The following is a 288,358-nucleotide window of genomic DNA, read 5'->3' on the forward strand; positions in this document are numbered from 1 at the left end:
ATTTATGAAGGGTAGGTTACATTCATTATGCATGCAGAGCTACATAATATGGTAATACATTCCTGTTAATCCTTACACAACCATTTAAAAGTTGTTTTGCCTCATCATCCCTGATGAAATGCATGGCCACATGCGTCGGCAAAATACTGTAACTCTGCTTTCAAAAAAACATTCCTGTTTAACCCCACAATTTCTTACTTTAAGGATGACATCCAATTTAAAGACTAAGGTAGCTTTAATTTTATAACAATTCAAACTTACATCACATAAAGCAGATAATTCAAAAAATATTTACAAAGTCTTTGAAAAACATTTGTGTACAGAATGTGTATAAAGATCTCAAAATCGAACACACAAGATTACACCATAACATAAAAACAAAACTCAGCTAAGTTTCATGTGGGAATCAGTTTTCTATATTTTATGACACACACACACACACACCTCCACTACTCTCCTTCCAACTCAGTCATTTCTCTTCTGGCCTGTTGCTTTGGGTTCCAAATGGACCAGGGCCCAAGTAGTGGGAATAAAGGGAATATGGTGCCATTTGGGATGCATCTTTGGAGATGCCCCTCAGGACTGCAGATCAGTGATCTTCCTCTTGCGGTAGTTGAGCACCAGGCTAGAGGCAGTGATGGTTGATGCGCGGCCCCTCTCCCAGTTCTGGAAGCTGTTGAGGCCGCTCTGCCCTGCCCTGAACAGTGCCCTCTCCAGGTAATCCAAGCGGTCCACTAGGGCTGACGTGTCTTCGTTGTAGGCATTCTGTGAGGAATCCATGGTCCGGCGGAAACGACCAATGAATGTCTGGAGGTGAAGAGGTTAATTAAGCCAATGATTTATACTGAACAAAAATAAAAGGCAACATACAAAATGTCTAAGATTTTACTGAGTTACAGTTCATTTAAGGAAATCATTCCATTGAAATAAATGAATTAGGCCCTAATCTATAGGATTTCACATGACTGGGCAGCGGCGCAGCATAGGCCCACCCACGTGGGAGCCAGGCTTAGCCAATAAATGTTTTTTTCCCCACAAAAATACTTTATTAGACAGAAATACTCCTCAGCACCCTGACCCCCATTCCCTCAGACGATCCAACAGGTGAAGAAGCCGGATGTGGAGGTCCTGGGCTTGAGTAGAGAAGCCAGTTTTATTGCTTCTTTAAAATCAGAACAGTTTTCAGCTGTGCTAACACAATTGCAAAAGGGTTTTCTACTGAACAATTACCCTTTTAAAATTATAAACTTTGATTAGCTAACACAACGCGCCATTGGAACACAGGAGTGATGGTTGCTCATAATGGGCCTATGTAGATATTCCATAAAAATAGGCATTTACGACAGTAACAATGTCTACACTGTATTTCTGATCAAGTTGATGCTATTTTAAAATGGACACATTTTTTGCTTTTCTTTCAAAAACGATGACATTTCTAAGTGACTCCAAACTTTTGAACGGTGGTAGTAACATACATACATACATACATACTAGGTGACTGATAGGGGGAGCTGTGTTGAAGCAGTGACTCCATCTTGGCACTCACCCTCTATTGTAAAAAAAAAAACTAAAAGAAATACAGCTACAGAAATGCATTTATCAATGTCTATATTCGTTTTTTCCACATCTATTCTATTACAGACACCTTAAAGCTGAAATGTTACTTTTTGGACACCTGGACCAAATTCACATATAACTTAAATTTCTAGATCTGTCATTGAAAGCAAGTCTAAGACACATTAAATCTGTTCTATTTGCGCCATTTCTATGCTTCCCGTTCTTACGTTGCGTTTTGCACCTTTTACTTTCGGTTTTGTACACCAGCTTCAAACAGCAGAAAATACAATAGTTTTGGTTAATGAAAAGACATTTAACAGTGGTTTAGATGGTACAATGGTTCTCTATGCTTGTTTTGTCAAACTAAAATTGGGCAAACTGTTAGAATTTTAGCAAGCAGGAAATGGCGACGTGATTTTTCCCAAATTGTACCTTTATTTTTTGTACTTTTTACCCCTTTTTCGTGATATCCAAGTGGTAGTTACAGTCTTGCCCCATCACTGCAAGTCCCGTATAGACTCGGGAGAGGCAAAGGTTGCGAGCCATGCTTCCTCCTAAATACGACCATGCCAAGCCACACTGCTTCTTGACACATTGCTCGCTTAACCCGGAAGCCAGCCGCACCAGTGTGTCGGAAGAAACACCGTACAACTGGCGACCGAAGTCAGCGTGCATGCGCCCGGTCCACCACAAGCAGTCGCTAGAGCACGATGGGACAAGGACATCCCGGCCGGCCAAACCCTCTGTAGTGACGTCTCTAGCACTGCAGTGCCTTTGACCGCTGCACCAATCGGGAGACTATTGCACATTTAAATGCATACTTTAAAAATCATATTATGAGCTAAAAATAAACACATATATAAAAAAAATGGATGACTAATGTTACTCTCCCCACTGCAAAAATGTGAATACATGTAATTCTGTCCTTGAAACAATTAATTGAAATACTGTAGAATTCCATTGAATCCTATGGGAGGACAGCTCTTACTGGAGTGTGCCAATATGGCTGACTGGTGGCTTCAAAGCCTCTCAATGGCCAATACATAGAATCAGCAATACAGTGTTTACAAATATCATTGGGTTAAACCATGAGAATATAATGTTTCACATCAACACAACCAACGAGAAATACACACAACCATACCAAGAGCTCAAGAAAATACAAGAGGTGAATAAAGAGGGAGGTTAATATAAACACCAAAGAAAAATACACACAACCCGTATACATACATGAAGGAGATAGAAGAGGTGAATAAAAACATTTGATGAAACTCAGTCATCCTTCGTGGATGCAGAGTCTACTAATAATCCTGTTGGATTCACTTGAAGTCATTGTTTTTCAAAGATGACTGATGTGATTTGTCAGTCTGCCCAGCAACAAAACACTACGCAGCCTTTTAGTCAATGATGACAATTCGATCACATGGCACCACCTAGTGGCTGACTATGGGACATAACACTGAATGGGTTTGTCAGCGTGTCCAACCATTTGACCTGGGTGGTGACTCATTCATAAACTTTCTAGTGTTATTATACAACTAAATGGGTACAAATAGATAAAGATCAGTGAGAAATAATTTGGCTATGGTAGTAGCACCAATGAGGCAGGAGCTATGCTTAGAAGAGAGTTGGGTTTCTGCACAGGGCCAGTATGTTTAAAATTATTTCCCCAGAATCGCTATATACACTTCTCCCTTATATGAAATCAATGATGACGGTAAAAGAGTGATAGTACGATATGGAAGGAAAACTCCATTCAAAAATCGATATTTTGGTATTTGCAAAATGCATCATACTGTGACACTCTGTATTTTGAAAGTTCTATATCTTGAAAACTTGATTGCTGACATGCCAAACATTTTGGGACTGTATCAACAGCAGACTAATAAAACAATGAAGGTTAGTTGGGATATGCACAGTTTCTGGGGGAGAGTCAAAGGAAAGTTTCTGCTAGCAGCCAAAGTTAATAACACCTGAACTGTCCGGGGGGGGGGGGGGGGAGCAGTGAGATATTTATACCCTCTGACATCACTGTTTGTGTGCTGTACTCACCTGAAGTACTGCCTGGGCAATCTCTGGATTCTCAGGGCTGTCAAAGTGCAGCAACTGGGAGCCGAGGCCATAGTAATAGGGTCCCATCTTGTGAAGGTCTACTACAGTGGGGTCTGCGTTGAACACAGTTCTCCAGCCCTCTTTGTAGACCTTGGGCAGCTCCACTGAGACAACGCGCCTCTTCCTCTCATACAAGCCCTTTGCCAGGAACAGGGGCATCTCCATCTTCGTACCCTGGAAGACCGAAGAAAAATATTATTTCGGTGATGGATCAAAAATAACATAGCTAGCTAGATATATACCCTTATTAGGCACACCCATCAAGTACCGGGCCAGACCAACTTTGCCTACAGAACAGACTGAATTCTTTGGGGCATGGACACATTGCTCAATTGGTATCAAGAGACCTAACGTGTGCCAGGAAAACATTCCCCACACCATTACACCACCGCCATCAGCCTGTACCGTTGACACCAGGCATGATGTGGCCATGGAGTCATGCTGCTTACGCTCAAAGTCGCTCAGGTCATTGGTTCTCTAACTTCTTCTCGGGCAACCTCAGACATTTCACAATTTTGTAGTAACCCTCAACTGGCTCACCTGATTCACATAGTCAAGGGATTGATCATTAGTTGACAAGTTGAAACAGGTGTGCTAGCTCTGGAATAGATTAAATGGCTGGGGGTCCCCAAGGAGAGGTTTGAGAACCACTGGATTAGGTCACTCGTTTTGCCCAATCTAACATTCAACCGAACAGTAACTGAATTGCATCGGCGCCTGTCTGCCTGATTTATATAGCAAAGCCACACGACACACTGTCTGTAGGAGCGAACCATTTGGTGTAACTATTAGAGGTCGACCGATTAATCGGGGCCGATTTCAGTTTTTCATAACACATGGAAATCGGTATTTTTGGGCGCCGATTTTTTTTTATTTTTTTTTACCTTTATTTAATCTTTATTTAACTAGGCAAGTCAGTTAAGAACACATTCTTATTTTCAATGACGGCCTACGAGGCAGAACGACAGATTTTTAACCTTGTCAGCTCGGGGGATCCAATCTTGCAACCTTACAGTTAACTAGTCCAATGCTCGAACACCTGATTACATTGCACTCCACGAGGAGCCTGCCTGTTACGCGAATGCAGTAAGCTAAGGTAAATTGCTAGCTAGCATTAAACTTATCTTATAAAAAAACAATCAATCAATGACTGTCATTGCTCCAATGTGTACTTAACCATAAACATCAATGCCTTTCTTAAAATCAATACACAAGTATATATTTTTTAAACCTGCATATTTAGCTAAAAGAAATACAGGTTAGCAGGCAATATTAACCAGGTGAAATTGTGTCATTTCTCTTGCGTTCATTGCACACAGAGTCGGGGTATATGCAACAGTTTGGGCCGCCTGGCTCTTTGCGAACTAATTTGCCAGAATTTTACGTAATTATGACATAACATTGAAGGTTGTGCAATGTAACAGGAATATTTAGACTCATGGATGCCACACGTTAGATAAAATACGGAACGGAAAAATCGTTTTGTTTTCGAGGTGATAGTTTCCGGGTTAGTCAAAGGTATGTGGTTTAGAGAGAAATAGTCGACGCGTTATTTTTTATTTATTTATTTATTTAACCTTTATTTAACCAGGTAGGCAAATTGAGAACACGTTCTCATTTACAATTGCGACCTGGCCAAGATAAAGCAAAGCAGTTCGACACATACAACAACACATAGTTACACATGGAGTAAAACAACATATAGTCAATAATACAGTGAAAAAATAATAATAATAAGTCTATATACAATGTGAGCAAGTGAGGTGAGATAAGGGAGGTGAAGGCAAACAAATATATGTATAAATAAATAAAAATATAAAAGGCCATGGAGGCGAAGTGAGTACAACACAGCACGTAAAATAAAAACTAAAAAAACAATGGAATGGTTGGTTTGCGGTGGAAGAAAGTGCAAAGTAGAGACAGAAATAAAGGGGTGCAAAGGAGCAAAATAAATTAATAAATAAATACAGTAGGTAAAGAGGTAGTTGTTTGGGCTAAATTGTAGATAGGTTATATACAGGTGCAGTAATCTATGAGCTGCTCTGACAGCTGGTGCTTAAAGCTAGTGAGGGAGATAGGTGTTTCCAGTTTCAGAGATTTTTGTAGTTCGTTCCAGTCATTGGCAGCAGAGAACTGGAAGGAGAGGCGTCCAAAGGAAGAATTGGTTTTGGGGGTGACTAGAGAGATATACCTGCTGGAGCGCGTGCTACAGGTAGGTGCTGCTATGGTGACCAGCGAGCTGAGATAAGGGGGGACTTTACCTAGCAGGGTCTTGTAGATGACCTGGAACCAGTGGGTTTGGCGACGAGTATGAAGCGAGGGCCAGCCAACGAGAGTGTACAGGTCGCAGTGGTGGGTAGTATATGGGGCTTTGGTGACAAAACGGATGGCACTGTGATAGACTGCATCCAATTTATTGAGTAGGGTTTTGGAGGCTATTTTGTAAATGACATCACCGAAGTCGAGGATTGGTAGGATGGTCAGTTTTACAAGGGTATGTTTGGCAGCATGAGTAAAGGATGCTTTGTTGCGGAATAGGAAGCCAATTCTAGATTTGACTTTGGATTGGAGATGTTTGATGTGAGTCTGGAAGGAGAGTTTGCAGTCTAACCAGACACCTAGGTATTTGTAGGTGTCCACATATTCTAAGTCAGAGCCGTCCAAAGTAGTGATGTTGGACAGGCGGGCAGGAGCAGGCAGCGATCGGTTGAAGAGCATGCATTTGGTTTTACTTGTATTTAAGAGCAGTTGGAGGCCACGGAAGGAGAGTTGTATGGCATTGAAGCTCGCCTGGAGGGTTGTTAACACAGTGTCAAAAGAAGGGCCAGAAGTGTACAGAATAGTGTCGTCTGCGTAGAGGTGGATCAGAGAATCACCAGCAGCAAGAGCGACATCATTGATGTAAACAGAGAAGAGAGTCGGTCCAAGAATTGAACCCTGTGGCACCCCCATAGAGACTGCCAGAGGCCCGGACAACAGACCCTCCGATTTGACACACTGAACTCGATCAGAGAAGTAGTTGGTGAACCAGGCGAGGCAATCATTAGAGAAACCAAGGCTGTCGAGTCTGCCAATGAGGATGTGGTGATTGACAGAGTCAAAGGCCTTGGCCAGGTCAATGAATACGGCTGCACAGTATTGTTTCCTATCGATGGCGGTTACGATATCGTTTATGACCTTGAGCGTAGCTGAGGTGCACCCATGACCAGCTCTGAAACCAGATTGCATTGCGGAGAAGGTGTGGTGGGATTCGAAATGGTCGGTAATCTGTTTGTTGACTTGGCTTTCGAAGACCTTAGAAAGGCAGGGTAGGATAGATATAGGTCTGTAGCAGTTAGGGTCAAGGGTGTCCCCCCCTTTGAAGAGGGGGATAACCGCAGCTGCTTTCCAATCTTTGGGGATCTCAGACGACACGAAAGAGAGGTTGAAGAGGCTAGTAATAGGGGTGGCAACAATTTCAGCAGATAGTTTTAGAAAGAAAGGGTCCAGATTATCTAGCCCGGCTGATTTGTAAGGGTCCAGATTTTGCAGCTCATTTAGAACATCAGCTGACTGTATTTGGGAGAAAGAGAAATGGGGAAGGCTTGGGCGAGTAGCAGAGGGGAGGGCAGTGCTGTTGTCCGGGGTGGGGGTAGCCAGGTGGAAAGCATGGCCAGCCGTAGAAAAATGCTTATTGAAATTCTCGATTATAGTGGATTTGTCGGTGGTGACAGTGTTTCCTATCTTCAGAGCGGTTGGAAGCTGGGAGGAGGTGTTCTTATTCTCCATGGACTTTACGGTGTCCCAGAACTTTTTTGAATTTGTGTTGCAGGAAGCAAATTTCTGCTTGAAATAGCTAGCCTTGGCTGTTCTAACTGCCTGTGTATATTGGTTTCTGGCTTCCCTGAAAAGTTGCATATCACGGGGGCTGTTCGATGCTAATGCAGAACGCCATAGGATGTTTTTCTGTTGGTTAAGGGCAGTCAGGTCAGGAGAGAACCAAGGGCTATATCTGTTCCTGGTTCTAAATTTCTTGAATGGGGCATGCTTATTCAAGATGGTGAGGAAGGCATTTTTAAAAAATGACCAGGCATCCTCTACTGACGGGATGAGATCAATATCCTTCCAGGATACCCCGGCCAGGTCGATTAGAAAGGCCTGCTCGCTGAAGTGTTTCAGGGAGCGTTTGACAGTGATGAGTGGAGGTCGTTTGACCGCTGACCCATTACGGATGCAGGCAATGAGGCAGTGATCGCTGAGATCTTGGTTGAAAACAGCAGAGGTGTATTTGGAGGGCAAGTTTGTTAGGATGATATCTATGAGGGTACCCGTGTTTACGGAATTGGGGTGGTACCTGGTAGGTTCATTTATAATTTGTGTGAGATTGAGGGCATCAAGCTTAGATTGTAGGGTGGCTGGGGTGTTGAGCATGTTCAAATTTAGGTCGCCTAGCAGCACGAGCTCTGAAGATAGATGGGGGGCAATCAGTTCACATATAGTGTCCAGAGCACAGCTGGGGGCAGAGGGTGGTCTATAGCAGGCGGCAACGGTGAGAGACTTGTTTTTAGAGAGGTGGATTTTTAAAAGTAGAAGTTCAAATTGTTTGGGAACAGACCTGGATAGTATAACAGAACTCTGCAGGCAGTCTTTGCAGTAGATTGCAACACCGCCCCCTTTGGCCGTTCTATCTTGTCTGAAAATCTTGTAATTGGGGATGAAAATGTCTGAATTTTTGGTGGTCTTTCTAAGCCAGGATTCAGACACGGCTAAAACATCCGGTTTGGCAGAGTGTGCTAAAGCAGTGAACAAAACAAACTTAGGGAGGAGGCTTCTAATGTTAACATGCATGAAGCCAAGGCTATTACGGTTACAGAAGTCATCAAAAGAGAGCGCCTGGGGAATAGGAGTGGAGCCAGGTACTGCAGGGCCTGGATTCACCTCTACATCACCAGAGGAACAGAGGAGGAGTAGGATAAGGGTACGGCTAAAAGCTATGAGAATTGGTCGCCTAGAGCTACTAGAGCAGAGAGTAAAAGGAGGTTTCTGGGGGCGATAAAATAGTTTAAAGGAATAATGTACAGACAAAGGTATGGTAGGATGTGAATACAGTGAAGGTAAACCTAGGTATTGAGTGATGATGAGAGAGATATTGTCTCTAGAAACATCATTGAAACCAGGTGATGTCATCGCATATGTGGGTGGTGGAACTGAGAGGTTGGATATGGTATAGAGAGCAGGGCTAGAGTCTCTACAGTGAAATAAGCCAATAAACACTAACCAGAACAGCAATGGACAAGGCATATTTACATTAAGGAGAGGCATGCTAATCGGGTGATCAATAAGGGTCCAGTGAGTAGAGGTTGGTTGGGGTCGTGGCGATCCAGACAGCTGGCCGGGTATATGGCTATCGGTAGTAGCATAGGATGGAGGTCTGTTTGTAGATACCTCGTGCGTTTCCGTCGGTAGGTTAGTGGGGTTCCGTGTAGTGGGGTTCCGTGTGGTAGAGGGGATCAATCCAAATTGGCAAAATAGATATAGTGACCCAAGGAAAAAAATAAAATAAATAAATAATAATAATAATAATAGTTGTCCAATATACTTGTTCAAATAGCAGCCGATAAGACAGCTAACGATTAGCGGGCCTCAGATGAGCGTTCAGCTAACGTCGGGACGGAGGTGCCAGTTGGATAAATCCCTCGGGCAGATAACGTCGGCAGTCAGTCGCGGCAGTCAGTCGTGAAGGCCCGGTGGGGTTCCGTATCTGCAGCAGCAACAAAAGAAACGGGTCCGGGTGGTGATGGAACTCCTCAGCTGGCTAGCTCCAGAATGATTAGAGTTTGCTCCGGGGTCGACGTAAGCCAATAGTCACACGGTTTGCAGCTAGCTAGCTGCGAAATCAAGGTACAAGTGTCCAGAGCCTGCGGCTGGAATCCGGGGAAACTGAGAGAAAAAAAGAAAAAAAAAAAAGAGTCCCGGAATGCTCCGGTCCGAGTCGCGTTGCACAAAAGTGCCGGTAGATTATCGAGCTAAAGGAATAGCTGATGACCACTAAACGTGGGCAGCTGAAACACCAACGCTAGCCAGCAAACCGGCTAATTTCGGGGCAGCTACAGATTAGCTTCTGGCTAGCTATCGGAGTAGCTTCTGGTTAAGCTTTCAGGCTATCTTCTGAATTAGCCCCTGGCTAGCTTCCACGATGGATTTTCAGATTGAGGTAAGTAATACTTTTGTAATTGGTGAAGCGGGTTGCAGGAAAGCTTTTGCAGGAAAGCTTTTGTAGTTGAGTTCTTGGATAATAAAATAGAATAGAATAGAATAGAAAAGATATGCGAAGAAAGGTGTAAATATATATATATACAGGACACGAACAATACGGAACAGAAAAAGACGTCTGAACTGCTAAGCCACCTTGGAATGTGGACTTGGAATGTTATAATTCCTGTAATAACTTGCGGCTGAACTTGAAAGGGGTTCCTTCGTTATTTTACCGTTCATGTCTTCCATAGAGAATGTCTTGATCTACTTCAAATAAGGTCTGTGTTTCGTGCAGGCTTAAACCGCCTCGACGTTTTGATACCGTGTAAATCTCACTAGGATAAGGTAACGTTTGTCAACATATTTTCATAAATCCTCTACAAAAAAAATGATCTTCGCTTATATTTAGCCAATATTGATCAGAGTTACCTTGTCCTATGGATATCTACAGTTATAAAATTGGCCTGCACGAAACACAGACCTTATTTTAAGTGAATCTAAAAATATCCTTGAATCTAAAAATATCCTATGGAATAAATGAAGGAACCGATTTTCAGATTTTGCTAGAAGGTGGGAATTATGACTCGCACTTTGGTCGTCAATTCTTACCATGCCCATCATTAAAATAGGATTTCCTGCATATAGAAATTACAGTTTTTGTTTTCAACATTCATCACAGGTAACTTAAACTCTATTTTTATTCAAACAGTTGAGAGTATTTGTCTCCTAAGCATACTCTTCAGTATCATTGTCACTTCAGAGCTGTGTGTGTGTGTGTGTGTTTGTATTATATTAAGTTAAAATAAAAGTGTTCATTGTTCATTCAGTACTGTTGCAATTGTCATTATTACAAAAATGTGTGTGTGTATGATGTATATATATATATATATTTACAAAAATAAAAATAAAAATCGCCCGAATAATCGGTATCGGCTTTTTTGTCCTCCAATAATCGGTATCGGCGTTGAAAAATCATAAATCAGTCGACCTCTAGTACCTATTAAACTGGCCACAGTGTACACAGTCACAACAAACATCTCCCCAAAATGCATTTCAGTTTGGCCACGCACAAGGCTCATTTACATTTTTACATTTAAGTAATTTAGCAGACGCTCTTATCCAGAGCGACTTACAAGTTGGATGACTTTATAACGTTATATGGGTCTATAGCTACACAATGTGGGTTCTTATATTTGTCTCCTATTAATAATGAGAAGTATAGCCGCAAGCAGCAATGCCGGGGTTCAAGCTGTGGGCCCACTGAGACCATCAGGACAAAATGGACACGTCGCCCTTGAATTAGCTACTTCTGTAGTCTTTACCACGCTTGCCAAATACCAGAACATTCTTTTTTTTGCTTTTGATACATTTTTGGACCATTTCTAATGTTAAAACATCTTCTCCAGAACCGCTGGATCGCACGCATCAAATTTGCTATATCGTGTCTATGGATGCACGTCTTCAAAACGCAATATTTTCCAAAACTCTTGCTCAAACAACAAGGCCACTACAATCCAATGAGATTGCATGAAATGTTTTCCTGTAAAACAGCTCCACCATACTTTACAATTTAGCTAGACTCATATCCCTGACAGGGTTTCCATTAGCCGGCAATTGCCTCCTACAGACAGTGAGTCATGTGGCTGTGGCTTGCAAAACTTTGTTTGTAAATTCAGACCATTTCGCTCTCAGAGCGCACACTGGACGTTCGGGCCGAGGAGTAGGGTTGATTTGAGCGTTCTGGTCTTATAAAACGGCAGTCAAGCACCCAAGCTAATGTTGGCTAGCTACTTCCAGACCCAAATGAGACCACGCTGACCATTTTACTCACCCTAGCAGAGGTGGTAAGGCAGTTTACGTGTTAACCAGAGCGTTGGTGACTGTAAATGTGCTGCTGGAAACAATTTCGCAATGTGTATATTTAGATTTTATTTCAAGTCGGGTGTTACCGATGTGAAATGGCTAGCTAGTTAGCGGGGTGCGCGCTAGTTAGCGGGGTGTGCGCTAATAGCGTTTCAATCAGTGATGTCACTCATTGAGACCTTGAAGTAGTTGTTCGCCTTGCTCTGCATGGGCCGTGGCTTTTGTGGAGCGAAAATTGTGACACGGGCACCATTTTAAGTCAGGAGAATCTCCTCTTTGTAATTATGCAAGCCTGGGCAGCGAGCTCGTTTGTCATTGATCGCTAGGCCAGAATTTTTGTTTTTCCCATTACGCTACGCAGACATAAGCACAGTTGACACCATCGAGGTTTACATTCTACACAAGTCGTTTTTCCCCCCAGTTTCGTCTCACGTTAGAACAACTTACATCTGGTTCCACAATACTATTTTGTCAGCCATCTTTGTTGAAGGACGCCACAAGGGTGGCTCACGTCAAAATTCGTCATTGGAACCACTCGATATGATTGGTCAAATAAAAACCTTGGGACCCAAATGCACAATGAGTGCTCTAACTCCTCCTTGTTGTGGTCTGGAGCAATGAAGCTGGGTACCTCTAAGTCCCGCAGCGCAAGCTCGCAACTTTTAGAGAAACCACTGTAGAAAGAATATGTGGCCTTTCTGTAGCCTACAGGCTGGAGATATTACATTGTCATACATTTTGAGAAGGACACTTTTTACATCATGCAGGTTTCTCAGATCAAATAGCCTAACCTAAATGGCGTTCAACCAAAATAAAAATGCACTGGCATGTGAACAAACATATCCTAAAAACAGGACAGGTCAAAGTAAAAGGGACAATTTGGAATGGACAATCACAACTGTTGTCCAGGAGTTTTACCCCATTGTCATTAGTGGTTTCAAGTTTGTATCTGTCCATTTTTTACAAAATAAAATACTTCTGTATTTCCCGCTGTTGTAAACACATTACAAATAGGCTCGCGATAACTCCTGATAAAGTTGGGTAGTTGATATTCATAGCTTAAATAGGCAAATTGATTAGTCCCAGGAATCAGGACTAATACAGCCAATGCATCGGCCTGTTTTACAATCGGTGGGCATTCATAAAATTCCATTGCTGGCTGACATTGTAGGCTACACCCCAGTAGGCTCCAGCCAATGTCTTTTGGCCATTTTTTGGCCCTGTCCGGATGTCTTATTTTGTGTTTTCCAAGCGGTAGACATACCACAGATGGGCATTTATAAAATAACATTTCAGGCAACAATGTAGGCACAGGCCTCAGTAAGCACAGACCGACACCTTTTGGATGTTTTCTTTAGTGCAGTCCAGACCGGCCTTGATTTCACATCCACTGTTTTAGGTGCGGTTCAGACCAAATCTGAACCAATCATCTACGCAGTGGCAAGCAGTCATTTATTTGGGGGGGGGGGTCCATTTTTGCATGCTATTTTGGCATTTATACGTGTCACATATCAGTTTGCAAACAATGCCAAAATATATCATTGAGTTTAAAAAAGCCACATACAAACATGGTCTCTTGTTTTCTTGAGGAAGGCAGCTCAAAAATCCAGGTGTTTCAGCCTAGCTCAGTGCTTTCTGTGGTGGTGGGGCAAGCCAGGAGAAAATACGGAGTGTTGCGCCGTGATCGGCTCAGTGTTCTGTCACTCATGGGGACACCACGTCACCGCCAAGTCTAAGGGCAGAGCTAGAAAATTCTAGCCCCTTGGTTTCTGCCAGAGTTCCATTAGAAGTGCCCAACCAAGAAGGCTCAATGTCATTGGCCACAGATAAAATTACATCAAATCACGTTACATGTACAGTAGCTTTGATTGGACTGATCATGTTAACATCATACTTTCAAAATCTTAGCTAGCAGTCATCATCATGAATCAAGTCGACAATCTACTGACAAATCCTTTTTAATCCTTGTTGTATGAAGGAAAATAATGAAAATAAATTATAGATAAAAGGTATCGGTGCTCATCGGCCATAAACATTACACAAGTTACACATGGAAATCACATTACACAAGGAAATCTCAAATTCAACTATGAGTGGTTTGGAAGGATTCAGTGTGGCTAACTGCAAGTATTGCAAAGCAATGCTATTCTGTGGCATGGCTGTGTGGTCGAAAGTCTATTATTTTAAACTAGGAAAAGAGACCCTTAATCTTAAATATTCAACGTTGGCCATGGTGTCAATGAAGCATGATTTGTGCCGCGCTCAAAACTACTAACTTCGAACTGAAAAATCTGGCTTTAGTGAGTTTACGACAACTGGGAACTCAGGAAAAACGAGCTACGACTGGGAAAATAGGTTTCGAACTTTCATCCAACTCGGAATTGTAAATTCGAAACTCGGGCCTCTTTCTAGAGCTATGACCTGAAGATCACTGACGTCATCAGGATTCAACCCCCCCCCCCCCCTCTCAGAGTTCCCAGTTGTCTTGAAAGCACTATAAATCCAGAGAATTACAGACTTTGATGACAAAATTTGCCCATGAAGGACTGCTGCGCCACCTTCCTGTTCAAGTGACCTGAAAAAGGTGAGTCCAAAAGTGTCTTGTATGCTGCTGCATAAATGACGCAATATGCCAGGGAGATATGTATACTGTAGATATGAAATAATACTAAGTGTATGTTGTGTTGTAAACTGTTAGTAGCCCATGTGCCTCATGCTAATAATTTGATTTATTTTAACCTCTTAATTTTGCCTACTGTTCTGACTTGGTGGTGCACATGTAGCCTATTACCTGTTTTTGAGAAATGTAATCATTGAATATTGTAAGAGCTTTCATTGTCTGGTTATATGCTCCCTTTATTTATCCTACGGTTCTGATTTTGTGTACTGGGAGAACACTAAGAACGGCCCATGTTCTGAATTATGTTGCTGTACATTTCAAAAGTGCTGAACAAATAGTTATTGACTACGTCCGTCTTAGTTCGCTCATTAATATCTTAATCGAAATTACGGGTTGCCTCTTATCCGCTCGTCGTCCCCTTACGCCATAGTTTGTACATCTAAATTGTCTGTAGAAACCACAACCAAATCAGCATTTTTTTTTTAAAGGCAGTAAATGAGCCTGAATTAACTGTTTCGCGGCAGACAAGGCTCCGCTGATAGCCAGGTGTAGCAGTGGTAAGAAGTTAGGACTGCTGTTGGGACAGCTTTATGTAGGCACCGTTTGTCACCGTTATAGTGCAATTCATGTATTGTGTTGTGTAGTGGCTTTGCTGGCATGCAACCCCCACTTTTTTTTTTTTTTTGCCCCACCAAGATTTACATGCTAAAATCACCAGTGCACGTCTATGTTTGGTTCAGATTTTGCCCGGTATGGACGAGCCTTATTTGGCCCAAACAAAGGTCTATAAATTACTAATTTTCAACTTTCATTCAGAACCTAAAATGAACCTTATTTCAACTTCCGGAAAAGACGCCTTTTCAACATCCTGGAAAATATGCATTTTAAACATGAAATACCTTTCATGCTTTCATTCAGCAACAAATTTGAAGTTAACTTCAACGCCTAGAAAATACGTATTTTCCATTTTGCTTTCCCCCAGTGACTTGTGTAATGTAATGGAACTGGGTCATGATCAAGGGCTAGTGAACGAGTTGACTGAATGACTAGCAGGAATTCCAAGTGGATAACTAGTTAGCTAGGTAACAGCCACAGGTGATGAGATTAATGGCTACACAGTAACATTATCGGATGGCGTTTTTAGCTAGTTCTACATTGTTTCACATGTTCGACTGACCTCTTGAATGTCTCGCGAGTCACTCGATTTCTCCAGGAATCCAAGTCGGGGAAATGTGCATTCTGTCCGACTAGGTAGCCTCTCGTGAGAAAGCAAAATGTCATCAAGAGATAAGAAATTCTCTTCCATCCCCACCCCGGGAGGCACGGGAAGGTACGAATGTGTTTCCATTAAAAACTCACAGTAGTTCAAAAGTAGATATCCGACAAGTTATTAGCGAGCTAGCTAACTTCTGCTGTGTGGGACTGTTTACACTTTGCTTCTCTGGTTTGGCGCGAAACTTCAAAATGACCCGACATGCGCAACAGTCCACTTTTGAGCCAGGCAAGAGCAATCGATTTTCGACAGTCAAAACAATCGGATAAAACAGAGAGCTTTCTTAACATTTAGCCTATAATTACTGGTTCTTATGAGAAGAGTACATGAAAGACGTGCACATTAAAGACATATGCTAAATGCTTATTTTTCTTTGTTCTTTAAATAAAATAAAACAAATCTCCGTGCATTATTAGCAGACTAGCTATATTTTTCACTGATCATATAGGCTAAAATACTCTAACCTGTATCGCTGAAAACACGTTATTCAGTCTCTGAACAGCATGGTTATCTGAGGTGGCATGTATTTCTTTGCAACAACAATGCAAGTTTAAGTGATGGTGAGTGATTAGTAACTTGCAATTACTAATTTAGCCAGTGGAGGTCCCAAGGTCGCCTTTGTATGAAGCAGTTCAAATATTTATCTTGTGGGTGTGTTTGTGTTTGTAGGCTATGTTTAATGACCACATCAACAAGGATGGCCTAATTGGGTTATTTTGACCTGAGATATGACAATCTGATATACTGTTAGTTAGACTGCCTTGTTGCATGAGTGAATGGGAGTGACAGGTGTCTGTCACCCCTGACTGTGCTGCCACTCAAACCCACACATTCAGACACATAGGCCAACCTGTATCACGTGTAGCCTAAATCAAAGAGATTGTTAACACACACGCACACATTTGATGTGTGTTTCCTGGCACAGTGGCACACCCACACACATTAATAAAAGAAGGCAAAGTAAATACCTCTGACTCGTTCCGTAGGCCTATAGGCTATCCTTTGTCTTTCAACTGTGATGCCATGGAATGATACACCGTTTTCTCAGTCAGATTGCTTTTTAAGAAACACACAGTGGTAGTTTATTTTACATTCTGGCACCTTACAAATTGTTTACTGGGTTTATAAATGGTGAATAGTGTTCATTGTTTGTTTATTTAACAGTAGGCTAATAAACAGTTAGGCAATAATGTATGCCAATAACAATTAGGACTATTTGGGGGGAAATACATCAAGGCTACTAATCAACAGGATGAGATTTAGTAGGCCTAATCCCATAATTACTCACGAGTCAATAATCTCAACAATGCAGTATATGGTGAGAAATATGAATACTGTGCCATCTGCATGTTAACTTGGTTATGACATCAGGTCATATCTCGTCCTCTGCTCACACTCTGATTTGGCAGCCGGGGGCGAGACAGACAAGAGTCATCGTTGGATTTCTAGAAGAGATAGACAACGAGGACAATCTGTTAATCAATTAATCGTGATTAAGAATATAGAGTACTGTGTTTTCCCTCTTCACACGGTCTTTACATTGATAATCCGAGTATGCGCACTGAACGCCATTGTCTGCCAGCAGCAAGAGTGAGAGCGAGCGCGCGGATATGATAGTGCAGGGGAGCGGCATACATTGACCCGAATCTCCGGGAACTGGAGAACAAGTGGACTCGGACACACATCGTTGGAAAGACATACTGGTAGACAGACAGCAACAGTTGTCATTGCTATGATCAGCTGAGCCAGTCAAGGCAAAATAATAAATGCAAATGTGGTAGCCTATTGCGGAGAAGCGCGACTGTCGGATACGTTTGTTGTGCTTTGTGTTTGTCATCCCTGTTGTGATTTGGGGCAGGCTACCTGTCATTAGCTGTGAGGGAAAACGTGTTGCTTATCTTTATCGTTTTGTTTTTCTGTCATTCGTTTGACATCATCCTATAGATTCTAGTTTTTCTCGGTTGGTGTGAATCAAAGCATTCAGTCGCTCATGTTGTGGTCAGGGAAATGGGCTGTTGCGTCTGTTAGTCAGACTTGACAACCCAGATTTTTTTTAGGTGCCGTTTTGTCTTTGGCAAAGGGCGAGAAGTCCACTGCAGACAGGCGTGTCGGGGGCGATTCCAGTGACGGCTCGACTCTCTGCGGAGCCCCCATTTCAACAACCCCCACCCATTTTGCTAGGGTGCTTTGGATGGGGGGCAAGCAAAGTACGGCAGGGCGGCCACGGGGTGCTTTTCCCGGTGTCTCGACGGATGACAGCGCAGTGCCGCCCTCGGCTCACTTTGGGCACTACCGACCGAGTGGCACTATGGGGCTACGCAGCCGCTCAGTGAGTTCAGTGGCTGGGATGGGCATAGAACATAGTCCTGCGGTGCCCTTTGGGTTTTATACCCCCAGAGGAACTGACTCGGACAGGGCGGGAGGGGGGTCTGGCACTAACGCTGCCCATGGTAACGGCTACCAGGAAACAGGCGGCGGGCATCACACGGACGGTATGCTCTATCTGGGATCCCGAGGGTCGTTGGCAGACACCTTGCCCCTGCACATTGCACCCCGGTGGTTTAGCGCCCACAGTGGTAAGTGTCAACACATCCACCTCTGGCTGGCAGCATACATCACATTTATCAGGGCTTACAGAGGGATGCATTGACATTAGGCTAGATGTCATCAGAAAACTTCCCTACCATCTATGGAACTTCATTAATTAATTTGTGAAGTGTGTGTGGCAGGCCAGTAAGTCAGGGTTTATAAAGTGTCTGACCTCTTGTATGTCAGGATGTCTCCAATACCTTGTTGTGAGAAATGACGCTAATAAGCTATGTTCCCAAATCTAGCTCAGTCAATTGGCCTATGATTAGAGAGTAGGGAGGGCCCAGCATTATCATCCGCTTACCTCAGACCACAATATGTCTCACTGACTGGGCTTGTCAGGGCCTGAGCTGCAGAAAACTGAGGACACTGGCTCAGGTCCCCAGGCCCCCATTACCAAAGCTCAAACCAGCAGCCCACAGGAGGGAAACAGAAAGTTAGGCATCATCCAGATTGTTTGCCTCCCTTTTATCGCTAGGTGACCCCTGATATTCATGTTTATGTGACTGAGAAGCTTTCTGTGAGCAAGGCGGGCGGGGCGGGGGGGCTAAAGAAGGCCTAATGACAGAAAAGATAGTCAATGTATTCAGGTTTCAGATTCACAGGATATTAATGGGGATTGAAAGGTGAAGGCCATGCTAAGTAGACCAATGCCTTACACTGGTCTTTTCTAGACCAACAGTATTAAAGATTTCCAGTAACTCCATTCTGAGCTCCATGTCCATGTCTCTGATAGAGACACCAAATCTTCAATTGTATCAATTTCAAACCCTCCAGTCTGTTGTGGTCACACTCCTATCATAGTATGTAGTATTTTTTCTGGATATTTCTTATCTCAGTGGAGCATTTGTCAGACATCTTGTTGCCTTCAATTGATTAGTCAAACTAGAAACAGTACTGGCAGTCTGCAAAGCATTTTAACACACAAAGGCTTGAGTTGCCACCATGGTAGACAGTTCTGCTGCAAAATAAACAATGTAATGACACAAAGTCACATTAGAGCACTCCTATGACAATGGGATATACTGTACTTCTCCAAGGGTTTGATCATTACAAATGGGCAATTCTATGGGAGCAGAATTACACTGGTCCAAGACAGCCCTTATCTCATTATCAAATCATTTCTGGGTAACAATTAACTAACCTACTCTGATTGTTTTCAATTAAAATTGTCAAAAAGAAGAAAAAATGCTTCTTAGGAAATAGCAATTTCTCAAGCAAGAATTTTGCTAGGACTGTCTGGGAGTGGTCTGAGTGGGGAGGCAGGCCATCAAGTCATTATTATAATTTTCACAATTTCACAGTATTATTCCAACCTCATAGTGTGGAAAAATAAGAAAAATCATGTTTTTGACTGCAGTGGGCCATTAACAAACCATACAACTTTATTCACAAGGACTGCTTTTAAACATTTCCACTGAAAATGTTTCAAAAACTGATTTACAGGATGAACTGTGCAGATACGTTTAGTAACAGAATAAAGCTGTGTTACCAATTAATTATGTTACCAAACTTTGCACAGTTTTTCCAGTGAATTATTATTTTTTACTGTGTAAATTGTTCAAAATAGTCATTTTGCATAGAGTTGTATGGTTTGTTAAACTTTGAAATCAATGTTTTTTGTTTGGCATACGTTTTAAATGGAAATATCTGAGTCTCAGCGTAATTCCGTTACAGTGGAATTGCCCAAATATCACAGAGGCCTCTGATCTTTACCAACTGGACTGTTTTGGCCTGTCCTTTTCCTCAGCCTCCGTGATACTGCATTGACACTCTATCAATAGTGTATGACAGTGCCGTGGCCAGAAATTAATTTGTGGGTGGGCCAGCGGAAACTTGGGTGGACCAAAAACAGAACAGCTAACTTCCTGCATGACAAATAATGTCCCGTTTGGACCACTGACAAGTAAATTGTTTTTTGTTGTTGTTGCTCAATCTGATTGGTTGGGCCTGGCTTCCAGTGTGTGGGCCCAGGCCCACCCAGGCCCTCCGTGCCTACGTGGCTGGTGTATGACTGCCTGATAAGCTTGATCCTGACAGGAAACCTCCTTCTGATAGTCAACTGTTTGATCTAGATGCAAGCAGTGAACAACACTGAGACAATTCTCCCTCCACTGATGCAGTTCCTATCTGCATTGCCACTTAGTGAGTTGTTCACCCACTGTTGTTGTTATGCACTTTCAGATGAAAGACCCTTTAACAATGGTCTGTGTAATATCTCTCCTGTGTTAGACCCACCGTGTTCAGTCACCTGTCACAGAGATAAGTAATCACTCACTCACCGATGTGAATGTAAACTGAGCAGAGCAATGACTGAACTCTCTTTTAGCGGAAGCCAATGTAATTGTTCTCAGATTAGAGCCATAAGCAATCATGCACTTGTGTGCACCGCCATTTTAATTGAAACGTAAATAATGACAACGATAACACACATGAACACACGCACTACTGTAGACACACACACACACACACTGTTGTGGCTGGGTTTTAGTGGCAAGTCTTTTTGGAATGATGGGATTGTGGAACATATGTGCTAAACTGTCTGGCAGTGGGATTCAACAATATAGGTCACTCATTTTATTTATGTTTTCCCATCCCCTCATACACTGTCTCTCTCCCTTCTCCCATTAGCTCAGCACAGTGTATACAGAGGAAGAGGGACACACACACAGTCTACACTGGATTGCTGAGAGAGGATTTCTGTTGCTGTGACAACCATGTTGCTTGTCACTGCTGTTTTCAAGATGCACACTTGCTTGCTCCTTGCTATCCCCACAATATCCTCACACACTTGTTTCCTCAAGAGACAGAGGGCCAGGAAGGGAGAGGGGGATAGAGGGAGAAAGGAAGAGACTGAGGTAAGGGGAGAGAGAGGGATAGAGGGAGAAAGGAAGAGACTGAGGTAAGGGGAGAGAGAGGGATAGAGGGAGAAAGGAAGAGACTGAGGTAAGGGGAGAGAGAGGGATAGAGGGAGAAAGGAAGAGACTGAGGTAAGGGGAGAGAGAGGGATAGAGGGAGAAAGGAAGAGACTGAGGTAAGGGGAGAGAGAGGGATAGAGGGAGAAAGGAAGAGACTGAGGTAAGGTGAGAGCGGGAGAGAGGGATAGAGGCTTGACAAGTTCCTCTAACAGACTTTCTGTCACCAGTGTTTCACAGCCAGTCTGTTATTGAGTGACAGCCGACAGACCTTTCTAATAAAAGGACACCACAAATGGACGGAGCTAAGGCAGTGACGACCGTTGCCGTGGTGTAGGGACTATATCCTGTCATCACACAGCAGAGACTTTCTTAAGATAAACCTTTGACATCAGTAGCAGGGGGCAATGGCTCCTGTCAATCAACTACACTGATAATGGCAATGGCTAGCAAGCATCACTGATCACCGGATGCTTTCTATATTATTAAGCATCACAAAACTAAATCACATTGTTTCTCATAACAGCCCATTCTGTCTTATTCGCTATGTAATGATACCCCTTTCTCCCCGATACAATACACACCAGTGCCATTACACACCTCCCTCCTACCCATACTCTACCCCCGTCTCACCTGTATCTAAGGCCACATTACTTCCTGCAATCAAAGAGTTTAGCTAAAACAACAATAGGTCAGTATGTCAGCTCTCACGGCCCCCTCCTCCCCCTTTCCCTCTCCAAGTCTTTGACTCTCTCATTCAGCTGTTTCCATGGAAACTGCTGTTCTTTCCGGTAAGGTAAAGAGTTGTCTGAGTTGGGTTTGAGTTGGATGTGATGTAATCAAATGGCTACTATCCATGTATGGGCATAATGTCCTGTATTCTGAACATAATGTCCTGTATTCTGAACATAATGTCCTGTATTCTGGACTAAACAGGTCTCTAGACACACTCATACACTCCTCATTTAGTACCATCATTAGAGGGACAACCAGCCCAGACACGTGGAAAGAAGATATACACAAACAAACAAGGTCACTCATTTAATAAGATAATCTATGTTGTCTTGTCTACTCTAATGACCTGTGTAGACAGTAAACAAGCTATGTCCTTGACTTGACAGAGAGAGGGCTTGAAATAGCAAGGTGTTTGCTCTCCTCAGAGACAGAGGCTTTCTGGACAGCAGGCCGGGCAGGGTATTACAAGGAGCTAGCTGTCACCTTGCCTGCTAGAGGGAGACAGACTTCCCATCTGTACCTTTTTTAATGGTGTCTTATCCCCTCTCTCTGGTTGCATCCCAAACAGCACCCTATTCCCTATATAGTGCACTACTTTTGTAGAATCTTATGTAGGATCTTAATTTGATCACCCTGTTGCAGGAGAACTTTTCTGCAATGCAGGAAATGTAAAACCTGTAGTATATTTGAAGTTTGATTTCCACTTTGTAATTTCAGACTTGATTTTCCCTTTAAAAAAAATGTAGCAACCCCTACAAAAATGTCCATTAATTATAATCCACATAATTCACATTTCCTGTTACCGCAGGATGATTTTCCTGCTGTAGCAAACTGGCTCAAATTTAAGATCCTACATCTATATAAGGAATAGGGTGCTATTTGGGATGTGCACTCTGTTTGTCTGCTACTGTACCTCTCGGCTCTGTTCATAATGCTACTCCTGAACCTCTGTGCTGTGTCACTGTGTTTGTCTGGCTGGCTAACACAACTCCCCTGCTCCTCTCTTCCCTCCATCTCTCCCTCTACATGATTCTCTGAGCAAAGACGGATTCGGTCGAATGTCATTTTGAAAACATCAAGAATGTAGGGAGAGATCTAGTCAGGAGAGTTTATTTTGTGTTTGTGTTCATAAAATTTCACCAATGAACCAAGGGAATGCTATTAAAATATGAATCTAAATATTGATATTGTGACTTTAAAATCCAATGATCTGCTCCTGAGGTGGTCTTCTTGCTGTGAATACTCCCTTTAGATAGTGTTTATGTTTATGGAATGATTAAGGGAACAGGTGGGTGGGCATCCTTGCATTTTAACCCACTGAAACTTACTTATTACTTTGTTCTAATAATATATGTTGTTTAATGATATTCTGATCTATATAAACCATCATGTATTATATACAGTGCATTAGGAAAGTATTCAGACCCCTTGACTCCTTCCACCTTTTGTTACGTTACAGCCTTATTCTAAAATTAATTAAATCGTTTTTTTCCCCCTCATCAATCTGTACGGAATACCCCATAATGACAAAGCAAAAACATGTTTTTAGAAATGTTTGCAAATGTATAATAAAAAAAAAAACGGAACTCTCACATTTACAAAGTATTCAGACTCTTTATTCAGTACTTTGTTGAAGCAAATTTTGGCAGCGACTACAGCCACAAGTCTTCTTGGGTATTGGCGCAACAAGCTTGGCACACGTGTATTTGGGGAGTTTCTCCCATTCTTCTCTGCAGATCCTCTCAAGCTCTGTCAGGTTGGATGGGTAGTGTCATTGCACAGCTATTTTCAGGTCTCTCCAGAGATGTTCGATCGGGTTCAAGTCCGGGCTCTGGCTGGGCCACTCAAGGACATTCAGAGACTTGTCCCAATGCCACTCCTGCGTTGTCTTGGCTGTGTGCTTAGGGTCGTTGTCCTGTTTGAAGGTGAAACTTCGCTCCAGTCTAAGGTCCTGAGCGCTCTGGAGCAGGTTTTCATCAAAGATCTCTCTGTACTTTGCTCCGTTTATCTTTCCCGCAATCCTGACTAGTCTCCCAGTCCCTGCCGCTGAAAACATCCCCACAGCATGATGCTATCACCACCATTCTTCACCGTAGGGATGGTGCCAGGTTTCCTCCAGACGTGACGCTTGGCATTCATCTTGGTTTCATCAGACCAGAGAATTTTGTATTTCATTGTCTGAGAGTCCTTTAGGTGCCTTTTGGCAAACTCCAAGTGGGCTGTCATGTGCCTTTTTACTGAGGAGTGGCTTCCGTCTGGCCATTCTACCATAAAGGCCTGATTGGTGGAGTGCTGCAGAGATGGTAACCTTCCTTCTGGAAGGTTATAGCATCTCCACAGAGGAACTATGGAGCTCTGTCAGCGTGACCATTGGGTTCTTGGTCACCTCCCTTCTCCCCCGATTGCTCTGTTTGGCCGGGCGGCCAGCTTTAGGAAGAGTCTTGGTGGTTCCAAACTTCTTCCGTTTAATAATGATGGAGGCCGCTGTGTTTATGGGGACCTTCAATGCTGCAGAATTGTTTTGGTACCCTTCCCTAGATCCGTGCCTAGACACACTCCTGTTTTGGAGCTCTATGGACAATTCCTTTGACCTCATGGCTTGGGTTTTGCACTGTCAACTGTGGGACCTTTATATAGGCAGGTGTGTGCCTTTCTAAATCATGTCCAATCAATTGAATTTACCACAAGTGGACTCCAATCAAGTTATAGAAACATCTCAAGGATGATCAATGGAAACAGGATGCACCTGAGCTTCATTTCGAGTGTCATAGCAAAGGGTCTGAATACCTATGTAAATACGTTTTTAATTTTTTTTTATTATACATTTGCTTTAATTTTAAAAACCTGTCTTCGCTTTGTCATTATGGAGTATTGTGTAGAGTGATGAGGATTACATTTAAAAAAAAATCTATTTTAGAATAAGGCTGTAACGTAACAATGTGGAAAAAGGCAAGGGGTCTGAATACTTTACGATTGCATTGTATAATTTATGCAGAATGCTTGAGGCGATGACAGGATTGTTTTAAGTAGAGATTAATGATTCATGAAGTGTTCAGATTCATGATTGCTTTAAAATCAATACAAGTTCAAGGTAGAAGCCAAACATTTGTCTAAATGAATTGCTACAATTAATTAAAATAGTGTGTTGGCTTTGGGTGAGTGTGTCATGATGGTCTTCAGAACATCTGGAAACTGAACATGTATACTTAATTCAAAACCAGATCTTTCCAAGTTTCATCTGGCTCACAGTTTTGGCCTGTGGAGGCAGGGCCGGTTCCAGGCATAAGTGGTTGCTAGGAGGCCCCCAAGTGAAAAAATTAAAATAATAAACAGTACACGGAACAAAAATATATAAACGCAACATGTAAAGTGTTGGTCCCATGTTTCATGAGCTGAAATAAAAGATCCCTGAAATTTTCCATACGCACAAAAGCTTATTTCTCTCAATCTCTGTTAGTGAGCATTTTTTATTTGCCAAGATAGTCCATCCACCTGACAAGTGTGGCATATCAAGAAGCTGATTAAACAGCATGATCATTACATAGGCGCACCTTGTGCTAGGGACAGTAAAAGGCCACTCTAAAATGTGCACTTATGTCACACAACACAATGCCACAAGTTTTGAGGGAGCGTGTAATTGACATGCTGACTGCAGGAATGTTCACCAGAGCTGTTGCCAGAGAATTTAAGGTTAATTTCTCTACCTTAAGCTGCTTCCAACATAATTTTAAAGAATTTGGCAGTATGTCCAACCGGCCTCACGACCGCAGACCACGTATAACCACGTCAGCCCAGGACCTCCACCTCCAGGATCTTCTGAGACCAGCCACCTGGACAGCTGATGAAACTGGGGCTTGCACAAATAATTTCTGCACAAATTGTCTCAGAGAAGCTCATCTGTGTGCTTGTCGACCTCACCAGGGTCTTGACCTGACTGCAGTTTGGCGTCGTAACCCACTTCAGTGGGCAAATGCTTACCTTCGATGGCCACTGGCACGCTGGAGAAGTTTGTTCTTCACAGATGAATCACTGTTTCAACTGTACTGGGCAGATTGCAGAGCGTGTACGGTGTCGTGTGGGCGAGCGGTTTGCTGATGTCAATGTTGTGAACAGGGGTTATGGTATTGGCAGGCATAAGCCATGGACAACAAACACAATTGCATTTTATCAATGGCAATTTGAATGCACAGAGATACAGTGACGAGATTCTGAGGCCCAGTGTCATGCCATTCATCCCCCTCCATCACCTCATATTTCAGCATGATAATGCACGGCCCCATGTCGCAAGGAACTGTACGCAATTCCTGGAAGCTGAACATGTCCCAGTTCTTCCATGGCCTGCATACTTACCAGACATGTCACCCATTTGAGCCTGTTTGGGATGCTCAGGATCAACGTGTACGACATCCTGTTCCAGTTCCCGCCATTATCCAACAACGTCTCACAGCCATTGAAGAGGAGTGTGACAACATTCCACAGGCCACAATTGACAGCCTGATCAACTCTATGTGAAGGTGTGTCACGCTGCAAGAGGCAAATGGTGGTCACACCAGATACGGACTGGTGTTCTGATCCACACCCTACCTTTTTATTTAAGGTATCTGTGACCAACTAAATGTCCTGTCTCTGAGCCCGCCTGCCTTGACCCTGGGCCTGCCTGCTGTCCTGTACCTTTGCCCCACTACTCTGGATTATCGACCCCTGCCTGCCTTGACCTGTCGTTTGCCTGCTCCTGTTGCTGTAATAAATATTGTTACTTCAACACAGTTTGCATTTGGGTCTTACCTGAAACCGGATACTGTATCTTTATTCCCAGTTGTGAAATCCATAGACTGATATTATTTTTCTTGGCTTTTAATTATTTTTTTAGGAACTCAGTTGGGGTCTCAACTTACTATTGAGAGTAAGAATAGTAGAATACACCAAGTGCAATTTATACATTTAGTTGTGCATTAGCAGTTTTTCTCGTTATGTCAGTCACTGACAGTCACTCAATTAGCCATGTCGGCTAAAAATATCTGGATTGATAGTTAGTCTAGCCAGCTATCTAAACTTGTAGTAATCATGGCCGAATATAGACCGGGCATGCAGGGATACCCACTGGGCACATGCCCAGGGGCCCTGACCTCCAGGGGGTCCCCATTTGATTTTGTTAGTCACTCTCACTCAGATATCATATTAACATGGCATAAGTCATGGGGAAATGTGTAGAATTGCTGAGATTTAGCTTTAAAATGGCAAAAATCTCTCTCAATCCCATGGAAAAATAGGTAGATTTGCAGGAAATTAGCTATAAAAGTACACATTTTGTCTCTGCCCTAGAATTGCATGACATTTTTTATAAAACTGCAACATGTTCTCTACGCCCCATGACAAAATGTGTAGAATTGCAGGAAATTAACTTTAAAACTTTACAGTTTTCTCTCCACCGTCAAGAGGGGGGCACTAAAATGTTTTACTGCGAAGTGTGGGGCCCCCCAACCAAATCGCACTTATGGCCCCCAAAAGACCCATGTGGAGGAAATGATTCTGAGGTATTTTAACTGTGCTTATGCAGTGATGTTTGTGCCACATGAGTGAAATATTGTGTCAGATGCATGGCCTTGCCTTACCATCAGCAGTTCACTGTTATTTGCAAATAGTAGCATTTATCCAAAACCTTTTTCTGTGTTTTTCGGTCTTCCGTTTCAACCGGGCCTAGAGCCTAGATATTTATGTGAAGGTTGAATACACTTGTTACAACAATATATTGATTCAGTCGGAGTGTGGTTTCCAAAACAATTAATTTAACCGTTAATTTGATCTAAACTCATTTAGGGGGCTGATCCTATCTACTTCCTTTTTTGTTTGGTGGTTTAAGTGATCCATTTCTTATGCCTAATGTTTACAATTTAGTCTTAAATCACAGTAATTAACATTTGAAGTGCTTCTTCAGAAGGGTAAATGCAGTTTGACATCATCTAAAAGGAGATGGTGTTTCTTCTCTCACACACAGGGAGAGGAGGGGTTAGGTATCGAGAGGGTAATGATCCTGAGGAAGGAAGCTATCGTAATGCTGGTGGCCAGTCATGGACATTTTATGAGCTTCTGAGACATAGGTATTTTTGTAAGGTTTTGAATTCTTTATCATTGACGATGGGGAATGGGGCTGGACTGCAGCGGTATCATGAAAAATGCATGAAGCAGAGATTGAGTCAGTCGGCTCGGCTTGAGAAATGTGTCGGCTTTGTCGAGAGGCGCCTTGGGACACTTTAACAGAAGCGCAGTGTGACGGCTCTATTTCACCTACAGAAACATGGGGGTAGCACGCTGGTCAGCATGCCCACTCCATAGTTACTTTAACAATGGCTTGATATCTATACAGTTGTGTGACAACATCTGTACTCTACATTGTTCAGGGTAAGTATACAGTGGCTGTACTATTACCAAGTAAGAATATCAAACCAAATACAATTTTAGTTGTCACATGCTTCGCAAACAACAGGTAGATTAACAGTGAAGTGCTTCCGGGTCCTTCCCAACAATGCAGAGAGAAGAAAAACAGAAATAATAGAAAAATAATAACACAAGGAATAAATACACAATGAGTAACGATAACTTGGCTATATACACGGGGTACCAGTACCAAGTTGATGTGCAGCGCTATGAGGTAATTAAGGTAGATATGTACATATACCACAGGAGATTGGTGTCACCTTAATTGGGGTGGACGAACTCATGGTAATGGTTGGAGTGGAATGGTATCAAATACATCGATGCTATTCCATTCGCTCCGTTCCGGCCATTATTATAAGCCGCCCTTCCCTCAGCAGCCTCCTGTGGCATATAATGTAGGCAGCGATAAAGTGACTAGGCAACAGGATAGATAATAAACAGTAACAGCAGCGTATGTGATAAGTCAAAATAGTTAGTGCCAAAAGGGTCTAGCAGTCTTATGGCTTGGGGGTAGAAGTTGTTCAGGGTCCTGTCGGTTCCAGATTTAGTGCACCGACCCGCGTACCGTGCAGTAGCAGAGAGAACAGTCTATGACTTGGATGGCTGGAGTCTTTGACAATGTTTAGGGCCTTCCTCTGATACCGCCTGATATAGAGGTCCTGGATTGCAGGGAGCTTGGCCCAGTGATGTACTGGGCCGTGCGCACTACCCTCTGTAGCGCCTTGCCAAGCATTTGCCATACCAAGCGGTGATGCAGCCAGTCAAGATGCTCTCAATGGTGCAGCTGTAGAACCTTTTGAAGATCTGAGGGCCCGTGCCGAATCTTTTCAGCCTCCTGAAGGGAAAGAGGCGTTGTCGTGCCCTCTTCACGACTGTGTTGGTGTGTCTGGACCATGATAATTCATTAGTGATGTGGACACGGAGGAACTTCAAGCTCTTGACATGCTCCACTACAGACCCGTGGACGGGGGCGTACTCGGCCATCCATTTCCTGTAGTCCACGATCAGCTCCTTTGTCTTGCGGATGTTGAGGGAGAGAGGTTGTTGTCCTGGCACCACAATGCCAGGTCTCTGACCTCCCTGTAGGCTGTCTCATTGTCGTTGGTGATCAGGCCTACCACTGTGGTGTTAATGATGGTGTTGGAGTCGTGCACGGCCACGCAGTCGTGGGTGAACAGGGAGTATAGGAGGGGACTAAGCACGCACCCCTGAGGGGCCCCAGTGTTGAGGATAAGCGTGGCGCATGGGTTGTTCCCTACCCTTACCAACTCCCGTCAGGAAGTCCATGATCCAGTTGCAGAGGGAAGTGTTTAATCCCAGGGTCCTTAATTTAGTGATGGGCTCCCGAGTGGCGCAGCGGTCTAAGGCACTGCATCTCAGTGCTAGAGGCGTCACTACAGACACCCTGGTTTGAATCCAGGCTGTATTACAACCGGCCAGGATTGGGAGTCGCATAGTGTGGCGCACAATTGATCCAGCGTCGTCCGGGTTTGGCCAGTGTAGGCCGTCATTGTAAATAAGAATTTGTTCTTAACTGACTTGCCTAGTAAAATAAATTAAAAAAAATAGCTTGGAGGGCGCTATGGTGTTGAATGCTGAGATGTAGTCAATGAACAGCATTCTCACGTAGGTGTTCCTTTTGTCCAGGTGGGAAAGGGCAGTGTGGAGTGCAATAGAGATTGTCGGGGCGTGTTGGGGCGGTATGTGAATTGGAGTTGATCCAGGGTTTCTGGAATGATGGTGTTGATGTGAGCTATGACCAACCTTTCAAAGCATTTCATGGCTACAGATGTGAGTGCTATGGGGCGATAGTCATTTAGACAGGTTACATTGGTGTTCTTGGGCACAGGGACTATGGTGGTCTGCTTGTAATGTGTAGGTATTACAGACTGAGTCAGGAAGATGTTGGAAATGTCAGTGAAGACACTTGTCAGCTGGTCAGTGCATGCTCTAAGTACGCGTCCTGGTAATCCATCTGGCCCTGCGTCCTTGTGAATTTAACCTGTTTAAAGGTCTCACTTACATTGGCCACGGAGAGCGTGATCACACATAATAAATCTGTTATGGTGTGGTGGTTAGTCTTAGTTTCATGTAGGTACATTTTATTGTGTTGATTATTTGTGTTTTCTCTGCCAGTATGAAGTATGTCTTGTACGTGTGGTTTGATGAAGGGCCAGCTCTGTGTTCATGACACACACTGTGTTCACTGTAGGGAATATCTTTGTTTGCTTATGTTTTGATGCAGTCTTGTGATTTTCTTTTGCCCCTATTTGACCTTACAGTAGAGTGCTATTTCTCAGTTACAGTATGTTCTCAGAGGCTGATGTCGCCTCAGTGGATGGACACACACACACACACACACACACACACACACACACACACACACACACACACACACACACACACACACACACTTCTATTCAGTGAGAGAAAATGGGCGAAAGTCTGAACAAGATAGGGAAGGGTAAATTAGCATTGTTTCCATTCCATGATGAGGGTAAAAGGTCCACAGTGTTGTCAAGTGAACTCTGTTTGAACACTTCTTTGATCATTGGAATGGTCATAGAGATGCTGCCATATAATGTCTGCTTTGCCATTTACAGATAGGGCCTCTCTGGCCTCTTGCCTTCTGGGAGGTGATTCATGGGCTTTCTCAGTCCATCAGATCCATCCAACCTCTGCAGAGCATCTCTCTTATAAAGTCCTCCTGCACCTCCTCCTTTTTTCCTCAAATTTCTTCCATCCCTCTCTCCGTCTGTCCCTAAGGAGGGGCTGAAAATAGCAGCCAGGGGAAAATTGGGTCAGCTGCCGTGGGGGGCTGGTGGGTGGGGGGACGGCCCTGGTTTACTGACTACATTTACTTCCCTTCTTAGTTTCTCCCTACCTCTGTCTATCAATCCCACCTTCATCCCTTTGTCATACTTATCTTCCAAGCTACTCCATAGACCTCTACAGCTTGTCTTCATCTCTCCAACTCTTCTCCCGACTGTGCTGGTCCGTCTGCTTAATGCTTTATGCTCTCTAGGTAAATCCCAGACAGACTCATAGAAACCAGACAAGCCTCAAAGAAAGAGTTTAGACCCTGACTTAACACTAAACACACATTCCGGTGCGGGAGCGTGGCGTAGCGGTAGTGCTGCAGTCTCCCAAGCACATATTGTCCATGGGCAATACGGTTACAAATCCCACTACTGACACATTTATGCTGTCCTTTCCTCTACTGAATAAAGAGAAAATACGGAAGGACACATTCTGCCCACTGCTGTCCCAGCGGCACATATATATATACCATTTCTAAAACATTACATGAATAACTAACTAGTAATGAAGAATAACTCGGTCATATGCTACCAGTATAAATGAATAGCAACATCTTCATGAGTGCATAGTTATAATTGTACCAAAAGCACGCTGATTTTGGCACGGCTGAGCTCATTTCTGGCCATGCACACACAGCACAGCGTGGTCCCTGTACTGAGTGGTTTCATGGCCAATGTGATAATGGCCTGCTATTGTGCATTAAAACACTGGCAAGTCCAGCCCAGCGCTGTAGGATCTGGCATGGTAACTGTGTAAATAAATGTAAAGAGTTTGGTGCAGCAGCCAGCTAAACACTGCTGGGTTGCGTCCCAAATGAGACCCTATATTCCAAAGTCGTGGGTAAAGGGTGCCATTTCAGACACTGCCCTGGTGTCTGTTTTATGGTTGCTGTGTACATTTTAAAGTGTTGGGTGCAGCCAGCTGAACACTACTAGTGTCTGTGTTTAAGCAGTATTGAGAGCTCATGATGCAAAACTCAACCCGTGGCTGGATAGAGAGCGACGCCAGGAATTGATGTAATCTCCTGTTATGTGCTTTGCTAATGCTGTTGTATGCACAAAGCTGAAACCAAACATCGTAAGGGAGATAGCTAAAATAGGGCTTTGCAGTAAGTCATGTCTGCTATTTGGGATGGGATATACAGTATGTGATTAATGACTCACTCTATGTGCCAGATTTGTATCAACACAGTTTGAAAAAGAGTTTAGTTTATTAGTCAGGGACAACATACTGTATATCTCACCAGATTTTGCAACACAGCTCATTTCCATCTGCAGTCCCTTTCCATATGCAGGTAAACATTCAACGTTTTTAAGGATGATAATTGTTGTTATTACATGATTAATAGGGGACAGGTCTGTATCACATTGTCATGCAAAGGGGACTGACTAGAAAAGACAGACAGTGATTCAGTGTGACTCTACATGGTTGATGCCAATGTTTGTGGTGCCCCTATTTTAGTTTGGAACATTGGTTTGTAATAATCTAAGATAATTTGTTTCACTTATTCACTGTTGTAAATTGGATGGTTGCTTTGAGCGCCAGTGTAACGTGTGTGTATACTAAGGTCTAACCTCGTTCTCCACAGGGTTCAAGTGTCCTGTCTGCTCCAAGTCTGTGGCGTCCAATGAGATGGAGGTGCACTTCATCATGTGTCTAAGCAAGCCCCGCCTGTCCTATAATGGTGAGACACACTTCCTCTACCTCTCCCCAGACCCTATATCCTGCTCTTGATCTCTTCTTCTCTCCCCTCTTGTTCTTCACTTTTCCTCCTCTGAATCTTTGCATTCTTCTCATTATCCCTCTCTCTCTCTTGCGCACGTAGCCTCTCATCCCCGTCTCCCATGATGCTCTCTCCCCCCTATCTCTTACTATGTCAATGTTGGCTGTGACTGTGGGAATGTAGACGTGAACTTTATATGAGCCGTCTCTCTAGCACCAGAGCTGGGGGGTCACGGCGAGTGTTATTCCCTCCATCGATTCTCTCCATATTACTACTGTCTGTCTGTGGACAGAGAGTTCAGGATTGTCCAATGCAGACTGTAGCCATAGAAATAGAATTAGAATCCTGTATTTCTATATCATTGGCTTGAGCTGCTTGTACTTAAGTAATCACAGTATCTAAACAAGAAAAACCTGATCTTCATGCGCCATACAGTAGCGACACACAGAGATAGTGTATGTATGCCATTAGCTCTGTAATTGGTTTTGGTTCATGGGTAATCAGTATGCTCAGATTGTAGGAGAGCCAGTTAAATGTTCAGAGTGTCAGCTAAGCACATATAAGTATGTTCAGGGAGTCAAGCCAGGTATATGTTCCGAGTCGATTCAGGTATACAATCAGCTTTCCCTGGGCATTATGGGTCCTTGTCTGCTGTTCTTTTCCCGTGACCATGTGTGCCGGCTTGTCTCCAGGTTGTTTGATTGACAGCGTGACTAGCTGAGATGGCTGCCTGCAGCCTTGGTCACCCCTGTGATTGACTGACTGCTACCTGTTTGAGTGACCGCTTTCTGTTCCGGTCTGGGGCTGAAGGTGACCCTGTGGGCTACGTGTCACGTATGACCAGTCTGCTTTCTCGGGCTCATTTAAAGCCAGGTCTGTCAGGACGGAGAGGGAGAAGTAGATAGATGAGGGGCTGAAAAGGAATGGGGGTAGAAAAAGATTGAGATTGTAATTTTTATTAGGATCCCCATTTGCTAACGCCGTAACGCTGGCTAATCTTCCTGGGTCCAACACCAATTAATAAGACAATACAAACAACCACATTCAAGACTTCTCAGTCATTCAACAAGTAGACAATATAGATCATTAAAATACCTGACATGAACACATTTAACATTCAGTTGATGCTTTCTATTTGCTGTCCAGTCATATGGTCTATATTTTTTTGCCTGAGAAATATGGATTGGTAAATTGTTCCATTCAGCTATGGCTCTATATAAAACTGTAGATTTAAGGCGATTTCTCCTTGGCTTGGGTTGTTTTAGCTGCCCTGAATTTGCCTGTCTGGTTTGGTGGTTATGTGTGTTGCTAGTATGTACTAACTGGACTGAAAAATACTTAAAAAATGTAATATAACATTCCTAAAGAAAATCAGAAGACTAGATAGTAATTTGTTTTTAACATGAAGCAATGTGAGATTCTGATGCATTTGGATAATATTCATACGGATAGAGCAATGAAGAGGTAATCTACCAGCCCTGTTTTGAGCCTTTTGAGCTTTTTTATATCTTTCTTTGCTGCAGATGACCATTTAACTGGACAGTGCTCTAAGTGTGATAGGACCAAGGTTTGAATCACCTGATTCAGTGTGCTAGATGTTACATACTCTGAACATTTTCTTGTGACAGCAATTCCCTTACCCATCTTAACAAAAATATTATCTATGTCATGATAAAGCTGCGTCCAACATGGCGCCTAGTAGTTTCGTTTTTTTCACTTGCTGTACATGCGTTCTATTCATCGACAAATTCAATTGGGGATCATCAGCAAGCATATATCTTGAACCAAATACGATACATTTAGTTTTAGAAATGTTCAACACCAATTTGTTCGTATCAACCCATTCAGACACCATTCTTAGTTCACTGCTCAGTACATCTGTTAGCTCATTACATTCTGATGCTGCGCTATACATTGTAGAGTCATCAGCATACATGACCACTCTTACTTTGCTCATTACTGAAGGTAATGAGAAGTGGGCCTAGGCAACTTCCTTGAGGAACACCACAGTGTATATATTTACTGTTTGAAAAGCTACCATTAAAGAACAATTTTTGCCTTCTCCTGGATAGATAGCTTTCCATCCAGGATAGAGCTGCAGACTTAAAACCATAACATTTGAGTTTACCTAGTAACAGTTCATGATCAATTACATCAAAAGCAGCACTGAAATCTAGCAACACCAACTAACTTCCTGTCATCCATACTCTTTAACCAATAATCTGTCATTTGTGCTAAGGCCGTACTCGTAGAATGCCCTTCTTTGTATGCATGCTGGAAACCCGTTATCAGACCATTACATGAGAAATAATCCTTATTTGTACAGATACAATTTTTTTCCAATAATTTACTTAACTCAGGCAGCGAACTTATAGGACTATTAGGACCAGTGAATGCAGATTTTTTATCCTTAGGTAGTGGAATAACCTTTGACTCTTTCCAGACTTCTGGGCACACCCACTACATCAAGGACTTATTCAAAATATAAGAGATTGGGGTAGATGTTTGGCTAGCTGTAGCTCTAAGCAATTTGTCGTCAAGATGATCTGTACCAGGCGACTTGTCATCCGAAAGAGACAACAGCATCCTTTCTACCTCTTCCCTTTCTACTTGATGACATTTGATACAATCTGTTATAAGGGTATATGCCACTGAGCCATCAGTTGGAATCATAGCATTCCTGAACTTGTCCACTTTGCCTGTAAAATATTAATTAAAGTAGTTTGCGATGTCATGTGGTTTTGTAATAAATATACACTCTAATTCAACAAAAAAGGCGGACATGCTCGAATTCCTACCCATAATAGTGTTCAACGTTCCCAACAGCTTTTTCACATCACCCTTCATCAATTTTGTGCTGATCGAATCCCTTCTTCTTTCCTTTGTTTAGCTTGGTCACAAGATTTCTTAATTTACAATAACTTTGCTTATCAAACAGAGTGCCAGATTTATCTGCTACTTTTTTGGCATCATAACGTTGAATCATTAAATTTCTCAGCTCATCATCAATCCATGGGGCACCGTTTGACCTCACAGTGCATTTTCTTAAAGGGGCGTGCTTATCAACTATACTCATAAATGATTTCTAAAACTTAAGTGACATTTCAGGATCATCCTTACTACACACTTCTAACCGTTGCACATTCTTAATCTCATCCACAAATGAGTCCTGATTGAACCCTCTGTAGGACCTGCGGTAGATTATCTTAGGGCCAGCCTTTGGTATTTTAGCTTTCCTAGTGAGTGCAACCAAGTTATGATCACTGCAACCTAGTGCCACTGATACAATGTTCAGCCATGTTAGTAAAAATGTGATCGATACAAGTTGATGATGTGATACCGGACCTATTAATGAAAGTTCTGGTTTGTAATGTCATAACTTGGGTCAGGTTACATATGGTTGAAGTCGGAAGTTTACACACACTTAGGTTGGAGTCATTAAAACTCATTTTTCAACCACTCCACAAATTTCTTGTTAACAAACTAGTTTTGGCAAGTCGGTTAGAACATCTACTTTGTGCAAGACAATGTAATTTTTCCAACAATTGTTTACAGACAGATTATTTCACTTCTAATTCACTGTATCACAATTCCAGTGGGTCAGAAGTTTACATACACTAAGTTGACTGTGCCTTTAAACAGCTTGGAAAATTCCAGAAAATTATGTCATGGTTTTAGAAGCTTCTGATAGGCTAATTGACATAATTTGAGACAATTGGAGGTGTACCTGTGGATGTATTTCAAGGCCTACCTTCAAACTCAGTGCCTCTTTGCTTGACATCATGGGAAAATCAAAAGAAATCAGACACGACCTCAGAAAAAAAATTGTAGACCTACACAAGTCTGGTTCATCCTTGGGAGCAATTTCCAAACACCTGAAGGTACCACGTTCATCTGTATAAACAATAGTACGCAAGTATAAACACCATGGGACCATGCAGCCGTCATACCGCTCAGGAAGGAGACGCGTTCTGTTTCCTAGAGATGAACGTAATATGATGCGAAAAGTGCAAATCAATCCCAGAACAACAGCAAAGGACCTTGTGAAGATGCTGGAGGAAACAGGTACAAAAGTATCTATATCAAGGGTAAAATGAGTTCTATATTGACATAACCTGAAAGGCCGCTCAGCAAGGAAGATGCCACTGCTCCAAAACCGTCATTAAAAAAGCCAGACTACGGTTTGCAACTGCACATGGGGACAAAGATCATACTTTTTGGGGAAATGTCCTCTGGTCTGATGAAACAAAAATGGAACTGTTTGGCCATAATGACCATTGTTATGTTTGGAGGAAAAATGGGGAGGCTTGCAAGTCGAAGAACACCATCCCAACCGTGAAGCACGGGGGTGGCAGCATCATGTTGTGTGGGTGCTTTGTTGCAGGAGGGACTGGTGCACTTCACAAAACAAATGGCATCATGAGGAGGGGAAATTATGTGGATATATTGAAGCAACATCTCAAGACATCAGTCAGGAAGTTAAAGCTTGGTCGCAAATGTGTCTTCCAAATGGACAATGACCCCAAACATACTTCCAAAGTTGTGGCAAAATGGCTTAAGGACAACAAAGTCAAGGTATTGGAGTGGCCATCACAAAGCCCTGACCTCAATCCTATAGAAAATGTGTGGGCCGAACTGAAAAAGCGTGTGCGAGCAAGGAGGCCTACAAACCTGACTCAGTTACACCAGCTCTGTCAGGAGGAATGGGCCAAAATTCACCCAACTTATTGTGGGAAGCTTGTGGAAGCCTACCCAAAACGTTTGACCCAAGTTAAACAGTTTAAAGGCAATGCTACCAAATACTAATTGAGTGTATGTAAACTTCTGACCCACTGGGAATGTGATGAAATAAACGCTGAAATAAATCATTCTCTCTACTATTATTCTGACATTTCACACTCTTAAAATTAAGTGGTGATTCTAACTGACTTAAGAGAGGGAATTTTTACTAGGATTAAATGTCAGGGATTGTGAAAAACTGAGTTTAAATGTATTTGGCTGAGGTGTATGTAAACTTCTGACTTCAACTGTACATTGGCAACAGAAATACGTTTCTTTCTCATTGGCCAGTTGGTGCTCAAAAAAAGCAATATTCATATCTCCCCCCCAAAATATATTTCCCTATTTTCATCAGATAACTTATCCAACATTTCGCAAATTACATCAATATATTTCACATCAGCACCAGGTGGCCTATAGCAGCCACCAACTAGTTTAGGTTTCAAATGTGGTAAATGCACCTGTACCCATAGCGCCTCTAATCCATTCAACATGACGTCCTTACGTTGTTTTGCTGGAATATGACTCTGGATGTAAACTGCAACTTCACCCCCATATCTATTTCTGTCCCTCCTGAACATATTGTCTCCATGTATAGAGATCTCAGCATCCTCAAAAGAAGAGTCCATGTGAGTCTCTGTTATTGCCAATACATGAATATTGTTTGACTGCACTAGACAGCATATTTCATGATTTTTGTTCCTTGAACTGCATATATTCAAGTGAGCAATTAACAGACCTTTCTTTGGTAGATGCACAGTATTTATATGTCCAAACATGAATCAGCAGTTGGAATCTGAGAGAGAGATACTCAGTCAATGTGTGTGGAGCTGGAATTACTTCTCTGTTGCTCCTCCTAACTCCTTGTGAGGGAGGTTGAACAATCAGTTTGTCATACCTCAGATATGCTATGTCACCTCGTTCTCTTGCAGCCTTCATGGCTGGTATTAGTTCCTTTCTTCTTTGACGGACTGCATCTGAGAAATCCTCATTGATGAAGATGAAGGACCCTTTAAGGCGTTTGGCTTTTTCAAGGACTGCAAGCTTATTCTTGAACCTGAGGAATTTCACTACAATTGTCCTGGGTCTGGCTCCATTTGCACCACCAGTGCCCCCTGGTTTCCCAGACCGGTGAGCACGTTCCAGCTCTACCTGTTGATCCAGTTGTAGCTCCTCAGAAAACAGCTTTCGAACTTTGTCCTCTGATTCAGCCCATGTCTCACTTTGGCTCTCCTGGATACCATGTATTACAAGATTATTTCTCCTCAATTGTCCATCCAGGTAATCAGCCTACCCAGACATGTTCTGGAGGCCTTCCCTGACTGTGGTGATTTCATTCCGCATAGAGGAACAGTTTCTGGAAAGTGTATCTTCAAGTGTGTCTTCAATACATCCACATCCTTCTGTGTGAACTGAAGGCTTGTTTTAATGTCTTGTACATCTTTAGTCAGGTCGTCCAGCCGTTTGTTGGTAGACTCCATGATCATTTGTATGAAGCTTTTACAGTTATTTTCCTGCTGAAGTATCATTTCCTTTTAGAAAACTTTCTGCTTCTCCAAGAGTTCACATACCTGTCCAGCAGAGATGTGGTCCTCGTCTTTTTTCGGAGGCATGACAGTAATGATAGTAGGACAAGCACGCTATTCACTCCGTGAAATGAGAGGCGCCAGCAGTAGAAAACTCTGGAAATTGGTGGTCCTAAAACCGAGACACATTGAAGTGCGGTCCTAGCCACAAGGGCTAACCGCTTAGCGTGCTTGGTGAGTTAGTGACACATAGGGACAGGACTGCGGCTTATCTTATTTCCCAGAATGCTCTGTGGTCCATTGTCAATCAGCTGGGCCCGCTGCCTGTCACACATCAGCAGATCTCTCTGCATGGCCAATGTACCTCCACACACACACACCCTGTCTGCAGTGGCAGTGATAAATGTGTGTGTCTGTCTGTATTCTTACTGTTTCTGTTTGTGGCGCAGCTAGAGAGTTGTGTGTGTCTATAATAATGACATAGAGGATCCATACAGTGGGTGGGTTGGGTGAGGTGTGGGTATCTGGCCAGCAAGATTGACATTGTGATATTGGTTACTGGTTAGAAATGCCACACATTATTTGTGTGGTTTACCCAGTGGTCTTTAATGGTGCTTATACCTGTGAACTCCTGTCTACCCCAGCCAGTATTGATCCTGATGGGAGATTAACATAGGGGTGGTGACACCCAGCTAATACAGAAATATATAAGTGCATTAATATTGGTCAAAAACAGCGCCGTCCGCCATCAACTGTAAGAGACAGTGTAATATCTTGACGTTATTGAATTATTCATTTTTATTTCACAGATAAACTCCTTTCCCACTCAGTGTCATTTGGATACAGTATATTGCCAACAGAGATTTGGCATTCTTCCCAAACACATCAAATAGGATTAAAGTACTTTTTCTTTTATGGCTTTCTCAAGCATGGCTTGCTTCCCTGTGTCCTCCAGACTAGCAGGCAGCCATCACCTGTGCTGTAAAAGCCAAACTCTTTCTCTCTCCTCTCTCTCTCCAACTCTCCTCTCTCTGCAAGGGCTAAATTTAACCACAGGTATTAAAATATCATCATGCAATGTCGTAGCCCAAAAAAGACAGTGGTCAGCTCACGTGGACTGGCTACACCTATCCTTCAATCTCCAACTTACATTTCTACTAAAACAGTGTCACATTCAGTCACTCACAAACACCCCTAGATTCCTAGAAAACACACACGCATAAAACACAAGACCTAACTAACTTCACACAAATAATAATGCATACCCACAGACACAAATATATAGACATATACAGTATACTGCACTGTACATTGCAGTGTGAACACCTAGACCTAAATCCCCCCCATGTACACAACATTGCATGCACAAAAACACACACCCTCCCTCCCTCTGGCTGGCTGGCTGGCATAATGCGAAGAGAGCCGCTGATGCCATAGCTCCTAAGAGGATAACAAGCTAAGGAGCAGGAGTTGAGGACGGGGGGGAGGAGGAGGTGCTTATTGTTCTATCTGCAAGGGTGTGGAAAGGGAACAGCTGTGTATAAATTTACTGAGGACCAGTTTTGGAGATTGAGGATGTTGTGGGAGGTGGGGAGAGAGGGGGAGGCAGAGGGTTGACGGGACTGGGCAGCTAGCTAAGCTGATTTACATTCAGAGCATATGTCTTCTGTCTGTCTCACTCCATCTCACGCTGTCTTCTCCTCCCTTCACCTTAGCTTCCCCACATTCCCTCTCTCATCCCTCCTCCTCCCGCTTTCCTTTGTTCTAATACTGTTTTCACCCAGTGCTCAAACCTAACCAAACATTTCGTTAAGGGTCATTTAAAAATATAACCTTCACTTCCTTAAATGCTTTGAATGGACTACCAGAGGTTCAGAGCATCACGTCCACCTCACCATCCCGTTTTATAAACTGGGTAGTTTGGGTCTGTGATGCTGATTGGCTAAAACAGAATGTGTATATCAGACAATATACCACGGGTATGACAAACATACTTCTTTCAATGGCATAGACCAACCAGGTGAAAGCGATGATCCTTTATTGCCGTCCGCCATCAACTGTAAGAGACAGTGTAATATCTTGACGTTATTGAATTATTCATTTTTATTTCCTCAGTAAATTTGTCACTTGTTAATTACACTTCAATCAGTGTAGATGAAGGGGGGGAGACAGGTTAAAGAAGGATTTTTAAGTCTTGAAACAATTTTTTATTTCACCTTTATTTAACCAGGTAGGCTAGTTGAGAACAAGTTCTCATTTGCAACTGCGACCTGGCCAAGATAAAGCATAGCAGTGTGAACAGACAACACAGTTACACATGGAGTAAACAATAAACAAGTCAATAACATGGTAGAAAAAAAAGAGAATCTATATACAATGTGTGCAAAAGGCATGAGTCGCTCTGGATAAGAGCGTCTGCTAAATGACTTAAATGTAATGTAAATGTAGGTAGGCAATAAATCGAATAATTACAATTTAGCAGATTAACACTGGAGTGATAAATCATCAGATGATCATGTGCAAGAAGAGATACTGGTGTGCAAAAGAGCAGAAAAGTAAATAAATAAAAGCAGTGTGGGGGGTGAGGTAGGTAAATTGGGTGGGTAGTTTACAGATGGACTATGTACAGCTGCAGCGATCGGTTAGCTGCTCGGATAGCAGATTTTTAAAGTTGTTGAGGGAGATAAGTCTCCAACTTCAGAGATTTTTGCAATTCGTTCCAGTCGCAGGCAGCAGAGAACTGGAAGGAAAGGCGTCCAAATGAGGTTTTGGCTTTAGGGATGATCAGTGAGATACACCTGCTGGAGCGCGTGCTGCGGGTGGGTGTAGCCATCGTGACCAGTGAACTGAGATAAGGCGGCACTTTACCTAGCATAGCCTTGTAGATGACCTGGAGCCAGTGGGTCTGACGACGAACATGTAGCGAGGGCCAGCCGACTAGGGCATACAGGTCGCAGTGGTGGGTCGTATAAGGTGCTTTAGTAACAAAACGAATGGCACTGTGATAAACTGCATCCAGTTTGCTGAGTAGAGTATTGGAAGCTATTTTGTAGATGACATCGCCGAAGTCGAGGATCGGTAGGATAGTCAGTTTTACTAGGGTAAGTTTGGCGGCGTGAGTGAAGGAGGCTTTGTTGCGGAATAGAAAGCCGATTCTTGATTTGATTTTGGATTGGAGATGTTTGATATGAGTCTGGAAGGAGAGTTTGCAGTCTAGCCAGACACCTAGGTACTTATAGATGTCCACATATTCTAGGTCGGAACCGTCCAGGGTGGTGATGCTAGTCGGGCGTGCGGGTGCAGGCAGCGAACGGTTGAAAAGCATGCATTTGGTTTTACTAGCGTTTAAGAGCAGTTGGAGGCCACGGAAGGAGTGTTGTATGGCATTGAAGCTCGTTTGGAGGTTAGATGGCACAGTGTCCAAGGAAGGGCCGGAAGTATATAGAATGGTGTCGTCTGCGTAGAGGTGGATCAGGGAATCGCCCGCAGCAAGAGCAACATCATTGATGTATACAGAGAAAAGAGTCGGCCCGAGAATTGAACCCTGTGGTACCCCCATAGAGACTGCCAGAGGACCGGACAACATGCCCTCCGATTTGACACACTGAACTCTGTCTGCAAAGTAGTTGGTGAACCAGGCAAGGCAGTCATTAGAAAAACCGAGGCTACTGAGTCTGCCGATAAGAATATGGTGATTGACAGAGTCGAAAGCCTTGGCCAGGTCGATGAAGACGGCTGCACAGTAATGTCTTTTATCGATGGCGGTTATGATATCGTTTAGTACCTTGAGCGTGGCTGAGGTGCACCCGTGACCGGCTCGGAAACCGGATTGCACAGCGGAGAAGGTACGGTGGGATTCGAGATGGTCAGTGATCTGTTTGTTGACTTGGCTTTCGAAGACCTTAGATAGGCAGGGCAGGATGGATATAGGTCTGTAACAGTTTGGGTCCAGGGTGTCTCCCCCTTTGAAGAGGGGGATGACCGCGGCAGCTTTCCAATCCTTGGGGATCTCAGATGATACGAAGGAGAGGTTGAACAGGCTGGTAATAGGGGGTGCGACAATGGCGGCGGACAGTTTCAGAAATAGGGGGTCCAGATTGTCAAGCCCAGCTGATTTGTATGGGTCCAGGTTTTCCAGCTCTTTCAGAACATCTGCTATCTGGATATGGGTAAAGGAGAAGCTGGGGAGGCTTGGGCGAGTAGCAGCGGGGGGGGCGGGGCTGTTGGCCAAGGTTGGAGTCGCCAGGAGGAAGGCCTGGCCAGCCATTGAGAAATGTTTGTTGAAGTTTTCGATTATCACAGACTTATCAGTGGTGACCGTGTTACCTAGCCTCAGTGCAGTGGGCAGCTGGGAGGAGGTGCTCTTGTTTTCCATGGACTTTACAGTATCCCAGAACTTTTTGGAGTTAGAGCTACAGGATGCAAATTTCTGCTTGAAAAAGCTGGCCTTTGCTTTCCTGACTGACTGGGGACATTGAGACATGGATTGTGTATGTGTGACATTCAGAGGGTGAATGGGCAAGACAAAGAAAAGTGCCTTTGAATGGGGTATGGTAGTAGGTGCCAGGTGCACCGGTTTGTGTCAAGAACAGCAATGCTGCTGGGTTTTTCAAGCTCAACAGTTTCCCGTGTGTATCAAGAATGTCCTTTGGGTGGTGGACCATTCAGCCAACTTGACACAACTGTGGAAAGCATTGGAGTCAACATGGACCAGCATCCCGGTGGAAAGCCTTTTGATACTCAATATTAGGAAGGTGTTCCTAATGTTTGGTATACTCAGTGTATGTTGGTAACCAGTTTATAAAAGCAATAAGGCACTCCGATTCACGTTGTGCCTAACAGCCCTTAGCCATGATATATTGGCCATACACCACACCCCCTTGGGCCTTATTGTTTAAATCTACCCTTTGTTCTAAAACTCCACTCTCACTCAAACAAAACAGTCATGACAAGAAAGATGTGTGTGCGCACACACACACACACATATACACACACACACTGGTGTTTCCAGGGAAAGTATTGAGTTACTGTAACAGGATGTGGTCTGGTGTCCTACTCTGTTCTGGCACTGTGCAGTGCAGCATTTCCTGTCAAATTTAAACTAGGTTTTACTGGAATCCACAATGTCTTATTCTAAGAACAATGGCTGTTGCAAAATGTGTTTCAGTGACTCACTGTTGGGGTATGAGCTACCGTGTTCTATCCTGCTGATCATTACCTTGCTGGATGTTTCCTGTAATACACACACACACACACACACACAGTCTTCTGGTTCGTGTACCGTCTGCCTGTGCACAGAGACAGTAACTGTGAGCCATGTTGGGTCTAGAAGCCAAACGATGTGTTGGCTGCATCAGTGAGTTGTGTTAGATACTTTGTATATGCTGTGTGAGATGGTTGTGTCTCTGCCCTTAAATTAGGAGTCGTTGTCCCAAAAGGCGGGTAGGCAGGTGGTCTGCTTATCGGTCTGCTTATCGCTGTATTCCCGCGTGGACAGATTTTAACAGCAGTGGACCCTCTTGCTTCGCCTCTTCTCTGGTTGTGTTGGTCCAGACCAGCCTGTGCTCAATGCTGCCCCCTGCTGTTTATTTTACACAGCAGCAACCAGACCAGGCCTAGTCCTCCCTCTCCTCTGACGCACTGACTGGATGCTCTTCCACCTGAATAGCAGAGTGCACAGCTGCGTTTCTTTTGCTCTGTTCTATTCTGGTGTATCTGTTCGATTGTTGCTTTAGTGGAATAGTCTCCAGTTTTTTACTGAATTTAGTTTTGTTCTTGTGGCAGTGACACACTGCCTTTGTTTTTCATATTTGGTACGATGTGATGTGTCATTGCCACTCACCGTTGTCTTGCTTTGTGTGTGTGTGTGCCTGCGCCTGATTTCCTGTGTGTGTGTGTCTGCGTGTCACAGATGACGTGCTAGCAAGGGATGCCGGGGAATGTGTGATCTGTCTGGAGGAGCTGCAGCAAGGAGACACCATCGCCAGACTGCCTTGTCTCTGCATCTATCACAAAAGGTGAGGTACGACTCAGCTCTCAGGCTGCATCTCAAATTACATCATATCCCCTAGATATTGCACTACTTTTGACTAGGGCACATACGGCTCAGGTCAAAAGACATGCACCATAGGGAATAGGGTGCCAGTTGACGAACCCTCTGACTCAACTCCTGGTCCGGACTGTACAGTGCATTCGGAAAGTATTCAGTCAGACTCCTTGACTTTTTCCACATTTTGTTACGTTACAGCCTTATTCTAAAATGGATTAAATTGATGAGGGGGAAAAAAACTATTTACACACAATAGCCCATAATGACAAAGCAAAAACAGGTTTTTCAAAAAATGTTGCTAATTGAAAAAAATATATATAATATCACATTTACATAAGTATTCAGAGCCTTTACTCAGTACTTTGTTGAAGCACCTTTGGCAGCATTACAACCTCGAGTCTTCATGGGTATGCTTGGCACACCTGTATTTTGGGAGTTTCTTCCATTCTTCTCTGCAGATCCTCTCAAGCTCTGCCAGGTCGGATGGGGAGCGTCACTGCACAGCTATTTTCAGGTCTTTCCAGAGATGTTCGATCGGGTTCAAGTCCAGGCTCAGGCTGGGCCACTCAAGGACTTTCAGACTTGTCCCGAAGCCACTCCTGCGTTGTCTTGGCTGTGTGCTTAGGATCGTTGTCCTGTCCAAAGGTGAACCTTCGCCCCAGTCTGAGGGCCTGAGTGCTCTGGAGCAGATTTTCATCAAGGATCTCTCTGTACTTTGCTCTGTTCATCTTTCTCTCGATCCTGACTAGTCTACCAGTCCCTACCCCTGAAAAACATCCCCACAGCATGATGCTGCCACCACCATGCTTCACCGTAGGGATGGTGCCACCACCATGCTTAACCGTAGGGATGGTGCCAGGTTTACTCGAGACGTGATGCTTGGCTGCAAAGTGTTCAATCTTGGTTTCATCGGACCAAAGAATCAAATCATTAAAATCCAGACGGAAAATATTTACACAAGAAGCAACCTAATATCACACAGTCAAGAAAGAATAACAAACAAATCATTAAAATCCAGACGGAAAATATTTACACAAGAAGCAACCTAATATCACACAGTCAAGAAAGAATAACAGTTACATGTAGTGGAGTTACTATTAGTCATTTCCATATTAATTGAACATTTACCAATATTTTTTGGGCCAACATCCATATATATATGTCATTTTCATTCATGTTATAAACAATTTAGAGTATTTGAGCTGCACTTTAATTTAGCTTGGAGTTGGTACTTTTTGGACTATTCCACAGTATGAGTCATAATAGCGATAACCTAGCTGTCAAACAAGGAAATGGTTCCAATTGTTTTTCCACCATTTATTTTTCCCATAGGGGATTTTAGAAACACTTAAAATAAGGGCTGTGTTTTGTGTAGATTTACCCTGGCGTAATGTTTTTGTTTCTCATGGTCTGAGTCCTTTTGGTGCCTTTTGGCAAACACCAAGTGGGATACCATGTGCCTTTTACTGAGGAATGGCTTCCGTCTGGCCATTCTACCATAAAGGCCTGATTGGTGGAGTGTTGCATAGATGGTTGTCGTTTTGGAAGGTTCTCCCATCTCCACAGAGGAACTCTGGAGCTCTGTCAGAGTGACCATCGGGTTCTTGGTCACCACCCTTCTCCACCAATTGCTCAGTTTGACCAGGGGCACAGCTCTAGGAAAAGTCTTAGTGGTTCCAAACTTCTTCCATTTAAGAATGATGGAGGCCACCGTGTTCTTGAGGACCTTCAATGCTGCAGAATTTTTTTGGTACCCTTCTCTAGATCTGTGCCTCAACACAATCCTGTCTCGGAGCTCAAGGGACAATTCCTTTGACCCCATGGCTTGATTTTTGCTCTGACATGCACTGTCCAATCAATTGAATTTACCACAGGTGGAATCCAATCGAGTTGTAGAAACATCTCAATGAGGATCAATGGAAACAGGATGCACCTGAGGTCAATTTGTCATAGCAAAGGGTCTGAATACTTATGTAAATAAGGTATTTCTGTTTTTTATTTAAGACAATTACAAAATATTCTAAAACCCTTTTTTCACTTTGTAATTATGGGGTATTGTGTGTAGATTGAGGGAATAATTTTTTAAATTTTAAAATAAGGCTGCAATGTAACAATGTGGAAAAAGTCAAGGGCTCTGAATACGTTCCCAATGTACAGTAAGCACGCAGGCTCACAGGATTACCCAGCCTGAAATGACTCCACTAGATTAATTATACTCAGTGGGGCAATACATTTAGGCCTCAGTGATATACCGTAACTGAGGCCAAAGAGATATGTGCATTCATGTAATGGTTGTGTTTTCTCCTCTCTTCCTCTCCCAGCTGTATAGACTCCTGGTTTGAGATTAATCGGTCCTGCCCTGAGCATCCTTCAGACTGACTGACCTCTGCTGCTAGTCCTACTACTCCAAGGTGAGAGCATCCCTTCTCTTCCACACAGGAGACTGGGGACAGGAGATTCTTACAAGAATACTATGATACAAATAGAACACTCACTCAGTGTAACTCGGTAGTAGTAATATGATGAGAACGTACTCTTGAAATAGCTCACTCACTAACATCTACGCTGAGTGTACAAAACATTAAGAACACCTTCTCTTTCCATGACAGACTGACCAGGTGAATCCAGGTGAAAGCTATGATCCCTTATTGATGTCACTTGTTAAATCCACTTCAAACCAATGTAGATGAAGGGGAGGAGACAGGTTAAATAAGGTGAATGGGCAAGACAAATTATTTAAGTGCCTTTGAACGGGGTAGTAGGTGCCAGGCGCACTGGTTTGAGTGTGTCAAGAACTGCAACGGTGCTGTGCTTTTCACACTCAGCAGTTTCCCGTGTGTATCAAGAATGGTCCACCACCCAAAGGACGTCCAGACAACTTGACACAACTGTGGGAAACATTGGAGTCAACATGGGCCAGCATCCCTGTGGAACGCTTTTGACACCTTGTAGAGTCCACGCCCCGACTAATTGAGCAACTCAATATTAGGAAGGTGTTGCTAATGTTTGGTATACTCAGTGTAAATGCACTGTATGATGCATACATACGCACACATGCATGTACAGTATAACCACCCTGAATAAAACGAACATTCTCAGTCGGTATGAAATTATAGCATTCTGTAAGTGTGAATTATACATTTAAAATAACACCCTTAACTGTCTTTGTGTATCCACTTTGATTATATGGTTATAACCTCTCAGGGCACTTTATGGTCCAACCATGGATATCTGGATACTGAAGTAACCAAAACAACCAATCAATTGATCTATCAAGAAAATTCCTAGCAAACTGAACCAAAAGAAACATCAAGCCAATACTGTCACTTCCACATGCATTAAGGAGTGCCCCTCCTCCCTTCCCCTTCAGCCCTAGAGACTGCCAGTCGGCCCAACCAGGCTGACCCCTCCAGGCAAACTGCCTCACCAGGCCGCTTGTCGCCCCACCCCAGCCAGCCAGTTGCCCCACCACATGCCCTGGCCCCCTGCTCTGCCCTCCATTCTGCCTCCAGAGTCTAGCGGTCCCTGGCTCCCTGTCACTCATCTGGATCCAGTCCTCGCATGGCCTTCACCGGAAGAGACGGGGGAGGAGGAAGAATCGGGCTGGATGCACCCTGTGTGCCAGGGAAAGGTCGACTCCCAGGACGTTGTCTGATCATCCGACAGAAGCCCCCCAATCACCAGAGTTACAGCACCCACCCACTCACTCATTAGCTGGAGTCACATGTGTTTCTCTTAGTCTTCGCTTTGAGGTGGAGTAGCGGTGTGTGAGGTGCAGAATTGGCGGGGCAGGGTCTGTCTGTGTAGGTTTCTGTTTGGGTTGTGTGTGGGTGGGTGGGTGGTGTCAGGGGTGTAGTTTATGCTTCTATATGTGTTGAGGCAGTGAAGATGCCAGTCAAACTACACTTGTTCTGTGTGTGGAGGGGGTACATTGTTTATGCTTGGTGGTGTGTGCTTGTGTGGAGGGGGTACATTGTTTATGCTTGGTGGTGTGTGCTTGTGTGGAGGGGGTACATTGTTTATGCTTGGTGGTGTGTGCTTGTGTGGAGGGGGTACATTGTTTATGCTTGGTGGTGTGTGCTTGTGTGGAGGGGGTACATTGTTTATGCTTGGTGGTGTGTGCTTGTGTGGAGGGGGTACATTGTTTATGCTTGGTGGTGTGTGCTTGTGTGGAGGGGGTACATTGTTTATGCTTGGTGGTGTGTGCTTGTGTGGAGGGGGTACATTGTTTATGCTTGTGTGGAGGGGGTACATTGTTTATGCTTGGTGGTGTGTGAATGTGTGGAGGGGGTACATTGTTTATGCTTGGTGGTGTGTGCTTGTGTGGAGGGGGTACATTGTTTATGCTTGGTGGTGTGTGAATGTGTGGAGGGGGTACATTGTTTATGCTTGGTGGTGTGTGGAGGGGGTACATTGTTTATGCTTGGTGGTGTGTGAATGTGTGGAGGGGGTACATTGTTTATGCTTGGTGGTGTGTGGAGGGGGTACATTGTTTATGCTTGGTGGTGTGTGGAGGGGGTACATTGTTTATGCTTGGTGGTGTGTGGAGGGGGTACATTGTTTATGCTTGGTGGTGTGTGGAGGGGGTACATTGTTTATGCTTGGTGGTGTGTGGAGGGGGTACATTGTTTATGCTTGGTGGTGTGTGGAGGGGGTACATTGTTTATGCTTGGTGGTGTGTGGAGGGGGTACATTGTTTATGCTTGGTGGTGTGTGGAGGGGGTACATTGTTTATGCTTGGTGGTGTGTGAATGTGTGGAGGGGGTACATTGTTTATGCTTGGTGGTGTGTGAATGTGTGGAGGGGGTACATTGTTTATGCTTGGTGGTGTGTGAATGTGTGGAGGGGGTACATTGTTTATGCTTGGTGGTGTGTGAATGTGTGGAGGGGGTACATTGTTTATGCTTGGTGGTGTGTGAATGTGTGGAGGGGGTACATTGTTTATGCTTGGTGGTGTGTGAATGTGTGGAGGGGGTACATTGTTTATGCTTGGTGGTGTGTGAATGTGTGGAGGGGGTACATTGTTTATGCTTGGTGGTGTGTGAATGTGTGGAGGGGGTACATTGTTTATGCTTGGTGGTGTGTGAATGTGTGGAGGGGGTACATTGTTTATGCTTGGTGGTGTGTGAATGTGTGTTGTGGGGGACAGTTGGGGTTCGTTGGTTTACGTTCTTCTATGTGCTGGGGCGGTGAGGATGTCAGTCACCATACCTGTGGTGTGGTTGGGGTGATGATGATCTCTGTAGTGTGAGAGCCTGATTTGCTAAAGGGTCAAATAGAAGTCTGAGACAATACTGTGTGTTGGTCTGTGTTTGAAACGTTTACAATTTAGATGTCCAATTTCCCTGTGTGACTGTGTCCTTTCTCCCTTTATTTCGCTAATGTTTACAGTTACAGAAAATTGACATGACATACTCTATGTACTTATTTTTGTCCGCCAGGTTTTTGCTGTGATGGGGAGACACAAAGAAATGACTCATTCTGATCAGTAAGGGCCTTGAGTGTGTTCATGTGAGTGTGATGCCTCTTGGCCTAAGAGACTGTCTGTGCCCCATATGCTTTCTGCTGAAATAGGTAATGTCCTCTCTGGTTGTGTTGGCTGATTTGTAATGGAGGTGTTCAAGACCCATCAACCCAAACATTTTAGAGCTATTCCGGGGTTACAACTGAGCTATTCCGGGGTTACAATTTATTTATTCACATTTAAGAAGATTTGTTTTTCCAAATCTGTCAACTCACAGTACTCTTCAGAATGCCTCTAATGTATAAAGAATAACAGAATGATGATTCTGAAAAAAACAAAAAACAAAGCTGAACAAATGGGTGAATATTTTTTTCCATTTGTGCTAGATTAAAATGTAGAGAACAGTATTTTTGCAGGGTTATCTGCTTCATACCTGTGAGGGCACTACAAAAACCATTCATTAAGCAAGCAGACAACCACCAAGCTTCTCAGACACAGGGGAGACAGACTACTAGTCAGTTATGATATAAACTATATAACTTAATGTCTCCTGCTAACTGTAGCCCTGCTCAATGCTCTAAAGGGCCATACCTTCATTTCTTGCTTTATTTAGTTTTAATATCTTTTGATTACTTTTTTTCCCCAAGGATGTGAATGGATGCCTGTTTTGGAGGTATCAACTAATTGTCTCATGATTTTGATGTGCAATCTGTGGGATGAGTAATGATAAATATAATAATAAAAAAGTCAAAATAAACATTTTTCCCATGTAATTTCCTTAATTTGATTCCAGGCCTAAATGTTAAGTTTAACAAATCTACTCATGAAATGGTGTGTAAATGCATTTAGTTACTTTGTTCACCCAATTTCAAGGCATCAGCTAAGATTGACTTAAGAGGAACAAATCAGATTGTAAGAAGAAATCTTTAGACATAAGAGCAACTTCACCATGGCAATATGAGGGATTTTTATAAAAAAATACTTCATTGTCAATCAGAAGTGGCCAATTTACAGTTTGAATACAGTATGTGCACACAATTTAGCAGAAACAAAAACACAACACGTTGCATTAGGTTTGTTGCAAATAAATAATTTCAAGCTACTGTTCCATTGTAATAACATCTAAATTAGCAGCAGTTCATTCTGAGGAACTTAACAGGAAAAACAGGGGACAGGCAAAAATAACACAATTTGCCCTTGGTACTCAGTCAGTTACGCTATAAAATACCAAACTCCTGACACCCTGTGGCAGACAAAGGTATTGTATTACACTTCATTCATTGATTCAGTGCTCTGATAAGGTCATAGCTACAGTACCTTCAGCTACAGAACCTTCCCAGGATTCATGAGGTTCTTGGGGTCTAGGGTGGCTTTGAGGCCCTGCATGACCTCGATGGCCAGGGGTCCCATCTCCTCTCGGAGCAACGCTCGTTTCCCCAGGCCTACCCCGTGCTCCCCCGTACATGTCCCGTCCAGGGCCAGTGCTCTCCTACAGCATGAGAGAAACAGAACTATAAATACAGGGATAAGAGAGAATGAGTTCAATGGTCAGGAACAAGGGGGCGATTTAATGGCGATAAAAGGATGGAGGAAAGAGAGACATACAGTACCTGGCCAGTCGCTCAGTGAACTCATGAACTCTAATGACCTCATCCTGGTCATTGGGGTCCATGACCATTATACAATGGAAGTTTCCATCTCCAACATGACCCGCGATCGGACCTCAGAAGAGAAAGAATCCTCAATACACTACTGGTCACACAAACATGTACAGTAACATACACAAACACTGTACCCTGAGTGATGCCCCACGAGGGAGTCTGTGTTGATTGTTAGCTAGCCGTTACCTGTGAGTCCGTTTAGCATCAGGTCCTCCTTGGTTTCCACAATGATCTGAGGGAGACGAGAGAGAGGGACGCACACATCTGTGGAGTAGGCCTGCAGGACCAAAATGGAGTCAGCACATTTCTGTTACAACATTACAAACAATAATGCCAAAGTGATTACATTATTTAGCAATAATTATTTGAGTCAGAGCCTTACTTACCTTGCAGCCCGGTCTGAGTGCCAGGGCAGCGTACCAGGCATCGTGTCGTGCCTTCCACAGGCGCCCGCGGGTCTCTGCATCCCGTGCCCAGCTAAAGTCTGACCCACCGTTAGCCTGCGTGATCTCCTCTGGACAGTTTCCAATCAACAAATAAGAAGAAATCTCACTCACAAGTCAAATTTACAGCAAACTATCGCAAGTAACGTTAACTTAACGTACAATTACATCACACATTCAGTATAACACCGTACAGCAACAAAACACACACCTGTGACGGTAACCTGCTCCTCCAGACTCTTCTCAGTGCCGTGGAACTCCAGGAAGAGAGTGGGGGCCACGGGGTAGGACAGCGAGTTGAAGCTGTTACAGGCGTCAATCATCACATCATCAAGGAACTCTGGAAAGGACAGACGTGGTTGGATTAGAACAAGGCTCCAGCTCCACTGAGAAGATGGTGGTAAAAAACACTTGGTCAGTGTTTCAAATAGCATCAGGTCCTCCAATTAGTGTCTAAAGCCCTTGGTTACTCTGAGTAAGAATGCATAGCAGTCTCTTGCTCAGTGTCAGTTTAAGATGGACAGGCACCTTTCAGTAAGAAAACAATGAACGCAGAGGTAAGTTCTGTGTTAAAAACTAGTAAACGGCCACCTCGTCTACTCACCGATGCGTGCGATGGGCACTCCAGTCTGGAGGACCTGCACAGTGCTGTCTACTGCTGCCTGGACAGAGGGGAAGGTGCACACAGCAGACACCATGGCTTCTGGCACCCCATAGAGACGCAGGGTGGTCTTCGTGATCACCCCCAGAGTGCCCTCTGAACCCACAAACAGGTTGGTCAGGTTGTACCCCGCTGATGTCTTCCTAACGGAGATGAGAGAAGGTCAAAGGTCATACATGTCCTCATTACTGGGGAAATTACAGAAAGAGAGAGAACGCCACATAGGTTGTTAATAGCTAAACACTAAAACATGTTTTAACTGTCACTTTCTGTTTCAGGCCTGGCAGTGTAACCAATGATGTATATAACCATGAATATATTTATGTCTGGGACTGTTACCGGGGCCGGCGCCCCCTGCCTGCTGTGTGGATGATGGATCCATCTGCCAGCACCACCTCTAGGTTGAGTACGTTCTCCCGCATGGTGCCGTAGCGCACCGCATTGGTGCCTGATGCACTGGTGGCAGCCATGCCACACAGAGACGCGTCTGCACCAGGGTCTGTGTGTGCCGACAGACAGTAGAACACCTCAGTGATTTCATACCCAACACTTCACAAATATTCTTCACAACTTCAGGCACAAAATGCCAGCTAGAATGACGATCATGCAATACCATTGTACATGAAAGTAGTTTGTATGATTACTTATATCAGGGGTTCCCAACATTTTCCACCCATGGACCCCTATTTCACGATAGAAAAACGTGCCCCTTAATTTCACAATGATTAACTAAACTCAGGCGCGTGTATAGTGACAGGCCTATGGGGCCTACCCGTTGGAGCAGTGACATCATTGCAGGTCACGTGACTCACCGACAGGAAACCACAGGCCCGTGTCTCTCAGGTAGGAGTTGAGGCCTTTGCGTGTCACACCTGGCTCCACGCTCACATCAAAGTCCTCCTGATGGAGGTCCAACACCCTGTCCATGTTCCTCAGACTAAAACACACCCCGCCCTTACACACACACACACACACACACACACACACAATTGGAATACTTCCTATAGACCCTCAATGAAACGTTGTGAATACAAGGACCCATGTTATCAGAGGTCAGGGATGCACTGTACAGACGTCTGCCTGCGCTGTGTACTGACAACACATTGAGCCCTTTTTCAAGACCTCTTACACAGCACCCTTCATTTAGACACCTTTAGGAGATGACACTGCATCCTGTCTTACTCTGTCACACATTCCGACTAACATTGTGCGAGAAACAAAAAACGTCAATTATTACGGCTTTTACACAAAAACAACTTTCTCTCTCACTCTAGTAATCTTTCTCTCTAGGGTCATTTCAAAAAGCCATGACACCCACCATCTCAGATTGTTATTGAGAAATAAAGCTGATTGATTGCACCCAAATTGGATTCACATAATATTCAACAAATTATAGTACCCAACATCCAATTTGGTCTGAACTTTTCTGACCATTGAGTGAGACACAAGGAATCTAATAAAATGGTGAAAAGCCACACAGGCCAATCCCACCCATCAATCAGTGTCCTCACAGCCTGGTTCCTCTCTAGGTTTCTTCCTAGGTTCTGGCATTTCTAGGGAGTTTTTCCTAGCCACCATACTTCTATACCTGTATTGCTTGCTGTTTTGGGTTTTAAGCTGGGTTAATGTACAGCACTTTGTGACATCAGCTGATGTAAGAAGGGCTTTATAAATACATTTGATTGATTGAGTTCTCTATGTTTGACAAGTAGTATGGAGCTGTGGCTTAGAGTACTGCTTATTCACCATTTGTAATGTATATCCCTGTGAATCTGGTGATGGTTTTTAACCCTGTTCAGAGAAATTAGCCATTGAAGTCGTTTGCATTATTTACCATAAATGTGTGTGAAAGTACCACGTTTTGTCCAATAGATACTGCTGTTCCTGCTACTGCCACTGCACCGTTTTATCCATTTTGCTGGTCTCTTGTGTTTATTAAATGAATCACAACGTTTTCTTTGGAAATTGGGTAGAAAAACCAATAGCTTTTGCTCATGATGAAAATTGATTGTGTGGTCAATTGTGTGGTCAAGCCAGTCCTCCATGAAAGCAATTCAATTTGTCCTTCTCTTAGCAACCTAATGCTTCAACCCAGCTCTCCTTGAATAGTCCAACAAATGGCAGCTGTCTGAGAACTATCCGTACGGTGCAATTCTCATATGAAGACCTTTCTTTCAAGCCCAAAACTTTGATGGAGAAATGGGCTAGTGAATAAAATGTTATGACAACCCTTATGAAATAATTCAAATATAATCCATTGCATGGCAGTCATATGTTTTTCAATCAAATTCTTAGAAAACATCTCTATTATGTAGTGTGATTGGTGACATTTACCATTTAACCCAACCCAATACACTTACCACTGCAAAACACTATATATACAGTGTGTATTTGGGACTTTTACCATTGAAGTGCTGTACCCTAATGGTTTGTTTGTTCACCAGGAATGGTCTAACTAATCCAGACCTTTTTGAAGGGAATACACCACACACAGAGGGTCTGTTTCATGGAGAGAAATTAAGCTTAGGAGAATGAAAAACGGAATTGCTTTCATGGAGGACAGGCTCGAATTGTGAGGATGACCATAAAATCTATTTTCATCATGAGCAAAATCTATTGGTTTTCTACCCAAAGTTGCAAAGAGAATGTTGTGATCCATTTGATAAACACAAGAGACCAGCAACATGGATTAAAGGGTGTGGTGGCAGTAGCAGGAACAGTGGCATCTATTGGACAAAACGTGGTACTTTCACACTTATTTATGGTAAATAATGCAAGTGACTTCAATGACTAATTTCTCTGAACAGGGGGAAAAAACATCACCAGATTCACAGGGAATACATTACAAAGGACGCAGAAGAAGCAATACTTCATACTACTTTTCAAACACTGATAAACGATACTGTATACTGGTTGTTGGGGTTGGATTGGCATGGGGTGTGTAGGCTCCATGGGTGGCTTTTTATAATTTATTGAATTCCTTATGTCTTACTCATTGTTAGGAAGAATTAAGTTCCAAATTGGATGTTGGGTACTATATTTATTGAAGATTATCTGAATCCTATCAATTAAAATGGCTAATTTGTGTACAATCAATTATCTTAATCAAATTATATATAAATTCCTCTATAAATTCACAGAGAGATTAATCAAACTTTCCAGGCTGGTATTTATCTTTTTTCTTGACACAGACTGATTCGCTCTCACCTTAAGTGCACCTACTCCTCCCTCGAGGCCTGTGCCTGTGCCAAAGGGGATGATGGGAAGGTGGTGGTGGTGGCATATCTTGGCGAGGGCACTGACCTCCTCCACACTCCGCGGCCACACCACTACGTCTGGGGGGCGACATCTGGGACAGAACAATCACTTAGACTTATTGGATACTCCTAGAACCACAAAGGCACACCCCGAATCCCTGAAGCTATCCATCACAAGAAACACATCAGGGTTGGGTCAATTCAAATGGAAGGCAGTCAATTCAGGAATTTATATGAATTGAATATTCAGATTTCGATTTTTTTTAAATAGCTTCTACTGTTCAGTTTATTGAGAAGACATTGAAAATAAATGCACTTTTTTCAATTATTGAATTGTAATTTAAGTTCACTTCCTGAATTGACTGGCTTCAATTCGAATTTGACCCCAACCCTGAAACACATACACAAATCGAGTGTGTGCGTATGTGTGCATGCATGTTGGAGACAGGACACACCTGCTCTGTGCGAGATGGCTGAGCTCACCTGTGTACAGACTCGTCTCTGCCATGTTGCTCCCTGACTGCTTCACCCAAGGACACTCCATCTTCACCACACACAGAGCGGAATGCAGGGATCACCCGCTCCCACCCACCATTCTAACACAGGGACACACACAATAATAACAGTATAGCCATACCTGAACAAGGGAACTATACAAGAACCACATAGGCTTATTGGACTTGTGACTGAATTAATACACTGTATACTTCTATAGACAAGAAAGGCAGAAAGGTGAATTTAAAAAAAAATGCACAGAAATAAATATAATTATAAGCCTTAAAAAGACATGTATACATGCTTGTAACAAGTAATAAAGCATTACTGTTCACAAGTCCCGAAAATTACAACTCCAAAAAAAACGACAAAAGATAAGGATTGACAAGGAGAGACCCTTGTTTTCTGCACCTTAAGAAAGTACCCACTAAGCATTTGACGTCATGCAACGTCTTTTTTGGGTCAATCATAGACATCTATGTTTCACAAGTTTGGACGGGAAAGTACAGTAAAGAAAAGTAGAGTATAGTACAGTACAATATAGTAGAGCACTGCTGGCTTGCCTCTGAAGCTAAGCAGGGTCGGTCCTGGTCTGTCCAAGGATGGGAGACCAGATGCTGCTAGAAGTGGTGTTGGAGGGCCAGTAGGAGGCACTCTTTCCTCTGGTCAAAATAGAATAACCCAATGATTGGGCTCATTGCCCTTTGTAGGGTGCCGTCTTTCAGATGGGACGTTAAACAGGTGTACTGGTTTTTGCCCTAGCACTAGGGGCGGCAGGTAGCCTAGTGGTTAGAGCATTGGGCCAGTATCCGAAAAGTTGCTGTATCTAATCCCAGAGTTGACAAAGTAAAAAACTGTCGTTTTGAACAAGGCAGTTAACCTACTGTTCCCCGGTAGGCCGTCATTGTAAATAAGAATTTGTTCTTAACTGACTTGCCAGGTTAAATAAATACACAGCTGATTCAAATAACCAACTCATCCTCAAGCTATGATTGTTTGAATCAGCTGTGTAGTACTAGGGTAAAAACCAAAACATGCACCCAATTGGGGCACCAGGACAGAGTTTCGGAAACATATTGTACCCTACTAAACTGTACTCTACTAAATGTATCTCTACTGTGTCGTATTCTACCGAATAAAACTCTACTGTACTGGGCCTGGTTTCCCAAAAGCATCTTAAGGCTAAGTTCATCGATAGATATCTGAGCACTATAAACGCTTATATTCTAACGCCTGCCTCAGACCACTCTTAGAACAGTTAAGTGCGTCGTTAGATGCGTTTTGCCCTTCAGTGTCACTTCATACATTACATTACATTTACATTTAAGTCATTTAGCAGACGCTCTTATCCAGAGCGACTTACAAATTGGTGCATTCACCTTATGATATCCAGTGGAACAACCACTTTACAATAGTGCATCTAACTCTTTTAAGGGGGGGGGGGTTAGAAGGATTACTTTATCCTATCCTAGGTATTCCTTAAAGAGGTGGGGTTTCAGGTGTCTCCGGAAGGTGGTGATTGACTCCGCTGACCTGGCGTCGTGAGGGAGTTTGTTCCACCATTGGGGTGCCAGAGCAGCGAACAGTTTTGACTGGGCTGAGCGGGAACTGTACTTCCTCAGAGGTAGGGAGGCGAGCAGGCCAGAGGTGGATGAACGCAGTGCCCTTGTTTGGGTGTAGGGCCTGATCAGAGCCTGAAGGTACGGAGGTGCCGTTCCCCTCACAGCTCCGTAGGCAAGCACCATGGTCTTGTAGCGGATGCGAGCTTCAACTGGAAGCCAGTGGAGAGAGCGGAGGAGCGGGGTGACGTGAGAGAACTTGGGAAAGTTGAACACCAGACGGGCTGCGGCGTTCTGGATGAGTTGTAGGGGTTTAATGGCACAGGCAGGGAGCCCAGCCAACAGCGAGTTGCAGTAATCCAGACGGGAGATGACAAGTGCCTGGATTAGGACCTGCGCCGCTTCCTGCGTGAGGCAGGGTCGTACTCTGCGAATGTTGTAGAGCATGAACCTACAGGAACGGGTCACCGCCTTGATGTTAGTTGAGAACGACAGGGTGTTGTCCAGGATCACGCCAAGGTTCTTAGCACTCTGGGAGGAGGACACAAGGGAGTTGTCAACCGTGATGGCGAGATCATGGAACGGGCAGTCCTTCCCCGGGAGGGAAAAAGAGCTGGGAGGAAGAGCAGCTCCGTCTTGCCGAGGTTCAGCTTGAGGTGGTGATCCGTCATCCACACTGATATGTCTGCCAGACATGCAGAGATGCGATTCACCACCTGGTTATCAGAGGGGGGAAAGGAGAAGATTAATTGTGTGTCGTCTGCATAGCAATGATAGGAGAGACCATGTGAGGATATGACAGAGCCAAGTGACTTGGTGTATAGCGAGAATAGGAGAGGGCCTAGAACAGAGCCCTGGGGGACACCAGTGGTGAGCGCACGTGGTGCGGAGACAGATTCTCGCCACGCCACCTGGTAGGAGCATACACACACACACACATACACAGAAGAGGTTTATGTGTCTCTGTGATGCGGATAACTTCACAACGAAGTTGACTACAAATACAATGTCTTTGAAATTGTTGCAAACAAGCAAAGGATGAAAAGATGCATCAAATGAAAACTGAGATGACTGCATTAGATAAATAGCCTACCTAATGTACAGTATAGGCTACATAGGCCTATATACTGTATTTCAATGAACATGAAATACATTTCATGTTCATTCAATTTAGTTTTATTTGGCTCCTGTAACATATTTCATGATGTGTAGCCTAACATGAGCTCAATGTTCCAAATCTGTGATTTAGTGCATTTTTATTGGATAAGAATTAGAATAAACCACCTCAATATTTGCAGCCATGAGTGTTTATCTCTCTAGTAGCTGATTCGTCATCAGTATTGTGAAATAATTATAATGTTAAGGTAAGATTTTAATGGAAAAGGGTGATCCGAGAGCAGCTCTACGTTTCTTTCGACTCCATCAGTATAGACACATGCTTCAACAAAACACTTAGCGACCGTGTGGTGTTTTGGGAAACGCATGTTACATCTTCGCCAGTTGTAGGAAAGATGCAGTGTTAAAACACTCATAAGCCCGAAACCGGGATCTGTACTGTACTCTGTGTTCTACTATACTAAACTGTGCCGTACTGTATGATTCGTTCAGATTTAGATCTGGCTCGCACCGACCAAACGTGTAATTGTTTGGGGGCGCACCTAATAATACCCATCATGCTTTGCATTACATTTGTTATTACATTTAGGTCAGTCAGCAGACACTCTTATCCAGAGTGACTTGGTGCATTCAACTAATTTGTTTTTACATTTAGGTCTAGGTCAAACAGCAGACACTCTTATCCAGAGTGACTTAGTCAGTGCATTCAACTAAGATAGATAAACAACAACATTTCAGTCATAGCAAAAAAATAAAACATCTGTAACCGTTACTCTAGAATGCTATTGTAGTTGAAGTGGTCTGCCGTCTGCTCCTCTTTCCTAGGAAGATATATCGCAAATATTATTGCGATATAATACTTACTTAATTAAGAATGTATAGCAGTTGAATTTTGGCCATAGATTCAATGCCTGAAAAATCAGTATTTTCCACGTCCGTAAAATACCTATTTTTACCTTTCATTCAACACCTATAACGCACTGATTTCAATGTCCGGAGAAGACGTCTTTCAACATCTGGAAAAAACCGTCTCTGTGACGTCTGTATAAGACGTCTTTTAATTTTCGTAAAATATATATTTTGACGTCCAGCACCTGAAATGCATGTGATGTCCACGTCTGAAAAATACATATTTTCAACGTAATTTTGCTTACTTGGTTGCCTAGATGGCTAGGCTATACTTGCTCTGGAAAACTAGGTCGCATTATGCCTTCTCCCTACAGTTCTCAGCCATTAGCTTCGCCCACAAATGCCACACGTGAACTACAATCCCGACGCTGTATTGTAACGTTTATAAATGTAAATAATCATCACTTGCTATATAGCTTTCGAAAAATATCGTATCTTTCATCAGTGAGAAAGAATATTTCAAATAAAACATATACACATAATGTAGCAGTTTGCACAGATCCATTCAGCTATGGGTGCCTCCTGACTAAACTACACTTCAGCTTCACATCCCGAGTTACCCTTATGCCACGTTCAAAACAACTGGGAGCTCGGAAGTCGGATGAAATTTAAAAAAACTGGGAACACGGGATAAACTAGCTCTGACTGGGAAAAATCGATTTGAAGGGTTACCCAACTCTGAATTCCAACTCAGGAACCTGGGCCTCTCTCGAGTTCCAACCAGACGATCAATGACTTCATGATTTGCACTGAGTTCCCAGTTGTTTTGAACGCAGCAGTACACACAGGTGTTCGGAACATGCTAGATAGCCTCTTGTCTTCAGTAAACAAGTGCTGTAACATATAGAAATGGCCACACTAACCTTAACAAGGTGTGTATCAATTTAACCTTTAGTTTAACAAAAAAGCGAATATTTCTCGCTGATATGAAAGAAAATGTTATTGTGTTTCCAAAAACAGTAGCGCAAGAGATGCATGTTAATGTTCAGACCGAGCGTCGGGATCTTAACAAAACTCCCCCTACAGAAGACGCCTTCGTCCAATGACTCTCATGTGTAATGCAATGGAACGGAGTCATGATCAAGGGCTAAGGCTCTACTAGCCTACAGAATAAATGCAGTCGTGCATTTCGGTTATCTATCTACCAGAACAAGATTATATCATGCAGCTCATTAAGCTTTTAAACATTAACTACCGGTATGGTCAAAATATCAGAACAAACGGACACATTACCAAGTTAACTGAATGCTCACTTTTAAAGTGTGTTCTTTCTTGATAGTGCGACACTGCACGAAATTAGACGTTAACAGGTGAGCGTACAAGCGTCGCGTTGGTCTCATGGCGAAGGTCATATTCACAGATCAGAATGTCGGCCCGTGAAATATTTTTTATAATAAACTACTGTATACTAAATTCACTTATCTGTTGCCTGTGATTTCATAATGGACAAAGTATTCTTCCGGATCAGAAGTTTACAGTAGTGACGTCGAGACCTCTTCTTCGTTTGGTTTTCTGGTAGACCAGATGCTGTGTTGTATTGCTGCCATTCGCAGGCCAGAGTACGGATTGCACATTTTGTGACCAAAAAAAAGGGAAAAGGGGAATGGGAAAAACTTTAATTGCACCAACATCTAACCCTGCACCTATACACTATCCCACCACCCCATCCCACAACTTTGGCCCTAAACGAGCCTACAACAGGCTGTCGGCCTGGGAGGATGGAACCCCTTCTCTCAAAACATCCTGTAGATCTTCTAAACTAAAAATATTTCACACCCAAATATTTATCTGCTGCTGCAACTACCACATATATTTTCTGTGATTTCCACCCAATCAGTGCAGTGCAGTTGATCACCATGGCTATAAATGCAAGAAATCCAACCTTACTAAAACATCCTCGCTGGCTCTCTCTCTTCAGGCCTACTCATGGGGGCATCCCAGTCGACTCACTCATCCTTGGGTTATCTTCTACTCTCTTCACTGCCTCATAGGAAACTTTCTGCCCCACTTGAACTCTGGCAATCTCAACCTGTCTCTCTCTCACAGGGCACTTCGGATCCCCAGCTGCATGGGCACCTCCACAGTTGACTACAGGGCTTTCTCTATCCCAACTGTACACTCCCTCTGACTATACCTTCCTGCACATTTCTCACATCGTGGGATCTCCCTTCTACACACTGCTGCAACATGTTCGAATCCTTGGCAGCTAAAGCACCGAAGCGGGTTCAGAACATAGGCCCTCACAGAATAGCAAAGCTAAACATAACAGACAGGGTATTCTCAGTCTCACCATTGCTACCGAGTCTACGTCTTACCAAACGGTCGGTGTCACAAACACTAGGAATATACCTTTTAATTTGATCCACCTCTACACTCAACGCTATCCCACTGATCACCCTTTTTAGTGGCTCCAGAGAGCAAAGCCCACCACAGGTTGAGTCCCGAGCCGCGTGACTCCAAGTGCCCACTTCCTCTAGGAGGCAGATACACAAATCTAAACAATTCCACTTCTCGAAACTTTCACAAATGTAATCAGTTTGTCCTTTACCCAGCTTGACTCAATGTATGGGTCAGCCAAAAAGCAGGAATCCCCTCTTTCCAAAAATCGCACTCCTACCCGTCCAAAGTCATCTCTGGTACGATTCTCAGGGCAAACGTTGGAAGACTCTACCACACCTGCCACCACAGGTAGGCCCAATACATCCTGGACTGGTTCAACTTAAGAGCGCTCACCACTGCTGACTGACTCCATTTTGCGGATCATCAAGGGTCTCAAGAGAGCTTGATGACCTATAAGTGAGATTACTTGGTTTGTAATTAGGAGACATAGGTATGTACACCTTGAACGAAGGTGCATACTCAGGAGACGAGTCTCTGATCTTAACAGCAAAGTCTTACGCTTTCGCGTCATCACACTTCTGACGTCGACCTCACGCCAGGTACCTGCCTACACATTAGTCTCAACTAACCAGACCTTGGGTAACGGCTTGGTCCAGTGCAGTCAAAAACATGATTTCCCTGTGTTATATATATATTTCCACACTGAGGTTGGAATAATATTATAAAAATGATGATAATGCAATTTTGTTGTAAGAGCTGTTTGAAAAGACCTCCTGAAATTTCTGCCTGTTTTGGTGGGATGGAGTTTGGCCAGGTGCAAAATTAGTTAATAGATCAATTAGAGAGTTCCAAAGCTAGTTTTCAGTTGTCCCCTCCCACAGACCATTCCCAGACAGTCCTAGCAAAATTCTTGCTTGAGAAATTGCTCTTTGCTAAGAAGCTATTTTTGTTTCTTTTTGACCATTTTAATTGAAAACAATCACAGTAAGATACTCAGAAATGATTTTATATTGAGATAAAAACAGCTGTATTGGACCTTTTTTAACTGTAGCATTTAAAGATTGCGGAAGTAATCCGTCTGGCTCGAGACACTACCTACATATTGAGCAGCAATATCAAGCAAAACCAATCAGGTTACTAGTGTTTCAAATTTGAACATTAAACAGGGGTTTTGTCTTGAATAACATATTTGGAATAATTTGTATAATCTACTATCCATTCGACTGTAACCAAGTTTCGTAAGACATAGCCATATCTATGAACAAAAGCCATTTAATGAGCCTTTTAATTAAACCAAGCTTTTTTATCAATTTGGCCAAAGTCACAAAGTAACACATTGAATGGTGACGCATTTATAAATGCAAATGTCATAGGAAAGAAGCCTATAGTGATAGCATCGTTCCACTAGATGGGAGTATGGTACCACAAGTCTCCTCAAGGCTATTCCTCATCTAGTAGGCTATAGTCAGATGCACTATTATTTTCTTCACTTGTTTATGTAGCTAGCCATTCTATTTAGAAAGCTCTGGTTTTTGCTCTAGTGACATGTCCGCAGGTCATATGAGACAGCAGATAATTGGAATGAGATATCTCCTTTTTTCCCAAGATGAAATCAATCAAACTATCTAGCTTCTCAGCTGTGCTGCTGGTAGGTTTTGTATTATAGCCCCAGTACATAGTTTTGTCAATACACTTGTCAATGGTGATGATGGATTTTCACATTTCAGTGTGGGTCAGTGGCCTGCAGTGAGATGGGCTCGGTTGGGGGCCCTTCAACCAGGATCAATAGAGAGAGAGGGTTATTTGAGGCAGTATCTGATACCCTTATTATTCCACTGGTTCCAGAATAGCTTTTAGCAGACAAGCTGTCAGTCTGTGTGGCACAGGTCCCAACACCACAGACCAGAGCCCTCTGCTGCCTGGGCCAAATATGTTCAGAGACCTGATCAATGCCTCTGGGATGATAAAAATGCTCTCTCTTTCCACTTAGAACTCCAGGACTCTCCGCACTGTTTGCCTCTGCTCACCTGCTTTAGTTTGTTTACAGGACTTTCTGTCCTCCTCCTTGGGTATTTACAACTGAGCTTATGTTGTGTAATATGTACTTATATTAACAAGTTGATTACATCTGTTACAGGTGTCTGAGGATAATCTTGTGTCATTTATCATAGGCTACAGTAGCCATACTGACTCAAGAGAACGTGTTTTCATTATTTCTCTGCAAAGGCATTCTAAAGAATTACAATTTGTAAAAAGCCTTTGTAGTTATGAATCATTGCTAAAGGCTACAGTTGGCCTAATGTGATGTGGTTGAAAGGCCTCCACTAATAGGCCACTCTGCCTCAACCCATAGAAATATGTGAGTAATATGTGAGTATTATCCCCATTGTTTCTTGCTTTCCTCAGCTTACCTAATTATAGACAGTGACACGCTGGCTGTTGCATTGCATAATAGTCTTCCTCTCTTGACTTCAGAACAGACATTTTTTTCCCTGTATAGGCCCTCAGCCCTTCCTCTCGCGCACTGGGAGAGAACATCGGCCGCAGAGGACGCGAGTGAGCTGGAATGCTTTGACGTCAGTAGCAGGCCAGCTCTCAGAGCCGATCAGACAGTGAATGAATGGGCGAATACTGCAGAGAGGCGCACTCGCAGCATCGACCATCCATCCCTGTTGCCTCGTCCTTTCGGAGAAATCGGGGCATACACACGCAACTGGCACAGTGAACACAACAGGACGTCGGGAAAATATTGGAAACCAATAGCTTTACGATTCTAACTCATCAAGTAGTATTGGAATAGCAAGAAGTGCCAAGCTGTTTACAGAGGCAGGTCGCTCCACAAGCCTCAAGGATAACGCATTTTCCTCTCAATGGTAAGTTATTTTTGTAACCTTTTAAGGTAGCAATATTCTCACTCTTTTAGCAATTTTAGAATCATCATCTTTGGTTAGAATGTTATTGTCAGACCGCGGATGTTTACGACATGTCTATTTTTGTGCATTTCATCAGATGCGTAGTAGATGCGTATTTTGCGAACTCAGGACTGCAGTTGCGGAGTGGAAGTTTACCAGTCGAAAGCAAGTGTTTACGCTGGGCTGTTGTGCTGCTTGTATTAATCTACGTGGGGACAATGGGACAATTGTTATTTGCATTTTGATATCTAGCCATATGCGCTCGCAGCTTTCACAGAAAATTACACTGACTGACTGATGATCGATCCATCCGCTCTAATACCCAGATTCCTATTCAAGTTTAGCTGAAACTTTGAATGCTTTAATGCATGTAAAGAGCTGTTGATGTTCATGATCCCATAATGAAAGATGATGATGATTGTAGTACAGGGGATGATGAGTAAAATTATTGTTAATGCGTTCTGTGTGTGTTGTCCTTTGTTAGGGGGGTAGCAAGTCCGGTGGCATCTCACAGTGCATTGTGTGAACACTGATAACTCTGTAGCCTATTGGTCGTTACTGTAACAAGAGAGCTGGATCCTGGCCTGCACCTTGTCTTTTTATTGCCTTGGCTTCTCCAGGGAAACCATGGAGCATGGGTCAACTCTGAGTCATCACAGGACCACCAACCAGAGAGGGAGAGAGAAGGAGAGGGTGGACAGGAATACAGATGGGGTGATTGAATAGCAGAGGAAAGTTAACTCGAACCTACAGAGTTGATAATTGAGGGAACAAGCATGTGTTTGTGTGTATACAGTCAGAGTGCATGTGTGTGTGAGGGCTTATTGGCATGTGTACAAGTTACTGCTTATGACCATCTTGTCCTCAGTTTATTTTTAAAACATTTCCGGGACGAGACAGATTGTCCTCTGCCTGCGCTGTGTCCCCTGGGTCATGGGGAGAGCCTGGGGGAGAGAGAGGGGACAGGAAAGAAGGGAGAGCAGCCAGGTCACACATTCCCTGCAGCAGTCAGTCTCAGCACACAGCCTCTGTTAGTGCTTCGATCTGCTGCATAAGGGAACAGAGCATGTGCTGCTCAACACATCAACTAACTATGTGTCTCGGTAGGCCTTGAGAGCCATGCTGTCCTCAACTCCGCTCTCTCATTACCACTGATAGGTGAAAGAACTGGATAGGTGTCCACCATATTGATTTGACTGTCCGTGACCAAACTTTGGGCCCTAGTCATGCGGGAAGGAAGACAAGGATAGACCGATATAAGGGTATTTAAGACTAGAGGTCGACCGATTATTGGAGGACCAAAAAAAGCCGATACCGATTAATTGGCCGATTTATGTTTTTTAATTTTATTTATTTATTTATTTGTAATAATGACAATTACAACAATACTGAATGAACACTTTTATTTTAACTTAATATAATACATCAATCAAATCAATTTAGCCTCAAACAAATAATGAAACATGTTCAATTTGGTTTAAATAATGCAAAAACAAAGTGTTGGAGAAGAAAGTAAAAGTGCAGTATGTGCCATGTAAAAAAGCTAATGTTTAAGTTCCTTGCTCAGAACATGAGAACATATGAAAGCTGGTGGTTCCCTTTAACATGAGTCTTCAATATTCCCAGGTAAGAAGTTTTAGGTTGTAGTTATTATAGGAATTATAGGACTATTTCTCTCTATACCATTTGTATTTCATTAACCTTTGACTATTGGATGTTCTTATAGGCACATTAGTATTGCCAGTGTAACAGTATAGCTTCCGTCCCTCTCCTCGCCCCTACCTGGGCTCGAACCAGGAACACATCGACAACAGCCACCCTCGAAGCATCGTTACCCATCGCTCCACAAAAGCCGCGGCCCTTGCAGAGCAAGGGGAACAACTACTCCAAGTCTCAGAGCGAGTGATGTCACCGATTGAAACGCTATTAACGCGCACCCCGCTAACTAGCAAGCCATTTCACATCAGTTACACCAGCCTAATCTCGGGAGTTGATAGGCTTGAAGTCATAAACACCAGCCTAATCTCGGGAGTTGATAGAGCTGCTGGCAAAACGCACGAAAGTGCTGTTTGAATGAATGCGTACGAGCCTGCTGCTGCCTACCATCGCTCAGTCAGACTGCTCTATCAAATATCAAATCATAGACTTAATTTTAACATAATAACACACAGAAATACGAGCCTTTGGTCATTAATATGGTCGAATCCGGAAACTAAAAGAAAACTATCTGGATTTCTTTTAGCTAAATATGCAGGTTTAAAAATATATACTTCTGTGTATTGATTTAAAGAAAGGCATTGATGTTTATGGTTAGGTACAGTCGTGCAACGATTGTGCTTTTTTCGCAAATGCGCTTTTGTTAAATCATCCCCCGTTTGGCGAAGTTGGCTGTCTTTGTTAGGAAGAAATAGTCTTCACACAGTTCGCAACGAGCCAGGCGGCCCAAACTGCTGCATATACCCTCACTCTGTTGCAAGAGAAGTGACACAATTTCCCTAGTTACATTTTTTTTATGTTAGCAGGCAATATTAACTAAATATGCAGGTTTAAAAATATATACTTGTGTATTGATTTTAAGAAAGGCATTGATGTTTATGGTTAGGCACACGTTGGAGCAACGACAGTCCTTTTTCGCGAATGCGCACCGCATCGATTATATGCAACGCAGGACACGCTAGATAAACTAGTAATATCATCAACCATGTGTAGTTAACTAGTGATTATGATTGATTGATTGATTGTTTTTTATAAGATAAGTTTAATGCTAGCTAGCAACTTACCTTGGCTTCTTACTGCATTCGCGTAACAGGCAGGCTCCTTGTGGAGTGCAATGTAAGGCAGGTGGTTAGAGCGTTGGACTAGTTAACCGTAAGGTTGCAAGATTGAATCCCTGAGCTGACAAGGTAAAAATCTGCCGTTCTGCCCCTGAACAAGGCAGTTAACCCACCGTTCCTAGGCCGTCATTGAAAATAAGAATGTGTTCTTAACTGACTTGCCTAGTTAAATAAAGGTGTAAAATTTTTTTTTTGCCAAATCAGTGTCCAAAAATACCGATTTCCGATTGTTATGAAAACTTGAAATCGGCCCTAATTAATCGGCCATTCCGATTAATCAGTCGACCTCTATTTAAGACACAACCCACTCAACACTGTACTTCCCCTCCCAATTGTATTTAGATTAATATTAAAATGCTGTTCCATACAAAGGGAGAGACAGAGATAATGGAGGAGTTAAATATGTGATGAGTTTAAATGCTGGGAATGAGTGTGGAATTGAATCTACTTTGTTGTAATGAGTGAATTGAGAATTCAGAAGAGAGAGTGCTCTCTCAAGTCTCTGCTCCCCTATTCCCACGTGGACCTCACCATGTTGAATATTGCATGATGGGAACAAGTGAGATGAGATCATACCTAAGGAAACCCCACTCTGTTCCTCCATCACCCCTCCCTCCATTTTCCCCTTCACTATCCTGACTCCATTTCCTCCTCCCTCCCTTTTCCCCTCTCCATCCCTATCCTCTCACTCTCTACTCTACCCTCTGATAAGAAACCGAATGAGTCATCCCCTTGCACCTCTCTTGTTATGCTTCTCACACCAGAATCCTACCCAGCTGTACCCTGTGTGTGTGTGTGTGTGGCAGTGCATGGGTCCATATTCACCCTTGTCCTTGTGTTAAAGATGCACTCTCAAACTTTTGTATAATTTCAGCCAGTAGTTTTGAAAGTGGTGCTCTTGAGCCAAAATGGATCCCCTTTTTTTGTGTACTGTGTCATCCAATTGTGTACTACATCATCCGTTTTATTTTGCAATTCGTGTGATATGTTACGAACTCAATTTGTGCAATATGTTACACATTTCTTGTGCTTAAGATCCCTGCGTGCATCTTTAAGTGTGGCCCTTCTATTGTTGTTTGTCTGGAATGTTCACTTAGGTAGAATGTGTTCTCTGCCTTTTCTGCTCTGCTAGCACCAGCACAATAGATATTTTAACCAATTGGCTCAAGATGTGAGATCCTTTTTGTTTGCAAAGAAATATGCTGAGTGTACTAAAATCATGATGCCTTGGCATTGTTTATTTGTGTATGTGTGTACGTGCACCTGTAGGCGTGTGGGTGTGTGCTGCGTGAGAGTGTATGTATGTGTTAGTTTGTCGGTGTGTGTGTCTGTGTGTTTTTATAACTGTAAAAGTAATCTCCCCAGCGGAAGCCTTTTCCCGGTGTGAACACTATCAGAAGGAAACAGTGTTGTTCCCTCCCTGCTCCCTGTAGGAAGCAGCAGTCTGTTTAAGACCTGTTCTGCTTTGGTAACTGACAAGAGAGGCAGTGAAAGCCACAGTGAATAGGAGGATGGCCTTATCCTTAACTCTCTCATTCTCTGTTCTCTCCTGTTCTCTTTCTCTCTCATCTCTCCCTCCTGTCTCTTTCTCTCTCTCACTCCCCCTCTCTTTTACAGTCTACCACAGCACAGCTTGTCCACTGAGTGTTGTTTAGCATAACTGCTGCTGCATCTCTCAGATGGTAACATAAAAGCTCTATCCCAAGGACAGATCCTGAGGCAAGTCACACACATTGTGTTTGTGTGGCTGTGTTCATTTGAATGCACAAGTGAGTTTGCCTTTCTGTGTACAGTGATGTGTTTGAATACCCATACTAACTTACTTAATGAGTATATACTACATACTATATACTATTAGTTCATTTTAGTATACTGTAAACAAACAGTATCCTTTTAGTTGAGAAGACTAGCGCTTTGCCTGTCTACCAGAAGTTGATGCTGTTGCTGTGCAACCTCTTGCTAGCTTGTTAGCATAACCAATTACTAGCTAGACATCATACCACTTCGGGTGTGTTCGTAAAATCAATCTGGAGTGCCAGAGTGCACTCTGAGTGTTCGTAAATTCAGAGCGTTGTCAGATTGTGCGTTCGTAAATTCAGAGCGTTTTGCTCTCGGAGCGTTCAGAGCCCACTCCTGCCGCTCTGGCCGAGGAGTAGGGTTGATCCAAGCGTTCTGACCTCACAACAGCAGTCAAGCACCCAAGCTAACTGGCTAACGTTGTCTAGCTTGCTTGCTACTTCCAGCCACAACTGAGAGAACACCTTACTCTGCGGGCTCTCCTTCACTGCAGCCAACGTGAGTAAAACATTCAAATATTGTTAACCCTCGCAAGGCTGCCGGCCCAGACGGCATCCCCAGCCGTGTCCTCAGAGCATGCGCAGACCAGTTGGCTGGTGTGTTTACGGACATATTCAATCAATCCTTATCCCAGTCTGCTGTTCCCACATGCTTCAAGAGGGCCACCATTGTTCCTGTTCCCAAGAAAGCGAAGGTAACTGTGCTAAATGACTATCGTTCCGTAGCACTCACTTCCGTCATCATGAAGTGCTTTGAGAGACAAGTCAATGACCATATCACCTCCACCCTACCTGACACCCTAGACCCACTCCAATTTGCTTACCGCCCCAATAGGTCCACAGACGACGCAATCGCAATCACACTGCCCTAACCCATCTGGACAAGAGTAATACCTATGTAAGAATGCTGTTCATCGACTACAGCTCAGCATTTAACACCATAGTACCCTCCAAACTCTTCATTAAGCTTGACCCCGCCCTGTGCAACTGGGTCCTGGGCTTCCTGACGGGCCGCCCCCAGGTGGTGAGGGTAGGAAACAACATCTCCACCCCGCTGATCCTCAACACTGGGGCCCCACAAGGGTGTGTTCTCAGCCCTCTCCTGTACTCCCTGTTCACCCATGACTGCGTGGCCATGCACGCCTCCAACTCAATCATCAAGTTTGCAGACGACACTACAGTTGTAGGCTTGATTATCAACAACGACGAGACGGCCTACAGGGAGGAGGTGAGGGCCCTCGGAGTGTGGTGTCAGGAAAATAACCTCACACTCAATGTCAACAAAACAAAGGAGATGATCGTGGACTTCAGGAAACAGCAGAGGGAACAGCCCCCTATCCACATCGACGGGACAGTAGTGGAGAAGGTGGAAAGTTTTAAGTTCCTCGGCGTACACATCACGGACAAACTGAAATGGTCCACCCACACAGACAGTGTGGTGAAGAAGGCGCAGCAGCGCCTCTTCAACCTCAGGAGGCTGAAGAAATTCGGCTTGTCACCAAAAACACTCAAACTTTTACAGATGCACAATCGAGAGCATCCTGTCGGGCTGTATCACCGCCTGGTACGGCAACTGCTCCGCCCACAACCGTAAGGCTCTCCAGAGGGTAGTGAGGTCTGCACAACGCATCACCGGGGACAAACTACCTTCCCTCCAGGACACCTACACAACCCGATGTCACAGGAAGGCCAAAAAGATCATCAAGGACAACAACCACCCGAGCCATTGCCTGTTCACCCTGCTATCATCCAGAAGGCGAGGTCAGTACAGGTGCATCAAAGCGGGGACAGAGAGAAGCTGTTTTTCAGTCTATCTCAAGGCCATCAGACTGTTAAACAGCCATCACTAACATTGAGTGGCTGCTGCCAACATACTGACTCATCTCTAGCCACATTAATAATGGAAAAATGTATGTAATAAATGTATCACTAGCCACTTTAAACAATGCCACTTTATATAACGTTTACATACCCTACATTACTCATCTCATATGTATATATTGTACTCTATACCATCTACTGCATCTTGCCTATGCTGTTCGGCCATTGCTCATTCATATATTTTTATGTACATATTCATTCCTTTACACTTGTGTGTGTATAAGGTAGTTGTTGTGGAATTGTTAGATTACTTGTTAGATATTACTGCATGGTCGGAACTAGAAGCACAAGCATTTCGCTACACTCGCATTAACATATGCTAACCATGTGTATGTGACAAGAAACATTTGATTTGATTTGAATTATTCTGTGCTCTGGCACACTCAGACGAGAGTGCTCTGAAATCAGAGTAGATAGCCAGAACGAATTAACAATGTCCATTGAGAACACACAACGACTAGACCACTTAGCTAAGCGTGACATGGATAATCAAGTCAATCAACGTTTGATTGTCAATCAACGTCAATCAAGGTAGTTAGCATATAGTTAATATACTGGAAGGTCTGATGTATTAGTAGCCAACTAACATTACTTTAAGTAGCTAGCTAACACCGGTACATACTGCTGTAATGATATGCTATGCGGTTCGTAAGGATAGCGTAGCTAACAAATTGTCAGCCAACATAACGTGTAACTTATTTGAAAAGGCATTACGTCGCTCAACGTTGTCTTAACACTGATCATAATTCGTTAAAGCAATGAATTTGTATATGCTCTCGTCGGACTTCGGCTGCATATTTTCCGCCATTTTCTTCAAATCTGAAAACGTTGTGAAGCTACGCTCATTTTCTGAATAATTGCATTATGGGGCCTAAAAGCATAGAAATAGTGTCCACTGCTTGTATACTTCGTATTTTAGTGAATTTAGTACGACATCCGGGAACTTTTGGCATACTAACTGTATCCATATAACCATACTACATACTCAATTTACTTCACAAATAGTGCGGTTAGTATGAGTATTCGAACACAGCTCTAGTGTATGTATACACAGTTCAGCTAACAATGATTGATTCTAGGCTTGGCTGATACCTCAGTATATGGTATAAACGGTATATTTTGAGTTACTAACGGTATGATTTTCAAAACCATAAAAAACACATTTACATTTGTAAAATTTGGGGGCACCCGGGGGGGCATGCTACACCACTCCTTCTAACTATGTTAAGTATATAACTATAATAAATCTAAGATGTGTCAAATAAATGATATGCAGCTCAGGCCTCCAGCTATGCTTTTGGTTTGCTAACTTGCTATGTGGCTAGATGTCAAGATCAAGCTTCTTGGTTACAGTAGAGACATTAAATCCCCTCCTGGATCAAGTTCCCTATTGCTTAAATTGTTTTGTGCATTAAAAACAAAATCTTTATTTGTATAGTTTTTTGGTTCGTGGACACTGCTCTTTTATAATTTTTGGTGGCACAGCACGCACTCCCACAGCTCCCGCTAGGGGTGCGCGCCGCGCCACTGCTTATAAGTGAAGTATAACTATGAGAGAGCTAATCATTTTTAGGTTTTTAAAATAGCGCCCTTTGCGTGCACTTCTGGTAATAATACCCCCTAACCTTAATGGAGTCCCACAATGCTTCAGGTAGGTTAGCTATAAGTTCAGTTGTCCAGCTTTGCAGTGGCAACAAAAATACAGTGTAAATATGAAGATCCACTGTCACGTTTCTTTAGCATTATACACAAGTTATGTTATGAGACTGTTTCTTGTTGGCTAAAGGTCTGGGTGTCTGCTATGCTGCAGAGAGAGAGAGAGTCCTGAGACTTGGCCATCAGACGCCCATCAGACTGTGGGTAGGTCAATAATTAGCAGCATTGATTTCTGCAGACAGAGCTCTGTGTCTGTCTGCACATGCTCCTCCAAGGACTCTGCACTCAGACACATGTGAGAAGGCCTGCTCTCTCTCCAACCCTTCTGCTTTTCATTAAAGGGCGACTGCACTTCCTGATTTGGCCTCGTTTTTAGATATGGTTCATTAAGAAATGTGTGTCTTGGTCTCGGGGTCTGGTTTGTTGTGTGTGTTTGCAAGTGGGAAGAGTTTGCCAAATGATTTAGCTAATTAGCTTCAGCCGGCAGGTGTGCGACCGTGGCAAAGTTTGTTTGACTTTAGATAGCATTTCTCCAGGGCTAGTTAGGGACCGTCAATAAAATGACACAATGTAAATGAGGCAATATTTTCATGTTGTTCACCTTTTAGTTCTCATTAAATGCGTTCAATATTTGCATATGCATTTCTCCAATTTATAGTTGGTTTGATGTTTTTAAGTCATCGAAATTTAACGCTATTGGAATTTTAACATATTGTCCCATGTATATTGTGTAATTGACCGATGGTCCCTAACTAGCCCCATAGGGATATCCAAAGTCAACCCAAATTTAAATTTACCACGGGTATCTGCACCTCGAATTGATGATTACTTGTGTGCTGCCAGCTGTGGGTGTGGGCGGGATTGAACCAAACCCAACCTTAATTTACATTGTGAGGCAGTCACGATCACAAGTCTCACAAACTCTGTTTTGGATGAGACTGACTTTGACCAAAATTATCCTATTTACACGTTTGTAGTCTAATTAATGGCACATATTAATGCCACAGACTATTTCATAAATGAGAAGTTTAGGGGCAGTTGCTCTTTAACCATTCAGTTACACAGACAGGCACAAACTCGCGCACACACACTTGCACGAACGCGCACACACAAACGCATGCACACACACACACACCCCGATACACACACACTCACACTTGCACCCACACTGCGATACACCCACACAAACAAATTATGATATCCCATTACAGATATTGATCCATACCATTTTTGCAGAATTGCTGTTATCTGACTCCCTGCCACTAATTCCCTAAACACACTCAACATCCATAGCCTTTATCCCTTCCAACCTTGTCTGTATCTGCCACCCTCCTCCATCGAGCCCTTCCCCAACTCAATCTCTGTTTATTCTAGCTTTTCCTCTCTCCTGTCCTGGCTATTATCCTCACAGTTATGTGTATCTATGCCTAGAGCACTACAATAGTGACGCCTGTTCTGTTGTTCTTTCTGCCTCCTTTCCTGCTGCCTTCGAAAGTCCTCTGGGATTCTTGGACTGTTGCAATTTGTGAGGCACAGAAGGTTGCTTGGGTGTTTATGATGCCATTAAGGGATTTGAGATTGTTTTAATGGCATAAGGTGTCACAGAAAAAACTTTTTAGTTGTCGTAACATGGCCTCCTCAACTGTCTCTGTTTGTCGATGAGGCTACTTCCTGCTTGATGCTTCCACTCCCTTATGTTGATAGGAACACTTCCCTAACCTGTCTGTCAGGTCACTGTGTAGGCCTACTGTACACACACGCATGTACACATATAGGTTCAATGGCGGGACAGTCTGTGTGAGAAACTGGAAATGAGAATGAAGTGCAGCCAGGAAATTTTGGCAACTGTTCTGAAGCTTAAATTCTCTATTGCATAAATTTTGACGATGGCCAGCCACTATAACTACTAAAATTTGTTTCAAGATTGTAAAAGTAGATTCTGTTCATATTGTAATATAGTTTGCACAAATGTATAGACCTCTACAATGAATAGCTTGTTGAAAGCCGTTGCATAATGTGTGTGTGTTACAGTAGCAGTACTGTAATGGCAGTCCACACAATGAGCACTCAGTCTGTACCACTGATCAGAGCACTCGCACTCGCACTCGAATAAGGACCCTAGCTGCAACAGACTGCAAGGCTGAAGAAATTCCAATACATTGAGATATAAGGCTCAAAGTATATAGGTTTTAGTTTATCCCTCCATCTCGTTTGATATCAAGCACAACTCTGTTTGACATCTTCTCTGTTTGTCCAGGTAATGCATCAGTAGAGAGAGCCCTCCATAGAGCTTCAAGACCCCTCCAAGGCCCCTCATCCAGACTGAGACTGCCTCCAGCACCAACACACCACTCCCCTCACCCCGTCTCTGCCCTGCCCCACCCAGACATGGCTGCCTCCAAGAGCGGCTACGAGGGCAAGATCGCCGGCCTCTATGACCTGGATCGCACGCTGGGTAAAGGCCACTTCGCTGTTGTCAAGCTGGCACGCCACGTCTTCACAGGCCAGCTGGTGGCGGTCAAGGTGATCGACAAGACCAAGCTGGACGCCATGGCGACGGGCCACCTGCTGCAAGAGGTGCGCTGTATGAAGCTGGTGCAGCATCCCAATGTGGTGCGGCTCTACGAGGTCATCGACACTGCCAACAAGCTCTACCTCATCTTGGAGCTGGGCGATGGAGGAGACATGTATGACTACATCTTGCGCCACGAGGGTGGCGTGGCTGAGGACACGGCTAAAGTTCACTTCGCCCAGATCGTCCGAGCAATCTCCTACTGCCACCGGCTCCACGTGGTGCACCGAGACCTCAAGCCAGAGAACGTGGTGTTCTTCAGGGAGCAGGGGACCGTCAAGCTGACCGACTTCGGCTTCAGCAACCTCTTCAAGCCCGGGACCATGCTGATGACCAGCTGTGGCTCGCTGGCCTACTCCGCCCCAGAAATCCTGCTGGGAGAGGAGTATGACGCTCCGGCAGTAGGTAAGACAAATGGGGGACCGGGACGGGGGCGTGTCTGGGTGGGCAGGGGGTCTGTCTGTTCATCTGGTTGTCTGTATGGCTGTTTGGCTGGCTGGCTGTTTTCTTCATCGGAAGGGTCAAGTGATGAAATGTGATGATAAAATAAATAGAACATTGTTTGCGTGTGACTCATTTTGCAGACAAATACATGATTCACTGAGTTTTTTTATTATATTCTGTCCGTAAGACCACATATATAGATTCAGGTCCCTCTAAGGCTAAGCCATTGAGCTACACAGAATTACCATAAATCCCCTGAGACGAAGATAAAGCTGGAGAGATGAACATGGGTGTGTCTGTGGTACTGCCTGTGGATCTATCAGTCAGGCAGGCATTCCTCTAGCTCACCCAACATACACACACAAACGTGAACAGATGGACTACTCTCTGGGCTGCATGGAATCTGGAATGGAAATGTAATTTGCGTGTGGATGGGCGGTGTGGTTGAAGCAATCCACACAGGGCTTTAATCCAGGGCAGGGACAGTGAAGCTGTGTACATGCAGGGCTTAAACCTGGAATCCTTAATGGGGAAATGGCCATGTCTGTTTGCGATATTACAACAACAAAAGTTACTGTAAACAACGAACACAGTCCCCCCCCCCCCTCGGACATCATTGCACGCGTGATAGAAGAGCACAATATGTATCACACTTTATATTTTTTACCTCAGCTCGGCAACAATAACAACGGTGGTGGGGCGGTCAGTGGCGCTGTTTCCCCCTACTGCGAATTCCATCTTTAAAGCCTAGAGCCAGGGGGATAGTTGTCTCTGTGTCAGGGTAGGAGGATTGTGGTTTTCCACTTACAGGTCAGCCTGTCTGCCCACTGATGTTGTTTTTAGTCTGGTTTGTTTGCCGCAGACAGACAGGGTTGTATCTGGATTTTTCTTCAATGAAATTAAATCAGTGGAGAGTAGTGCAGCGAGAGTAAATGTACAATGTCTCCAGTTCTGTAGTATTCCAGACGTAAGCATGCCCCAAATACACACTCCTGGCCTGCCCCAGATATGAACACCTGGCTGCACCTCATTCATCTGCTACAGGGAAATGGACTGTTGTTGTGAAAATGCACCATGACATCTTAACATGTGGAAAGTGTTGCGGTGTCATTAACACCCTAGCAGAACACTGAGCGATAGTAGAAGAGCGAGTGCAGAGTTATTCCTTGGGTTTTTAGCAGTGAGTAATCCAGTAACCCTATTAGACCTGTTAGGTAATAGCCACTGGCCAGGGAACACCTGACAGGATCACAGTTTAGAGAGACTCAAATCAGATTCATACCTCATGTCGGCACAACACTCTTCTAGTGCGCAGATGCATGGTCATGTACATTCCTTAATCATAACTGCTGATGGGCCATGTGAAAGAATGAAGATGTGCGCTACGGAAAGTATTGAATATCCCCTATGGCTACATACTATAGAACATATAGTTGAGGATGTTCTCAAGCAGCCATGTGACCTATGCAGGGCTGGTAATACAGACTACAGTCATACTGACTGGGCTTTATGCAGTGGGGTGCTGGGAGTGTGCCAGTCCCTAACTGGGTCAGACTCCTCTGAGATCCAGCTCAGCCTGCCAGGTGCCAAAAGTTAAGTGGGCTTCCCACTGCAGAGGGACCGCAGGGGTTTAGGCATGTGCACTGAAACTAAAGACACAACCACAACACAACCACCACATTCACCAGTACCTGGCTTTAACTTCCACACCTCAAATAGAGACTATTGTAGCTGGGACACTGGTGACAATCACTGGAGCCACAGTATATTTTCTGATCACTGGAGCCACAGTATATTCTCTGATCACTGGAGCCACAGTATATTCTCTGATCACTGTAGCCACAGTATATTCTCTGATCACTGGAGCCACAGTATATTCTCTGATCACTGGAGCCACAGTATATTCTCTGATCACTGGAGCCACAGTATATTCTCTGATCACTGGAGCTACAGTACATTCTCTGATCAGTCCTATGTGTGTCACTGTGGGCACGTGCAATAATGCTTGGACAGTTCTCACCTACATTTGTAGTGGAAGCTCAAGTAAATCAGAGCAGATTTTTTTTTATCCCTCTGGTTAATACGGGTTGATTAACCTCAAACACATCTGGCACACATTTTGATAATTACATCAAAACAAGGTTATTGGCTTGCAAGGCAATGGAACTACTGTAAAATCCCAAATATTTTGACCTATTGCACGTGGGTGGCCTTGGTGTTGTGTGTGCGACTGACCAGTGGCAGTCTGCCCAGTGGGCTGAGGCTCACAGTGGTATAATCAGATTGTGTGGCATGCTGGGCACTTCAGTGTCTGGCACAGAGAAAGGTCCCATTCCACACCCAACATACGGCACGGGTCAGGTTTGGGGCATTAACCTGGTTTGAGCCCAGTCAATGAGCCTGGGAAACAACACACACACCATGTGGCTGAATAGACCTTGTTTCTAGTATCACCTTGTCCCTGATGTTATCTGACAGGCTGTTGAAGTCAAGCTGGGACAAGGCCTGCTTGTGTGTGTGTGTGTGTGTGTGTGTGTGTGTGTGTGTGTGTGTGTGTGTGTGTGTGTGTGTGTGTGTGTGTGTGTGTGTGTGTGTGTGTGTGTGTGTGTGTGTGTGTGTGTGTGTGTGTGTGTGTGTGTGTGTGTGTGTGTGTGTGTGTACGCACAATTATATTTAGTGCCTTCGGAAAGTATTCAGACCCCTTGAATTTTTCCACATTTTGTTACAGCTTTATTCTAAAATGGATTCAAAAAAATCTACACACAATGCCCCGTAATGAAAAAGCATAAATAGGGTTTTAGAAAATTTTGCAAATGTAATAACAAAAAACATACCTTATTTACATAAGTATTCACGTTGCTTTGAGACTCTAAATTGAGTTCAGGTGCATCCTGTTTCCATTGATCATACTTGAGATGTTTCTACTGTACAACTTGATTGGAGTCCACCTGTGGTAAATTCAATTGATTGAAGAACCCAATGGTCACTCTAACAGAGCTCTAGAGTTCCTCTATGGAGATGGGAGAACCTTCCAGAAGGACAACCATGTCTGCAGCACTCCACCTATCAGGCCTTTATGGTAGAGTGGCCAGATGGAAGTCACTCCTCAGTAAAAGGCACATGACAGCCTGTTTGGAGTTTGCCAACATGCACTTAAAGGCTCTCAGACCATGAGAAACAAGATTCTCTGGTCTGATCAATCCAAGATTAAACTATTTGGCCTGAATGCCAAGCATCGCATCTGGAGGAAACCTGGCACCATCCCTACGGTGAAGCATGATGGTGGCAGCATCATGCTGTGGGGATGTTTTTTAATGGCAGGGACTGGGAGACTAGTCAGGATCGAGGCAAAGATGAACGGAGTAAAGTACATAGAGATCCTTGATGAAAACCTGCTCCAGAACGCGCAGGACCTCAGACTGGAACGAAGGTTCACCTTCCGACAGGACAACGACCCTAAGCACACAGTCAAGACATTGCAGGAGTGGCTTCAGTACAAGTCTCTGAATGTCCTTGAGTGGTCCAGTCAGAGCCCGGACTTGAATCCGATCAAAAATCTCTGAGGAGATGTGAAAATAGCTGTGCAGCGATGCTCCCCATCCAACCTGACAGAGCTTGAGAGGATCTGCAGAGAAGAATGGGAGAAACTCCCCAAATACACGTGTGCCAAGCTTGTCACATCATACCCAAGAAGACTCAAGGCTGTAATCTCTGCCAAAGGTGCTTCAACAAAGTACTGAGTAAAGGGTCTGAATACTTATGTAAATGTGATATTTCTATATTTTTAAATTATTTTTTTATAACTTAGCAAACATTTCTAAAAACCTGTTTTTGCTTTGCCATTATGGGGTATTGTGTGTAGATTGAGGGGGGGAAAACTATTTAATACATTTTAGAATAAGGCTGTAATCTAACAAAATGTGGAAAAAGTCAAGGGGTCTGAATACTTTCCAAAGGCATTGTGTCTCTAGACCACAGATATCCTATTACTACTGGATTCTATGGTCTAGTCTCTGTGACTCAGTCGTCTTCTGATGACGCCTGTAAATGCCATGGATGGAGCCTGAGTCAGTGTGATGTAGTAGGTTACCTGGGTGGTTATGTACAGTTACAGTATCACTTAATGAATATTCATTAGTTCAGCATGCTCTTATACTGGTCCACTAAGCAGGTGCTGGTTTAATCTACTTATTAGGTCTTAGTGACAGAGTGCCAGCTGAGCGAGGCAGCTAGCTCACTGAGGCCCACTGCCATTATACTGCCATGCAGACCTGTTATGATAACACAGCACAACACAACACAGCAAGGTTAGGGTCAACTCCATTTACATTCAGACAATTCAGAAAGTAAATTGAATTTCCAATGTAAGAATTTCAAACTGCTCTTAGAAGATAAATGACACCTGGAAGATTGGAGTGATTGGACAGAATGCAAATGAGGTTGACCCCAGCCTTGCAGCTCTGCTGAACACTGCAAGGCGTAACATGTGCGTGTGAAAGAAGAACTTAGAGATATGATACTCCATTATATCCCTCTTTCTGCACAGATGCAGGTTTGTGGATAATGCTGAGTAGCTCTGAGAAAGAGATGTCCCTTCTGTACTGAGAAAAGAGATTACCTTAGGCCATGGGGACGTGAGTCATAAACTCCTTTTTATAGCACACTGTGTATCACTCATACACCTATGATGCAATATACAAACAAATGTACAACCACGTATTAAATATTTGTACAGGGTGTACTGGTATTTTATAGGTGGGTACTGTATGAAGCTATGAATGGATCCCAAGGGCCATTAAACTGAGTGCAGCATGACTGTCTAAACACAGTGGTCATATGATGAGGCAGAGAAAATCAGAGGCCTGTGTGTGCAGAGCCACGCAGCAGTACCAGACCCAGGGCAATGGGGCAGTGGCCTGTTCTGTGTCTAACACATGGCTGCTATACTGCATAAGCCAAACAAAGCAGTGTGGAGAAGAACAGTCAGATACCATCTCAGGTCTTGTCTTGTGTCCAGGGCTATTTAAGTAGAACTTGTCTGTCTCTACCCGGGTTGTGCCTAAACGGACAGTCATGGCATACTCAAAAGCAGAGGACATCTACATGTAGAATTTGGGGGATTTAGTAGCAGGCCAGTTGGCACTCATGAATATACAACTTTGAGGTAGAGTTAAGGAGAGTTGCAGCATGTAATGCTTGTGATTATGTGCTTTCAGATAAACTATTTTTATCCATCAGTCTAAAGTGGGTGTAGTTTCCTTTCTATGATTCACCCTTACCCCATTCCATGAGGCGTCACTACATGGTGATTCAGTGGTTTAGTATGATCCTCTCATTCAGTCCGAGTGTGACAGATTTACGGAGCGAGGAACAGATTGGGTGAGGTAGAGGGCTCTCATTATTTACTCTAGGACAGAGCATTTCCTCTGAGAGAGGGACTGAACACCATCTGGTAGGATATTTGACAGAACAGAGAGAGAGACCGGGAGAACTAGCTCTCCACACACACACACTGTTTCGAAAACTCCAGGCGTTTACATTTTTTTTGGAGGACATGAAAATACAGCTCTTTGGCCACACACACCAGTGGTGGGTTTGGTGTCAAAATGAGAACACATGAGCAGAAAAAAAAACATATCTACTTTAAAATATGGTGGATCTTTGATGTTATGGGGCTATTTTGCTTCCACTGGTCCTGGGGCCCTTAAGGTTAACGGCATCATGAACTTTACCCAGTATCAGGACGTTTTGCCAAAAACTTGGTTGCCTCTGTCAGGAGTTGATCTTCCAGCAAGATAATAACCCAATAGCACACATCAAAATCCACAAAGAAATGGTTTATTGGCCACAAAATAATTTTGCAATGGCCAGCTTAGTCACTAGACATTGAAAAACTGTGGTTTGAATTGAAGAGGGCAGTCCATAAGGTCCCGAGTGGCGCAGCGGTCTAAGGCACTGCATCTCAGTGCAAGAAACTACATTTTCTTGGCATTTCATTACTTTAACAGAACGTTTCCTAAAATGTCCAACATGGTTACATTTAATGAACATTTTGGTAATGTTCTAGTAATGTTCTCCAACTGGTTTGACATTGGGAATGTTCTCTAATAGTTCAGAGAATGTTAAGATATGACATTCTTCTGTGGGAATTTCAGTACTTCATCATATCGTTTCCTCATGGTTCTGTTTACAGTAATGTTCTAAAATTGTTACAAGAACATTAAATACTTTTTCATAAAAACCACAAGAATGTTTATTTAAAAACATACATTCTGTTATCAGCATCAACAAAACTCAAAAAATCTAATCAAATTTTATTGGTCACATACACATATTTAGCTGATATTATTGCGGGTGTAGCAAAATGCTTGTTTTCCTAGCTCCAACAGTGCAGTAGAATATAACAATACACAAATCTAAAAGTAAAAGAATGGAATTATGAAATATATAAATATTAGGACGAGCCATGTCAGAGTGGCATTGACTAAAATACAGAATATACACATGAGTAAAGCCGTATGGAAACATTATTAAAGTGACTAGTGTTCCATTATTAAAATGGCCAGTGATTCCATGTCTATGTATATGGGGCAGCAGCCTCTAAGGTGCAGGGTTGAGTAACCGGGTGGTAGCCGACTAGTGATGGCTATTTAACAGTCTAATGGCCTTGAGATAGAAGCTGTTTTTCAGTCTATCGTCCCAGCTTTGATGCACCTGTACTGACCTCGCCTTCTGGATGATAACAGGGTGAACAGGCCGTGGCTCGGGTGGTTGATGTTCTTGATGATCTTTTTGGCCTTCCTGTAACATCGGGTGCTGTAGGTGTCCTGGAGGGCAGGTAGTGTGACCCCGGTCATGCGTTGGGCAGACTGCACCACCCTCTGGAGAGCCCTGTGGTTGCAGGTGGTGCAGTTGCCGTACCAAGAGGTGATACAGCACGACAGGATACTCTCAGTTGTGCATCTGCAAAGGTTTGTGATGGTCTTAGGGGCCAAGCCAAATTTCTTAAGCCTCCTGAGGTTGAAGAAGAATGCACCTTCTTGACCACACGGTCTGTGTGGATGGACCATTTCAGATTGTCAGTGATGTGTACGCCGAGGAACTTTCCACCTTCTCCACTGCGGTCCCGTTGATGTGGATAGGGGCGTGTTCCCTCTGCTGTTTCCTAAAGTCCATGATCAGCTCCTTCGTTTCGGGAGAGGTTATTTGCCTGGCACCACTCCGCCAGGGCCCTCGCCTCCTCCCTGTAGGCTCTCGTCATTGTTGGTAATCAGGCCTACTACTGTTGTGTCAAACTTGATGATTGAGTTGTAGGCGTGCGTGGCCACGCAGTCACGGGAAGTACAGGAGAGGGCTGAGCACGCACCCTTGTGGGGCCCCTGTGTTGAGGATCAGTGACGTGGAGGTGTTGTTTCCTACCTTCACCACCTGGGGGTGGCCTGTCAGGAAGTCCAGGACCCAGTTGCACAGAACAGGGTTCAGACCCAGGGCCCCGAGCTTAATGATGAGCTAAGAGGATACCATGGTGTTGAAGGCTGAGCTATAGTCAATGAGCAGCATTCTGATGTAGGTATTCCTCTTGTCCAGCTGGGATAAGGCAGTGTGTAGTGCGATGGCATCGTCTGTGGCTCTACAGTATTGGGGCAGTAAGCAAATTGAAGTAGGTCTTGGGTGTCAGGTAAGGTAGAGGTGATATGATCCTTAACTAGCCTCTCAAAGCACTTCATGATGACAGAAGTGAGTGCTACGGGGCGATAGTCATTTAGTTCAGTTACCTTTGCTTTCTTGGGTACAGGAACAGTGGTGGACATCTTGAAGCAAGTTGGGACAGCAGACTGGGATAGGGAGAGATTGAATATGTCCGTAAACACTCCAGCCAGCTGGTCTGCGCATGCTCTGAGGATGCGGCTAGGGATGCCGTCTGGGCCGGCAGCCTTGCGAGGGTTAACACGCTAAAATGTCTTGCTCAAGTCGGCCACGGAGAATGAGAGCCCACAGTCCTTGGGAGCGGGCCGCGTTGGTGGCAATGTGTTATCCTCAAAGCGGGCGAAGTAGGTGTTTAGCTTGTCTGGGAGCAATACGTCGGTGTCTGACGTGGCTGGTTTTCCCTTTGTAATCCGTGATTGTCTGTAGACCCTGCCACATACGTCTTGTGTCTAAGCCGTTGAATTGCGATTTAACTTTGTCTCTGTACTGACATTTTGCCTGTTTCATTGGCTTACGGAGGCAATAACTACAATGTTTGTATTCAACCATATTCCCAGTCACCTTGCAATGGTTAAATGCAGTGGTTCACGCTTTTAGTTTTGAGTGAATGCTGCCATCTATTCACTGTTTCAGGTTTGGGTAGGTTTTAATAGTCACTGTGGGAACAACATTCCCTATGCACTTCCTGATTAACTCAGTCACCTTGTCCGTGTATACGTCAATGTTATTCTCAGAGGCTATCCGGAACATATCCCAGTCCGTGTGATCAAAACAATCTTGAAGCGTGGATTCCGATTGAACAGACCAGCGTTGAATAGTCCTTAGCACGGGTACTTCCTGTTTTGAGTTTCTGCCATATAGGGAGGACCAAATGGAGTTGTGATCGAATTTGCCAAAGGGAGGGCAGGGGAGGGCCTTGTAGGCATCTCGAAAAAGTGAGACCCTGAATCGCACCCACATCAATCTCATCACTTGCCTCTTCCATAGCCTGCACAAGAGACATGCGCACAAAGGGCTGCCGGTCGTATACCTTCCACCGCCATGCCGAAAAGACCTCTTCTATGGGGTTCAGAAATGGTGAGTACGGTGGGAGGTATTGCACGAGAAATGGTGGGTGGTCAGCAAACCAGTTTTGGACTGGGGCTGCACGATGAAAGCTCACGTTGTCCCATACTACAACATACCGGGTTCTTTGATGGTCTGCATCATTCATATGCTCTGGTGGTATGAGAATGTCTGTCCAGAAATCTGTCCAGAAATGTGAGAATATGGGCTGTGTTGTATGGTCCAAGGTTGGCATGACGGTGGAGGACACCATGCGTATTGGAGATGGCAGCGCACATTGTGATGTTCCCACCACGTTGGCCAGGAACATCTATAATGGCTCTGTGGCCAATGACGTTTCTCCCCCTTCTTCTGGTCTTTGCTAGGTTGAACCCAGCCTCATCTATAAAGATGCACTCATGTGGGATTGCATGAGCATCCATTTCCAGTACTCCCTGAAAACAAAGAACAAAAGCAGTCAATATGGTGTTATCCAGTACACTGGGAAACAATGTTGCGTGTAGTGTACTGCAGTCAATATTGTACTTACATCCACATATGCTCGTCTGACCTCTTTGTTTCTTTGAGAGTTTCTCTCAAACGGCACCTTATAAAGTTGTTTCATTGTGATTTGGTTTCGCTTGAGAATGCGAGCCAATGTGGACAGACTGACTCGTTGAATGTTGTTGAATATGGAGTTGTCTTGGATGATGTGGCTTTGAATTTCTCATAATCTGATTTCATTATTTTCCAAAACCAATTTTACAATGGCAGCTTCCTGTACCCCGGTGAACATTTGGCCCCTCCCTCCACCATGGTTGCGTCTCTCAGTCCTTTAGAAAAACAAAAATAAATAAATATAGGACTTGGACAATGCAGCCTAAAGATATTTCCCCCACAGTAGAGTAAATTCTACAGGAAATTTGTGCAGTTAGTGTATGACATCAGCCATTCATTAAGTAAACAGGTGTCACCCAAATGATACACTATGACATGGGGTGTACTACATAGTGTGAAAGAAATTTTGGTTACATACCTGTACTCCAGTCTAAATGTCCGGATGACACAGGCGACAGTAAAACGGCTCAAGTTGGGCTGCACTCTCTGTCCAGCCTCTCGCATTGTCAGCCCATGGTTGATGACATGATCAACTAAGGTTGCTCTGATTTCATTTGAAAGTTGTTGTCTTCTTTGGCCATGAACTCCTCTACCAGCTCTACCACTTCCTCTCACTCTTCCCCCCCCTCTCATTCTCACCCTCCCTCTTCCTCTCTCTGCAACGGCTTCCATTGTTGTTGTAAAACAGAAGGTGCTCACCTGTGGTCTTTTCATAGTGCTTACTTCCTGATTGAAGTGGTAACAATTAACCAGTGAGGTGTTTGGCCAGGTGGCACATGTATTGGCCAATTAGCTCATGTAGTGTCATTTTGAATGTCAGTGTTTTGAAATGGCAAACATGTGACTTTATGTCAGATTGTTGTGTCTTATGCAGAGAACAGTGTGCAGTGCATTCGAAAAGTGCCATTTTGAATTGCAAAATGTGTGTCAAGCAGAAAATGTGTTTAGACTTTTGGAGACTTGAGAAGAGGTTTTGCTCTCTGTGTGTCAGTTTAAATAATTGTGCTGTGCATGTCATTTTAGTGTGTTAGCAATTCGAAAAAACTGTAATTGTTCAGCAGTTTCATGGCTTGGGGGTAGAAGCTGTTGAGGAGCCTTTTGATCCTAGACTTGGCGCTCCAGTACCGCTTGCCGTGCGTAGCAGAGAAAACAGTCTATGACTTCGGTGACTGGAGTCCCTGACAATTTTATGGGCTTTCCTCTGACACGCCTAGTATATAGGTCCTGGATGGCAGGAAGCTTGGCCTCAGGGATGTACTGGGCCGTACGCACTACCCTCTGTATCGCCTTATGGTCAGATGCCAAGCAGTTGCCATACCAGGCGGTGATACAACCGGTCTGGATGCGCTCGAGGGTGCAGCTGTAGAGTTTTGAGGATCTGGGGACCCATGCCAATTTTTTTCAGTCTCCTGAGGGGGAAAACGTTTTGCCGTGCCCTCTTCATGACTGTCTTGGTGTGTTTGGACCATGCTAGTTTGTTGGTGATGTGGACACTCGACCCGCTCCACTACAGCCCTGTTGATGTTAATGGGGGCCTGTTCGGCCCGCCTTTCCTGTAGTCCACGATCAGCTCCTTTGTCTTGCTCACATTGAGGGAGAGGTTGTTGTCCTAACACCACACTGCCAGTTCTCAGACCTCCTCCCTATAAGCTGTCTCATCGTTGTCGGTGATCAGGCCTACCACTGTTGTCGTCAGCAAACATAATGATGGTGTTGGAGTCGTGTTTGGTCACGCAGTCGTGGGTGAACAGGGAGTACAGGAGGGGACTAAGTACACACCCCTGAGGGGCCCCAGTGTTGAGGAACAGCTTGGCAGATGTGTTGTTGCCTACCCTCACCACCTGGGGGCGGTCCATCAGGAAGTCCAGGATCCAGTTGCAGAGGGAGGTGTTTAGCCCCAGGGTCCTTAGCTTAGTGATGAGCTTCGTGGGCACTATGGTGTTGAATGCTGAGCTTTAGTCAATGAACAGCACTCTCACATAGGTGTTCCTTTTGTCTAGGTGGGAAAGGGCAGTGTGGAGTGCGATTGAGATTGCGTCATCTGTGGATCTGTTGGGGCGGTATGTGAATTGGAGTGTGTCTAGGGTATCTGGGAGGATGCTGTTGATGTGAGCCATGACCGGCCTTTCAAAGCACTTCATCGTTACTGTAATCATTTAGGCACGTTACCTTCACTTCCTTGGGGACAGGGACTATGGTGGTCTGCTTGAAACATGTAGGTATTATAGACTCGGTCAGGGAGAAGTTGAAAATGTCAGTGAAGATACTTGTCAGTTGGTCCGCTCATGCTTTGGGTACACGTCCTGGTAATCCATTTGGCCCGCCGGCTTTGTGAATGTTGACCTGTTTAAAAGGTCTTGCTCACATCGGCTACCGAGAGCATTATCACACAGCCATCCAGAACAGCTGGTGCTCTCTTGCATGTTTCAGTTTTGCTTGCCTAGAAGCAAGCATAAAAGGCATTTAGCTCATCTGGTAGGGTTGCATCACTGGGCAGCTCGCGTCTGGGTTTCCCTCTTTAGTCAGTAATAGTTTTCAAGCCCTGCCACATCCGACGAGCGTCAGAGCCGATGTAGTAGGATTCAATCTTGATCCTGTATTGACACTTTGCTTGTTTGGTGGTTCGTCTGAGGGCATAGCAGGATTTCTTATTGGCGTCCGGATTAGTGTCCCGCTTCTAGCCTTTAGCTCGATGCGGCTTCAAGTAGGGATATGTACGTATGGTCACTTTGGGGACGATGTCGTCAATGCACTTATTGATGAAGCCGATGACTGAGGTGGTATACTCCTCAATGCCATTGGATGAATCCCGGAACATATTCCAGTCTGTGCTAGCAAAGAGTCCTGTAGCTTAGCATTCGCGTCATCAGTATTGAGCGAGTCACTGGTACTTCCTGCTTTAGTTCTTGCTTGTAAGCAGGAATCAGGAGGATATAATTATGGTCAGATTGGCCAAATAGAGGGCGGGGGCGAGCCCTCTGGTTGCACATGTGACATGGTGGTAAAAATGAGGTAAAACTGATTTAAGTTTGCCTGCATTAAAGTTCTCGGCCTCTAGGAGAGCCGCTTCTGGGTGAGAATTTTCTTGTTTGCTTATGGCCTTATAGAGTTGGTTGAGTGCGGTCTTAGTGCCAGAATCGGTCTGTGGTGCTAAATAAACGGCTACGAATAATACAGATGAGAACTCTCTTGGTAGATAGTATGGTCTACAGCTTATAATAAGGTACTCTACCTCAGGCGAGAAATACCTGTAGACTTCTTTAATATTAGACATCGCGCACCAGCTGTTATTGACAAAAGGACACACCCCCACCCCTCGTCTTACCAGACGTAGCTTCTCTGTTCTGCCGGTGCATTGAAAATCCCTCCAGCTCTATATTATCCGTGTTGTCATTCAGCCATGACTCGGTGAAACATAAGATATTACAGTTCTTAATGTCCCGTTGGTAGGATAATCGTAGGTCATCAATTTTATTTTCCAATGATTGCATGTTAGCAAGTAGAATTCTTCACGGAAATGATGGGGATCTGGGCCTGTTCCCGGGAGAGCAGTATATCTTTTTCGTCGGACTCGTTAACGGAAAAGCTTCTTTTAGTTCATGGTGAGTAATCCCAGTTCTGATGTCCAGAAGTTATTTTCGGTCATAAAGACGGTAGCAGCAACATTACGTACAAAATAAGTTTTAAAAAACTAAGAAAATAGCACAATTGGTTACGGGCATGTAAAACGTCAGCCATCCTCTTTGGTGCCATCTTACTTAAGTGTGTTGGCCGACCCCACTAATTGGCCACACCTAATTGGCCACACTTGATATTAATGAGTGCTTGTTTTGTTTGAAATGGGGTCTGTTTGAATAGACTAAAATGAACAGCTTTGTAAGCGGAAAAAAAAAACAAGGCATTTAAGCTCCATCCTTGTGGCACAGTGGACTAATTCCATGGATAAAGAACAGAATATTATAGTTTTTAATCTCATTGATGCCGTGTAATAATAAGAAAAGTGTTTGCATGGTTCATGCCTAAGGAAATACATTTTCATGTGTTCTATCTGTGCTTGGAATCACAAAAAAGTTAACCCAAAATAAGCTAGCAGTGTCATCAAAAGTCTGTATAGGTAAAAATAAATAAAAATGATCACTGAAAGTTGTAAGGAAGTTATTCAAAAACCTCCAAATAAATGATAATTTCCTTCTCAGAGCGTTTAATAAAACCTCCCAGGAAAATTTTCAAGCAACCAGAGAAAAAAAACGTTCTCAAATCCTCCCTGCAACCTAAAAATAAACGTTTACAGAACAGGCAACATTTTCACTTCTGTTCTCAGAATGTTTTAAAAAGGTTATGTTTTACCGGTCAGGAAACGTATGGCTTGTTTTATTTTTTTTGTGAAACCAACTTCCAAGGAACCAAATGTTAGCAGTATTCGAATTATTTCTTTTATACAGTCATTTTTGCTCCTCTTTATCAACGGTGTCAATAATTTCTGACCCCACTGTTTATAGATAGAGATTGCAGGAAGAGAACAGAACAGGAGAATAATCACAGGGATTCCACATGGGTAACCTTTGCCCTCATACAGCAATCAGTGCCATGGGGCATTCTGGCTGTCGGATGTCATTAGCTGAACCTTAACTTAAAAAGGCCAGCTATTCACGTTCTACCCTTTGAACACACATTATTATGTGCATATATCTCAGTGTTCAGGAGTCATCAGCAGAGAAAAGGGTAACTCCAGTTAATATGTTATGTAGTGGGCACACATACATATGATTTATTGGACTGTGCTTGATTAAATATGGCAGCTCAGCCAAGGAAAGGTTATTTTCTTTACGATCGAATGCTCAGTGCTCATGGTTGATTTTCACTTTTCAACTTCTGTTTACTTTCCCTGGGCTCAGAGACGAGTGATGACGATAATTGTGCTTTTGACAGGGTAAAGGGTGAAGACAGTGTTTGTGCTTGTTTAGCAGCGAGTGATGTGTGTTTTGAGTGCAGCATTACAGATCTGTCAGAAATAATGTGTGGTAAGAATATGTGGAAATTCCCAGTGGATTGAGAGAGGGAGCATCGCATTTTGAATTTGCTGCCGTTGTATAACTGAGGTGGAGAGGGTTGTGTGGGTGTGTGTGTGTGTGTGTACGCGCGCATTCATGAGAGTGTTTCTGTGTGAATGTTTATATATGTGGGATAGATATGGTAACGAGGCAGAAAGAGAGTGAGGGTTATTGTTTTCATTGTCAAGAGCCCTCTGGGACAATGGTAACATGCACTCAGCAGGCATCATAATCTCCTCTGTCCCAGCATGCAGCTGTGATGACGCCCACTGTCCTGTCCCAGGAGGCTATTCTGTTCAGGCTGAGTCGTCTGACTGTCAGTCAGGGGAATGTCTCTGCTTAGACCAGCACACACTCCTCTTCTCTGGAACAATGTACAATGAACTACATTGTTTTCTACATGTGACCGACCGGCTCGATTCGGTCTTATGTAGCCAAATTTGAAATTGTGTTTTTTTACATTGGATGAAATTAAAGACTCAGAGCTAGAAAATTGTATATAATACACTGCAGTTGAGGAACAATGGGAAAGTAATTCAGCTTTGAAAGTTGATAAACTTGTAACCCCACTTTTTAAAGAATGTCTTTGAAAGTTTTGGTATACCTACTCTTCTTTGTCTACACCCATTCAGCATTGTTCACACCCTCTTAAGCCTTAGCCCCACCCATATTTTTAAGGATTCACGTGGGGCCATGTGCTAAACAGATTAAGGTAGTGTAGTATCTAAGTTAAAGTGTTGAAAGTGGTATATATCCTTATCTGACTTTGGTGCAGGTCATGTTCTTCACATTACCGTCTCTGGTAAACACTGTATCAATTAAAATCAAAGTTTATTTCTCACAGCTAACATTAGGCTATAACTAGCAATCCAAATGGCTTTCTGAGATACGAATAATAGTACTACACAGATCACGTAACGTTAGCTAGCTAACGGTACGCTTTAACTTGCAATGAAAACAACTTTCTGACAAAATTAGAAACTTATAATATCAGAAAATGTAGCTAGCTAGACTCTTACAATCTCCTTATCTATTATACTCTGCTTCCACCGGGCATTCCACTGATTTTAAAACTTGGTCAACTTCTTCCGTGAGCATGCTACATGGCAGACCAATCCAAACTCATTTCTCGGCATGTCCAGCCCACCCATTATCTCAGCCAATCATGGCTAGCGGGAAGCTTCCTGTCTTTTTCCGTGGCTAAACCAATTAGGCTCATAATTTACCCATTTTTATCATATTTACAGATGGAATACAAGTTTGTTATTAAGGCTCATGAAAGTAAACATGTTCATGATTGCATTTCTGCAAAGAAACGCATTTTGATAAAAAATGTATGTTTACGTTCAAATGTCTATCCTGTAAAGTAGTGACGTGCGACATCCTGAAACGAGTCACATATGCCGTTTGTATAAGGATAATTATCACCCTACACACTACGCACAAAACAAACTTTCCTGAACCAACACTTGCTCTTGACAGATTTGTCCGTCTGACTGCCAGATGGTGAAGCGTGATTCATCACTGCAGAGAACGAGTTTCCACTGCTCCAGAGTCCAATGGTGGCGAGCTTTACAACATTGCAACTGATGCTTGGCATTGCGCATGGTGATCTTAGGCTTGTGTGCGGCTGCTCGGCCATGGAAACCCATTTCATGAAGCTCCCGACGAACAGTTCTTGTGCTGACATTGCTTCTAGAGGCAGTTTAGAACTCTGTAGTGAGTGTTGCAACCGAGGACAGACAATTTTTATGCGCTTCAACACTTGTGTGGCCTACCACTTTGCAGTTGAGCCGCTGTTGCTCCTAGACGTTTCCACTTCACAATAACAGAACTTATAGTTGACTGGGGCAGCTCTAGCAGGGCAGAAATTTTAAACTGACTTGTTGGAAAGATGGCATCCTAGGATTGTGCCAGGTTGAAAGTCATAGCTCTTTAGTAAGGCCACTCTACTGCCAATGTTGTCTATGGAGATTGCATGTCCGATTTTAAACACCTGTCAGCAACGGGTGTGGCTGAAATAGACAAATTCACTCATTTTAAGGGGTGTCCACATACTTTTGTATATACAGTGCATTCTGAAAATATTCAGACCCTTTGACTTTTTCCATATTTTGTTACGTTACAGCCTTATTCTAAAATGGATTAAATAAAAAATCAATACACAATGCCACATAATGAAAAGCAACAACAGATGTTTAGAATTACAGTGCATAAATTGGTAACAATAGACAAACACAGTGTGCTTAAACTAATAACACACAAATTATTGTATTTTTCTTGTCTATATTGAATAGATAATTTAAACATTCACAGTGTAGGTTGGGAAAAGTATGTGAACCCCTAGGCTAATGACTTCTCCAAAAGCTAATTGGAGTCAGGAGTCAGCTAACCTGGAGTCCAATCAATGAGATGATATTGGAGATGGTTAAAGCTGCCCTGCCCTATAAAAAATACACACACAATTTGAGTTTGAAATTCACAAGAAGCAGTGCCTGATGTGAACCATACCTCGAACAAAAGAGATCCAAGAAGACCTACGATTAAGAATTGTTGACTTGCATAAAGCTGGAAAGGGCTACAAAAGTATCTCTAAAAGCCTTGATGTTCATCAGTCCACAGGAAGACAAATTGTCTATAAATGGAGAAAGTTCAGCACTGTTGCTACTCTCCCTAGGAGTGGCCATCCTGCAAAGATGACTGCAAGAGCACAGCGCAGAATGCTCAATGTTAAGAAGAATTCTAGAGTGTCAGCTAAAGACTTACAGAAATCTCTGGAACATGGTAACATCAACTCTGTTGACGAGTCTACGATACTTAAAACACTAAACAAGAATGGTCTTCATGGGAGGACACCACAGACGATGCCACTGCTGTCCAAAAAAAAGTAGAAGTTTGCAAAAAAGCTGAAGTTTGCAAAAGAGCACCTGGATGTTCCACAACGCTACAGGCCAAATATTCTGAGGACAGATGAAACTACAGTGAAGTTGTTTGGAAGGAACACAACACTATGTGAGGAGAAAAAAAAGCACAGCACACCAGCATCAAAACCTGTTCCCAACTGTAAAGTATGGTGGATGGAGCATCATGGTTTGGGGCTGCTTGGCTTCCTCAGGGCCTGGACAGTGTGCTATCAATGACGGGAAAATTAATTATCAAGTTTATCAAGACATTTTGCAGGAGAATGTAAGGCTATCTGTCCGCCAATTGAAGCTCAACAGAAGTTGGGTGATGCAACAGGACAACCACCCAAAACACAGAAGTAAATCAACAACAGAATGGCTTCAACAGAAGAAAATACGCCTTCTGGAGTGGCCCAGTCAGAGTCCTGACCTCAACCCGATTTTGAGAGCGGTTCACACCAGACATCCCAAAAATATTGCTGAACTGAAACAGTTTTGTAAAGAGGAATGGTCCATAGTTCCAGATCTGGGGAAGGGTACAAAACATTTCTGCAGCATTGAAGGTCCCCAAGAGTACAGTGGCCTCCATCATTCTTGAATGCCAAGTGTCACATCTGGAGGAAACCTGGCACCATCCCTACGATGAAGCATGGTGGTGGCAGCATCATGCTGTGGGGATTTTTCTTTAGTGGTAGGGACTGAGAGACTAGTCAGGATTGAGGGAAAGATGAGCGGAGCAAAGTACAGAGAGATCCTTGATGATAACCTGCTCCAGAGCGCTCCAGACCCCAGACTGGTGCGAAGGTTTACCTTCCAACAGGGCAACAACCCCAAGCACACAGCCAAGACAATGCAGTAGTGGCTTCGGGACAAGTCTTTGAATGTCCTTGAGTGGCCCAGCTAGAGCCCGGACTTGAACCTGATTGAACATTTCTGGAGAGACCTGACAATAGCTGTGTAGCGACGCTCCACATCCAACCTGACAGAGCTTGAGAGGATCTGCAGAGAAGAGTGGGAGAAACAGATACAGGTGTGCGAAGCTTGTAGCGTCATACCCAAGAAGACTTGAGGCAGTAATCGCTGCCAAAGGTGCTTCAATAAAGTACTGAGTAAATGTATGAATACCTATGTAAATGTGATGTTTCCGTCTTTTTTTTAAATATATAAATTTGCTAAATGTTCTAAAAAACTGTTTTTGCTTTGTCATTAAGGGGTATTGTGTGTAGATTGAAGAGGGGAGGAACTATTTAATCCATTTTAGAATAAGGCTGTAACGTAACAAAATATGGAAAACGTCAAGGGGTCTGAATACTTTCCGAATGCACTGTATAGTGTATCTTAAGATGGATGCACTAATTGTAAGTCGCTCTGGGTAAGAGGCCGTCATTTTAAATAAGATTTGTTTCTTACCTGACTTGCCCAGGTAAATAAAGGTTAAACAACATGTAAATAAAGATTGTCTGTATGTATGGTATTTGAATCAGCCCCTTTTCAGGGAATTGGGGTTACATATTCGATTCGCCATCTCTCTCACGTACTCTCTCCAGTGCTCCTTTCTCTATGCACATGACTGAGAAGGAGGGAGGCTTATTTTCCTGGAGAGATATCTTGGAATGGAACCATCCCGAAAAAGATTAGCTCTCTGTGGCCAGCCCCCATGTTCCACAGCTGCTCTCTACTTGTGACAGGTCACACACTGTTCTGAGTTGTTCTGGGTGCAGGATGTTCTGAAAGCGCTTCCAGAGACCTTGTGTTACCCCGGCCCTGAGGAAGGGGAGAGGGGAGGAGACAGGAAGGGCGTGCACTGTGCACGCTGAGGAATGTCATTCAATAAGAGCAGAGCCAGATAGAAGGCTCTGAGCAGGGCCTGTGTCCGTGTGGGTGAGAGGTTGCCTCTCTGTCTCTTAGGGCAAGCAATCATAGGGCCACTTACAGTGTGGGTGAGAGGTTGGCCCTGACTGTCTCAAGGCCTGTCTGCTCGCTCCAGGTTTCAGGCTCCAGACCCAGTCTGCCTGGAGGAGGGAGAGTTATGCACTCACACAGCTGTTTGGGACAAATGCCTGGCTCTGTAAACAACATCATACACTTCAGCTACTGAAACCAGCCTATTGAGGAACAAGTTATACTGTAGATGGTTGTTTGTTGGTTTGTTTGAGTGCTTATTTTCATGATCTTGTGACCTGACCATACAAATATCTAGGCCCTGGTGATCATAGGCCGTGTGTGCGTACTCACTTTACTCAAGTGTGACAGGGTGTTTCTGTATTGTATCATATGATGACTGTATGCATGGTGTTTGTGTTACAGATATCTGGTCGTTGGGGGTGATCCTTTACATGCTGGTGTGTGGACAGCCCCCTTTCCAGGAGACCAATGACAGTGAGACGCTCACCATGATCATGGACTGTCGCTACACTGTCCCAGCCCACGTCTCCGCAGACTGCAAAGAGTGAGTACCACCCATCACCTACAGAGATAGGCCCACAGCTTTCTCTCTCACACATCCATGCATTGACCTTAACACAGTGAGAATGTCATATGGTTTTATTATTCCATCAGATGACAAAAATACTTACACACATAATAATCATGATGCCAGTCAGTTGTCAGCTCCTGTGTTTACGAATACAATGCCCCAAATTGTCCTACCCCAACCTGTCCTACCCCAGCCTACACTGCCCTAGCCTGCCCGGCCCCAGCCTGCACTGCCCCAGCCTACACTGCCCTAGCCTGCCCGGCCACAGCCTACACTGCCCCAGCCTACACTGCCTTAGCCTGCCCGGCCCCAGCCTACACTGCCCCAGCCTACACTGCCTTAGCCTTAGCCCTAGCCTGCCCGGCCCCAGCCTACACTGCCTTAGCCTTAGCCTGCCCGGCCCCAGCCTACACTGCCCCAGCCTACACTGCCTTAGCCTGCCCGGCCCCAGCCTACACTGCCCCAGCCTACACTGCCTTAGCCTTAGCCTTAGCCCTAGCCTGCCCGGCCCCAGCCTACACTGCCCCAGCCTACACTGCCCTAGCCTGCCCGGCCCCAGCCTACACTGCTCCAGCCTACACTGCCCTAGATCATGCCCAGAAATGATAAACCAGTGTCTCCTATCTACCAAACTCTAAACCTCACACCTAACTGACAACCTTGTACAAACAGACTTCTGGACATGGTGTACCCTGTGATCATTGGCTGTTTTTGTCAATGGGGGCTAGCCAATCACTGAATAGGGAATACAATACTGAGTGTTGATTTTAAGGGGCCAGCCAACCAGTGGGTAGAATAAAGAGCTGGCTAAAGGGAAAGTTCATGTCAGGCGTTATAGGAAATTGAGTGAGTTGATTGCAACCCATGCTGTATTGGATTGGCATGGGTGCGATCAATCCCTGCATACCTAGTCCATTCCATATCTGACCCCAGATCTCACCCCAGCTCTGGTATATATTAAAGATCAATCTTGACAAAACTGTATTTGTTTTAAAAGTTGTGTTAGCTGAGCCCCTTGGTACCAGTGCTATTTGTGGTTGAGACTGAAGAACACCCCTGCAGCCCCTGAACCTCAGACCAGAGACCTGGCAGATGTTGTGGTTCCGAAGCAGATGATTCTGCCTCAGGCATCTGGATGACTGGCTCAGGAACAGTTCCAAACATAGAACATGGGCCACATGACCAGGGCCCTGATGAAAGCTCCTTTAATGGGATGATGATTTCTTGCTAAACAGTTTAGTCCTGCGGGCAACAATCAACTGAGCGAAAGCAGAGACCTCCTCTCCCCACCCTTCATCTCTTTCATTTTCTCTCTCTCGTTTCCCAGCTATTTCCCAGCTCTCTCTCTCTCTCTCTCTCTCTCTCTCTCTAAGCTACTCTTAATTTGTATTTAGTGCTTTACTCTACAGTAGTGTTGTGAGATATGCATGGGTCAGTTAGGATGGTATGTAAATAATTAATTTCTATAAATATTTAAGTAGTTGTATGAATAGGATATACCAAACACCAACAGCATTATTGGAGGTTCAGAGAAGCATGGGTACTTGAACAGTATAGATGGATTTAAGGGCAAATAGAACATTTCTGATAAGTGCATAGGCTGATTTGGTGATCCTGGTCTTACATGGTTAAACCAGGTAAAGACACACGCGCACACACAGACAGACAAAACATTAGGAACACCTAATATTGAGTTGCACCCCCTTTGCCTTCAGAACAGCTTAAATATCGTCAGGGCATGGACTACAAGGTGTCGAAAGCGTTCCACAGGGATGCTGGCCCATGTTGACTCCAATGCTTCCTACAGTTATGTCAAGTTGGCTGGATGTCCTTTGGGTGGCGGACTATTCTTGATACAGACAGGAAACTGTTGAGCGTGAAAAACCCAGCAGCATTTCAGTTCTTTAGACACTCAAACCGGTGTGCCTGGCATCTACTACCATGGCACTCATACACAAGCCATGCCTCATTTGTCTCGCGGCTTTAAAATACTTATTTAACTTGTCCCCTCCCCTTCATCTGCACTGATTGAAGTGGATTTAACAAGTGACATCAATAAGGGATCATAGCTTTCACCTGGATTCACCTGGCCAGTCATGTCATGGAAAGAGCTTAGTGTATACACATACACTAAGCTCCTGACTTGGGCTCCCGAGTTAGCGCAGCGGTCTAAGGCATTGCATCTCAGTGCTAGAGGCGTCACTACGAGAACCTGGTTCAATTCCAGCCGTGATTGGGAGTCCCATAGGGCGGTGCACAATTGGCCCAGTGTCGTTAAGGTTTGGCCGGGGTAGGCCATCATTGTAAATAAGAATTTGATCTTAACTGACTTGCCTAATTAAATAAATAAATAAATGTGACACGGAGGGTGCAGTGGCACCCCCTGATGGTAATTCAAATGAGCTTGTAGAGGCTGCTCTCAGCCTTTCACTGCAGTGCAATAAACAGTCGCATGAACAAATAGATGTCTGATGCAGACTTTGCATACCTCTATGCACACACACATATAAGAGAGAAATACAAAGTCCCCATCCTGTCTCAGAGCCTGCATGATGATGCCAAGAGTCAGACTATGCCATGCTTCTCAGCAAATTATCTGCCTGGCCCTGCATGGATGCACCTAAAGAATGTCTGAGGTCTGCAGGTGCTCATAAATATTGATTAACTATGAGATAGACAGTTTGATCTCATTCCCTCTCCTATCACAGATATATGGGGTTATGTGCTTTGCCTGTCAATTACTGAATCAGTGTACATGAGAACTTCACTCACTTGTACCGGTGTTCCAAAAGGAGATATTTATATATAGTATCTGGTCCATAGATAATGAATTCTCTCTCTCTCTCTCTCTCAGTCTGATCTCCCATATGCTGCAGAGGGATCCATCTAGCCGTGCCTCCCTGCAGGAGATCGAGAACCACCCCTGGCTGCTAGGGGTCGACCCCTCGCCCGCGGGACACAGTGCCGCTCCCCTCACCTCCCACCGTAGCCTGTCCCCAGAGGAACACGAGGTCATCCTCCAGGCCATGACCAGTGGCAACATTGCAGACCGCGACGCCATCCAAGAGTGAGGACTTCTCTACATCTCCCTCTCCTTCCCATATTCTCTCTCTCTCAATATCTATCCTCTTCCTTTGTACCCTGCCACAGATCTGTAAGTTTTTCAAGCAAGGGAGCTTGGTGATATGCGTTATGGATGTAGTTAATTTTGATAGTTAATAATTTTATTTTAAGTGTATACCAATCATTGTGTTGCACCCAGGGCTCTAGAGGCAGACCGATACAACCACATCACAGCCACGTATTACCTGCTGGGGGAGCGTATCCTGAGAGACAAGCAGGAGCAGCCCAGCGAGATGCCCAAAGTCGACAGCGCATGGGCTGAGCCACCACAACTCCAGTAAGACCTATTCACGTCCCTGACACATTACATACTAGGCCACTAACGGATCATGAACACTACTAATGTCCCTGTCTCTTCTACAGGAGGCCACTGTCTGAGCCTCTGGATCTGGAGCAGAGGGGGCTCCATGGACTGCTGCCTGGCTGTCCCCGCCGAGGGGTGCCAGAGTCTGGGGACTTCCTGGCCCACAGGCCCCTTTTGCTCCAGCCACAGCCAAGTCGCACAGAGAGCCCCTTCCCTGAGTACAGCACAGGGCTCTGCCTGGGGCTCACCCTGCACCCCCCACCCCCTGATGAACCCCTGCAGGTCAAAAGCCTGGGAGCCCTGCAGCTGATCTGTGAAGAGGATGAGGAAGAAGAAGAGGAGGAAGAGGCAATCAAACCACATGTTGGACTTCATAATATTCAAGCACTGCCTCACACAGTAGGCTTGGTATCAACCACTGGGTCTACAGAACAGTCAAGTCCCATACTCTCAGTTACAGAGGCTCCACAGAGGCACCCAGTTAGAGTAGTGCCAGGTCAGGGAGAGGAAACAGGCCTGTTGGGCACCTCAGTGAAGGAAGCACTGGAGACAGAGAGGGGGGAGGGGGACAGGGAACAGCAGGACAAGGTTTCCAGCCACAACAAAGATATGGAGCCTGACCAGGTGGCAGCCAGACAGGAACAGGGTACAGTGGAGTCAGAGGAGAAGCCCATGGAGGAAGAGGACATGTCATGTGACCCACTGAGGCTAGGTAGTCATGGGACTTCAGACCAGCCAATCAATGGTTTAGAAAACCTGGTTCAGACAGTGGTAGATCGTCAACTCACTCCTAAAGCTCATCCTCCATGCCTGTCTCGCCTAGGGCGGGTGCAGTGTTGTCGGGGGCAACGAGAGCCTCCTACCCCATACATCATGGAAGGGGAGGAAGACACTATGCTTGAAAACAACAACAACACCACAGAGTCCAAGCCTAAGCTCCTGGTGCAGGGTGGGGGTTCCACTCCAAGCGCTTCACCCCGCTCTCTGCCACGTAACCACTGTGTGGACCTGGGTCCTGACGGAGTGGAGACGACACGCAAGGTGGGTGGGCCTGGAGGAGAGTCTGAGGGGGAAACGCCGGAGGAGCTCCAGTTGGAGAGATCCCATATTGCACCACAGGGTCCTCTTGGGCTCAGAGAGGTGGGGACCGACCCTGCGGTCAGACTGGATCCTGGGAAGGGGAAGAACGTGAACTTGCGAGACCGCCTACTGCAGTTCCCCCTCTGTGAGAAGGCCTTGTCCTTCAATATCCAGCCCACCTCCAAGGAGAAACTCCTGCCCTTCGCCCAGTACAACTGCTGCCACGTGCTGTAGGCGGGGCCACCTGTAGCTTTACCTCCCTATACCTCCCACATCACTCACTCACTTTATAGCCTGGCCACGGGGCACAAACTAGGGGTCCTCAGGCCCCTCAAGACAGCTTTACACCAGGCCAGAGCCTGTCACTGATCCATCTAGTTCAACACAAAACACCAGAGCAGTCTGGGTCCTGCCTGAACTAGAAGTCTGCATCCGACCTGAACTGAACTATCTTACTGTGACCTCAGACATTTTCTAGACAATTCTTGTTAGATCTGTGTAGCCCTTACCTCGTTATACTTAGCATCTACTGCTGCTTCCTTTGTGAGAAAATAACTCAACTTCTTGTGCTGCTACGTACTGAAGTTTATTAACTGCTTTTTGTGTAGTCTTCTTAGACTATCACTATATAGTATATAGCTTTGTATTGATTGCTATTTTAAAATCCCTTATATCGTAGCTCTTCATTTTGCACTAGCTTATCTCGAACTGAGCCCATTTCAGCGTATGGTATGTTGTTACTCTTAGGCCTGCTAGTACAGTGCTATAATTGTAATGTCTAGCATGAAGATGATGCATGCTGTAGAGGGGACAGCTATACTCCCTGCCTCAGCCGCCCGCCTACATTTGCTCAGCTAGCGGACTGATGAAAGGGTTGATGCTATTGACAATGTAGCTGGAAGCATGGTATCATTTAATGCTGGCGGTTGGATACGTCAGTGGTAATCTGAGAGGTGTACAGTCGCAAGGTTTGGGACCTAAACTGACTAATGCAGGGAGAGCAAAATCTGTGAACAATTGTTGGACAGGGTTTAGTACAAGAGACTTTTGAAAATGGATATGATTAAATCGACTACGGAAATGCAGGTCTTCCAGATTGTTTGTGTGTATATGTACTTTATTTAAAAATCTTTAATCGTTATTCTTACAAATGATATTGAACCCTTTTATTTTGTCGGACAACAGTTTCTTTGTCGTAGGACATATCCACAGGTGCGTGATTATAACTATTGTTTTGTGGTATCTAAGTGTGACAGAATGAATCAGTCTCATGAGTGATGACAGATACTGTACATTAAATCCCTGTATTTAAATCTGTATTATTTACCACATATGCCTCAGTGTACTCTGGGCCGTTAAACAAACAAACCGTGTCCCTGCATATTGTTGTTGGACTTGCCTGGGGATTTGTGTATATATGTATTCTGTCTGTCTATTGTTCTGAGAGTACACCTATACATACTATTAAGAGATACCACTTGATAAATCAGAAATCCTAATCTAGATGCGAACTAGCTATTATGCAAAGAGAAATGTTATTGGAAAGTGTTATAGAACGAGAGTCCTCAGAAAGCTGTGTTCTTTCTCTTCAGTGGAATCCCCAGAGGACTGTATGAGAGCAGAATTAATGGCATACTTTTAGCCCCCTCATTGTGGAAGAGAAGAGTGTAGTGACGGACACAGAGCACTATCCTCAGCTGGCACACATTCATATGATATGGACACTTCAACCTCCCCTGTCTCCTTTCCTCTTCTGTCATTGGAATGGGGGGGTGGTCTCCATTCCACTCCGCCAACCAGCTGTCTCCTCCACACCTAGCCTGGAGTCACCTTACCTGGAAAGTGTCTGTCTGTCTGTCGGCCCATTGAACCTGATTTAAACTATGACTATAGGGCTGGATTCAATTTATAGCGCAGAAGATCAGCGTTGTAGCACGGTTTAAATTTTTAAGTAATTTTCGATTGAGCCGAAATATGAAGTGTTTACCGCGGAAGCACTGCATTTAAAACGGCAATTTGCGGTTGCTAGGTCCATTTTTGGACTTTTAAATTGGTGATATACCCACTCATTCCTGAAGAATATAACTTATAAATGCCTAATGAGCTTAGTTCAACTGTTGTACCCCATCACAATACATATTTTAACCTTTTACAACTCTTTGTTTGTAAACCAACATTGTATAGCCTCCAAACATGGTTAAGACTATCATTTTAATCTCATAGCTGGTCAGTCCTTGCACCCATAGCTCAGTCTATGAATTTGAGAGCGCTTACATTTCTCCAGCCCCATCCCTCCGCTGTTTACCAAATCAGTGGTGGGGTGGCCATTGTTGTTTGAACGGCAGATTTCACCTTTAAATTTCAATCACGCTATAACGCTGATTTTAGGCGCTACGGATTGAATACAACTCTAGGTCTCAATGAGATTTATTTATTTTTGTATTTATTTATTAAAATGGATTAAACCAGAGATATGGTGTGTGATGTGATTTAATGGGGTATATGTACTATAGGAAGGATAAAGCAATGTATTATTACTCCTCTGAAACGGTCATGGAACATTGTCTTTTTTTAGCAGGTCAGATGAAAGTCCAAGTGAATTTCAGTACATTTTGACTAGAGCATACTGTACAAATGATTTTGATGGCAAAGTAAACTATACTAAATCAAGTACAACCATCAGCCTTGCTATCTACATTCATCCAACACTGCATCAGTTCTGAAATCTTCATTTTTAAAAGATACTGATAATACATATGTAATAGATAGGCCTACATGTATTCCAACAACAAGCTCATCAATCCAAATGTTTTAAATATAGTAAACTTCAAGTAGAAGTGCACAGATATATTATGTGATATCAAGTACTCTCGTTGTATTTGTGATGTGCCTATTATAAGTTAAGCGTACAATGTAACACTGATAATGTGAAATTACATGGAACACACTGTGGGAACATTTTACAAAATGATAAGCAAGATGAAAAAAAAAAAAGTATGCTAATGCTGTATTAACCCAATGAACTTAGCTCTTCTTCTTTGTGTTTCCCTTTAGTCCCTGGCCTTCTCTCTAGTATCTCCCATGACATGAGAGACCACTCTAGTTATGACTGAAGCAGTGCTCCAGAGGGAGATACTGACAGAGTTTCTTGGGGCGGAGAGCAGGTTCTCATGGCTCAGCTCCCAGACTTGTCTGTGGATCATCACCATCTTCGTCGTGGCAGCTGGTTCTAATGAGCCCCCAGGTCCAGAGTCTCCAGACCAACACTGGAAGGGAAACACGAACACCATCGGGGGTTCCACAGCCTTCAAAGTTTCTGCAGGAGTCAAAGGGAGATGTTTGTCATTGAGCTGATTGTTCCTTAAGATTCAGGGCTTTTCTATATCATTAACGATTACTCTAAATCTGATCACTCTCAGCTGCTGCTCAAGACCTTGCAGAGAGTGGATCGCAATCTGTTCCCTCTTTATTTAGCATACCACCCTGCATACCACTACTGGCTTGCTTCTGAAGCTAAGCAGGGTTGGTCCTGGTCAGGCCCTGGATGGGAGACCAGATGCTGCTGGAAGTGGTGTTGGAGGGCCAGTAGGAGGCACTCTTTCCTCTGGTCTAAAAAATATCCCAATGCCCCAGGGCAGTGATTGGGGACACTGCCCTGTGTAGGGTGCCGTCTTTCGGATGGGACGTTAAAGGGGTGTCCTGACTCTCTGAGGTCATTAAAGATCCCATGGCACTTATCGTAAGAGTAGGGGTGTTAACCCCGGTGTCCTGGCTAAATTCCCAATCTGGCCCTCAAACCATCATGGTCACCTAATAATCCCCAGTTTACAATTGGCTCATTCATCCCCCTCCTCTCCCCTGTAACTATTCCCCAGGTCGTTGCTGCAAATGAGAACGTGTTCTCAGTCAACTTACCTGGTAAAATAACGGTAAAAAAAATAAAAATAAAAAATAAAAAAATATTCTCACCCAGTCATGCTTGTCTTGGATCATAAAGGCTAGAATCATCTTGACCAGGATCAGGACAATAACATATTGATCGATTTGGGACAAAAGCGTGAAAATTGGCACACTTGTATAATTTTTCACGCTGAACAAAACCTGATGAAACGTAATTTAATCAAAGCCCCGGTTCGACCTGTAGCGCCTCCTATAGGTCAATGGTGAAAATGCATTTACCTGTATTGATGTTTTGGGTCATGGCTTCCACTGTGTTGGGTCTATATAGCCCCAGGGGGCACTACATGCTTGCACGGGGCTTTGCTGAAATGGCACTATATCAGTTTTTTTTCAGCGTGAAAAATTATTCAAGTGTGCCAATTTTCATGCTTTTGTCCCAAATCGATCAATATGGCATTGTCCTGATATACAAGCGTTCCTATTTTCACTCTTCTATACCAAACGGAACAATTTTTGAAACGATCTACTGGATTAATGCTGACAAACACACACACTTATGTCAGTTGGGGAGACGATGAACAGTAACAACGTACTGTACCTCCATCAGGATGGCTTCCCAACCCTAAACCTCTCCCTCGTACTGTACCTTGACCAGGATGGTGAAGAGTATGATGTTCTTGCCGCTGATCCATCCCTCCAGACAGAACAGCTGAACCCGAGGAGGCAGCAGCCAGCAGTTAGACATGACTGAGACAAAGCCCAGAACTTCAAACGCTGTCTGAAACATACACAGGCATACAATAATATGGTTACAGGGACATACAAGGACAGGAACAAATACAGACACGTGCATAGTGACATAGTTGGGCACTGATTAGACAATAACATTAACCACTACACATTGTGCACATCTATTTATTTACCAGATTTATCTACATAGATCATTTGCAGTAAAATTCCCTCTCTGTTCACATTTTCAAATTCCTTTGCTTAATACCACCTGACCTGCCACACTCCCATGTTGCACACGGGCTGAGAAGGGTTTCTGGAAGAGTTTAAAAATGTTGTACGCATCTGCTCTGATCTCGGTGATGTTGTTAAGGAGCAGAAGGACATCACAAAATAAAAACCAATATGACATTAGTTTTATATAGATCATCTCTGACCCTTCCCCACATTCTTATGTTAGAAGTATTGATCCAGTATTCGCTTTTGAACGTGTTAGAGTTTCGTCGGGAAAACTGTCTGTGGAACAAAGATACATTCCTATGCGCATTTAAAGAGGGAGGAAGAGAGTCTTCTTCTACCTTAATTTACGACAGGGCGTGAGGTGTCAAAACCCACCCACATCAGTTCCCTCCTCCACTCTGCGGGTGAGAGAGGGTCTGGTGGAAGTTTATTAATTACAAACCTGATCTGCCCATTTGGATCACACAAGGACAGTCGTGACAACAGCGTGTATTTAATGATGGTGTTAAATCAGGTTTTCTGGACATAACAAAGGATCGATTTTTGGTCTGGTTCTTTACACTATTTACATGAACAATATTGGTTTATCTGTAAAAAAAACTTTCACCTGTATGGAGATGACACTTGTGTTTGCTATTGCCCCCACAGCTGAGCAGCCTCTGTCAGAGCTTCAATCTGCCTTTTTTTGCCCTGCAGAAAGCCTTTGTTGAACTGAAATACAGTGGTAAGAAAAAGCATGTGAACCCTTTGGAATTACCTGGATTTCTGCATAAAATGGTCATCAAATTTGATCTGATTTTTATCTAAGTCACAACAATAGACACACATAGTGTGCTTAAACTAATAACACAGAAATTGTGTTTTTCTTGTCTATATTGAATACATCATTTAAACATTCACAGTGCAGGTTGGAAAAAGTATGTGAACCACTAGGCTAATGACTTCTCTTAAAGCTAATTGGAGTCAGGAGTCAGCTAACCTGGAGTCCAATCAATGAGATGATATTGGAGATGGTTAAAGCTGCCCTGCCCTATAAAAAACACTCACAAAATTGGAGTTTGCTATTCACAAGAAGCATTGCCTGATGTGAACCATGCCTCGAACAAAAGAGATCTCAGAAGACCTACGATTAAGAATTGTTGACTTGCATAAAGCTGGAAAGGGTTACAGAAGTATCTCTTAAAACCTTGATGTTCATCAGTCCACAGGAAGACAAATTGTCTATAAATGGAGAAAGTGGAAGAGGTGTGAAGAGGTGTGTAGAAGAGGTGTGTTTTCTGTTGTCCTTTGCAGAAGCTTGAATTGTTGACCGTGTGAGTTCGTTTCCTGTGTGAGTTTTTGAGACTTAGTGTTTGTTGTTTTTCAAGTGTACTGTGATCCTGCGGCTGCCATTCTCAGTACAGTATTATGTTTATCCTTGGATTCCTTGTCTGGTCTCTTCTCTGCACCTGGGTCCAACCTCATCACGTCACACACAGAGCAGGATGGAGGAAGTCAGGGACAGAATAAGGACTACGGTACTAGGTTTAGGTCAATAGGTGTATGCGGATTGCTGGTCCACACCCCCTCCAATGTGATGTTTTAACACACACTAACATACAAACACTGTGGTCCTGAAATCAAGGTAGGGCCTGGTCAGGAGTCCTGAACACAGACCTAAACACACAAGCACTTAATGTGTCAGCATGCTTCAGTTTGGCTGGCGCTTAGTTGAACTCGGGTAGCGGAATTGAACGAGTGTTCTCGCATACTCCTTTAAAAGACCTTTGATTGAAAAACGAGAAAAAGCGGCAATAGTACTGGTTGTCCATTTTGAGACGCTGTAGCCCAGTATACACTTCCTCAAAATATTCAACATTTATCTAAGAAATCTATAATTAATTTTTATGTTTTTCCATAGAGATTTTAGTCACGCAGTTTTGCATCTAACTAAGATGTTTGGTGCAGTGTTTAAAAAATTAATAAATGTGCATGAAAACGAGCTGTCTCTCGTTGAATGACAACAAAGACTTTATTGAAGAATCCCTACTGTTGACCAACCACCTATGAAGGGGTGTAGACTTCGGCTCCGAACTTCAGGTTACCTCCAGAAAAACTGTTGTGTGCCCGAACAGCCGAAGAACCCTTGCCGAAGTCCAAAACGAACAGAAACGTCACAAAATGTTATAACAATATATATGCACGAACTCTACCGAACTGTTTCGGCTTGGAAGCATGCGGATGCCTTTACCCACTACGGAGCTGTCCTTGCAGATGGTTGAGTCGGAGTTGCAGGACAGGAATGCAGTGAAACTTCTCATTACCTTTAGGGTGTGGAGCTCTGTTCACTGTCTCACAGAGCTCTGACTCACAGACCACAACCGCCACACTACTGAATACATACAGCACACAATTATACATATTTAATGACTAAAGAGATACATATTTTATATTACATTGGTGGTAAGTTAAGCAATTAAAAGAAGAGTTCTCAACTAGGTTTGTGAAAATGATCAAAAATAGATGCAACAATTTAGTTAGTGATAGTGACAAGCACCATCTGTACGTGGTCTCATGATGGATTATCTTAAATTATTTCCACTACTAGCTTGCTAACTTGTTTATGATGGGGCAATATGCCAGACAATGGCATGCCATAGCGCTCTGTTGTTTATGACAGCTGGAAGGTCCTCTGTTTGGCAGATCCTAGAGCATATGTATGCTGTTTGACATCAATCCTTGATTAGTGCTATTACTAAGGTAAAGAATAACAGAATGATATACAGTTCAGTACAGTACATCAACATGACTATAAAAAATTATAGTAGGTTCAAAAGACAAAAATGGGCTGGCTCAAAAACAAAAACATGACAAGTGATCAGAAATATACAGGCATATACAGACACACATTCATTCAAGGGTTTTTCTTAATTTTTTTACTATTTTCTACATTGTAGAATAATAGTGAAGACATCAAAACTATGAAATAACACATATGGAATCATGTAGTAACCAAAAAAGTGTTAAATCCAAATATATTTTAGATTTGAGATTCTTCAATGTAGCCATCCTTTGCCTAGATGACAGCTTTTCACACGCTTGACATTCTCTCAACCAACTTCACCTGGAATGCTTTTCCAACAGTTTTGAAGGAGTTCACACATATGCTGAGCACTTGTTGGCTGCTTTCCTTCACTCTGCGGTCCAACTCATCCCAAACCATCTCAATTGGGTTGACGACGGGTGATTGTGGAGGCCAGGTCATCTGATGCAGCACTCCATCACTCTCCTGGATCAAATAGTCATTTTCTGTACACAGCCTGGAGGTGTCTTGGGTCATTGTCCTGTTGAAAAACAAATTATAGTCCCACTAAGCGCAAATCTGACGGGATGGCGTATCGCTGCAGAATGCTGTGGTAGCCATGCTGGTTAAGTGTGCCATGAATTCAAAATAAATCACCGACAGTGTCACCAGGACAGATTTCCACTGGTCTAATGTGCATTGCTAGTGTTTTTTGGCCCAAGCAAGTCTTTTCTTCTTATTGGTGTACTTTAGTAGTGGTTTCTTTGCAGCATTTCGACCATGAAGGCCTGATTCACGCAGTCTCCTCTGAACAGTTGATGTTGAGATGTCTGTTACTTTTACTCTGTGAAGCATTTATTTGGGATGGAAATTCTGAGGCTGGTAACTCTAATGAATAATAATAATAATCCTTTGCAGCAGAGTTAACTCTGGGTCTTCCTTTCCTGTGGCGGTCCTCATGAGAGCCAGTTTCATCATAGCGCTTGAAGGTTTTTCCGACTGCACTTGAAGAAACTTTCAAAGTTCTTGACATTTTCCAGATTGACTAACCTTCATGTCTTAAAGTAATGATGGACTGTCGTTTCTCTTTGCTTATTTGCGCTGTTCTTGCCATAATATGAACTTGATCTTTTACAAATAGGGCTATCTTCTGTATACCACTCCTACCAAATACCATCACGAACACCATCATTGTGCGCAGCTCGATGGTGACAGATTTTGGCCTGCCTATCATCTCTGGACCGATCAAAATCCACTGTTACCCAGGAGCCCGTGTCCATGACATCAACCCCCCCCCTGCCCACGGTTCTGGCCAACTACTCCAATATTGACACCATTGTCATACACATAGGTTTTAACGACCTTCCTTTTTTGCGATCTGAGGAACTGAGGGAGGACTACAAACCTTTTTTAGACACACTTGCTAGCACAAGGAAGATGCTAATTATCTCTAGCCCCCTCCCGTGCTGACAAAGGGGTAGAGAATGTTTCAGCCGACTCTTTGACCTGAACGAGTACCTGAAGAAACTTTGCAATGACAGGAATGTATTTTTTTGTGACAACATTGATTTGATGTAGGAGCAACCAGCACTTTTTTAAAAGAGACGGGATTCACCCTAACCACAGTGGTTCCAGGATTATTTCCAGCAACATCTCAAACTGTTTTAGAGACTGACGGACAGGGTCTGGTAGTGCTCCAGTTCTCCCTGTCAGAATAAGCAACAGAGGACTTGGAAAACATATCAACTCCTATAGAAATGACACTATGGTTATTGTGAGTAACCTAATTTATGTTCCATTATCTCCGCCTACTGTAACATTCTCTGTTTCACAGAAACATGGCTCTCTCGGGATATGTTGTCGGAATCGGTCCAGCCACTGTGCTTCTCCATGCATCGCGCTGACAGAGATAAACACCTCTCTGGGAAGAGGAAGGGCGGGGGTGTATGCTTTATGATTAACAACACATGGTGCGATCACAACAACACACAGGAACTCAAGTCCTTCTGCTCAACCGACCTAGAATTCCCTACAATCAAATACCGGCCATTCTACCTACCAAGAGAATTCTCTTCAGTTTTAGTCACAGTACACCCCCCCCCTCAAGCGAACATCAAGACGGCCCTCAAGGGACATCACTCGATTCTATGTAAACTGGAAACTATATACCCGGAGGCTACATTTATTGTAGCCGGGATTTTAACAAAGCAAATTTGAGATCAATGTTACCTACATTTTATCAGCATATTGATTGCACGACACGTAGGGCTAATACTCTCAACCACTGCTACTCTAACTTCCGTGATGCATACAAAGCCCTCCCTTCGGCAAATCCGACCATGACTCCATCTTGCTCGTCCCGGCTTATAGGCAGAAACTCAAACAGGATGTACCAGTGACGAGAACCATTCAACGCTGGACTGACCAATCGGAAGCCACGCTCCAAGATTATTTTGATCATGTGGACTGGAATATGTTCCAGTCAGCCCCAGAGAACGACATTGATATATGCTGACTCGGTGAGTGCGTTTATAAATAATTGCATTGGAGATGTTGTAACCACTGTGACTATTAAAACCTACCCTAACCAGAAACCATGGATGGATGGCAGCATTCGCGAAAAACTGAAAGCACGATCCACCGCATTTAACCATGGAAAGAGGTCTGGTGATATGGCTGAATATAAACAGTGTAGTTATTCCCTCCGCAAGGCAATTAAACAAGCGAAATGCCGGTACAGGGACAAGGTGGAGTCACAATTCAACGGCTCAGACACGAGACGTATGTGGCAGGGTCTACAGGAAATCACGTCTATAAAAACAAAAACAGCCACATCACAGATGCCAACGTCACGCTTCCAGACAAACTAAACACCTTCTTTGCCCGCTTTGAGGATAATACAGTGCCACCGTCACGTCTCGCTAACAATGTCTGCGGTCCCCCCCTCTCCTTCTCAATGGCTGACATGAGTAAAACATTTAAAAATGATAACCCTCGCAAGGCTGCTGGCCCAGACGGCATCCCTAGCCACGTCCTCAGAGCATGCGCAGACCAGCTGGCTGGTGTGTTTACGGACATATTTAATCGCTCCCTATCCCAGTCTGTTGTCCCCAGATGCTTCAAGCTGGCTACCATTGTTCCTGTACCCAAGAAGGCAACGATAACAACTAAATGACTACCGCCCCATAGCACTCAATTCTGTCATCATGAATGTGCTTTGAGAGGCTAGTCAAGGATCATATCACTGCCACCTTACCGGCCACCCTAGACCCACTTCAGTTTGCATACCGCCCCAACAGGTCCGTAGATGACGCAATCGCCATCATACTGCACACTGCCCTATCCCATCTGGACAAAAATAATAGCTACGTAAGAATGCTGTTCATTGACTACAGCTCAGCATTCAACACCATAGTACACTCCAAGCTCATCAAGCTGGAGGCCCTGGGTCCTTTCTGACGGGCTGCCCCCAGGTGGTGAAGGTAGGAAACAACAACTCCACTTCACTGACCTTCAACACTGGGGCCCCACAAAGGTGTGTGCTCAGCCCCCTCCTGTACTCCCTGTTCACCCACAACTGCGTAGCCATGCACACCTCCAACTCAATCATCAAGTTTGCAGACGACACAACAGTAGTGGGCTTGATCACCAACAACAACGAGACAGCCTACAGGGAGGAGGTGAGGGCACTCGAAGTGTGGTGTCAGGAAGACATCCTCTCACTCAACGTCAACAAAACAAAGGAGAAAGGAGGGAGCACCCCCATATCCACATCAAAGGGTCAGCAGTGGAAAAGGTGGAAAGTTAAGTTCCTGGGCGTACACATCACAGACAAACTGAAATGGTCCACCCACACAGACAGTGTGGTGAAGAGGGCGCAACAGCGCCTCTTCAATCTCAGGAGGCTGAGGAAATTTGGCTTGTCACCCAAAACCCTGACAAACTTTTACAGATGCACAATTGAGAGCATCCTGTCCGGCTGTATCACAGCCTGGCATGGCAACTACACCGCCCTCAAGCGCAAGGCTCTCCAGAGGGTGGTGCGGTCTGTACAACACATCACTGGGGGCAAACTATCTGCCCTCCATGACACCTACAGCACCAGATGTCACAGGAAGGCCAAAAAGATCATCAAGGACAACAACCTCCCGAGCCACTGCCTGTTCACACCCTTATCATCCAGAAGGCGAGGTCAGTACAGGTGCATCACAGCTGGAACCGAGAGATTGAGAAACAGCTTCTATCTCAAGGCCATCAGACTGCTAAACAGCAATTTCTAACTCAGAGAGGCTGCTGCCCACATTGAGACCCGATTACTGGACACTTTAATAAATGCATCACTAGTAATTTTAAACAATGCCACTTTAATGTTTACATATCTTACATTACTCATATATATACTGTATTTTATGCCATCTACTGCACCTTGCCTATGCCGCTTGGCCATCGCTCATCCATATATTTATATGTACATATTCTCATTTACCCCTTTAGATTTGTGTGTATTAGGTAGTTGTTGGGGAATTGTAAGATTACTTGTTAGATATTACTGCACTGTTGGAACTAGAAGCACAAGCATTTCACTACACTCACATTAACATCTGCTAACCATGTGTATGTGACCAATAAAATGTGATTTCTAGTGAATTTATACAAGCTGTTATCTCCTACCTATAAGGGCACAAGGCGAGACCCAGATGCAGACACGGGAGGCAGATGGTTTGAGTCTTTGATATAATCCAAAAGGGGTAGGCAAGAGAACGGTCGTGGACAGGCAAACGGTCAAAACCGGTTCAGAGTCCAGGAGGTACAGTGTGGCAGGCAGGCTCGAGGTCAGGGCAGGCAGAATGGTCAGGCAGGCGGGTACAGAGTCCAGAAAACAGGCAAGGTCAAAACCGGGAGGACTAGCAAAGAGAATAGAAAAGGCAGGCGCACGGGAAATACACACTGGTTGACTTGGAACATACAAGACGAACTGACACAGACAGATAGAAAACACAGGTTTAAATACCCAGGGGATAATGGAGAAGATGGGTGACACCTGGAGGGGGTGGAGACAAGCATAAGGACAGGAGAAACAGATCAGGGTTTGACACTACCATTCTGATAGATTGGAGACTGTCAGAAAACGTAGTTGTAACGTTAATAATTTGGTTGTTATTCCATTGGTTCCCTCGAGGCAGATGCCCCAGGGGCAGAGTGGACCACACTCCTTGAATATGGCGTTTTTAAATGTTAGAGCAATCAGAAGTAAAACCTTTCTCTTGAATGACCTCATTACTGAGCGCAAAGTTGATTGCATGTATCTCACTGAAACATGGCTGTCATCAGACTGTAGTGCTGCTCTTATTGAAGCCCCCCGGACTACATATTTTCATACTCTATCAGAAAAGGGGAAAAAGGGTGGGGGGACAGCCTCTATTTTTACTCATGCTCTCAGCTGTAAGGACATTTCGTTTGGCGTCTTTGGATCTTTTGAGCATCATGCTATACTGTTTAAATGTGAGCCACCAGTGCTGGCCATAACCCTGTATCGGCCACCAAGGAACTGCCCCACTTTCTTTACTGATTTATCTGAACTACTGTTTCTTGTTCTTGAGAACTATGATAAAATCAATATGTTGGACGATTTTAATATTCATGTTGACAAATAGACTGACTCCAAAGCCATTGAATTTACAGTATGCATTTTTTTTTTAGCTCTATGGACTTTATCCAACATGTTACTGGGCCTACCCGGCCATTCTCTGGACCCGGTTATTACTAGGGGTCTTTCTATTGACATATTGTTGATGTTGCTTTATCTGATCACCACTGTGTATTTTTTACTACCTTGTTGCCCATAGCACAGGGTAATACTGAACACATTATTAAGAAACGCTATCTTACCTCTGAAGTGAACTTTACTCCACATCTAAATGTGATGAGTTTGCGGCATACTTCAGACATAAAGCTGGGTATCAGTCAAACAAGACCCGATGAGAAGTTTAATATGTGCCCTAGCCTACCACGCAAAGGCACTATGGATTTATTTTCCCTGGTTGACCCAAAAATGTTCAGGAAAGTGATATCACAACACAAGCTTTGAGAGAAAATGAGAGAAATAAGCTTTTTGTGCATGTGACACATTTCTGGGATCTTTTATTTCAGCTCATGAAACATGGGACCAACACTTTACATGTTGCGTTTATATTTTTGTTCAGTATAGATATTGGTGACTGAGTTATTTTATTTTATTGTTGGCAGGTGTTATGGAATAAGTTAGCTAGGTTAAGTTTTAGGAGCATAATTAGACACTACCATTACACACTTCCACATCTCATCGCTAGGTGCAGCAGCAACCGAGTCCAGGTGCTGCGGCTTGATAAATCGACAGGTGGGAGCAATCAGGTGGATTGTGTGAGAGAGGTGGCAGGAAGCCACTCAGCCTGCCTTTGTTTGTTTTACATTACCTTTCCTTTTTGGCATGCCTTTGTGTATTTTTTCCTTTTTGTATATATTTCTGTTTCGTCATCATCTGAACAAAAAATAATGACCTTGTACTGGCTGACGATGGGAGTCATGACTCAGCTGGACCTAAGGTAAGGTTGCTGTTTCCCGGGGTACATGCATTCAACACCTGGTCACATACGTTTACTTCTCACATTTATGCACACATCAAATCAGGCCACAGACCATGTAGCTATGTCTAAGACCCCTAGACATAATGAGAGCAGCAAAATCAGTAGGCTAGTTATTGGTTTTGTAACAACAGTAATAGTACTGAGAGTTGCACTTCACCCCCCTAAGTGCCACCTCAGTTATAGCTCTCCACGGATACACTGTTCCAACCGGGGCAGGATGTCGACGTGTTTGCTCTCCCTCCATCCTGCTTAGTTCCAAGAGGAACAGGACGACAGAACACCAGTTGCCATCAAGCGCCATTCCTGTTGCATCCAGGCACCTGGCCAAGAGCACAGAGTAACAGAAAAAAGGAGATTCCTCGTTGCGCCACTAGAGGTCATCAGTCCCTCAGGTGAGCGAGGTTCCTCTTCACCTAGGACATCCTTACAGGCTGGGGAAGATTTTCATGCATGCGCAGTCTCCCCACCGGTGATGGACTGTGGTAGCTTGGGAACGGTAGGCATCAGCCTGGTATCCTATTATGTGTTTGTGCATTTTTGGCTTTTGGCAACTCGGCACCATTACTAGAGGATTGTGCTGCGTCCTTTATTAGAGCCAGGGAACATGAAGTATGTGTTACATTTACATTTAAGTCATTTAGCAGACGCTCTTATCCAGAGCGACTTACAAATTGGTGCATTCACCTTATGTGTTCACGCTACTTCTCAGTTCCTGAAGAAGGTGAAGGGGCAGGTCCTGTCGGACTAGGCCCCGGATAGCTATCTGGTGTCTTAAGCCAACAGTGCTATTGTATCTCTCGCCTAATCCTTGTACCCTGAGTTGGTTTCCTTCATAGGAAAACAATCATTAAGTAGCACATCACCACATGGCCATAGCGAACCGTCTTCGGGGCTCGCCACACTTCAGAGTGGATGTTTTTCCCACTCTCGGCTGTTACCCTGCATGGGCATAGCGTCAGGGGAATCAGAGGGGAGGCGTTATCACCTAGTGTGGAGCACACCTTTAGCCTTCTAGGATCAGCTAGGCTCGTATAATCTCCTAGCTAACTAGTTCTCCATCCACTTGGTTAACTGTCCTGTAATGTCATTTCCATTCTACACATCATTATACTACACATCATTAAACTTCTGCTACCATTTCTGCCAATCCGTCTACGCATACAGTTTGACGAATACGTTTGATAAATCCAAGGTATTCACCACACCGAACGCACTGCAACTGCCTCTGCAACGCAATGCTGCAAGGCAAAAGCAGCGTTTCATTGGAAATGAATGTAATTCTGGTGTATCAAAATGCCAAGACGCTGTCTGTGTTTTCGAAGCGTCAACATAGGCCCATTTTATCCTTTGAATGAGTGGAGGTTAATATAATCGTGATGATTTCGGAGCTCTTCCACCAGAAGTATGGCTGCAACATGGGAATGGTTTAACCTGTTTTGGAGACTGGTTTTTGTTCGGGAATTTCGGATGACTGACGTGCCCAAAGTAAACTACCTGTTACTCAGGCCCAGAAGCTAGGATATGCATATACTTGGTAGCATTGGATAGAAAACTCTCTGAAGTTTCCAAAACTGTTAAAATGTCACATGTCTGTGAGTATAACATAACTGATATGGCAGGCGAAAACCAGAGGAAAATCCATCCAGAATGTTGTTATTTTGAGGTCACAGGCCATTTCAGTGCTAGCCTATGGGAAATACAAATAGATAGGACCCAGTTTGCAGTTCCTATGGCTTCCACTAGAAAGGGAAGTGATTATTGCACAAGCGAGCCCATAGGTTAATCAGCAAGCATGGTGGAATTGGAGTTTTTTGACCAAGTAGGTGTTACCCCAGAAATGAGTGACCTCACTCATATTATCATAGAACCAGGTTTACTTAACCTTGCGTTTTTCTCTTTTTAACAGGTCAAATGATAAAAATGCACAAATTAAACTTCGTTTTTTTCCGACTAGAGCAAGAAAGAGAAATAGCCTACAGTGAAGTGTGCTGATTTGGGATGTTTATTTTATTTGGCTGAACATAACTATCTCCTCTCATCCAACACAGCATCTCTTCTACATCTTCCATTTTAAAAGATACATATGAATATAGTATGTATTCCAAAATCAAGTTAATCATTAATCCTTATGTTTTAACATTTGCAAAATCTTCAAATAATTTGATAATTTGATTTTAGGTTTGTAATGTGCGTGAAGCGTACAATGTAACACTCATTATGTGAAAGTACGTAAACCACTGGAGAAAATAAATAAATATTTATAGCAAATTAAAAACTTGCATAGTATGTGCCACACACAAAGTCCAAAGCTACCCAGTATTTCAAGAAATCTGACACCTAAGCTGAAGCTGCAAAGCTACATTAAAACAATGAACAACACACCTAGCTCTTCATTGGGTTTCGCTTCAGTCCCTGGCCCCTGCCTCTAGTATCTAACATGACTTATAAAGCAAAGCAGGTTCAGAATTAAAACCTGAGTTTCTGCATCAGCTGAGACTGCAACAACCAGATGCTAACAACACTTCCTACCTTAATATGGCGGTCTATTTAAGCTGACCAGGTTCTGCTCACACATCCCCTGCCGCCGCTTAATGCACCTGCTAGTATGCATTTGTTTTTCTTGCTACACACCACCACCAAAACCTCCACCACCCCAACCTCCACCTGTTTGGTTCTGTTTTCCTTCCTGCAGGTGGATTAATATAGCACACCTGTAGTTATTATATGTTGACGCTTTGCTCTGACAGTGAGCTACCCTGAAGGAGCAGAGCCTATTGCCAAGACCTATTGTACTGTTCATATTCTCTAATAAATGGTTAAACGAATACCTAGTGTTTCCTTTCTGAACTGTATTTATGCCTGGAGAGGGAGTCCTTCAGAGGGAGATACTGAGAGAGCTTCTCAGACTGGCTGGCTCCAGGGTTTAGGTTCACAGGCCAAACAGATGTGTCTTTATATCCTCCTGTCCGTCCTCGTTATGGCAGCTAATTCTAATGAGCCCCCTAGTCCAGACCACCACTTGAAGGGCAACAGGACACTCACTCTCCCACAGGGGCTTCATAGCTTCTGTAGGATCAAAAGGAGATGTTTGATTGTCAGATGCCAGGTTGTTCCAGTAACTGGCAGGGATTTTCTATATTATTAGTGATTATTCTTGATTAGATCATTCTTACCTGCTGCCCTAGAGCTTGCATAGAGTTAAACTCGATTTGTCCCCTCTTGATTCTGACCCAGTCAGGCTCATCTGGGATCATAAAGGCTAGAATCATCTTGACCAGGATCAGGACATGCTGACAAACACATTTTAGTAATTTAGCAGACGCTCTTATCCAGAGCAACTTAAAGGAGCAATTAGGGTTACGTGCCTTGCTCAAGGGCACATCGGCAGATTTTTCACCTAGTCCGCTCGGGGATTCAGACCAGCAACCTGTCGGTTACTGGCCCAATGTTCTTAACCACTAGGCTACCTGCTACCCTCACCTATGTTGGTTGGGCAGATGATGACACTGTAACATTCTGTAAATAAGACAATTGTTATGAACCATATACTGTACTGTTTTGAACAAGATACTGTACCTCCACCAGGAAGGCTCCCCAAACCTAACTCCCCTCCCTCATACTGTACCTCCACCAGGATGGCGACGAGTATGATGTTCTTTCCGCTGATCCCTCCCTCCAGACAGAACTCCTGGACGCGCGGGGACAGCAGCAGCAGCCAGCAGTTAGACATGACTGAGACAAAGCTCAGAACCTCAAACGCTGTCTGAAACATACACAGGCATACAATAATATGGTTACAGGTACATACAAGGACAGGAGCAAATACATGAAAATGTACACAGGGACATAGATGGGCACTGATTAGGAAATAACATTAACCACTACACGTTGCTCACATTTATTTATTTACTAGATTTAGCTTCATAACACATTTCTGTCTGCATTAAAAATGCCCTCTCTGTTTGTTCAAATTCTCACATCGCCCAAAACCCTCCTGACCTGCCACACCCCCATATTGGACACTGGGGCAGAGAATGGCTTGCGGAACAGTTTGCAGATCTTGTAGGCATCCCCTCGGATCTCTGTGATGTTGTTGAGGAGCAGGAGGACGGCGGTGAGCGGGTACACACAGGAGAACAGACTCAAATACCCAAACTGCAGCAGCAATTCAATGTACTCCGCAAACAGGCCCTGAAACGTAGCAACAGACGCAATAACACCAAAACAAATATACACCAAACATACAGTACATATGCAAATACACCCAACCCTGATTCTACCCCTTAAGGCACAGATGCAAGGAAACCAAGGCAGACGAGCACAATGAAGAGAAATAGAAGAAGAAAAAAAACATTTTACATGGACTTACTGGAAAAGGAGGAAGGCTTCTCTGGGCTCTGAGTTTGTCCACCTCTAGGTCGTCCTCCTGCTCTTTCTTATGGGGAGCACTGAGGAATCGGTCGACTATAAATGGCACCACCACCTCTGTACACTGGTTCATCAGCTGGTTCCCAATTAGCATAGAAGCAAGTCTCTGTGCAAAAATCGATAGTAAACAAACATAAATAGTTACATACTGTATACACACTCTCTCTGGGATCAATTACTACACACAGTGCACAGAGAGAACGTGATCTGTTCTGTTGTAGAGCTCAAGAAAACAATCTATTTGAGATCCATCTACCCTTTAAAATGAGGTATTTCCACATTGTATAACTTTTCCTCCGGCCATAGACAAACAGTGCTGCCCAGCTGAAATCTCTTACCTTGCGTAGCAGTGGTAGGTCCTGTTTGTAAAAGGCAATGTGGAAGAGCACAGCAAAGTTGTTGAAGAAAGTAAACTGAAAATGAGAAAGGGAGATGTTGGCTTCAATTAATATCTCTGGAGGCATGACTACAGATCCTGTATCTGATTTGCCTCCCACATCTGCTTATAAAAAAACAGCTGATACTATCTGCACAGTACTCTTATCTGTATCACAATACATTTAGCTCTGCACCATTTCTTACATTTGTCATTTACCAGAAGCTCCTATCCAGAGCAATTTACAGGCTAAATGCCTTGCTCAAGGGCACAACAACAGATGTAGCACTTAGTCGTCTCCTGGATTCAATCCAGCTACCTTTCATTTACTGGCGCTTTTAACAGCTATGCTACCTTTCTCCTGGGAGGAGGAGGAAGATAGACTGATAGATGGGGAAGGAAGACTGACTGACCAGGAGGACTTTGGTGGTATGATGGTTCTGGAAAGAGGACTCCTCTCGGTGGTTTTCTATGTGGGGAAATCAGACAGATTTTCAGTGGACTTATAGTTATCACACACAAACTGTGACACTTTGCATCCAATTGCATTCTCTATTATTCTATGAATCTGCTCTTTGGTGAACTTAGCTCTGTGTTCCCAAACATTCTAACCCCTACTGCAATTATTCATCAACCTCACACATATTCTCTCTCCCTCTTTTATAACCCCTTCTATCATCTCTTCCCTATCTAACCCATCTCCCTCCCCATTGCCCAGTGCCCTCTCTCACCCCACTCGGTGAGTTGCATGGCCACAGAGTGGTACACATTCCCCAGCATGTTGGTGTAGACAATGTGGGCCATGGAGGGCAGGTAGAGCAGAGCTCCAGAGAACAGGGAGCCGCTGTCCTGATGGAAGCCCTGTACCAGGGCCTCTCCGTGGTAGAAGCCTGTCATCCCCAGCACCACCAGTCCCAGGAACAGCCCCACTAGGGGCAACGACACCAGTCCTACACGCAGCTGCCTCTGCCACTCCGGGAACAGGGGCTCCAGACGACCTGTTTCAGGGTTGAGCCCCAGGGTACCGTGGAAGCCAGGGCGGGGCCCGGCAAAGCGCTCAGCCAGGTTCAGTGTGCCCCAGCGGTGGGAGAGGGAGGAGCTCCGGCGCTTCCACAATTCGATGAACAGCGTGGACCACAGCATGCTGAATACAGCCTGTACCATGTGACCACTGACCGAGGGGCCATCGTCGTCCTCCTCCATCACCCCCTCCACGGCCTGCTCCTTCACCACCCCACCACCTCCAGGCAGCAGAAAGGTCAGGACCAGGCCCAGGAAGGCAGGAGGAACCAGGGCCCAGGTGTAGAAGTCTAGAAAGCTGAAGTAAAACGCCACGGTGCTTCCAAAATATGATTGTATTGCATCTGCACAGGAAGAGAGCAATCATTAGCAGGACAAAGGAGCAAATGTGTGTGTGTGTTAGAGCTGGGAGATAAATTCACACATTTTTTGCGATAATAATAAATCAGCAATAAATTACAATAAAAAAACATCCGGGAGGGGCTAGGCAATATGGGTAAAAAGTCATATCGCGAATGTAACTATTTTGCCCAATAACAACAATATACAACAATAATAAAAAAATGTCAATGGACAGTTACTTTACATTAGTGGTATGGCACTAGACAATTTGTCAGTGCCAAGTAAAACAACTGAGATGGTAGCCTATGATTAAAACAGTAAGCTATTTCATCTAACACATCCAGGAAATGCATGATTTGAGATTTTGATGTGCAACCTGTCAAAATTCTTCAGAGAATTTGACAACAGCTTTGCATATTGGCCTCATGGCTGCATTCTTCAGCACCTGAGGAAGTGGGAACTCAAAACACTTAGCTAGATTGCTAACTCTAAATATGAGCCATGTAGGCTCAGTAAATGTAGTCTAATGTCCTACAAAAACCTTTCACCGCTATGCCTAAGCTACAGTTCCACTTGTAAAGTGGTGCCATGAACTCAATATTAAGAGGTGAGAAATACATGATCTACTCACAGAAAGCTGTGACTCTCCTTTCTGTAACTAGAACAACACGAGTTGCTTTGAAAACTGTATTTTTCTCACAATACCATTTTGAGCAAAGGTCATATGCTTGTGCTTCTCAGAATGCATCTCTACCTCCTCACAGTGGGGATTTGATTTGATTTGGATCTCTTTAAGTCCCCATTTGGACTAATCTTCCAAGAGTCCTTAAACATTAAAATACAATTTATAATACGAACACATTTTCACATATAACACACTATTACAAACATACATAATATACTAACAATGACCCAATAAATACTCAATCTAAAAAATATTGATTCTTCATCTACTATAGTCCCACAACATTTCTATGTATTTAAATGGTTTTAAAATAATGTTTAAATTTATATATTGAAAGGTTTCTGGTTTGCTCAGTTAATTAATTCCATTTCTTTATTGCTCTAAATCTACATTGTCTTTTGCCTATTTCTCTTTTCTGTCTGGATAACGCATAGATGGTGGACAATCTATTCCTAGTATTTACGGAATGTCTGTCTCTTACCAACTGAATACCGTTATGAATAGAACTTGGCTGTTTTAAATGATGTATATTATGAAATAAAATAAGCATGTTTTTTCCAATTATCTTGTCGATTGATGACCTCACAGTGGGGGGATGGGAATGAGAGTCAGCAGCCAACAGCAAAACAGGGACAGGCAGATACTTTCAAAGCAAGAATAAACATAATGCATAGACTATTGCTGTTGACCAAATAATGGTATTAGCACCATCTACAGGAACGTTGTGTAGCAAAATCACCGACATAGTAGGAAGGCAGTGTCTGTGTCTGTAATTTTTGGTTTATCATCCCAGCTCTAGTGTGTGGGTGAATACAGTATAACTATTTTGTGTTTGCTTTACTGTATGTTGTTGTTTACCGAGAGGCTGTCCCCATATCTGCTTCTTATAGTACCAACTTCTGCCGAGGTCATTCAGTCTCTGCTGGTTATGTAGAGGGAAGATGTCCTTTATTACTCCTGCCCTCACCAGCTTCTGACCTACAGCACAGAGACAGGACGGATGGGCTACTAACATTATTACACATACAGGAGGTAACATAGCCAGAAGCTTGGCAGCATACGTAAGGGACAGTGCAGATCACAGAGCAGTGACAGAGGACCGGAGAGAGCACTGAAATAATCAGCCAGAGGTGGTGCTCTGCTCTGCTGCAGAACAGCTTAGCTAAGCAAGATCATGACACAGAGGACAGAACATGCTGAGGTAAACCGAATAGCACACATGCGCACAAACAATACTACTCATATTACAGAGCAAGTGATAAAGCTTCATATGATACCAACTTTTGCTTTGTAGCACCTACTTTGCAGCACATTGTGGAGTCTTAATGGAGGCCTGGGTAAGGCCAAATGTCACAAATATTCCAACTTCAATTAATAATTTCTCAATTATGCATGAAGATACAAATGTCAAGTACATGTCAACAATCCTTCCTATTGAAGGACCTTTATATGGATAATATTTAGTAAAAATACCCAAAATCAGTTGTTTTTTGATCTAGTTTCATGAGGAATCACCCAACATCCCCATTTTATAGTATATCACTCTATTCACATACCTAAACACACACACGCACATGTAAAGACTCACAGATGTTCTCCCAGGCCTCCAGGACCCCTGGAGCCTCTGGGACTCCAGGGATTCTTTGCTTCTTCTGGGCCTGTAGAGAGTCCAGCTCATTCTTGACTATGTACTGACGCTCCGCTAGCGTCAGGAACTCCTGCATGTCATCTGGTAACACAGAGAACAGGCGTCAATCAAGATTGTCGTGTGTGTATATATATATAATAATATATACACACACACACAGTTCTGGAAAAAATTGAGACCACTGCAAAATTATTATTTTACTATTTATAGGTATGTGTTTGGGTACAATTAACATTTTTGTTTTATTCTATAAACTACTGACAACATTTCTCCCAAATTCCAGATAAAAATACTGTCATTTAGAGCTAGTATTTGCATAAAATGACAACGTCAAAATAACAAAAAAGATGCAGTGTTGTCAGACCTCGAATAATGCAAAGAAAATAAGTTCATATTCATTTTTACACAATACTAATGTTTTAACTTAAGTTCAGAAATCAATATTTGGTGGAAAAACCCTGATTTTCAATCACAGCTTTCATGCGTCTTGGCATGCTCTCCGCCAGTCTTTCATATTGATGTTGGGTGACTTTATGCTACTCCTGGCACAAAAATTCAAGCAGCTCGACTTTGTTTGATGGCTTGTGACCATCCATCATCCTATTGATCACATTCCAGAGGTTTTCAATGGGGTTCAGGTCTGGAGATTGGGCTGGCCATGACAGGGTCTTGATCTGGTGGTCCTCCATCCACACCTTGATTGACCTGGCTGTGTGGCATGGAGCATTGTCCTGCTGGAAAAACCAATCCTCAGAGTTGGGGAACATTGTCAGAGCAGAAGGAAGCAAGTTTTCTTCCAGGAAAACCTTGTACGTGGCTTTTTTCATGCATGGGTGCGAAACCTGGAGAGGCCTACAAGCCACAGTGTCTCGCACCCACTGCAAAGAAAAAGCCATATCTCAGACTGGCCAATAAAAAGAAAAGATTAAGATGGCAAAAGAACACACACTGGACAGAGGCACTCTGCCTAGAAGGCCAGCATCCCGGAGTCGCCTCTTCACTGTTGACGTTGAGACTGGTGTTTTGCGGGTACTCTTCAATGAAGCTGCCAGTTGAGGTCTTGTGAGGCGTCTGTTTCTCAAACTAGACACTCTACTGTACTTGTCCTCTCGCTCAGTTGTGCACCGGGGCCTCCCACTCCTCTTTCTATTCTGGTTAGAGTCAGTTTGCGCTGTTCTGTGAAGGGAGTAGTACACAGCGTTGTACGAGATCTTCAGTTTCTTGGCAATTCCTCGCATGGAATAGCCGTTTTTTCTCAGAACAAGAAGAGACTGACGAGTTTCAGAAGAAAGGTCTTTGTTTCTGGCCATTTTGAGCTTGTAATCGAACCCACAAATGCTGATGCTCCAGATACTCAACTAGTCTAAAGAAGGCCAGTTTTATTGCTTCTTTAATCAGAACAACCATTTTCAGCTGTGCTAACATAATTGCAAAAGGGTTTTCTAATGATCAATTAGCCTTTTAAAATTATAAACTTGGATTAGCTAACACAACGTGCCATTGGAACACAGGAGTGATGGTTGCTGATAATGGGCTACAAAAATCAGCTGTCTCAGCTACAATAGTATATTTACAACATTAACAATGTCTACACTGTATTTCTGATCAATTTGATGTTATTTTAAGGGACAATAAATCAGGACATTACTAAGTGACCACAAAATTTTGAACTGGTGTGTGTGTGTGTTTATATGTATATATGTGTGTGTATATACAGTTGAAGTCGGAAGTTTACATACACCTTAGCCAAATACATTTAAACTCAGTTTTTCACAATACCTGACATTTAATCCCAGTAAACATTCCCTGTCTTAGGTCAGTTAGGATCACCACTCTATTTTAAGAATGTGAAATGTCAGAATAATAGTAGTTATTTATTTCAGCTTTTATTTCTTTCATCACATTCCCAGTGGGTCAGAAGTTTACATACACTCAGTTAGTATTTGGTAGCATTGCCTTTAAATTGTTTAACTTGGGTCAAATGTTTCAGGCAGCCTTCCATAAGCTTCCCACAATAAGTTGGGTGAATTTTGGTCCATTCCTCCTGACACAGCTGGTGTAACTGAGTCAGGCCTCCTTGCTCGCACAAGTTTTTTCAGTTCTGCCTACAAATTTTCTATAGGATTGAGGTCAGGGCTTTGTTGTCCTTAAGCCATTTTGCCACAACTTTGGAAGTATGCTTGGGGTCATTGTCCATTTGGAAGACACATTTGCGACCAAGCTTTAACTTCCTGACTTATATTGAAGCAACATCTCAAGCATTATGTAGACATATCTACATAATTTCCCCTCCTCATGATGCCATCTATTTTGTGAAGTGCACCAGTCCCTCCTGCAGCAAAGCACTCCCACAACATGATGCTGCGTGCTTCACAGTTAGGATGGTGTTCTTCGGCTTGCAAGCCTCCCCCTTTTTCCTCCAAACATAACAATGGACATTATGGCAAAAACAGTTATTTTTGTTTCATCAGACCAGAGGACATTTCTCCAAAAAGTATGATCTTTGTCCCCATGTGCAGTTGCAAACCGTAGTCTGTCTTTTTTTATGGCAGTTTTGGAGCAGTGGCCTCTTCCTTGCTGAGTGGCCTTTCAGGTTATGTCGATAAAGGACTCATTTTACTGTGGATATAGATACTTTTGTACCTGTTTTCCTCCAGCATCTTCACAAGGTCCTTTGCTGCTGTTCTGGGATTGATTTGCTCTTTTCGCACCAAAGTACGTTCATCTCTAGGAGACAGAACGTGTCTCCTTCCTGAGCGGTATGACGGCTGTGTGGTCCAATGGTGTTTATACTTGTGTACTATTGTTTGTACAGATGAACGTGGTACCTTCAGGCGTTTGGAAATTGCTCCCAAGGATGAACCAAACTTGTGGAGGTCTTGGTTGATTTCTTTTGATTTTCCCATGATGTCAAGCAAAGAGGCACTGAGTTTGAAGGTAGGCCTTGAAATACATCCACAGGTACACCTCCAATTGATTCAAATTATGTCAATTAGCCTATTAGCCTATCAGAAGCTTCTAAAGCCATGACAAAATTTTATGGACTTTTCCAAGCTGTTTAAAGACACAGTCAACTTAGTGTATGTAAACTTCTGACCCACTGGAATTGTGATACAGTGAATTATAAGTGAAATAATCTGTCTGTAAACAATTGTTGGAAAAATTACATTGTCATGCACAAAGTAGATGTCCTAACCGACTTGGCAAAACTATAGTTTGTTAACAAGAAATGTGTGAAGTGGTTGAAAACGAGTTTTAATGACTCCAACCTAAGTGTATGTAAACTTCTGACTTCAACACTATATATATATATATATATATAGTGTTGAAGTATATATATATAGTGTTGAAGTATATATATATATATGGACATGTTGTAGAACAATAGTGAACACATCAAAACTATGAAATAACACATATGGAATCATGTAGTAACCACAAAAAGTGTTAAACAAATCAAAATATATTTTAGATTTGAGATTCTTCAAAGTAGCCACCCTTTGCCTTCATGACAGCTTTAAACACCCTTGGCATTCTCTCAACCAGCTTCATGAGGTTGTCACCTGGAAGGTTCTACAGCTGCACCAGCGAGAGCATCCTGACTGGTTGCATCACTGCCTGGTACGGCAATTGCTCGGCCTCCGACCACAAAGGCACTACAGAGGGTAGTGTGTACGGCCCAGTATATCACAGGGGCTAAGCTGCCTGCCATCCAGGACCTCTACACTAGGCAGGGTCAGAGGAAGGCCCTAAAAATTGTCAAAGACTCCAGCCACCCTAGTCATAGATTTTTCTCTCTGCTACCGCAAGGCAAGCGGTACCGGAGCGCCAAGTCTAGGACCAAAAGGCTTCTCAACAGCTTTTACCCCCAAGCCATAAGACTCCTGAACAGGGAATCAAATGGCTACCCGGACTATTTGCATTGTGTCTCCCCCCCCCCCCAACCCCATTTTTACGCTGCTGCTACTCTGTTTATCATCTATGCATAGTCACTAACTATACTTTCATGTACATATTACCTCAATTAGCCCGACTAACCGGTGCCCCCGCACATTGGCTACCCGGACTATCTGCATTGTGTCCCGCCAACCCCTCTTTTACGCTGCTGCTACTCTGTTTATCATATATGCATAGTCACTTTAACTATACCTACATGTACATATTGCCTCAATTAGCCCGACTAACCGGTGCCTGTATATAGCCTCGCTACTGTTCTTTTCAGTCTTTTTACTGTGGTTTTTATTTCTTTACTTGTCTATTGTTCACCTAATACCTATTTTTTACTTAAAAATTGCACTGTTGGTTAGGGCCTGTAAGTAAGCATTTCACTGTAAGGTCTACTACACCTGTTGTATTCGGCGCACGTGACATATAAACTTTGATTTGAATGCATTTCAATTAACAGGTGTGCCTTGTTAAAAGTTAATTTGTGGAATTTCTTTCCTCAATGTGTTTGAGCCAATCAGCTGTGTTGTGACAAGGTAGGGGTGGTATACAGAAGATCAACCTATTTGGTAAAAGACCAAGTCCATATTATGGCAAGAACAGCTCAAATACGCAAAGAGAAACAACAGTCCATTATTACTTTACGACATGAAGGTCAGTCAATACGGAAAAGTTCAAGAACTTTGTAAGTTTCTTCAAGTGCAGTCGGAAAAACCATCAAGCGCTATGATGAAACCGGCTCTCATGAGGACCGCCACAGGAAAGGAAGACCCAGAGTTACCTCTGCTGTTCATTAGAGTTACCAGCCTCCTTCAAGTAACACACACATCTCAACATCAACAGTTCAGAGGAGACTGTGTGAATCAGGCCTTCATGGTCGAATTGCTGCAAAGAAACCACTATGTACTAAAGTCACCTATAAGAAGAAGAGACTTGCTTTGGCCAAGAAACACGAGCAATGGACATTAGACCGGTGGAAATCTGTCCTTTGTTCTGATGAGTCCAAATTTGAAATTTTTAGTTCCAACCGCCATGTCTTTGTGAGACGCAGAATAGGTGAACGGATGATCTCTACATGTGTGGTTCCCACCATGAAGCATGGAGGAGGTGTGATGGTGTGGGGGTGCTTTGCTGGTGACACTGTGATTTATTTAGAATTCAAGGCACACATATCCAGCATGGCTACCACAGCATTCTGCAGCAATACACCATCTGGTTTGCGCTTAGTGGGACTATCATTTGTTTTTTAAAGGGAAAATGTCCCAACACACCTCCAGACTGTATAAGGACTATTTGACCAAGAAGGAGAGTGATGGAGAGCTGCATCAGGTGACCTGGTCTCCACAATCACCCGATCTCAACCCAATTTAGATGGTTTGGGATGAGTTGGACTGCAGAGTGAAGGAAAAGCAGCCAACAATTGCTCAGCATACGTGGCAACTCCTTCAAGACTGTTGGAAAAGCATTCCAGGTGAAGCTGGTTGTGAGAATGCCAAGAGTGTGCAAAGCTGTCATCAAGGCAAAGGGTGGCTAGTTTGAAGAATGTGAAATATATATTTGCTACAGTTATAATTGTATTTCTTTAACACTTTTTTGGTTACTACACGTGTTATTTCATAGTTGTGATGTCTTCACTAATATTCTACAATGGAGAAAATAGTAAAAATAAAGAAAAACCTTGAATGAGTAGGTGTGTCCAAACTTTTGACTGGTACTAATGTATGTATGTATGTGTATATATATATATATTTTTATATATTTATATTTAATATGTAATTTGGGCTATATTACCACACTCTTACAACAGTGAATGTGTGTCTCTATTCCTACAGAATGTGTATTGGGTACTGAAGATCTACACAACAAGTTCAATGACTTGTTATTAACTGCTGATACTGTTAATCTCCCTCTACTTTCCCCCACCATTACCAACGTTCTTACCAACGTTGCTGAAGTTGTCTCTGTCGTGGTAGGAGAAAGCAACCATGTCTTCATTGTGGTATTTCTTACACAGACCCAGGTCCTCTGTGGCTTTGAGGAATGTGCAGCGAGGAGCAGACACCATGATCACATCCCCACACTCATCCTCTCCAGGGTGGGCCAGCAATGCTGCTCCTAGTCCAGGGAGGAGGAGAGGGTCAACTTCAATACTTCTGCCTCTACTGCAGTAATCTTAGAGGATGTATATGCTTTTGTTTCAGCCCAGTACTTAATGACACAGCTAATTTAGCTAATAAACTGAGATAGCCCCACAGTTGTATTGTGCAACACTTTGAGTCAAAAGTCTTTGTCAGGCTTAACCCACATGCATAAAGCATTCACTGGATGAGGGTACACTACTTTTAAACTCTTGATTCAATAAGCTAATCATCAAGCGCAGGGGAATCAATTGAATCAGATGTGTTAATAGCACTCAGCAGGACCAAAACAAGCGACACAGACTGAAGAACAGTCAGACCTCTGCTGATAACCCGACATGACCTCTCACCTCCGTGTCTCTTTGAAGCTTCAATCAGGGAGATGAGCCACCTCTTGGTGACAGGCTGGACATTGTCTGACAGCTGGATGAGGACCAGGGGCTCCACCTGCTTAGACACACAGCAGGGACAGCTGACCTGCGTCCATGAGTCCTGGGACAGGACCTTGGTCTGTGTCTGGACAGAGCCATTATCACCCAGCGACGTCATCACGTCCCTGTGGAGAAGCAGTGTGAGGAGGACAAGGAGTTTTGTACAGCACTTCGAGATATTAGCTGATGTACGAAGGGCTATATAAAATAAACTTGATTTGATTTGATTTGCGTGTATCTGTTATATGCTCCATTTAGTCTAATCCACACATTTACAAGGGTTGTTCCACCTCAAAAAGGCACAAGAAAGAGGATTTTGACACCCACCATCTCTGATGGTTTCTGTAGTTAGAAACAGATAAGAGAAGCATTCCTGCAACATGATTTGGATTAAATATAATTTGATCTGAGAAATTAAACTAATAGATTGCACCTCAATTGGCCATTTTAATTTATAGTATTTATATAATATTCAATAAATATAATACCCAACATCCAATTTGGACCAAACTTCTTCCTACCAATGAATATTTAGATATAGGTTTGCCAGTGGATATCTGTAATGGTAGACTCAGTAATTCCAGTTTAGTCTTCTGATGTGATCAATTATTCCTTCAGATTTAATCATACTTAATTATCCATTGTCTCCTGGCCACAGAACAATTAGCAAAAAATATTTGATATCGCTACTAATGTCACACATTACATTCATCCTAGGTAATGTACTATCAACTGGCATGCTAAATTAGGCAGCTGTATATGTGAGGGGGAAAACAAATATATATTATCTATAAAGATTCTAAAAAGGCTATTAGGTAGCTAGCTAGCTTAAACACAATAGGATTATGATCAGGATGTCTGGTCTGGTCTCTGTTTCACTGTATCTTAACTAAGCCTGTTGGATGAGCTAGCTAGCTAGCTAGCTAGGTTGAAACTGCTGGGGTAGAGCTAACTCCCACCATCAGCCTAGTTTATCAATGTAGCTAGCTAATGATTTTAGATAGGAAAAACTATATTTGCTAGTTATATATTTTTAAAGACTTGCTACTGACTATTGAACACTTTTTGCCAAACGAGTTATCTAGTTCCCCTGAATGTTTATTGATGGTAACTGGAAAAAGTAGTGAAGAGGCTGTTGTTTTGGTATACTTTAGCTGATATAGAATAGGCTTGTACATGGACACATTAGTGTTTCATTAACTAAGTTGGACTGAATAGGCACATTTTTATTCATGTTTTTGTCATTGTAATTCAGGTGAAGGGAGTAAGATCACTAGAAAGGAGCATGCTGACAGACCAGGAAGAAAGCTGTTGTTGCACAGCAAAGGTATTACAGTCAATGCTTATGAACTTAATATGATGTGTGAATTACTCATTTATATCGTTGGCACTTATGAAAGGTTTGGATTATTCAGCAACATGAGCAGTAAATGCTAACACGGCTTTGGTGATGAAAGGTGATGTCACGGAGGTGACTGTATCTATTAGAAGCTGACCCCAAACATTGCATTATATGCCCAGAACCTAATTCACCTGGTATCGGTTTCACCCAGACAAATATATGGTGCGTATCTCTTTAGCCCATTCTTCTTCAAGGTCTATTGGCAGACTACACTCATAAGGTGTATTGCCGCCACCTACTGTACAGGATTTTAAAAATCCCCCCAAAACAAAATATGTTGTCGATTAACAAAAACACTAACCAAATTCACGCTACTACTGTGTGTGTGGGGTGGGGTGGGGTGGGGGGGGGTGGGGGGGGGGCACCACCACCACCACCACCACCTCTTTGTTCAGTACTTCCTGTAACATTTCGCCTGTAAAGTCCTGGAGATCCAGAAATCCATTTGCCGCCTTCACAATGATGTCTAGCTTCTTAGATTTTTTATTAGTTTGACTAGTGCAATTTATCACTTTCGCTATAAACACAACAAAGTCCACCTTCGCTGTTAGTGTGTCGGGATCCTTCTCCTGCATGGCAGACTGTGGGACATCCACTACTATCTCTACTCACTCCTTTAGCTATTTTCACTGCCTCACATAGGAGACCTGCTGGAAAGCTTTGATCCTAGCTACTGCGACCTCCTTCCTCCTTACAGGGCACTCCGGGAACGTGATCACAATTACAGCAACATGCTTCATCTGACTCTTTAACTACTAAGTTACATATTTATTCCTTCGACAAACACTTGCCAGATGTCCAAACGTTTTACAACTGTAACACTGCTGCGGCTTCTGTGCATATGGTCTCACTGCATATCTCACATACCCAAATCGGGAGAACCACTGCATCAAACGACAGTAAAACCGATAGACTTTGCTTCTTTCCATCTATCATTTGATTTAAGTGTTGTCTACCACTCCTGGCATGTTATCCCTAAAACACACAGCCTCTAAGTCCAACGAGACACAAGAGATGACACCTTTTTAACCGGCACCCTACTCTGAAAATCATAGCTTTCCACTACATACAGTGGGGAGAACAAGTATTTGATACACTGCCGATTTTGCAGGTTTTCCTACTTACAAAGCATGTAGAGGTCTGTAAGCAGGTTTTCCTACTTACAAAGCATGTAGAGGTCTGTAATAAAAACAAGTAATTAATTAAGTAATTAATTTGCATTTTATTGCAGTCTATGGCTGTCATACAGTACATGCTTTTAGTGTTTGTTGTCCTAGGCTACCTGGCTAAAAAGCTTGCTCGCTAGCCTAACTTCCTTTCATTGGCAACAATGAGCCAGCTTGTTAACGTTAGCCTACTACAGTCGTGGCCAAAAGTTTTGAGAATGACACAAATATTACTTTTCACAAAGTCTGCTGCCTCAGTTTGTATGATGGCAATTTGCATATACTCCAGAATGTTATGAAGAGCAATCAGATGAATTGCAATTAATTGCAAAGTCCCCCTTTGCCATGAAAATGAACTGAATCACAAAAAAAACATTTCCACTGCATTTCAGCCCTGCCACAAAAGGACCAGCTGACATCATGTCAGTGATTCTCTTGTTAACACAGGTGTGAGTGTTGACGAGGACAAGGCTGGAGATCACTCTGTCATGTTGATTGAGTTCGAATAACAGACTGGAAGCTTCAAAAGGAGGGTGGTGCTTGGAATCATTGTTCTTCCTCTGTCAACCATGGTTACCTGCAAGGAAACACGTGCCGTCATCATTGCTTTGCACAAAAAAAGGGCTTCACAGGCAAGGATATTGCTGCCAGTAAGATTGCACCTAAATCAATCATTTATCGGATCATCAAGAACTTCAAGGAGAGCGGTTCAATTGTTGTGAAGAAGGCTTCAGGGCGCCCAAGAAAGTCCAGCAAGCGCCAGGACCGTCTCCTAAAGTTGATTCAGCCGCGGGATCGTGGCACCACCAGTACAGAGCTTGCTCAGGAATGGCAGCAGGCAGGTGTGAGAGCATCTGCACGCACAGTGAGGCAAAGACTTTTGGAGGATGACCTGGTGTCAAGAAGGGCAGCAAAGAAGCCACTTCTCTCCAGGAAAAACATCAGGGACAGACTGATATTCTGCAAAAGGTACAGGGATTGGACTGCTGAGGACTGGGGTAAAGTCATTTTCTCTGAATCCCCTTTCCGATTGTTTGGGGCATTTGGAAAAAAGCTTGTCCGGAGAAGACAAGGTGAGCGCTACCATCAGTCCTGTGTCATGCCAACAGTAAAGCTTCCTATGACCATTCATGTGTGGGGTTGCTTTTCAGCCAAGGAAGTGGGCTCACTCACAATTTTGCCTAAGAACACAGCCATGAATAAAGAATGGTACCAACACATCCTCCGAGAGCAACTTTTCCCAACCATCCAGGAACAGTTTGGTGACGAACAACGCCTTTTCCAGCATGATGGAGCACCTTGCCATAAGGCAAAGGTGATAACTAAGTGGCTCGGGGAACAAAACATCAATATTTTAGGTACATGGCCAGGAAACTCCCCAGACCTTAATCCCATTGAGAACTTGTGGTCAATCCTCAAGAGGCGGGTGGACAAACAAAAACCCACAAATTCTGATAAACTCCAAGCATTGATTATGTAAGAATGGGCTGCCATCAGTCAGGATGTGGCCCAGAAGTTAATTGACAGCATGCCAGGGCAGATTGCAGAGGTCTTGAAAAAGAAGTGTCAACACTGCAAATATTGACTCTTTGCATCAACTTCATGTAATTGTCAATAAAAGCCTTTGACACTTATGAAATGCTTGTAATTATACTTCAGTATTCCATAGTAACATCTGACAAAAATATCTAAAGACACTGAAGTGGAAATTTATTTGTGTCATTCTCAAAACCTTTGGCCACGACTGTACATCTAGCTACACATTGAACTTCCATTCTCTCAGGCCAGGGGCACAATGTATGAATTTATGGTTGGCTCAGAATCGCCATTATAATCATTGGCCGGTACGACGAATTAAGTAAAATCACAAATCCAAATCCCTATCTCCATCCATGGCTAATTTAGGAAAGGGACAATTTTAGCCACCGGAGGACAACGACACAAGATGCAGCAATTCAAAAATGTTTTCTGTCAAATATGTTTTTTAATGTGATTGTGAAGCCAAATCCAAACTGGCCTCCCTTTTTTCTTTATTTATTTTTCGGTAAAATAGGACCATTTAAAGTTGAGCTCACTCAGTTTAGCTCAACGCTGATTGGCTATTATTTTATGCTTATCTTATCAAGGGAGGCCAAATGCTCGCTAGCTTCCCTTGCATAGGGGCCGAGATTGGTGTGCAAGAACTTGACAGGCCTGCACAGAGTCCTGACCTCAACCCCATCGAACACCTTTGGGATGAATTGGAACGCCCACTGCGAACCAGGCTTAATCGCCCAACATCAGTGCCCGACCTCAATAATGCTCTGTGGCTGAATGAAGCAAGTCCTGCAGCAATGTTCCAACATCTAGTGGAAAGCCTTCCCAGAAGAGTGGAGGCTGTTAAAACAACAAAGGGGGAACCAACTCCATATTAATGCCCATGATTTTTGGAATGAGATGTTTGATTAGCAGGTGTCCGCATACACTACATTACCAAAAGTATGTCGAAATGAAAGGTTAACATACAAATGTGTGCATAACATGGTGTTTTATGTAGGCTACACTTCCAATGATGTAGCCTCATAGGCCTATGCTTATTATCTTGTCAATGTAGGTCACGGATTGTGTGGAGAAGGATTGCACGTCCTTTCGGGATCAAGGGCTGCCCCCAAAACCGTGTCATGGACCTTGCCAGGGAGGCAAAGCCCCGTCTGAGACAGCTAATTTAACGTTACATTATTATAACCTAACAGGTCTAGCCACTAGCCTCTGTCTAAGGTGAACTACTGGTAGCCTAAGTTAGCTTAATAACTTAAATAAATAGCCTATAACGGAGACGATGCCCCTGTTTTGGGATAACCTATGCATCCTTCATTCCTCCCATCCTTGAAGATTGATAGATGGATGTTTTATTTCACTTTTGTATATTATCTACTTCACTTGCTTTGGCAATGTTAACACATGTTTCCATGCCAATATAGCCCCTTGAATTTAATTAAAATGGAATAGTGAAAGGAGATATTATGCTAGGCTACCAACCAAGTTATGTCAGATAAGTGATTATTTATTTATTTATTTATAGCCTATAAAGTTATCATAATTGATCTAATAGGCTGATATTTAGATCAATGATTATTTCGAGAAAGGGAGAATGCATCCATGAATATATTCAAACAGTGCCTCAGATTAGCTGGTTGGTGCATGCAAGAGTCGTCCTTGAGTTACACCTCCTCCCACAGACACTTGCGTATAACCCGTGCTTCGTTGTTCATTCCCCCCGAAGCCGTTGGATAGCCCTATCCCTTACATCCACTTGCCCACTGTAACGTGCTCACAACGCACCATTGCCTTCAGAGTGTATGCCTATAATCTGAAATGGACAGTTATTAGATTGATGCGCGCAAAAAAAATAAGATTGATGCGCGTGAATGCGCAGTGACACATGTTTGAACGAGTGTATTAGTTCACTAGATTGATAGCCGTTTGTTTTGCCCCAGTTTTTTACCACCCACACACACCTGCATACACACACAACCTGCCGTCTCTACCTATGTATGTAACCACGGTTCCTCCTGAAAATAATCTGTGGCACAACCTTTTCCAGGTCCTAATACTTATAATAATATGGTTATTATATGCTAAAAGAGCAAGGATTTCATTCTTACTAAAGCCAACTCTAAAGTACACAGTAGTTTCATCAGGTCATCTAACACACAGCAACACGGAGTCAGGGAGACACTTATCCAAATCTCTACATTAATCTTGAAACATAACTGAGACTTTATTCTCAAAATGTCGAGTTTATTCTCGAAGTATTGTCACTTTATTCTCGAAATGTCGTTGCTTTATTCACAATTTAATATCTACTTTATTCTCGAAATATTGCCACTTTTTGAAGTACTATTATGCAAAAAATTATAATCCAAGTATCACCACCTATCGCTGTTTATTTTTTTCTCTTCACTTGGCCCTAAAATTCTTCTGTAGCATAGACATTTAAAATTGCTAAACAAAAGTAAAAAATATATTGTAGTAAATAGATTTGGAAAATTATTTGTAACCATAATTTAGCATCTGTAGTTTCACTTCACAAAATCAAAGTTGGTTATAAATATACAGTGCCTATAGAATGTCTACACCCCCTTTGGATTTCTTCACATTTTATTGTTTCAAAGTGGGATTCAAATGGATTTCATTGTAAATTTCTGTCAATGATTTACATAAAATACTCTGTCAAAGTGTTGGTACACATGCATGTTTTGGAATATTTTTATTCTGTATATTTCTTTTCTCTCTGTCATTTAGGTCATTATTGTGGAGTAACCACAATGTTGTTGATCAAGCCTTGGTTTTCTCCCATCACAGCCATTGAACTCTGTAACTGTTTTAAATCACCAATGGCTTGGTGACATCCCTCAGCAGTTTCCTTCCTGTCCTGCAGGTCAGTTCAGAAGGACGACTGCATCTTTGATATGTGTGAGTGCTTAAATACATCAGCCACAGTATAATGTTTAACTTGACCATGCTTAAAGATGCATTCAATGTCTGAATTTATTATTTTTACCTATATACCAATCACTGCACTGGCTTTCGAAAAGCTCCCTGGTCTTAGTAGTTGAATCTGTGCTTGAAATTCAACACTCGACTGAGGGACCTTAAAGATGTTGTATGCATGGGGGACAGAGGAAGGGTTAGTCCTTCAAAAAATCATGTCAACCTCTATTATTTCACACAGAGTCCAAATAACGAACTATGTGATTTGTTAAGCCACATTTTATTTCAGAAATAATTTAGGCTTACCTAAACAAAGGGGTTGAATACATATGCAAAGCCCAGACTTTCTATAGGCACTGTAAGTCTATTCACACAGTCATTGTTTGAATTTCAATATCACAAACAGTTTGTTTTAGGCAGTGGTGGCCCGCCCATTAGTTGCCCCACTTGTGATTGTAAAAAAAAATGAGTGACTACTGCCCCTCCCCCCCACACACAAACAAAAAATGTCACAGCTATTTTCACAGTAGTTTGCTCCCATTTCAATTTCGGTCTAACTCGGAAATAAACTCAGCAAAAAAGAAACATTCCTTTTTCAGGACCCTGTCTTTCAAAGATATTTCGTAAAAATACAAATAACTTCACAGATCTTCATTGGTTTAAACACTGTTTCCCATGCTTGTTCAATGAACCATAAACAATTCATGAACATGCACCTGTGGAACAGTCGTTAAGACACGAACAGCTTACAGACGGTAGGCAATTAAGGTCACAGTTCTGAAAACTTAGGATACTAAAGAGGCCTTTCTACTGACTCTGAAAAACACCAAAAGAAAGATGCCCAGGGTCCCTGCTCATCTGCGTGAACGTGCCTTAGGGATGCTGCAAGGAGGCATGAGGACTGCAGATGTGGCCAGGGAAATAAATTGCTATGTCCGTACTGTGAGACGCCTAAGACAGTGCTACAGGGAGACAGGACGGACAGCTGATTGTCCTCGCAGTGGGAGACCACGTGTAACAACACCTGCACAGGATCGGTACATCCGAACATGACACCTGTGGGACAGGTACAGGATGGCAACAACTGCCCGAGTTACATCAGGAATGCACAATCCCTCCATCAGTGCTCAGGCTGTCCACAATAGGCTGAGAGAGGCTGAGAGAGGCTGGACTGAGGGCTTGTAGGCCTGTTGTAAGGCAGGTCCTCACCAGACATCACCAGCAACAACGCGTCACCTTTGGGCACAAACCCACCGTTGCTGGACCAGACAGGACTGGCAAAAAGTGCTCTTCACTGACGAGTCACGGTTTTGTCTCACCAGGGGTGATGGTCAGATTCACATTTATCGTTGAAGGAATGAGCGTTACACCGAGGCCTGTACTCTGGAGCGGGATCGATTTTGGAGGTGGAGGGTCCGTCATGGTCTGGGGCGGTGTGTCACAGCATCATTGGAATGAGCTTGTTGTCATTGCAGGCAATCTCAACGCTGTGCGTTACAGGGAAGACATCCTCCTCCCTCATGTGGTACCCTTCCTGCAGGCTCATCCTGACATGACCCTGCAGCATGACAAAGCCACCAGCCATACTGCTCGTTCTGTGCGTGATTTCCTGCAAGACAGGAATGTCAGTGTTCTGCCATGGCCAACGAAGAGCCCGGATCTCAATCCCATTGAGCACATCTGGGACTTGTTGGATCGGAGGTTGAGGGCTAGGGCCATTACCCCCAGAAATGTCCGGGAACTTGCAGGTGCCTTGGTGGAAGAGTGGGGTAACATCTCACAGCGAGAACTGGCAAATCTGGTGCAGTCCATGAGGAGGAGATGCACTGCAGTAGTTAATGCAGCTGGTGGCCACACCAAATACTGAATGTTACTTTTGATTTTGAACCCCCCTTTGTTTAGGGACACATTATTCCATTTCTGTTAGTCACATGTCTGTGGAACTTGTTCAGTTTATGTCTCAGTTGTTGAATCTTGTTATGGTCATACAAATATTTACACATGTTAGGTTTGCTGAAAATAAATACAATTGTCAGTGAGAGGACATTTCTTTTTTTTGCTGAGTTTATGAAGTTATTTCAGAACGAAAGTTAACTGGCTAGCGCATCATGCTTTGTGACATTATGTTAGATCATGTATTTTCACTTATTGCATAAGCATGCTTGTTGCGTTCTCCCTAGTGCACTTATTCATTCATGAGCTGCCTGCTCGTTCTGAATGGTATTGTAACGACCCTGGGTTTATAATGGAGGAAATCGACTCTGCCGCACGAGCATGCTTTTGCGGCACTGTCGATAGCGCGCCAGACTTCGGGCTAGAAGGTCGAGGGTTCGAGACCTGCTCCCTGCCTGTTTCATTACAGTATAATCTAATCTGTTCAAAACAGTGGCAGCATGTGCAGGAGTGGTCATGTTGTTATTTTTTTTACATGTTAGTGAAATAGGTGTATTTATGCTGTTGTTCAAATGCACAGATCGCTTTATATATCTTCTCCAAGAAACTACTGGTAGTTTGAAAACTTGGCATCATATTTCTGTCTTTGTTGACAACTCCAACCACCACCACAATGACCCTCCCCCTCCTCACCGCCCGGGTATTCAGCAGCTGCAGCCACTTTTATGAGGAGGTAATTTGCTTCCGCCTGCCTTTCCTCCACCAGTTGGCTGCCATCTGACAATGGCCCATAGAAACAACATCTAAACTATATCAACTAATTTCCTACAAAGACATATAATAACAGATGTAGCCTAAAGACGAGCTTAAATTGACACTAGTTTGATGGGTGACACTATTATCAATTGTCTTGTTGCCTCTGCCGAGTCCCCAACAACTGGAAAGCGATTTTGCGCTTTTGGATGTTAAGGCGACACTCCATCTTAACTCCTCCTCTACATTTACTGGATTGGTTAAACAGTGCACAAAATAACCTCGTTGTTGTCAAGACCAGTATGTAGAGGATCTAGTTTCAGCCATTTCTGTTACGCTAGGTTAATTGCCTAGTGAAAGAGGAGACTGCAGTGTGGGTAATTGACAAAGAAGGGAGCGAGTTTACCAAAAATAAACTTTTAGAAATCATCCTTGGTGCAGGTAAGGCGTTTTTATTTCATAACCTATCGGAAAGTGCGGGTTCAACGGTTTCTAAAACACATACATTTGCCAAACAACTTCAAATTAAGGCATGGCCTCTATTTCAAAATATCACTTTTGTAGAATATTACAGCCGCTACTCAATGGGTTCTACATTTGAGCACTTGCGGCAGCATAACCATAGGCTACTAAGCACAGACTACTAACATAATACAACTTAAAGTGATTCTGTTCTTTTGAAATAAAATTGACATATTTTTAAAATGTTTATAAAGACCTGTCTTATCAAAATAATGTTGAACTTCTTTGTAGGTGTATAACACTTGAATTGTGGTGTTATTTGTTTTTACATATAGTGAGTATACCAGACATCAGGAACACTTTCCTAATATTGAGTTGCACCCCCCCTTCTTTTGCTTTCAGAACAGCCTCAATTCGTACAAGACATGGACTCTCTGTCACGCCCTGGCCTTAGTATTCTTTGTTTTATTTATTATTTTAGTTAGGTCAGGGTGTGACATGGGTATTTATGTGGGTTTTGTAGTGTCCAGGGTGATTGTAAGGTTTAGGGGGTTTATTTAGAGTAGTTGTATTTTATGTTTAGTATAGTTGTCTAGCTGTGTCTATGTTGGGTATAGTTGTCTAGGAAAGTCTATGGTTGCCTGAAGGGGTTCCCAATTAGAGACAGCTGGTTTCTGTTGTCTCTGATTGGGAGCCATATTTAGGGTAGCCATAGGCTTTAGTTTGTTGTGGGGAATTGTCTATGTCTGAACGTTTGTAGCCTGTGTCGTGTTGCACTACGTTTATTAGCTTCCCACGGTCGTGTTAGTGTTTTGGCTAGTTTGTAAGTGTTTTGTTTCGTTTTGCCTTCTTCTATAATAAAAGAAGATGGCTTATTTTCCACATGCTGCGTCTTGGTCCGTCTCTCCTCCACACGATCGTGACACTCTCCCGTGTTGACTCCAATGCTTCCCACAGTTGTGTCAAGTTGGCTGGATGTCCTTTGGGTGGTGGATCCTTCTTGATACACACAGGAAACTGTTGAGCGTGAAAAACCCAGCAGTGTTGCAATTCTTGACACAAACCGGTGCACCTGGCACCTACTACCATACACCGTTCAAAGGCACTTGTCTGAAGGCTTAAAAATCCTTAGCTTTCACTTGGATTCACCTGGTCAGTCTGTCATGGAAAGAGCAGGTGTTCTTAATGTTTTGTATCCTCAGTGTACAATATAAAACAAACTTTACCTCAGTACCTACCTGCTCTAAAAAGTTGGGTAAACAATACTTTCCTGTGGATATTTTGTCTCAAGTTTCAAGCAGCTGAAGGACAAATTGCACAGACAACCGGTAGAGTAAGTTTACATTTAAACTTGTTTTCAACATTCTGGCTTGTAAGAAACATTTACACATTTGCAGACATTAGTTTCAGGCTGAATATACCAATTTTGTATTATAGCCTGGTTAATCAGACTAGCAATATTTGAACAGACCAGCAACTTCCTCTTAGCTCTTCCTCTGTATACAGAGATGCAACATGTAACATCAAGGCCAAGGAAAATGAAAGAGAAGGGAGTGGGTAGGGAAAGAATAAGAGTGAATGAGGGGCTGTACAGTACCTGACAATGTGTTGAGGTTTAGGTCAATAGGCGTATGCGGATGTCTGGCCCACACCCCCTCCGATGTTATGTTTTAACACAAACTAATATACACACAATGTGGTCCTGAAATCAAGGTGGGGCCTGTTCAGGGGTCCTGAACACTGCCACAAACACACACACACTACGGATATGTCCTTGCAGATGGGTGAGTCGGAGTTTCAGGACAGGAATGCAGTGAAACTTCTACCTCCCTTCAGGGTGTGGAGCTCCCTGACTGGCACCTCCCAGCTCTGCCTCTGTCTGTCTGCAGCTCTGGGTCCTACTGTCCGACAGAGTAGAGGACTGTATTCCCACAGGAATCTCGCAGTAGTCAGACACACAACATTGGGATGACTTTTTAAAAACCTGCAGATTAAAAAGACTGCAGATTATTTGGAAACACAATTACAAACAATTTTGGATTGACCAGATATTTTCAAATACATGCAACTTAGAAGTTTTATATCACAAAATGTTGATTTTAAATATTTTGGACATCAGAGCAATCTTATTAGATTTAGAAAAGGATATTCAAATGATAGGTAAACTATACAAAACCTTGCGGAGCCTATCCAACTGACAATCTCTTAGGAAAAAATATAAACTATTGGAACCAAGACTCAAAAAGAACAGATTGGCAAAAGATGGAGGGAATGTTTGAACATAACTAATTAAATGACAGTATAAACTAATGTATAGAAAGACACAATTCACAAATTCTACAGCACAACGACAGAGTCATGTTTTAAGTGTAAAACTAACAATGACTCAATCCTTGCCTTCTGGGAATATTGTAAAGTCCAAAAGTTTTATGTGCGACGTTAGAAAGTTGGCTGTCAGAAGTATTACAATGTAAATTTACTTTTTAATCCGTCTGTCTGCATGTTTTAAGACATGGCATATGAGGGTGCAGTGAGATACCCGATTGGTTGGACGATACTTTTCTCGTCAATCATCTTGGGAAAAAAGTATACTTAAACTGGAAATGAACCAATCCTACGTCATTAACACAACGGAATGGTCAAATGCTTTATCTAAATGTTGAAAGTGCATTGGCGACGGAGAGAAACAAAATGGTGCAGTTTGAGGCCATGTGGCGGAAAGTGATTGGGGAGCTCGAGAGAGGGGTTTGTATGTGTACATTTTGTTAAAAAAAAAAATAATAATTTGGAAATGGTGGTTTTTTGTTTTGTATGTGTTAGCCTATGTAATGCAGACTATTAAACGCACAATTCACACACTATCATCATTCACTGCTTGAAGTTCAGTAGCCTACCGCTCCTCTCCTAGTCGGGCATGCGAGATCCGAGATCAAGCGTGCATAAGCCCATGTGTGGTATCATTTAGAGGCATTATGCAAGAAAATTTAACTTACTACATTTGATTAGGAAATATAGCTTATTGATCACCATATTTGTCTCTACATGCAAGTTGTCCCACTCCTAAAAGTAGGCTATTTAGGCTATTAAATAGCTAAATGTAGGCTATAACTCGAGAAAATGCAAGTGTCGGCTCTCGCTCCAACTCCGACTCTCTTTCATACTATGTTTAGCCTATTAGCTGATAGGTATAGCCCAGTAATACCAATAGCCTAATATAACGGGCCATGTAAGAATCTCTGGTAATATAACCTATTTCTTATGTTATTGATGCGTATTTTGATTATTGCCAATGAAGCGCAAAATTGCTGTGAACAGTGTTCATTTCGTCAACAACAATAGTGACTACAATATTTATCAAACAACCTGGGGCACGTTCAGCAGGACGCAATGCTTTGGAACGTTCAGATAGCAGATTTCTATGTAGAACAAACATGCCTCTCTGACATGTTGAATAAGGAATCACGTTGGCTCTATTCATCAAATTTCTATCTGCAACGTTGTAGAACATTTTGCAACTGAAAATGACCCTGTTAACATTACCAACAGCAATACAGTGCCTTTGGAATGTATTCAGACACCATTGACTTTTTCAACATTTTGATATGTTACAGCCTTATTCTAAAATTGATGAAATAAAAAAATCACATTAGTCTACCCAAAATACCCGATAATCACAAAGCGAAAACAGGTTTAGAAATTTTTGCAAATATATTAAAAATAGAAATACCATATTTACATAAGTATTCAGACCCATTGCTATAAGACTCTAAATTGAACTCAGGTGCATCCTGTTTCCATTGATCATCCTTGAGATGTTTATACAACTTGATTGGAGTCCACCTGTGGTAATTTGGACATAATTTGGAAAGGCACACACATGGCTATATAAGGTCCCACAGTTGCCCGTGCACGTCAGATCAAAAACCAAGCCATGAGGTCGAAGGAATTGTCCATAGAGCTCTGAGACTGGATTGTGTGAGGCACAGATCTGGGGAAGGGTACCAAAAAATGTCTGCAGCATTGAAGGTCCCCAAGAACACAGTGGCCCCCATCATTCTTAAATGGAAAAAGTTTGGAACCACTAAGACTCTTCCTAGAGTTGGCTTTTTGTTCAAACTGAGCAATCGGGGGAGAACGGCCTTGGTCAGGGAGGTGACCAAGAACCCGATGGTCACTCTGACTGAGCTCCAGAGTTCCCCTATGGAGATGGGAGAACCTTCCAGAAGGACAACCATCTCTGCAGCACTCCACCAATCAGGCCTTAATGGTAGAATGGCCAGACAGAAAACACTCCTCAGTAAAAGGCACATGACAGCCCGCTTGGAGTTTGCCAACAGGCACCTGAAGGACTCTCAAACCATGAGAAACAAGATTCTCAGGTCTGATGAAACCAAGAATTAAGTCTTTGGCCTGAATGCCAAGTGTCACGTCTGGAGGAAACTTGGCACCATCCCTCCAGTGAAGCATGGTGGTGGCAGCATCATGCTGTGGGGATGTTTTTCAGTGGCAGGGACTGGAAGACTAGTCAGGATCGAGGGAAAGATGAATGGAGCAAAGTACAGAAAGATCCTTGATGAAAACCTGCTCCAGAGCGCTCAGGACCTCAGATTGGGGCGAAGGTTCAACTTCCGACAGGACAATGACCCTAAGCACACAGCCAAGACAACACAGGAGTGGCTTCGGGACAAGTTTCTGAATGTCCTTGAGTGGCCCAGCCAGAGCCCAGACTTGAACCCAATCGAACATCTCTGAAAAGACCTGAAATAGTTGTGCAGCAATGCTCCCCATCCAACCTGACAGAGCTTGAGAGATCTGCAGCGAAGAATGGGAGAAACTCCCCAAATACAGGTGTGCCAGGCTTGTAGTGTCACACCCAAGAAGACTCGAGGCTGTAATCGCTGCATAGGTGCCTCAACAAAGTACTGACTAAAGGGTCTGAATACCTATGTAAATTTGTTTTCATTTTCTTTCTTTTTTTTACACATTTCTAAAAAACAGTTTTGCTTTGTCATTATGGGGTATTAATTGTAGCTTGATGAGGGGGGAAAATAATTTTATCAATTTTAGAATATGGCTGTAACATAACAAAATGTGGAAAAAGTCAAGGGGTCTGAATACTGTCTGAATGCACTGTACAGTATATGCAAAGGAAGGAAAAGGGATCGCAAACAATTTGACTTAATTCCTCTTGCCACTACACTATATCTGACTGGGTAAATAACTTTATTTTGAGTTAATGTGGACCCAGTGACTCAGACTTTGACCAGGACTTGAGCACTAGGACTCTGACTTCAGCCATTGGGACTCGTGACTCGGACTTGGACTCGAGCACAGGGGACTTTGAACTCGATTTGGACTCAAGTTTTAGTGGCTCGACTACGTCACACCACAAATTAGTCATTAGCTCACGTTCAAAGTCATTAGCCTCTACAGATACACATGCTTGTTTGGGCATCTTTATTCATTATTGTCGCTCACTTTTGTTTCTTGTTATCTATTCACCAAGTCACTACACCAGACATGCCACCAGTGTTTTTGTCACATTCCCCAAATCCAGAACAAATTCAAGAAAGTGTATAGTATTATATAGAGCATTATTGCATGGAACTCCGCTCCAGCTCAAATGAAAAGCAAAACTGGTTTTAAAAAAACAGATAAAGCAACACCTCACGGCATGACGCCTTTTGCCTATAGTTTGTGTGTATGTATTGATATGTAGGCTATCTGTGCCTAAAATGTTTTATGTAGTTCTGTCCTTGGGCACACAAATGCTCCTATAGATAAGGGGAAATACTGAAGCATGCATTGATGACAGTTCTACAGTCTTCATCAGAGGCCCAGGCTTTTGGCATAGATGGTAAAGCTCTCATTTCTGGACTGCAACTTTGTAAGATTGTGCCCTCTACGGCACAAATTTTACATTTTAGTAATTTAGCAGGACGCTCTTATCGAGAGCGACACACAGGAGAGATTATGGTTGTGTCTTGCTCAAGGGTACTACGTTATATTCTTCACCTAATCAGTTCGGGATTAGTGACCTGCAGTTACTGGCCCAACACTCTTAACCGCTAGGATACCTGCCGCCTCAACACATTGGTATGTTGCACTATTTAGATACTTAAAATATTTGCTATGCATGCGGAGTTGGCAGCGGGAGAGCTCTTTCATTGCTCAGGAGGATACTTCTGTAAGGAGTGGGCTGTACTCTGTGGGGAGCTCAACCTTCATCCCAGAATCCCAATGTAGAGAAGCTGCAGATGACGGAGACAACCTGATGACATTGAGCTGCCTGCCTGTCCTTGGATATGCTGACCTGACCACCACCTCCGACTACCATCTCCGCTGACCATCTATGAGCTTCCAGATCCTCATTTGTTACAATGATGCTTGTATGAACTCGAACCCAGTCGCAGAGAAACACAGCAAGCAGAGGTAAAGGTAAATTCATCTCTTTACCTAGTCTTGACAAAAACCAAGGCAACAGCACAAGAGTGCACTAAACAAAACATAAGACCTAAGCACAGATACAAGCAACATAGGCACCTAAATAGCAAGGCAAACAGGTGAACAGAAGGTAATCAAAACCAGGTGAAACCAATAAGTAATAATTAGGGTAACCTGTAAACTAGAACACAAGGCAAGGGTGCCCTCCAGCGGTAACCCAAGGGAACAATCATATAAACGGAACCTGTGACAGGACCCCCCCCTCAAGGAACAGCTCTTGACGTTCCACTAGGGGTAGCAGAGAGGCGACGGAACTCCCGAATGAGTCTGGGATACAGAATGTCCACAACCAGAACCCAGGATCGCTCCTCAGGACCGTAACCCTCCTAGTCCATGAGATACTGAGTCCCACACCGGAACTGGCGACTGGAGAGGATGCGTCGCACAGTGTAGGCTGGCTGTCCCGCTATCATGCAAGGTGGAGGCCGAGCGGCTGGAACCAGAGGACAGAACACCACCGGCTTGAGTCTGGAGATGTGGAAGGTGCGACGAACCCTCATGGACCGGGGAAGAAGAAGGCGATAGGCCACTGGATTGATGCGCCGTAGAACCTTGAATAGTCCAAAGTATAGGGGTGCCAACTTCCTAGATTCCACACGTAGAGGCAGATCCCTAGTAGACAACCAGACCATCTGGCCTGGACGCAGGAGAGGATGAGAATGGCGATGATGGTTGGCCTGTCGTTGAGCCCGAGCAGAGGACCTCAGGAGCGCTGACCGGCTGGAGCATTAGTAAGTCCAAGCGGCATGATACGGTACTCAATGTCCATTAGGGGTGTTGAACGCTGTCTTCCACTCGTCTCCCTGTCTGATACGCACCAGATTGTACGCGTTCCGTAAATCCAATTTTGAAAAAAACGTAGCTGCCTGGAGTCTCAAAAGCTGATGACATAAGAGGCAGAGGGTAACGGTTCGTGATGGTAATATTATTCAAACTCCGGTAATCGATACAGGGACGTAATCCCCCGTCCTTCTTCCCAACAAAGAAAAAGCCTGCTCCTGAAGGTGACGTGGATGGCCAAATAAAATCAGCTACCAGCGCCTCCTTAATATCACTGTTCTTGGGTGCAGTCTCTGGACCTGAGAGAGAATACAACCGTTCTCTCAGAGGAGTAGTGCCAGGCAGGAGGGTGATGGCACAATCGTAGGACCTGTGAGGCAGTTCGCTGGCCCTTCGTTTGCTGAAGACTTGACCCAGATCCCAGTAATCCCGAGGTACGTGGGAAAGATCAGGCTTGTCATCCCCAACCGGGGGAACAGGAGCATCGGGAGCCTCCAGACGAGCAGGACCGGAAGGATGAGGAGAGAGCTGCTGGCAGGTGAGTTGGCATGAAGGACTCCATCCCAGAATCCTTCCAGAGGGCCAGTCAATTTGAGGATTATGGATAGAAAGCCATGGATGTGCAAGAACCAGGGGAAGCTCAGGATAGTCCACCAGATGTAACTGGATAAGCTCCACATGGTAATCCAGAACTCGTAGCTGAATAGGCATGGTGAGTTGCTTCACCTTCCCAGACCCTAGGGGTTGACCATCCAGCGCAGTGACCGACAACGGAATGTCCAGCTTAGTAGGAGGCAGTCCCTGTTGGCAGGCTAATGTACGATCCAGAAAACAGCTGGTAGCCCCAGAGTCTATGAAAGCAGGAATGTCCAATTGCCCATTGTCCCACCGCAGGTTGGCCGGAAGAATCGTGCGTACCATGTTGGCCGCTGGAGACTGTATCTAACTCGCCAGTATTCTCCCGTTTACTGACGAGTCATCCTGTTTCCCGTCAGCTCGGGACAGGAGGCACGGAAGTATCCAGACTGTCCACAGCAAAGACAACGTTGCTTGTTAATCCTACGCCTTTCCAGAGCGGAAAGTTTGGTGCGTCCCAATTGCATCGGCTCATCTGAAGGATATGACGGGGAACCAGAGCTAAATTGAGAACTCTGACTGGGTACAGAACAAGCAGGCGCAGCATAAGGCAGTGGGTCGTTCTGCTGCCTGCAACATCCTCCAGCATGACCGGTTTGGCGGTGGGTCAGTCATGGTGTGGGGTGGCATTTCTTTGTGGGGCCGCACAGCCCTCCATGTGCTCGCCAGAGGTAGCCTGACTGCCATTAGGTACCGAGATGAGATCCTCAGAGCCCTTGTGAGACCATATGCTGACACATGCACATTTGTGGCCTGCTGGAGGTCATTTTGCAGGGCTCTGGCAGTGCTCCTCCTTGCACAAAGGCGGAGGTAGCGGTCCTGCTGCTGGGTTGTTGCCCTCCTACAGCCTCCTCCACGTCTCCTGATGTACTGGCCTGTCTCCTGGTAGCGCCTCCATGCTCTGGACACTACGCTGACAGACACAGCAAACCTTCTTGCCACAGCTCGCATTGATGTGCCATCCTGGATGAGCTGCACTACCTGAGCCACTTATGTGGGTTGTAGACTCTGTCTCATGCTACCACTAGAGTGAGAGCACCGCCAGCATTCAAAAGTGACCAAAACATCAGCCAGGAAGCATAGGAACTGAGAAGTGGTCTGTGGTCACCACCTGCAGAATCACTCCTTTATTGGGGGTGTCTTGCTAATTGCCTATAATTTCCACCTTTTGTCTATTCCATTTGCACAACAGCATGTGAAATTTATTGTCAATCAGTGTTGCTTCCTAAGTGGACAGTTTGATTTCACAGAAGTGTGATTGATTTGGAGTTACATTGTGTTGTTTAAGTGTTCCATTTATTTTTTTGAGCAGTTTATTTATATATTTGTATATATTTATATATATGTGTGTGTGTGTCTAGTGAGTGTGCGTAGAGTCACTGAAGACAGTTTGGATACCAATAATTGACTATTTAGCAGTCCTATGCCTTTGGGGTAGAAGCTGTCTCAGAGCCTGTTAGTCCGTGAGCCGATGCTCCGGTACCGTTTGCTGAATGGTAGTAGAGTGAACAGTCTATGGCTTGGGTGGCTGGAGTCTTTGGCAATTTTTTGAGTCTTCCTCTGACACCGCCTGATATAGAGGTCCTGGATGGCAGGGGGCTCGGCCCCAGTGATGTACTGGGCTGTCCGCACCACCCTCTGTGGCGCTTCGCGGTCAAGGGTGGTGCATTTGCCATACCAAGCGGTGATGCAGCCACTCAAGATGCTCTCGATGGTCCAGCTGTAGAACGTTTTGAGGATCTGAAGGCCCATGCCAAATCTTTTTTAGCATCCTGAGGGTGAAGAGGCACGGCCGTGCCCTCTTCATGACTGTGCCGGGTTGTGTGGACCATATTAAGTCCTTAGTGATGTGGACGCCAAGGAACTTGAAGCTCTCGACCCGCTCCATAACAGCCCTGTTGATGTGGATGGGGTCGTGCCCTCCCCTCTTTTTCCTATAGTCCACGATCAGCTCCTTGGTCTTACTGACGCTGAGGGAGAGGTTGTTGTCCTGGTACCACACTGCTAGGTCTTTGACCTCCATCCTGTAGGCTGACTCGTCGTTGTCGAAGATCAGGCCTACCACCGTCATGTCGTCAGCAAATTTGATGATGGTGTTGGAGTCGTGGGTGAACAAGGAGTATAGGAGGGGAATAAGCACACACCCCTGGGAGAACTATGTGTTGAGGGTCAGTGTGGTGTTGCCTACCCTCACCCCCTGGGGCTGGCAGTATGCAAATTGGAGTGGGTATAAGGTGTCTGATATGGTGTTTATGTATGTCATGACCAGCCTTTCAAAGCACTTCATAATTACAGATGTGAGCGCTACAGGGTGATAGTCATTTAGGCAGGTTACCATGAAGCTGTTGGTAATAAGGACAGTGGTTGTCATCTTGAAACATGTTGGGATTACAGACTGGGACAAGGAGAGATTGAAAATGTGAGGACACTTGCCTGATGGTCAGTGCATGCTTTGAGAACGTGTCCATTTACATAAGTATTCAGAACCTTTACTCAGTACTTTGTTGAAGCACCTTTGGCAGCGATTACAGCCTCGAGTCTTCTTAGGTATGACGCAACAAGCTTGGCACACCATTCTTCTCTGCAGATCCTCTCAAGCTCTGTTAGGTTGGATGGGGAGCGTAGTTGCACAGATATTTCCAGGTCTCTCCAGAGATGTTCGATCGGGTTCAAGTCCGGGCTCTGGCTGGGCCATTCAAGGACATTCAGAGACTTATCACAAAGCCACTACTGCGTTGTCTTGGCTGTGTGCTTAGGGTTGTTGTCCTGTTGGACGGTAAACCTTCGCCCCAGTCTGAGGTCCTGAGCGCTCTGGAGCAGGTTTTCATCAAGGATCTCTCTGTACTTTGCTCTGTTAATTGTTCCCTAGATCCTGAGTAGTCCCCCAGTCCCTGTCGCTGAAAAACATCCCCACAGCATGATGCTGCCACCACCATGCTTCACCGTAGGGATGGTGCCAGGTTTCATCCAGCCGTGACGCTTGGCATTCAGGCCAAAGGGTTCAATCTTGGTTTCATCAGACCAGAGAATCTTGCTTCTCATGGTCTGAGAGTCTTTAGGTGCTTTTTGGCAAACTCCAAACGGGCTGTCATGTGCATTTTACTGAGGAGTGTTTTCCGTCTGGTTGGTGGAGGGCTGCAGAGATGGTTGTCCTTCTGGAAGGTTCTCCCATCTCCACAGAGGAATTCTGGAGTTCTGTCAGAGTGACCATCGGGTTCATGGTCACCTCCCTGACCAAGGACCCACTCCCCCATTTGCTCAGTTTGCCTGTGCAGCCAGCTCTAGGAAGAGTCTTGGTGGTTTCAAACTTCTTCCATTTAAGAATGATGAAGGCCACTGTGTTCTTGGGGATCTTCAATGCTGCAGAAAGTTTTTTGTTCCTTTCCCAGGTTTGTGCCTCGACACAATTCTGTCTCGTAGCTCTACGGACAATTTCTTCGACCTCATGGCTTGGTTTTTGCTCTTTAACTTCTCTGCGCTACGGATCCCTTTTACGGGATCATTTTCCTAAACAACCGCTGAATTGCAGGGCGCAAAATATTACTACAAATATTTATAATCATGCAATCACAAGTGAAATATACCAAAACACAGCTTAGCTTGTTGTTAATCCACCTATCGTGTCAGATTTTAAAAATATGCTTTACAGAGAAAGAAATCCAAGCTTTTGTGAGTATATCAATCAATGCTAGAACAGCTAGCCCCAAATTAGCATGGTCACAAAAGTCAGAAAAGCAATAAAATGAATCGCTTACCTTTGATCATCTTCGGATGTTTGCACTCACGAGACTCCCAGTAACACAACAAATGTTATTTTTGTTCGATAAATATTACTTTTATAACAAAAAACGCCATTTGGGTTGCGCGTTATGTTCAGAAAACCAAAGCCTCGTTCCGTTCGACGAAAATTACAAAAAGTATGCGTAATGGTCGTAGAAACATGTCATATGTTTTTATAATCAATCCTCAGGTTGTTTTTAACAAACATAATCGATAATATTTCAACCGGACCGTAACCTATTCAATAAGAGAGAAAAGGAAAATGGAGAGCTACCCCACTCGCGCGCAGGAACTATTCAGAGGACACCTGACTACTTTTGAAAAATCTCGGTCATTTTTCCAAATAAAAGCCTGAAACTATGTCTAAAGCCTGGTCACAGCCTGAGGAAGCCATTGGGAAAGGAATCCGGTTGATACCCCTTTAAATGGAAGAAAGACGGGCCAGGAAACACAGATTAAAAAATAATAATAATAACTTCCGGGTTAGATTTTCTCAGGTTTTCGCCTGCAGAATCAGTTTTGTTATACTCACAGACAATATTTTGACAGTTTTGGAAACTTTGGCGTGTTTTCTATCCTAATCTGTAAATTATATGCATATTCTACGATCTGGACCTGAGAAATAGTCCGTTTACCTTGGGAACGTTATTTAAAAAAAAAAAAATATCTGACCCCTAGCGTCAAGAGGTTAAATTGTTTAACTTGGGTCAAAGATTTTGGGTAGCCTTCCACAAGCTTCCCACAATAAGCTGGGGGAATTTTGGCCCATTCCTCCTGACAGAGCTGGTGTAACTGAGTCAGGTTTGTAGGCCTCTTTGCTCGCACACGCTTTTTCAGATCTGCCCACAAATGTTCTATATGTTTGAAGTCAGGGCTTTGCGATGGCCACTTCAATACCTTGACTTTAAAATGAGTTTTAATGACTCCAACCTAAGTGTATGTAACCTTCCGACTTCCACTGTAGACCTCCGGAACTGGTGCACAGAATGAGCAGCAGTACGGGGGGAATCCGTGACAGTATTGTGTGTAGATTGAGGATTTTTATTTTATTTAATACATTTTAGAATGAGGCTGTAACGTAACAAAATTTGGAAAAAGTCAAGGGGTCTGAATACTTTCCGAATGCACTCCTTGATGGGTTATACTAAATTCTTTCAACTACTAGCTTCCTTGTTTGATTATGGCGGGGCAATGTGCCAGATGATGGCATACCTTAGCTCTCTGTTGTTTATGACTGAAGGGTCCTCTGTTCTGAGACCAGTGTCTCAGCAGATCCTAGAGGATATGTACAGTATGCTGTATGACATCAATCGTTCATTACCAGCCATTTCTAAGTCAAAGAATAACAGAATGATCTACAGTTCAGTACATTAACATGACTATAAAAATATAAATAGTAGGTTTAGAAGAAAAATGGGTTGGCTCAAAAACAAATAAGACAAGTGATCATTAGAATTATACAGGTATTTATTTACAGATATATCTGCTTTTGCATAGACATTTACAATTCCAAAATAAAACTTAAATCTATATTGTGGTAAACAGACTTGGAAAATTATTTAAATGCATAATTTAGAAGATATAGTTTCACTTGACAGAATCAAAGTTGTTTATAAATATACAGTGCCTATAGAATGTCTACACCATTCCCTTGGATTTCATCACATTTTATTGTGTTACATAGTGGGATTCAATTGGATTTAATTGTCTTTTTTTGTCAACGATCTACACAAAATACTCTCATGTCAAAGTGGAAGAAAAATGTTCTATATATTTTAAGATTAATGAAATATAAAACACTAATATACCTTGATTAGATAAGTATTCACCCTCTTGAGTCAATACATGTTAGAAACACGTTTGGTTGCAATTACAGCTGTGAGTCTTCTTGGGTAACTCTCTTTCCCCTCCTTGCCTCTTTTGACCTCACCATTTCCTAGTCCCTTCCAACTATCCTACTAACCTCAAGACAACCCCCCTCCAAGTCTTTGATCACTACTTTGTTTCCTTTCGTGTCTCTCTTTCCTCCAACTCTGGCCACTCAGTCACTACGCCAATGGGCATGTGCCGTTGCAATCTTCACTCTCTCTCTCCCACTACTTTCTCTTCTTTTATCCTATCATCTATCCCTTCTGCTAAATCCTTCTCGCTCCTGTCTCCTGATTCTGTCTCTTTGACTCTACTCTCCTCCCTTTCCGCATCCTATTACTCGCACAATCCGCTTTCCTCCCGGCCGACTCGGCCCTCCCCTCCTGCTCCATGGCTGAGTGACTCATTGCAAGCTTACAGAACAGGGCTGCGGGCAGCTGAGCGAAAATGGAGGGAAACCTAACTTCCGGACCTATCATCCTTTCACCCCCTCTCTACCTTCTCTTCCTCTTTATCTGCTGCTAAACCTACTTTCTATCACTCTAAATGTCAAGCCTCTGCCTCTTAACCTAGGAAACTATTTTCAACCTTCTACTCTCTCGTTAATCCTCCACCCTCTCCTTCTTCCTTCTCTGCAGACAACTTTGTCAACCACTTTGAAAAGAAAACTCAGCATATTGAGTCCCGCTCACACACTGGTCCCGCTCACACAGAACTACCTTACTCCTTGACTTCTGTCTCCCCTCTCTCTCCAGATGAAATCCTGCGACTAGTGAAGTCCGGCCACATGAAAATCTGCCCGCTCAACCCCATCCCATCCTCCTTTATCTAGACCATCTCTGGAGACCTTCTTCCATTCCTCACTTCCCTCATCAACTCATCCCTGACCCTCTGACTTCAAAATGGCCAGAGTTGCTCCCCTCATCAAGAAACACCAGTCTCAATGTCAACAGTGAAGAGGCAACTCCGGGATGCTGGCCTTCTAGGCAGAGTTGCAAAGAAAAAGCCATATCTCAGACTGGCCAATAAAAAGAAAAGATTAAGATGGGTAAAAGAACACACACTGGACAGAGGAACTCTGCCTAGAAGGCCAGCATCCCGGAGTCACCTCTTCACTGTCAACGTTGAGACTGGTGTTTTGAGGGTACTATTTAATGAAGCTGCCAGTTGAGGACTTGTGAGATGTCTGTTTCTCAGACTAGACGCTCAAATGTACTTGTCATCTTGCTCAGTTGTGCACCGGAGCCTCCCACTCCTCTTTCTATTCTGGTTAGAGCCAGTTTGCGCTGTTCTGTGAAGGGAGTAGTACACAGCGTTATACCAGATCTTCAGTTTCTTGGAAATTTCTCGCATGGAATAGCCGTAATTTCTCAGAACAAGAATAGACTGACGAGTTTCAGAAGAAAGGTCTTTGTTTCTGGCGATTTTGAGCCTGTAATCGAACCCACAAATGCTGATGCTCCAGATACTCAACTAGTCTAAAGAAGGCCAGTTTTATTGCTTCTTTAATCAGAACAACCGTTTTCAGCTCTGCTAACATAATTGCAATGGGGTTTTCTAATGATCAATTAGCCTTTTAAAATGATAAACTTGGATTAGCTAACACAACGTGCCATTGGAACACAGGAGTGATGGTTGCTGATAATGGGCCTCTGTAAGCCTATGTAGATATTCCATAAAAAAATCCTCCGTTTCCACCTACAATAGTCATTTACAACAGTAACAATGTCTACACTGTATTTCTGATCAATTTGATGCTATTTTAATGGACAAAAAAATAGCTTTTCTTTCAGAAACAAGGACATTTCTAAGTGACCCCAAACTTTTGAACGGCAGTGTACATATTGTCGCAGACGGCAGGGAGATGTGAGGGGAGTGGTTATTGAGGGGAGATATCTTACAGCCCACTGGCTCCACCCCTGAGCCTTATATGGACTGCCTGCCCCGACAAGGCAAGGCTGTCGTTCATTAAGCCAGGGAGTGCTTGGGGATAAAAGAGGTAACGTCCTGCACACAGGGGCAGAGAGGGGAGAAGAAAGAGCACGGGGAGAAGAAAGAGCACTAGCTGTGTGATTACCTGTTGCGACCTGGACTGTCTGATTACCCCCCTTGTGTACCGAACTGGATTGGCTGATGATCTGAGTTTTAGGATTACCCCTGGAGAACGGAACGGACAACGAGACCAGTTTGTGGACTGTGAAATAGTTTGTGAACCCCCCCCCCCCTTTCCCCAGTGTACAAAAATCACTAATAAACTCCCCATTTGAATTCTAGTTGTGCTACTGGTTCGTGTTTTGTTATTGAACTTGGTGACATGGAAACCCCACACCCTTGAGCCTGCTACAATATGAATATAATATATATTCCAACATCAAGATCATCATTAATCATTGTTTTAACATTGTAAAATATTCCAGTAAAATGTATCATGTGATCTTAGTAGGTTTATAATGTGTCTGAAGCGTACAATGTAACACTCATGAGGTGAAAGTACGTAAACCACTGTGGAGAATATATTTTTTAATGATACAGCACTTGTGTGATTAGAGCAAATTAGATACTTGCATAGTATGTGCCACACTCAAAGTCCAAAGCTACCCAGTATTTTAGAAATCTCAGACACCTTAAGCTGAAGATGCAATACTGCATTAACACAATTAACAACGCTTCTAGCTCTTCATTTGGTTTGCCTTCAGTCCCAGACCCCCGCCTCATATCTTCCATGAAATGAGAGACTTATAAAGCAAAGCAGGTTCAGAAAGAAAACCTGAGTTTCTGCATCAGCTGAGACTGCAACAACCAGATGCTAACAACACTTCCTACTTAATATGGCGGTCTATTTAAGCTGACCAGGTTCTGCTCACACATCCTCTGCTGCCGTTTTCTGCTACTGCTAGTATGCATTTGTTTTTCTTGCTACCCACCACCACCCCAACCTCCACCTGTTTGGTTCTGTTTTCCTTCCTGCAAGTGGATTGGTATAGTAAACCTTGCTCACTGCCTGTAGTTGTTATCTATTGACGCTTTGCTCTGACAGTGAGCTACCCTGACGGAGCACAGCCTATTGCCAAGACGTATTGTTCATATTCTCTAATAAATGGTTAAACGAATACCTGGTGTTTCCTTTCTGAACTGTATTTATGCCTGGAGAGGGAGTCCTTCAGAGGGAGAAACTGAGAGAGCTTCTCAGACTGGCTGGTTCCAGGGTTTAAGTTCACAGGCCAAACAGACGTGTCTTTATATCCTTCTGTCCGTCCTCGTTATGGCAGCTAATTCTAATGAGCCCCCTAGTCCAGACCACCACTTGAAGGGCAACAGGACACTCACTCTCCCACAGGGGCTTCATAGCGTCTGTAGGATCAAAAGGAGATGTTTGATTGTCAGATGCCAGGTTGTTCCAGTAACTGGCAGGGATTTTCTATATTATTAGTGATTATTCTTGATTAGATCATTCTTACCTGCTGCCCTAGAGCTTGCATAGAGTTAAACTCGATTTGTTCCCTCTTGATTCTGACCCAGTCAGGCTCTGCTGGTATCATAAAGGCTAGAATCATCTTGACCAGAATCAGGACATGCTGACAAACAAACACACATACACCTATGTCAGTTGGGCAGATAATGATACTGTAACATTCTGTGAATAAGACAACTGCTATAAACCATATACTGTACTGTTATGAACAAGATACTGTACCTCCACCAGGAAGGCTCCCCAAACCTTACTCCCTTCCCTCATACTGTACCTCCACCAGGAAGGTTCCCCAAACCTAACTCCCCTCCCTCATACTGTACCTCCACCAGGAAGGCTCCCCAAACCTAACTCCCCTCCCTCATACTGTACCTCCACCAGGAAGGCTCCCCAAACCTAGCTCCCCTCCCTCATACTGTACCTCGACCAGGATGGCGACGAGTATGATGTTCTTTCCGCTGATCCCTCCCTCCAGACAGAACTCCTGGACGCGAGGGGACAGCAGCAGCAGCCAGCAGTTAGACATGACTGAGACAAAGCCCAGAACCTCAAACGCTGTCTGAAACATACACAGGCATACAATAATATGGTTACAGGTACATACAAGGACAGGAGCAAATACAGACACGTGCATAGTGACATAGATGGGCACTGATTAGATAATAACATTAACCACTACACATTGCTCACATTTATTTATTTACCAGATTTATCTGCATAGCTAATTTCTGTCTGCATTAAAAATGCCCTCTCTGCTTGTTCAAATTCTCACATTCCCTCGCCCAAAACCCTCCTGACCTGCCACACCCCCATATTGGACACAGGGGCAGAGAATGGCTTGCGGAACAGTTTACAAATCTTGTAGGCATCCCCTGGGATCTCTGTGATGTTGTTGAGAAGCAGGAGGACGGCGGTGAGCGGGTACACACAGGAGAACAGACTCAAATATCCAAACTTCACCAGCAACTCAATGTACTCTGCAAACAGGCCCTGAAACGTAGCCACAGACGCAATAATCACCAAAACAAAGAGACCCCTAACATACGACATGCAAATGTTACAGGGTTGAAATAGACATCTTTGGTTGTATGAGTTTTGCCATAATTAAGCAGCTAGTGTTATGTGTAGTTGTGGAGCCACCTGCCGTATTATTTGTGCAACTGCATCTCTGTGTATATACAGTGGGGAGAAGAAGTATTTGATACACTGCCGATTTTGCAGGTTTTCCTACTTACAAAGCATGTAGAGGTCTGTAATTTTTATCATAGGTACACTTCAACTGTGAGAGACGGAACCTAAAACTAAAATCCAGAAAATCACATTGTATGATTTTTGAGTAATTAATTTTCATTTTATTGCATGACATAAGTATTTGATACATCAGAAAAGCAGAACTTAATATTTGGTACAGAAACCTTTGTTTGCAATTACAGAGATCATACGTTTCCTGTAGTTCTTGACCAGGTTTGCACACACTGCAGCAGGGATTTTGGCCCACTCCTCCATACAGACCTTCTCCAGATCCTTCAGGTTTCGGGGCTGTCGCTGGGCAATACAGACTTTCAGCTCCCTCCAAAGATTTTCTATTGGGTTCAGGTCTGGAGACTGGCTAGGCCACTCCAGGACCTTGAGAAGCTTCTTACGGAGCCACTCCTTAGTTGCCCTGGCTGTGTGTTTCGGGTCGTTGTCATGCTGGAAGACCCAGCCACGACCCATCTGCAATGCTCTTACTGAGGGAAGGAGGTTGTTGGCCAAGATCTCGCGATACATGGCCCCATCCATCCTCCCCTCAATACGGTGCAGTCGTCCTGTCCCCTTTGCAGAAAAGCATCCCCAAAGAATGATGTTTCCACCTCCATGCTTCACGGTTCTTCCTCCAAACACGGCGAGTGGAGTTTAGTCTCATCAGACCACATGACCTTCTCCCATTCCTCCTCTGGATCATCCAGATGGTCATTGGCAAACTTCAGACGGGCCTGGACATGCGCTGGCTTGAGCAGGGGGACCTTGCGTGCGCTGCAGGATTTTAATCCATGACGGCGTAGTGTGTTACTAATGGTTTTCTTTGAGACTGTGGTCCCAGCTCTCTTCAGGTCATTGACCAGGTCCTGACGTTTAGTTCTGGGCTGATCCCTCACCTTCCTCATGATCATTGATGCCCCACGAGGTGAGATCTTGCATGGAGCCCCAGACCGAGGGTGATTGACCATCATCTTCAACTTCTTCCATTTTCTAATAATTGCGCCAACAGCTGTTGCCTTCTCACCAAGCTGCTTGCCTATTGTCCTGTAGCCCATCCCAGCCTTGTGCAGGTCTACAATTTTATCCCTGATGTCCTTACACAGCTCTCTGGTCTTGGCCATTGTGGAGAGGTTGGAGTCTGTTTGATTGAGTGTGTGGACAGGTGTCTTTTATACAGGTAACGAGTTCAAACAGGTGCAGTTAATACAGGTAATGAGTGGAGAACAGGAGGGCTTCTTAAAGAAAAACTAACAGGTCTGTGAGAGCCGGAATTCTTACTGGTTGGTAGGTGATCAAATACTTATGTCATGCAATAAAATGAAAATTAATTACTTAGAAATCATACAATGTGATTTTCTGGATTTTTGTTTTAGATTCCGTCTCTCACAGTTGAAGTGTACCTATGATAAAAAAATGACAGACCTCTACATGCTTTGTAAGTAGGAAAACCTGCAAAATCGGCAGTGTATCAAATACTTCTCCCCACTATATGTGCCTATGATCACGCAGGATCCAACCAAAGAGTTGCTCAACTTTGATGGAGGTATGTATCGTGATCCATGCTGCACACAGTGTTTTCACTTATAACATGATATCTAATGTCTGTTATGCTGAAAACGATACTGTTTTATAATCCCTATGTTATGTGATAGTGTTACAGTTGTGTCCTGTATTTACAATTTTATTGACATTTTACAAAGTTAGCACGTTGCTGTACGCTAAAGGTTAGCTAGCGTCTGTCCTGTACTTTCCTTGCTAATGAGGTTAGTCACCCTGTGAAGAGTAAATGTTTTTTTATTTCATGTCACTCAGATTTCATGACGGATTTGCAGTTGCTCTAAAGTGTGTGTGTCTGCAGGTACGTGCTCCCAAACTGTTATGGAACATTGTTATGTTACTGTACACGTGTATGGCCATCAGACGGAGTTAATGAGATGAGTGCTCCTCTGTAGTCATGTTGTTAAAAATGTAAACAGCATTGTGTCCTTTGTTAGCCAAGCATATGAGAACCGTTACACAAATACACCCAACCCTGATTCTACCCCCTAAGGCACAGATGCAATGAAACCAAGGCAGATAAGAGCACAATGAAGAGAAATAGAGAAAAACAAAACAAACACTTACTGGAAAAGGGGGAAGACTTCTCTGGGCTCTGAGTTTGTCCACCTCTAGGTCGTCCTCCTGCTCTTTCTTATGGGCAGCACTAAGGAAGTGGTCGACTATAAACGGCACCACCACCTCTGTACACTGGTTCACCAGCTGGTTCAAAATTAGGAGAGAGGCAAGCTTCTGTGTGCACAATTCGATAAAACAAACATAAATAGTTGCATACTGTATACACACATACACACACACTGTCTGGGATCAATTACTACACACAGTGCACAGAGAGAACGTGATCTGTTCTGTTGCAGAGTGCAAGAAAACATATATTTTAGATCTACCCTTTAAAATGAGGTATTTCCACATTGTATAACTTTTCCTCCGGCCATAGACAAACAGTGCTGCCCAGCTGAAATCTCTTACCTTGCGTAGCAGTGGTAGGTCCTGTTTGTAAAAGGCAATGTGGAAGAGCACAGCAAAGTTGTTGAAGAAAGTAAACTGAAAATGAGAAAGGGAGATTTTGGCATATTATTTGACAGTATTATTTGGCATTAATAGACTAGTTTTATTCACAACAACTTTCTATCCAAGCTGGAAGAGAGTGCAAGGACAGCTCATGTCATGCAGGTTCAGTAAGGCTATACAGCACAGTAGTATTTTTATTTTTAATCAATTGGTTGTTGATTAGTATGCTGTTGTACAATCTGCAATGTTTGAATTTCCAACTTTAATTACTAAACAAGCAATTACATTATTGCCACCAGCCAGCAGTTTAAATCCTTGCAACCTGCAACACAGACCTTGCAGGGTTCCACAGAAACTGTGTTATGCGAGTGTACACCTACCTGTATCAGAATACATTTAATGCCTTTCGGAAAGTATTCAGATCCCTTGACTTTTTCCATATTTTGTTACTTTACAGCCTTATTCTAAAATGGATTACATAAAAAATATCCTCATCAATCTACACACAATACCTCATAATGACAAAGCAAAAACATTTTTTTTAAACATTTTTGCAAATGTATTACAAATAAAAAATAAATAAAAAATACAATTAATTTTGCTATGACCCTTTGCTATGAGACTCGAAATTGTGATCAGGTGCATCCTGTTTCCATTGATCATCCGTGAGATGTTTCTACAACTTGATTGGAGTACACCTGTGGTAAATTCAATTGATTGGACATGATGTGGAAAGGCACACACCTGTCTATATAAGGTCCCACAGTTGACAGTGCATGTCAGAGCAAAAACCAAGCCACGAGGTCGAAGGAATTGTCTGTAAAACTCCAAGACAGCATTGTGTCGAGGCAAAGATCTGGGGAAGGGTACCAAAAAATGTCTGCAGCATTGAAGGTCACCAAGAACACAGTGGCCTCCATCATTCTTAAATGGAAGAGGTTTGGAACCACCAAGACTCTTCCTAGAGCTGGCCTCCCGGCCAAACTGAGCATTTCGGGGAAAGGGCCTTGGTCAGGGAGGTGACCAAGAACCCAATGGTCACTTTGATAGAGCTCAAGAGTTCCTCTGTGGAGATGAGAGAACCTTTCAGAAGGACAACCATCTCTGCAGCACTACACCAATCAGGCCTTTATGGTAGAGTGACTAGACGGAAGCCACTTCCCAGTAAAATGCACATGACAGCCCGCTTGGAGTTTGCCAAAAGGCACCTAAAGACTCTCAGACCATGAGAAGCAAGATTCTCAGGTCTGATGAAACCAAGATTGAACTATTTTGCCTGATTGCCAAGCATCATGTCTGGAGGAAACCTGACACCATCCCTACAGTGAAGCATGGGGGTGGCAGCGTCATGTTGTGGGGATGTTTTTCAATTGCAGGGACTGGGAGACTAGTCAGGATGGAGGGAAAATTAACAGAGCAAAGTACAGAGAGATCCTTGATGAAAACCTGCTCCAGAGTGCTCAGGACCTCAGACTGGGGTGAAGATTAACGTTCCAACAGGACAATGACCCGAAGCACACAGCCAAGACAACGCAGGAGTGGTTTCAGGACAAGTCTCTGAATGTCCTTGAGTGGCCCAGCCAGAGCCTGGACTTGAACTCGATCGAACATCTCTGGAGTGACCTGAAAATAGCTGAGCAGCGACGCTCCCCATCCAACCTGACAGAGTCTGAGAGGATCTGTAGAAAAGAATGGGAGAAACTCCCCAAATATAGGTTTGCCAAGCTTGTAGCGTTGTACCCAAGAAGACGCCAGGCTGTAATCGCTGCCAAAGGTGCTTCAACAAAGTACTGAGTAAAGGGTCTGAATACTTATGTAAATGTGATATTTCTGTTTTTTTAATTCTAAAAACCTGTTTTTGCTTTGTCATTGGTATTGGGTGTAGACTGAAGAGGGAAAAAAATATTTCATACATTTTAGAATAAGGCTGTAGCGTAACAAAATGTGGAAAAAGTGAAGGAGTCTGAATACTTTCTGTAGGCACTGTATATATTCAGTAAGAATATACAGTAGAGAAAGGGGCGACCAGAGGAGAGGGAGGAAGAGGAGAATAGACTGACAGATGTGGGAGGACGACTGGGACTGACCAGGAGGACTTTGGTGATATGATGGTTCTGGAAGGAGGACTCCTCTCTGTGGTTTTCTATGAGGGGAAATCAGACTGATTTTCAGTGGACTCGCACACAAACTGTGACACCTTGCATCCAATTGTATTCTCTATTATTCTATGAATCTGCTCTTTGGTGAACTTAGCTCTGTGTTCCCAAACATTCTAACCCCTACTGCAATTATTAATCAACCTCACACTTATTGTCTCTCCCTCTTCTCTAACCCCTTCTATCATCTCTTCCCTATCTAACTCATCTCCCTCCCCATTGCCCAGTGCCCTCTCTCACCCCACTTGGTGAGTTGCATGGCCACAGCGTGGTACACATTCTTTAATATGGTGGTGTAGACTGTGTGGGCTATGGAGGGCAGGTAGAGCAGAGCTCCAGAGAACAGGGAGCCGCTGTCCTGATGGAAGCCCTGTACCAGGGCCTCTCCGTGGTAGAATCCTGTCATCCCCAGCACCACCAGTCCCAGGAACAGCCCCACTAGGGGCAACGACACCAGTCCTACACGCAGCTGTCTCTGCCACTCCGGGAACAGGGGCTCCAGACGACCTGTCACAGGGTTGAGCCCCAGGGTGCCGTGGAAGCCGGGGCGGGGCTCGGCGAAACGCTCGGTCAGGTGCCGTGTGCCCCAGCGGTGGGAGAGGGAGGAGCTCCGGCGCTTCCAGAACTCGATGAACAGCGTGGACCACAGCATGCTGAATACAGCCTGTACCATGTGACCACTGACCGAGGGGCCATCGTCGTCCTCCTCCATCACCCCCTCCACGGCCTGCTCCTTCACCACCCCACCACCTCCAGGCACCAGAAAGGTCAGGACCAGGCCCAGGAAGGCAGGGGGAACCAGGGCCCAGGTGTAGAATTGCAGAAAGCTGAAGTAAAACGCCATGGTGCCTCCGAAGTATGACTGGATTGCATCTGCACAGGAAGAGAGAGATCATTATCAGGACAAAGGAGTACATGTTTGTGGAGGTGCCAGAGCTGGGTGATATGGACAAAAAGTCCTATCGCGATAAATGTAACTATTTTGCTTGATAACAACAAATACAACGATAATCCCCCAAAAATAAATGGACAGTTAACTTACATTAGCTGCAGGGCTCTGGATTTTTTTTTTGTCAGTGCCAAGTAAAACAACTGAGATGGTAGCCGATGATTAAAACAGTAAGCTATTTCATCTAACATATCCAGGAAATGCATGATTTCCACAAACCGATGCTGGCACTAAGACCATACTCAATGAGCTGTATACAGCCATAAGCAAACAGGAAAACGCTCATCTAGAGGCGGCGCTCCTAGTGGCCGGGGACTTTTAATCCGTTTTACCTCATTTTTACCAGCATGTTACATGTGCAACCAGAGGGGAAAAAAACTCTAGACCACCTTTACTCCACACAAAGAGACGTGTACAAAGCTCTCCCTCACCCTCCATTTGGCAAATCTGACTATAATTCTATCCTCCTGATTCCTCCTTACAAGCAAAAACTAAAGCAGAAAGCACCAAAACGGAAGTGGTCAGATGACGTAGATGCTAAGCTACAGGACTGTTTTGCTAGCACAGACTGGAATATGTTCCGGGATTCTTCCGATGGCATTGAGGAGTACAGCACATCAGTCACTGGCTTCATCAATAAGTGCATTGATGACGTCGTCCCAACAGTGACTGTACGTACGTACCCCAACCAGACGCCATGGATTACAGGCAACATCCGCGCTGAGCTAAAGGGTAGAGCTGCCGCTTTCACGGAGCAGGACTCTAACCCGGACGCTTATAAGAATCCCGTTATGCCCTCCGACGAACCATCAAACAGGCAAAGCATCAATACAGGACTAAGATTGAATTGTACTACATCGGCTCCGAAGCTCGTTGGATGTGGCAGGGCTGGCAAACTATTACAGAGTACAAAGGGAAGCACAGCAGAGAGTGACACGAGCCTACCAGACGAGCTAAATAACTTCTATGTTCGCTTCGAGGCAAGTAACATGTGAGTAAGACCATTAAACAGGTCAACATTCACAAGGCCAGACGGATTACCAGAACGTGTACTCCGAGCATGCGCTGACCAACTGGCAAGTGTCTTCACTGACATTTTCAACCTGTCCCTGACTGAGCCTGTAATACCAACATGTTTCAAGCAGACCACCATAGTCGCTGTGTCCAGGAACACTAAGGTAACCTGCCTAAATGACTACCAACCCGTAGCACTCACGTCTGTAGCCATGAAGTGCTTTGAAAGGCTGGTCATGGCTCACATCAACACCATTATCCCTGAAACCTTAGACCCTCTCCAATTTGCATACCGCACCAACAGATCCACAGTTGATGCAATCTCTATTGCACTCCATACTGCCCTTTCCCACCTGGACAAAAGGAATACCTATGTGAGAATGCTATTCATTGACTACAGCTCAGCGGTCAACACGATAGTGCCCTCAAAGCTCATCACTTAGCTAAGGACCCTGGGACTAAACACTTCCCTCTGCAACTGGATCCTGGACTTCCTGATGGGCCGCCCCCAGGTGGTAAGGGTGGGTAACAACACATCTGCCAAACTGATCCTCAACACGGGGGCCCATCAGGGGTGCATGCTCAGTCCCCTCCTGTACTCCCTGTTCACTCATGACTGCATGGCCAGGCACGACTCCAACACCATCATTAAGTTTTCCGACGACACAACAGTGGTATGCTTGATCAACAACAAAGATGAGACAGCCTATAGGGAGTAGGTGCCAGGATAACAACCTCTCCCTCAACGTGATCAAGACACGTGATCAAGACAAGGAGATGATTGTGGACTATAGGAAAAGGAGGACCAAGCACGCCCCCATTCTCATTGGCCGGGCTGTAGTGGAGCAGGTTGAGAGCTTCAAGTTCCTTGGTGTCCACATCACCAACAAACTATCATGGTCCAAACACACCAAGACAGTCGTGAAGAGGGCACGACAATGTCTATTCCCCCTCAGGAGACTGAAAAGATTTTGCATGGGTCCTCAGATCCTCAAAAAGTTATACAGCTGCACCATCGAGAGCATCCTGACTGGTTGCATCACTGCCTGGTATGGCAACTGCTCGGCCTCTGACCGCAAAGGCACTACAGAGGGTAGTGCGTATGGCCCAGTACGTCACTGGGGCCAAGATTCCTGCAATTCAGGACCTCTATACCAAGTGGTGTCAGAGGAAGGCCCTAAAAATTGTCAAAGACTCCAGCCACCCTAGTCATGGACTGTTCTCTCTGCTACCGCATGGCAAGCAGTGCCGGAGTCTAGGTCCAAAAGGCTTCTTAACAGCTTCTCTTCTATCCCCAAGCCATAGGACTCCTGAACAGCTAATCAAATGGCTACTCAGACTATTTGCATTGTCCCCCCCCCGCCCCCTCTTTTACGCTGCTGCTATTCTCTATTTAGTATCTATGCATAGTCACTTTAACTCTACCTACATGTACATATTACCTCAATTACCTAAACTAACCTGTGCCCCCACACATTGAGTCTGTACCGGTACCCCCTGTATATATAGCCTCATTACTGTTATTTTACTGCTGCTCTTTAATTATTTGTTATTTGAATTAAAATATTATGCTGATCTATTTTTTGCTCAAGACTTATTTTTCTTTACTGTATTGTTGGTTAAGGGCTTGTAAGTAAGTCACTGTAAGGTGACAACTGTTGTATTCGGCGCATGTGACAAATAACATTTGATTTGATTTGATATGATATGATTGATATTTTGATGTGCAACCTGTCAAAATAGGATGCAGAATTATGAGATTTATTTTGTTGACATCTTTGTGCATATTGGCCTAGAGCCTATACACGCTTTGAAAAAAAGGTTTTATCTAGAACCTAAAACGGTTCTTCTTCTGTCCCGATAGGAGAACCCTTTGAATAACCCTTTTTGGTTCCAGGAAGAACCCTATTGTGTTTCATGTACAGTGGGGAGAACAAGTATTTGATACACTGCCGATTTTGCAGGTTTTCCTACTTACAAAGCATGTAGAGGTCTGTAATTTTTATCATAGGTACACTTCAACTGTGAGAGACGGAATCTAAAACAAAAATCCAGAAAATCACATTGTATGATTTTTAAGTAATTAATTTGCATTTTATTGCATGACATAAGTATTTGATCACCTACCAACCAGTAAGAATTCCGGCTCTCACAGACCTGTTCGTTTTTCTTTAAGAAGCCCTCCTGTTCTCCACTCATTACCTGTATTAACTGCACCTGTTTGAACTCGTTACCTGTATAAAAGACACCTGTCCACACACTCAATCAAACAGACTCCAACCTCTCCACAATGGCCAAGACCAGAGAGCTGTGTAAGGACATCAGGGATAAAATTGTAGACCTACACAAGGCTGGGATGGGCTACAGGACAATAGGCAAGCAGCTTGGTGAGAAGGCAACAACTGTTGGCGCAATTATTAGAAAATGGAAGAAGTTCAAGATGACGGTCAATCACCCTCGGTCTGGGGCTCCATGCAAGATCTCACCTCGTGGGGCATCAATGATCATGAGGAAGGTGAGGGATCAGCCCAGAACTACACGGCAGGACCTGGTCAATGACCGGAAGAGAGCTGGGACCACAGTCTCAAAGAAAACCATTAGTAACACACTACGCCGTCATGGATTAAAATCCTGCAGCGCACGCAAGGTCCCCCTGCTCAAGCCAGCGCATGTCCAGGCCCGTCTGAAGTTTGCCAATGACCATCTGGATGATCCAGAGGAGGAATGGGAGAAGGTCATGTGGTCTGATGAGACAAAAATTGAGCTTTTTGGTCTAAACTCCACTCGCCGTGTTTGGAGGAAGAAGAAGGATGAGTACAACCCCAAGAACACCATCCCAACCGTGAAGCATGGAGGTGGAAACATCATTCTTTGGGGATGCTTTTCTGCAAAGGGGACAGGACGACTCTACCGTATTGAGTGGAGGATGGATGGGGCCATGTATCGCGAGATCTTGGCCAACAACCTCCTACCCTCAGTAAGAGCATTGAAGATGGGTCGTGGCTGGATCTTCCAGCATGACAACGACCCGAAACACACAGCCAGGGCAACTAAGGAGTGGCTCCGTAAGAAGCATCTCAAGGTCCTGGAGTGGCCTAGCCAGTCTCCAGACCTGAACCCAATAGAAAATCTTTGGAGGGAGCTGAAAGTCCGTATTGCCCAGCGACAGCCCCGAAACCTGAAAGATCTGGAGAAGGTCTGTATGGAGGAGTGGGCCAAAATCCCTGCTGCAGTGTGTGCAAACCTGGTCAAGAACTACAGGAAACGTATGATCTCTGTAATTGCAAACAAAGGTTTCTGTACCAAATATTAAGTTCTGCTTTTCTGATGTATCAAATACTTATGTCATGCAATAAAATGCAAATTAATTACTTAAAAATCATACAATGTGATTTTCTGGATTTTTGTTTTAGATTCCGACTCTCACAGTAGAAGTGTACCGATGATAAAAATGACAGACCTCTACGTGCTTTGTAAGTAGGAAAACCTGCAAAATCGGCAGTGTATCAAATACTTGTTCTCCCCACTGTAGAAATAACCCTTTTCCCAGAGTGTTCTACATGGATCCCAATGGGGACAGCCAAATAACCCTTTTCCCAGAGTGTTCTACATGGATCCCAATGGGGACAGCCAAATAACCCTTTTCCCAGAGTGTTCTACATGGATCCCAATGGGGACAGCCAAATAACCCTTTTGGAACCCCTTTTTCTAAGAGTGTATTCTTCAGCACCTGAGGAAGTGGGAAATCAAAACACTTAGCTAGATTGCTAACTCTAAAAAAAGCATGTCACTTTTTTTTGTGTGTGTTTACTGTATGTTGCTGTTTACCGAGAGGCTGTCTCCAGATCTGCTTCTTAGAGTACCACCTTCTGCAGACGTCATTCAGTCTCTGCTGGTCATGTAGAGGGAAGATGTCCTTTATCACTCCTGCCCTCACCAGCCTCTGACCTACAACACAGAGACAGGACGGAAGGGCTACATCAGGGAACTGTACCATACCTCTACCATTATTACACATACAGACGGGTAACAGGGGGTAACATAGCCAGAAGCTTGGCTGTATTACATTGTTAACACTATCCAACATACGTAAGGGACAGTGTGTTGTAGTTCTCAGACGAATACAGATCACAGAGCAGTGAGAGAGGACCGGAGAGAGCACTGAAATGATGAGCCAGAGGTGGTGCTCTGCTCTGCTGCAGAACAGCTTAGCTAAGCAAGATCATGACATAGGAGACAGAACATGCTGAGGTAAGCAAATGGCACACATGTGCACAAGCAATATATTGACAGATATGCCAAATTGTATTCTTTCAATTTTCATGTTTATATTATTCAATGTTCATAAATTAATGTAAGAAATGTGTTATTGAAATCAAAATACTACTCATATTAAAGAGCAAGCGGTAAAGCTTCATAAGACACCAACTTTTGATTTGTAGCACCTTGTAGCACACCATTACAGTCTTAAAGGAGGCCTGGGTAAGTCCACAAATATTCTAACTTCAATTAATTATTTCTCAAGTATGTTTAAAGATACAAATGTCAAATATATGTAAACAATACTTTCTCCAAAGGAAAATCCCCCAAATCTTGGTCCTTATTTGTTCTAGGAATCCCCATTTACATCACTCTATTCACATATCAAGCAAACACACACACACACACACACACACACACACACACACACACACACACACACACACACACACACACACACACACACACACACACACACACACACACACACACACACACACACACACACACACACGCGCACATGTAAAGACTCACAGATGTTCTCCCAGGGCTCCAGGACCCCCAGAGCCTCTGGGACTCCAGGGATTCTCTGCTTCTTCTGGGCCTGTAGAGAGTCCAGCTCAATCTTGACTATGTACTGACGCTCCGCTAGCGTCAGGAACTCCTGCATGTCATCTGGTAACACAGAGGACAGGCGTCAATCAAGACTGTCATATACAATACCAGGCAAAAGTTTGGACACACCTACTCATTCAAAAGTTTTTCTTTATTATTACTATTTTCTACACTGTAGAAATAGTGAAGACATCAAAACTATGATTTTTTATTTAAACTTTATTTAACTAGGCAAGTCAGTTAAGAACAAATTCTTATTTACAATGACGGCCTACTGGGGAACAGTGGGTTAACTGCCTTGTTCAAGGGCAGAACAACAGAGTACCTTGTCAGCTCAGGGATTAGATCCAGCAGCCTTTTGGTTACTGGCCCAACACTACGCTACCTGTCGCCTCCATCCCTATGAAATAACACATTTGGAATCATGTAGTAACATTTTATATTTGAGATTCTTCAAAGTAGCCACCCTTTGCCTTGATGACAGCTTTGCACACTCTTGGCATTCTCTCAACCAGCTTCATGAGGTAGTCACCTGGAATGCATTTCAATTAACAGGTGTGCCTTGTTAATGGTTAATTTGTGGAATTTGTTTTCCTTATTAATGCGTTTGAGCCAATCATTGTGTTGTAACAAAGTAGGGGTGGTATACAGAAGATAGCCCTATTTGGTAAAAGACCAAGTCCATATTATGGCAAGATCAGCTCAAATAAGCAAAGAGAAACGACAGTCCATCATTACTTTAAAACATGAAGGTCAGTTAATCTGGAAAATTTAATGAACTGTCTGTGATTTATTTAGATTTCTAGGCACACTTATCCAGCATGACTACGAAAGCTTTATGCAGCGATACGCCATCCCATCAGGTTTGCGCTTAGTGGGACTATCATTTGTTTTCAACAGGACAATGACCCAAAACACAACCAAATTGAGATGGTTTAGGATGAGTCGGACCGCAGAGTAAAGGAAAAGCAGCCAACAAGTGCTCAGCATATGTGGGAACTCCTTCAAGGCTATTGGAAAAGCATTCCTCGTGAAGCTGGTTTAGAGAGAGTGAAGCTGTCATCAAGGCAAAGGGTGGCTACTTTGAAGAATCTAAAATATATTTTGATTAGTTTAACACTTTTTTTGGGTTACTACATGATTCCATGTGTGTTATTTCATCGTTTTGATGTCTTCACTATTATTCTACAATGTAGAAAATTGTACAAATAAATAAAAAACCTTTAATGAGTAGGTGTGTCTAAACTTTTGACTGGTACTGTATATTACATTTAATATGTAATTTTGTCTATATTACCACACTAATACAACAGTGAATGTGTATTTTGTTGATTCTATTCCTACAGAAGGTGTATTGGGTGCTGAAGATCTGTTACAACTTGTAACTGCTATTACCTTTAATATCCTTCTACTCTTCCCCCAATATTACCAACATTCTTACCGACATTGGTGAAGTTGTCTCTGTCGTGGTAGGAGAAAGAAGCCATCTCTTCATTGCGGTATTTCTTACACAGACCCAGATCCTCCGTGGCTCTGAGAAGGGTGCAGCGAGGAGCAGACACCACGATCACATTTCCACACTCATCCTCTCCAGGGTGGGCCAGCAAAGCTGCTCCTAGTCCAGGGAGGAGGAGAGGGTCAATTACAGTACTCCTGCCTCTACTGCAGTGATCTTAGTATATGCTTTGGTTTCAGCCCAGTAATTATTGACACTTAATTCAGCTAATAAACTAAGACACATGGATTGCTCCTGCAGTTGTATTGTGCAACATTTCATCAGGATTAACCTGATGTGGCTGACTACTTTGAAACTAGAGACTCAACTAATAAACAAATCATCAAGCCCAGGTGAATCAGTTGAATCAGATGTGTTAATAGCACTCGGCTGGAACAAAACAAGCAACACAGACTGAAGAACAGTCAGGCCTCTGATCTGCTGCTGACCCTATACGACCTGACCTCTCACCTCCATGTCTCTTTGAAGCTTCAATCAGGGAGATGAGCCACCTCTTGGTGACAGGCTGGACGCTGTCTGGAAGCTGGATGAGGACCAGGGGCTCCACCCGCTCAGACACACAGCAGAGACAGCTGACCTGCGTCCAGCAGCCCTGGGACAGGACCTTGGTCTGTGTCTGGACAGAGCCTTTATCCCCCAGCGACGTCATCACGTCCCTGTGGAGAGGCAGTGTGAGCAGGACAAGGAGTTTTACTGTATCTGTTACACACTCTGTAATCCACCCATTTGCATGGGTCATTCCAACAACAACAACAAAAAGGCACAACAAAGAGGATTCGACACCCACCGTCTGAGTGTTCTAAAATGGTTTCTGTAGTTAGACATTATTATTTGGTTGAAATATAATTTGATCTGAGAAATTAAGCTAATAGCTAATTAGCTTAATAGCTAAAGCTAATTGCACCTAAATTGGCAATTTTAATTTATAGGATTTATATAATATTCAATAAATATAGTACCCAACATCCAATTTGGACTAAACTTCTTCTTACCAATGCTGAAATGACATGGGGTTTTAATTGCTCTGGGTTTTGTTCACCAGCATCTGGTTGTCTTGACTTACAGAGTTGCAGGACTGAGATGAAAAGTCTACTTGTTTGACTTGATCGCTAGCTAGCTGGCTATTTGAACAACAAATGCATGCATGCGGTGGTCGGGATGGCAGAGAAGGCTAAGGGACTAGTTCCTAACCACTGTCGATGTGTCGTGGCTTTAGAGAGCTATTTCAGCAGTCGTGACACATTATCGGCAAGGGAGGACCAGTATTGCGGATTTTGTAATATTCCTGTCACGTTTTTTTTATATGTATGTCCCGTGTGTTTTTTAAAACTCAATCAATCAATCCATCAACGACTCACATGGAGATCTCAAATGGCCATAGAAGGCTGTGGCTACAGGTTAGAGAGCAGTCCCATTTGCATGTGATGCGGAGAGGAGAGGGCAACATCCCACTAAGCGCAGACCGGCCTTGATCTAAATGTTCACGGACGTTGGTCAGGCGTATATTTGGCCCAAACATCGACATATAAAATTGGTTCCGATTTGGTCTGGACCAGCCTTGATTTTGCCCAAATATGGACATCTATGTTTCACAAGTTTGGACAGCACCATACAACACAGTACAGTACAATAGAGCGCAGCAGAGTACAGTACATTACAGTACAATAAAGAAAAGTACAGTACAGTACAGAAAAGTAAAGTATAGATAGGTACAGTAGAGCACAGTAGAGTTTTGTACAGTATAATGTACCCTACTTGACTCTAATCTACTCTACTCTACTGAACTAAACTGTACTGTACTCTACTGAATTGAACTGTACTGTACTTTACTGTAGTGTACTCTAAATAAACTGTGCTGTACTAGACGCTACTGTACTTGAATCTACTGAATACAATTCTACTGTACTGTACTCTACTGAATAAAACTATACTGTCCTGTATCATACTGTACTCTGCTGTGCTCTGCTGTACTGAACTGTGCCGTACTGTACTGTGCTGTTCAAACTTGTGAAACATAGCCTAGACTATGACTCACAAAAATCTGGTCTGGTCCCAACTACCCAATTTTGTACCTGTTTGGGGGCGGAGTTCAGTAGAATAATACCCAGTATCCTTTTCAAGTGTTTGTTTTTTACATTTACATGTACATTGTGGTCATTCAGCAGACACTCTTATCCAGAGCAACCAGAGCACATATTGATGTCAACTGCACAAGTACAGTGAAATGAATTTCTTGCAAGCTCTAAACCCAGCAATGTAGTAATCAATATCAATATAGTAAAATAACATAAGGTAGAACAAAAACACAACAAATAAGAAGAACACATGAAAGTAAGAAGTTAAACTCAGCAAAAAAAAGAAACGTCCTCTCACTGTCAACTGCATTTATTTTCAGCAAACTTAACATGTGTACATATTTGTATGAACATAACAAGATTCAACAACTGAAACATAAACTGAACAAGTTCCACAGTCATGTGACTAACATAAATGGAATAATGTGTTCCTGAACAAAGGGGTGGTCAAAATCAAAAGTAACAGTCAGTATCTGGTGTGGCCACCAGCTGCATTAAGTACTGCAGCGCATCTTCTCCTCGTGGACTGCACCAGATTTGCCAGTTCTCGCTGTGAGATGTTACCCCACTCTTCCACCAAGGCACCTGCAAGTTCCCGGACATTTCTGGGGGGGAATGGCCCTAGCCCTCACCCTCCGATCCAACAGGTCCCAGACGTGCTCAATGGGATTGAGATCCAGGCTCTTCGTTGGCCATGGCAGAACACTGACATTCCTGTCTTGCAGGAAATCACGCACAGAAGGAGCAGTATGGCTGGTGGCATTGTCATGCTGCAGGGTCATGTCAGGATGAGCCTGCAGGAAGGGTACCACATGAAGGAGGAGGATGTCTTCCCTGTAACGCACAGCGTTGAGATTGCCTGCAATGACAACAAGTTCAGTCCGATGATGCTGTGACACACCGCCCCAGACCATGACGGACCCTCCGCCTCCAAATCGATCCCGCTCCAGAGTATAGGCCTTGGTGTAAGGCTCATTCCTTCTACGATAAACGTGACCCGACCATCACCTCTGGTGAGACAAAACCGTGACTCGTCAGTGAAAAACACTTTTTACCAGCCCTGTCTGGTCCAGCAATGGTGGGTTTGTGCCCATAGGCGACGTTGTTGCCGGTGATGTCTGGTGGGGACCTGCCTTACAACAGGCCTACAAGCCCCAGCCTCTCTCAGCCTATTGCGGACTGTCTGAGCACTGATAGAGGGATTGTGCATTCCTGATGTAACTCGGGCAGTTGTTGTTGCCATCCTGTACCTGTCCCGCAGGTGTGATGTTCGGATGTACCGATCCTGTGCAGGTGTTGTTACACGTGGTCTGCCACTGCGAGGGCAATCAGCTGTCCGTTCTGTTTCCCTGCAGCGCTGTCTTAGGCGTCTCACGGTAAGGACATTGCAATTTATTTCCCTGGCCACATCTGCAGTCCTCATGCCTCCTTGCAGCATGCCTTAGGCACGTTCACACAGATGAGCAGGGACCCCGGGCATCTTTTTTTTTGTGTTTTTCAGTGTCTGTAGAAAGGCCTCTTTAGTATCCTAAGTTTTCATAACTGTGACCTTAATTGCCTACCGTCTGTAAGCTGTAAGCTGTGTCTTAACAACCGTTCCACAGGTGCATGTTCACTAATTGAATATGGTTCATTGAACAAGCATGGGAAACAGTGTTTAAACCCTTTGAAAGTTTCTTCAAGTGCTGTAACTAAAACCATCAAGCGCTATGATGAAACTGGCTGACATGAGGACCGCCACAGGAAAGGAAGACCCAGAGTTACCTCCGCTGCAGAGGATAAGTTCATTAGAGTTACCAGCCTCAGAAATGTTTGCCCAAATAAATGCTTCACAGAGTTCAAGTAACACCAACTGTTCAGAGGAGACTGTGTTAATCAGGCCTTCATGGTCGAATTGCTGCAAAGAAACCACTACTAAAGGACACAAATAAGAAGATGAGACTTGCTTGGGCCAAGAAACACGAGAAATGGACATTAGACTGGTGGAAATCTGTCCTTTGGTCTGATGAGTCCAAATTTGTAATTTTTGGTTCGAACCGCTGTGTCTTTGTGAGTCGCGGTGAGGGTGACCGGATGATCTCCGCATGTGTATTTCCCACCATAAAGCATGGAGGAGGAGGTGTGGTGGTACTTTGCTGGTGACACTGTCAGTGATTTATTTAGAATTCAAGGCACACTTAACCAGCATGGCTACCACAGCATTAGCGATATGCCATCCCATCTGGTTTGGGCTTAGTGGGACTATCATTTGTTTTTCAACAGGTTATGACCCAACACACCCCAGGCTGTGTGAGGGCTATTTGGCCAAGAAGGGGAGTGATGGAGTGCTGCATCAGATGACCTGGCCTCCACATTCCCCTGACCTCAACCAAATTGAGATGGTTTGGGATGAGTCGGACCGCAGAGTGAAGGAAAAGCAGCCAACACGTGCTCAGTATATGTGGGAATTCAAGACTGTTGGAAAAGCATTCTAGGTGAAGCTGGTTGAGAGAATGCCAAGAGTGTGAAAAGCTGTCATCAAGGCAAAGGGTAGCTATTGAAGAATCTCAAATATAACATATATTTTGATTTGTTTAACACTTTTTTGTTTACTACATGATTCCATATGTGTTATTTCATAGTTTTGATGCCTTCACTATTATTCTTCAATGTAGAAAATAGTTTAAAAAATGAAAAACTTTTGAATGAGTAGGTGTTCTAAAACCTTTGGCCGGTAGTGTATATGTTTTGATTTTAAAGACATTCTAAGGCTACATGATACGACTCTAATGATGATTTGAAAAAAATAAGTGACATCCCTTTTTGCACCCTTAACAAATCCATGCATTTTGCGGTCAGTGTCAGGGAGTACTGCGTTGTGCCGTTCTCCCTGAGTGCTGGGTGCTCCTAAGCACCTGGAAGAAGAAGAACTGTCCACATTTACTTTCGTCAGCCAACAAAATGAGTAGGCCTAACGAACAGCAATCTGTCAATCTACTATCCCCCGTAGTACAAAAGTCGACCTATTCTATTCTGTGAGAGAAATAAATATTCCAAACATAGTCTGGGACAGTTGTGGGATGCAATAGATCCCAAATCAATACAACCACTAGCATCAAAAAACATTTTTTATGCAATTTGGCTGACGCAACAGATCAGAATATTTAGCTTAAAATGTTGATAAACTATTAAGCTATTTCTTCACATTATAAGTGTAGCATTGCACACATGGCAGTATGCTATAAGTGCAAATGTTCCATTAGTGGGAAAACACCATTATCAAAAGTGACCGCAAATGTGATTATGCATGTAAAGCTTTTATTATAAAGCTGCATTTTTATGGTGAAAATGATCTTCCCCAAACTTGAAACTCACGCGCTGTTTATGTATGCCAGTTAGGCTTTAACCCCCTTGGAAAGCTGATTAATATGCTTAATTTTAAGAAGTTGTTTAGCCACATTAGTTGTGATACAAACCTTATAAAAACATTTAGGCCTATGGGCTAGGCTACATGAGATGTGCGACTATGATTAGAAAAAGTCGCAAAATAAAATGATGTTTCTTATGCTGGGCATCATTTACAAGTGATAGTATATAATTCACAAGTGATAGGCTAATATTGTCACCCATCAGACTGTTCTTGATTTAATCTTGTCTTTACATATACTAAATAATATATGTGTGAAATTTGTTTTGATTTAGAATGGACCATTATCATGCACCTGTCTTGAATCTGGGTCAGCGGGAAAAAATACAGTGGGGAGAACAAGTATTTGATACACTGCCGATTTTGCAGGTTTTCCTACTTACAAAGCATGTCGAGGTCTGTAATTTTTACCATAGGTACACTTCAACTGTGAGAGACGGAATCTAAAACAAAAATCCAGAAAATCACATTGTATGATTTTTAAGTAATTAATTTGCATTTTATTGCATGACATAAGTATTTGATACATCAGAAAAGCAGAACTTAATATTTGGTACAGAAACCTTTGTTTGCAATTACAGAGATCATACGTTTCCTGTAGTTCTTGACCAGGTTTGCACACACTGCAGCAGGGATTTTGGCCCACTCCTCCATACAGACTTTCTCCAGGTCCTTCAGGTTTCGGGGCTGTCGCTGGGCAATACGGACTTTCAGCTCCCTCCAAAGATTTTCTATTGGGTTCAGGTCTGGAGACTGGCTAGGCCACTCCAGGACCTTGAGATGCTTCTTACGGAGCCACTCCTTAGTTGCCCTGGCTGTGTGTTTCGGGTCGTTGTCATGCTGGAAGACCCAGCCACGACCCATCTTCAATGCTCTTACTGAGGGAAGGAGGTTGTTGGCCAAGATCTCGCGATACATGGCCCCATCCATCCTCCCCTCAATACGGTGCAGTCGTCCTGTCCCCTTTGCAGAAAAGCATCCCCAAAGAATGATGTTTCCACCGCCATGCTTCACGGTTGGGATGGTGTTCTTGGGGTTGTACTCATCCTTCTTCTTCCTCCAAACACGGCGAGTGGAGTTTAGACCAAAAAGCTCTATTTTTGTCTCATCAGACCACGTGACCTTCTCCCATTCCTCCTCTGGATCATCCAGATGGTCATTGGCAAACTTCAGACGGGCCTGGACATGCGCTGGCTTGATCAGGGGGACATTGCGTGCGCTGCAGGATTTTAATCCATGACGGCGTAGTGTGTTACTAATGGTTTTCTTTGAGACTGTGGTCCCAGCTCTCTTCAGGTCATTGACCAGGTCCTGCCGTGTAGTTCTGGGCTGATCCCTCACCTTCCTCATGATCATTGATGTCCCACGAGGTGAGATCTTGCATGGAGCCCCAGACCGAGGGTGATTGACCGTCATCTTGAACTTCTTCCATTTTCTAATAATTGCGCCAACAGTTGTTGCCTTCTCACCAAGCTGATTGCCTATTGTCCTGTAGCCCATCCCAGCCTTGTGCAGGTCTACAATTTTATCCCTGATGTCCTTACACAGCTCTCTGGTCTTGGCCATTGTGGAGAGGTTGGAGTCTGTTTGATTGAGTGTGTGGACAGGTGTCTTTTTATACAGGTAACGAGTTCAAACAGGTACAGTTAATACAGGTAATGAGTGGAGAACAGGAGGGCTTCTTAAAGAAAAACGAACAGGTCTGTGAGAGCCGGAATTCTTACTGGTTGGTAGGTGATCAAATACTTATGTCATGCAATAAAATGCAAATTAATTACTTAAAAATCATACAATGTGATTTTCTGGATTTTTGTTTTAGATTCCGTCTCTCACAGTTGAAGTGTACCTATGATAAAAATTACAGACCTCTACATGCTTTATAAGTAGGAAAACCTGCAAAATCGGCAGTGTATCAAATACTTGTTCTCCCCACTGTACATATCATCTATGCACGTAAATAGCGAATGGAGAATGCTTTTCCCGTGGTTCATTTTCATGGCAGCCAAGTAGGCTATACTCCTGTTGTAAATATAAACAATGTGCTTAATATTAGGAAAATAGATAAATAAATATAGTAGGTCTAGCCTATAGAAAGCTGATGGGATCCTCCTCTTTTTAGTAGAGGCCATCAATCTGTTTTCTCGTGCAATTGCATAGCCTATAGAAATGGTGAGCAACATGAGCTCATGGGCTCTAATGAAGTGTTTGATTAGATTTTCGAACACATCTGCATTGATGTCAGAGTGATTAGAGGGACAATAGAGTGCTGAGTACCAGGCAGTTAGTAAGTTTGGTAGGCTACTAATGACCATCAGCAGCATCAGAGCTTGGAGAAGCCTAATTACCGTGACTAAACGGTCACATGGAATTTGACTGCCTTCATGACTCGTGACCGCCGATGTGGTGGTAATACGGTCACCGCAACAGCCCTATCCAATTCTCCAGTGTCCAGTGTTTTCGTTCTTTAGTTCACTGCAACAGCAGTTTCTTGTTTTTTTGCTGAAAGAAGTGGAACTCTGTAAGGTCGTTGGCTGCCATACCCCATTCGTGTCAAGGTACGACGAGTTGTGCAGTCTTTTATGGGTCTTTGGGCGCCAATGTTGTACTGGACTGTCAGTTGACTAACTGTCTTTTGCTCTGCACAATTCGTGTCAGCCTCCTTTGTCCTTTTTTATCAATGGCCAGTTTTCGACCACTGGCCTGACGTTGGTTGTATGTTATTTGGGTGGTGGACCATTCTTGATACACGGGAGAAACTGTTGAGAGTGAAAAACCCAGCACCATCGCAGTTCTTGACACAAACTGGTGCGCCTGGCACCTACAAGCATACCCTGTTCAAATATTCAATATTTTGTCTTGCCCATTCACCCTCTGAATGGCACTCATACATACACAATCCATGTCTCAATTGTCTTAAGGCTTCAAAATCTTTCTTTAACCTGTCTCCTCCCCTTCATCTACACTGATTGAAGTGGATTTAACAAGTGACATCAATAAGGAATCATAGCTTTCATAGCTGTCATGGAAAGAGCAGGTGTTTCTAATGTGTTGTACATTCAGTGTAAATATGTTATGTGTGTGTTGGAGTGTCAGTGTGTGTGAGTGTGTAGATGCCTGAGAGTGTGCATAAAGACAATGCAAAAATCTAAATAAAATACAAGGGTCAACTCAGATAGGCTGTGCAGCCATATTGTTAGCTATTTAGCAGTCTTATGGCAGGGATAGATGCGTTCAGGAGCCTGCTGGTGTCAGACCTGATGCACCGGTGCCTCGTGCCTTGCGGAAGCAGAGAGAACAGTCTATGGCTTGGGTGGCTGGAGTCTTTAACGATTTTCAGGCCTTCCTGTCACACCACCTGATATAGATTCCCCGGGCACCGAAGACATGGATGTCGATTAAGGCAGCCCCCCGCACCTTTCTGATTCAGAGGGGTTGGGTTAAATGTGGAAGACAAATTTCAGTTGAAGGCATTCAGTTGTACAACTGACTAGGTATCACCCTTTCCCCAATACATGTTAGAATCACCTTTGGCAGCAATTACAGCTGTTAGTCTTTCTGGGTAAGTCTCTAAGAGACTGGATTGTAAAAATTCTTCAAGCTCTGTCAAGTTGGTTGTTGATCATTGCTAGACAGCAAGGTCTTGCCATACATTTTCAAGCCGATTTATGTCAAAACTGTAACTAGGCCACTCCGGAACATTCAATGTCATCTTGGTAAGCAACTCCACTGTATTTGACCTTGTGCTTTAGCTTATTGTCCTGCTGAAAGTAGAATTTGTCTACCAGTGTTGGAAAGCAGACTGAACCAGGTTTGCCTCTAGGATTTAGCCTGTGCTATTCCGTTTCTTTTTATCCTAAAAAAACTCCCTAGCCCTTGCCAATGACAAGCATACCCATAATATGATGCACCCACCACCATGCAGAGTGGTACTCAGTGATGTGTTTTGTTGGATTTGCCCCAAACATAACACTTTGTATTCAGGACATGAAGTACATTTCTTTGCCAATGTTTTTGCTGTTTTACTTTAGTGCCTTATTGCAAACAGGATGCATGTTTTGAAATATTTTTATTCAGTAAAGGCTTCCTTCTTTTCATTCTGTCATTTAGGTTAGTATTGTGGAGTAACTACAATGTTGTTGATCCATCATCAGTTTTTAACCTATCACAGCCATTAAGCTCTGTAACTGTTATAAAGTCACCATTGGCCTCATGGTGAAATCCCTGAGCAGTTTCCTTCATCTCCAGCAACTGAGTTAGGAAGGATGCCTGTATCTTTGTAGTATTTAGGTGTTATGATACACCATCCAAGTGTAATTAATAATTTCACTATACTCAAAGGGATATTCAATGTCTTTTTTTATTTACCCATCTACCATTAGGTCCCCTTCTTTGCAAGGAAACCCTCCCTAGTCTGTGGTTGAATCTGTGTTTGAAATTCATTGCTCGACTGAGGGATCTTATTGCACACAGAGTGTGTCCATGTAATAGATTATGTGACTTGATAAACAAATTATTACTCCTGGACTTAACTTATTTAGACTTTCCATAACAAAGGGGTTGAATACTTATTGACTGAAGACATTCCAGCTTTTCATTTTTAATACATTTGTTTAAATATATATTTTTTTTAATCCACTTTGGCATTATGGGGTATAGGCCAATGACACAAAATCTACATTTAATAAATGTTCAATTCAGGCTGTAAATCAACCTAATGTGGAATAAGTCAAGGGGTGTGAATACTTGCTGAAGGCACTGTCACATACACACACTCCTCAATGACTGATGAACTGTCAAAGCGGTGGACACAACTGTACAAGATATACTGAACGAAAATATAAATGCAACGTGCAACATTTTCAATGATTTTACTGAGTTACAGTTCATATAGGGAAATCAGTCAATTGAAATAAATTCATTAGACCCTAATCTATGGATTTCACATGACTGGGCAGGGGCACAGTCATGGGTGGTCCTATGAGGGCATAGGACCTCCACGTGGGAGCCAGGCCCACCCACTGGAGAGCCAGGCCCAGCCAATCAGAATGAGTTTTTCCCCTCAAAAGGGCTTTAATACAGACAAAAATACTCCTCAGTTTCATCAGCTGTCTGGGTGGCTGGTCTTAGACAATGTGTAGGTCCTGGGCTGGTGTGGTTACACGTGGTCTGCGGTTGTCAGGCCGGTTGGAGATACTGCCAAATTCTCTAAAACAATGTTGGAGGCGACATATGGTAGAGAAATGAACATTAAATTCTATGGCAACAGCTCTGATAGACATTCCTGCAGTGAGCATGTCAATTACTCAAATCTTGAGCCATCTGTGGCATTGTGTTGCCACAAACTGCTCATTTTAGGTGCACATGATAATGCTGTTTAATTAGCTTCTTGATATGCCACACCTGTCAGGTCGATGGATTATCTTGGCAAAGGAGAAATGCTCACTAACAGGGATGTGAACCCCAAAAAAGATGAATCTAGGTGGGTGAGGGCAGAGTGGAGTGCAATTGAGATTGTGTCGTCTATGGATCTATTGGGCGGTATGCAAATTGAAGTGGGTCTAGGGTGTCTGGAATGATGGAGTTGATGTGTACCTTAACCAGCCTTTCAAAGCACTTCATGATTACAGATGTGAGTTCTACAAGAACTCACATCCCAGACACCCTATACCCACTCCAATTTGCATACCGCCCAATAGATCCATAGACGACACAATCTCAATTGCGCTCCAACCTGCCCTCACCCACCTAGATCAATATAGATTTTTTTACATCCCTTTTACTCGCATCCCGACCAGAAGCCATGGATAACAGGCAACATCTGCACCGAACTAAAGGCTAGAGCTGCCGCTTTCAAGGAGTGGGACTCTAATCCGGACTCTTATAAGAAACCCTGCTATGCCCTCAGATGAACCATCAAATAGGCAAAGTGTCAATACAGGACTAAGATTGAATCCTACAACACCGGCTCCCAGGCTTGTCGGATGTGGCAGGTCTCGAAAACTATTACGGACTACAAAGGGAAACCCAGCCGTGAGCTGCCCAGTGATGCGAGCCGACAGTACCAGACGAGCTAAATGCCTTTTATGCTTGCTTCGAGGAAAGCAACACTGAAACATGTATGAGAGCACCAGCTGTTCCCGGACAACTGTGTGATCACACTCTCCATAGCCGATGTGAGCAAGATCTTTAACCTCTCTTGGGTACGTGAGACGTTAGCGTCCCACCTCTTCAACAGCCAGTGAAACTGCTGGGCGCCAAATTCAAATACAGAAATACTCACTATAAAAATTCAGAAAACAAAATATATTTTACATAGGTTTAAAGATTAACTTCTTGTGAATCCAACCACGGTGTCAGATTTAAAAAATGCTTTACGGCGAAAGCATGCCTTACGATTATTTGAGAACATAGCCCAGCAGACAAATCATTACAAACAGTAACCAGCCAAGTAGAAGAGTTACACAAGTCAGAAATAGAGATAAAATTAATCCCTTACCTTTGATGATCTTCATATGGTTGCACTCAGCAGACATTCATTTACTCAATAAATGTTCCTTTTGTTCAATAAAGTGTCTTTATATCCAAAAACCTCCGTTTTGTTCGCGCGTTTTCTTCAGTAATCCACAGGCTCAAACGCAGTCAAAACAGGCAGACAAAAAATCGAAATTGTACCCGTAAAGTTCATAGAAACATGAAACAAGGAGATTATTGTGGACTACAGGAAAAGGAGGACCGAGCACGCCCCCATTCTCATCGACTGGGCTGTAGTGGAGCAGGTTGAGAGCTTCAAGTTCCTTGGTGTCCACATCAACAACAAACTAGAATGGTCCAAACACACCAAGACAGTCGTGAAAAGGGCACGACAAAGCCTATTCCCCCTCAGGAGACTAAAAAGATTTGGCATGGGTCCTGAGATCCTCAAAAGATTCTACAGCTGCAACATCGAGAGCATCCTGACTGGTTGCATCACTGCCTGGTACAGCAACTGCTCGGCCTCTGACCGCAAGGCACTACAGAGGGTAGTGCGTACGGCCCAGTACATCACTGGGGCTAAGCTGCCTGCCATCCAGGACCTCTACACCAGGCAGTGTCAGAGAAAGGCCCTAAAAATTGTCAAATACCCCAGCCACCCCAGTCATAGACTGTTCTCTCTACTACCGCATGGCAAGCGGTACCGGAGTGCCAAGTCTAGGACAAAAAGGCTTCTCAACAGTTTTTACCCCCAAGCCATAAGACTCCTGAACAGGTAATCAAATGGCTACCCGGATTTGCATTGTGTGCCTCCCCCCAACCCCTCTTTTTACGCTGCTGCCACTCTCTGTTTATCATATATACATAGTCACTTTAACTATACGACCAACCAGTGCCTCCGCACATCGGCTAACCGGGCTATCTGCATTGTGTCCCACCCACCACCCGCCAACCCCTCTTTTACGCTACTGCTACTCTCTGTTCATCATATATGCATAGTCACTTTAACCATATCTACATGTACATACTACCTCAATCAGCCTGACTAACCGGTGTCTGTATGTAGCCTCGCTACTTCTATAGCCTCACTACTGTATATAGCCTGTCTTTTTACTGTTATTTTATTTCTTTACCTACCTATTGTTCATCTAATACCTTTTTTGCACTATTGGTTAGAACCTCTGAGTAAGCATTTCACTGTAAGGTCTACCTACACCTGTTGTATTCAGCGCACGTGACAAATAAACTTTGATTTGATTATGTTTTTTATTTTCTTAACTTTATTTTTTGAACTGCATTGTTGGTTAAGGTCTTGTAAGTAAGCCTTTGATTTACAAGGTGATCCAGTTCTTGGGAACAAGAATGATCAGTAGTGTAAAAAGTACCAGAAAGTCAGACTTGAGTAAAAGTAAAGATACTGTGGAAGGACCACCAGGAGGCAGGCTGTGTCCACTGATAGTATCCCAGCCTGGCACGTGAGTACAGGGGATCAGAGGCAGTTAAGCACACCTGGCGGCACTAACCACCTATTCTCTTCCTCCTACATAAGATACAGGAGAACCAGAGCAAACCAGTGGAAAAAGGAGGTGTTGATTCTCCAAACAGATGACTTACCTGACAGACGACAGAAGAAAGGAACGGACTACCTCACGGGAATGGCAAACACTGATTCTCACCACCACCAGAAATGAGCTCTCCACGAACGTATAGTTAAGACGGTGACACACCCATGATTTATGCTATAGTTAAAAGTTACTCACCTTGTTTTCCTAATTCCTGTAAAGAAGAAGATTTGTGTTATCCTTGTGAGATCTTCCTTGGTTGTGTGGGCATGTGGGAGAAGAAAAGATACGTCAATAGAGAACTTTGTTCTATGACAAAACCTGCTCCCGACTTGTTTATTCCACCTTTCCGCTTTAGAGCAACAGACAAAATACTTGGTCCACTCACAATACATTCAAGATACCTAAAAGTAAAAGTGAAAGTCACCCTGTAAAATACTACTTAAAAGTATTTGGTTTTAAATATACTTAAGTATCAAAAGTTAATGTAATTGCAAAGATAATTTCAAATTGCTTATATTAAGCAAACCAGATGGCACAATTGTATTACTTTTGGGTGTAAGGGGAAATGTATTCAGTAAAAAGTAAGTTATTCTCTTTAGGAATGTAGTGAAGTAAAAGTAGTCAAAAATATGAATAGTTAAGTAAAGTACAGATACCCCAAAAAACTACTTTAGTAGTACTTAAAAATATTTGTACTTAAGTACTTTACACCACTCGGAATGATGGTAGTCATCTTAAAAGGTGGGAATTACAGACTGGGACAAGAAGAGGTTGAAAATGACCATGTACAGTATATACCTGCCAGCTGATCTGTGCATGCTTTGAGAGTGCCCTAGAATACCATCTGGCCCCACGACCTTGTGAGTGTTGACCAGATTAAAGACCTTACTCATGTCTGCCTTGGAGAGCGAGATCACCCAGTCCTCTGTTTCGGTGGGGTACCTCACACACGGTACGGTGTTGTTACTGTTGAAGCATGCATAAAATATGTTGAGTTTGTCTGGTAGAGAGGCATCGTTGGGCTGGGTCTTTGTAATCCGCAATGGACTGTAGCCCCTGCCACATGCAACGGGCGTCGTACCCTGTGTAATATGAATCCACTTTATTCGTATATTGTCCTTTTGCTCATTTGATGACTCTGCGGAGGTCGTAGGGAGAATTATTGTACTTGTTCCTGTCCTAAGCCTCAAGGTTGCCTGTGATGGCCCTGTGTGTGGTATCCCTTTCCTTTAGCTTAGCTTCAACCTCTGTGTTAATCGGGGTTAATTGGGGAGGCAGTGAACTTACAAAACAATTGAAGCTGAAATTGGGATTTTATTTTAGGAATAAGGCCTGTGTTTCCTTTGAAGCCAGAAGGAGGCTAGTATCAGCTACATTTATGCCTTTACTACACTATGGGGATATTGTATATATGAATGCTTCCGCTCAGTATTTGAGATCAATTGACACCCTTTACTATGGCACTTTGAGATTTATTTTAAACTGCAAAACCCTTACGCACCAATGCACTTTGTATACCAGGGTTGGCTGGCCCTCTCTAGTCACTTGTAGGCTCAGTCACTGGTATACCTCTATTTATAAAGCTATTTTGGGTTTACTACCTTTTTATTTGGGCATTTGTATTGTTCAGAAATGTGGTGGGTACTCTCTTCGTTCGCTGGACTTTATCCTGCTAACTGTTCCAAATCCAAAATACTTTTAAACTGGAAGAACTTGTCCCGATTGGTATTTTTAAATCAGTGATGAATGATCTTGAGACTGATTCCCTGACCTGTCAATGTTTTTAATTTGCTGTTTTTGAATTTTGTTAAACTCTTGTGAACTCTATGGTTTTTACTAGATTACTTGTAGTTTTTCATGTTGTGTGTCTGTAATTTTTGTAATGACTTGGTGCTGCCTATCTTGGCCAGGACGCTCTTGAAAAGGAGATTTTAAATCTCAATGAGCCCTTCCTGGTTAAATAAAGGTTAAATAAAATAAAAATAAAATTATCATAACAATCATGGAAGCTTGGTACCTGATAAACCAGACATCTACATCCAACAAGAGTTGAAGGACAGAGGGATATACTAGTTAGAGGGATATACTAGCTAGAACCTTCTTATCGTGGATCTGGTAGGACAAAAAAGCATGACTGTGGCTGGCCAATTGTATTGTTTCCTGCACTGTTCATAATGTTGTACTGTAGGTGACAGGGCAACATGCTATGGGGACTAATACAGTATAACACCTGGTGTATCACAAAACATGATCAAATTAATTTGCCAACTACAGTAATTTTGAGAAATTGTTTGGTAATTTTGTTTGTCAAATTAACCAGTTGAACATTAACTGGAATATTTTTTTAACTGGCTAGCGCATCATGCTTTGTGACATTATGTGTTAGCTATCCCTACTTAGATAATTAACTTTTACTTATTGCATCTGCATGCTTGTTGCGTTCGATTAAGACATTAATGAGCGAGCTAAGACGGACGTAGTAAATGTAACAATTTGTTCAGCACTTTTAAAATGTACAGCGGCAGAATTCAGAACATGGGTCGTTCTTACAGTATTCTCCCTGTACAGCAAGTCAGAACCGTATGATAAATAAAGGTGGCATATAAGCAGACAATGAAAGCTCTTACAATATTCGATGATGACATTTCTCTAAAACAGGCTATAGGCTACATGTGCACCACTAAGTCAGAACAGTAGGCGGGGGAAAGGGACCAACTTATTAGGGTGAGGCACAGCTTACTACACAACATACACTTAGTATTACTTTCTTAGCTACAATATACATATCTCCCTGGCATAAAACATCATTTATGGACTCACCTTGTTGTGCTGTGCTCTCTTGTACAGGAAGGTGGTGAGGCAATCCTTCTTGTGGGCAAATTTTGTCATCAAACTTTGCCCTCAAAGGCTGGCATTCTCATGATTTATGGTGCTTTCAAGGCAACTGGGAACTAGGGAAAAGAAACAGGGTTGAATCATGATGTCAGTGATCTTCAGCTCAGAGCTCTAGAAAGAGGCCAGAGTTCCCGACATGGAATTCCGAGTTGGATGACCGTTCAAAATGTATTTTCCCAGTCGGAGCTCATTTTATTCAGAGTTCCCAGTGGTCTTGAACTCACTGAAGTCTGAGATGTCTCAGTTCCAAGTTTCGAGTTATTCTGAATGCGGCAGAAGTCATGCTGGGTTGACAGCATGGCCAATTTATTCAACCATTTCTAGCCCATGGAATGTTTATCCTTTTAAACTTGAAAAAGAGACCCTTAAACCCAGACTTGGACCACACACCATCTCCACTGAAGAGCAGGCTAGTGATTGCTTTGCAACTCTTGCAGTTAGCCACTGATTCATTAGAAAAACAACTCATTGTTGAATTTACGATTTCCAACTTGTTGTAATGTTTACAGTGCATTCGGAAAGTATTCAGACCCCTTGACTTTTTCCACATTTTGTTACGTTACAACCTTATTCTAAAATAAATAATTCTTATCCTCATCAATCTACACACAATACCCCATATTGGCAAAGTGAAAACAGGTTTTAAGAAATGTTTGCAAATGTATAAAAAAAACTGAAATACCTTATTTACATAATTATTCAGACACTTTGCTATGAGACTCGAAATTGAGCTCACGTGCGTCCTGTTTCCATTGATCATCCTTGAGATGTTTCTACAACTTGATTGGAGTCCACCTGTGATAAACTCTATTGATTGGACATGATTTGGAAAGACACACACCTGTCTATATAAAGCCCCACAGTTGACAGTGCATGTCAGAGCAAAAACCAAGCTATAAGGTCGAAGGAAATGTCCGTAGAGCTCAGACACATGACAGCCTACTTGGAGTTTACCAAATGGCACCTAAAGGACTCTCTGACCATGAGAAACAAGATTCTCTGGTCTGATAAAACCAAGATTGAACTCTTTGGCCTGAATACCAAGCGTCACATCTGGAGGAAACCTGGCACCATCCCTACGGTGAAGCATGGTGGTGGCAGCATCATGCTGTGGGGATGTTTTTCAGCTGCAGGGACTGGGAGACAAGTCAGGATTGAGGGAAAGAATAACGGAGCAAAGTACAGAGAGATCCTTGATGAAAACCCCCTCCGGGGCGCTCAGGACCTCAGACTGGGGTGAAGGTTCACCTTCTAACAGGACAACGACCCTAGACAACCAAGACAATGCAGGAGTGGCTTCGGGACAAGTCTCTGAATGTCCTTGAGTGGCCCAGCCAGAGCCTGGACTTGAACCCTATCAAACATCTCTGGAGAGACCTGAAAATAGCTGTGCAGCAAGGCTCCCCATCTAACCTGACAGAGCATGAGAGGATCTACAGAGAAGAATATGAGAAACTCCCCAAATAGAGTTGTGCCAAGCTTATAGCGTCATACTCAAGAAGACTTGAGGCTGTAATCGCTGACAAAGGTGCTTCAACAAAGTACTGAGTAAAGGGTCTGAATACGTATATGTAAATGTGATATTTCAGTTCAGTGTTTTTTGAATACATTTGCAAACATTTCTAAAAAACAGTTTTTGCTTTGTCACTATGGGGTATTGTGTGTAGATTGATGAGGGGGAAAAACTATTGAATCCATTTTAGAATAAGGCTATAACTGAACAAAAGTTTGAAAGATTCAAGGGGTCTGAATACTAACAGAATGTATTGTATGTCCAATGGCCGATGAGCACCGATACATTTTATCTATAATTTCTCTTCATATGACAAGGATTGAAAAGGATTTGCTAGTAGATTGTCTACGTTATCCATGATGATGGCTCCTTGCCTAGCTTGCTAACTAAGATTTTGAAAGTATAATGTTGATATGATCAGTCCAATCAAAGCTACGGTAGTGTCGTGTCTTCGGCATCATTAAAGGTGAAGACTGTTATTGTCACGGCCGATGCTGGAAGAAGACCAAAGTGCAGCGGGGTGAGCGTACATTTTCCTTTTTATTTAAAATGTCGCCAACAAAACAACAAACAAAAGAAACAACCGTGAAGCTTACAGGGCTATAGTGCCACAAACAAAGTTAACTACCCACACTGAAAGGAGGGAAAAAGGGCTACCTAAGTATGATTCCCAATCAGCGATAGACAGCTGTCCCTGATTGAGAACCATACTCGGCCAAAACATAAAAATAAAGAAACATAGAAAACAAAACATAGAATGCCCACCCCAAATCACACCCTAACCAAACCAACTAGAGACATAAAAAGGCTCTCTAAAGTCAGGGCGTGACAGTTATTTTATCAAATCAATTCTCTGTAATTATTATTACGTGATTAAACTAATCATGTACATTTTATTAACTAGGAAGTGGGGCACCACGGAAAATCTTCAGATTACAAAGTTATAATTTTCCGAATATAACTCTTCAGATATTTTAATATCTGATCAATTAGTCTTCTATTAAAACCTCTTACAGCTACCCCCCGCCCCCTTCTTTCAATTTCCGCCTGAAGACATACCCAAATCTAACTGCCTCTAGCTCAGGCCCAGAAGCAAGGATATGCATATTCTTGGTACCATTTGAAAAAAAAACACTCTGAAGTTTGTGTGAATTGAATGTAGGAGAATATAACACAATAGATCTGGTTTAGATAATACAATGAAAAAACCATACGTTTTTCATCTTTAAAATGAACAAGATAAAACAAACATTCAGATATGAATATGGGGACAATTTCAGTGAAAAACATAAGAGGGCAACAGTACTTGTGCAAAGTTTCAGAATGATAACTTCCAAAATGAGTGTGCTACATGACATTTATCATGAAGTCACCCAGGTGTCCCACACAAGTAGCCCAAATGTACCCAAGTGGCCAAATTGGTGAAGGTATACATTTTGAAATATATATATACACACAAACATAGGCTATGGGTCATTCACATACATAAAAACATACCCCCACCCACAATGTATAGCCAATGTGTACTTTACACATTTCATTACATTTTTATATATTGCAATAAAATGTAAAAACAATCACAAATAATATTTTATAGTATTAATTTCAAACAACGGCATTAGCATGAGAAGAACTTACCAGTCCAAAACAATGTCCTCTCCGTTCAAAAAATATGCTTCCATTTGAGTAATAGCTATGGTCGCTAACTGAGTCCTCTTCCAAAAGCATATCTTTCTCACTTTCACGATCAATTTCCTCTATAATTTTGTCTACATTCGTATATCTAGTCTTAGATTTAGCTTTCCCTGACTTATTCGCCATGATGTTCGATATATAAACAACTGAAGATGCTCGTTACCGAAATAGTGCTGTGCGTAACAAGCTTGGCTCCTTCCAGTATGAATCTTCAATGGCGATAGACCGTCTTTACGCCGGAGTTTACTACATGGGTTGGTCTTCCAACACAGAACCATTACATATTTCTGTTTACCTCTGCTCATTGGCTATCTACCCAGCTAGATTTCAAGACGATCAGTGGTCATTGGGTTAAAATACAGTCAATCAACGAAACAGCGGTCATATAATTGGTGCACAATGAGGTCATTACTTGTTGTCTTCCAATCGGTTTCTTTCGGTCAATACGTCCTGCGAAATGACCCATCAAGTTTGGTTGTGTTACAAACAAACAGTTGATTGCAATGAAACCAAACATGACTGGATAAAGTCACGTTTAGTCTGTGTATTTACGTCGAATGTTTCGTCGAAAATTGAATGACACGAAATTCAACAAGATAAGCGTTCACAAAATGTTTCGTGTTAGGCTATAAAAATGGATTTAACCGAACAAAAGACCATTCATTGTGTAACAATGAGCCTTGGGATTGCAAACAGAGCAAGATCTTCAAAGGTAAACGATTTATTTCATTGCAATTTGTGATTTTGTTACGCCTGTGCTGGTTGAAATAGTATTTTGGTATGGGGCTCTGTGCTCAGATAATCGCATCGTATTCTTTCGCAGTAAATCCTTTTTTAAATCTGACAACGCAGTTGGATTAGCAAGATTCTAGGCTTTTGAACCATGTCAGACACTTGTATTTTCAGGAATGTTTAATATGACTATTTATGTGGCGATCACCGTATGTTGTCGAATTTAAACCCGCTGTATCCGTAGAGCAGAGAAGTTAATGAATTGTTCTTTACCTCACATCAGTCTCATCTGAACGTCGTAGAATTCTTGGTTCTGCACGAACCCAGCCTAAACTATGAATCATCCATACACCAATTGGCTTAATCATATATTTACTAAATAAATAAATAATCACAGAAATGCATAACAAACGAACAGTTGATATTGGTTACTAACAATGATAGGGGAGATCCCCTAGTGGGCTAAACCGATATGACGGCTTGGTGGACAAAGGGAAGGGGGTGTGGACTGAGAAAGGAGCAGGAAAGACAAAAGGGATCACTACATACAGTTGATAATTATATTAATTGAAATGCTAATCCTTTGCATATGAACGCTCACTCATTCGGAAATAATTGCAATGAATATATTTACGCCCATATATCGTTGTGATCTTCTCTGTTGGAATCGTCAGTCCGTAGACAGTTCATCAGAGAGTCTGGTTACTTCTGGTGGTAGCTTTATCGGCTGCTCCTGATAGTGTCTGTTGTAATGGATACGTCAGGCGTCCATTGTTCTCAGAATAGATGTTTTGGTGGTTGTCGGTATTCACATCCCAGGTTTACATAATTTCTAGCTGCAGACGAGAAATTAGTATCAGGATTTGCTCTTATTCTGTAGGGATCAATAGTCTCAGAGTTTAACCATTTCCAGCCGTGTAGTCAGTGCTCCACGTGGTATATTTTTCTAGTTTTGGTACTCAACTATTCGCTATCACAGCTCCCGCTGTGGGTTTGCTTAGTCAGAAGAGGATTTCATCAGGAAGGGGTGTTATTCGTAACAATAGAAAAGGGCGGTTCCATGACGCCAGATCATGTCTGTGCTCACGGGGGCGTGGCCGCTGACTAGTGTGGTGGTTAATATCTGTATTATCAAATGAGGAGAGACAAACTTATCACACATGTCAGAGTTATACTTAAACTGAATCTTTATTAGTGAGAGCTTTGCAATAGCGGTGGCTTGTCGACGAATCAACCTCAGATGATTAATTGAGAGAGCCACACACAAAGGCTACTGAGATCTTTTATAGCAAAGATCCACCCCCTAGTCGACATAACAAACCACAGATATTTGGAATGGTTCACAAGGTGAGACTTTTTAAATGAGAAAGGAGTATCCCGTAGCCAGATAGCATTCACTATAAATTATCGTTCAGTTTGGTCCCTAAGACGAGGTTCCGATCTCGTTCCCGGTACTCATAGCACAAAAACATCAACTCGACCAATGGCATAAATCAATTGTCCACTCCAGATACTTCCATCTCAAGTAAAACCCCTTCTTGACCACACTCCTGGACAAGCTCACTGAGAGGGGAGTGAGCCTCTAGGACATACACTATCCCAGGATAAGTGCAACATCAGAGATGACATACAATGGCTGCAGACACTACCACACACATCCTCCAAGGCCAAAGGAGGGAGTGACTGGCGCACAGACATTGTGGAGACAAGTAATTGGTTCCCCATTAATCACGCTATCCCTTCACATGGTTTAAGAATAGGTAAAGACACATTCACATATGAAGACAATGTTCCCTCCTGTCCTCTTCCCTTTCTGGTATTCTGCATAGCACCAGGGACATGTGAAAGACAAGCCTGACCTCTCCCCTCTCTGGGCCCCAGTTGAAAGAGCCCCAGCTGAGGGAAGAAGTGCAACTGCCAACACCAGAGTCCGAAGGGATACATTCTAATAACAAGTATATCACATAAACATATTATGCAGATAAGTCATCTTAACTACAGTGGGGAGAACAAGTATTTGATACACTGCCGATTTTGCAGGTTTTCCAACTTACAAAGCATGTAGAGGTCTGTAATTTTTATCATAGGTACACTTCAACTGTGAGAGACGGAATCTAAAACAAAAATCCAGAAAATCACATTGTATGATTTTTAAGTAATTAATTTGCATTTTATTGCATGACATAAGTATTTGATACATCAGAAAAGCAGAACTTAATATTTGGTACAGAAACCTTTGTTTGCAATTACAAAGATCATACGTTTCCTGTAGTTATTGACCAGGTTTGCACACACTGCAGCAGGGATTTTGGCCCACTCCTCCATACAGACCTTCTCCAGATCCTTCAGGTTTCGGGGCTGTCGCTGGGCAATACGGACTTTCAGCTCCCTCCAAAGATTTTCTATTGGGTTCAGGTCTGGAGACTGGCTAGGCCACTCCAGGACCTTGAGATGCTTCTTACGGAGCCACTCCTTAGTTGCCCTGGCTGTGTGTTTCGGGTCGTTGTCATGCTGGAAGATCCAGCCACGACCCATCTTCAATGCTCTTACTGAGGGAAGGAGGTTTTTGGCCAAGATCTCGCGATACATGGCCCCATCCATCCTCCCCTCAATATGGTGCAGTCGTCCTGTCCCCTTTGCAGAAAAGCATCCCCAAAGAATGATGTTTCCACCTCCATGCTTCACGGTTGGGAGGGTGTTCTTGGGGTTGTACTCAACCTTCTTCTTCCTCCAAACACGGCGAGTGGAATTTAGACCAAAAAGCTCTATTTTTGTCTCATCAGACCACATGACCTTCTCCCATTCCTCCTCTGGATCATCCAGATCATATATGTCAGAGTCAAGGCCCGCGGGCCACATCCGGCCCGCGAGAAGGTTTTTTACGGCCCCTGGGATGATCTTGATTTATTATTAGAACCGGCCCGCAGACCGCAGCAAGCCGGCAGCCCGCAGATCTTTTACACGCACCAATACTACATTTCCCACAATGCAACGGTGACGCACCGAGCAGTAGGCTGCTGTGTAAATGAGATGGAGCTGCCTTGGGAAAAACTCGTGGGTTTGACAACCGACGGAGCACCTGCGATGTGTGGACACAGGAGCGGACTGGTGGCGAAGATACGGGAAAAGATGCAAGAGGAAAACGCGACAGGTGAGCTGACAGCTTATCATTGTATCATACACCAGGAAGCGTTGTGCGGTAAAGCCTTGAAAATGGAGCATGTAATGAGCATCATCACGCGCACAGTTAACTTTATCAGAGCCAAAGGTTTGAATCACCGCCAGTTCAAGGCATTTCTGACGGAGTTAGAAACGGAGCATGGTGATTTGCCTTATCACACAGAGGTGCGATGGCTAAGCCAGGGAAAGGTGCTTCAAAGATGTTTCGAGCTTCGTGAGGAGATTTGTCTGTTCTTGGACAGCAAAGGGAAAGACACAACACAACTCCGAGACGAAATGTTTCTGTGTGAAATGGCTTTTCTGTGTGACATTACGAGTCATCTGAATGCAATGAACTTGCAGCTGCAGGGTCGGGATCATGTCATCTCTGATATGTACAGTACAGTGAAGGCATTTAAAACCAAACTGACTCTGTGGGAGACGCAGATGCGGAAAGAAAATTTGAGCCACTTTCCCAGCTGCCAGACCATGAAAGAGAAGCTCTCTACCAGTGCGTTCCCGAGCGCACAGTTGGCTGATAAAATAGGTATGCTTGCCGCTGACTTTCGACGCCGATTTGCTGACTTTGAAGCACAAAAAAGCAGGTTGGAACTGCTCGGTAACCCATTTGCTGTTGACGTGGAAAGCTCACCACCAAACCTCCAAATGGAGTTGATTGACCTCCAATGCAATGATGCACTAAAAATATTTCAGTTGAGTGGATGATAGAAAATTGCTATTATTGTTTTTTTCTTTGAAGTAAATTTAGCCCACTTTTGCTAAAATAGAAAATATAGGCTACTGATGGTGCCTTGAATACCGGTTTCTTTCATTTAATGTTCATGTTATGGGGATTTTTATATAAAGGAAATTTGTCTTTTGTGTCTGTTGAAAATTAAAGATTACTGACAGAGCCATAAGAAAATATTGCTTTATTTATCTGATCATATTGGAATATATTTGTTAGGTTTTCAGTAGGTTCAATTAGGTTCACTAGACTATATGCGTCATTTAAAAATTTTTCAATGAACATTCGAACAGTCCGGCCCTCGGCTTGTAGCTAAATTTTTTATTTGGCCCTCCGTCCATTTGACTTTGACACCCCTGATCCAGATGGTCATTGGCAAACTTCAGACGGGCCTGGAAATGCGCTGGCTTGAGCAGGGGGACCTTGCATGCACTGCAGGATTTCAATCCATGACGGTGTAGTGTGTTACTAATGGTTTTCTTTGAGACTGTGGTCCCAGCTCTCTTCAGGTCATTGACCAGGTCCTGCCGTGTAGTTATGGGCTGATCCCTCACCTTTCTCATGATCATTGATGCCCCACGAGGTGAGATCTTGCATGGAGCCCCAGACCGAGGGTGGTTGACCGTCATCTTCAACTTCTTCCATTTTCTAATAATTGCGCCAACAGTTGTTGCCTTCTCACCAAGCTGCTTGCCTATTGTCCTGTAGCCCATCCCAGCCTTGTGCAGGTCTACAATTTTATCCCTGATGTCCTTACACAGCTCTCTGGTCTTGGCCATTGTGGAGAGATTGGAGTCTGTTTGATTGAGTGTGTGTACAGGTGTCTTTTATACAGGTAACAAGTTCAAACAGGTGCAGTTAATACAGGTAATGAGTGGAGAACAGGAGGGCTTCTTAAAGAAAAACTAACAGGTCTGTGAGAGCCGGAATTCTTACTGGTTGGTAGGTGATCAAATACTTATGTCATGCAATAAAATGCAAATTAATTACTTAAAAATCATACAATGTGATTTTTTGGATTTTTGTTTTAGATTCCGTCTCTCACAGTTGAAGTGTACTTATGATAAAAATTACAGACCTCTACATGCTTTGTAAGTAGGAAAACCTTCAAAATCGGCAGTGTATCAAATACTTGTTCTCCCCACTGTATCTATGTTACCCAACTAATGCTGATTCATCCGCCACACTAGTTAAACTTTACAGGGAATACAATTCTCTCAAAATGAAAGGTTAACATCACATTACATCATTTCACAAATAGTTTCATCTTAACTCATTTATTTTATACAAGAATTAGATGCAAACACCATAATTAAGAAATGTCCACATGCAGAGATATAGTTATGTGTGTTTCCTGTCCTTCATGAGGTCACCAAATGTAACACACTCATCATACCCATCCCTTAAGTGTCCACGGACCATTCCCACAAAAGTGGACATATTGTTTTTAATTCTCCCATTTTGGGGATTTAGGAGTTCGGCCACGTGAAATCCTTTGTTCACTCTGCGGTCTCTCTCTCTGCATGAAAAGACAGAGAGTCTCCACCAGGAATTTACAACCTGAGATAACAGAACCTGTGTAGGAGAGAGTGAGAGAGGGGGAAGCCACGATCTACACCCAGAATGGGCCACGTCATGACAGTAGATATAACGTGATTTGACAATTTTATCTGTGGCCTTGAGCCTTCTTGGATGGGCAATTCTAATGTACATCTATAGAAGCACCCAAGAGGCTTGAATTTTCAAGCTCTCCCTGTAGATTTTGCGGTGACGTAGTGTCTCCATGAGTGACAGAACACTGAGACAATCACGGCGCAACTAGAGAACATTACCAACCCCTACGCTCTGTATTTTCTGCTGGCTGCCACACCACCACCAAATGCACTGAGCTAGGCTGAAACACCTGCATTTGGATCTGCCTAATGAAATAAAAATGGCTGAACAGGCAGGTGGGGCTCAAAACAGATGGGGCTCTGCCCTGAATGACGGGTTGCCACTTCAAACTAACTATATTTTTTTGCAATAGTCTTTATTAGACAGTTAGAATGCTCAGAATGGGATCGCCTCGTTCACATTACCCATAAGCACTCCTTTACGATGTCATTAATTTGAATGGGGACCATTCACAACAGAGTGGAAACGCAACGCCCCCTTGCGATTGAAGGCAGACGGACACTGCATACTTTACATTTTTCCTGAAAATTGAGACCTGCCATATCATTCCTTCCGCAACCATGGAGCTAGTATTGTAGCTTCGTTCCTCGATCTGATCTATAGGCTATTCATTAAAGTAGCCTATTTTGCATTAATAACCAAATATAATCTCAGTGACTGTTCAAACAGTAAACCAAACAACAAGAACACACCCAAAAAGGTATTCTGTTTAGAAGTAATGATTACTAGTGATTCCAGGCTATTGTGAAATAGTAGAACCTGCTGTAGCCAACTAGCTAGTCATGTGCTTTCTTCTCTGTGAACAAAACATGATGATTAAATTTTTTTGCTGATATGGGAATGAATACACAAGCAGCATATTAAACTGGGATAATATTTTAGTTTTGTGATGGAAATGTTATACTTGTGCTTTTCTAATAACAAATTTCTGTGTTCTATTCATGTGCTGTTCTAATAACCAATTACTGTGTTCATGCAAGTGACAAGTGAACAAATCCTCACTTATCAGTATGTGCAATTTGGCAGTACGCCCAGACCTTGTTTTAAGAACGAAAGATATCTCAGTTTCAAGGTCTCAGCTTAGAGAGAAGAAGCCTCGTGAGGTATTGGTCTGTTACATGAATGAAGCAAACGTTAATTAATTATGAATGATGAATAAGATAAATCATGCATATATGATTTGTCTGCAGTATATAAGGAAACTAACGGGACTGCCCCGTTAGTGCTCCTAACACACGTTCACTATGGTGCATTGAGTTTGTTTCAACCTCTCCAGCGCGCTGACAATAAATAATGATTCATTTAAGATAGACTTTGAGTGTCCCTAGTGGTAATTTCCATGACATGGTGTAGAATTTCCACGACAGTTTACTCCGGCAAATATACAAAAACTGGTGGGGATTAACAACCCACGTCCTGTTGTAAATCAAGGAAGAAGATCCAGGCTCCCCCTCTCCAAATTCACCAAAGGAATGTGCTTTGTCTCAACAGACTTTTCCCACTGAAACGTTCAAAAGTGAATACTGGAACAATATTTCTAACATAGAACGTGGGGAATGGTCAGAGGCGATATATAGAAGAGTAATGTCATTTTGATTGTTATTTTGTGATGTCATTAAAAATGTTATAAAGGAAATATTGTAACTTGGAAAGTATACCCACCACATGTATGAAGTTTCCATACTATGTTTTGTGCATGTAACATGAAAAAGTGATTTGAAAAGCTATAAGAGATAATTGTTTTTTATAACTTTGCACAGTGAGTAGTCACCGACCCTGAGTGAGGTCAGAGAGCATGTCAGCCTGCTGGAACCGCCTCTTTCCTGCAAACTGTATGAATGATGGGTTAAGAAATTAACATAGCAGACCAGAAAGACGTGAAGCTGCAGCTGCAAGTTTAAAGTGGTTGAACTTTGAATCTCAACACGAGGCAGAGACGATAAACTCACCTCCCTGACAATCACTGGTACGGGTGATTAGCTGGCCTAAGTAAAGTATCTGTGAAAGCGAATTTAAGTAGGACCATTCTGTTACTCTGCTCAAACCACCGATACGGCTGGCTAGCCTATCTTCAAAGAAGCCTCTTCAAGAGTGAATGGAAAGAAAGTCAACTCTGTAGTTCTGTTCAGGACTACACGACAAGTCACCGGATACTGGCCACTACAGAGAAGAACAACAGTAGAATACTTGTTGGAACCATTTTGGACAATCAGAGCCTTATAAGCGTGCCGCGAAAAGGCCCAACTCCCTTTCCAAGGTGTCCCTGTTCACCAAGAGATCGAGCAAACGCAGGTATTTCATGGCTTCTTACTCAAAGCGGGTGGCGGTTTGTGTATAAAGTATATGGTTACTGTAGGTGAGATTAGTTTCTGAATGTACCAATGTTAAGTGTCTCTGTCCCTCTCTCTCCCTCTCCAGCTCTTCTTTAGCAAGCAGCCATGTTGTTGTCATTCCACTAGGGACCTGTTTTCAGCATATTAAGTCTCCAGTCAATAACTTTTAATTAGCTAGTAAATAAATAACTAAGCCAATTTGTGTAGTACTGAATCATAAGTAAGGCTCTGGTTTTTGTTGATGCAAGGAGGTTACGACTTCAGAATGATGATATGATACGAGGTTATGATTGATAAGGTGACTGTTATAGATGTGATAGGTAAAGACCTTTTAGAGTTTAATTTGGGAGATGGTAACTCTTTAAAGAACCGCTCTCGTGGTGCCCCAGATCCTAATGATCTAATTATTACATGATTAATTTAATCGGGTAACAATTAAACATAGTTAGTTAATAATTAGATAAATAACAGTCTTCAGATTAATGTTAATGTCAAGTCACAACATAAGGAACATTTACAGGATTTCATTTCAGGCTGTACAGTCGTGGCCAAACGTTTTGAGAATGACACAAATATGAATTCAGCGTAATGGGGCATTTGGAAAAAAGCTTGTCCGGAGAAGACAAGGTGAGCGTTACCATCAGTTCTGTGTCATGCCAACAGTAAAGCATCCTGAGACCATTCATGTGTGGGGTTGCTTCTCAGCCAAGGGAGTGGGCTCACTCACAGTTTTGCCTAAGAACACAGCCATGAATAAAGAATGGTACCAACACATCCTCCGAGAGCAACTTCTCCCAACCATCCAGGAACAGTTTGGTGACGAACAATGCCTTTTCCAGCATGATGGAGCACCTTGCCATAAGGCAAAAGTGATAACTAAGTGGCTCGGGGAACAAAACCTCAATATTTTGGGTCCATGGCCTGTACCGTTCACACCTTCTGTATCCTGTGCCTGTGACAAAAAAACATTGCACATTTTCCCCCAACATCCGACACCCCCTAACTTTGACACTCTCTAGGGGTTGCACGCCACAATCATTTCTGTCGGGGCTGCGATTTACGTGAGTATCTTGCAGGAATGCAGTCCTCTACTCTGTGGGACAGTAGGAGGACCCGGGGATGCAGACAGACCGAGGCAAGCAGCTAGGAGGTGCCTGTTAGAGAGTAAAAATAAACACACAAAGCTCCACACCCTGAAGGGAAGAAGTTTCACTGCATTCCTGTCCTGGAACTCCGACTCACCCATCTGCAAGGACATATCGTGTGTGTGTGTGTGTGTGTGTGTGTGTGTGTGTGTGTGTGTGTGTGTGTGTGTGTGTGTGTGTGTGTGTGTGTGTGTGTGTGTGTGTGTGTGTGTGTGTGTGTGTGTGTGTGTGTGTGTGTGTGTGTGTGTGTGTGTGTGTGTGTGTGTGTGTGTGTGTGTGTGTGTGTGTGTGTGTGTGTGTATGACCCCTGACCAAGCCCCACTTTCATTTCAGGACCACGGTGTGGGTCATTCTCATGAAACTGACATTTGACCATTTTTTACAAAATACTCTCTTGGATCACTGAGATTATAATCTGTATTTATCGATTTCATAATTGTTATGTTTTCTGATCAGATAGTCTGAAAAAGTAATAAATAAATAAATCTAATTCTAATTATTATTTTTTACATTGTTCCCTTGATGGAAACTGAGTTTAACATAAGACTGAAAATAAAAATATTTAAAATGAAATTATAAAAATATAGTAAAATTAAATCAGACTTTTTCCCAATTTTAGATATTTCGGTATTGAGAAGGGCAAGTGGGGTAAAGGGGGTGTTTGAGATAAAGACCCTCATTCTGAAGGCATATCAGAAAAAAATGACTTCTACTACTCTTCTAGATGATGCATCACGGGTGAATAAAACTTGGTTAAAAACTGATTGGAGTTTTTGCACTAACTTGAAAAAGTGTTAAGGTAATGAGACACATGTCCACAGGCACTGTGTTTGTATGAAATAAATATGATAGTTTCATGTAAACTTCAACTAGTATAGCATTTTTATGATTTATGGACAAACTACAGCAACATATTTTGTGTTTTATTGAAATACCGTACAGTCCATCATTCCCTCTCCTTTTTTCCCCTTTTGTCACGTTCTGACCATAGTTCGTTTGTGTTTTCCTTGTTTTAGTGTTGGTCAGGACGTGAGCTGGGTGGGCATTCTATATTTTGTGTTTCTATGTTGGGTTTGTTGTTTGGCCTAATATGGTTCTCAATCAGAGGCAGGTGTTTGTCATTGTCTCTGATTGGGAACCATATTAAGAGGTAGCCTGTTTTCACTGTTGGTTTGTGGGTGATTGTTCCTGTTCGTGCGTTCATGTGTTTTATGTTCTCTAGTTCAGGACTGTAGCTTCGTTGGTTTTCGTTTGTTTATTGTTTTGTTCGTCTTTAAGAAGTATTGTAATAAATATGGATACATACCACGCTGCGCTTTGGTCCTCCTCTCCTTCTACCGACGGAAGCCGTTACACCTTTCCCCCACTCCTTTCCTCCTTACCTATCTAGCTTTAATTTTCCTCTGCCTTGATGTAACATGTTGTATCTCTGTATACCGTACAGAGGCAAAGCCTCACAATTGTGACCGACCGCCTCGATTAAGGTCTTATGTAGCAAAAGTTTGAAATTGTGTTTTTTACATTGGATAAAAGTAGACTCGGAGCTAGAAAATTGTATATCATCAGTTGACGAACAATGAGAAAGTAATTCTGCTTTTAAAGTTGATAAACCTGTAACCCCACTGCAATAAAATGCAAATTAATTACTTAAAAATCATACAATGTGATTTTCTGGATTTTTGTTTTAGATTGCGTATCTCACAGTTGAAGTGTACCTATGATAAAAATTACAGACCTCTACATGCTTTGTAAGTAGGAAAACCTGCAAAATCGGCAGTGTATCAAATACTTCTTCTCCCCACTGTACATATAATATAAAGTAATATTGCAATAAAACACTGTAAAGGAATAGACGTTTTGGCCTAAATGCAGCCTTATGTTTGGGGCAAATCCAACAAAACACATCACTAAGTAACTGCCTCCTTATGTTCAGGCATGGTGGTGGCTGAATCATGATATGGGTATGCTGGACATCAGCAAAGACTGGGGAGTTTTTAGTATGAAAAGAAATGGGAAGGAGCCAATCACAGTCAAAATACTAGAGGAAAACCTGCTTCAGTCTGCTGTACACCAGACACTGGGAGAGGAATTCACCTTTCAGTAGAACAATATTCTATAATAGAAGGCCAGATCTACACTGGTGTTGCTTATCAATAAGACAGTGAATGTTCCTTAAATCTGCTTGAAAATCTATGTCAATACTTGAAAATTGTTGTCTAGCCATTATCCCCAACATCATGACAGAGCTTGAAGAATTATGAAAAGAATAATGGGCTAATATTGCACAATCCCGGTGTGTAAAGCTCTATATGCTGACCACACTGCCTGTGTTTTGAAAGCGCAGGCTTGCAAAATAAATTGACACACGTTATTCAATAATTCCACCAAAACTGCTTACGGGAGTCAATGAGCGTCTGCATAGCCAGGCGCTAAAATAGAACTTGGTTCTATTTTTGACACATGATGCGCTGCAAGTCCCGCCTCTCCCATCTCATTGTTTTTTAGGAGTATATCCCCACGTGGGTGATTGGTGGTGGTTGGTTGCCAACCACCATATAACGTCCACAGAAGAAGAAGAAGAAGAAGAAGAAGAAGAAGAGATTACTAGAAACAAACTAGGTTTACCTTTTTATATGTGGATTAATAATCGGAGTAGATAACACATTTGTGTGAGACTCAGAATGGGTAAAAATTCAACATAGATCCAGGAAAAAAAGGCCCTTGTGCAATTCAGGTAAAATAACAACCCTATGTTTATATCCCAGTAAAAATTAGCTAGCAACAGCAAGCTAGCTAGCTAAATGTCCATGAATGTTTTATGTGTTTTGACCTGTCCCCAAATCAATATAGTTAGCTCAGAGTTAGTTTTGATATTTCAACCTGTGTGTCCTGATCGTGTCTGGTGTGGATGGACAAAATTAACATGCGCACAATGGCGCACGCGGATGCACATGCGTGCTCAGTGGAGTCAGCATGTTAGACACTTACCCAAGAAGACTCACAGTTATACCTTTGGCAACAATTACTTCTAACATGTATTGACTCAGGGACTTGAATACTTATGCAATGACTATATTGTAGTTATTTAATTTATATTCATCTTTTTTTTAATATACAAAAATGTTCTTCCACTTTGACATTACAGAGAATTTTATGTAGATTGTTGACAAAAAATACAATCCATGTTAATCCCACTTTGTAAAACAATTAAATGCAAAAAAAATCCCAGAGGTATGAATACTTTTGAAATGCACTGTAACTCAAGAGAAAGTCCAAGTGTCCACTCTCTCTCCAACTCTGGCTCTATTTCAAACAGAGGAGGTTGGTGGCACCTTAATTGGTGAGAACGAGCTTGTGTTAATGACTGGAGTGGAATAGGTGGAATGGTATCAAATACACTGAACTAAAATATAAACGCAACATGTAAAGTGTTGGTCACATGTTTCATGAGCTGAAATAAAAGATCCCAGACATTTTCCACACGAACAAAAAGCTTATTTCTCAAAACTGTTGTGCACAAATTTGCTTAAGTTTGTGTATATTTGTAAATAACAGCTGGTGCACGAAATATAATATTAAGGAAGTCTAAGTTTTGCTCCCTGAGGTAGAGTATTTAATGATAAGCTGTAGACCACACTATTTACCAAGAGAGTCTATATTTTCCATAGCTGTCTATTTACCACCACAAACCGATGCTGGCACTAAGATGACACTCAACACGCTGTGTAGGGCCATAAGCAAACAAGAAAATGCTTATCCAGAGGCGGCACTCCTAGTGGCCGGGGACTTTAATGCAGGGAAACTTAAATCCGTTTTACCCCATTTTTACCAGCATGTTACATGGGCAACCAGAGGGAAAAAAACTCTAGCCTACATTTACTCCACACACAAAGACACGTACAAAGTTCTCCCTCACCCTCCATTTGGCAAATCTTACAAGCAGAAACTAAACCAGGAAGTACCAGTGACTCGCTCAATAAGGAAGTGGTCAGATGACACAGATGCTAAGCTACAGGACTGTTTTGATAGCACAGACTGGAATATGTTCCGGGATTCTTCCGATGGCATTGCGGAGTACACCACATCAGCCACTGGCTTCATCAATAAGTGCATCGATGATGTCGTCCCCACAGTGACCATACGTACATAGCCCAACCAGAAGCCATGGATTACAGGCAAGATCCACACTGAGCTAAAGGGTAGAGCTGCCGCTTTCAAGGAGCGGTACTCTAACCCGGACACTTACAAGAAATTCTGCTATGCCTTCCGATGAATCATCAAACAGGGAAAGCGTCAATACAGGACTAAGATTGAATCGAACTACACTGGCTCCAACACTCGTCGGATGTGGCAGGGCTTGCAAACTATTACAGACTACAAATGGAAGCACAGCCACGAGCTGCCCAGTGACTCCAGCCTAATAAGAACACTTATTTTTCTTAAAACTGCATTGTTGGGTAAGTAAGTATTTCACTCTGAGGTCTACACCTGTTGTTCTTGCGTGACAAATAACATTTGATTTGATTTGATCCCTGTTAGTGAGCGTTTCTCCTTTGCTAAAATAATCCATCCAGCTGACAGGTGTGGCATATCAAGAAGCTGATTAAACAGGATGATCATTACACAGGTGCACCTTGTGCTGGAGACAATAAGGGCCACTCTAACATGTGCAGTTCTCTCACACAACATAGTTCTCTCACACAATCTCAAGTTTTGAGGGAGCGTGCAATTGACATGCTGACTGCAGGAATGTCCACCAGAGCTGTTCTCAGAGAATGTAATGTTCATTTCTCTACCATAAGCCACCTCCAACGTCATTTTAGAGAATTTGGCAGTACGTCCAACCGGCCTCACAACCGCAGACCATGTGTAACCACGCCAGCCCAGGACCCCCACATCCAGCTTCTTCACCTGTGGGATTGTCTGAGACCAGCCACCCGGACAGCTGATGAAACTGAAGAGTATTTATGTCTGTAATAAATCCCTTTTGTGGGAAAAACTCTTTCTGATTGGCTGGGCCTGGCTCCCAGGCATGTGAACGCCATAGATTAGGGCGTAATGAATTTATTTAAATTGACTGATTTCCTTATATGAAATGTACATCAGTGAAATTGTTGCATGTTGCGTTTATATTTTTGTTCAGCATACATTGCCTTCGGAAAGTATTCAGACCCCTTGATTTTTTTTCACATTGTTAGGTTACAGTCTTATTCTGAAATTGACAAAATCGTTTTTTTCCTCAATCTGCATACAATACCCCATAATGACAAAGCAAAAACAGGCTTTTATATACATATGACATTTACATAAGAATTCAGACCCTTTACTCAGTACTTTGTTGAAGCACCTTTGGCAGCAATTACAGCCTCGAGTCTTCTTGGGTATGAGCTACAAGCTTGGCACACCTGTATTTGGGGAGTTTCTCCCATTCTTCTCTGCAGATCCTCTCAAGCTCTGTCAGGTTGGATGGGGAGTGTCGCTGCACAGCTATTTTCAGGTCTTGGCATTCAGGCCAAAGAGTTGAATCTTGATTTCATCAGACCTGAGAATCTTGCTTCTCATGGTCTGAAAGTCTTTACGTGCCTTTTGGCAAACTGCAAGCGGGTTGTCATGTGCTTTTTACTGAGGAGTGGCTTCCGTCTGGCCACTCTACCATAAAGGCCTGATTGGTGTAGTGCTGCAGAGATGGTTATCCTTCTGGAAGGTTCTCCCATCTCTACAGAGGAACTCTAGAGCTCTGTCAGAGTGACCATCGGGCTCTTGGTCACCTCCCTGACCAAGGTTCTTCTCCTCCAATTGCTCAGTTTGGCCAGACGGCCAGCTCTAGGAAGAGTCTTGGTGGTTCCAAACTTCTTCCATTTAGGAATGATGGAGGCCACTGTGTTCTTGGGGACCCTCAATGCTGCAGAAATGTTTTGGTACCCTTCCCCAGATCTGTGCCTCGACACAATCCTGTCTCAGAGCTCCACGGACAATTCCTTCGACCTCATGGCTTGGTTTTTGCTCTGACATGCACTGTCAACTGTGGGACCTTTATATAGACAGGTGTGTGCCTTTCCAAATAATGTCCAATTAATTTAATTTACCACAGGTGGACTCCAATCAAGTTGTAGAAACATCTCTAGGATGATCAATGGAAAAATGATGCACCTGAGCTCAATTTCAAGTGTCATAGCAAAGGGTCTGAATACTTATGTAAATAAGATATTTCTGTATTTTATTTGTAATACATTTGCAAACATTTCAAAAAACCTGTTTTCACTTTGTCATTATAGGATATTGTGTGTAGATTGCACCTGAATTTTTTATTTAATTTAATCAATTTTAGAAGAAGGCTGTAACGTAAAAAAAAATGTGGAAAAGGCAAGGCGTCTGAATACTTTCCGAAAGCACCGTACAGGAAACACATGGTTTCCAGGGGTTTGATGCCATTCCATTAGCTCTTTTCTGGCCTCCTGTGCTTTAAAACTATGTTTAGCCTATTAGCTGATAGGTATAACCCTGTAATACCGATAGCCTAATATAATGGGCCATGTGAGAATCTCTGGTAATTTAACTTATGTTATTTTAGCGAATTGTTATATTGCCTATATGGCCCAAAATTGCTGGGACCATGGCTGCCAAGCGAGCTGCATCACATAGCCTACGTCTAAAACAACATTTGTACTGCGGTCGGGTTCGGAACCAGTTCTTGTGGTAGCAGGTGAGAGTGGGACAAAAAGAACATTGGAAGTGTGCGGGTGCGGTGGGAAAAGCTGCAGGAGCTGGCAGTAGTGGAATGAAAATATCAGTCCCATGCAGACCTTTACCACAGAGCTCTCAGACTCACAGACCACAGCTGCCACACTAATGAACTACTCAGCAGGCGGTATTCATACTGCACAGCTATACATATTTAATGACTATATTTTACATTGGTGGTAAATTGAGCTTTTAAAAGAGAACTCAACATAGGCTTAAAGAAATTATTCAATATAAATGCAAAAATGTTCTGGAGTTAGTGGAGTTTGTGACAAAGCTCCTTCTGAATTATACTAAATAAATATACTCCTTGATGGATTATATCACTATTAGCTTCCTTATTTGATTATGGCGGGGCAATGTGCCAGATGATAGCATACCTTAGCTCTCTGTTTATGACTGAAGGGTCCTCTGTTCTGAGACCAGTGTCTCAGCAGATCCTAGAGGATATGTACAGTATGCTGTATGACATCAATCATTCATTACCAGCCATTACTAAAGGGAAAGAATAACAATGATCTAGAGTTCAGTACAGTACATCAACATGACTATAATTTGTTTTTTATAATAGTAGGTTTAGAAGACAAAAATGGGCTGGCTCAAAAACGAGTGATCATCAGAAATATACAGGCATTTATTTACAGATATATCTGCATTTACATAGACAAAGTTAAAATATGTATTATGGTAAACAGATTTGGAAAATTTTTAAATGCATAATTTAGCAGAGATATTTCCACTTGACAGTATTAAAGTTTACAAGTTGTTTATAAATATATATATGTATTATTACTTTAACCCAACCAGAAGCTTGAGGGGAGGGCAGGGAAGAGGGGGCATCAACATCATCATTATTATCATTATCAACATCATCCTTATTTTCAGCATTATTATCATTATCAACATCACAACAATTGTTGGTTCTTTATCAAGTCATGTGAAAAGTTCATCATACAAAAGTCATCATAAGCATGAGTACAAATATTGGTTTGAACATGCATCATCTCAGTACTGTAATGTGAGTCCTTGATGCTAATCTGGATATTTTACTGATCCTCTGCTGACCGCTCTCTGTCTGAATACAGTGTGAACCCAACCCAACCCCGACCCCTGACCCTGACCTGAGTTCCAAACAGACCACTCCCACTGCAATTTTTATACAGTTAAGTACATGCTGGATTACACACAATATTTTTTGCAATGAAGAATTACTCTCGTCTTATAAATCACCCCCATCAAGGTGATAGGAGACTGTGGCCCCCGGAAGCCTTCCTTACTGTAGCAATATAGTATCACTAACATGACCTAACTAATGGTTCAAATCCCTGTCTGAGACCACATGGGCTTCGTGAGGCCCCAGTCCCCTGTCTGTTTCCATGGTCTCCTGAGGAACAGTAGGAGTATTTGGGCTCATCTATAGTGGCTTCAACCAAGGGTTAATTAAAACAGTAAAGAAATTCAAGAAGGGAATGAACAAAAACACATGGAATGCAGAAGATAGAAACATCAGGATTGAAAACAACTAGTCAGAACAGCTGAGGATCAACCTGTAACTGAACCAAGGGTCTCCTACACTTCAGTCTGATGCTAGATCGTCACCCTACATGCAGGGAGGTGAACGGGCACCTATAGTGAGGTCCTAATATAAATCGGCCCCATCCTTTACCTTATCACACTAGCCACGTGCTGCTCCCTACAGCAGGAGACCTGATAGACCGGTCTCATGCCCTCAGCGTTCTGTATCCATAACACCACGTATCCAGCCATTCTTCAATACATCCATCCACACAAAAATCAGGATGTATACATCCGACTCCATCTCTCCACACCTAGTGAAACATCAACTCATTCTGAAGCTTCATTTGACATGTCAACAACAAACCAGTGTATATGAGAGAGATGGAATGGGAAAGATACAGTATCTCTTTGTTTGCACACATATTTCTATATATTTAGTCATACCATTAATTAATACAAATAGACATTATGTTGAAATATACATTAATATGAACATAGTGAAAGAGTAAATCAGCTCCCTTCATACCTTCCCACATATTTTTTTATGGAAATGTCCCAGTGAAGGCAAGACACTACAGATGAACCATCTTTGGATTCGGTGAGCACATGCTGTCAAAAGCGTTTTTCTGTGGGAAGAGCATTTGTAACGCTTGACCTTTAGAATAGAGGAGGGCATTCTGCAGCATCAACACTCCAGGGATAGAGAAGGGACTTTCCTGAGTTTTCTTAAAGGTATATGTAAATGTATAAACTTGGACAGCTTCTATAAGGACAAGTGTAATCTCTTTCACTTTTCACCCTCCTAAACATCACTCATTCTCCTCTCTTTCCACATGCACACTCCTTCTCTCACTTTCCAATCTCTCTCTCTACGGTCTCTGGTGGGATGTTGACCGTTAGAACCTGGGACTGCATGTAAGTTCATCCTTACTGCATCATAGTCATATACAATCTTAATTGTATCCTTTTGTCCATTATAAACAATAAAGAAATATAAACATGTTCCCCGTTACGGACCCCCCCCCCCCCCCCCAGTTCTGAAAAGATACCTTCCTGCTTTGATTAGCAGGTGGAACATGAAGTGTGTTTTGTTTTGTTCGGAGAGGAGAGTAGCGCTGTAGCAGCGAAGCAGTGAGCCAGACAGACAGACTGGTTTGTGGTAGTTTAGAGGGACATGCTGGAGTCACAGGGTGGGGTCATTGAAGGGGTAAGTTGTCAGGTGTAAGAGGGATGGGGGAAGCTCGCCCCTCTCTGGAGAGTAGATTAAGTTGGGTCTTCTAAAAGGTTTGTTCGGGGATCACCGTGTTGAACGGATGGTCCCACAATGTGGTGCTGATTCCAAACCCTGCAGAGGGAAACCAATGCATGTCATCAGTGAGCGGACCGAGTCATAAGGTATAATAGATATAAGAACCATACACAGAGCTGAAGTACAGAGAATTACAGAGACGTATGAAGAATCTGAGGTCATATACTTCACATTCTATGTCCCTCATTCTCTTCATTAGAAGTTACTATGCCAACAGAAGTATGGTGATGCAAAGAGTTATTCTGGTCCTCCTTACCTGCTCTTTGGTGCTCAAAGTGGTGCTTGACGTGGTATGCCTTGAGGCTGTACAGGTAGGTGTTTCTCTGAGGGGAGCCGTAGTGAAGGTAGTAGTGGATCATGTCGTACACCACGTACCCAAACAGCCCCCCCACAAACAGGGACACCCCCAGGGTCTCAGGGAAGGACTTGGTTAGCAGCAGGTAGAGGCTGCCTACTACCACTGAGGCCAGGCCAGGAGGAAAGACCAGGCGGGAGCCATCATAGGGTGACTGGAGGGAGGAAACAGCAGGATTAACCATGGTGTTAGTTCAGGAGCAGATAGACATTGACTAGTTACTGAAAAAAATGGTTTTATCAGTTAAGCATATGGCTTGGCCTAGATTTGGAACAAAAATGATATCCTTCTGCAGTTTCCCAAGTTTCTGAATTCCAAATTAATCATAAACCAGAGGCATTAAACACATGTAGGTACTTATCCGTTTAAAAAAAAGACATGAGTGATTTTTAACATTTAGTTCCAGAGTATCATTCACTCTTCTGTGTATGTCCGTATCTCACCTTATGATGCTGTCCGTGCAGCAGGAAGTGAATTGTGATGAGGTAATAGTTGTGGGCGGGCGGGCGCATGTGGAAAACGAAGCGATGGATGCAATATTCGATGAAGGTCCACATGACCATGCCCATTATGAAGATGAGGGGAAAGCTGTACTTGTGCACCAAGACGGAGTAGTCTGGAGAGGGAGGTGGTGGGACAGATACAGGATATAGATATCTACTAGACTGTACATGGGGAAAAGCATGAATTGGCTGGCTGGCTGGCTGGCTGGCTGGCTGGCTGGCTAGAGAGAGAGAGAGAGCGAGAGCGAGAGCGAGAGCGAGAGAGAGAGAGAGAGAGAGAGAGAGAGAGAGAGAGAGATAGATAGATATGATTGGGTCTGTTACCTGTGCTGGCGAACAGTCTGGTTGTCTCCAGTGCCAAGGTGGTGTAGCAGTACCAGCTGAGATAGAACACCAGTGGCATCCACACAGCAGGGACCATGTACCTACACGCAGACAATCATGACTTATCTAAACCCAAGCTTATCTTTCTGGGGTAAGTGCATTTCTACACTGTATGGGCCTATTTCTCGGACAGAGATTAAGCCAAGTCTGGGACTAAAAGTATGTTTAATAGAGTCTCCATTAAAATAGCCTTTTAGTCCAGGACTAGGCTTAATCTGTGTCTGGAAAACCGTCCCGAAGTGTACATTCTTCTCTCTTACCAGGACGTTTTAGTGCTGGCCTCTAGAAACTCGTTCCCGAACAGGCGAATGGGCCGGTCCACAGGCTGGTGCACCCAGGTGTCATATTTCTCTCCAAGGTGGCCCACCTGCCAGGCCAGGGGCTTCCGCCAGTCCACCAGGTCCTGCAGGAATAGCAGGGGAGCCACGGCTCAACTTACAACACAGTACAGTAGCTTAAGGCTTACAGCACACAACACAACAGTACAATACATACATACATACATACATACAGCATCATACAATACAAGGTGATTCTAATGTTTTAGAACCCCATTAACACCACTTCTGCCTAAAAGCTTGAATTGTCAAACTACTTCTTTTTCATGGAGAATCGAAATCCAATGGAAATTGGACTCGATAACTTATTTCAGTCATAACTGTGACAGTGAGATCACTTTGGCTTGGCCCTTCTGACTGATGGTGTTCTGTCCAGCAGTTGGCGGTAGAGAGACTGAGACAGATGTCCACGGGAAAGAGTCTCCAACACACCACACTTCAGACCCAGGAAGGAAAGGTTCATCTCCCTGATAAACGCGTGATCTAATATCTGTGAAGGATCTGCAGATCATATCTCTGTCCATACCCTTTACTAAACGTCTCCTTTAACCATTAACGTGACCTTGGATAGAGACCAGGCAGACTGAGATGGGCTTGTTCTTAGAGTCATGGTCTCTTCTGCACTGTAATAAATTATAGGATGGGTCAGGTTTATATAGACTGCGTGAAATATCTATTTACTATACTGCCCTACCAAGCAAAAAGGCAGTAACTGCTCATAGCGTGGAACAGAGAAAAATTACTTTTATTTACTTTGGTTTCACAGTAACTTTATGCAGTTACTGCTAACATGAACCCCACTTTCTCCAAAACACAATACAATAGAAGCAGGATACTTGTCCACATGATTAAGCATGTATTTAATGTAGCAAAAATGACCAACTCATTTTTAGACCAAATGTGCAGTTACTTCCTTTTTGCTTGGTAGGGCAGTATAGTAGACAAGGTTGGATCAATTTAGAGAAACAAAAATGTAAACAAACCATTCATTGAGGACATCGATTGTCTTGGAGTAGGAGGTTAAAAGTGAGGAATGGGGTTTCAGTCAGGTATGTGTTGAAAAGCAAACAAACAGGTCAATAATATAATAATGAGTGACAAAAGTGTCATGGTATTCAGGCCACAGATTCCTCCACTGTGTAAGTACGTAGGGCTGAATGAGCCAAGAGAAGAGACGCTGCACTAGGTACGTGACAAGCAATGCCAAGCATCATGCCATCGCTCAATGCATCACAATGACAAACACACACAGCTGGCCCTGGCTGCCCCTGTTGCAAAGTGAAGGTGACTCGCTGCTATCCACTAGCTAATCAAAAACATTCCTAAGGCCTGAGAAAGACCTGTTCTGTTAGTGAGAACAAAGGAACCTCTCCCTGCATACCGTACCCTGTCTATCTATACTGAACACAGATAAACCTTCCACATATCTTCATATCACCTACAAACGGTCATAAGCTATGATTATGAATGCTCCGAAGCGGCTCCCCCATGGTCTTCAATAATTAGCTGTGAAAACGGGTGGGCACACATTTTTTAGCAAAGCCGGGTGAATGACTGTGCGTGGTCACGTCTCCATCTTTCTCAACTCTCTTCTCCCTCTATGTGTGCATTCGTAAATTCACTCTGGAGTGCCAGAGAGTGCTGAGTGTGTTCTGGGCATTCGTAAATTTAGAGCGTTTCGCTCTCGTGGGGTTCAGAGCCCACACTGGACTCTCTGGCCGAGGAGTAGGGTTGATCAGAGCATTCTGACCTCACAACGGCAGTCAAGCACCCAAGCTAACTGGCTAAAGTTATCTTGCTAGCTACTTCCAGACATACATGAGAGAACACCTCACTCTGACCATTTTTCTCACCCTAGCAGAGCTGGTTAGGCTGTTTTCATGTTATCCAGAGCATTTTGTGACTATTACTGTGCTGCTGGCAACAATTTCATTAATCTTTTTACTCCGATGTTTAACTGACACCGGACATATTCCACAGGAGTTGAGCATTCGTAAATTCATCAGTTATTCTGAACTCCGGCACACTCAGATGAGAGTGCTCTGAAATCAGAGTAGATAGCCAGAGTGAATTTACGAACGCACCCTGTGTGTCAATGCAGCAGTGTACTGTAGCTCACAGGCCACAGTCAGAGCAGCAAGAGCGTTGAACTCAAGGGCCTTGGACCAGACACATTGATGTTGCACAACCCTGGCTGCATGCTACACTGCCTTTGTAACCGATGTGAAATGGCTAGCTAGTTAGCGGGGTGAGCGCTAATAGCGTTTCAATCGGTGACGTCACTCGCTCTGAGACCTTGAAGTAGTTGTTCCCCTTGCTCTGCTTTTGTGGAGCGATGGGTAACGATGCTTCGAGGGTGGAGACATAGCGTCACAGTGTTGGGCCAATGACGACCCAGTATGGTTCTGGGATCTGAGCTCAACTCTGACTTGTAGTTGAACCCCATAACCAACACCTGATATGATCACCTGTCACTTCCTGCCTGGCTGAAAGCCTGCAGTGGTTGGGTTTTGATGTTCAGCCTGATCAAAGAGGGAAGTCCAGAGGACCGTGCGGGCATCCTCTAGATCAGTGTTTCTTAGCCAGGGGTACTTGAGAAGACTCATGAGACCATAGGCCTACTGGTAGAATGCACGAGGGGGTACTTCCGGGGTACTCCGGCCAGAGCTAAATTCAGTTGGTGGTACAGTAACCCAAAAAGGAAACACTGCTCTAGATCTTTCTTTTTTCCTCTTCCAGTTTTCTTTCTGATTCTCTCTCTCCCTCTCCCTTTTTCTCAATGTATTTTTCTCTCACCGTGTCCAGGTCGACTTGACTGCATTTGCTGAGGGGTGAAGGCTCCTCGTCCACGGTGTGCTCCTTCCTCCTCTCCCTCACTGTCTGTGGAACAACAGGAGACAATGAGAGACAACGGTTGTGAGATGCAATTCAAAATGCGAACATCGGCAGGATGTCCATTAAGGCACTCACACTCACTGACACTCCCAACACACACGCACAAACACTCACTTCATCATTTGCTCACATACACATAATATGCACATACATTTATACAGACTCTATACACACCACGTACACTCACTCACATACAAGGCCAACAGACTGTTAAATAGCTATCACGAGCACCTTAGAAGCTGCTTCTCTATATACATATAGACTTGAAATCACTGGCCACTTCAATAATTGGAACAATAGTCACTTTAATAATGTTCACATATTTTGCATTACTCATCTCATATGTATATACTGTATTATATTCTAGTCTATGCCGCTCTGACATTGCTCATCCAAATATTTATACATTCTTAATTCCATTCCTTTACTTTAAATGTGTGTGTATTGTTGTGAAATTGTTAGATATTACTTGTTAGATATTACTGCACTGTTGGAACTAGAAACACAAGCATTTCGCTACACCCGCAATAACATCTACTAAACATGTGTATGTGACCAATAAAATGTGATTGGATTTGACTTGATTTGATCATATACTCTGCTGCTACTCAGTTTATCATATATCCTAATACCTTACCCCTATACATAGCTCTATCACTCGAGTATCCCTGCACATTGTAAATATGGTACTGGAACATACTGACCCTATATATACAGTAGTATGCTTACTTACTTTCTCATGTTGTTTTTATTGCTTTAGTGTTTTTGTTCTACCTTATGTTATTTTTAGTATTACATTGATATTGATTACTGCATTGTTGGGTTTAGAGCTTTCAAGAAAGGCATTTTACTTTACTTGTGCATGTGAAATTAAACCTTGAAACTAAAGCAAATTATTCACAATATAATGTTACCATGGGGACATACAATTTGGTTTAGATGTGTGTGTGGCGAATCATAACAGGTATTTGTTTCTGCACATCCCCATGGCTATACTCCAGATTATTTAATGGCATTATAGTATCAGCGTTGCCAACTACTAGTATCAGTGTTGCCACCTGTATGGACTGAGTATGATGTCCAGTGTCCACCATTACACTCATGATGTCCAGATGTTATCTGCATTCACTCATAAACAGGCACGGTACATTCTCCCATTTATTGACTGTATGAGTCAGAGGCAAAGAGCATATAGATCTGCCTTTGTCATTTGCCCTGAAGAATGGGAAGGACGTAACATGGACACAGCCCTGATTATATCATAAAGCGCATTCCTTTCAGTTCATATTGTTTGGTAAGGCATCCTTTTATGTCTCAGGGCACATTACATGATTGTATGGGTTTATGCTCAGGACCAGGTAATCTCCTCAAAGGGTAGCTCTATCAACTGATCATCATGATTCAGCCATATTATAGGTTGTCATAAAACTAAGTGGGTGAAAATTATAGGGATAACTAGATCCTTGGATAGCCATGCTGTCAAGCTTGGTGATATGTAACGTGAGGAGTTTGTTCAATTAAAACAAATAGGCAGAGAGGCATGCCTCAGCTTGTAACCCAATGCCCACCATTGGGTGTTGACTATGGGTGTTGACTATTTACACAAAGCGACAAAGTAACTATTTAACAACGGAACACACCTCCATCCTTTACTTTTCAACAATAACTTTTGATTCCATCATTCATTCTTATAAAAGGGCAGGCGAATATTCCAATATGAATCCCATGTTAATTTCTGAAGGTGAATTTCATAGCTCAAGTTACGAGTGGTGGTAAGAGATGGTTTTATTGACCCTAGTCTAAACCCTCCTGTCACAGAGTTGATCTGTGGTTTCTTGAGCAACAAATTTGACCTAAACTACCTGGTGAAGGTTAGCCTCCCTGTGATCTAGGGGTAGAGCTTGTCTTTCAGTGTCATCCCTCCCACCATGTCTGTCCTGTGATGGTCTTCCCATTCCCCTCCTTTCCCAGGGACAAGGCGAGGCCATCTCATTTTCTCTCCCGGGCATCCCCTCTCAGCTCTCCCTGGTCGAGCCATTGCCTGGCAACTCCTCTCAGAGTCAGACAGGTGCAATATTAATCAGGTGTAAATCGGCAGCTCTCTCTCTCTCAACTCTCCAGCTATACAAATGATTAACCACAATCCTCCTCTACTCCCGCCCTCTTACTCACATCTCCACGGCTACGCAACACCTCATTTGTTCTCTCTAAATCCTAACCACATCTCACTCTCTGCCTCCTCCAACCTTTTCCACCATCTCTTTCTCAATTTGATTTAAGGGCTTTATTGGCATGGGAAACATATGTGTACATTGCCAAAACAAGTGAAATAGATAATAAACAAAAGTGAAACAAAACATTAAAAAAATGAACAGTAAACATTACACTCACAAAAAGTTCCAAAACGTTATTATTTCTCTCCCTCTCTGTGTGGCAAATAAATTACCTTTATGTCCTGAATACAAAGTGTTATGTTTGGGGCAAATCCAACACATCACTGAGTACCACCCTTCATCATTTCAAGCATGGTGGTGGCTGCATCATGTTATAGGTATGCTTGTCATTGGGAAAGACTAGGGAGTTATTTAGGATAAAAATAAACGTAATTGAGCTAAGCACAGACAACTCCATAGAGGACAACCTGGTTCAGTCTGCTTTCCAACACACTGGGAGGCAAATTCACCTTTCTGCAGGACAATAACCTAAAATACAAGGCCAAATATACACTGGAATTGCTTACCAAGATGACATTGAATGTTCCGGAGTGGCCTAGTTACAGTTTTGGCATGAATTGGCTTGAAAATCTATGGCAAGACTTAAATGGCTGTCTAGCAATGATCAACAACCAACTTCACAGAGCTCGAAGAATTGTACAAATATCCAGGCGTGCAAAGCTCTTAGAGAATTATCCAGAAAGACTCACCTTTGGCAGCGATTACAGGTGTGATTCTAACATGTATTGACTCAGTGGTGTGAATACTTATGTAAATTAGATATTTCTGAATTTCATTTTCAATACATTTCAATAAAATACTTTCTCAAGGCACTATAAATGTGTTCCATGAGCTTACTTAAACTATGATGAATGCAAATACAACACACAAGCAAAAAAAAACATGTCAACTCACATGATGGAAACTCATTACAGTTATAAACAGATGCACAAAAAAATACAAAGTTAATGATCACATAGGCAGGACTTTAATGGCACCAGAGGCAGACACACCGTTCATATGTGAGCTTCAGCATGTTTTAATATTTGGTTTATGACACACTGATAGTTCAATGTATTAGTGCACCTGAACTGATTAGCTGTTTTAACATCCAGTTAATTTTATAGCAAACAACTCACAATTGCCCTTTGAAAGTACTATGCTACATTACATTACACTGTTTTCACATAAGGCTTTAATAAAAATAGAAAATCAAATTTCCATCACTTCTATCCCATATGTGATCATTGAAGACATCTTTCACATTCATTGATGCACAAATTCTGTCTTGAGCATTTGGTCATAGGTTCTCATTGACATCGCAGTAAAGCACTTAATGTCCTCATTGTTCATGCACCTTGGAAAAACCTTTTGGCATGGCAATTCCAAGCCTGACATTGGTCTGTATTGATGTAATTGCATGCTCCTGCATGGCAAGTGATTACTGAGTGCCAAGTCTAGGTCCAAAAGACTTAGCAGCTTCCACCCCCAAGCCGTAAGGCTTTGGGGCGGCAGGTAGCCTAGTGGTTAGAGCGTTGGGCCAGTAACCGAAAGGTTGCTAGATCGAATCCACCATGCTGACAAGGTAAAAATCTGTCGTTCTGCCCCTGAACAAGGCAGTTAACCCACTGTTCCTAGGCCGTCATTGTAAATAAGAATTTGTTCTTAACTGACTTGCCTAGTTTAATAAAGGTTAAAAAAAAACATTTTTAAAGAAGACTCCTAAACAGCTAATCAAATGGCTACCCAGACTATTTGCATTGCCCCCCCACCCCTTCCCCTCTTTTACGCTGCTGCTACTCTCTGTTTATTATCTATTCATAGTCACTTTAACTCTACCTACATGTTTATATTACTTAAATTACTCGACTAACCGGTGCCCCCGCACATTGACTCTGAACTGGTACCAACTGTATATAGCCTTGCTATTGTTATTTTACTGCTGCCCTTGAATTATTTGTTACTTTTATTTAACACTTATTTTTTCTTAAAACTGCATTGTTGGTTAAGGGCTTGTAAGTAAGCATTTAACTGTAAGGTGTATTCGTTGTATTCGGCGCATCTGACAAATAAAATGTGATTTGATTTCATTCATCCATTGCCTGAAGGAGGGTGGCACACTCATGGCGATGGCAATTATTTGTTAATAAAAAAATACAAATAATGTTTTATTGTCACATACACTGGATAGGTGCTGTGAAATGTGCTGTTTGACAGGGTCAGCCATAGTGGTACACACTGGAGCAAATTAGGGTTAAGTGCCTTGCTCAAGGGCACATTGACCGATTTTTCACCTTGTCGGCTTGGATAGACAAAACAGCGACCTTTCGGTTACTGACCCAACGCTCTAACCGTTAGTCTATCTGTCGCCCAATCATACACCTTCCACCTGTATTGTAATCATGTTTCATGATGTGTGGCGAACATCAAACACTGATTAAGTTTGGTGAAAAATTGACTATGAATGTCTGTTGTACTGAGTCAATTGAAAAAGTTTTGAAACAACTACCTACATCCGGCGCCGACACGAGATGGCCGCCTCGCTTCGCGTTCCTTGGAAAATATGCAGTATTTTGTTTTTTTATGTGTTATTTCTTACATCGGTACCCCAGGTAATCTTAGGTTTCATTACATACAGTCGGGAGGAACTACTGAATATACGATTAACGTCAACTCATCATCGTTCCTACCAGGAATATGACTTTCCCGAAACGGATCCAGTGTTTTGCCTTCCACCCAATACAATGGATCTGATCCCAGCCGGCGACCCTGTGCGACGCCGTAAAAGGGGCAAACGAGGCGGTCTCCTGGTCAGGCTTCGGAGACGGGCACATCGCGCTCCACTCCCTAGCATACTACTCGCCAATGTCCAGTCTCTTGACAATAAGGTTGATGAAATCCGAGCACGGGTAGCATTCCAGAGAGACATCAGGGATTGCAACGTGCTCTGCTTCACGGAAACATGGCTAACTCAAGAGACGCTAACGGAGTCGGTGCAGCCAGCTGGTTTCTTCATGCATCGCGCCGACAGAAACAAACATCTTTCTGGTAAGAAGAGGGGCGGGGGGGTATGCCTTATGATTAACGAGACGTGGTGTGATCATCATAACAACACACAGGAACTCAAGTCATTCTGTTCACCTGATCTAGAACTCCTCACAATCAAATGTCGACCGCATTATCTACCAAGGGAATTCTCTTCGATCATAATCACAGCCGTATATATTCCCCCCCAAGCAGACACATCGATGGCCCTGAACGAACTTTATCTGACTCTTTGTAAACTGGAAACCACACACCCTGAGGCTGCATTCATCGTAGCTGGGGATTTTAACAAGGCTAATCTAAAAACAAAACTCCCTAAATTCTATCAGCATATCGATTGTGCTACCAGGGCTGGAAAAACCCTAGATCATTGTTATACTAATTTCCGCGACGCATATAAGGCCCTCCCCCGCCCCCCTTTCGGAAAAGCTGACCACGACTCCATTTAGTTGATTCCAGCCTACAAACAGAAACTAAAACAACAAGCTCCCGCGCTCCGGTCTGTTCAACGCTGGTCCGATCAATCTGATTCCACGCTTCAAGACTGCTTCGATCACGCGGATTGGAATATGTTCCGCATTGCGTCCAACAACAATATTGACGAATATGCTGATTCGGTGAGCGAGTTCATTAGGAAGTGCATTGACGATGTCGTACCCACAGCAACGATTAAAACATTCCCAAACCAGAAACCGTGGATTGACGGCAGCATTCGCGTGAAACTGAAAGCGCGAACCACTGCTTTTAACCAGGGCAAGGTGACCGGAAGCATGACCGAATACAAACAGTGTAGCTATTCTCTCCGCAAGGCAATCAAACAGGCTAAGTCCCAGTACAGAGACAAAATCGAGTCGCAATTCAACAGCTCAGACACAAGAGGTATGTGGCGGGGTCTACAGTCAATCACGGATTACAAAAAGAAAACCAGCCCCGTCGCGGACCAGGATGTCTTGCTCCCAGACAGGCTAAACAACTTTTTTGCCCGCTTTGAGGACAATACAGTGCCACTGACACGGCCCCCTACCAAAACCTGCGGGCTCTCCTTCACTGCAGCCGAGGTGAGTAAAACATTTAAACGTGTTAACCCTCGCAAGGCTGCAGGCCCAGACGGCATTCCCAGCCGCGTCCTCAGAGCATGCGCAGACCAGCTGGCTGGTGTGTTTACGGACATATTCAATCAATCCTTATCCCAGTCTGCTGTTCCCACATGCTTCAAGAGGGCCACCATTGTTCCTGTTCCCAAGAAAGCTAAGGTAACTGAGCTAAACGACTACCGCCCCGTAGCACTCACTTCCGTCATCATGAAGTGCTTTGAGAGACTAGTCAAGGACCATATCACCTCCACCCTACCGGACACCCTAGACCCACTCCAATTTGCTTACCGACCCAATAGGTCCACAGACGACGCAATCGCAACCACACTGCACACTGCCCTAACCCATCTGGACAAGAGGAATACCCATGTGAGAATGCTGTTCATCGATTACAGCTCAGCATTTAACACCATAGTACCCTCCAAACTCGTCATCAAGCTCGAGACCCTGGGTCTCGACCCCGCCCTGTGCAACTGGGTCCTGGACTTCCTGACGGGCCGCCCCCAGGTGGTGAGGGTAGGTAACAACATCTCCACCCCGCTGATCCTCAACACTGGGGCCCCACAAGGGTGCGTTCTGAGCCCTCTCCTGTACTCCCTGTTCACCCACGACTGCGTGGCCATGCACGCCTCCAACTCAATCATCAAGTTTGCGGATGACACTACAGTGGTAGGCTTGATTACCAACAACGACGAGACGGCCTACAGGGAGGAGGTGAGGGCCCTCGGAGTGTGGTGTCAGGAAAATAACCTCACACTCAACGTCAACAAAACAAAGGAGATGATTGTGGACTTCAGGAAACAGCAGAGGGAGCACCCCCCTATCCACATCGACGGGTCAGTAGTGGAGAAGGTGGAAAGTTTTAAGTTCCTCGGTGTACACATCACGGACAAACTGAATTGGTCCACCCACACAGACAGCGTCGTGAAGAAGGCGCAGCAGCGCCTCTTCAACCTCAGGAGGCTGAAGAAATTCGGCTTGTCACCAAAAGCACTCACAAACTTCTACAGATGCACAATCGAGAGCATCCTGTCGGGCTGTATCACCGCCTGGTACGGCAACTGCTCCGCCCACAACCGTAAGGCTCTCCAGAGGGTAGTGAGGTCTGCAGAACGCATCACCGGGGGCAAACTACCTGCCCTCCAGGACACCTACACCACCCGATGTCACAGGAAGGCCATAAAGATCATCAAGGACAACAACCACCCAAGCCACTGCCTGTTCACCCCGCTATCATCCAGAAGGCGAGGTCAGTACAGGTGCATCAAAGCAGGGACCGAGAGACTGAAAAACAGCTTCTATCTCAAGGCCATCAGACTGTTAAACAGCCACCACTAACATTTAGCGGCCGCTGCCAACATACTGACTCAACTCCAGCCACTTTAAAAATGGGAATTGATGGAAACTATGTAAAAATGTACCACTAGCCACTTTAAACAATGCCACTTAATATAATGTTTACATACCCTACATTACCCATCTCATATGTATATACTGTACTCTATATCATCTACTGCATCTTGCCATCTTTATGTAATACATGTACCACTAGCCACTTTAAACTATGCCACTTTATGTTTACATACCCTACAGTACTCATCTCATATGTATATACCGTACTCTATACCATCTACTGCATCTTGCCTATGCCGTTCTGTACCACCACTCATTCATATATCTTTATGTACATATTCTTTATCCCTTTACACTTGTGTGTGTATAAGGTAGTAGTTGTGGAATTGTTAGGTTAGATTACTTGTTGGTTATTACTGCATTGTCGGAACTAGAAGCACAAGCATTTCGCTACACTCGCATTAACATCTGCTAACCATGTGTATGTGACTAATAAAATTTGATTTGATTTGATTTGATTTTGATGATCTCCTTTGGTTTTTGTACTAAGGGTTGTGAAAATGTACCACATACTTGTGAAAACTGCACCAAAGCAATTGAAAAAAAAAAAAGTATTACAACACTAAAAATACCATTGAATATTACAGCTGGTGTGTTAGCATTTCTGAAGAGGAACAGAACATATTATTTCCCAGAGAAGTCTGAAGAGAGTATTGTCATAAGACCACTGAGAAAGTGAAGAAGTGTAGAAGCACCTGACCTGATTCTACATCGTAACCTGAGTTGAGTTCACTGACTTATTGGAAGGCTTGGCTGGAATCAGCAGCAAATTGGAGTCTGGCAATAATTATTCAGGGCCTAGTTTTTATCACCCTGGGCAATGGCTTTGATTTGAAACCAGCATGTGTGGAAATATGGCCACTCTTAACATGGACCTGAACGTTAGGGTAAGTTATTGTGAACCAAACACAGGCGTCAGAGCCAACAAGTGTGTAAATCAACTAGCTTACTGATACTTATAGCAAGCCATAATATACTTTAATTAAAAAATATATAATAATCCGTTGAAGTTCTAGACTGAAAGTGCCTTCAGCAGAGCAGTGTCTCGGTGTGTACTGTGGGTGTGTAGGGCTTTGACTATTCCATGTGAAATGGGAGAGGGCCTGAGGAGAGGAGAGGGCGGAAGGCTTTAATTTGCTCAGCCAGGGTGGGTAAGTGAGGGATGGATACTGCTAAGAGAGAGGCAGGTCCATTAAGTAAGGTCATCCAGACCAGACCAGTTTACCTCCCATCCACTGAACACACTCACTCAGGTAGGCCTCACCATGGTAACACAGCACATCAGAGTAGAGGAGAGGACAGAGGGCCTCCCATCAGCTCATAGCGTAGAGTACAGTGTCCCCTCACTCTCTCTCTGAGACATCTACTCAGTCTAAAAATGTGAAAACAGACAGTCACATACACACACATTAGTTTCATTGCTTGGGGCGAGACACACCGGCATAAATCTGACTAGGTCTACTACACAGAATAGGGTTGTGCCTGTGTATACTCCTACTATGTGAACTATGACACAATGTGTAGAACGCAAGGAATATTGACAGAGATTACATGGTGTATTGAATTACTGTTAGAGTTTGCAAATACTGTACTATACACTTTTCACACCCCTGGTCACAGCATACAATTTAGGTTAACAAAATACGTACTCAAAGGTCATGGACCACTCATCTCAGATGTTTGTGGGTGTACAATTAAGCAATAAGGCCTGGGGGGGTGTGGTATATGGCCAATATACCATGGCTAAGTTCTGTATCAAGGCATTCTGTGTTACATCGTGCACATTACATGCCGTGGTTTATTGGCCATAACCCCCACAAACCCCAGAGGTGTCTTATTGCTATTTTATACAACGGGTGGATCTAATCCTGAATGCTGATTGGTAAAAACAGCATTCCAGCAGGTGTCTATGTCACAAGTTACCACCGGCTAAATCTATGACGTTAAAATGGCTATTTACTCTGTTCCATCTGACTGCGCAATCCACTGTCTCATCAGCTCAGCCAGGCAATTTATAAACTTGATCTATACTATAAAAAGCATCTAGATATTATCTCACATTTCTTTTAGACTAACATTTTGTTTGCAACAGCGGAGAATTGTATAAACCTTACCGTCTGTCTCTCTGACATTTGCAACATTGTTTCAATATTCAAATTCTCCAGCTGTCCCATAGTAATGAACATGTCGGGACGAGACAGACAAGCAGGCAGCGTTTCTCAGCCAGTCAAAATCATGAATCAGCTGGCATCCTTTTTATGGATATACAGTGGGGAGAAGAAGTATTTGATACACTGCCGATTTTGCAGGTTTTCCTACTTACAAAGCATGTAGAGGTCTGTAATTTTTTATCATAGGTACACTTCAACTGTGAGAGACGGAATTTAAAAAACAAAAATCCAGAAAATCACATTGTATGATTTTTAAGTAATTAATTTGCATTTTATTGCTGATAAAACATAGTTACTGATTACAAACATAGTTATAACAGTAAAAATAAATGTTTTGTCATACCCATGGTATAGGGTCGGATATTCCACGGCTTTCAGCTAATCAGCATTCAGGGCTAGAACCACCTGATTTATAATTCCTTTTATAAACTGGGTGGTTCGAGCCCAGAATGCTGATTGGCTGAAAGCCGTGGTATGTGAGATACCACGTGTGTGGCAAAACATTTATTTTTACTGTTCTAATTACATTTGTAACCAGTTTATAATAGCAAATCAGGCACCTCGGGGGTTTGTGGTATATGACCAATATACCACGGCTAAGGGCTGTATCCAGGCACTCCGCGTTGCGTCGGGCTTAAGAACAGCCCTTAGCTGTGGTATATTTGCCATATACCACACCCCCTCGTGCCTTATAGCTTTATTATACCAAACCTTCCTGTATTCATAGTAGGGAACCAAGTGTGGGCATTGACAGTAATGGAAAAATTAGGCCTAGTTTCACATTGCCAGACATCAAACTATATTCTCATTCAAAAATAAGATGTGTGACCTTTTCTGGTGACTAAACCTAGAAGATTAATTATAAGATATATCCTGCACTGCATGTTTCAATATTCAAATTCTGCATGGGAGATACTACTACCCATATTGCTACTTCTACAGTATGGGTCTGAGTGTTTCAAGGGAATGGGGGTAATTGTCTCTGGTTGCAGCTGGTGTGGAGGCATGCAGGCTGGGAGAACTGAGCAGTTACATTTTAGTCATTTAGTCAGACAATAGAGCTTCTTCATTCCCGGTCCTCTCAGCCCTACACTGAGAGGAGAGGTGGGGGAGCGAACGGTAATAAGGCACTCTGTGTGTCCTCCATCTAATAGGCTGGGAAGGAGAATTAAGGAAAGAATGAGTGACAAAAAACAAAGGGGATGGACAGAGGAGACCCTAGTCCAGGCTGGTACCATTAGAACAGGGGCCATAGTGTGTTGGTGGGGCACTGGGCGGATGGGCGTGGCAGAAGAAGGCGGGGGCCCGTGGTTTGGGAGGGGAATGCTTGGTTTAGGATGGGGAATTGTGAGTACACAGACAGGCAATATGAACAACTGCCCACCCAGCTGGCTAGAGCCACAGCACAATCCTGCCTTGTATTTTATTCTTTGTCAAGACAAAACCGGCAACCACTGGCGCTCATATAATGGCACAGTACTGGACTAGAAGTAGGCCTACACATAACAGGCTAGTGTTGCTCCTATCCAGAGAGCAGCTCTGATAATGAGTGGGGTGAGTCAATGGCTGAGAAGAGGGAACAGGACACAATCTCAATACATGTTACGTCAAGGCTTTTGTGAGAGATTATGGATGGATAGCTTGTTGTATAAAGGAGTAGTAAGAGAAAGCAGGGAGTTTCTTTTTAACAGTATCAAGCAGATTATTCAAGTGTTTGCCAACAGTTGCTGGGTTTGGCTGTATGGTCATTTCCAATGTGGATACAGGTTCAAAGTTCACAGTCACACTTGGAGTCCTTGAGCCCACACTGGAGGCCGTAATGGTGTAGCCAGAGTAGTTGGGTAACAAGAGGAGACACGACAGACAGACACAATCAGTATTATTCAAGTAACAGTATCACCGGTCATTATGTCACAGCAGGAGGGTGGTGGATTTTGTGTAAGTCAGTTAAAAAAAGGTGTATCCCAGATGTCATCAATAGTTCCATCCCTGGTCACAGTGAAGAGGTCATGTGACTCATCCTGGTTAATGGTTAACCATCACTATCATATCTGTGCCGGGGTACACAGTCGGACGGGCTACAGAGTTTAGAGATAAGTATACTTCCCCTTCGCCACACACATGTACATAAGAACCATTTACTGAGTGTCAATGTCAGATCAGTCTCAATCTCATTCACACATCAGTTAAAATGGCTCTGCTAGAATATGTAAGAGCAGTCTCTCTTACAGATCTCTCTTTCTCTTTCTTTCTTTAATCCCTGAGCCAATTGGGTATGAAACTACCACCTTGTCACGTCTCGACTTCAAGTTACTAATTTCAGCAAGTGGGTAATGAAGTAATTAAAGTTGACTTAATTACTTAATTTAGGTCACTTACAGAACCCACATTCCTTTAAGTCACAACAGTCACCTTGCATAAAAGTCACTTCAGCTGTTTATTAAAGTGTAAAAATGGTCCCATAAAGGATGTTTTAAATGTAGAAATACGTCTGCTATATAACGGAACTGCATGAATGATTCCGTTCAGGGGAGTAACATGTTTTCACAAAACGTTTGACTTTTCATTGTGGAAGACATTGTGGAGAGAAACAGTGACAGGGTGTGGAGGTGTGTGACTCCCTCTCCTCTTCCTCTCCTTACACACACACACACAGGCTAGCAGGATCACTCAGCCTCTCTTAGTAACAAAGCCAGTCAAACCTGACTGGCAAGAAATTAAGATTACTTTCATTCACACACACGCAATCGTGTTCTCTCTCTTTCAGTTGGGCGGATGAGGATGGTACTATAATCAGAGACAAACTGTAGCTGGAGACATTTGGGACCGAGTGTCCTGTTACTACATACACAGAGTATGACAAGAGACTGCCATTATATTACCACAATAAACCAGGAGAACCATGATAGACTTCAAACACGATATGGGCATGATGACCAGTGAGTTTTGACCTAGATTCAGTCTGAGCAGCAGACAACCACAGAAAATCTCTTGACATGGAAACTGGGGAGATTCTTCAATACACAGATTCATAACTAGTGGCAGGTAAAGGTTCATAGCTCACAGATTGGGAAAGCCAGGTGCAAAGGTCTATCCACATGTTCATGTGTGCTAACATATATATCATAAATGACCAGGACAACGCTGATATTAGCATAGGCATAGAAAGATAATTTTATATGTTCTACGTGCTCTTAGCTCAGCATGAGAGAGATTTATCTTCCTCTTAATCACTGATATTGTTGGTTTAAAAGGTGTGTGGATGTGTTTTGGAGAAGAAGAAGTAAGTCATGGAATGATAGGCTCCTGTTCATGCTGACCCAGATGGATTTTCTACTTTGTTAAAAGGGAGAGGTAATAACCTCCCACCCAAGATTACAGTTACTCAGCAATTGCTAAACGACTGATCACCATAGCTTGTCAAGATACGCCTAACATGAGCCAAATGCTGGGCCAGGGTGTGCCTTCAGTCATTCACTCCAAACTTGCTCACCCACCCTTTAATGGTTTGTTTTAGAAAACACGTTTTTGTTATAGCGCTACTACCATTTAGCCATAGGCCGTTTATAAATACACATGACAGAGAATTGGTATTGGGTGGTGCTTGAACAATGAACTTGACTTGGCGTTGAGAGTTAGGTCCTTCCTATATAAATACCAACAGACAGCCTCTAGTATAGTGGCCCTCAAGGCCCTGGAGGCGGAGAGAGGCCTGTGTTAGAAATAAACAGAGCTATGGGAGAAATGACAATGAGAGCTCCTTTTGTCCTCTTAGTGGTTAACAATGGTTAACAACTCACTAACATGAAACTAAACACAACAATTTGTCCTTTGGTTTTATCTCCATTTAATTCATCTGGCCCTGCCCTATTTGTTGTGTTTACGCACCTGTCTACCATTGTGTCTGTCCTTGCTATACAATCTGACCTGTGCAGTGTCCTATTAACTAAACATGTTAGCAAAAACCTATTAGCTAAACAGCTACAGTATATTTTGTAGGGCTGGCAATTGACAGGGTCCACACGATACCATATTATCATGATACTTAGGTGCCGATATGATACGTATTGCGATTCTCACAATTCTATATGTATTGAGATTTGATAGTGCGATTTTATTGTGATTCGATGTTCCAAACATATTGCTGATCATGTCTGCTGCAGAGGGACAAGAGAGAGCAGTGAAAAAGTGAGTTTTGATCAGTGCGATTTTATTGTGATTCGATGTTCCAAACATATTGCTGATCATGTCTGCTGCAGAGGGACAAGAGAGAGCAGTGAAAAAGTGAGTTTTGATCAGTCATGAAAATACGTGCTAAAAACATGTTGGCTCACTATTTAAAAAGTGGCACAGATACAGCCGACTAGTGCAAAAATAATATAACCATAATGTCAAAAATAATATTGCAATATATTGTCAAAAATAATATAACTGGCCTCCCGGGTGGCACAGTGGTCTAGGGCACTGCATCGCAGTGCTAGCTGCGCCACCAGAGTCTCTGGGTTCGCGCCCAGGCTCTGTCGCAGCCGGCCGCGACCGGGAGGTCCGTGGGGTGACGCACAATTGGGCTAGCGTCGTCCGGGTTAGGGAGGGTTTGGCCGGTAGGGATATCCTTGTCTCATCGCGCTCCAGCGACTCCTGTGGCAGGCCGGGCGCAGTGCACGCTAACCAAGGGGGCCAGGTGCACGGTGTTTCCTCCGACACATTGGTGCGGCTGGCTTCCGGGTTGGAGGCGCGCTGTGTTAAGAAGCAGTGCGGCTTGGTTGGGTTGTGCTTCGGAGGACGCTTGGCTTTCGACCTTTGTCTCTCCCGAGCCCGTACGGGAGTTGTAGCGATGAGACAAGATAGTAATTACTAGCGATTGGATACCACGAAAATTGGGGAGAAAAGGGGATAAAATTTATTTAAAAAAAAAATAAAAAATAAAATAAAAAGGAAATATACCTGTATTGATGTTTTCCCCCATCACTAATGAGTTGGTCTGCAATCATACAAAATGATGTCTGTGAGCGAGAAACTGACTATCCCTGGCTCTCCTGATGGGGAGGGGTAAGGAGAATCAGGAGGCTGCAGAGACAAATAAAGCAACAGTGTAGTATGGCATCCCCCACCCCTCAGCACTGCCACAGGCAGCTGTGTCTCTGCCAGCCTTCAGGGCTCCTCATGTGTGGGACTACCCTGCCACACTAGCCAATGACATCCCCCTGGATCTCTCTATATCCTGGTGACGACAGTCTCACCTCTTCAACTCTGCCCCTGCTGCCTCTCCCAGGGGCCCATGCCACATCTTATTGCAATTACTGTGGCAGAGCAGGCCAGCCATCCTCAGACAGGACAGGTGAAACATGCCGGCTGTGTTTGTGTTGCGTCTTAATCAATCGGACCTCACAACCTGTTCTCTCTCCGGCCCTCTCATCATCCTATTCCCTCACCACCCTTTGACTTGAACCAGCAGTTGTAGAGCATTACCTGAGGGACCTACATATGAAGATGTGTGCTAATTGAAGGCTTGTGACAACTGTCTCCATGGAAGCAGAAGCTAAACAACACTAGCATTCACAATGATAAACTTAGGCCAACTACAGCAGATAAAATATACTTTATGGATTAATTCTGCTGTCAAATTACAAAAGGAGATGAGATGGCGGCTTCAAACTGAACGTTTGAGGCGCTCTAGTTTCCACCCCCTCAGTAGCCTGCTGTATAATGCTTGGTCATGTCCCTGGGGATGAGTGACAATAAGGCCTTTGAGAGAAAAAATGTGATTCAGATCCATAAAGAGGAAACATTCCTTCGAGGCTGAGGCACCACCGACTGCCCTCACAAATTCCTCCCAAAAGGTTATCATCAACCCACTGGTGGAGCTTTTTTCTCTCAGAGGGCACTCTGTCCTAAAGAGTTGTGGAGGGCCACATCAGGCCAGACGGCCAACATTCACCATTCACAAAAGCCTATGCATACACACACACACACACATAAAAATACAATACCTTCAGAAAGTATTCACACTCCTTGACTTTTTACACATTTTGTTGTTACAAAGTGGGATTAAAATTGATTAAATTGACGTTTTTTGGTCAACAATCCACACACAATACTTTATAACAGGGCTGCCCAACCCTCTTCCTGGAGATCTACCATCCTGTGGGTTTTCAGTCCAACCCTCTTCCTGGAGATCTACCATCCTGTGGGTTTTCAGTCCAACCCTCTTCCTGGAGATCTACCATCCTGTGGGTTTTCAGTCCAACCCTCTTCCTGGAGATCTACCATCCTGTGGGTTTTCAGTCCAACCCTCTTCCTGGAGATCTACCATCCTGTGGGTTTTCAGTCCAACCCTAATTTAACACACCTGATTCTATTAATTAACTGCTCAACAAGACCTTAACTAGCTGAATCAGATATGCTAAATTAGGGTTGGACTGAAAACCTACAGGACATTAGATCTCCAGGAAGAGGGTTGGACTGAAAACCTACAGGACGGTAGATCTCCAGGAAGAGGGTTGGACTGAAAACATACAGGACAGTAGATCTCCAGGAAGAGGGTTGGACTGAAAACATACAGGACAGTAGATCTCCAGGAAGCGGGTTGGACTGAAAACATACAGGACAGTAGATCTCCAGGAAGAGGGTTGGACTGAAAACATACAGGACAGTAGATCTCCAGGAAGCGGGTTGGACTGAAAACATACAGGACAGTAGATCTCCAGGAAGAGGGTTGGACTGAAAACATACAGGACAGTAGATCTCCAGGAAGAGGGTTGGATTGAAAACATACAGGACAGTAGATCTCCAGGAAGCGGGTTGGACTGAAAACATACAGGACAGTAGATCTCCAGGAAGAGGGTTGGGCAGCCCTGCTCTATAATGTCAAAGTGGATAAAAAATGCTACAATTAAAAAAATATATACAAAAAATAAAACACTAATATATCTTGATTAGATAGGTTTTCAACCCCCTGAGTCATTACATGTTTGTTTTTGGGTAAGTCTCTGAAGCCGTGTTCACATTGGCAGTTTGAAGTGACTCAAAAAGAGACTATTTATTTGCATATCCGATTAGAATCTGTTCTTTTTCCTGCAGTCTGAACAGCCAAAAAGCACATGGAATCGGATATTTCAAGACACATTTCAAACCACCTTTATAGATGGTTTGAAATCCGATACAAATCTGATTCCTGGCCATGTGACATGTGTCTGAATGGTCAAATCTGATTTATTTGCCCTCAAGTGTTTTAGACTGCTATTTGGAATATCTTGTTGCTTGCTAGCTGCTCTGTTGACAGTTTGACAAGAACATGTGGTAACTAACTAGCTTGTTAATTGTTTACAAACAAATGAGTGATTATGCTAGAAAGCTAAACAGCTACCTAGCTAGCTAGTTGACTGCCGTGGCTAGCCAAAAAGGACTCATTTTGAAAGTTGGATCATCTTATCCTTTGAGGCTTTAAAAACGTTCTTACCCTAATGATTTTGAAAATGCAAAGCAACTGAGAAACGTCCATGGCAGGCATTGTTGTTACCTTAGCTTGCTACATAACTTCTGAGTGATAGGAAACACTAGCACCACCACCAATCAGCCTACACCACTGAACACAAACACATCATTACTATGACAACTAGTGTAGCCTTGTCAGAAAATAACTGCTGTCTGAACTAGGGTTGCAAAGGGTCGGAAACTTTCCGGTAAATTTCCAGCATTTTTCTGGAAATTTTCCCTGGAAAGTTAAGCCCTGGAATTTGGGTAATTTTGCTTAAATTCATCAAAAGGTTAGCTTATAACAGTGAATTGTTTTTGTGGGATACACATAAGGCAATTTTAGGTCTTGTGGCATATTTTGGTTAAACTATCCCCAATTCAATGTAATTGCAACCTACTGCATGCACAGTGTAGTCCTCCATCACATGTGCAGTGCACTCTTCCATCACATGTACAGCTGATTCTCAAGATCTTGCACACTAATGAGATGCTATTGAGCCCACACTACTACACTGTCTGGGCCAAGGACTACATGCTTTCTGGTAAGTTTTTATTACAATACTGGGTGGGGTGAATATATTTTATATGACATACATTATTTTTGTTAACTAGTAAATAGTAGCCTACAGCAAAGTGTGTTTACATTATTTCTAACTTGTTAACAATTTCTGCTAGTTAGTTTTTGCTACCATGTGGGTTTTAGCTTGCTTGAGCCTGCTAACTGAGGAGTGTTAATGCACCTGTATCCATACATGTTTCATTTTAAAACATTTATCCTACAAAGGAGTTGTTTAATCTAACTGCTTAACTATTTATCTGTACATGTGTAATGAACACAATGGGAGAGAGAGCTGGATTCAAGTGCAGGGTGCAGTAGGTGTTGATTTGTAATGGACCACAGGAGGAGGCAGGTAGCTGGGTCCAGGGGCAGGCAGAAGGTCATACACAGGGGGTCCAAAAAGGCAATAGTACAGGCAGGGAAAAGGCTAGTAACGTCGTCCGGGAGATCAGGCAATAGGTTGATAACAGGAAATCCGATAAGCTAAGTACAGGCAGGGAATAGGCAAAAGGCGTCATTAGTGAGGCAGGCAAAAACTATCATACACGGGCGGATTAAATTGCTGGGAAAAACAGAGCTCCGAATAGAAGTGTGTCACAAAACAAACAATACCTCACAATGATGAGGTGCAAAGAACTGAACTAAATAGTGTGTGATAATGACATACAGGTGTGTGAACAGGTGATCAGAATTCAGGTGATTGGGATCTGGAGAGTGAGCTGCGTTCAGGGGATGCATGTGTTTGAGAGTGTGAGTTGGAAGCAGACGTTACAACATGGAATTGTATGTTGTTTTTTTACTCATCTTTACAGGAAAATGCCATGGGCACTATCTGATGTGTGAAGACATTTCACTGCAGCTAATGTAGAAGGAAGCTGTGTTCATTTGCAAATACTGTGCCAAATCATATGTGAAGAATACAACAAAGATGCAGAATCATCTGGCCAAGTGCATAAAGTTCCCTCAGCGCTCACAACAAGCAACCTCTGACAAAAGTCCCTCTACTTCGATTCGAGGTGAAAATGATGAAGCAGACACCTTATCGATTGCAACATCCCACGGTCCTCCTGGAGTCAGAAGTGTTTTTGACTCAATGAAGGAATGTAGTCAGATAAATTCTGATGAATGTCTTGCTCGAGCTGTGTATGCAACTGGTTCACCTCTGATGCTCACAGGCAATGTTTATTGGAAGAGATTTCTGAATGTTCTTTGCCCCTCCAACCAGTCCTGCTTTATCTACTCATTTGCTAGATGCAGAGTTCAATCGAGTTCAAGTGAAGGTCCAGCAAATCATAGAGAAAGCAGAATGTATTGCAATCATCTCTGATAGGTGGTCGAATGTTTGTGGGCAAGGAATAATTAACTACATCCTCTCCATCCCTCAACCAGTATTCTACAAGAGCACAGACACAAGGGACAACAGACACACCGGTCTCTACATTGCAGATGAGCTGAAGGCAGTCATCAATGACCTTGGACCATCGAAGGTATTTGCACTGGTGACAGACAATGCTGCAAACATGAAGGGCACATTGGTCTAAAGTGGGAGTCCTACCCTCACATCATTGGCTATGCATTGGCTATGCTGCTCATGCATTGAATCTGCTCCTCAAGGACATCATGGCACTGAAAACAATGGATACACTCAACAAGAGAACAAGAGAGCCAAGGAAATGGTTAGGTATGTGAAGGGTCATCAAGTTATAGCAGCAATCTACCTCACCAAGCAAAGTGAGAAGAATAAGAGCACCACATTGAAGCTGCCCAGCAACACCCATTGGGGTGGTGTTGTCATCATGTTTGACAGTCTCCTGGGGGGAAGGAGTCTTTCCAAGAAATGACCATATCACAGTCTGCCGATATGGACAGCCCCATCAAGAGGATCCTCCTGGATGATGTATTTGGGAGAGAGTGGTAAGCAGCCTGAAACTCCTGAAACCTATAGCAGTAGCCATTGCACGGATTGAGGGAGACAATGCCATCCAGTCTGATGTTCAGACTGTAAGAGAAGAGAAGAAATCCGTACTGCCCTGCCCACTTCACTGTTGCTCCAAGCAGAGGAAACCGCAGTTCTGAAATACATCAAAAAGCGTGAAGACTTTTGGCTGAAGCCCATGCACGCCGCAGCATACATGTTGGACCTCAAGTATGCTTGCAAGAGCCACCTGTCTGGTGCAGAGATCAACAAGGCCTATGGCGTCATCACTACCGTGTCTCGCCACCTTGGCCTGGATGGGGGAAAGGTTCTTCGCAGTCTGGCGAAGTACACTTCCAAGCAAGGGATTTGGGATGGTGATACAATATGGCAGTCGTGCCAACATATCTCATCAGCCAACTGGTGGAAGGGACTTTGTGGATCTGAGGCTCTTTCCCCTGTTGCCTCCATCATCCTCCAAATCCCACCAACATCAGCCTCCTCAGAGCGCAACTGGTCCTTCCTTAAATGGTATTAATATTCATTTGCATATATTTCCGATAATTCCCATATATTCCCACAGAAAGTTTCCACCTCTGAATATTCCCCAAAAATGTGCAACCCTAGCCTGAATACACACAAATTCGATTTGGTCACTTGTAGCTTGCTGTTTGGACAGTCAGTAGTCCTAAACAGATTTGAAAACCGAAACTGGTTTGAGCATTTAGTTCAAGAAATAGAGTTAAGAAAATATTTACTAAATAAACTAAAGTAAAAAATAAAAGGCTATATACAGGGGGTACTGGTACCGAGTCAATGTGCGTGGGGTACAGGTTAGTCGAGGTAATTTGTAAAGTGCCTATGCATAGATAATAAACAGTGAGTAGAAGCAGTGTAAAATGAAAGGGGGGGTCAATGTAAATAGTCTGGGTGGCCCTCCTTTTCCTATAGTCCACGATCAACTCTTTTGTATTGCTCACATTGAGGGAGAGGTTGTTGTCCTGGCACCCCACTGCCAGGTCTCTAACCTCCTCCCTATACGCTGTCTCATCGTTGTCGGTGATCAGGCCTACCACTTTTGTGTCGTCAGCAAATTTAAGGATGGTGTTGAAGTCGTGCTTGGCCATGCAATCGTTGGTGAACGGGTTGTACAAGAGGGGACTAAACACGCACCCCTGAGGGGCCCCAGTGTTGAGGATCAGCGTGGCAGATGTGTTGTTGCCTACCCTTATCACCTGGGGGCGGCCCGTCAGGAAGTCCAGGATCCAGTTTCAGTGGGAGGTGTTTAGTCCAAGGGTCCTTAGCTTAGTGATGAGCTTTGTGGGCACTATAGTGTTGACTACGCTGAGCTGTAGTCAATGAACAGCATTCTCACATAGGTGTTCCTTTTGTCCATGTGGGAAAGGGAAGTGTGAAGTGCGATTCAGATTGCGTCATCTGTGGATCTGTTGGGGCGGTATGCAAATTGGAGTGGGTCTAGGGTGTCCGGCATGATGGTGTTGATGTGAGCCATGACCGGCCTTTCAAAGCACTTTATGGCTACAGACGTGAATGGTTCAGGCGGTAATCATTCATGCAGGTTACCTTCGCTTTCTTGGGCACAGGGACTATGGTGGTCAGTTTGAAACATGTAGGTATTACAGACTCGGTCAGGGAGAGGTTGAAAATGTCAGTGATGACACTTACCAGTTGCTCCGCGCATGCTTTGAGTACACGTCCTGGTAATCCGTTTGGCCCTGCGGCTTTGTGAATGTTGACCTGTTTAAAGGTCTTGCTCACATTGGCTACGGTGAGCGTGATCACACAGTTGTCTGGAACAGCTGGTGCTCTCATGCATGCTTCAGTGTTGCTTGCCTCGAAGCGAGCATAAAAGGCATTTAGCTCGTATGGTAGGCTCGCGTCACTGGGCAGCTCACTGCTGGGTTTCCCTTTGTAGTCCGTAATAGTTTTCAAGCCCTGCCACATCTGACAAGTGTCAGAGCCAGTGTAGTAGGATTCAATCTTAGTCCTGTATTGATGCTTTGCCTGTTTGATGGTTCGTCTGAGGGAATAGCAGGATTTCTTTAAGCATCCGGATTAGTGTCCCGCTCCTTGAAAGCGGTAGCTCTAGCCTTTAGCTCGGTGTAGATGTTGCCTGTAATCCATGGCTTCTGGTTGGGGTATGTACGTACGGTCACTGTGGGGACAACGTTGTAGATGCACTTATTGATGAAGCAGGTGACTGAGGTGGTATACTCCTCAATGCCATTGGAGGAATCCCGGAACATATTCCAGTCTGTGCTAGCAAAATAGTCCTGTAGCGTAGTATTCGCGTCATCTGACCACTTCCGTATTGAGTAAGTCACTGGTACTTCCTGCTATAGTTTTTGCTTGTAAGCAGGAATCAGTAGGATAGAATTATGGTCAGATTTGCCAAATGGAGGGTGAGGGAGAGCTTTGTATGCGTCTCTGTGTGTGGAGTAAAGGTGGTCTAGAGTTTTTTTTGCTCTGGTTGCACATGTGACATGCTGGTAGAAATGAGGTAAAATGGATTTAAGTTTGCCTGCATTGAAGTCCCCGGCCACTAGGAGCGCCGCCTCTGGCTGAGTATTTTCTTGTTTGCTTATGGCCTTATACAGCTCGTAGAGTGCGGCCTTAGTGCCAGCATCGGTTTGTGGTGGTTAATAGACGGCTACGAATAATATAGATGAGAACTCTCTTAGTAGATATTGTGCTCTACAGCTTATTATGAGGTATTCTACCTCAGGCGAGAAATACCTTGAGACTTCTTTAATATTAGACATTGCGCACCAGCAGTTATTGACAAATAGACACACACCCCCGCTCCTCATCTTACTAGACGTAGCTGCTCTGCCCTGCCAATGCACGGAAGCCAGCCAGAAGCCAGATTAGTGTATTTTCCTTTTCTCATACACACAAGATGTGCTGTCCAGTATGTTGTAGCCTAATGCCACTCTGAGTAGCCAAACCGAGAGCAACAAAACAGGGTTGGGGTCAAGAGGCACATCGCCAAACTCTTGTTTATACTACCAGCACTATAATCAATACAAAACCCTGACAGCACTGTAAACACAAGTCTGTCAATTGAAACTGAACCCAATGTTTTGAATTGATATGTGATAAAATAAGACTTTGACACAGAGGAGAATGCCATACTTAGGCATAAAGACTTGCATAAGGGAGAAGTTCAGTGTTTAACTGTGGTTAACAGGATCAATAGAGTGACAGTGTTTAACTGTAGTAAACAGGATCAAGGCAGTGACAACCACATGCATCCCTTGCCCCCTCTCCGCAACACTCACACTTTATGATGGGGTTGTAGAGGTAGCAACAGTTTCCAAAAGTCAGAGTCGACCAATGAAACTTAGTGTTATAAGTAGTGATGCACCGATATTACATTTTTGGCCGATACCGGTATCCGATATTTTCCTTGACAAAAAAACAATACCGATAACCAATATTTTAAATTTTTGCGGCCTTTTAACTATTCTAGTACAGTTAAATAGTTAATACACACACGGACGCAGAGGTCTACGGCACTGCATCTCAGTGCAAGATGCGTCACTACAGTCCCTGGTTCGAATCCAGGCTGTATCACATCCAGCTGTGATTGGGAGTCCTATAGGGCGGCGCACAATTGGCCCAGCATCGTCTGGGTTTGGCCGGTGTAGGCCGGCATTGAAAATAAGAATTTGTTCTTAACGAACTTGCCCAGTTAAATAAAGTTTACACACACCACACTGACCAAAACGTTATTTTGTTGGCATTTACATATGTAACCATTACCAGTAAAACATCATCAAAACCTATTTCTTTCACTTACTTGCTGTGCTGTTTCATTGTTAATTTGTTCAGTCGTTTCATTCTCAACCAGGATTTCATGTCAAACAGTGAAGTTTCAGCTGTCTGTTTGTCCGTGGCCTCTCTTCCTCGGTGCGCACTGTCACTGTGTCCATTTCCATCTTGTCCAGCTGTGTATGTAACAGTTCAAGTAAACCCTGTTTTTTGTCTGCATCAAAGTAGAGGACAGTAATGAGAGAATGCCCCGAATCACTTGTTCACAGCCTGTCTGCAGTTTTTTTGAGCAGGCGTTTCAATGCCATGACAGAGGGTATCACATCTGCTGCAGGCGCAGTTGATGAGCTTATTTCTCGAGTCAGTTGTTCAAATGGAGCTAGCTAGTGTGTTCATGTTTCCAAGTTTCAAACATGTTCTCAAATGCCATTGAAATGGCAGCAGCGGTATGACAACCAGCACATTCATGAGCATGAAATACGACTTTACTCAGTACGAAATCCTCGACGACCCACTGTGCTGTCAGACTCAGCATGCTCATGGGGCTGATATCGCTGGTCCAATTGTCAGTCGTGAAGCCAATAGCAGTAACACTATTACTGTGTAACTCCGGTAGGGCAACATCTGCGCACTTGAATGGCAATTCAACGGCTCAGACACGAGACGCATGTGGCAGGGTCTAAAGGCAATCACGGACTACAAAAGGAAAACCAGCCACGTCTTGCTCCCGGGCAAACTAAACACCTTCTTTTCCCGCTTTGAGGAGAATACAGTGCCACCAGCGCGGCCCACTACCAAGGTCTGTGGGCTCTCCTTCTCTGTGGCCTACGTGAGTAAGACATTTAAACGTGTTAACCCTCGCAAGGCTGCCGGCCCAGACAGCATCCCTAGCAGCATCCTCAGAGCATGCGCAGACCAACAGGCTGGTATGTTTACGGACATATTCAACTTCTCCCTATCCCAGTCTGTTGTCCCCACATGCTTCAAGATTTTTTTATTTTATTTTATTTAACCTTTATTTAACCAGGTAGGCAAGTTGAGAACAAGTTCTCATTTACAATTGCGACCTGGCCAAGATAAAGCAAAGCAGTTTGACACATACTACAACAACAGAGTTACACATGGAGTAAAAACAAACATACAGTCAATAATACAGTAGAAAAATAAATCTATATACAATGTGAGCAAATGAGGTGAGATAAGGGAGGTAAAGGCAAAAAAGGCCATGGTGGCGAGGTACATACAATATAGCAAGTAAAACACTGGAATGGTAGATTTGCAGTGGAAGAATGTGCAAAGTAGTAGGAGCAAAATAAATACATAAATAAATACAGTAGGGGAAGAGGTAGTTGTTTGGGCTAAATTATAGATGGGCTATGTACAGGTGCAGTAATCTGTGAGCTGCTCTGACAGCTAGTGCTTAAAGCTAGTGAGGGAGACAAGTGTTTCCAGTTTCAGAGATTTTTGTAGTTCGTTCCAGTCATTGGCAGCAGAGAACTGGAAGGAGAGGAGGAAAGGAGGAATTGGCTTTGGGGGTGACCAGAGAGATATACCTGCTGGAGTGCGTGCTACAGGTGGGTGCTGCTTTGGTGACCAGCGAGCTGAGATAAGGAGGGACTTTATCTAGCAGGGTCTTGTAGATGACCTGGAGCCAGTGGGTTTGGCGACGAGTATGAAGCGAGGGCCAGCCAACGAGAGCGTACAGGTCGCAGTGGTGGGTAGTATATGTGGCTTTGGTGACAAAACGGATGGCACTGTGATAGACTGCATCCAATTTATTGAGTAGGGTATTGGAGGCTATTTTGTAAATGACATCGCCGAAGTCGAGGATCGGTAGGATGGTCAGATTTACGAGGGTATGTTTGGCAGCATGAGTGAAGGATGCTTTGTTGCGAAATAGGAAGCCAATTCTATCTTTAACTTTGGATTGGAGATGTTTGATGTGAGTCTGGAAGGAGAGTTTACAGTCTAACCAGACACCTAGGTATTTGTAGTTGTCCACATAATCTAAGTCAGACCGTCCAGAGTAGTGATGCTGGACGGGTGGTCAGGTGCAGGCAGCGATCGGTTGAAGAGCATGCATTTAGTTTTACTTGTATTTAAGAGTGGTTGGAGGCCACGGAAGGAGAGTTGTATGGCATTGAAGCTCGTCTGGAGGGTTGTTAACACAGTGTCCAAAGAAGTGCCAAAAGTATACAGAATGGTGTCGTCTGCGTAGAGGTGGATCAGAGACTCACCAGCAGCAAGAGCGACATCATTGATGTATATAGAGAAGAGAGTCGGCCCAAGAATTGAACCCTGTGGCACCCCCATAGAGACTGCCAGAGGCCCGGACAACATTACAGGCACTCCGATTTGACACACTGAACTCTATCAGAGAAGTAGTTGGTGAACCAGGCGAGGCAATCATTTGAGAAACCAAGGCTATTGAGTCTGCCGATGAGGATGTGGTGATTGACAGAGTCGAAAGCCTTGGCCAGGTCAATGAATACGGCTGCACAGTATTGTTTCTTATCGATGGCGGTTAAGCTATCGTTTAGGACCTTGAGTGTGGCTGAGGTGCATCCATGACCAGCTCTGAAACCAGATTGCATAGTGGAGAAGGTGCGGTGGGATTCGAAATGGTCGGTAATCTGTTTGTTGACTTGGCTTTCGAAGACCTTAGAAAGGCAGGGCAGGATAGATATAGGTCTGTAGCAGTTTGGGTCAAGAGTGTCCCCCCCTTTGAAGAGGGGGATGACCGCAACTGCTTTCCAATCTTTGGGAATCTCAGACGACACGAAAGAGAGGTTGAACAGGCTAGTAATAGGGGTTGCAACAATTTCGGCAGATAATTTTAGAAAGAAAGGGTCCAGATTGTCTAGCCCGGCTGATTTGTAGGGGTCCAGATTTTGCAGCTCTTTCAGGACATCAGCTGACTGGATTTGGGAGAAGGAGAAATGGGGAAGGCTTGGGCGAGTTGCTGTGGGGGGTACAGTGCTGTTGACCGGGGTAGGGGTAGCCAGGTGGAAAGCATGGCCAGCCATAGAAAAATGCTTATTGAAATTCTCAATTATAGTGGATTTATCGGTGGTGACAGAGTTTCCTATCTTCAGTGCAGTGGGCAGCTGGGAGGAGGTGCTCTTATTCTCCATGGACTTTACAGTGTCCCATAACTTTTTTGAGTTTGTGTTGCAGGAAGAACATTTCTGCTTGAAAAAGCTAGCCTTGGCTTTTCTAACTGCCTGTGTATATTGGTTTCTAACTTCCCTGAAAAGTTGCATATCAGGGAGGTTGTTCGATGCTAATGCAGAACGCCACAGGATGTTTTTGTGTTGGTTAAGGGCAGTCAGGTCTGGAGAGAACCATGGGCTATATCTGATCCGAGTTCTAAAATTTATTGAATGGGGCATGCTTATTTAAGATGGTGAGGAAGGCATTTAAAAAAAATAACCAGGCATCCTCTACTGATGGGATGAGGTCAATATCCTTCCAGGATACCCGGGCCAGGTCGATTAGAAAGGCCTGCTCGCTGAAGTGTTTCAGGGAGCGTTTGACAGTGATGAGTGGAAGTCGTTTGACCGCTGACCCATTACAGATGCAGGCAATGAGGCAGTGATCGCTGAGATCTTGGTTGAAAACAGCAGAGGTGTATTTAATAAAGAGCAAGTTGGTTAGGATGATATCTATGAGGGTGCCCGTGTTTACGGCTTTTGGGTGGTACCTGGTAGGTTCATTGATAATTTGTGTGGGATTGAGGGCATCAAGCTTAGATTGTAGGATGGCTGGGGTGTTAAGCATTCCCAGTTTAGGTCACCTAGCAGCACAAGCTCTGAAGATAGATGGGGGGCAATCAGTTCACATATGGTGTCCAGAGCACAGCTGGGGGCAGAGGGTGGTCTATAGCAGGCGGCAACAGTGAAAGACCTGTTTTTAGAGAGGTGGATTTTTAAAAGTAGAAGTTCAAATTGTTTGGGTACAGACCTGGATAGTAGGACAGAACTCTGTAGGCTATCTCTGCAGTAGGTTGCAACACCGCCCCCTTTGGCCATTCTATCTTGTCTGAAAATGTTGTCTGAGTCGCGTTGTACAAAACTGGCGATAGCTTTTTGAGCTAAAGGATAGCTGATGACCGCCAACCGTGGTTAGCTGAATACTAACGTTAGCCAGTGAACTGGCTAACTTCTGGCTAGCTTCTGTTGTGGATTTCAGATTTGAGGTGAAAAATACTTTTTACAAATTAATTGGTGAGGCAGATTGCAGGAGAGTGTTTTGAAGTTGAGTTTTTAGAAGAAAAAAATATGAAAAGATATGCGAAGAAAATATGTAAATATATATATACACGGGACACGACAAGTCGAGGACAAAGGACGTCTGACTGCTATGCCATCTTGGAATGAGAAGATGGCCACCATTGCATTCTTGGGTACAGGAACAAAGGTAACTGAACGAAATGACTATCGCTCTGTAGCACTCAATTCTGTCATCATGAAGTGCTTTGAGAGACTAGTCAAGGATCATATCCCCTCCACCTTACCTGTCACCCTAGACCCACTTCAATTTGCTTACCGCCCCAATAGGTTCACAGACGATGCAATCGCCATCACACTGCCCTATCCCATCTGGACAAGAGGAATACCTACGTAAGAATGCTGTTCATTGACTACAGCTCAGAATTCAACAACATAGTGCCCTCCAAGCTCATTATTAAGCTTGATGCCCTGGGTCTCAACCCCGCCCTGTGATATTGGGTCCTGGACATCCTGACGGGGCGTCCCCAAGTGGTGAAGGTAGGAAACAACATCTCCACTTCGCTGATCCTCAACACTGGGGCCCCACAAGGGTGCGTGCTCATCCCCCTCCTGTACTTCCTGTTCACCCATGACTGCATGGCCATGCACGCCTCCAACTCAATCATCAAGTTTGCAGACGACACAACAGTAATAGGCTTGATTACCAACAACGACGAGACAGCCTACAGGGAGGAGGTGAGGGATCTGAGTGTGGTGTCAGGAAAATAACCTCTCACTCAACGTCAACAAAACAAAGGAGATGATTGTGGACTTCAGGAAATAGCAGAGGGAGCACCCCCCATCCAAATCTATGGGACAGCATTGGAGAAGGTGGACAGTTTTAAGTTCCTCGGCGTACACATCAAGGACAAACTGAAATGGTCCACCCACACAGACAGTGTGGTGAAGAAGGCGCAACAGTGCCTCTTCAACCTCAAGAGGCTGAAGAAATGTGGCTTGTCACCTAAAACCCTCAAACTTTTACAGATGCACAATTGAGAGCATCCTGTCGGGCTGTATCACCACCTGGTACGGTAACTGCACCGCCTACAACCAATGGGATCTCCAGAGGGTGATCATCAAGGACAACAACCACCCGAGTGACTGCCTGTTCACCCCGCTACCATCCAGAAGGCAAGGTCAGTACAGGTGCATCAAAGCTAGTACCGATAGACTGAAAAACAGCTTCTATCTCAAGGCCATCAGACTGTTAAACAGCCATCACTAGCACAGAGAGGCTGCTGCCTACAGACAGACTTGAAATCATTGGCCACTTTAATAAATGGACCACTAGTCACTTTAATAATGCCACTTTAATAATGTTTACATATCTTGCATTGCTCATCTCATATGTATATACTGTATTCTATACTATTTATTGCATGTTAGCCTATGCAGCTCCATCCCTAATCATCCACATACTTATATATTCTTATTCCATTCCTTTACTTAGATTTGTGTGTATTAGGTATCTGTTGTTGAATTGTTAGATATTACTTGTTAGATATTGCTGCACTGTCGGGACTAGAAGTACAAGCATTTCACGACACTCGCAATAACATCTGCTTACCATGTGTATGTGACCAATAACATTTGATTTGATTTCAATACAAAACCTAGGGGGCTCATGGTTCTCACCCCCTTCCATTCACTTACACAGTAATTATGACAACATCCAGAGGATGTACTCCAACCTATCAGAGCTCTTGCAGCATGAACTGACATGTCCATCCCATCAAAGCATCAGAGAATGAATCTAGTACTGAAATCATAAGCTACAGCTAGCTAGCCCTGCAGTGCATAAAATGTGGTGATAGATGACTCAGAGAAAGACAATAGCTGAACAGTTTTTAACAAATTAATTTCTTCAAAAATGATAGAGAAGCAAGAGAGTGAGAGAACTATATTTCGTCTTGTTTTTCACTTTCACTTTCTTTGCCAGCAAATGCAGCTAGCTAGCTAGTTTAACATACTCAAACACCCAGCTCAATCAGAGGGATGCTATATTAGCTAGCTGGCTATGACTATCCAACACAACACTTGAACTCTTCCAAGTCAAGGTAAGCTTTTGGTTTTACAAATGTATTGCCATCGGGCCCACCGGTGTAAGTGCTAAACTGCTTACTGACTGTACACTAACGTTACTGTATAATTGTAGCGGGTTTACTAACGCTTTAGTTCTATTAGCTATGTTGACTAGGACGTAACTTTAGCTAATATGGTGACAACGAGGTAGGCTGTGTGTAGCGGTTATGACATGGTTTGGCTTGGAAAGTTTTTTTTGCCTTATTGCATACAGCTGATGTGTTGTGCATTGAAGTCCACAAGCGAAGGGAAAAGGTTTGAGGAGGAGAGCGCGCAGATGCGAGAAGGAATACAACGTGGCTGCTATAAAAGTGAACTGGGTTTATGTCCGATCAGGGGTGTATTCATTTAGCCGATTCTGTTGAAAAACGTTTCTTAAACAGAAGCAAACGGAATGAAACGGGAATAAACATACCTGAATTTGTTCAATAGAAACTCTTGTTTGCAACTGTTGAACTAATGATTACACCCTAGTGTAATCAAGTATGCAAGGCGGTATTGAATGTGTCACTGTCTGTCACCTTAAATCTTTCTCTCGACCTGTGTACACCTACATTGTAAACTTTCATTCATAGGCTAGGTTGTAGCAACCACAGGATGGGTATAGGGAAAATTAGAGTATCATGTAGTAGCCTAAACCTATCAATGTTACATTGAACTGGATGAATGGAATATGAATGACAGTCATCCAATATGCTGTAATAGAAAAGGCCATGCTCATGAAAAAAAGAAAATTGTCTGCCTTCAACTTAAACAGCACCGACCGCCACTGACTAGCATGTAGCCTACAACCATTATTGTAATGGAAAGTTTCTCCCAAATCCACTGACTGTGTTAATAGGCATATTGTTGTGCCATCATCATCTCCTATTTGTAAACCACATGCATGTGGTTTACAAATAGGGGCAATGTGAGATTGTTGTTAGATGCAAATAGGCAATGTGTCTCAAATCAGATGTGAAAATCACACCGCCATGTACATCGTCTTAATTTACTGTAGTCTACTTTCAAGCCATAAGACTGCTGAACAACTAATCAAATGGGCACCCGGACTATTTCCATTGACCCCCTTTGTTTTACACTGCTGCTACTCGCTGTTTATTATCTATGCAGTCACTTTACAAATTACCTCGACTAACCTGTAGCCTCGTTATTGTTATGTACATTTATTGTGTTTATTTTTGATTGTTTCGATTTTCTTTTACTTTAGTTTATTTAGTAAATATTATATTAACTATATTGTTTGAACTGCATTGTTGGTTATTAAGGGCTTGTAAATAAGCATTTGTTGTATGTGGCGCGTGTGACAAATACAATTTGATTTGATTCGATAAGAAACTATGCTTGGGTTACATTTTAGAGTAGGCTACCAGAGCAGAGTATTATAGCCCGTACCTGTGTTTCATCGGCGTTACTGTCTGTTTCCAGCTCTCCGATGTAGTACTGTTCCATCCACCGCCGTGCGTTCTCGGAATGGCGGTGCGGGGGTCCCTCCATCTCCAGGCTGATATCACTCCCTGACCTGTGTAATATTAGAGCCTCTCCACCCGGGTGCATTCGAAGGAATCCCGTCACATCATAAACCTTCGTCCCCAATAATACCCAACATGAGTATTTTGTGCAATGACGGGCTACCTCCATCTCAGAGAAAAACCGAGGGGACACCAATGGAGACATTGCGATGTTGAATTGTCCACAAAACAAAGCATAAACTAAAGGAGCGCGTAAAGACCCCCTGGCCGACTGACCGCGTACTAACTTCTACTTCATTTCTCAGCCCTGACTGAGCTTACTCGACCAACTCATTAGCATATCATTAATTATTCATCGCTCAAGACTGCTCAAAGCTGCCTTTCATCTGCCTTTTGCTTGCTCTGCAAATTCACAGCGCTCTAGCTTCTTTTTTACCCCCAATGTTTACAGCTATGAGATCATTATTGCATTGTTAATTCATGTTTAGATGTGGTTGAGATCAAATAAAAACGAACTTTTTAAACTAGTCTAATAGAGAACCTGTTAAACATGCGTGTTATTTCCTCATGGGCGTAGTTCTGTTTGATGTGTGGGCGCCTCTCAATATCAATAACCTGTATTAGGGGTCACCAACCGGTCGATCGCGATCGATCATCTAGGTATTCCCAGTCGATCACCAAACATTTCTGTAGAAAAGCCGACGATAAAGGCTTGAGCTCCTTTATTACTAGATTTTTTATTTATTCGACTTTGCGCTTTTGCCTTTACGTGCACTTGATTCAGAAACCCTGTGCGCCGAAAAGGCAGTGTTTCCATTTTGAACCATTTCATTTGTCTGAACTGAAGGGACAAACTCCGCCTACCCGGCCGACACTGAGAGCTGTGCGTAAATCAAGTGTGCCTACTGCTCTGGACAATCTGATAGCTCAAATCACCGTGCCTAGTACTCCACAGCAAAGTTTGATACATGCCTACATGAGATTTAGTCACTTTTAAAACTATGACCATAGAGAAACTATCAAAGATTACAGCAAAGAGCTGTATGTTTAAGTCTTTATTCAGCACTGTCAACACTGTTTTTATAAAACATACTCCTGACTCTCGCGCTGCAGCTGCACTGAATTAGTAGCCACGTGTATCGGAATACCTGCATTTTTATTATTAGCAGTTCGTCGTCTATTTTAATTTCGATAAATATTTCACTTTCTCTGGTCAAATGAGCAACGTGAATTTGTGCATGAGTCGGAAATAATGCGGTGCGACTCGAGGTCTGTCTACCTGAGGGGAGATTTTGACCATTCTCTTTCTTGTATAGTTTTTGACACCCCTTTCCCGACACACACACACACACCGGCACTCATGCTTATTGTCATTTATTAGGTCTCTCTTAAAAGGGCCTTGGGGTTGTTTGGGCATCGTTGAGTGGCAAGGGACAGTGTGACGTTTACTAGTATTGTGCGTGCGTCTTGCTACTACCGAGGAGAGAAAGTTGGAGGGACCAGTCCTCAAACTCTCAAGGAAGATGTCGTTACCCTCTTCCGTAGTACGGTACAAATGCACTCGATAAGTTGCACAGGTTGTAAACGTTTCTCATTTTCAGGGGCCACTTTCTTTCATTTGAGAAGCTAAGAAATTCGTCAAACTGGCCCACGTGGAGCTGACAAACAACTTACGTTTATTGATATGCACACCATCAGTAGCACTTATGTATGTTCTGCTCCAAATCTGTGAGTACTCCTGTTTTCATATTTATACTGCCATTTATTAAACTTTAAAGTACATTTTCATGTAAATAGTTCATGGGTACATGTTGATTATTTTGTGCATTTTCCAGGAGCTTTCTCAATTGTCTTGTTTAAAGAGATCAGGGGAAATGTTTCCAGTTTAATCCATATTGGTTTAAATGGGTTTCTGGTTTTTTTCTTCCCTCTGGAAAATCAGCTGTTAATATTAAATAAATACTCATAAATGCATTATTTATTTTGTCATTTGTTATTGTGTACTTTTATTACTGTGTTTTGCTGTATTATGTTGTATAATCACATTCCGGTGTAAAAACCAAAAAAAAAATTAAGTGTGGGAAAAGGAAATTCACCAGCACCACAAGGTGTACCCATGCTCTACCAAGGTTTTCCAGCACACAGCTTTGACCTACTACAGTGATTATGTTGGTCTATTGTACTTCCAACAATAAGTAGGCAGATTGCTTAGGATTCAAACAGCCTAATTCTGTCACACCCTGATTTGTTTCACCTGTCTTTGTGCATGTCTCCACCCTCCTCCAGGTGTCGCCCATCTTCCCCATTATATTTATACCTGTGTTCTCTTGTCAGTTTTTGTTTCATCAAGCCTACCAGTGTTTTTCCTGTGCTCCTGTCTTTCTCTAGTCCCTGTTTTCTGGGTTTTTACCATTCTGCCTGCCCTGAGCCTGCCTGCCGTTCTGTACCTTTCTGACTCTGCTCTGGATTACTGACCTCTGCCTGCCCTTGACCTGTCGTTTGCCTGCCCCCCTGTTTTTGTAATAAACTTTTGTTACTTCGAAACTGTCTGCATCTGGGTCTTCTCCTGAGCCTTGACAACTTCATACTCTTCAGAGGGACTTTACAGTGACCTGCTATTAAAATAATGTATGAATTTAAAATTAATTACATTAAGATTTTTTGTCACTGATCTACATATAATAGCACAATGTCAAAGTAGAATTGTTTTATTAAAAATGTAAAAGCTGAAATATCTTGAGTAAATAATTATTCAACCCCTTTTATGGTAATCATACATAAGTTAAAGAATAAATATGTACTTTACAAATCGCATTAAGTTGCATGGATTCATTCTGTGTTCAATATTGGTGGATAACATGACTTTTGAATAACTACCCCATCTGTTCTCCACACATACAATCATCTGTAAAGTCCCTCAACCAGTGAATTTCAAGCACAGATTCAACCACAAAGACCAGGAAGGTTTTTCAATGCCTCACAAAGACATGCATCTATTGGTAGATAAAAATTAAAAGCAGACACTGAATATCGTTTTGACCATGGTGAAGTTGTTAACTAGGCTTTGGGTTGTGTGTCAATGCACCCAGTCACTAGAAAGATACAAGCGTCCTTCCTAACTCAGTTGCCGGAGAGGAAGGAACCTGTTCAGGGATTTAACCATGAGGACAATAGTGATTTTCAAATAGTTAGAGTTTAATGGTTGCGATATGAGAACTGAGGCTGGATCAACAACATTGTAGTTCATCCAAAATACCAACCTAAATGGCAGAGTGAAAATAAGTAAACCTCTACCACATAAAAATATTCCAAAACATGCATCCTGTTAGCAACAATGCACTTAAGTAATACTGCAAAAAAATTGGCAAAAAATGAACTTTTTGTCCTGAATACAAAGCGTTATGTTTGGGGCAAATCCCAAACGTATCACTCTTCATATTTTCAAGCATGGTGGTGGCTGCATCATATTATGGGTATGCTTGTCATCGCAAGGACTAGGGAGTATTTTTAGATACAAAGAAACAGTATACAGCTTTAAGCACAGGTAAAATCCTAGAGAAAAACCTGGTTTAGTCTGCTTTCCAACGGTTGCTTACCAAGACGACATTGAATGTTCCTTAGTGGCTTGGCTACAGTTTTGACTTAAATCGGGCTTGAAAATATATGGCAAGACTTAATGGTTGTCTAGCAATGATAAACAATCAATAATTGAAAAAATAATTATGAGCAAATGTTGTACAATCCAGGTGTGCAAAGCTCTTAGAGACACCCAAAAAGACTCACAGCTGTAATCGTCGCCAAAAGCGCTTCTACAAAGTATTGACTCAGTGGTGTGAATTCTTATGGAAATTTTATATTTCTGTTGTTCAATTTCAAAAGATTTGCTAACTTTTCAAAAAACATGTTTTCACTGTCATTATGGGGTATTGTGTGTAGAGTCAAGGTATTGTGTGTATTAGTCAAGGTGTATGAATAATTTCTGAAGGCACTGTATATACAGTACCAGTCACAAGTTTGGACACATCTACTCATTCAAAGGTTTTATTATTATTTTTTACTATTTTCTACATTGTAGAATAATAGAGAAGATATCAAAACTATGAAATAACACATGTAGTGACCAAAAAAGTGTTAAACAAATCAAAATATATTTTATATTTGAGATTCTTCAAAGTAGCCATCCTTTGCCTTGACAGCTTTGCACGCTCTTGACATTCTCTCAACCAGTTTCACTGGAAATGCTTTTCCAACTGTCTTGAAGGCGTTCCCACATATGCTCAGCACTTGTTGGCTGCTTTTTCTTCATTCTGCGGTAAAACTCATCCCAAACCATCTCAATTGGGTTGAGGTCATGTGCTTGTGGAGGCCAGGTCATCTGATGCAGCACTACATCACTCTCCTTCTTGGTCAAATAGCCCTTACTAATGTAGTGAATTTTAAGGATAGCCCCAACAGGGACTCGAACCTGGTTCCAGCGACTGTCAAGCCGTTTCGCCAAAAGTTACAAACCACTTGACAAGGTCGCTAGGTGTTGGGCTAAGGTCGCTACATTACTCCCTTCCTTTGGGAAAGTGTGGCCCCACGCTTCTCTAGTCCCTCATGTGTACACGCCTCTACGACGGCCTCTCAGGTGCCTTCCCACTTCTGACACCAATATAGCGAACTCAGAGGGTAGCACTGACTGGGACTCAAACCCAGGTCCAGGGACTGTCAAGCTAACACCTTAACCTTTACACCAAGAGGTCTGAACCACTTGACAAGTTCGCTAGGAGTTAGGTTAAGATCGCTACAGGTTTATTAAGGTGTATTAAGGTCTCAGAATGACCTTCTTGATCCAAATCAGTCAGGTTTCAAGACTAGTCATTCAACTGAGACTGCTCTTCTCTGTGTCACGGAGGCGCTCCGCACTGCTAAAGCTAACTCTCTCTCCTCTGCTCTCATCCTTCTAGACCTATCGGCTGTCTTTGATACTGTGAACCATCAGATCCTCCTCTCCACCCTCTCCGAGCTGGGCATCTCCGGCGCGGCCCACGCTTGGATTGCGTCCTACCTGACAGGTCGCTCCTACCAGGTGGCGTGGCGAGAATCTGTCTCCGCACCACGTGCTCTCACCACTGGTGTCCCCCAGGGCTCTGTTCTAGGCCCTCTCCTATTCTCGCTATACACCAAGTCACTTGGCTCTGTCATATCCTCACATGGTCTCTCCTATCATTGCTATGCAGACGACACACAATTAATCTTCTCCTTTCCCCCCTCTGATAACCAGGTGGTGAATCGCATCTCTGCATGTCTGGCAGACATATCAGTGTGGATGACGGATCACCACCTCAAGCTGAACCTCGGCAAGACGGAGCTGCTCTTCCTCCCGGGGAAGGACTGCCCGTTCCATGATCTCGCCATCACGGTTGACAACTCCATTGTGTCCTCCTCCCAGAGTGCTAAGAACCTTGGCGTGATCCTGGACAACACCCTGTCGTTCTCAACTAACATCAAGGCGGTGACCCGTTCCTGTAGGTTCATGCTCTACAACATTCGCAGAGTACGACCCTGCCTCACGCAGGAAGCGGCGCAGGTCCTAATCCAGGCACTTGTCATCTCCCGTCTGGATTACTGCAACTCGCTGTTGGCTGGGCTCCCTGCCTGTGCCATTAAACCCTTACAACTCATCCAGAACGCCGCAGCCCGTCTGGTGTTCAACTTTCCCAAGTTCTCTCACGTCACCCCGCTCCTCCGCTCTCTCCACTGGCTTCCAGTTGAAGCTCGCATCCGCTACAAGACCATGGTGCTTGCCTACGGAGCTGTGAGGGGAACGGCACCTCCGTACCTTCAGGCTCTGATCAGGCCCTACACCCAAACAAGGGCACTGCGTTCATCCACCTCTGGCCTGCTCGCCTCCCTACCTCTGAGGAAGTACAGTTCCCGCTCAGCCCAGTCAAAACTGTTCGCTGCTCTGGCACCCCAATGGTGGAACAAACTCCCTCACGACGCCAGGTCAGCGGAGTCAATCACCACCTTCCGGAGACACCTGAAACCCCACCTCTTTAAGGAATACCTAGGATAGGATAAAGTAATCCTTCTAACCCCCCCCCCCTTAAAAGAGTTAGATGCACTATTGTAAAGTGGTTGTTCCACTGGATATCATAAGGTGAATGCACCAATTTGTAAGTCGCTCTGGATAAGAGCGTCTGCTAAATGACTTAAATGTAATGTAATGTAAATGTCTGTCGGAGTCCAAAGCAGCCCTAAATAATCCGTCGAACAGTAATCAGACCAGATATTTTGAGTGCCCTTGCTGTTGGACTTGTGGATGTAGCAATGATGGTTTAGTATGGTTTAAAAGCAGTCTGCAAAGTTAGAATATGCCTATTTATTCCATACATTAGAGTATATGGAACCCAGGGACAGACTGGTCATCATAGGGCAATTCTGGCAAATGCCAGATGGACTGGTCCGTCTGGTGCATGTTTTCGTACTGAGGAAGATGTAACTCAGTTCCAGAAGAAAGCCACTATCAATTTCCTTATGTTGGGGGCTTTCATCAAGTAAGTGTTGCCTGGTGTCATGTGACTTCCATGACTGCACTTTAGGTTGGGGTCAGGTCCAATATTAGCTATGCACCCAAGAGGGAAAGAGGTTGGGACAGCCTAGAAATGTATGACATTACAAGGTTATAGATGCTTTGTGAAGCCTCAATTTGATATGATTTTTAAAGCCTGTATTAAGCAGTGGTTATGCCACCCTTTAAAAAGCACAGGTTTATGTCACATTTGACATGGATGGTTATGTCACACAGTTAGGCCCCATTTATGAACCCTTTATATAGCATGACATACAGTTAGAGATGATTTGTGACAAATGTATGTAGTGCTTATGAAGCCTTCATAAGTTGCACTTCATTTAAAGCTCGACCACTTGCACGATCAATGTTTTCCAGGCAGCACAAGTGATCACACTGGTCAGTTTTGCATAGGATTCAAACTTTCTCAAGCAACCATGGAAGCCCAGTCTACTGGAGATCGTGATAGCTGACTATTAATGTTTATTATGCCTTGTGTTTGAACCACAAGATGGTGACATAAAACAAAGATGACATTAAATGGAAACAATTAAATAAATTAAATTAAACAAAGATGAATGATGTTAATAACATGTATTCTACCATGTCTAATCATGTTGAAATATGATAATGCAAATAATAGCCCAATGTATTCAACATCTTGATGTTCATCCCTCATTACCCTAATTACTATAACACACCCTTCACTGTGTTCATTGGTTACACTAATTGCAATCTTTGTCTACGTAACCTGGTTTAAGCATTCATTATGAAACCCTGAAGAAGGCACTGCATTGCCGAAACATTGGTTATTAGGTTTAACCATAACATTATTGGGAGCATACAATGCATTCAGAAAGTATTCAGACCCCTTGACTTTTTCCACATTTTACAGTCTTATTCTAAAATAGATTTTTATTTTTATTTCCCCTCATCAATCAACACACAATACCCCATAATGACAAAGCAAAAACAGGTTTAGACATTTTTGCAAATGTATTAAAAATAAAAAAACTGAAATATCACATTTACAAAAATGTTTTAAAGACCCTTTACTCAGTACTTTGTTGAAGCACCTTTGGCAGCGATTACAATCTCGAGTCTTCTTGGGTACAACGCTACAAGCTTGACACACGTGTATTTGTGTTTCTCCCATTCTTCTCTGCAGATCCTCTTAAGCTCTGTCAGGATGGATGGGGAGCGACGCTGCACAGCTATTTTCAGGTATCTCCAGAGATGTTAGATCGGGTTCAAGTCCGGGCTCTGGTTGGGCCACACAAGGACATTCAGAGACTTGTCCCGAAGTCACACCTGCGTTGACTTGGCTGTGTGCTTAGGGTCGTTGTTCTGTTGGAAGGTGAACCCTCGCCCCAGTCTGAAGTCCTAAGCACACTGGAACAGGTTTTCATGAAGGATCTCTCTATATTTTGCTCCGTTAATCTTTCTCTCGATCCTGACTAGTCTCCCAGTCCTTGCCACTGAAAAACATCCCCACAGCATGATGCTGCCACCACCATGCTTCACAGTAGGGATGGTGCCAGGTTCCAGACATGATGCTTGGCACTCAGGCCAAAGAGTTCAATCTTCGTTTCATCAGACCAGAGAAATAATTTTGTTTCTCATGGTCTAAGAGTCCTTTAGGTGCCTTTTGGTAAACTCCAAACGTGCTGTCATGTGGCTTTTACTGAGGAGTGGCTTCCGTCTGGCCTCTCTACCATAAAGGCCTGATTGGTGGTCCTGCAGAGATGGTTGTCCTTCTGGAAGGGGAAGGTTCTCCCATCTCCACAGAGGAACTCTGGAGCTCTGTCAGAGTAACCTTCAAATTCTTGGCCACCTCCCTGACCAAGGCCCTTCTCCCCCGATTGCTCAGTTGGGCCGGGCGGCCAGCTCTAGGAAGAGTCTTGGTGGTTCAAAACTTCTTCCATCTCAGAATGATGGAGGCCACTGTGTTCTTGGGCAACTTCAATGCTGCAGACATTTTTTGGTACCCTTCCCCAGATCTGTGCCATGACACAATTCTGTCTTGGAGCTCTACGGACAATTCCTTCGACCTCATATGGCTTGGTTTTTGCTCTGACATGCACTGTCAACTGTGGGACTTTATATAGACAGGTGTGTGTGCCTTTCCAAATCATCCCCAGTCAATTGAATTTACCACAGGTGGACTCCAATCAAGTTGTAGAAACATCAAGGATGATCGATGGAAATAGGATGCACCTGAGCTCAATTTCGAGTCTCATAGCGAAGGGTCTGAATACTTATGTAAATAAGGTCTTTTTTTATTTATACATTTGCAAAAATGTCTAAAACCGGTTTTCCCTTCATCATTATGGGGTATTCTAAAATGATTTAATCAATTTTAGAATAAGGCTGTAACAAAACGTGGAAAAAAGGGAAGGGGTCTGAATACTTTCCGAATGCACTGTATATAGAGTGTGACTTTCTTTATTTTTATGCAAATGCGGACTACCTGTTCGTTAGATATACGTAAATGAGACCAAGTTTACCATGGCCAAGTTAACCATGGCTGTCACGTTCTGACCTTAGTTCCTTTGTTATGTCTTTATTTTAGTTTGGTCAGGGCGTGAGTTGGGGTGGGCATTCTATGTTGTTTTTTCTATGTTTTGTTCTATTTCTATGTGTTTGGCCTAGTATGGTTCTCAATCAGAGGCAGGTGTCAGTCATTGTCTCTGATTGGGAGTCATATTTAGGTAGCCTGTCTGTCATTGTGTGTTGTGGGTGATTCTTTTCTGTTCTGTGTTTTTGTTTCACCGTACAGGATTGTTCGTTTGTCGTTTTCTTGTTTTTGTTCAGTGTTCATTATTTCGTATTAAATCACTATGGACACTTACCACGCTGCGCATTGGTCCTCCTCTTCTTCCAACCACGACAAGCGTTACAATGGCCAAGTTTTCAGGTCCATTTCTGGAGAGGTGTTATTGGCGATCCACCTGGAGTATGCACTCTTTGTTGGAGAAAGCTGGAGTCAGCGCAGTTCCAGGTAACCTAGATATTAAAGATATTCCTCAGTACTATATTCTCCAGTACTCTATACTTTTTAGCCATTAGTTCTGAAAGTAGCGCTCATGAGACAAAAGTGGTCCCCGTAAATTGCATACCATGTCACGTGTCGATATGTGCACCACATCATTACTTTCTCGCTCTCTCTCTGCTGTGTGCACTGAACCCTTTGGCCCGCCCTGCAATCTCATTGGATAACATGGGACAGGCCTCTTGCTAGCTTTCACTCAAATGGCAAGATGCTAAACCTCATTGGCTAAACCTCGAATTGCTAGGGGGCCCACATGGTCCAAGCTTGCAGTACTCAAAATGGCATGCACAGCTTCCATAAAAAAGTCACTTTCACACATCATTATGCTTGGTGGAACAGTAAGACACATAGTCCAGCTCTACAACACAATACCAAAGGCATGTCATGACTATTCAATTTTCACAATGATTTTCTTTTTGATTCTAAGAGGAGCTGTGATAACTAACTACAAACATGAACGGTCTATAGCGTTCTAAAAACACTCATCCATAGGTGGCAGAAGAACAGAGGATTTTACTCACCCGTAAAGTGAGGATGCATTAGGATGGAAAATAACTTGTCATTTTCTTGAAGGATTTTTACATTACTTAATTGAGCTTCATATCATAAGACTGGAATCAAATTGGATTCAACTCAGTAATTCAACACCACCTCTGATGGCAAAAGGTTCTTACTTTACTTAAACCCTCTGCTCCTACAATAGGAGCATAGGCCATTGACGAATGTCCTCCATCTTACTCGGTTATGGGCAAAGTTTTTTCAGGACACACCAGTTGAGACCGCTCTCAGTCATTTCTGCCTGGACGTCTCTCCTTCAAGTGTCCCTGTTTCTTTTCCCCTGGCAAAATTGGGGCAAAATAAAGTTATTATAAACTGGCCTACATATAATCATGATGAATTGTAAAGAACAGGTTTTTTTTTTTTACCTGAAATGAGGTGTCCCATTTGTCAATGTGAGTGTGTGTGTATGTGTGTGCTCCGGTATATGAATACTGCTGTGAATAGGATGTAACATACATACTGTAGCTTCTACTGGCAATGATGTGAAGCATAGCATAGATAAGGCATACTTTCATACAGCAGCTCACCTTTATGCTCAATGGAAGCGCTTCTCTGGGTACAGAGTAGTCCTCTCAAGTGGTCTAAGTCAAGCATGAGCACCAAGGGCCCAATTCAAACAATGTAATGATGACACAATGCATCCCTCTTACCAAGCTTGTCATCCTATTATTTTCCCTCTTCATTCCCAGAATTACACTTATGTTCCCACTAGGGGTTGGAACCGGTTCAGTGAACAGAACCGAAACCCAGAAAAGAAATGTGAGAAAGATGTTCATTGACTACAGCTCAGTGTTCAACACCATAGTGTCCACTAAGCTCATCACTAAGCTAAGGACCCTGGGACTAAACACCTCCCTCTGCAACTGGATCCTGGAATTCCTGACGGGTCGCCCCCAGGTGGTAAGGGTAGGCAACAACACGTCTGCCAAGTTGATCCTCAACACTGGGGCCCCTTAGGGGTGTATACTTAGTCCCCTCCTGTACTCCCTGTTCACCCACGACTGCGTGGCCAAACACGACTCCAACACCATCATTAAGTTTGCTGATGACACAACAGTTGTCTCACCGACAACGATGAGACAGCCTATAGGGAGGAGGTCAGAGAACTGGCAGTGTGGTGCCAGGACAACAACCTCTCCCTCAATGTGAGCAAGACAAAGGAGCTGATCGTGGACTACAGGAAAAGGCAGACTGAACAGGCCCCCATTAACATCGATGGGGCTGTAGTGGAGCGGGTCGAGAGTTTCAAATTCCTTGGTGTCCACATCACCGACTAACTATCATGGTCCAAACACACCAAGACAGTCGTGAAGAGGGGACTTCAAAGATTTGGCATGGGTCCCCAGATCCTCAAAAGGTTCTACAGCTGCACTATCGAGATCATCTTGGTATCACCGCCTGGTATGGCAACTGCTCGGCATCTGACCGTAAGGCGCTACAGAGGGTAGTGCGCACGGCCCAGTACATCACTGGGGCCAAGCTTCCTGCCATCCAGGACCTATAAAATAGGCGGTGTCAGAGGAAAACCCATAAAGTTGTCAGAGACTCCAGTCACCCAAGTAATAGAATGTTTTCTCTGCTACCGCATGGCAAGCGGTACCGGAGCGACAAGTCTACGACCAAAAGGCTCCTTTACAGCTTCTACCCCCAAGCCATAAGACTGCTGAACAATTAATCAAATAGCCACTGGACTATTTATATTTCCCCCCACTCCACCTCCATTTGTTTTGAACACTGCTGCTACTTGCTGTTTATTATCTATGCATAGTCACTTCACCCCTACCTACATGTACAAATTACCTCAACTAACCTGTACCCCCGCACACTGACTCGGTACCCCCGTGTATAACTTCGTTATTGTTATGTTACTGTGTTACTTTTAATTATTTTGTATTTTAGTTTATTTGGTAAATATTTTCTTAACTCTTCTTGAAATGCACTGTTGGTTAAGGGCTTGTAAGTAAGCTTTCACGGTAAGGTCTACAGTTGTTGTATTCGGCGCATGTGATAAACAAAGTTTGATTTGATTTGAAAAGGGAATGAAAGTGATCTATACTGTTGGGAACCGGCTAATAACATTATTTTACGTAACAGGCATTTTTTCTCCAGTCCCACAAGAAAACACAACAAAGCGCCTATGCAAACCCTCCCTCTGTCAATCAGGAACTTCTTCTAGTGTCTACTGACATTACAAGCATGATTCAGAAGATAGGGAGAGAGATTTCTTATTAGAGAAGAACAGATAAACTTTTTCTATGTTAGTTAGGGATGCTATATGTTATGTTTGTTCCTTATATACTAACTACTTTTAATGACCATATACTTCAGCTAGAAAACTCCATGTTCAGCCATGCAAGGCATTCTTCAACCACCTGCATAGCCTGCTGGGTAACGTAGTCTAAATGTTATTAACACATAACAACACATCTTCTTTCCTTTAAAAGAAAACGACTTTTCTATGTAACTACACATGTCACATCACATTTGTTTACTCAACCTGCATAACATGCAATTTTCAATAACACACATTTCTTTCCCCCCAATTTAAATTTTTTCAACTAAATATAGTCTGTCCAACAATACTCTATTGTGGCTCTATTTCTTTTCACAAACAAAACATTCAGTCCATGTGCCCCTTTAAAAAAAAAAATTATTATCAATTCTCAATAAGCCTTTCAGGGGCTCTGACAGTCCTTTTTGGTCGTTCTGCTAAAGTGCTTCCTGAAACAGTTGGACAGTGTTCGTTGTCATTCAGGGTGTTCTGACTGAATTGTCCATTTCTAAAGGCATTTGACGCTTCAGCAGTATCCTCCTGATGATCCTCAGTCCCTTGAGTGAATGGCTGAAGCCTTAGATCCACTCTGTTTCGTCTCAGTTGTGATCCATGCTCCGTTTGGATCTCATAGGATCGCGGTGCAGCTTCTCTCTGCACACACCCTTGCTGCATCCAGGTTCCTGTAGTGATGTCTCAGAGTTGTACATGATCTCCCGGTTTCAGTTCAGGTAAGTGTCTTGCACTTTTGTCGTGTCGCTGTTTTTGTTTGTCTTTCTGTTTTTCCTTCGCAAGTTTGACTTTGTGAGCACCTCTGGGTGTTAGCAAGTCCTCATGGATGGGTAGGTTGGTTCTGATGCGACGTCCCATCAACATTTGTGCACGTGAAAGTCCGTTCTGCAGCGGTGCACTGTGGTAGATCATCAGATTTTTTTGGACATCCTCCTTTCCATCGTGTGCCTTTTTCATCAGACCTTTGACAATTTTGACTGAACTCTCTGCTAAGCCGTTGGACCTTGGGTAGTTTGAGCTGGAGGTGTAGGTCAAACACAGTTCACATAAAGCAGTGGTCTGGCTGATTTCCTGGTTCATTCTTGGCCAGTACATTACTTCTCGTGCTCGTCGTTTGCATTTTTCCTCACCCAAGTGGCCCTCGTGTATTTTCTGTAGCATTTCTTTGCGTAGTGTCATGGAAATGCCGTAGGGCATTTTTTCCCACCTGTATTTTGTCAGGCCAGTGAACATGGTGGTAAACTACTATTTGTATGGACCCTAGGTTACCCTTTCCCTTTGTTATCATACTAACTGTATGTCGTATAACCTTAATTAGTGCTCCCGCTCACTTGATGTACCATGCCAGGTGTGTATAATACTGATGTTAATGGGAGAGGGAAGGGGTTTTTAAGGTGTGGTCTTCACTCCCAAATTTCACTTAAATATAACTTCCAAATGAAGAGAGACAATGATACATAAAGTAATCTGGGGAAAAAATGCAACTTTATGGACAACGGTGGATGGTTCTTAAAATAACCTTTGTGGTAGGGGGCTCTTAAAAGAGCAGTTTCACTCCACGGCATACTGCCATGGGACTTCACCTGCTGGCGATGAGAAGTAGGTGGTCAGCTTCTCCCTCACCTGGAGTGCCTGTCTGGGGGCGTTGTTGGCACCTGCCCTGGTGACATCAGGTAGGTGACCATTTGGCGTGCCCATCTCCATCCGGAGCGGCTCCTGGAATGACCTCCGCAGGTAGTCATAGAGAACACATGTGGCCTTCACGCAGGCATCGACATTTGAGGGGGCGTAGGGCCTCATGAGCTTGTGTTTTAAAGGGAAGGCCTCGTCGCCGACGAAGATGTGGGGAACAGGTCCCAGGTCTTCAGCTCCAGGGAGTGATGCAGGTGGTGGAATCTCCAGGGTGCCATCCTGAAGTGCCTGGCCGAAGGCAGAGTCCCGGAGGGTCCCGCCATCACGTCCCTTGCCGTAAGCACCAACATCGACAACACGGAAACAGTAGATGGCATCTACTACAGCCAAGAGTACAACTGAATATGTACCCTTGTAGTTGTAGAATTGCGAACCTGAGCACGGTGGAGCCTGGATTACTACATGTTTCCCATCAATGGAGCCAAGACAGTTGGGGAAATTCCACCTCTCCAGGAACTCGGCAGCGATGGCCCTCCAGTCTTCCTCCTTGGGGACAGGCATGTATTCACCAACCAGACAGTCCCAAATGGCTTGTGCCACAGAGGGGACAATGCCTGCCACCGTGGACCGTCCAACTCAGAAGCTGAATCCAATGGTCCTGTAGGAGTCCCCTGTCGCCAAGAATCTAAAATATAATTCAAAATAATTATCAATATTGTGTGTAACTTGAATTCCACCCACATATTATATCTACTCATATATCTACCTCATTACAGTTTATTATGCTCTACTAATTATATTGTAATACTCATCAACCATCATTAACAATGCCTTGAAACACTACAATTCAGTCTATGACTATATCAATAAACTGTAGCCTAGGCCAACTCTACTCTTAGAAAGAATGGTACTATCTACTTAAAAGGGTTCTCCGGCTGTCCCCATAGGAGATCCCTTTTTGGTTCCAGGTAGTACCCCTTTTGGTTCCAAGTAGAACCCTATTGGGTTCCATGTATAACATTTCCCTCAAAGGGTTATACCTGGAACCAAAAAAGGTTATCCTATGGGGAAAGCAGAAGGACACTTTTGGAAACTTTTTCTCTAAGAGTGTATGTGAGTCCAATAAGAATGTAATGAATGACTGTAACTGTCTTGAACAACAATGGGTCCTGGAGAAGACTAGCCTACCTTCATCAGGGCAGAAGGCACCTCAACTTTATTTTCATTTGGTAACATTGCATAATTAAAAAAGGATTATAAACCAACTTTGGGAAAAGTTATAGTCCTAATGAACATTCTGTAAAAGTACATCTGATATCAAATAGGGACTATTAACTAGAGAGCCCTTTAGCTAGCTAGGTTGCACATAGAAACAATGTATCAATCAATTATGGTATCAAAGGCTTTAAAAATGTACTAGAATGTAGCTTACCGGAGACAAATCGCCAGGCGTTCAACTGCGCTGATGGACTCCCGGTAGTTGGTATCCATCCGGGCGATCCTGGCTCCAACCATCTGGAGCAGGTGATCGAACTGGCTTCGGTCCAGGCGAAAGTAACTTCGGAATTCCTCTCCAAACATTCGAAGCTCTTGAATGAGACGGTGGAACTTCCCTGCCTGCTTTCGGGACTTGAACTATCTCTGGAACCACACAGACCGGCGCTTTCGGCGGGGCTGGTCCCGGTCCAACAGCGCGATCAAGACCACCTTCCTCAACGTTGGTCTCATTGTTGAAAGAGCCTACGCTGCTATCTTGACTATTTATTATTACATTTCGCTCCAAAACTGCATTTTAGGGAATTTATATTATAGGCTCTCACAATTAATTTGTGGATGTCATCGAATAAATAATATACTTGGCAAATAAATGAATAAAAAATGTAAAGAAATTCCCCAGTCAAACTGTTTTTATTATGTAATCCCATTTTTTTTTTACTGGACATCTGTGCAACAAAAATTAAACATTCACATTTTGCTACTTTCTGTCAAGTAAGTGTACGCATACAATTTGATGCATACGTTCGATTTACACAGAACGCACTGCAACTGCCTCTGCCACCCAATACCGCAAGGCAAACGCTGCGTTTCATTGGAAATTGCAAATGAATGTACTTCAGGTGGATTGAAACTGTTCGAAGCGTACGCTTCGAACACACCGACTGCGTAATTGCATCACTGCTGCATAACATTTTGCGCAGCTAGGCAACTATACTGATGCAGGTACCTTTTGCAAATGGTCGCATGCGGTTGGACACATGGAGGAGAGAATACTTTTCGCAGTATCTTCAAAACCGTGTCTTTTTGACACAACTGCTGACAGCTACAGGGACATAAACACAAAAAATGCTGCTTGGAGACAAGTGTCCACGATAGTAGGTTGCCAGGTCAGTTTAGTAGTGAGCTTGTGCTAGATGTGGCTAGCTAGCGTTAGCTAGCTAGCTAACCTAGCTTGCTAACCTAGCCAATGAGGTGGTCGTTGGTCTCATTGTTGAAAGAGCCTACTCTGCCTATCTTTACTATTTATTATTGCATTTCGCTCCAAAACTGCATTTGAGGGAAATTATATTATAGGCTCTCACAATTAATTTGAGGATGTCATCGAATAAATAATATACTTGGCAAATAAATTTATAAAAAATGTAAAAAAATTATGCAATCAAACTGTTTTTATGTAATCACAAATTTTTACTGAATGTGTATGCCAAAAAAAAACGACATTCATATTTTGCTACTTTCTGTCAAGTCCACTCATACAATTTGATGCATACGTTCGATTTTCGCAGTCGGTGTGTTCGAAGCGTAGCCTGTCCATGACCGAGAACAGGAACAGTGTCAATTTCTCCAATGCAGCCTCGCTCTCGCTGCTGTCACTCTCGCTGCTGCGGCTCGTTGCCCTCGCTCTTGCAAGCTAGCATCTTCGACTACTCACATCACTTGACTTGTGGTAGAATGTTAAATTTTCGTCGCGGAAATGTGCAGAGTTACTCCTTTCTTTTCTCGTCATAGCGACTACCAATCTGACACCATGTTATGTGTGTTCCTTATATAATGACAAAACGGGGCGTAGGTTTAACTACTTTTAATGAACATATACTTCAGCTAGAAAACTCCATGTTTAGCCATACAAGGCATTCTTCAACCACCTGCATAGCCTGCTGGGTAACGTAGTCTAAATGTTATTAACACATAACAACACACTATATTTATCACTTTTAATTAATTAACTACAAAAAAGGTCAGACATGTTTTTAATTCTGGTGCCGCTCTGCGCACACAAGCTTGTTGGCTAGCTTCTCTAGTCCAACGTTAAGCCGACTCTGGAGTTCAACGACATTCAAATACGGGCTGTGTTTCGTGTAGGCTTACACTGGCGTGACGTTTTTGATAAACGTGTAAATCTCTATCCGACAAGGTACTTACCCCCCAAAAATGTTATGCTAATTATCTGCATACAGAACTACAAATTCCTGTCTCAAGCTTCACGTCACTCACCAGGGCCATGATGTTCTGAAGGATCAACTTGCTTAAATTGAGAATTCCGTGAACTGTCTCGGGCAAGTTAAAAATGTGCACGAAACCTGTTGTCTAGCCATTTAAATGCATGGGAAATTCATTGGTTTTATAAACCAACAGTCTAACTTGCTAGCTAACTTAGATGGTGAAGCTAGGTGTTCTTGATAATGTTTGTTTGTGTCTGTGTGTGAGGGGTGCGTGGGTAGTCTATTTCAAGTAACTACTTGACTTGTAGCTACCCTAGCTAGCTGTATTATTTTGGTCTGGAGGGTTCATAGATGGACTGATTAGCATCATTTCTTGAGTCAACAGTGTGCTTACTTTACTGTGAGAAGACATGAATCTGTTTGTTGTTACCCTGTGAACAGCATATCATTAGTATAGCTGGTTAGTATACCACGGACGTCGAACCCTGGAGGGGAGGAGCGGGAGCAGACGTGACAGTTACATTTAATAATCTAACAGACTCCCATCCAGAGCGACCCACAGAAGCAGCCAACGTCAATGCCCTGCTCAAGGGCAGGTTGACAAATCTCCCACAAGTTCAAAATTGTGGACCCGAACCGGCGACCTATACGCCACCAGCCCTCCAAGAAAAATTGAATAATTCTATTCCCCACCATCATTTTTTTACTTTTATCTTTGACTATCATCAGGCAAGACTACAAATAGTATGTCTACTTTTATGTTAATTAGCATTTTCAGATCTGAGGGTAAATAGTCGAATATTTTTATAAAAGTCACCTTGTCCGAGAGAGATTTACACGGTTATCAAAACATCACTCCAGGGAAAGCCGACATGAAACACAGACTGTGTTTGAAGTTGGTCTAAAATCCCCTATGGAAAAAATGAATGGTGAAAAAAACAATTGGAACCATTTCCGTGTTTGACCCCTATGTTTTATGGCTATTATGACATGTCCATGGTGGGGCTATATAGTTTGCCAGCTCCATAGCAAGCTGCTCTATCCTCACTGCATGATTGGAGAAGTAATTTAATGTTGAGCTAAATGTTAAAAAAAAAAAATGATTACAGAGGTTTAAAAAGGAACAGAAAGGAACGATATAAACCAGTACTTTTGAGGGTTCAACCTGGTTCAGAACTTTATTTTGCTGGTCGGAACAGATTAAAAAAATGGTGCTTTTCAGAAATAAATTATTGGAAAATAATTTTGGTTCCGACCACTGGTTCCCGCCCCTCTGCTTCTAAATTTACACATAGGGACAAAAGCCTTCTTAATAATTAATAGCTTGTTTGTGGTTTTCTGAAACATGAGACCTCCTCTTTGCTGTGTTCCGTGTGTGTAGTGGAGGTTCATAGGGAGCAGTGAGCTCAGTCGGTGATGTCAGAAGTGGGCAGGTCTGTTTTGTATTGGCTGTAATGTAATTGTCCATACCCTATTCAGCTTCACTGTCTCAGAAGCTATACGAAGGTGGCATGTCTGCACAGTGGCTCAAAGTTACCCTCCCACCTGAACCACAGCACTTTGAACAGATAGAGCAGTCTCTTCATCTCTCCATCTCAGTCCATGGCAACTGTAGTGCCTGTGAGTATTTCTGTGTTTGGGTAATTATAATGGTTTTGGGAAAATGTGGGGAATTGATGGATGATCCTCAACAGAACTGGATCAGCAGAAGAGTTTTGATGAAATTATGGTTATTATGTAAAGTTAATGGAGAAATGTGGGAGATTACAAGGTGGAGGTAGATGGATGGATCAGTGATAGATGGAGCCTGTGAGTGTGTGCTGGGCTTGGGTTTCTGATGGAGAGAGTGATTAAGAGGCCAGCGACGGCTCGTATGCAAATGAATTGGGTGTGATCTGACAGTGTTAATGTTCTGTATTTATATCTGGTTCACGTGGCCTGTTTTTTCTGAACTGTTTACTGAAATTCTGGGTAGAGGCATAACATTTAGCACTGTGCGAGTACGATGAAATTGTTAAAACAATGTTCATTGTTAGAAACTAAAATGAACAAAACTTAACAAATAATGCTTAACGGTTTTTTTATTTTTGTGTTTTCATTGACAAGGGTCCTAATTCTTTATTTTTTGGCACTAAAATCAAACAAATAGACTTGAGATTCTGTGTTTCAGAATACCAGACTACTAAAAACTAAATTTTTCTCTCTACATGTATCCTCCAGTTTGCGTCCTGTTATGGAAACAGCACTCTCCATCAGCCTCTCCAACTCTTTGGGAAGGGCCCTAAGTGTGGCTACATGTCCCTCATCGCCTACCGTAGCCCTCGTAATGTCCCCCGCCCGCGTTTGGCATGCAATGCCCCTAAATTGACTTTATGTCAGATCTGCAGAATGCTGCGTGTGATGCGTTTTGAGGCTGCTCCTGCAGCCAACAACAGGTGAGGCCAAATCCCCATGCTGCACTGCCCTGCAAGATCACTCTAGATGCATTGTGTCATGTCTCTAGATGGATTGTTGTCAGTCTTAGTTCTCTTCAAGCCCTGTGTGTGTAGGTAGAATATATATAATCTAGCACTGTCAAAATGTGTTATTGGGGAAAAGGGATATGGTCTGAAATTGTCAAATAAAAAATAAAATCAAGTTCTGAATATTTTAGAATGTAAATTAATACTTCAATATACTGTATATATCACTGAATGATAGTCAATCTCTTTGGGTTTCAGGAAGCAAGCATCTTCTCTACCACCTAGCTCTCCGGCCAAGTCAAACAGGAGATGTCTGCCTTCCTGCTTTCGCCACAGACGTAATACTACTAACATAAAGAGATTTGGATGATAATAGATCCCAAAGAGCCCACCCCCTACCCTTTCAACAATCCTTACCCAGCCGATGGGAGTGAGTTCCCTTCACGTTTCCACACAAACCAGTACAAAGAAGCACAGACTCCATGTCCCCATGCTTCGTTTGTTGGGGGTAGGGAGGGCACTCCTGAGACAAAGAAAACATGTATTTTGTGTACCAGTGACTGACAGACTCAGCTTCAATCACACTGATTTATTTTGTCTTGTGTGTAATTTCAACAGGTGAGACTGCTCACTGCAAAGGTCAGTCAGTAATTGAACCTGTGGAATGTTTCCAGGGGTCAGGAAAGGAGACCCAACTGTTTTGGGGGTTTGGGTGTTGGGTTGTTTTATTTGTTAGATGTTTAATTCTGGGTGTACATTGCTAAACGGAAAGTGTAATTGACTGACATTGGCACTGTGAAAACCTGTAATGGATTTCTACTGTGGTTTCTTTATTAAAGTTTTGACTATTTCAATCAACTTAACTCCTCGTCTGTCGTATTGTGCTGATGTAATATTACATGTTTGTTTGTTGTGTAAATGTAATCAAATCGATTACTGCCCATTGAAGTGTAGACTCTGGGTTACATGGTGGTTACAAAGACAGACCCAGTAGTTACAATGGAACACACTTAGCACTTGCATACCTGTTTGTGGCAGACATAATTTCAAGCATTTGCCAGTTAATTCCAAATGGAGATACGTAATCAAAACATTACAGTAATTACTGGCTTGGAGGAAGTTCTACTTACTTAGTTCTTGTCTATCTCGTTCCACCCCATGCCACATCTTTTGGTATCTGCTGCTAGCTCCCGTCTCCGGGTATTTCGTGGGTGCCCCGTTTTCCACTTTCCTTAATGGTTCCAGGATAGAGCTGGAGGGAAGTTCAGGAACAAACATAATGATGGGAAAAACATGACTTGTTATGCAGTTGAGGTTCCATTGTTTAATTGAGTAAATTAATCCAAAAGACTCATATGAATGATCCTCTTTCATATAGAGGGAGACAAATTAAAGGCAGAGAGACACAAAGAAAGGGGAAGAATAGGTAACAAGTAGACACACTTAAAATAATAAAAGACACTGGACACTAAAAACAACACTGGACACAAGAGACCTAAAATAAGCCCTCCCATCAATTCCAAAAGATTCATATGGTTGTTAAATGACATGGAAAACCTCATTCACACACCTGTAAACACCGACTCCTGTTCTCCTGCTTGACTAAAGCCATGCAGACCTGACCACAGCTGACCGGACACGGACGCCTGCTGATCTGACAAGGCCCCTGCTAAAACTTTGATTGGGAGAGATGTTTTCTGAACGTGAGGAGCAGAGGAGTCCGGTTGTAGGACAGGAAGCTCGCTCTCAGGTTTCCTCTTAAGGAGGAAGTTGATATTTCAGCCACGCTACCCTGGAATTACTCACACGCATTTACAAAAACAATATGTGATGCAGCTGCACACTCAAAATCAAAAATAAGGCCTAACGGCATTGCTAAACTTTTAGTGTCAAAAACTCCTATGATGTAGTTATACACTCGATACACAATCAATAACAATGCCACTCAATAGTAGCTGTTTGGCCCCTGGGTTTCAGCACCATTTACAGTACTTATTTACAATTGGCCTCCGGTTCCTTGGGTGGAGACATACTAATGGCCAATGGATCCCCTATACGGTACATGTCAATGTAGTTCATTACATAAGCAAGCCTAGTTATCCAAGGTGGGGGTGAGAGAGACAACTGACTGAAAAAGGTTCCAGGTTGATTTATGTACCTTGAACGTGATATCAGATCGTACTGTACTGGACACAACACACCTTTTCCGTCTCACCAAATGTTTACTCCTGTATTCTGAATTCAAGGTCAAACAATTAAGGAGCCAATTCGTATGTACAGGTACAATTTCAACACAAGGTGTACTGGTGGTGTCTATAACTCTTACCAAGATTACACGACAATACCATTAGCCTACATGCATAAAGTTTGCCTCATCACTACAGACGTGCGAAAGTATCAGGGACTCTGATTCGGGATAACTTCCACCAGTGATGTTTAATCAAGTCAATTAGGTGAATTCTATATACTAGTCAAATTTTATTTTAGAGATAGTGCTTTGTTAGATGGGTACCACTTTACAGTCAGTTACTATTTATAAAGGGTATAAAATGGGTTTGTTAAGGAGTTAACTCAAAGGTTAAAATTGTGTGCTTGTTGTTTTGGTGCTTGTGATACATCTGCCTCGTGCAAATATGTGATAAACCAATGTGTGCCATTGCTGAGCGCCGATAGGTGGACATTTTAGCAGAAGGGAAGTGTTGTGGAGAAACTGTGTCAGTTCCTGAGGAGATCAGAGAGCAACACCGTACCAGAGATACTGTATATAATGATGAGAGGGTCTTGTCTCTGCACTGACAACGGGAGTTGTTGTCCCAAAGGTGGGCGGTCTTCTTATAGCTGTAACCCCACGTGGAGATTTTGACAGGGAGTGGACCCTCTCACTTCGCCTTTTCCTCTGACTGTACGACACTATGTCACCTGTCATCCCAGTAATTCCATTCACAAGGGCTCCTGTGCAACGGGCTGTGCTCAGCTACTCACGTGAACCAGAACGCACTAAGGCACAGGTGTCAGGCGACACAACGCTTTCCAATACCACTGGCCTACTTACAGTAAGGGTCACAGCATGAATGCCTGTGTATGTGGGTAAAAACACACAGTGAGATGGATAAATATACCCAAAAACACAACAATCAGAGATTGAAGTCTGTCCGAATGTAACCAAGGGAAAAGGATCAAAACACAGACAAATAATAGGTCTTCATGCTGCGATGTGACACCCTCAGAGAATCCTTCCTTGTAGTCACACTACTGTCCTGAGAGTGGTAGCAAGGTGTGAACCAGACACTCATTTGTCGGAGGTTTTCAGGTATCACGTTGCATAAAAGTTGCACAGCGTCGCAGGGTATCATCTCATCTGGTTTCCTGAGGGCCGTCGTTCAACAGATAAGTGCACAAAGCCGAACGGATTACACTGGTTCAGTGAACGAGCACTGATGGTTCACAATAGATGGTCTGTCAAAACATTATGGCCATATCTAGGTTGTGCACATCTTGAAGCCAAGCCCATTAACGGTTGTGGTGGCAACTTCCTCAGCTATTGTCACATTTGTCACCTTCCTCAGCTATTAATGACATTGATGACAACTGTTCTTTGACCACATGATACAAGTAGTATTTGTAGTTCTGTCTGATGAATTACCCCTTTCAAATATACTGTAAGACAGTATGAATAACAATATGCTATGGCGAAATATGACCAATTCATGACACAAACACATTAATATAAAAAAAAGTATTATTTTTATTCATATTATCATTCTACCTAGAGCAGAGAAAAGGTCCACCATAACACTTTGGTACTACAGTGTGTGGAGGCTGAGCATAGGCCTGCCAAGTGGCTGAACACTGAACAGACAGCCTGACCAAGGAGAGGGGGGGGGGGGGGGGGCAGGCTCACGTTCCTTTTCATTCTCCATGCTTAGTTAAATGAGGGAGGGGGGCATAATGACAGGGAAGGATCCTTTTTTTCTTGTCTTTGAACATTTTCTGTTTACCTCGTGATAAGAGGAGGGGGCAGAGCAGGACAGGGGCAGCAGTGAGACACCAAGCTCATTGGTCTGGCTGCTTGACATGTAACTGGGGCAAGTCAACCTCAGACTGACAAAGAGAAGGGGGGTGTGTCTGGTGTCTCTCTGATCCATTTTCACTGTACACTTGAAGATGTTTCTGCCACAAAGGGCTAAAAAGTCGAGGTAACAAATGTTCTTCTGAAAGACAAAAAGGGAAGAGAAATTATACTGTTTATGAGCATTAATTTTATAGAATATTAAAGTGATTTTATTTTAAAAGTTTTAAATAGAAACTTTAACACAGAGCATTAGGCCCTACAAATTTGATTTACAGTATAACTGATTTGTTTTTGATTCTCATGATTCAATTCACCGTGATTGAACCGAATCCCAACCACTACAATGGCGAAGTGACTCATACGATCTGTCAAAAGGAATCGTTGAAAAAAATATATTAATGAGAATCAAATTAATCGCTGTAATTATTATTATTTATTTTTGGAGAAATGGGGCATCTGTTATATAGTAAATCAAATTCGTACAGCCTTAGAATAATTTAAAACAATGGAACAATTTAGAACAAGTGTTTGTGATTCTCTCACTCACCTGCTTTCATCGAGCAGTAGTGGATCCACTGGACACCATATTGCCATCCGCATTAGAGAGAGACTGTTCCTTCAGCACAGGATCTGTGTAGAGGAGTCAACATGTTAAAGATCACATCACCTTTCATCAATGCACAATAACTGACACTCCACTATGCAGCAGAGGTAGTCAGCAGGCGTGGTTCAGGTTGAGCTACTCACAGAAGTAGGGATGCTCCATGGCCTCTGTGGCCGTCAGTCTCTGCTGATGGTCGTAGCGCAGCAGCTTATCCAGCAGGTCCAGAGCCTCAGGGCTAACCAGGTGCTGGTTCTCGGTCTGGACAAATTGCTCCCAGCGTTTCCGCGTCTGTCTGGGGGGGGGGCGACGATGACAGAGAGCCAACTTTAATAGCTCCAGTCACAGAGTGCCTTCAGAAAGTATTCACACCCCTTTACTTTTTCCACATTTTGTTGTGTTACAGCCCCAATTTAAAATGGATTGATTTGAGATTTTGTGTTACTGATCTACATACAATACCCCATATTGTCAAAGTGGAATTTGGTTTGTAGAACATTTTAGAAATTAATACAAAATGAAAAGCTGAAATGTCTTGAGTCAATAAGTATTCAACCCCTTGGTTATGGCAAGCCTAAATAAGTGTAGGAGTAAAGAAAGTGCTTAACAAATAGCATTATAAGTTGCATGGACTCATTCCGTGTTCAATAATAGAGGTTAACATGATTTTTGAATGATTACCCCATCTCTGTACCCCACACATTAAATTATCTGTAAGGTCCCTCAATCGAGTAATGAATTTCAAGCACAAATTTAACCACAAAGACCAGGGAGGTTTTTCAATGCCTCACAAAGGGCACCGATTGGTAGATGTGTAAAAAAAAATAAAAAACAGGGATTTCAACATGAAGCCAATGGTGATTTTAAAACTCTTACAGATTTGAATGGTTGTGATAAGAAAACTGAGGATGGATCAACAATATTGTAGTTACTCCACAATACTAACCTAAAGAGTGAAAATAAGGAAGCCTGTGCATAATACTAATAAAATAACAATAATGAGGCTATATACAGGGGGAATCGGTACCGAGTCAACGTGCAGGTGTACAGGTTAGTCTAGGTAATTTGTACATAGATAATAAAAAATATTAACATTTGATTTTCTATTTAACTAGGCAAGTCAGTTAAGAACAAATTCTTATTTACAATGGCCAAATCCGGACGACGCTGGGCCAATTGTGCGCCGCCCTATGGGACTCCCAATCACGGCCGGTTGTGATACAGCCTGGAATGAAACCAGGGTGTCTGTAGTGACGCCTCAAGCACTGAGATGCAGTGCCTTAGACCGCTGCGCCACTCGGGAGCCCCTAAACAAACAGTGAGTAGCAGTATTGCGTCAATGCAAATAGTCCTGTTTGTCATGCATCCTGTTTGTCATGCATCCTGTTTACAACAAGGCACTTATTTAATACTGCAAAAAATGTGCTTTTTGTCCTGAATACAAAGTGATATGTTTGGGGCAAATCCAACATAACACAGAGTACCACTCTTCATATTTTCAACCATGGTGGTGGCTGCATCGTGTTATGGGTATGCTTGTTATCGGCAAGGACTAGGGAGGTTTTTCTAGGATAAAAAAAAAACGGAATACGGCTTTAAGCACAGGCAAAATCCTAGAGGAAAACCTGGTTCAGACGCTGGGATACCAATTCACCTTTCAGCAGGACAATAACCTAACACACAAGGCCAAATCTACATTGAAATTGCTTACCAAGACGACATTGAATGTTCCTGAGTGGTCTAGTTACAGTTTTGCCTTAAATCGGCTTGAAGATCTATGGCAAGACTTGGAAATGGCTGTCTAGCAATGATCAACAATCAACTTGACAGAGCTTAAATCTTTTTTTTTAAGAAAAGGGCAAATATTGTACAATTTAGGTGTGCAAAGCTCTTAAGAGACTTACCCAGAAAGACTCACAGCTGTAATCACTGCCAAAACTGCTTCTACAAAGTATTGACTCAGGGGTGTAAATACTTATGTAAGAGAGATATCTGTATTTCATTTTCAATAAATTTGCAAACATTCCAAGAAACATGTTTTCACGTTGTCATTATGGGGTATTGTGTGTAGATGGGTGAGATTTTTATTTTATTGTATTCATTTTGAATTCAGGCTGTAACACAACAAAATGTGAAATAAGTCAAGGGGTATGAATACTTTCTGAAGGCACTGTACAACATTATCGTCACCTGGGAAATTATGTTTCCTTTTCAGAACTAGTGGGCCACTGTCTGGCAGCTATTAAAGATTGTGTCATGCATAAGAACAGCCCTTAGCTGTGGTATATTGGCCATATACCACATCTCCTTGTGCCTTATTGATTAAATATATCACTAATAGAATCAAACTTGTAGTGGGGCATGTTGAAATAATTGATATCCTACAACTAATTCAAATGCTTCCTCATTACCAGGTAAATACCAGGAGTAACCCTTATTTCCATGTCTCAACGGCACTCCCTTTTGGTACTCACTGGCCAAGAAGGTCCTTGAAGCGTGGGTCCAGTTCAATGTGGTATTTGCGCAGGTAACCAAAAAGTTCCTCTGTCCCTAGGACTTTGGCAATTCGGACCAGCTGAAATGATAACAGTGACAATTTCACACAAATGTTTGGGTTTGTCTTAGGGAATATTTTTCCATGTACAAGCTAATTTGGTTAGTACATGTTATCATCAGGTAGTGAATGTGTTATCTACTCTAATAGATTGTAGCAGTCAGTTTTTCCCCTAGGATTCTTTTACGGAGCGGTGTCAAAGTTAGTTTCCTGCAATTCTACACATTGTCATGGGGCTGAGAGAAAATGTATCAATGGGAGCCCAATGCCTGTCTAGTTGTTATATTTGGTTTAAAGTCTACACTGAAACGGTTTATCATCCCGAAACGTATTTTCTAAAAATAAGAAATAAAATAAAATATTGGAGTGGCGGCAACGATTTAACAGTAGTTGCCCGCCGTTGCTAAATAAATATAGGGGAAACACTGAGTCAGTGTTATCATACTACGAGAGAGGTGGAGATTACACAAGTTAGTAGTAACATTGGGTTGAATAAGTTGGGTTGTAGTGAGACTAAAGTTTGGTGGTGACAATAGAAAGGGAACGTCTGTTGAGTGGTTATAGTTAGTGGGATACCTGGTCATAATTGTCCTGGCCATGGAAGAAGGGCTCTTTCTGAAAGATCATACTGGCCAGCATGCAGCCAAGACTCCACATGTCCAAACTGTAGTCGTACATCTGACAGGAAATTACAGAATGCATCAGTTACTGCCATACATCAATACACATACAGTTACCAATAACAATGAAATCGGTACACAATAACATGACTTACATGTACACAATCGGTACACAATAACATGGCAAATGTATAGAATCACCAATTGTGTCTGTGTGTTTGCTTGCATGTGCTGGCGATTTACCTGGTAATCCACCAGTAACTCAGGTCCCTTAAAGTAGCGAGACGCTACTCTGACGTTGTATTCCTGTGCAGGATGGTAGAACTCTGCAAGGCCCCAGTCTATTAGACGTAGCTGCAGCACAAATACATACCGCGCTACATTACAATACAAACCGCGCCGCGTTACAATACAAACCGCGCCGCGTTACAATACAAACCGCGCCGCGTTACAATACAAACCGCGCCGCGTTACAATACAAACCGCGCCGCGTTACAATACAAACCGCGCCGCGTTACAATACAAACCGCGCCGCGTTACAATACAAACCGCGCCGCGTTACAATACAAACCGCGCCGCGTTACAATACAAACCGTGCCGCGTTACAATACAAACCGCGCCGCGTTACAATACAAACCGCGCCGCGTTACAATACAAACCGCGCTGCGTTACAATACAAACCGCGCCGCGTTACAATACAAACCGCGCCGCGTTACAATACAAACCGCGCTGCGTTACAATACAAACCGCGCCACGTTACAATACAAACCGCACTACATTACAATACAAACCGCGCTACATTACAATACAAACCACGCCACATTACAATACAAACCGCTCTACATTACAATACAAACCGCGCCGCGTTACAATACAAACCGCGCTATATTACAATACAAACCGCGCCGTGTTACAATACAAACTGTGCTACATTACAATACAAACCGCGCCGCGTTACAATCCAAACCGCGCTACATTACAATACAAACCGCGCTACATTACAATACAAACCGCGCTACATTACAATACAAACCGCGCCGCAATACAAACCGCTCTACATTACAATACAAACCGCGTCGCGTTACAATACAAACCGCGCTACATTACAATACAAACCGCGCCGCGTTACAATACAAACCGCGCCGCGTTACAATACAAACCGCGCCGCATTACAATACATACCGCGCCGCGTTACAATACAAACCGCACTACATTACAATACAAACCGTGCCGTGTTACAATACAAACCGTGTGAGGGAAATTGCTACTGGAAAAAGCCTCATCATTTTTGCAGTCCTGTTTGTGTCCTTATGCAATCTGATGCCATAATAATATTGTATTTGATAAAGACTAAAAGAGTTCAACACCCATTATAATGGTGGAGAAATAATTGAAGTCACTTTAAAACAAATCTGACACATTTCTGTAAGCGTTGTAGACTTTTCAAACAGCTTAAGAGAATAACTTTTGGACAAGACATCATTCACAACATCCAACTCCTAGAGCTTTCTACGGACCCAACATCTCATAAGAAAGGTGAAGAGCTCCCCCTACCTTCCTCATCTGGTGGTCAATCATCACATTGTGGGGCTTGACATCACGGTGCATTATCCCCATACTGTGGCAGTAGTCCAGAGCCTGAGAGCACAAAGACCCAAATCATGTCAGAGACAGAGATATATTGGCTAGACACCACAAACTAACCCCACAGTTAGGAAGGTGTGAAGGTAGGACTAGGATGTGAAAACACACAGGGTCAAACTGTAAGGCTCACCTTAAGTAGTTCATACATGTAAAAACGGATATCAAAATCTGTTAACTTCTGGTAGAGCTCCTGGGCAGAGAAGAAAATAAAGTTTTAGATTTAATTTGCAGAAAGAAAGTATGTGATGCATGCATCGATGATGAAACAAACACAATTTACACTTTCAACCAACCAAAAAAAGACAGACAGACAGGACAGACATATTGAGTGAAAAATTCTCTGAACAATGCAATAAGTCATTGCACCAACATGGTATCTGAAACGGTATAGCCTAATAGGCTATTAAAAAAGCATTATGGGTGAAATGATCACGATTCCCACTCATTACACCATCCCATACCAGTGAAACCCCATCCCTAGAGATGATTCTACCTTAAAATCTGTGTTATTGATGCATTCAAAGACAAGCGCAGGCGTTCGGGACTGTAGAGAGGTTTGAGAGAGAGGACAAAGAGGAAAAAATCTGAGAAAGGTGGAAATATTCAAATCACATTAATTGATAAAGCAAACATTGAAAATGACATTACGCTATGAGCCATATACCGTTGAAGTCGGAAGTTTACATACACCTTAGCCAAATACATTTTTTTTTTAAATCATAATTTCTGACATTTAATCATAGTAAAAATTCCCTGTTTTAGATCAGTTAAGATCACCACTTTATTTTAAGAATGTGAAATGTCAGAATAAAAGTAGAGTGATTTATTTCAGCTTTTATTTATTTCATCACATTCAGAGTGGGTCAGAAGTTTACATACACTCAATTAGTATTTGGTAGCATTGCCTTTCAATTGTTTAACTTGGGTCAAACGTTTTGGGTAGCCTTCCACAAGCTTCCCACAATAAGTTGGGTGAATTTTGGCCCATTCCTCCTGACAGAGCTGGTGTAACTGAATCAGGTTTGTAGGCCTCCTTGCTCGCACACGCTTTTTCAGTTCTGCCCAATAATTTTCTATAGGATTGAGGTCAGGGCTTTGTTGTCCTTCAGCCATTTTGCCACAACTTTGGAAGTATGCTTGGGGTCATTGTCCATTTGGAAGACACATTTGCGACCAAGCTTTAACTTCCTGACTGAAGTCTTGAGATGTTGCTTCAATATATCCATATAATTTTCCTTGTTCATGATGCCATCTATTTTGTGAAGTGCACCAGTCCCTCCTGCAACAAAGCACCCACACAACATGATGCTGCCATCCCTGTGCTTCACGGTTGGGATGGTGTTCTTCGGCTTGCAAGCATCCCCCTTTTTCCTCCAAACACAACGATGGTCATTATGGCCAAACAGTTCTATTTTTGTTTCATCAGACCAGAAGACATTTCTCCAAAAAGTACGATCTTTGTCCCCATGTGCAGTTGCAAACCGTAGTCTGGCATTTTTATGGTGGCTTTGGAGCAGTGGCCTCTTCCTTGCTGAGCAGCCTTTCAGGTTATGTCGATATAGGACTCGTTTTACTGTGGATATAGATACTTTTGTACCTGTTTCCTCCAGCATCTTCACAGGGTCCTTTGCTGTTGTTCTGGGATTGATTTGCACTTTTTGCACCAAAGTACGCTCCTCTCTAGGAGACAGAACGCGGCTCCTTCCAGAGCGGTATGACGGCTGCGTGGTCCCATGGTATTTATACTTGCGTGCTATTGTTTGTACAGATGAACGTGGTACCTTCAGCCATTTGGAAATTGAGCCAAGGATGACCCAGACTTGTGGAGGTCTATAATAATTTCTGAGGTCTTGGCTGATTTATTTTGATTTTCCCATGATGTCAAGCAGAGGCACTGAGTTTGAAGGTAGGCCTTGAAATACATCCACAGCTACACCTCCAATTGACTCAAATGATGTAAATTAGCCTGTCAGAAGCTTCTAATGCCATGACATCATTTTCTGGAATTTTCAAAGCTGTTTAAAGGCACAGTCAACTTAGTGTATGTAAACTTCTGACCCACTGGAATTGTGATACAGTGAATTATAAGTGAAATAATCTGTCAGTAAACAATTGTTGGAAAAATGACTTGTGTCATGCACAAAGTAGATGTCCTAACCGACTTACCAAAACTATAGTTTGTTAACAAGAAATATGTGGAGTGGTTGAAAAACGAGTTAATGACTCCAACCTAAGTGTGTGTAAACTTCCGACTTAAAATGTATACTGCGAGGGAAAGGTAGAGCAACAAGTGGCTTAACACCCACCACACAGCAGAAGCACATCAACATAGATAAAACATAAAAGAATATAATAGCAATCACATCCCAATTTGGTCCCGGTTGCAATTGCAATCATTTTGTAATAAAAGATAAGCCATGTCAATGTTAGCCTCAGTAATTTCTATTATCATAATTCCCATTTCTGTTATTGTAGGCAGCAGCATAGTGAATAGGTGATGAAGAATTGCATGTAAGCAATTATTTGAGGAGGTAATGTTATCGGTTGGGTATCTTCCTTGCATCCATAAACATTATTCTCAAAATAACCCTGACAAAATGTAAAAAAGACTGAGTCCTGTATCCCCACGTACAGTTAATATCAAGGCTGCCATGCAAGAACCAGATCATCTACCTGCTTTCAGATCATCTGTCAGTTAATTAGCTTAAGACTTAATCTGTGAGTAAGATGACTAGTTGGCAGAACTTTCAAACAGTTTAAAGTGAACATCACTAAAATAATATCAAACGCATTCACAATAAGTAAAATGTGCTGATATTAGAAAGGACGTCAACTGTAACTGTAAAAATGTTGATACGGTGTGGTCTTTCCCCTTCATTAGCCAAATCTTAATTATGTGAGGATAACATTTGTTCTCTTTGCAAGCATAAAAGGTATACTGACAACAACAAACCTTCAATTCAACAGCCATTATATGTATAGGAACACTGACAAAATTGATTTACAATGTAAACAAATCTGATCTCAGGTGACTAAGAACTAGCCCATAGCTAGAAGAAAGTAGAGCTGTAACATACCACAGGGTCTTTCACTGTGTCCACCAATCGAATAATGTTGGCTCCACCTCGCAAATTCTCCAGGATCTTGATTTCACGCTTGATTTTCTTCTTCTTGACAGGCTAATTAGGATTATAATAACAGAGACATCCAATTAAACCAGGATGTAGCCTAAACATTTGATTGTGCAGGATGTGATCTCATTAACAACAGTGGTAATAGTGACAGCATCAGCAAGATGTCCACTTTTCCTCCCATGTCATCATATTTCCCTCTGTTATCCTGTCTGAATATTACTTGGACAATGTGATGTGGTACAGTGGGTTCCATAATTATTGGCAACCTTGATAAAGATGAGCAAAAAAAGACTATAAAATAAATTAGACAAATACTGAGCTATATTGTATGCTCAAAAAAATCCAAAATTATATTATTTATACTAATGCAATTGCTCAGAGAAATAGATGTTGTTAAACAAGTAATAACAAAAACATCTAAAGATAGGAGTCAAAATTATTGGCAATCTGATAAAACATTTTAGAAAAAGGCTCAGGGTCGTTATCCTCTCAAGAGGAGAGTGCTCTGTATTGAAAAAAGGGGTGCTAATAATTTTGAGCCCTATCTTTTTTTAGAATTTTTTGTATTACTTGTTAAACAAATTGTCTTTCTCTGAGCAACTGTATTTTTTTTAGCACCGCACTTCACTTCCCTCTGCCAAGCTTCCGCACCAAGTGGTAGTCTTTCCTCCTGGTTACTAGAGGGAAGCTATATTTTATGCTAAAATAAAAAGGGAAATTATATACTTTTATACTAATACAGAGAAAGACATTTTAACAAGTAATATAAAAAAATATTTAAAAAAAGATAGGACTCAAAATTATTGGCACCCCTGTTTTCAATACTGTAGCACTCTCTTTTTGCGAGGATAATGACACAGCCTTTTTTCTAAAATGTTTTATGGGATTGCCAATAATTTTGACCTCTATCTTATTTAGATGTTTTTTTATTACTTGTTAAACTAAATTATATATATATATGATATATATATATATATATATCTGAGCAATTGTATTAGTATAAAATAATTTCCCAATTTTTTAGAGCATACAATAACGCTCAGTATTTGTATTATTTATTTTATACAGTATCTTTTGACATTTTTTAGCACATTTTTTGCAAATCATTTTGGACTCCATTGTATAGGTTTAAATAAAACAGACCACTCTTTCATCGCTGCTGGAGCATTCAGAAGAGCAAAGCAGGCCTTATGCAACTTACCTTGAGGATCTTGACAACCACCTTCTCATTGTTGTTGATGGCCTCAAAGACCTCACTGTACTTCCCTCTGCCAAGCTTACGCACCAACTGGTAGTCTTCCTGGTTACTAGAGGGAAGATGGAAAAGAGATTAGTCAGCACATATGAAAGATGCAGGCTAAGATTAAATCTAGACTTGGTTTCCTCTATCGTAATCGCTCCTCTTTCACCCCAGCTGCCAAACTAACCCTCATTCAGATGACCATCCTACCCATGCTAGATTATGGGGACTTCATTTATAGATCGGGCAGGCAAGGGTGCTCTCGAGTGGCTAGATGTTCTTTGCCATTCAGCCATCAGATTTGCCACCAATGCTCCTTATAGAACACATCACTGCAGTCTATACTCCTCTGTAAACTGGTCATCTCTGCATACCCGTCGCAAGACCCACTGGTTGATGCTTATTTATAAAACCCTCATAAGCCTCGCTCCCCCCTATCTGAGATACTTACTGCAGCTCTCATCCTCCACATACAACACCCATTCTGCCAGTCACATTCTGTTAAAGGTCCCCAATGCACACACATCCCTGGGTCGCTCCTCTTTTCAGTTCGCTGCAGCTAGCGACTGGAACGAACTGCAAAAACAGTCCAGTTTGAGTGTTTATCTCCATCTCTTCATTCAAAAGACTCAATCATGGACACTATAGGTCCAAAAGACTTCTCAACAGCTTCTATCCCCAAGCCATAAGACTCCTGAACAGCTAATCAAATGGCTACCCAGACTATTTGCATTGCCCCCCCTCTTTTACACTGCTGCTACTCTCTGTTATTATCTATGCATAGTCACTTTGTCTACCTACATGTACATATTACCTCAATTAACCGTTGCCCCCGCACATCGACTGACTCTGTGCCGGTACTCCCTGTATATAGCCTCACTACTGTTACTTTACTGCTGCTCTAATTATTTTTATACTTTTATTCTTATTTTTTACTTAACTTATTTTTCTTAAAACTGCATTGTTGGTTAAGGGGTTGTAAATAAGCATTTCACTGTAAGGTCTACACCTGTTGTATTCGGAGCATGTGACAAATAACATTTGATTTCTTGCTGACAGTTGTGGCTGCTTCGCGTGATGTATTGTTGTCTCTACCTTCTTGCCCTTTGTGCTGTTGTCTGTGCCTAATAATGTTTGTACCATGTTTTGTGCTGCTGCCATGTTGTTGTCATGTTGTGCTGCTACCATGCTGGGTTTTCATGTGTTGCTGCCATGCTGCTGTTGTTATTTTAGGTCTCTCTTTATGTAGTGTTGTGGTGTCTATCTTGCCGTGATGTGTGTTTTGTCCTATATATATATATATATATTTTTTTTTAAATCCCAGCCCCCGTCCCCGCAGGAGGCCTTTACCTTCTGTTAGGCCATCATTGTAAAAAAAAAAATTGTTCTTAACTGACTTTCCTAGTTAAATAATGGTTAAATAAAAATACATTTAAAAAATGTAAATGAGAAAACAGATTAGTCAACATTTTATTCCACATCCTTCCTTCCCATCACAACACTCAAGGTATAGAATAGGCCTAGATGGAAAGAGGGTGAATCTTTTAAACAAGACTAATTTTCCCAGTCAATGAAAGCGAGAGTGACATTTCAACCATAGAGAGGGGACATTCCGAGTATCCATCTTTTTGAGGGCCCTTGATTATACTAATGAATAAGACCAGTGGTGCTGGGACAACCATATCTTGCGCATCGAACTGAATATATTAAACTAGTGGTCTAATGGAAACAGATTCAATTCAAGATCTAGTGAATCTTCAATAAAGTGCTGCAACTGTACAGACATTTAATTCAGTAATTAAAAGGTTGTGTCTCATTAACAGCTTGTGTAAATGTAACCAAATTAGCTAGATCTGAAAGAAAAATCTATATATGCCATTTAAAGGAATGATAATGTGATCTGGCTATGTAAAGTTTTATGAAATCTGGGAAACTAGGTATCTACTGTTGTACGATTCACAAGCATCATTTGGTGCTGCCTCGGCGTCAGCTGCCAGCAAGGCCTGCTCGATCTCACAGATTGATGATTTTCCCATCCCACGCCAATCTGAATGTACTACGCGCAGACTCATTTACTCAAGCCATGAACGTTCCCAACAAAACCTTGTTAACCAAGCTAAATCTCCAAAATACATTATTTTCCAAATATAGTCTTCAAAATACGTTCGTAATATGTATTAATTATGATAGCTAGCTATCTAGTCTGATATTGCACCCGCCCACACAGAACCAATGCAATGGGACAATATATGGCCACTCATTCGACAATAATGATAATCCATGGTAGTAGCCGAAGATTCTGTTGTGGTAGCTGCCTGTACATCGTGTTGAGTGGAGAGCAAATATGAATAGCCTGCAGCAATAAACTATGACGGACAAAAAACAAAAGCTAAAATAGAAAACATATATGAGATCATATATTTGATAAAGCATTTGGCAATAAAATACTAAATAATGCATTATGACGTTTAGAAATTCCACCCCGGCAAAAAAATAAAACACTTTACCTCCAGTTAGGCACGTGGGTTTCGTAGTCCCAATATTCCCTGCTCTTCAAAGTGTTGACATCCGCGTACACCCGAGATTTACTGCCGGCCGCCGGGCCGGGCATGGCGAGCACCGGAGCCCGGTCTGTTTTGAGGATTCGATTGCCACAGAGCTCGTTTGCTACTTGGAAAGGGAACACAGATCACCGTCCTCTTGTTGGAGCCTCGCTTTGTCCGAGTAAGGGGGTTCCTGTTATCTGATATTTTCCCCCGCGAGAGATGACCACAGTGCGCTGCGCACGGAGGTTGAAGGGGAGACGAGGGGCCGTCAGATACTGCTAGTGTTAAGACGTCTGGGAGGAGAATGAAAATGGAGTGTTGAGGTAGAAAGCCAAATTCAGGAACTGGCACTATTTACATAAAATAAAAGGCAAACATTTTTATTAAAAGTGACCAAAACACTGACAGAAATGCCAGGCATGGGGGGTTTATGGATCAAATTATTGTGGTTTAAACCCCTAACCCCCTTGTGGTCCTTAAATCCCGAATCCGAAACTGGGTTCCTACCAGAATACACTCTTCTTGTTATGGCCGTCCCAATGCAACAATCTTCCAGCGGGGTGGATGGGGAGGAATTGAACGGAAAAGTCCAATAGAGAAGTTGGGTTTTACAGCTCACCCCTAACTATGGGGTATTGACTAATCGCTACAGCCGGTTGGAGAGGGGTGGAGTATAAATACATTTTGCTGGCTAGCATGCTAACTCAGTCAGAATCGCGCCACCGTTGAGCGCGGTGCAATGCACCCACACTGGGGCCCGTGGCATATGTAATCGGAGTGAAGAGCATCTAAAAATTCGCTTGAAAAACCTGTTGGAGTTCGGGTTTTGGGGCTTTCTTGTAGAACCGCCCCCGGTCCTTATTCCAAACCGGATTGCGATAGAAAGTGCACCCGGAAACGAACATAATTTGGATAAACCAAATATACTTTTGAAGAGATGGGAAACTCCATTGGCATCGTAGTAACGCCCACTGTATACGTTGCACATACGTCGCAATTCACCCGGTGCATTATGGGTTATTCTGGAACAAGGAGAACTCTCCTTCAACAAGTGAATGGGAGTCAATTGGGCGCTAGCTCAAAAACAACACAATATTAGCATGCATTTCGTGAACAATAAATATAATATGTTGTCTTAGGTCTCTCTTTATGTAATGTTGTCTCTCGTCGTGATGTGTTTTGTCCTATATTTATATAGGAGGCCTTTTGGTAGGCCGTTATTGTAAATAAAAATTTGTTCTTCACTGACTTGCCTAGTTAAATAAAGGTTCAAATAAAACTACAAGTATTTTCCGAGATGTGAGATAATTAACTTGTTCTCTGTAATATCGTGTGGCTGTGGAATCGTGACATTACATGCTTTCGAGGGAAATAGGCAGGTTTCTCGATTTATGCCGCGTCCACATGCTAGTCGAAACTAGAAAACGATTACTCGGACATGCGAAAGCATTGTAGTTATACACGTGCCGCGTTAAACGAATAAGCAAGTAGAAAATGTTCGATTTTCCTAATTCCGACGTTCGTAAATTCACTCTGGTTATCTACTACGATTTCAATGCGCACTCGTCTGGGTGTGCCAGAGCGCAGAATAACTGATTCATTTACGAATGCTCAACACCAGTTGAATATGACCAGTGTCATTAAATGTTGGCGAAACGTAATTAAATTGTTGCCAACAGCACTGTCCATAGATTACAGTCACCAACTCCATAGATAGAATGAAAACATCCTAACCAGCTTTGCTTGGGCAAGTAAAATGGTCAGTGAGGTGTTCTCTCATTTGTATATGGAAGTTGCTAGCCAACTTTAGCCAGTTAGCTTGGGTGCTTGACTGCCGTTGTGAGGTCAGAATGCTAAAATCAACCCTACTCTTTGTCCGGAGCGTCCGGTGAGCGAAACGAACGGACAATCTGACAATGCTCTGAATTTACGACCCACCCCACCCGAATTTGAGAATGAAGAATTAGTTTAGCAACGGCATGACGCAGCATGACAACGTGAATCTGATTAGTCAACAGTCTGCTGGGTGGGGCGTTATACGTTCTTCAATTTATCTCCCAATGGGATTTCTATCTCTTTTCTCTAATATCTCTGGATACATTTGTGGAACGGCCACATGGCTCCAGGTTTAGACAAGGCTGCAGCGCTCTCTAGTGTGTCAATGCATTGCAAATAATTACTCCCATCATTGATAATTGACAATTTCATGATATCAAAGCATTAACATTTGTCTAGAGACTAGGAAGATATACTTATTCATAAATAATGGGAAATGTAATTCAGTTGCTAGAAATATTGCCTTGTTTTTAAAGAAAATACTATAAAAAAGGTGACTATGTTTGTGCAGGAACATGATCATAATCATTATCAAGATTTTAAGTGGTAACAATGTTGTCCTTGTATTTAGACCTATCAAACACATTAACTAGCTGTATATGTATGATAGTCCAATACATATATTTCTTAGAGCTCTATGTATGCCACACCACAATGGGCAGTGCTAGGAATATTGCACTGGGACCTTAGTGTACTTCAGTGACTGGGACAGGTTTTACATGGAGAATAGCCTCTCATTTTACTATGCGTCCGCCGGGGTTCTGTGTAGCTTAGTTATGCTAATATATTGGACCCCAGTGTATTGCAGTTCATTTCGTATTTGACTTAGTCAAATATCTTTGAGTAGTATACAAGAAAACAACAAAGAGTCCCAGAGAGTTCGCAATAGAACATATCAGAGGTGGGCATTGTTTACTACCTAAATTATCGGGATCATCTGGTTACCACCAGTGTTTGGAATACATTGAGCTCGTTAAAAAAACAGACCATGGGACGACTTTTCACACGGGGGTGTATTTGTCAAAGGTCCGCCGTGGGTCTGTGTAAACTATGTGATCATATTGGAGACAGGTTTATAGCAGTGAATGTCATCTATTAATTTACTGTTTTAGCATTTCTAATTATAAACCATATAACAGCCAGGGAAACTAATTGTCCCCACTTTATGATGAACATTCAGATTTTTTTGCTAATTTGTTAAGATTTTCTTGTGATCTAAACAAAACTACTTATTTTACTCAACTAGAGGTTGAAGTAAATGGTGTTTCATGGAAAATATGGGCCTGGCTGACATGAAAAATACATTAAGGGGAAAGTATCCACAGACACAGAGGCTGTATAATTATTGTGCAATTTCTATCTATCGGCTACATGTCATTTTTTTCATTTATTATTTTGGCATTAGTGCATAAACCTAAACTTTAGGGCCTAACCTAAACTTTAGGGCCTAACAAATAGCCTACATGCAAATTGCCAAATGCTTTTGGGGACAGGCAGAAAAAGTTAACGTTGATCCACAGAGGGAAAAGGGAAAATGTCAGAGTTTAATTCAATAAGAGAAAAGCTGCTAAATGGAGAGTTGCAAATGAAGAAGGGAGGGCCAGAAAAGTAATGTTTGCCAAAGATTTGGTGAAGTGGTTAAAGTAGACCCAGTGGCATGCATGCCAAGGGAAGCCAGTCTGGATGTTCTACAGTGCTACTGGCAAAATATTCTGTGGACAGATTAATCTAAATTTCAGTTGTTTGGAAGGAACACACAACACTATGTGTGGAGAAAAAAAGGCACAGCACAGCACACCAACATCAAAACCTCATCCCAACTGTAAAGTATGGTGAAGGGAGCATCATGGTTTGGGTCTGCTTTGCTGCCTCAGGGCCTGGACAGCTTGCTATCATCGACAGAAAAATGGAGAATGTAAGGCGATCAGGCGGCCAATTGAAGCTCAAAAGAAGCTGGGTGATGCAACAGGACAATGACCCAAAACACAGAAGTAAATCAACAATAAAATGGCTTCAAGAGAAGGAAATATGACTTCTGGAGAGGCCCAGTCAGAGTTCTGACCTCATCCCAATTTGAGAGCGGTTCACACCAGACATCCCAAGAATATTGCTGAACTGAAACAGTTTTGTAAAGCGGAATGGTCCAAAATTCCTCCTGACCGTTGTGCAGGTCTGATCCGCAACTACAGAAAATGTTTGGTTGAGGTTATTGCTGCCAAAGGAGGGTCAACCAGTTATAAAATCCAAGGGTTTACATACTTTCCAACCCTTCACTGTGAATGTTCACATAGTGTGTTAAATAAAGACATTAAAATGTGTAATTGTTTGTGTGTTATTAATTTAAGCAGCCTGTGTTTGTCTACTGTTGTGGTGGTGTAGGATAATATCCAATTTATGCAGAAATCCAGGTAATTCCAAAGGTTTCACATACTTTTTCTTGTCACTGTATGTTATGTGTGATGATTGTGAAGCGCTATACAAATTAGACAGTTACAAGACAGAGACTTTAAATAGGCCTATGGCACATCAAGGGAACGTTAGCCTACTGTTCAGATGGGTTACAATGGCTTGTGAAAGTATTCACCCCCCTTGGCATTTTCCCCATTTTGTTGCCTTACAACCTGGAATTAAAATTGATTTATTGGGGGTTTGTATCATTTGATTTATACAACATGCCTACCACTTTAAAGATGCTAAATATTTTTTCTTGTGAAACAAACAAGATATAAGACAAAAAAAACAGAAAACTTGAGCGTGCATAACTATTCACCCCCTCCCCTAAGTCAATACTTTGTTACAGCTGCAAGTCTCTTGTGGTATGTCTCTATAAG

General features: G+C 43.1%; 9 protein-coding genes and 3 long non-coding RNA genes across 21 annotated transcripts; 4 read left to right on the top strand and 8 right to left on the bottom strand.

Annotated features, from left to right (window-relative positions):
- Positions 1–216: 216 nt before the first annotated feature.
- gins3 (GINS complex subunit 3) lies at positions 217–15,857 on the bottom strand. Its single transcript, XM_071326193.1, has 3 exons — positions 15,564–15,857; positions 3,610–3,843; positions 217–807 (listed from the first exon to the last, which is right to left on the bottom strand). Exons 1-3 carry the CDS (start codon positions 15,732–15,734, stop codon positions 577–579), a joined length of 636 nt encoding a protein of 211 aa, XP_071182294.1. The 5' UTR covers positions 15,735–15,857; the 3' UTR covers positions 217–576.
- Positions 15,858–17,042: 1,185 nt separating this feature from the next.
- Positions 17,043–51,451, top strand: znrf1 (zinc and ring finger 1). 2 transcript variants are annotated; one of them, XM_071326195.1, is made up of 6 exons: positions 17,044–17,362; positions 17,717–18,235; positions 32,742–32,837; positions 45,093–45,198; positions 47,552–47,641; positions 48,435–51,451. In XM_071326195.1, the coding sequence occupies exons 2-5, from the start codon at positions 17,851–17,853 to the stop codon at positions 47,607–47,609; spliced, it is 645 nt and encodes a 214-aa protein (XP_071182296.1). In that variant the 5' UTR covers positions 17,044–17,362; positions 17,717–17,850; the 3' UTR covers positions 47,610–47,641; positions 48,435–51,451. The 2 variants fall into 2 exon arrangements, with proteins under 2 accessions (XP_071182297.1, XP_071182296.1); XM_071326196.1 differs by having other exon boundaries at positions 17,043–18,235; positions 48,601–51,451.
- Positions 51,452–51,644: 193 nt separating this feature from the next.
- ldhd (lactate dehydrogenase D) lies at positions 51,645–62,276 on the bottom strand. Its single transcript, XM_071326194.1, has 11 exons — positions 62,049–62,276; positions 57,200–57,312; positions 56,667–56,808; positions 54,272–54,413; positions 53,799–53,958; positions 53,403–53,602; positions 53,010–53,138; positions 52,742–52,869; positions 52,542–52,632; positions 52,305–52,416; positions 51,645–52,183 (listed from the first exon to the last, which is right to left on the bottom strand). Exons 1-11 carry the CDS (start codon positions 62,145–62,147, stop codon positions 52,018–52,020), a joined length of 1,482 nt encoding a protein of 493 aa, XP_071182295.1. The 5' UTR covers positions 62,148–62,276; the 3' UTR covers positions 51,645–52,017.
- Positions 62,277–65,618: 3,342 nt separating this feature from the next.
- Positions 65,619–104,006, top strand: snrkb (SNF related kinase b). Its single transcript, XM_071326198.1, has 6 exons — positions 65,619–66,008; positions 76,472–77,191; positions 96,861–97,002; positions 99,884–100,096; positions 100,292–100,429; positions 100,516–104,006. Exons 2-6 carry the CDS (start codon positions 76,603–76,605, stop codon positions 101,768–101,770), a joined length of 2,337 nt encoding a protein of 778 aa, XP_071182299.1. The 5' UTR covers positions 65,619–66,008; positions 76,472–76,602; the 3' UTR covers positions 101,771–104,006.
- Positions 104,007–104,010: 4 nt separating this feature from the next.
- On the bottom strand, positions 104,011–107,311 carry LOC139530097 (uncharacterized). Its single transcript, XR_011665950.1, has 3 exons — positions 107,013–107,311; positions 106,083–106,214; positions 104,011–104,852 (listed from the first exon to the last, which is right to left on the bottom strand). It is a non-coding gene; the product is annotated as an uncharacterized lncRNA (long non-coding RNA).
- A 10,483-nt stretch (positions 107,312–117,794) lies between these two features.
- On the bottom strand, positions 117,795–142,815 carry LOC139530108 (anoctamin-10-like). The gene is made up of 13 exons (XM_071326209.1): positions 142,570–142,815; positions 130,743–130,948; positions 130,196–130,369; positions 124,250–124,390; positions 123,520–123,639; positions 121,346–121,978; positions 121,028–121,083; positions 120,577–120,651; positions 120,180–120,344; positions 119,810–120,001; positions 119,436–119,573; positions 118,984–119,100; positions 117,795–118,876 (listed from the first exon to the last, which is right to left on the bottom strand). Exons 2-13 carry the CDS (start codon positions 130,939–130,941, stop codon positions 118,868–118,870), a joined length of 2,019 nt encoding a protein of 672 aa, XP_071182310.1. The 5' UTR covers positions 130,942–130,948; positions 142,570–142,815; the 3' UTR covers positions 117,795–118,867.
- An 11,966-nt stretch (positions 142,816–154,781) lies between these two features.
- Positions 154,782–186,228, bottom strand: LOC139530109 (anoctamin-10-like). Its single transcript, XM_071326210.1, has 13 exons — positions 186,043–186,228; positions 172,781–172,986; positions 172,256–172,429; positions 170,734–170,874; positions 169,768–169,887; positions 164,217–164,849; positions 163,908–163,963; positions 161,779–161,853; positions 161,377–161,541; positions 158,809–159,000; positions 158,432–158,569; positions 158,000–158,116; positions 154,782–157,892 (listed from the first exon to the last, which is right to left on the bottom strand). Exons 2-13 carry the CDS (start codon positions 172,977–172,979, stop codon positions 157,884–157,886), a joined length of 2,019 nt encoding a protein of 672 aa, XP_071182311.1. The 5' UTR covers positions 172,980–172,986; positions 186,043–186,228; the 3' UTR covers positions 154,782–157,883.
- Positions 186,229–209,092: 22,864 nt separating this feature from the next.
- On the bottom strand, positions 209,093–247,997 carry LOC139530111 (fatty acid 2-hydroxylase-like). Its single transcript, XM_071326211.1, has 7 exons — positions 247,217–247,997; positions 215,686–215,769; positions 212,812–212,954; positions 212,492–212,592; positions 212,108–212,280; positions 211,566–211,818; positions 209,093–211,345 (listed from the first exon to the last, which is right to left on the bottom strand). The coding sequence occupies exons 1-7, from the start codon at positions 247,496–247,498 to the stop codon at positions 211,278–211,280; spliced, it is 1,104 nt and encodes a 367-aa protein (XP_071182312.1). The 5' UTR covers positions 247,499–247,997; the 3' UTR covers positions 209,093–211,277.
- Positions 247,998–248,240: 243 nt separating this feature from the next.
- LOC139530112 (uncharacterized) lies at positions 248,241–250,025 on the top strand. Its single transcript, XR_011665953.1, has 2 exons — positions 248,241–249,021; positions 249,682–250,025. It is a non-coding gene; the product is annotated as an uncharacterized lncRNA (long non-coding RNA).
- A 9,421-nt stretch (positions 250,026–259,446) lies between these two features.
- Positions 259,447–262,049, bottom strand: LOC139530113 (uncharacterized). The gene has a single exon (XM_071326212.1). It carries the CDS (start codon positions 261,937–261,939, stop codon positions 261,298–261,300), a length of 642 nt encoding a protein of 213 aa, XP_071182313.1. The 5' UTR covers positions 261,940–262,049; the 3' UTR covers positions 259,447–261,297.
- A 1,537-nt stretch (positions 262,050–263,586) lies between these two features.
- On the top strand, positions 263,587–268,143 carry LOC139530115 (uncharacterized). 5 transcript variants are annotated; one of them, XR_011665956.1, is made up of 4 exons: positions 264,236–264,537; positions 266,298–266,438; positions 267,039–267,253; positions 267,539–268,143. It is a non-coding gene; the product is annotated as an uncharacterized lncRNA (long non-coding RNA). The 5 variants fall into 5 exon arrangements; XR_011665957.1 differs by lacking the exon at positions 264,236–264,537 and adding an exon at positions 264,648–264,790; XR_011665958.1 differs by lacking the exon at positions 264,236–264,537 and adding an exon at positions 264,726–264,932.
- Positions 268,144–271,007: 2,864 nt separating this feature from the next.
- On the bottom strand, positions 271,008–284,487 carry LOC139530114 (casein kinase II subunit alpha'-like). Of its 5 annotated transcripts, none has more exons than XM_071326214.1 (13): positions 284,199–284,487; positions 283,653–283,984; positions 281,107–281,212; positions 279,849–279,950; positions 277,265–277,315; positions 276,902–276,961; positions 276,682–276,765; positions 275,371–275,481; positions 275,084–275,185; positions 274,428–274,528; positions 272,100–272,248; positions 271,900–271,982; positions 271,008–271,491 (listed from the first exon to the last, which is right to left on the bottom strand). In XM_071326214.1, the coding sequence occupies exons 2-12, from the start codon at positions 283,754–283,756 to the stop codon at positions 271,906–271,908; spliced, it is 1,047 nt and encodes a 348-aa protein (XP_071182315.1). In that variant the 5' UTR covers positions 283,757–283,984; positions 284,199–284,487; the 3' UTR covers positions 271,008–271,491; positions 271,900–271,905. The 5 variants fall into 5 exon arrangements, 3 of the variants coding, with proteins under 3 accessions (XP_071182315.1, XP_071182317.1, XP_071182316.1); XR_011665954.1 differs by lacking the exon at positions 284,199–284,487 and adding an exon at positions 271,667–271,717 and having other exon boundaries at positions 271,353–271,491; positions 283,653–283,904; XR_011665955.1 differs by lacking the exons at positions 277,265–277,315; positions 284,199–284,487 and adding an exon at positions 271,667–271,717 and having other exon boundaries at positions 283,653–283,904.
- Positions 284,488–288,358: the final 3,871 nt, after the last annotated feature.

This window comes from Salvelinus alpinus, chromosome 9, assembly GCF_045679555.1.
Source record: "Salvelinus alpinus chromosome 9, SLU_Salpinus.1, whole genome shotgun sequence".
Lineage (NCBI taxonomy): Eukaryota > Metazoa > Chordata > Actinopteri > Salmoniformes > Salmonidae > Salvelinus > Salvelinus alpinus.

Excerpts from the sequence above, each read along its gene's own strand:
- LOC139530113 (XM_071326212.1), bottom strand. The coding sequence starts at position 261,939 with ATGCCTGTCCCCAAGGAGGAAGACTGGAGGGCCATCGCTGCCGAGTTC.
- LOC139530111 (XM_071326211.1), bottom strand. The coding sequence starts at position 247,498 with ATGTCTCCATTGGTGTCCCCTCGGTTTTTCTCTGAGATGGAGGTAGCC. Across the intron at positions 212,955-215,685 it reads GTCAAGTCGACCTGGACACG|GACCTGGTGGACTGGCGGAA; the intron begins GTGAGAGAAAAA and ends CTATTCCTGCAG. Across the intron at positions 211,346-211,565 it reads CTTTGAGCACCAAAGAGCAG|GGTTTGGAATCAGCACCACA; the intron begins GTAAGGAGGACC and ends TTCCCTCTGCAG.
- ldhd (XM_071326194.1), bottom strand. The coding sequence starts at position 62,147 with ATGACCTTCGCCATGAGACCAACGCGACGCTTGTACGCTCACCTGTTA. Across the intron at positions 52,633-52,741 it reads CACTCAGACCGGGCTGCAAG|GCCTACTCCACAGATGTGTG; the intron begins GTAAGTAAGGCT and ends TTGGTCCTGCAG. Across the intron at positions 52,184-52,304 it reads TTCACTGAGCGACTGGCCAG|GAGAGCACTGGCCCTGGACG; the intron begins GTACTGTATGTC and ends CTCATGCTGTAG.
- LOC139530114 (XM_071326214.1), bottom strand. The coding sequence starts at position 283,756 with ATGCCCGGCCCGGCGGCCGGCAGTAAATCTCGGGTGTACGCGGATGTC. Across the intron at positions 275,482-276,681 it reads TTGACCACCAGATGAGGAAG|CTACGTCTAATAGACTGGGG; the intron begins GTAGGGGGAGCT and ends TTTGTGCTGCAG. Across the intron at positions 272,249-274,427 it reads TTCAAGGACCTTCTTGGCCA|ACAGACGCGGAAACGCTGGG; the intron begins GTGAGTACCAAA and ends CCCCCCCCCCAG.
- snrkb (XM_071326198.1), top strand. The coding sequence starts at position 76,603 with ATGGCTGCCTCCAAGAGCGGCTACGAGGGCAAGATCGCCGGCCTCTAT. Across the intron at positions 97,003-99,883 it reads GTCTCCGCAGACTGCAAAGA|TCTGATCTCCCATATGCTGC; the intron begins GTGAGTACCACC and ends TCTCTCTCTCAG. Across the intron at positions 100,097-100,291 it reads GACCGCGACGCCATCCAAGA|GGCTCTAGAGGCAGACCGAT; the intron begins GTGAGGACTTCT and ends TGTTGCACCCAG.
- gins3 (XM_071326193.1), bottom strand. The coding sequence starts at position 15,734 with ATGGAAACACATTCGTACCTTCCCGTGCCTCCCGGGGTGGGGATGGAA. Across the intron at positions 3,844-15,563 it reads ACTCGCGAGACATTCAAGAG|GGTACGAAGATGGAGATGCC; the intron begins GTCAGTCGAACA and ends TCGGTCTTCCAG. Across the intron at positions 808-3,609 it reads TTGCCCAGGCAGTACTTCAG|ACATTCATTGGTCGTTTCCG; the intron begins GTGAGTACAGCA and ends CTTCACCTCCAG.
- LOC139530108 (XM_071326209.1), bottom strand. The coding sequence starts at position 130,941 with ATGACGTCGCTGGGTGATAATGGCTCTGTCCAGACACAGACCAAGGTC. Across the intron at positions 120,652-121,027 it reads ATACCACCAAAGTCCTCCTG|TTTACTTTCTTCAACAACTT; the intron begins GTCAGTCAGTCT and ends TCTCATTTTCAG. Across the intron at positions 119,574-119,809 it reads CCAATATGGGGGTGTGGCAG|ACAGCGTTTGAGGTTCTGAG; the intron begins GTCAGGAGGGTT and ends TGTATGTTTCAG.
- LOC139530109 (XM_071326210.1), bottom strand. The coding sequence starts at position 172,979 with ATGACGTCGCTGGGGGATAAAGGCTCTGTCCAGACACAGACCAAGGTC. Across the intron at positions 164,850-169,767 it reads GATCTGGAGACAGCCTCTCG|ATGCAATCCAGTCATACTTC; the intron begins GTAAACAGCAAC and ends CTTCCTGTGCAG. Across the intron at positions 159,001-161,376 it reads GAAGTCTTCCCCCTTTTCCA|GGCCTGTTTGCAGAGTACAT; the intron begins GTAAGTGTTTGT and ends GCTACGTTTCAG.
- znrf1 (XM_071326196.1), top strand. The coding sequence starts at position 17,851 with ATGGGGGGCAAGCAAAGTACGGCAGGGCGGCCACGGGGTGCTTTTCCC. Across the intron at positions 18,236-32,741 it reads GTGGTTTAGCGCCCACAGTG|GGTTCAAGTGTCCTGTCTGC; the intron begins GTAAGTGTCAAC and ends CGTTCTCCACAG. Across the intron at positions 32,838-45,092 it reads GCCCCGCCTGTCCTATAATG|ATGACGTGCTAGCAAGGGAT; the intron begins GTGAGACACACT and ends TGCGTGTCACAG.